This window comes from Lepisosteus oculatus, chromosome 23 (genome assembly GCF_040954835.1).
Source record: "Lepisosteus oculatus isolate fLepOcu1 chromosome 23, fLepOcu1.hap2, whole genome shotgun sequence".
Taxonomy (NCBI): Eukaryota; Metazoa; Chordata; class Actinopteri; order Semionotiformes; family Lepisosteidae; genus Lepisosteus; species Lepisosteus oculatus.
The window spans coordinates 4,705,985-4,924,564 of record NC_090718.1 but is presented as its reverse complement, the minus strand read 5'-3'; the positions used below and the strand labels follow the sequence as shown (position 1 = coordinate 4,924,564).

Genomic DNA, 218,580 nt, shown 5'->3' with positions numbered 1-218,580 from the left:
TCTCCGGGTCTTCGTGCTGCCCATGCTGGGCCTGGTAGAGACTGCTGACTGCTGGGAGCTGGTCTCTGGGTCCCGGGTAGCTGCAGCTATAATCGCTTGTCTCCAGCCTGGTGATTGGAGTACAATTGGAGAAATGTACAATAATAAATCGGCTCTGTTTTCCGGATCTGGTGTTTTTGGTGCTTTTCTGTACTGTGCTGTTGCATGCGCCCTGCTGCACTAGATTTTTACCGAGAAGCAGCAAAAGTCCCCTGGCAGCAGCTTGCTAATTAGGCCATTTAATTATCTCTGAAATGGCTTGGGAGAAAAGCAGCCCTTCTCCGAGTTGGTGCGATAGTTGGTCCTCTGGTACGACGGAGAAAACAAGGATGTGTCATTCGAGGGGGAAAGTCTCTTTCCACTTGCAAGAGGATGATTGTCTGTGGCTTGTGTGTAGAGCTGATTTAACAGAGTGCCGCTGTGCTATTCCATGTTTTAAATGCCATATTTTAGCCAGTATATTCCGCACTATTACAATAATAATAATAATTGCTTACACTTATATAGCTCTTTTCTGGACACTCCACTCAAAGCGCTTTTCAGGTATTGGGGACTCCCCTCCACCCCCACCAGTGTGCAGCCCCACCTGGATGATGCGATGGCAGCCATAGTGCGCCAGAACACTCACCACACACCAGCTCTCAGTGGGGAGGAGAGCAGAGTGACGAAGCCAGTTCAGAGATGGGGATTATTACGAGGCCATGATTGGTAAGGGCCAATGGGAAATTTGGCCAGGACACCGGGATAACACCCCTACTCTTTTCAAGAAACGGCCTGGGATTTTTAATGACCACAGAGAGTCAGGACCTCGGTTTTACGTCTCATTCAAAGGACGGATCACGCTGCTAATGAATAAGATTTTTGCCCATAACAGGGTGACTATAGTGCTGAGCCCATTGGATGGTAACATCTGTATAGGGGACTTGAACCCGCAGCCCCTTGGGTTTGGAGTCCAGATCCCTGGCCACTAGCCCACACTGGCCCTTAATAAGGCTTCCAAACAGGGGTCCAGGTGCCCCTGTGGAGGGAGAAAATCTCAGAAACTACTTTGAATCCTGTCGACCCTCTCTCTAATCATCGATCAGCTATGCTGCTATTAAGAGCAACAAGGCCTTTCCCGGATCTGTCCGTGTTTTCCAGTCCTGCAGTAGGAGTCGAGGGGGTCACAGCCAGTGTGCCTTCTTGGATCAGAGCGCTGAGCTCTCTCTGCAGAGAGAGAGAGAGGCCAGGCGCGTGTTCAGCCGCGCAGATGTTTCTTGTTTATGTCGGAGATGGGAGTTCTTGGATATGGGGCCGGTGGGATGTGTCCGGAGAAGAGGGGTGCGGGGGAGGGGAGAGGAGTCCGAGCTGCTGTACTGTGATGCGTTCCAGATGAGGAGGCCTTTTCGAGCCGCTCTTGGCGCGAACCACTGGGGCTTCTGGGAAACCGGGTGGGTTGGGGGGGGGGGCGACTATCTTTAATCCCAGACCCCCCTTCTGCGTCGGCCAGAGCAGCCGAACCTTTCGCACCAAAGCCGACGCAGCGTGAGCTGAAGAAGCGACGCCTGTGTGTTTTCTGCCCTCGCCCTGGACGGCAAGGTGGCCGCTGGGATTGAAATCCGCAGGAGCCGCGTTCCTGCCTGGGCTTTCTGCGCTGGCCGTCTCTCGCCCCCATGTGGACGGACGACGCGGACTGAGTCGCTCGCGCCGTGGCTGTCCTGATGTCATCCCCCAAAAGCTCCACTCTTCGCTGCGGTCTTTGGCTTCCCTCCTCCTCCTCCTCCTCTGCAGCTGCTCCTGGGTTCACTCCTCCTCCTCCTCCTATTCTTCCTCTAGCCAGAGCCTGGCCCTCACCCAAGTGAGTGAAGCCAAGCCTCGCAGCCTCAAAAGCCTCTAATTCACAAGTGTTATAAAAATGAATAACTCTACACTTATATGGCTGTTTCCTGGACACTCCACTCAGAGCTCTTTACAGGTCATGGGGATCCCCTCCACCCCCACCAGTGTGCAGCCCCACCTGGATGATGCTCCAGTCCTCTCCCCACACACCAGCTCTCAGTGGGGAGGAGAGCAGAGTGATGAAGCCCGATCCAGCTCCTGTCCTTTACACCTTTTATTACCCGACCTGGGGGAGTAGAAAATTGAACCGTCAGCGCGAGGTCACTCGTTTTCAGTTCCCAGCTCGGCTACTTCCTCATCTCGGCCGCGAGTCGACTTGCCCCGCCCTCGTGGTTTCTCGCGGGGGGGCTTATCGATTTTGCTTGGGTGTGATTAACTGCACCCGCGCTGTCGTTTTCCCCTTCGTCAGCCCTGGAGGAGATGGCCGCAGAGCAGCGCGGCGCGTCTTCATTAGCGTAGGGGGTGGGGGGGCAGCGAGGGGAGGCCGTGCAATGTGATTGAGCTTTTCTCGGATTTGTTGCGATTTTCCTCCCTGTCCCGTGAGCACATGCGATAAGCTTTTCAGCTCCTCTCTGCAGCAAAACCGTACAGCCAGCCAGCCAGCCAGTCAGGAGGGGGGGCAGGCAGCAGTCGGTGACAGGGCGCTTGGTTTTAGCATCTCAATCTCGTTTTTTAAAGAATGTCTCAAAAGCCTGGGTAGAGCTCGTCCCCCTGTGTGTGGAGCCTGTGCCGGGCTGGCATAAATGACTTCCGGGTATGAGACGGTAGGGTGACCCTTGCCTTCGTGTTTTTAAAGCAGGCTTCTTTTTCCAAGCGCCGTGAAAGGGCGGAGGAGAGCTTCGGGGACAATTCGGGCAACGGGTGGGTGCTTGACGTTGGCGTGTGCGCTCGGGCCCGAGTTCAAACCCTCCAGCGAAAGCAGCCGCAGTCCACGACCTCTAGTTCCTCCGGGCTGTAAAAGAGGCGTTTGCCAAGTCTTGTTTTCTTTTGGAAATAAAGGATGCCTCACAGACCATGAAGGGTTGGCATTAGTCGTTTTTCTGGCTGAAATTTGACATTCAGTTTTACATCGGGGCATCAGTGCATCAGCACGGGTGAAGGACCTCGCGCGAGGGTATATCGGCAGTGCCCTGCGTTGGGATTTGAACCCGCAAGCTTGAGCACCCCTCCACCCCTGAGGGATAGTGCCATGCATCAACCTGCTGCCAAAAATGACGGCCCCTCTGCCAAAAGCCTTTTCACATTGTGACTCTGCATTGTTTTCTCCTCAGAGGCATGTCACAGAGTGCCATAGCGCTGCTCCTAGAGATCACCGAGGCGGAGTTCTCTTTTCTCAGGTTGGCTTTGCCTCCCTCTGGGTTTGTTTAAGACAGTGGCTCTCAAACTGTGGAGGGCCAGATGACCCTGGAAATTCGCTGTGCGCACCGAAAAATTGGGAATTAAAAATCGAATCAGTTTCTGTGCTGTGAAGCTGACAGAAGCCAGATTGGAGGGGTTCGAAAAGGCTGTTTGTCGTGAGGTGGTTATGTAACTGAAGTGTGACAGCACGTTCTGGAATTTTTGCAAGAAGGGGTAAGTTGGAGATGGGGCGAAAATTGTTAAGATTGTCGAGAGCCATGTTAGGCTTTTTTGGCATGGGACAGCAGTTCTGAGGACTGTTGGTACAACGCCAGTGCTCAAGGATTCATGTATAATATTGAGGACAATGGGACAGAGAAAAGAGAAACAGGACTGGAATAAAGTGGTGGGAAAGGGATCTAAAATAGATGTGGTGGGTTTCATGCGTGTAACTAGTTTATTGAGGGATGCTGAGTCAAGAAGAGAGAAGCTGGATGAGGAGGGAGGAGGTGTGGAAATTATATCCGCAGTGGAGAGAATGTGATGCCGGATGTTGTCGATCTTGGAACTAAAGAAATCTAAGAATGTGTTGCAAAGTTGCGATGAGGCAGGCAATGTGGTGGGGCAGTTTGGCTTGAGCAGTCTGTTGATGGTGGAGAAAAGATGTCTGGGGTTGTAATGGTGATTTTCAATGATGTGAGAGAAGTAGGTGGAGTCTAGCAGACTATTGTAACCTTACATTCAGACAAGTCATCTCTCCAAGCCTGATAATGTACACTTGGGCCAGAAAGACACCACCTACGCTCATGGATCGCAGATGGTCATTGTGCCAGGGGGCTTGACCTTCTGCGTTTTCCTAATTAAACAGGGGTGTGAGGGGTGACGTCGTCAGCTGAATTAAAGGGGGACCCCGAGGCAGGAACCCCGCGATGTTGTCCCGCTCCCCTACAAACACCGACTCCCCCAGCGCCTGGGGATTAAGGCAAGCCCAGGGCCCACAACACCCCCGCCCGCTCCCCCGGCGGGAGGGCCAGAGGCGATCCCCGACGAGGATATCCGAAAGCAGGATCTTACAGAGCGGTAAACAGCGCCTTCGCCCGGTTTCGGCACCCCCTGCCGACGCCTTCTGGGGGCCCGATGTTGGCGTCGCCCCAGGCGGTGCCGAGCAGGGAGGGAGAGCGAGCGAGAGAGCATCCGAGTACAGATAAACCACACGCTTGAGCGAATTCATTCACCGTTTTATTATTTGCCTTGGCGTTTCAGCGGCGATAGACTAAAAAGACCCATTAAGTTTCGATAATAGAGGAAACAAATGAATAAACTGAGCAAAATAAACTACCATAATAGCTAGGACGGGCGCAGGCAGCCTTTCTGTGAATTATTCCAAATGACAAATGGCGTATCTACACGATGGCTTTTAAAAGTGGCCTATTTGTCACTTTTAATGAATTCTTACCTTTTACTTAATTATTCATTAGGTCTGAGCGTTTCGCGCTCGACCTGGTTCACTCACTGATTTATATTCTCATAATAACCCGTTTTTTTAAAACTGCGGCACCGCGGCCTGTGGGTTTTATTTGATCTAAGGAAGCAGACTTTTTCATAGCTTGCAGTTTTGAACAAATACGGGATTTTTCCCCCCGAGCTGGAGAGAATTTCTCTTCCCGGACACTACAGGGGGGCGCTGGGGGGAGAAAGGACCAACGTAACGGTCCGCTGTCTGTGAAAAACAGGCCGGCACCACCTGGGTTGTTGCGTGTTATTGTTAACTCGTCTTCCCATTTTTCTAAACCCTTCCCCGTGTCTTCAAGAGGTGCAGCTTGGCAGGAGCCACTCGCTCGCACTTGTTCCGGTGTGCGCAAGGAGCCTGGGCGCAGTGCCCCCCCGCGGCCACCCGGGGGCGCCCTTCAGCACCGCTCGGGAACCCCAGCGGAGAGTACAGACCAACATGGCGACGCGGCAGGCTGCGAGGATGCTGCTGCTTGTCTTCTTCGCCGTCTCCGCCGTCTCCTCCGCGCTTCCCGCCACGCTCCGGCTTCACCGGGACGAGCGCTTCGTGCGACCGCAGGACCGGGGCGTCCGCCGGGTGCGCGCCGAGCCGCCCAGCCCGCCTGCGCCGGGAGGGAGCGCGGGGGGAGCGGGCTCCGCAGGGCAGCCGCACCGCAGCCGGCGGAGCGCAGCCGGGGCGCCGCTCCTGAAGGTGCACGGAGAGGTGAGACCGCGCGTCCGCCCGGCGGGGCTCCGGGCGCCGCCGCTGCTCTGTCCGGGCCGGGGTCGGTGCTAAAAGGAGTTGCGAGGGCGTTGCGCTGCTTGTCCTCATCCCCAGTTCGGCACGTTTGAGCCGACACGGGCGTCCCGAGTCGGCGAGAGCTTCGCCTGCCTGCCTGCCTGCCTGACTGACGCAGCGCAGCGCTTTACCGATTAAAAACACAAAAAGACCCGCACTCCTCTCTGCGCTGTGAAGTTGTTGTTTTCCTTCGCTGCCGAGAGACGAGGCGGGCGATCTAGCTCTCGGATCAACAAGTTCAGGTGTTGTGGGAGTTGTCAGGGTGCCCTCGCTAGCTAAGCGGATTCGCGTTTTCCCTGGTTGTTTCTGGGCATGAATACAAAGCTCCTACACGGTTGTCGCCGTTTTTTGATGTTGTTGTTGTTGTTGTTGTTGTTGCTGCAGTGAACAATGAGGATGATCTCGGGAGGAGAAGCGGCTGTAGCGCCGTGAACATCTGGTTGGTGTTTTGTGAACCGTGCGGTCTCGCCTCAGAGCTGTCCGGCGCGGTGCCGGGTGGTTGTTTTCCTGGTTGTGTGCGCAGGAGTCCTTCGGGGAGGGACCTGTGTTCGTGGTTTGTTTTGGGGGTGTGGTGGGTTTGTGTGTGTGTGTGTTGTGTTTCTTGAGACCCTGACGGGGGTGCGTGTGGGTCGAGGCGATTGCAGTGCAGGACTGCCGGCCCCGCCACCGCCGCCGCCCCCCTCCCAGTCCCGCAACAGGCGGATCTAGAAGCTTTTCGGACGGTCAGGTTCCCCTGTCGCCTGCGAGCCCGGCACGGCCGCGGCGCCCGTCCCCCGTGAACAGGTGCGAGGGGAGACGCCTGTAGCGGGACGGCCCTCGCCCCGTACCCCGGCCCTGCGCTCTCCTGCAGCAGGGCCGGGGGTCGCCGCCCGCCGCGGCGGCGGTGTCCGTGCGGTCTCCCGGACAGCGGTGATTTACTGAGGGGCTGACGCAGTCTTGGCAGCTAGACAAGGCCGACATGAAGGAGAAGAAGTCGATGGCGCAAACACGGTCCCCGCCGGTGTTGTTCAGGGGAGGCTGGGAGGCTCAGGACCGAGGCGCACAAACTACTGTCTCCCCCCCCAGACCCCCCTGGGTGACACCATCGGACAGTAGCCGTCGTCCACTGCGCCCCGCTACCTCGGGCTCCCATTTCCCCCACTGCCGGGGTGGGTGGCTGGGGTACAGTGAGATGCGGGCGTGTGTGCGGCGTGGTTTCAGGTGTGAGCAGTGTCCTTCGGATCCCGGGGGACGGCTGCTGGGCCTGGCTGCAGTTTTAAAAACACAAAAGTGTTTCGCGCCCGGTCAGCGCTCAGCGCCCGCCTTTGTGCTCCTGGAGGTCTCCTTCACAACACTGGGGCAGCGCTGTTACCCTTAACCCCCGGTTTTAACTGGGACTGCTGGGACCAGGCGTTTTCACGGGTCTGTTGCGCTGCCTGGGAGATGCGGCCTGCGGGACGGAGCGCTGCCGGGAGTCTCGGGCTCTGTCCTGTCCTGTCTTCTGTGCGGTGACGATCCCCTCTCGGCAGCAGTGTCCTGGTGGGATCCCACAGGCTCGCAGCGGGGACGCGCATGTCACCTTCCCAGTTCACTAGGACAGGGGTCCCTGCGCCTGTGCCAGTCCCTACCCCAGTCCCTGTGTCAGTCCCTACCCCTGCCCCCCCTTGCTCTGTTCTTGAAAATGAAAACGCAAATCCAGAATCTAATGAATAATTTACTAAGCAGTCATCCACGACGTATCGGGCTTGGGTCTACATTAAGGTGCAAACGGACGTCGGAGAGACTTGGGATTGACGTCTTTTTAGGAGGAGAGAGCAGCTGAAAGGATTTGTCCAGTCCAAGTCTGGGTTCAGTTCAGCAGCCGAGACCCGAGCTGGAAGAACCAGGACAGGGAGGCCCAACAGCAGAAGGTCTTCGCCTCTTCAGGATGAGTGGGCCGTGCTCTGAGCAGGGGAACTGTTGAGCCAGAAGAACGAGCCGTATCTGCCCCAGTCAGAGTGCGCTGGTAAATAGCATTGTGTGCCGGGATTCCTCTCCGCACCTGTGGGGCCTTCTGGGAAGGCAAAACACCGCACAGCTGTCTCCCAGAAGCAGCTGTCCTCTCTCTTCTTGATGATTTGTGTGGGTAGGTTTGAAGACGTCCTGGATTTTCCAGAACCCGGCTTCCTTTCCCGTTTCCCTTTTCCGCCAGGTGTCTTGAAAAGGAGTCTGGGGGCACCGTGTCGCCCGCCAGCCTCTTGCCCCTGTCCGATTCCAACCGAGCTGTGATTTGGTGAACTGCAAGGCAGGTATCGCGCGCCTCTCCTCGGATGTGTTTGTTTAGGGTGCTGCGGTGGAGCGCTGGGGGATCTCGGTAGGGTGGTAGGAGGAGAATAGGGATTTGCAGACCTTTCTGTGCGGTCGATGCCGGGGTGTCAGAAGGGTGGCGACAGCACCACGCTTGGCGTTGCTCTGCTCTTTGGCATCCTCCCTGCTTGGCCAGCTTGAGCCCTGACGAGCGACGGAGCCGGCGTGAAAGTACGCAGGTTCTCGCGCGCGAGCGCGGGGCGGGAAGTGTTCCAGACAGCGCCTGCAGAAGAGAAGATGCGTGCGCACACGGGGAGGGACCGGAGCCGCTCACGAAGCAGCGCCAGTAGCTATGTCACCCTGCAGCCCCCAGCTGGCAGCCCCACTGGAGCTCAGCAGTGTGAGTCTGGCCAGTACCTGGATGGGAGACTCCTGGGAAAGCTGAGGCTGCTGCTGGAAGAGGTGTTAGTGGGGCCAGTAGGGGGCGCTCACCCTGCGGTCTGTGTGGGTTCTAATGCCCCAGTATAGTGACGGGGACACTATACTGTAAAAAGGTACAGTCCTTTTAATGAGATGTGAAACTGAGGTCCTGACTCTCAGTGGTCATTAAAAATCGAAGGGCGTTTTTCGAAAAGAGCAGGGGTGTTACCCCGGTGTCCTGGCCAAATTTCCACCTGACCTTTCCCAGTCATGGCCTCCTAATAATCCCCATCTCTGAACTGGCTTCATCACTCTGCTCTCCTCCCCACTGAGAGCTGGTGTGTGGGGAGAGGACTGGAGCATCATCCAGGTGGGGCTGCACACTGGTGGGGGTGGAGGGGATCCCCATGACCTGTAAAGAGCTTGAGAGGCAGGGCGGGGTGGTCTCGAGAGAGGGCTTCTGCGTCTGCCCGTGCCTGTGAGGGAATGGCAGTAGGTGACAGATCTCCCACAGTGCCCAGGCTTTTCTATCCCTGCTCTGCGTTGCCTGTGCGGAACGGTGCCCGGTCCGGCGATAGACGGCTCTGGAGTCAGGCGGCAGCTGTCCGCCTGCTTGAAATTCCGGGATCTTGTTTGTCTCCCTATGGTGATCTGTTGTGCAGACGGGTGGGAAGCACTGTTCAGGAGGAAGCGAGTGGCGGCCCAGAGTCTGCTCTCACGTGACCGTGGCCTAGATACGAAGGCCGTCGCAGAGAAAACCCTTTGTTCAGGCTACCTCTTGGGCGAGACTTCTCAGTCTCACGTGTGTGCCGGGCTGAGAGTCAGTGCACTGAGTTAATGAGAGAGCGAACGCAGCCTTTATTTTAGAACGATCGCTTGCAGTGCCGGTAAAACCTGCTTATGTTGTGCGTCTCATCTCCCAAGTGATGCGTTCTGGTGTGTCGAAGAGATCTAGGCCGAAGGGCTCTAGAATTTGCTTTCGGTTTCTTTTCCGTCTTGTCCTGCAGCCTGATTCACTTCCCAGATTAAAAGCGGGGGCTCTGTGGCTCAGGATCTGCGCCTGTGGCCGGAAGGTTGCCGGTTCAAATCCCGCGGCCGGCAGAGGAATCCTACTCCGTTGGGCCCCTGAGCAAGGCCCTTAACCCCAACTGCTCCAGGGGCGCTGTACAATGGCTGCCCCTGCGCTCTGACCCCCAGCTTCTCTCCCTGTCTGTGTGTCTCATGGAGAGCAAGCTGGGGTCTGCGAAGAGACAAATTCCTAATACGAGAGCTTGTATAGGGTTAATAAAGTGACGTTAATAATAATAATAATAATAATAATAATAATAATAATATTATGATTATTGATCTCCGCAGCTGTTGTACGTAATTCTCTGTTGCTTCTCCAGCTCTGGTCTCTGTGCTTGAGGTGGAGTCTGTCCTCCCTCAGTCGCTCAGTAACTGCTGCGGCAGAAAGGGTCACTGCTGCTACTCCACGACAGTCTCGGGTTGTTGGATAAGGAAGAAGGGGAAAAAACAGAGGACCAGTGTTTGGCTGCTGTCACTGTGGAAGAGGTTGGCTTTTGTGTCTCAGATAAAAAAAAAATGAATGGGGTGGCTGATGGATCCTAGTGATTTTACCGGTGGCTCCCTTGTTCTGTCTTCCAAGAAGGCATTCTTGTGTTCCCACTGGGGTGTTAGTTTCTGGGAAGCAAGAGGGAGCCTTTTCAGTACAAAGGCCTTTATTCTAAAATGGGCCGGCTGCTGCTGGGATCGCTGCTCTGCGGCCTGGGAGAGACTCGTTGTCGTTCTTTTATCGGGACTGGTACCAGCCTGCAGGTAGCTGCCAAGAGAGTTATGGCCCCCAGGCGTGACTGAGTCACGAGTGTCTCGGCCACCTGTGCGTGGTGTTGGCCTTCTGCCTTCCCCGAGCTCGCTGGTTCCTGCTCTCCAGCGCCTGGGGAACAGGAGTTACTGCCCTGCCCGCCCAGGGGACACTGGAACTGTACCACCAGGGTTACAACTGAACGTAAAAAGGCGAAAAAGACCGTTTTAAAGACGTCAGTGCTTTAGACCCAGACAGGGCGGCTCGTCGTGAGGCTGTGGGCTCCTGGGATTGTTCAGGGGCTCTTTCACAAAGACCCTCTCCCACAGCACTTGAATACAGGGCCGAACACACTGAACTAGACCTGCGAGTGCTTTGTTGAAACGGATTGCAAAATCCCTGGTTCAAGAACACAGATCAATTGATAAGTCACACATGGTGATAAGGGAATTGAATTGATAAGGGGCTCCTGAGAAGGGTGATGATATTATTATTATGATTAATAATAATACTTCATTACACTTCTAGAGCTCTTTTCTGGACACTCCACTCAGAGCTCTTTACAGGTCATGGGGATCCCCTCCACCCCCACCAGTGTGCAGCCCCACCTGGATGATGCTCCAGTCCTCTCCCCACACACCAGCTCTCAGTGGGGAGGAGAGCAGAGTGATGAAGCCAGTTCAGAGATGGGGATTATTAGGAGGCCATGATGGGTAAAGAATAGGAGGAAATTTGGCCAGGGCACTGGGGTAACACCCCTGATCGCCCCATTAATGTTTAGGTGTTTAATAAAGCCCATAAAGGACATCTTTCTTTTAAACTGCTTTCTCCTCTAATGTTGCCCTGCATGTTTATGCAAGCCCAGCTGGCCTGACGCCGAAGCCCCCTTGGGCAGGAGTGTGGGTGCTCTGCTGGGCAGGTGTCCTCAGTCGTCCCCCGCGCGGGTCTTGGGGGAAACGCCCTGAGCTCGGCTGTCTGTGAGAGCTCGCGGGGCGCAGGAAGCCCGGGTGGCAGCCTGCGCGGGGGGTGATGGAGGCCTCCGCCCGTGTCACGTGACCCGCCTTCTGGGAATCGCTGGGTGACGAGCGCGCGTGCCCGTAAGAGGAAGTGGGAGCGGGCGAGAGCTCTGGGAGCCCCGAGGCTCACGTCCCTTCCAGTCAAGCGCCCTGACTCACGCCAGCTGGCCTTCTGGGGCTGCAGCGAGCAGACTGACAAACAAGCGAGAACAAGGAAGTGGAAAGATTAATCGGCATAACACAAACCCTCTGTGTTTAAACCTAGATTGCGCAACAGGTCAGAAAGGGGGGGTGGGGGGAGAGGCGCTTGGCGTCACAGGAGTAATTCAGAGACGAGGGGTTCTAGCTGTGTTGAGCCATGGCGAGTTGTAACTCAAAAGAACTCTCTCCTGCATCTGAAACTCTCAGTATGTGGGAATCCCGGTGCCGAGACCCCCTTTAGGAGGTCCGGCAGTTTTGTTTTGCTGCCCCTGAAAGCTCCCTGCCTCCCCCCACAGTCTGTGGGTTACCTTGGAGCTCAGGGACGCTGATGTGGATTCCTGGTGACCCCACGGGCCTTGTGTGCCGGCTCCTGTTTTGTGCCTCAGGTGTGTGTGTGTGTGTGTGTGTGTGTGCGCGCGCGCGCGCGAGAGTGTGGAGGCTGTGAACCTGCTGCCTGCCTGGGTGGGGCAGTGTCTGTGTGTTGTTCCCCGGTCCAGGGGGAGCGAGTCCCGAGAGGGCTCCCAGGTATTTGTGCTGTTAACTCAGCGGGCCCTCTGGGCCAGGCCCGTGTCGCTCACACTGCACCTGGAGCCAGGGCCTCTGCTCCTTATTTCGTGTCCAGACTGCGGAGAGCGAGGGCCGGGTGTCTGCCCTGCGTTCCTCATCGGGTGTCCGCTGTGGAGAGCGCGGCAGGTATGCAGTGCCATATCTCCTGTCTGCGGCTTCACTTGACACCTACGGGCCTTGGTTGCTATGGGAACGGGTTAAAGATGGCACGGCGCTGGGCCTGCCTGGTGGTGCTGCCTTTTATCCTGTGAGACAAAGTGTGTGTGTGTGTGAGAGAGAGTGAAGAAGGAGCCAGGTGGGGAAAAGGACTAGGGTGTCAGCTGCTTACTGGATTCAACTTGTGTTCCCAGTTGGGGAGCCCGGGCTCGTGTGACCTTGGGAGGAAAGACCCCTCCGCCCGCGCTGCGGATTCGAACCCGTGACCTCTGCTCTGCCCTGGACGGACGGGCGGGAGGCCTGGCCATGAGATTGCTGGGCGGCCCCTCCGAGCCCCTCCGGGGTCGTCGGCGTGCGGTCAGCCGGGCCTGCGGCCTGTTACTGCTCGCCTAGCCTGGCAGCGGCCCAGACGTGCTCGGACCTGTAGCTGGCCCGCTCCCTGTGGGCGGGAGGAGAGACGAGTGCAGGCCGCATGTCACAGCTGAAGGGCTGTCGTCTCTCAGGGAAATTATTTTTATCTCGCTTTGCGCAATGACGCGCCGCAGTCCAGGGCTTATCAGCTGCAGGCTCTGGACGTCCCAGCACCTGACATTTCAGACCCCTTGAGTTACTTTGAATCCTTTTGCCTAAAGGTAGCCAAATGTTACCTGTTTTTCTGTCTTATCGGTACGCTTTGTTGAAGAGTCAGTAGCTTCTCAGTCCGAGAATAGATTGAGCTGTCTGAGGGGTCACTAGAGACCCAGCAAGGACGGGCAGGACCTGTGGCGTTGGGCGCGTTCCTCCCCTGTTCCAGGGGAGAGACGATCGGGCTGTGACGTGACAGGGTGGTGCTGTGAGATTAACGCCCAGATGGTGAGGCAGGCCCTGCAGTCCCGTTCTAGGCCTTGCCACGCGATTCTGTTCATTTTTCAGTCGGTTCAAAATCTGCCGAGCGGGGCGTCACGGACACGCGTGGCCTTCGTCACGCAGCGTGTCGGAGATGAGGCGAGAGAGGCGTGACATGAGAAACCCAGAGGCTTTCGGGGGCGACTGGAGTCCGACTGACTTGGCGCTAAATGGTTTCTGTCTCGTCAGATGCGGTCAGCCCTCCTGCCAGGAAGCAGTGGGCTCGAAACCCCTGCACTGCTTCCACTTTGGTGTCAGCTGAAGCCCGAGAGATGCAGAGCTCGGCGTGTTATAATTCACGCCATAAGGAACATCTATTCTAACATAAATCACATGGCGAGTCTTTAATGATATCAGTGACTTTGCGCGTCCTCTATGTTGAGAATATTTTATCTTAAAAGCATGACAGACAATACTGGCTGAGTGTGGTGTAATAGCATGTTAATTATTACACTTGATCACAGGGCACGATAAATCGAGTGAGGGCGGTCACGCAGTGAAGTGCAGCATAGCGTGACCAGCGCACAGGCCTGCGGTAGGACAGACCTGACTAGACAGTGCAGAGAGTCGATGAGGATAGATGAGCTGGTGGTCACAGGAGTGCAGTGATGTCTGTCGCTGTGACCAACGCACAGGCCTGGGATAGGACAGACCTGACTATCCAGTGCAGAGAATCTATATGGTGAGCAGATCATGAGCAGGTGGTCACAGGAGTGCCGGTGATGGTCATTTGTAGGTACGGAGGCTAGAGAGAGACTATTGTGGTGTGAAGAGGGAAATGGATTGTTGTTATTGGAAGGAGGAAACTGGCTCATTTGACAGGGCATGCAGGTGTATTAATTTAAAGCTGAAACTGGAACAGTAGTGCCATTCAGGGTCACAGCACTGGGACATCGTCCAAAAATTACACCAGCACCACACACATGCACGCGGAAGATAATTTTCATCCAGTATTTTTATGAAAACGGCAAATGTGCTGTTTTTCAGGCTCTCTTTTAAGGGAGTTTCACGGCAGGGTTTTTGGATTTATAACTTATAATATAAGTAGTCCCACTCAGCAGAGGGAGCAGGGACTTGGACAGGGGCACCGTCTTCGTCCTGAAACTAAGAGTGTGGACAGGGACAGGAATGCGTGCTAACAGCTGCAGCCTCACTGGTAGAAAGGGTTTTATTCGTTTATATTGTGCTTCTCTGCCCCTCTGACGGGGCTGTGGGAGATCTGGGCTGTTCTGCTGTTGAATGACTCTGTTGCTTGATTAAGTCAGTGCAGGCTCCCACACCAAGGACGTGCTCCGGTGCCGAATACGGCATCGCAGGTCAGAATCTGCGGTCACGGTGGTCGTTTAGAAACAGGAACAGGAGCCTGGCTGAGTTCCCGGCCATTTAACTCCACAGCCTTCCAAAGATCTGAGTTATTTCAAAACGTAGAAAACGCAACTGAAGGTGGGAACGTAGGTAGAAGGAGTGATGATATTAAAATTAAAATGATATTTAGGCCTGTTGATCTGTTTGGATTAGCTCCGGAAGCGGACAGACTGTCGTGCTGTCTCGCTGTCTCCACAGCCACGTTCGAGCGGTCCCACGTCTCTGTCCTGTCTCATCCCGGCTCTCCGCTGCTTGACCTGCCTTCGTTTCCTCTGGAGCTGCGCACGGGCCTTGGGAGACGGGGGGGCTGCGCTGTTCAGAGCCTGTTTAAGGGACTCAGTTCAACCAGATCCAGCGAGGGGGTGAAGTCGCGGTTCTTCTTGGCGTGGCGGCCCTGCTTGTCAGTCTGCGTGCGGCCCATGTGTTGTCTTCCGGATTGCTGAGCGCCGCAGTGTGGGCATTAGCAGCCTGCACAGCCTTATGGCTGTGGCGGGACACTGCTGCTTTAATCAGATCCTCAGAGGCTTGTGGCTCAGTGGCTGTTCCCTTTTTGTCCCCTCTGTTCACGAGTGCTGCTATCCCCCAGCCTGTCGGTTCCTTACTGAGCCTCTGGAGCTTGAAGCTGTGCAGAAGCGAGCTTGTGTTCATTTTCTTCCTTTCCATTCTTTTTTTATGCATTAAGGTCTTATTAAGCACCATGCTGGCACTCTCCTTATTTAGCTGCGTCATTGCAGCTCTGTCACATGTTTAGTTTTAAAGGTCTGTTGAAGAAAGCATGCCTTTAATATTAATAGCCCACACAGGCCGCTGAAGAGAAGAGTGCTGTGTCTTCTTTCCTTTTTACAATTTGTTCCAGTAAAGAGGTCTGAGAGTGTGAGCTGCAGAGCTTCTTGGCTTCTGTCCTTCAGGATTTTGAAACACGCAGCCCGTTTCTTAGTGCGCCTTTATTCCTCTGCGCGGCTGGAGCCCCAATGGCGCGGTGCAGCCCCTCGCCCCGCTCAAGGGCAGGCCACCTTTTCGTCTACCTGCTGCGGCTTTGACGCCGGAGGCAGGCGGTCTCGCTCGTTTGTGCGTCGTCAGCTCCTGCCGAGATCCGTCGTCCAGTGAGGACGGGCAGGTTTTCAAAAATCATAAGGCCTCTGCCAAGGCACACATTAGATGTAAGGAGGGATCCAGAGAAGGCTGCTGAAGGCATGACGCACATTTTCTCTGATCTGGCTCATTTCTCGGGGGGTCTAGGAGCTGGAGGCACCGAATAGACTCCCCGTGCCAGCTATTTATTTAAGGAACTGCTTTGGGATGTTTTTTTAACGCGAAAGATGTGCCATGAGGTTCTTACCCACCTGTCCTTTGTCGGTAAGTGCTTAGTCGGCGCAAGTTACCATAGACAGCAGGTTTCTGGCCCATGGGAGGAAACACAGGATGGAGAACATGCAAACTCCATGCAGACGGTGCCCCATACTGGTGTCTTTACCCCAGAGCCGTGAGGAGGTACTATAATAATAATAATAATAATAATAATAATTGCTTTCACTTATATAGCGCTTTTCTGGACACTCCACTCAAAGCACTTTACAGGTAATGGGGATCCCCTCCACCACCACCAGTGTGCAGCATCCACCTAATCCGCTATGGCATTAGGTACACTGTACGTACCATAGTTCTAGGGGTTTAGGCACAGCAGCCTTGGGACAGAGTTAATCCGGCACGAAGCAACACTAAAACACATCCTTAAAGGGTCTGTCCTTGTGAAAATAATATTTTCGATCCATCCTTTTTTGGGTGTGAAACAAGCTCAGGGATGCTGGTTTTCTGAAATGCGTTCCCTTCTGGTTGTGAAGGTGCTTCTCATTCTGTAGTGATTTTGAGGAATTAAAATTGACAATGAAACATTGACAGGAGACAGGGAAGCTTGTTGTTTTTGTTTTTTTGCACGAATCCAGTTTTTAAGAACTGAGCCATCACTTCCAAAGCCCTGTGACAAGCCACCTGCAGTGAGAGACTGGGCACATTTCATGGTTTTAGATGTTCAGCTGTTTTTGTAGACGTTGATAGTTTATCTTGGTTAGAACTCAGACTGTTGCGTAATATTGTTGCGACATAGAGTGCTGAGTGTTTGTTCATTTATGAAACTGAGAAGGAGACGTTGCCAAACCTCTGATTTTGGTACTTCCTCACTCACAGGCCGACGGACGGGTCAGAATGTTGTGGTTTTCGGAAAGATGTTTGTGGAGCATGTTGGCGGCGTGCTAGAACTTTTGCTTTTACATTGATTCAGCTGTAGTTTTCGGCCCTGGTGGGTGTATGGGGTTTATTAGTGCACAATTATGTTAATCTCGTGAGCACGGGCCATCTTGCTGGTGTTTTTATCGTGGGCAGGAAAAGCACAAAAAGGAAAACCGTGCTACTTTTCAGGTCACTTGTTTTTCCAGTGTCTAAACCTTTGAAGCGCTCAGGTCCGTCCCAAGAATGTGCTTCAGAAAAGGGAGGCAGGGGGGAGACCGTTTTGCGGAAAGGTTGTCAGTTTTGCACAGGTGATGCTCTTGTGCTTCACCACTGGGGTTCAGAGCAGTGAGCGCTCCTGATTTCCTTCCCCCCCGTCTCTTCCTGGAAGCCTGCTCGAGGAAAGGTGGTTCCTCGCTCTCACAGCTCTTCTTCTCTCGTCCCACCCAGGTGAGCCTGAATGATTCCCACAACCTGATGGTGGTCCACTGGGCTGGAGAGAAGAGTAACGTCATTGTGGCTCTGGCCCGGGACAGCACAGGAGCCCTGGAGCCCAAGACCAGCTCGGTGAGTCCGAGGGGCAGCGATTCCGGCAGCCGTCACACGTACAGCACAGAGCAGTTCGATCTGTGGACGTGATGCCCTAACACAAGTAGAAACACATCTGGACCGTGTTAGGAAAGAGCACGGAGCTGGCAGGCTGGGCGCCCCTTGGCCGAGACGAACGGGCTGGGCTCGTGAGCAGCACAGCAGGCAGGGAGCACACCTTGTTGCCCCAGTGCTCTGGCCGGGAACACACTACTATAGGGGGCGCCGTCCTTCTGACAGTTCGATTTAAAAGCCATTCCATTCACCCCCACCACAGGCGCACATCACTCAGGATTCCCTCACAACCAGGACAGAAGCAGAGGGTTCAGCTGGTCGCTCCAGTGCACGGCTGTTGTACAGAGCACCGGGCTGACTAATTATTTACTGACACCTGGATCAGCTGTCCCCTGACATCACTGAGGCTCGAATCAGCTATCAGCCATTCTAAGTGTCGGCTGAAATATCCAAGCTTGGGATCAGGGAATAACATCCCTGATTCCCTTGTCATTCCTCTTTTTCACTTCAGCTGTAAAAGACTCTGGCCCTTTTCATTGCTGCTCTTGACTGTGTCTCTTGTGTCCTTTTGGCAGGTCTATGTTTCCTATGATTATGGCGCCTCCTTCCAGCCGATTTCGCACAAGTTCCAGCTGACAGGTGACAAAGCAGGCCGCAAGCAGGTCATCGCCAAGTTCTACCAAAGCCCAGCGGACAACAAGAGGGTGAGGGCACGGCTCTGTGTGCCTTAGCTGCTTGTCCACACGTGCAAAAGCTTATAACGGCCAGCAACCTGATTCACCCAGAAGCCCGAGTGAGGCGAATCGGTTGTCCTTCCAGGGCGGTTTTCTGAGCTGAGGTCTGCACATCCCTTTGGAGGCAAAAGTGTGCAGATTCATTTTCTCATCCGGGTAGGAAAGGTGCACATGAGGGCAGGAGGAAGAAAGGAACATGTTTGGCAACATGGTAGAGTGATGGTTGGCGCTGTTGCCATGTAGGTCTTGGGGTCTCTTGGATTGGACCCTGGCCTCTGGGGGGGGGGCCTTCTGTGTGGAGTTTGCATGTTCTTGCTGCCCCCGCATGGGTTTTCTCCAGATGCTTTGGTTTCCAGGTTAATCACACCCCGCTCCCCCCCTCCTCTTCTCCCAGTACCTCTTTGCGGACACCACCAACGGCTACCTGTGGAACACCTTCGACTTCTGCCGCACGATCCAGGGCATCCTGGCCCCCTTCCGGCCCACGGACCTGCTGCTGCACAGCAAGATGCCCAACCTGGTGCTGGGCTACGACAGCACCCACCCGAACAAGCAGGTGAGCGTGCTCCCCGACACGACCAGGGGCCGGCTTGTTCGTGGGCCAGCTCCGCGGCTGGTCTCTCCTTAGACCGCTTCAGTGGCAACGCGCTGATGGAGTCTGCTGGCAGAATCTGTATGTTCCTCTGTACCCCTATAGTGGTAGGAGCTGTGAACTCCTGCTGCGTTCACATGCTAAACTCTAACCTTCACACTTGCCGTAGCACAGATGCGTCTCCCTCCCCCGTGCTGAACTCCCATCTTCTGTGCTAAACTCCTGATGGGCATGTTTCACGACTAGACCCGCATGCAGGCGAGATCCCTTCCTTCGGCGCTGGTAGCTGCAGCTCCAGAGAGCGAGCCAGCAGAGTTTAACCCTCCTCTCTCCTCTCCTCGCCCCGCTGCAGCTGTGGAAGTCGGACGATTTTGGCGAGACCTGGGTGCTGATTCAGGAGCACGTCAAGGCCTACTTCTGGTGAGTTTGGTTGTTTTTCTTTCCCGACGCATTAGGATTAAAAGGAGGAATTTTCCCGCCCCTGGAAGTTGACGCCTGCGCTGGCAGTGCGATGCCAAAGTGGTGCTTTCGTTTCCTGGCTGTTGCTCATGTGTGCCAGTGTCCAGGGCCTGACTCCTGTGGCCACACACAGAGAATCATTCAGCACCGGTGATGGAGAGCTCGTTGGGAACTGCAGACACAGTAACCCCTCCTGCACCGAGGCTGGGAACAACTGATCCAAACCATCCAGACCCCCCAATTTGTCCTGGATCTGGGGGTTCCATCCCAAAGTCCTTTTGCATCCTGGCGAGAGTTTTTTTTTTGGGGGGGGCAGGATTTAAACTCCGAGCTGTGCTGCCTCATCCGTGATGATCTCCCACTTATCCTCCGGGAAACCCTGAAGATTTGACCATGAAAAACAAAGCAGTAATGGGCTTTTCGCTCTGAAACAGGCGGAAGATGGAATAAGTGCTACTGGGTCAGTGTTTGTTAATCTCCTGTAGTTGTTCTGCCCAGAAGGCTGTTTGCCGTGCCCTGCTCATCTGACAGCGAGACTCATTAAAACAGGATCAATTAACAGCAGAAAGATTTGCAGATAAATTCCCTGTTAATGCGTTTCGATTGCCACTCTGGTTGCTATGCATTTCCAGTGAGCGCTAATCGTGTTTTCTCCAGGCCAATGAAAGCGTGTGTGTGCCGTGCCCTGTGAGACACAGCTGACTGGGGAGTGCGCTGTCCCCCTGTGACATCCTGCTGCACGGAGTGACTAATTGAGAGCTCCTTTCACCTCGTCTGTGGAAGGTCTCTGAAGAGAGAGATGAACCAGCTCGGTGGTGTTTTTTCGGTTTTGCCAGCAGCCACATCACCCTGCAGCTCCCAGCTGGCAGCCCCACTGGAGCTCAGCAGGTGTGAGCCTGGCCAGTACCTGGATGGGAGACTCCTGGGAAAGCTGAGGCTGCTGCTGGAAGAGGTGTTAGTGGACCAGTAGGGGGCGCTCACCCTGCGGTCTGTGTGGGTCCTAATGCCCCAGTATAGTGACGGGGACACTATACTGTAAAAAGGCACTGTCCTTAGGATAAGACATAAAACTGAGGTCCTGACTCTCTGTGGTCATTAAAAATCCCAGGGTGTTTCTGAAAGAGTAGGGGTGTTACCCCGGTGTCTTGGCCAAATTTCCCCCTGGCCTTTCCCAGTCATGGCCTCCTAATAATCCCCCTCTGTGAACTGGCTTCATCACTCTGCTCTCCTCCCCACTGAGAGCTGGTGTGTGGGGAGAGGACTGGAGCATCATCCAGGTGGCGCTGCACACTGGTGGGGCTGGAGGGGATCCCCATGACCTGTAAAGAGCTCTGAGTGGAGTGTCCAGAAAAGAGCTCTAGAAGTGTGAGGAATCGTCATTATTATTATTTTTGTAACAGCAGCATAGTCGTACGTGCTCTGTTAATGGAAGTGCGGCACGTGTGCGTGCAGATCCCAGTCCTGGTGACCCAGCCGACTGGGAGAGCTGGAGGTGCGAGCTCAGGAGACCGGGCAGGCATCTGCATGAGTGCTGTCAAGATCAGCAACCGTTTCAAAATCTGGGAGGCCTGGGTTTGGCAAGACGACTGCATTAATAAATGACGGCGCCCTCAAGGCCGGGCTGAGCTCATTCCCCGCGCCGAGTACTGCAATGTGCCTGAGCAGAGGGAGAGACGAGGGGACAGGTGACCTCATCCCCTGCTCTCCAAACCGCCGCTCGGCTGTATTGAGAAAATAAAGACAAGCCCAGCGAGAGCAGCTCCTTCTTCGTGTCCTTTTTTTCCGCGTTTTCAAGCCACGCAAAGGAGGCGAGGCGGCAGGTCCCCTCCGGCTGGCTTCAGTAGGTGTTCAGAAGGACGTACGTGCCCCTGCTGCCGCCTTCTCGCGGTTTCAGATGAGATCAAGCGCACGGGGGAAGCAGGAAGGAGGTGCCTGATCTCATCTGAAGCGCTCCTGTGAAGAAGACACGCTCCTTCGTCGCTGTTTCGGTCTGGTTTTGCCTGCACAGCTGGGGGCGCAGCCCTGACCTGGATTTAAACTCGGTTTCGGGCGGTAGCCCCCCAAAACCCTTACACACACACGCACACACACACACTGGCTGTAAGTGGGGAGGAAAAGTCACCTGGGACCCCCCCCCTCACCCCACCCCAGACTCTTCAAGGTCACTCCTCTGCACTGCCTGGTTTCACAGGCCAGCCTGAGAGTGGGGAGCTTGGATTCATTTATTCATTTCACGGGCATAGTCTCACACTTACCCACAGTTAATGATTAATGGAGCACATGCTTAAGAATCCCAAATAACAGATTTTGGCCAGACTCCTCGTAGCGTCTGCCCAAGAGCCTGGCTCTCGCATGGGTGGGGAGTCGGGGAGGCTGTGCAGCCCGTGGTCACCCCCCCTGTGTCTGTCCCTGTCCCGCAGGGGGGTGGAGCCCTACGACGCCTCCACCACCGTGTTCGTCCAGCGCCACGAGCCCCTGCACACCTCCAGCGTCCTCAGCAGCACCGACTTCTTCCAGAGCGAGCCGAACCGCCGGCTGATCCTGGACCGGGTGGACTCCTTCCAGCTGCGCGACAAGTACATGTTCGCCACCAGGAACGTGGTGAGTTTCCGGGGGGCGCGATGAGGCGGGGGGGGCTGGGCGCAAGAGCCGTCACGGGACGTGTGGTCCAGCCCGTCCCTCTGGCTGCTAGCAGCGGCCTGATCCACAGCCAGCAGCCCTGTCACCCTGCAGCTCCCAGCCCCACTGGAGCTCAGCAGGAGTGAGCCTGGCCAGTAGCTGGATGGGAGACTCCTGGGAAAGCTGGGGCTGCTGCTGGAAGAGGTGTCAGTGGACCAGTAGGGGGCGCTCACCCTGCGGTCTGTGTGGGTCCTAATGCCCCAGTTTAGTGACGGGGACACTACACTGTAAAAAGGCGCCGTCCTTCAGATGAGACGTAAAACCGAGGTCCTGACTCTCTGTGGTCATTAAAAATCCCAGGGCGTTTCTCGAAAAGAGTAGGGGTGTTACCCTGGTGTCCTCCTAATAATCCCCATCTCTGAACTGGCTTCATCACTCTGCTCTCCTCCCCACTGTAGTGGTGCATCATCCAGGTGGGGCTGCACACTGGTGGGGGTGGAGGGCATCCCCATGACCTGTAAAGTGGAGTGGAGTGGCTTTGAGTGGAGTGTCCAGAAAAGCGCTATATAAGTATAAGCAATTGATTTATTTATTGCATCCGGGGTATCGGCTTCAAAACCCCAGCTGGGCGTCTTGTTCCAGGCTCCCACAACCCTTTGTGTAAAGAGCTCCCGGAAATGCACTCCCCGGTAGTTTCCCCACGTGTCTGCTTGCTCATGTTTGAGTTTGATTCAGATATGTCTTGTTTATTTTGGTCCCGGCTCTGCTTGTTCTGGTTACACTTTGTTTTCCCTGATCAGTGACCCTTGATTCATGTTATAATAGTTAACCATTGGGCAGCACAGTGTATCAACTGTCTGCCTGTGAAAATGGACCCCAGTTAATTATAGATTTTTTTATTGAATGATTTTATGCACATAATAGAGAGCACGGGTAATTCAGAAACACTCTGCAAAGGCTGATGCTGCAAATAAGGCCGTGACACTGATAGATTTGACGCAGCAGGAGATAAACAGGGTCTCGGAGAGCATTTAATTGAAGCAATCAAAATGGAAAAAAAACTGTCGATCGATGCAATTTTCAGCAAAGAAAAACTCTGGCCAGTTAGGGACTATTTCCTAATGCAAGGAACTGTACAGGGCTAATAAAGTGATCTCATGGCCGCTGGAGACACTCACGGGCAGGAGCTGGCGCTGGCTTGTCGGCCCTCGGTCCCATAGAGCAGACGTGCCAAGACAGAGCAGCTGCACAGTGGCCCTGCTTCTTCATGAGTCAAGGGGCACTCCAGTGTGGTCTGGAGCAGGAGCATGAGGGAGGGATGAGGGAGGAGGAAGGACGCTGGAGAGAGAGCAAGCGGGCGAGAGGGAGCGTCCGAGCAGGCCGACGAAATCGATAAAGTAACCGAGGGATCTGAAAAAAGTCGAGCCGGTGGGCGATGGCTGAGGGGAGCGTCGTGGATTTGCTGGCCTTTCGGGAGTTAATAGTCCTGAAAATCCCTGGAAAAGATGAAGAGGTGAAGCAGGGGATTATGGGCTTGGAGCGATCTTTTAATCCTCACCGCTCTGGCCTGTTCCTTGAAGCAGTCAGGGCCTTCATCCTTGCTCCTTCTCGAGAAGAACAGCTCCCACTGGGAGAAGCTTTCTCGTTCCCGAGAGTCTATGGATTCTGCTGGATTAGTGATTTACCGCAATACTTCCAAGTACAGCCTGGCCTGTCTTTTTTTCCAGTGTTGCCAGTGTAAACAGCTAAATGGCAGGGCGCTTTCTGCAGTAGATACAATGAAAAGATACAGGTTGTTGGACAAATACCTCTGGGGTGATCAATGCAATGTATGTGTGTGTGTGTGTGCTGTGCATTTCCCCAAAGTGACTCTTGCATTTTCCGGGCTGTTTCTTTTTTGATGCGTAGCCTTTTCATCTCCTTCCTCTGTGGGTTTCTGCAAGGGCACCAGCCTTTGGCCACTCCACGCCCGCGCTGCCCACACCGCAAGCATGCGGCGGGCTTGTGGCCGGCCCGGCTCGGCAGGCTGCCAGGCCCACCCGATTATCACGCCGTGGCCCTGCGCCTTCAAGGACCCGACCGCTGCATTCCTCCTTAGACCTGCGCTCCTCTCCCTTTGCTCGTGAGACTCGATCTCCTCCTCGCCTGTTTGAGGGCCTGTACATGTGCGTGTTCTGATTGCACTGTGAAGGGCTGGAGATAATGGAAGTAAGCGGTCAGGTACTGATGGGGTGGAAATCCTGGGCCTTTCGGACTCAGGGATTTGAAATCACCCCAGGGGTGGGCCCTACAGTCGCTTCTCTAATCCCGCTGATCACCAAGTACCCCGGATCCAACGCCGGCTTTAACTGGGGACTGTGCCAGGTTTATGGCTGTTGACTCACAAACCACAGCCCTTCCCTGTGGCTTTTGAGAACCATCTTTGGTTGCTCCGGCACCAAAGGCATCTGTTGGCACTAGAACAAAAGCAGAAAGAAAACCGTCTTTCCCGGAGCTGCGGCAGGTGGCCTTTCTCGTGGGTTGGGGGGAGAGCACGAGCCCGCCACCGTTGAGTCGGAGGGGAAAATCGAGAGCTGGTTGCCCCGTCGGAGGAGGCGGCCTGTGGCCCTGTGTCTTTGTCTGCTCCTCGAGAGGTGACAGGGGGCCGCACCGCCAGCAGGCGACAGTAAATGAGACTGTTCAGGGTCAGGAAGTGTGTTAAGTGAGGCTTGTGGTTTGCTGTGCACAAGCTCTTTTGTAGAAACAGGCCCCAGCTGCAGAAGGGCTGAATACATTTGGTCCAGGTCTCCTGGTGTGTCACGGTAAAATTGCACCGTACTGTGGCATGTTTATACAAGCTGTTCTGCTGGAACGCATCTGTTGAGCACAATATGGGTAGAATGCGTCTGATAGTTTGGGGGGGGTAGTACATACTGGTCCAGATGTGCAATTTGAGCTGAAAAAAATGATTCCCAAAATGATTTAGAGCATCAGTTAAAAATGTGACCTTAAGTTTTTGTAAAAGGGGTTCAGACGGGTTCAGCGCATTCTTTCGTCTTTCTCTCTGCTTTTCCACTGTGGCTCCTCTGCTGTCATCGCCCCCTGCTATCGCCTTTCTCTCGCTCACAGCGAACTGCTGGGAGCGGAAGCTTTCGATACCTCCTGGTTCGTCTAGGTCAACGATGACCAGATTTCCAGGCTGTTCGGGCCAAGAATGCTCTCGGCATCAAAAAGTGCCGTTCCTGGTGGTACCCCCGAGCCGTCTGCCCCCCTAACCCGTTCGTTCCCGTTGGCTCACTGACTCCTTCTGCTTTGCCTTGGGTTCGAGAGTGAGTCCTCACGCTACAGCAGGGGCTGTAATAACGGTGGTCGGGGAAGACCGCAGCCTGCAGTCAGGGGGTAGAGAGCAGGGGACAAACCGCACGGAGGGGGAGGTACTCTAGTGAGCTCACTGAAGGTTCGCTGGCCTGCGGGTTCAAATCAAATCAAAGTTTATTTCTCAAATGCACAACAGTGCAGCGTGCAGCAGTAGTTGCCGGCAATGAAATGTCTTTTGCACGAGCTCACAAGAATCACAGAAATCACAAAATTGAGGTTATGAAAAGAAGGTTCCCTAATATTAGATGTAATAGAAATGGAATAAAACTCAATGTGAGCAGAGCTGTTGTGTGTCCATGGTGTGTGCAATATGTACAAGTAGTGCGGTTTTGCTGAATACAGTGAAAACTGTGTCCATTACAGGTCCATTACACTTTATATAGCGCTTTTCTGGACACTCCACTCAAAGCGCTTTTCAGGTATTGGGGACTCCCCTCCACCCCCACCAGTGTGCAGCCCCACCTGGATGATGCTCCAGTCCTCTCCCCACACACCAGCTCTCAGTGGGGAGGAGAGCAGAGTGATGAAGCCAGTTCAGAGATGGGGATTATTAGGAGGCCCTGACTGGGAAAGGCCAGGGGGAAATTTGGCCAGGATGTGATCTGTGATCATGTGCAGAAATGTGATCTGCAGCATGTCTAGGTCTAGGGACTGCGTGTGAAGTGAAGATCCCAGAATGAAGTGTGAGAAACTGAGAAAGCCGCTTGCATTTTCGACCCACGCCCTCGCTGCACCACTCCGAAAACTATTCATAGCCCCCGTGCTGCGCGACTTGGAGACGCGTGCGCTCAAGAGCGGTTCCGCCATCGCCTGTGTCGAGCTCCTGTCGCAGCTGGGCGTGAAGACGTTGAGAGAGTTTCACATTGCTGCAGAGCACCAGCTGTCATCGAGGACACCTGACCTGTGCCTTCCTCGTTGTAGATGCTCAGATAGAAATTGGCGCCCACAAAAACCACAGACCGAAACCAGTTTTATCTGGAGCTGAGTACAGCTAGTTTGCATTTTGTAAAACCTCCCCCTCCGTCGCGTGACTTTGCAAGATGAGCTGTGGACGTTCGGCGGGGTCTTTCTTGTGGCCGTGTGCGGAGGGGGTGGTGTGTCTGTAACCACGACACCTCTTTTCTTCCAAGAGCCCAGGGCGTCTCCTTAGGCCCAGTGGTAGAACCGTGCCTCTGCCACACTCACGGTGGTAATGATATTTTTAATTGAGGCCACTTGTACAGGGCATTCTGTACTTAAAGTAATTGTGAATTTGGACTGTGAAAAAATATAGTTCAGAATCCTATTAGTCAGGAGCTCAGGGAAGGCATTGGAGATTCAGTTGTGACCTTGCATTAAACTTCAGGCTTAGTGCAGAGGCAAGGACATAACATGCAGAGGGAGTGACAGGAGATTCAGGAACTGTGTGCGCATGACAGCCCCTTTATCTTCCTTGATTCCTTCTATGGGCTTCAGATGTCAAAGGCCTTCTGTTTCAGGAAATCTAAATTGGACTGCTTGTGCTCGTGAAATACACAATCTGGCGAAATACGCTTGCGACGCAAATCTCTCCTGAAGATTGTAGAAGAGAGATCGGTGTGGACAATGTGTTTTTTTTTTTAAATAAGGAAAAACCCAGAAATGCATTCACAAAACCGCCCTGTGAGCAGCCGCTGATACAGGCAATGAATGTCAGCCTGATTTAGGTGCAGTGAAAATTCCGTACCGGATGCTGTCAGGAGAAATCTGCGGAGCGCTTTCTATCTGTCGGAAAGCTGCAGTGAGCAGGGCCGGATTTAGGCGTTCGTAGGCCCCAGGCACTTTCACTCCAAAACGTGCAAAAAGAGGGGTAAACGCCAATTGAGTGACGTCGATCGACATGATGCACTTTAAATTCTTCCAATGCTAAACCCCGTGATTGCTGGAGCGAGTCGAGTGACCATCACTTCTCATCCTTCTGATGTCTGGAACAGTCGCTAGACAGCGTGTGATCGGTGATTTGGAGCACCTAGAGTCGATTGCAAGCCTGTTGTTTCAGCTCGTTTCTTCGTTAGTCGCTAGTGGTTCCCTCCTTCGTGGGCCCTTAACATTTCGAAGGCCCTAGGCACTGTGCCTGCAGTGCCTGATGGGAAATCCGGCACTGGTGGTGGGCCGATGGCTGCTGGCGGACGTGGCTCATGGTGTGCTGGACTGCAGTACCGATCCCATCAGAAGAACCACATGGAGTCGTTCTGCACTGCTAGGCCCTGCAGGGCAGTGCGCTGCTCTGGGTGTGCTCGGCCCTGTTTTTGTACAAATCGTCAAAGGACTAGATTGCATCAGGGGCTTCTTCTAAGAGTTTTATAGCCTCTTTGCCAATGCTCGCCTTTCCAGCTCTTCTCGCAGTGATACCAAAAGGCAGTGGCGGGGGGGGTTGGCAGTGTGGTGCAGTGATCATCCTCTCTGAACCCCCTGGGTGACTAAATGTGAGCTGAGCCGGCTCGGGGAGATCAAACAGGCCAGCAGTGAAACAGAGGAAAAATTAAAGGAATGTAATCCATCACTTTTCTGCAAGGACACGGGCATCAGTGCCACATTGCAGGGCTCATGCAGCTCCGAGTGTGTTGGAGGGCGGAGCCGATGACACGCTGTTTCTGCCCTTGTCCGTTCAGAGCCTTCTGGGAAGCCAGGGGCCGTCCTCCGTGCAGCTGTGGGTCTCCTACAACCGCCAGCCCATGAGAGCAGCCCAGTTCATGACTCGCCACCCCATCACGGTGAGCCACGCCGGCCGGCCGGCCGCCCCGCCCCGCCCCGCAGGCCAGGTGCGTGACTGGTCTCCTCTCGCCCCCGCAGGAGTACTACATCGCCGACGCGTCCGAGGACCAGGTGTTCGTGTGCGTCAACCACAACGGCAGCGTCACCAACCTGTACATCTCGGACGCGGAGGGGCTGAGCTTCTCCCTGTCCCTGGAGAACGTGCTGTACTACAGCCCGGAAGGCCCGGGCAGCGGCTCACTCATCAGGTACCACTGGTGGTGGGGGGGGTGCCGGGGCTCGGCTCGGCTCAGCTCAGCTCTGGGCACTGGGCAGCCGGCCGCCGAGAGACGGGTCAGCACAGGGGGTGGTCTGCCGTCTTGCAGAGCAGGAGTGGTTAACAGACAGTGCCATCAATTAACATCCCAGTATGCATTAGTGCAGGGGGTAGTCACTAGCTGGTTAACAAACAGCGCCATCAATTAACAACCAATTAACATCCCAGTATGCATTAGTGCAGGGGGTAGTCACAAGCTGATTAAACAAACAGCGCCATCAATTAACAACCAATTAACATCCCAGTATGCATTAGTGCAGGGGGTAGTCACTAGCTGGTTAACAAACAGCGCCATCAATTAACAAGCAATTAACATCCCAGTGAGCATTAACGCAGGGGCTGTTCAGCAGTCTTGCAGAGCAGGAGCTGGATAGCAGACAGTGCCATCAATTGAACAAGTGCAGGTTTATTCCAGGCTGAAAAGAGAAGAAAGGAAACGCAGTGTTTCGGCTGGGGAGCCTCCTGACACCCGAAGAAGGCGCCACAGCCGAAACGTTGTTTCTTTTATTTGTTCCTTTGCAGCCTATGCATGCTGACGCAGCCCCCTACTCAAGCTACGTTAACACTTCCAGTGTGCAGCGGTGCAGGGGGGGGTCAGCATGTACAGAGCAAGAGCTTGTTAATAAACAATCCCATCAGTTAACGGGCAGTTAGCATTGCAGTGTGCATCAGTGGAGGGGGTGGTCCCTCACCGGTCCACCAGCCTGATGTCACGCCTCTGCGTGTTGCGCAGGTATTTCGCGAGCGAGCCCTTCGCGGATATCCACCGCGTGGAGGGGCTGCGGGGGGTCTACATCGCCACGCTGACCAACGGCTCGCTGACCGAGGAGAACATGCGCTCGGTCATCACCTTCGACAAGGGGGGCACCTGGGAGCTGCTGCAGCCGCCCGCCGCCGACAGCCTGGGGGGCACCCTGGACTGCGAGGTGCGGAGGGGGGTGGGCACGGTGGGGCGCCGGCTTTCCTTTCATCTCCCCTGTTTGATCCACCTCCCCCCCCCCCCCCCCCCCCCCCTCCAAGAAATCACGGGGACGAGCAGCCGGGTTCACACCCGCGAGGAAGTGTGAGTGTCTGATGCACTTCCTCCGGCTGAAGCGGCTCTTCTTTCCGAGAAAGGGAAGTGGCTTAGACCTGACGGGCGTCTGCCTGGAACGGAGCCCACATCCCCCGCTGCCGGATCCGCCGGGCCCTGCTGCGCCGCGCCACGGCGGTGCTGTCTGTCTTGGCCGTCTTCCAGGGCTGGGAGAGCAAGCAGCAGCTGCAGCAGCAGCAGGGGCATCGAGGAGTGGCGAGCGATAAAGCCGTAGTCAAACTGGGCTGCAGCTGCTCCCTCAGCAGCTGGTAGCTGAGATCTGCTGCCACCAGCAGCCTCCTTGATCAGTCGTCCTGAGATCTGCTGCCACCAGCAGCCTCCTTGATCAGTCGTCCTGAGATTTGCTGCCACCAGTAGCCTCCTTGATCAGTCCTCCTGAGATCTGCTGCCTCCAGCAGACTCCTTGATCAGTCCTCCTGAGATCTGCTGCCACCAGAAGCCTCCTTGATCAGCCCCCCCTGAGATCTGCTGCCTCCTCGATCAGCCCCCCTGAGATCTGCTGCCACCAGCAGCCTCCTTGATCAGTCCTCCTGAGATCTGCTGCCACCAGAAGCCTCCTCGATCAGCCCCCCCCCCGAGATCTGCTGCCTCCTTGATCAGCCCCCCCTTAGATCTGCTGCCTCCTTGATCAGCCCCCCCTGAGATCTGCTGCCTCCTTGATCAGCCCCCCTGAGATCTGCTGCCTCCTTGATCAGCCCCCCTGAGATCTGCTGCCTCCTTGATCAGCCCCCCTGAGATCTGCTGCCTCCTTGATCAGCCCCCCTGAGATCTGCTGCCTCCTTGATCAGCCCCCCTGAGATCTGCTGCCTCCTTGATCAGCCCCCCCTGAGATCTGCTGCCTCCTTGATCAGCCCCCCTGAGATCTGCTGCCTCCTTGATCAGCCCCCCTGAGATCTGCGGCCACACCCTGGATGGGTCCCTCTGTAGTTGACGCCTGGATGGTTTTGATGGTTCTGGAACAAAGAGAGAGACCCTCCCTGCAGGCTGTTTTGGCAGTGGATGCTCGAGAGGCTCTGTTGTCCTGCCTGTAGTGTTCCCTTGCAGAAAGCCCCAAGTTGTGGTTTGCAATTGTTTTAAAAAACGTTTTATTTAGCGATGAAAGGGTTTACAAACAACATCAGCAGAATAAAAATTTGCCTTCATCTAACATTTCTGCCACATTGTATATATAAAATGAACTATTTACACTATGCCAGCAGGTGTGGAGGGCCATACAAAAAAACTACAATTGAGTGATAAGAAACACAACAAACAACAAAGCCTACACATGGATATCACTGCATATTTTCTCATAAACTAGAATCAGATCCCTGTAGGGAGATAAATTGAATCCATGTTTCCCAGTATCTGCTAAACCTCTCTGCCTGCAATCTGAGAGAAAAAGTTATTTTTCCCATTATGTAGATCTCATTCACAACATTAACCTGTGTGTTGGAGGTTCTTTAATAAACCATTTTTGCAGTTGTGGGCGTGAAACAAACCCAATACAGTGCTACCTACAGCTGGACCCTTTTTAATTAATACTCCTGGGACTGCAGCCTCTTTTTCTAATCTGAATCTTAACCTGCTGCAGCAGGTGACTCCTGCCTAGGGTTTTATGAAGATGATCATAAAAATATGGATCCCCGGTTTTTGGAAAAGATGCTCGTACACAGCACAAGCCCCAACACTGGGTATTTCAAGCTGGCTTCCCTCGGTATATTTTAAAACATTTTCAAGCTCAGATATTTAGGCAAATGGTGTTTCTGCATCCCCCAGCATGAGCAAACCGCTGTGTGTTTGGCTTTGTTGCTTGCTGCTGGTGTAGCTGGTGGCGCTGATGCCCTCCCCTCCTCTCCACAGCTGGCGAAGGGCTGCTCGCTGCACCTGTCCCAGCGCTGGAGCCAGCTGCTCAACTTCCAGCTGCCCCGGATGCCCATCCTGTCCAAGGAGTCGGCCCCCGGCCTCATCCTGGCCACAGGTGGGTCCCCCGCCTGCAGGGACAGCCGTGAGCGCTCAGCACTGGGGTGTTACTGGCCTTAACTGCAGTATAATAATAATAAACTATTTTATATAGCGCCTTTAAAGGTGGCTTCTCAAAGCGCTTTCCAGGATGACAGCAACAATAAATAAGAAGAATACACAAGATAAAACACAATTTCAATATACATGGATGGGGGTAGTAAGAAAAGCAGAGGGGTGGAGAATGGAACCAGTTCAGTAAAGGCTCTTCTGAAGAAGAGGGGTTTGAGTCTGGATTTGAAGGAGTTTAAAGAAGGTGACTCTCTGATATCCTTGGGCAGAGAGTTCCAGAGCTTGGGGGCATAACAGGAGAAGGCCCTGTCACCCATACAATGTAGACGGGCTTGGGGGACAGTAAGGAGAGCAGAATTAGAAGAGAGAAGGTTGCGAGGTGGGGAGTAGGGCAATGAAAGTTCAGGCTGAGGTGCCAAGCCATGCAGAGCCTTATAGGTAAGCATGAGGATTTTAAAGTCGACACGGAATTTGACCGGAAGCCAGTGCAAGGACTCCAGGATAGGAGTAATGTGATCACTTGCACTAGACCTGGTCAGGATTCTGACTGCTGAATTTTGGACATACTGCAGTTTGTTCAGAGTAGATTTAGATACCCCAGCGAGAAGAGCATTCCAGTAGTTGATTCGAGAGAACACAAATGTGTTGATCAGCTCTTCAGCCACAGTTAGTGATAGCACAGCGCGATCTGCATAGGACCACTGCAGAGGGTGTAACCTGCAGAGGGGGGTGATAGTTTCAGGAAGTGTGCGAGCATGACAGCCCCTGTGTCTTCCTTGGTTCCTTCTGTTGGCTTCAGATTTCAAAGGCCTCCTGTTTCTGAAATGTGTGGACATGTTACCTGTGGTGTTACTGCGTCCACCTGTATCCTCTAAGAACATGCTAGAGCGAAGCGTGTTAAAGGGCACTACAATGCTATTTTCCTGTTTCGGGGTTAGAAAGAACCGGCATTGATGAGCGCATTTCAAACCACAATGAAAGTAAAATGCACACAGTGACTCGTAAAACCTCCAGTTCACATCACAGAATCGATGAAATGTGCAGGTATGCGCAGGGCCGTGTTCTGCGAGGCACTGTAAACAAGCTGGCTTGCGAATACATCTCTTTTAATCCAGTAGAAATATTGTTCTCGATTTTGGGACGGTTTGGCTGACGGATACCACCAGCTGTTCTCGGTGAACCCTGCCTGCAGATCACGCTGGAACGTTTCCGCAGTGAAATATCTGCTGCAGGAGCCTGAACTTATTCGCTCGTCCATCCCAGGACATCACGCAACACAGGGACTAGTGAGCAGGAAGGGCCGCCTCGGGTCACAGTCCTTACAAACTCTCGCTCTTGCCTGCGCTGAGACCAGGGGTTTGTGTCAACACGGCGACTTACAGAATTTGCACAGAGCTCGCGGTTTTGTGCTTCATTCCGAGTCCGTCTTTTTTTTTTGTTCTATACTGTCAAAAAAAGAAATTGCGATTGCAGTTCTTCTTTAAGAGCTCGGCGGCTGACCACTTTCAGTTCTTGATCCTGTTGCGCAGGCGAGTCCTGGGCGTCTGTGTCCCTGTGTGGGGGCCCATGTTTGCACTCTCGCTCAGAGGGAAGCTGATCTAACCGGCCCAGCACACTGATAACCTCCCTGCTCCCCCCTCCCTCCTGCCACGGCGGGGGCAGATGCCAGCTGTGAGGGTGCCGCGCAGAAGCTCGCTGCCGTGTGCCCGCGCTGCAGCCTCGCCAAGAGCATCGGTTTTGTGAAGTGCACTCTGCGCACTGGGAAGCGGTTTAAACCTTTAATTAAGTCATTATTAGGTGACGGGCTCGGAGAGAGGCGGCGCTGCGGCACAGCCGCTGTAATTACTGCTCCTGGAGCAGCTGGCAGTGCCAGGGCAGCCGGCGGTAATTAGCGCCCACAGCCCGACAGACAACACACCGCCGGGCTGCATTGCCAGCAGCCACATCACCCTGCGACTCACAAACTGGCAGCCCCCCTGGAGCTCAGCAGGCGTGAGCCTGGCCAGTACCTGGATGGGAGACTCCTGGGAAAGCTGAGGCTGCTGCTGGAAGAGGTGTTAGTGGGGCCAGCAGGGGGCGCTCACCCTGCGGTCTGTGTGGGTCCTAATGCCCCAGTATAGTGACGGGGACACTACACTGTAAACAGGCGCTGTCCTTTGGCTGAGACGTAAAACCGAGGTCCTGACTCTCTGTGGTCATTAAAAATCCCAGGGTGTTGCTCAAAAAGAGTAGGGGTGTTACCCTGGTGTCCTGGTCAAATTTCCCATTGGTCCTTACCAGTCATGGCCTCCTAATAATCCCCATCTCTGAACTGGCTTCATCACTCTGCTCTCCTCCCCACTGAGAGCTGGTGTGTGGGGAGAGGACTGGAGCATCATCCAGGTGGGGCTGCACACTGGTGGGGCTGGAGGGGATCCCCATGACCTGTAAAGCGCTTTGAGTGGAGTGTGCAGGAAAGAGCTATATAAGTGTAAGCAATTATTATTATTATTATTATTATTATCCCGCAAGCCGGGCGTCTGGGTCCCAGTCTTCAGTAAACTTCATGCTCTGGGGGTTAATGGCGCCTGACAGCTGCCGTGTCCGAGTCCTGGCTCCAAACTTCACGTTCCTCGCTAGTTAGCAAGCCCGCTGCCCCCCTGCGCAGGCCGGACCGTCTCACCGGCTTCGCGCTGCTGGAACAGATCGCCGTGCTTTCCTGGGGGACGGCCGGTGCTGTCACCCTGGCTGCGGGCGGTGTGTGCGTGCCCGCGCCAGGTCCCGCCAGTGTTTACTGAAGGCGTGGCGCGCGCACACCGTAGCGGTTTCCACCTGACTGTGTGTTTTGGAGACGGGGGGGGACGGCATTCTCTAAAGGCTGTAAATCCTGCCGTTTGTTCTCTTTACCGGTGCCACTGCGTGCAGGGACTCGGTTTTTGTCTTGGCTCGTGAAAACAGCAGCAGAAGCTGAATTTTCGCCCCCCCTACAGAGCCCCCCACACAGGGCTGTGACTCCGTGCCTGCCGTCGGATGGCGGAGCGCCCCTGTGGGCCCTAGGGTGTGCTCGCAGCTTTGTTTGACAAGGCGTGCGGCCCGTATCGAGGTGCCACCTGTTTGTTTTTTTTCAGCTTCCTCCTCCTTTCATCTCCGTCTGTGTGGCTTTGGTCTCTCTGCTGAGGCTGCACTTGGGCGCTGTCGCCAGGCGCTTCTGCGAGGCGGGGGGCGGGGGGGGGGGAGTGAGTTTGTTTGAGACTGTTCTCTCTGTGACGGGAGGCTGTTCTCTCCGTGACGGGAGGCTGCGGCCTGAAGCAGGAGCCGTTTCTGGTTTCCAGGGCGGGTCACGGCCTTGAACCCCCCCCCTCACCCCAGCCCTCCGCTGTCTCTCCGCAGGCTCGGTGGGGAGGAACCTGGCCAACAAGCCCAACGTGTACGTGTCCAGCAGCGCGGGGGCAAGGTGGAGAGAGGTGAGCGAGCCGTGCCTCACAGCGCCACCTGCTGGTCAGAGCAGGGATCCCTCCTGTGCAGCTTGGAAACTCGGAAAGCTGCTGCAGTAATAATCCTGGGGCTGGTATAGGAAGGGAAAACTGGGTGTGTTCTGTGATGTGGGTTCTCTGCGGTTCAATAAGTTCAATAATGAGCACCGAGACAAAACAAAAAAACAAAACAACCCCCGAGCCAAAACTTTCAATCTCCTGCTCTCGGCGGAGGCGTCAGCAGTCCTGCCTCCTCGCGGCTCCACCACAGAAACTACAGACAGTGTGTGACCTCCGCGTAGGCGAAATGACCTCAAGATGTGAGATGAAATTAGGTTGTGTAAAAATGGCATTGGTGTTCAGAGCACATAAGTGAAAACCATTCAACGTCGGCCCAGTCTAAATACTAGGACATGGAAAAGAGCTGTGATGGCCAGCAGCCAGACCACCCTGCAGCCCCACTGGAGCCCAGCAGTGTGAGCCTGGCCAGTACCTGGATGGGAGACTCCTGGGAAAGCTGAGGCTGCTGCTGGAAGAGGTGTTAGTGGGGCCAGCAGGGGGCGCTCACCCTGCAGTCTGTGTGGGTCCTAATGCTCCAGTATAGTGACGGGGACACTGTACTGTAAACAGGCTCCGTCCTTCGGATGAGACGTAAAACCGAGGTCCTGACTCTCTGTGGTCATTAAAAATCCCAGGGCGTTTCTTGAAAAGAGTAGGGGTGTCACTCCGGTGTCCTGGCAAAATTCCTCCCTGGCCTTTCCCAGTCATGGCCTCCTAATAATCCCCATCTCTGAACTGGCTTCATCACTCTGCTCTCCTCCCCACTGAGAGCTGGTGTGTGGGGAGAGGACTGGAGCATCATCCAGGTGGGGCTGCACACTGGTGGGGGTGGAGGGGATCCCCACGACCTGTAAAGAGCTCTGAGTGGGGTGTCCAGAACAGCGCTATATGTATATATAAATGTAAGGAATTATTCTTAGAGCAGTCCTGACTCTCTCTCTTTGTGTAGCCCACTGTAAGACAAGTTGTGGTTTCTGCGATGTGTGTAATGACTGCGCTCGTGTGCTGTTGTCCCAGGCGCTGGCCGGTCCTCACTACTACAGCTGGGGCGACCATGGGGGGATACTGGTGGCCATCGCCCAGGGGGGCCCCACCACGCATCTGAAGTGAGTCTGCGCCCTCGCCTACTCCGCCATTACATCTCCTGTCCTCCCGTTTTCCTTCGTTTTCTGAGTATGACCCCCTTCGCCGCGAGACCGGGTAGACCAGGCCCTGGTCCTGGAGAGACCCCGTCCAGGAAAACGACAGAGAGGCCCATCTTGCTCGGTTGGCGTCTAGGGTTTCTAGATCCCCTTAAACTGCCCGTTCTGAAAGACGGGGAGCAGCTGTTGATCGATGAAACAGGTCGTTTCTTGAATTGGAAACTGACCCTCACGGCCTCAAGGTTGTTCAGCGTGTTGGCGGGGATTTCAAGCTTAACTGTTACCTCCTCTGCGAGACCATGCCAGTGCCGCACATGTTAAGAGCTCTGTGCACCTTGTGTTGATCAAAGCTGACTTCCCTGATCGCCGTCAGTGCAGGGATCAAATCACTTGCATGACAGTTATTCCAGGTCTGAAGAGCCTGCTTTGTTTCGAAACCCGCTGGACCGCCCAGGCTCGGACTTCCCCGCCTGTTGGTTAACACAGAAGCTCGTTTGACTGGAGCCGTTTTGCAATGGAAAGCAGATCTAGACGTGGGGTGTGCAGTTGTTTTATTAGGCAAATCAAAGATAAAACTGGTTGTCTTGGCTGCAAAGCCACAGAAAATGGTTTCTGCACACGAGACTGGCATAAGGCTTTGTATAAAGACCTGTCCTAGAACGTCTCCCGACGCCATAAACAGCTTGAAGTGACCAGGTTTGCTGAAAACACATTTGAGCCCCACAACCCCATTAGATGTGAAACCGCAGAGCTGCAGAGCCACATCAGAGCGCCGAGACGCGCCGAAACGCCAGAACTGCGATGGCAGCTGTGGGCGCCACCAGCAGAGCTAGCGGACCTGTGTGTGTGTGTGCAGGTTCAGCACGAACGAGGGCGAGACCTGGAAGGAGTTCGCCTTCTCCCAGAGCAGCGTGGTGGTGTACGGCCTGCTGACGGAGCCGGGGGAGAAGAGCACGCTCTTCACCGTCTTCGGCTCGTACGCTGACCGGCCGCACAGCTGGCTCATCCTGCAGATCAACGCCTCCGACGTGCTGGGTGAGGGCGGGGCGGGAGAGCAGAGGGGGGGAGGGATAGCGGGGGACCTGGGGCATAGCGGGGGTGCGGAGAGGGGGGGGGAGAGGGGTAGTGGGGGTGCGGAGAGGGATAGCGGGGGACCGGAGGGAGAGGGGAGAGGGATAGCCGGGGGGGCAGAGAGGGGGGAGGGGGATAGCGGGGGGTGGCTGTGGGGCAGCCGGGGAGGGGAGAGGGAAAACCTGGGGGGGGTGGCTGGAGGACAGGCCGGACGTCTCCGCACCCCGCGGGGAAGCTCGGTCAGCCCGTGCCTCTCTCCCGGCCGTGCGACAGGGGTGCCCTGCACGGAGAGCGACTACAAGCTGTGGTCCCCCTCGGACGAGCGCGGCAACGAGTGCCTGCTGGGCAGGAAGGCCGTGTTCAAGCGCAGGACGGCGCACGCCACCTGCTTCAACGGCGAGGACTTCGACCGGCCCATCACCGTGACCAACTGCTCCTGCACGCGCCAGGACTACGAGTGGTGAGCGGCCGGCAGCGACGTGGCGGCGGGGGGGCAGGGAGCTGCAGTCCCAAACAGCTGTTCAGTTTGAATATCCAGCGGGCGGAGCTGAGGTTCAGGGGAAAGCCACACAGACGCTGGTGAAGTCTGCTCCTGAGCTTAATAAAATATAATAATAAACTATTTTATACATCACCTTTAAAGTTTAGCTTCTCAAAGCACTTTACAGAACTACAAAAACAAACAAAAAAAATACACAAGATATGCACAATGAGAATACACAGTGAGAGGAGACAGTAGTGGGGATACTGAATACGGCAGGAGCAGAGGGGTATGAACAGAACCAGTTAAGCAAAGGGTCTTCTATAGAAGAAGGTTTTGAGTCTGGGTTTGAAGGAGTTTAGAGAAGGTGACTCTCTGATATCCTTGGGCAGAGAGTTCCAGAGCTTGGTAGCGCAGCAGGAGAAGGGCCTGTCACCCATAGAATGTAGACGGGCTTGGGGGACAGATAGGAGACCAGAATTAGAAGAGTGAAGGTTGTGAGCTGGGGAGTAGGACGATAGGAGTTCAGACAGGTACTGTGGTGCCCAGCCATGCAGAGCCTTACACGTGAGAGTGAGCATTTTGAAGTCGACAGGAAGCCAGTGCAGGGACTCCGGGACAGGAGTAATGTGATCACTTGCACTAGAGCTAGAGTTTAATGTGAATTGCCCTGCCGCAGCCAGTCACTCTGTTCTTCCTCTGTCCTTCAGTGACTACGGCTTCAAGCTCAGTGAGGACCTGTCTCTGGAGGTGTGCGTGCCCGACCCCGAGTTCTCCGGCCGGCTGTACGCCCCTCCTGTGCCCTGCCCGGTGGGCACCACTTACCGGCGCACCAGAGGGTGAGAGCCCATTCCTCTACAGCTGTAAACCCTGACTCTGCGGACATGTGCCCGCACCCGTCTGCTTGTGATCATGCTTTCTTCAGCTTCACTTGGAGCAGCTGTCAGAGCAGATGTGTATTTATTTCTCTTCCTCTGCGTGCCAGACGGCCCAGCGTTTACATGAATAAAATCACTCTGGGCTGCTGCAACAGCACCATCTATTGGTGGGCGAAGAAAACTGCGGTTTACTGTCCATCTTTTACCAAGATCATGTTTTCTTTGTAGCCCTTCCCTGTGCTCATGCCCTCTGGTTCACAAACACCCGGCTGTAGCCGTTTGCTTTGCAGTTTCAGGCAAGCAGACTGTGGAGGAGTGAAACCGAGCTTAACGAAAAGTAGAAAGGGACAGGATAGGTGGCATTGGTGTAAGTCGGCAGAGGAATCCTACTCCGTTGGGCCCCTGAGCAAGGCCCTGAACCCCAGCTGCTCCAGGGGCGCCGTATAAATGGCTGACCCTGCGCTCTGACCCCCTGCTTCTCTCTGTCTGTGCGTCTCATGGAGAGCAAGCTGGGGTGTGTGAAAAGATGATTCCTAATGCAAGAAATTGTATAGGGCCAATAAAGTGATGTTATGATAAGTATAGATGACAGCAGGTTAAATTATACTGATTGAAGCACAGCACAGATTCAGTTAAGTTAATCAAATGAAAAAATCAATTAATCAAAAAAAATCAATTAAGAAAAGAACAATATCCAGCTTGAGACAAGGAGCATAACGAGGTGCAAGCACAGGTTGAAAAGGATATTGGGAAGAGCTGTTAATCAAAGGCCATGAACCAAAACGTCCAGCAGTCTCTCACGATGGGTCTGTTAACAGCGGCCTGGAGCTGTGCTAACGCAGGGCCCAACCCTGACGAGCGTGATCAGCTGGAACAAGTAGTCGTAGAAACCCTTAGGCCTCGTCCACGCAACAAGCAGGACGAGACCGTCAGTTCGGTGAGCCGATGTAAAAATGCGCTCCCTCCTGATGTGGCCCAGACACATGAGCAGAGTGTGCGCGTGTGTGTTTGTTGGGCAGGTACAGGAAAATAGCGGGGGACACCTGCAGCGGAGGAGACGTGGAGGCCAGGATGGACGGAGAGGTGCTGCCCTGTCCCGTGGGAGGTGAGACTGGCCTCTTTCGGAGGCCGCGCACGAAAATGCGCCGAGCGTCCGGACCTCGGGGAAGGGGACCACGTTTGAGTCGGCCTGCAGGCGTTGAGTCTTGAAGGTGTTCTGCGGGGTGCCCGGGGGGGCCCCAGGCATCAGTGCGCCCCGTGGTCTGAAATTCTGAGGGGGGCAATGATATTTCTGTTGAAATGCAGCCGTTGCAACTACCCAAGTGAAATCTCGCAACCATGCCACTGACCGTGGTAAAGATGAGCCATCTGGTATCTAGCGGCGAAGCACAGTTTCTTGTCCATCAGCCCTCTCGCGGTTATTTTTGCCCGGAGCGACAAAATACCACAGGAGTTCATTTTTGCAGCTACATCCACGGTAACGAGGTTCTGAATCGGGAAGAAAAAACAGTTGTAAAACCAAGAGAAAGCACAAACGTCTATACGGTCCTAGTTATATGACGATTGTAAGTATAAGGATCAACTGCTGCGAGGGATTGTGGAATGTGCCGTTCCCGGACGGATAGCCCTCCTGCACGTCAAACAGTCCGATGTAGTAACCGTGAATTCGGGGTGAGTGGTTATCTGACCGGTGACTAAGTACAACTGTTATTTAGGGCGCAAGTTAAGTAAGTGAAAAATCCCTTGGTCCAAAAGGGATGGGGGGTGGGATAGATCAGTGGAGGGGGCGGCCGGGTCTGGGTCCGTGTCCGCTCCGGCTCTGACTGGCCCGTCCGCTCCCCTCAGAGAGCAACGAGTTCCTCCTGTACGCCCTGCGCGGCTCGATTCACCGCTACGACCTGTCCTCCGGCACGGACGAGACCCTGCCGCTCTCCGGCCTGCGGGAGGCCGTGGCCCTGGACTTCGACTACGACCGGAACTGCCTGTACTGGGCCGACATCGCGCTGGACACCATCCAGGTCAGACCCGGCCCCCCGGGAGGGCGCGGCGGGCCTGGCGGGGTGTCCGCGCGCGGCTCTCACGTGTCCGTGTGCTCCCGCAGCGGCTGTGTCTCGACGGCGGCTCCGTCCAGGAGGTCATCGTGAGGAAGGGGCTGCAGAACGTGGAGGCGCTGGCCTTCGACCCCGTCAGCCGGCTGCTCTACTGGGTGGACGCGGGGGCGCAGAAAATGGAGGTGAGAAGGGGGGGGTGGCCAGGTGGGAGGGCACGGCCGCGATCGCGCACGGGGCCCAGCGGCGCAGAGCACTCACGCCCCCCCCCCCCCCCCCCCTCCCTCTGGCCAGGTGTCGAACCCGGACGGAGACCTGCGGCGCACCCTGCTCAACTCCACCGTGCTGGAGCACCCCAGAGCCCTGGTTCTCATCCCGAGCGAGAGGTAGGGCCCTCCGCTGACGGCACCCAGCTCCTCTCGCCCCTTTCAGTTTGCGAACGCGGTTTTGCAGGTGGTTGCGTCGCTTGGGAGCAGCTGTAAACGCTTGGATCCGATTATTAGCCCCCAGCTGGCAGCCCCACTGGAGCTCAGCAGTGTGAGCCTGGCCAGTACCTGGATGGGAGACTCCTGGGAAAAGCTGAGGCTGCTGCTGGAAGAGGTGTTAGTGGGGCCAGTAGGGGGCGCTCACCCTGCAGTCTGTGTGGGTCCTGATGCCCCAGTATAATGATGGGGACACTATACTGTAAAAAGGCGCCGTCCTTCGGATGAGACGTAAAACTGAGGTCCTGACTCTCTGTGGTCATTAAAAATCCCAGGGTGTTTCTTGAAAAGAGTCGGGGTGTTACCCCAGTGTCCTGGCCAAATTTCCCCCTGGTCTTTACCAGTCATGGCCTCCTAATAATCCCTATCTCTGAACTGGCTTCGTCACTCTGCTCTCCTCCCCACTGAGAGCTGGTGTGTGGGGAGAGGACTGGAGCATCATCCAGGTGGGGCTCTGGTGTCTCATGCTGGTGTAGGGGAGGGCAATGAATTTCAGCCTGTACTGTACATAATAATCAATTTAATCAATTTGACCGAGCTGTAAGATTAACTAGGCCCTTAAAGAAATGGGACCCCATTACAGGTCATGGGGATCCCCTCCACCCCCACCAGTGTGCAGCCCCACCTGGATGATGCTCCAGTCCTCTCCCCACACACCAGCTCTCAGTGAGGATGGTGTCACGAACCGCATTCCTACGAGCTGCCTGGGGCATCACAGTTCCAGGTGTCGCGCTGTCAGAAAGGGGGGTCTTTCACATCAGTCTAAAATGAACGGATCTTGAATCGGTATGAAATTTCCCTTGAGTGCGGAGGGGTGGGGCACTTGGGATTGTTTCCGGGGTGGGTGCTCCGCGTCTCAGCCCCGTCCCCTGTCCTCCCAGCATGATGTTCTGGACCGACTGGGGGGACCGGGCGGCGGGGGTGTACCGCGCCTGGATGGACGGCTCCAACGTGTCCTGCATCGTGTCCGCGGGCGTGCGCTGGCCCAACGGCATCACCGTCGACGACCGCTGGATCTACTGGACGGAGGCCTTTGGGGACCGCATCGAGAGGGCGGACTTCGCGGGGGGGCAGCGGACCGTGCTGTACCAGGGGCTACCCCACCCCTACGCCATCGCCGTCTTCAAGGTACGAGCCCCCATTCCATACAGAGCGAGAAGACGATGGGCGCTGTGGCTCGTGCTGTAGGGCGCTGGTCCGCGCCTGATGAGGGACCGGGTTCAAATCCGCGGGCCTCCGCAGACCACATAGCACGGCTCTCCCTGGCGGTCTAGGGGTTAGGCTTTGGTGCTCTCGCCACCGCTGCCCGGGTTCGATTTCCAGTTGGGGAGAAGTATGTCCCGATCGTCTTTTGCCAGCAGCTGTATCACCCTGCAGCTCCCAGCTGGCATCCCCACTGGAGCTCAGCAGGTGTGAGCCTGGCCAGTACCTGGATGGGAGACTCCTGGGAAAGCTGAGGCTGCTGCTGGAAGAGGTGTTAGTGGGGCCAGCAGGGGGCACTCACCCTGCAGTCTGTGTGGGTCCTGATGTCCCAGTATAGTGACGGGGACACTATACTGTAATAAGACTCCGTCCTTCTGATGAGATGTTAAACTGAGGTCCTGACTCTCTGTGGTCATTAAAAATCCCAGGATGTTTCTCGAAAAGAGTAGAAGTGTTTCCCCAGTGTCCTGGCCAAATTTCCCCCTGGCCTTTACCAGTCATGGCCTCCTAATAATCCCCATCTCTGAACTGGCTTCATCACTCTTCCCGATTTCAGAACGAGATCTACTGGGACGACTGGTCCAGGATGGGCATCTTCAGAGCCCCTAAGACGGGCTCCATGAACAGCGAGCAGCTCGTGGGGCGCCTGACTGGAGTCATGGACCTCAAGATCTTCTACAAGGGCAAGACCCGAGGTGTGTCCCGGGCTCGCTGCCGCCACCACTCTGCGTGTGGGTACAGGTGGCCCTTGCAGAGCTCTGTTTTGGCAGGCGAGATGCCATCTGATTAGGTTCAGCGAACAGTTATAAAGAATAGTCCTCACTTATTTGAGCCAAAGGCTTTGGGTTTGCTGCTGTCACAGGGAATTAAGGCACTGACTTAAAATGACTTTGTTTTTGATAGTGTTGTAACAGAGTTCTTGCTCCTGGTTGAGAGTGGAAACAGATAGGCTTTATCGTATACATACAAGGAACACCTCAATAGTAAGAATGTTCAGAGAATGCAAAGCAAGCAGTTACCTTTCTACAACTTGGTAACGTCAAGATTTCCATGGTTACAAAGAATTTGACGGGGTGTATGGTTAAGATCATGTTCAGAACAATTCAGCTATGAAGAGAAGTTGTAGTTGGCCGTCTGGCCAGAATTCCAGAGATCACGGTGCCTCCCCTCCCTTACAGCCTTGAGATAAGCTCAAGTTTCTGAGAGAAACAAAATTCCACAGGATTAACAAGGAGTTTCGTCGATAGGTAGGACAGAATGGAAGGTGCACAGGAGTACAGTCTCTTAAAAAGATGTGCAGGCGATCTTAGTAAAGATGTGCATCAGCTGTTGGATCTTCATCAGCCACCCATGACCATCAAGATGGTTTATGAGATAGGAAGCAGAAGATCAGAAGTCCTGGGGCTCTGAGAGACTGGGTTTTGGGGCTGCCTGTTTGAGTATGCGAGTTCCTCACCCCCCCCCAGGACACAACGCCTGCGCTGACCAGCCCTGCAGCCTGCTGTGCCTGCCCCAGCCTGGCCATCGCCATACCTGCGTCTGCCCCGAGGGGGTGGTCTCCGCCAACGTGACCTCCGGGCAGCAGTGCCAGTGTCCCTCCGGTTACCACATGCAGAACCACACCTGCGTCAAGGCAGGTGAGGGGGAGAGGACGCTGGACAGTGAGGCGGCGAGAGAAGACGTGCAGATCTTCTCTTAGCCCTTTCGTGGACGATTTCGAGCTGCAGAGCTGCAGGCTGTTTTCCCAACACTCTTCTCCTGGCTCCTCCGCAGAGCACTCCTGCCTGCCCAGCCAGTACCGCTGCTCCAACGGGAACTGCATCAGCAGTATCTGGCAGTGCGACAGCGACAACGACTGCGGGGACATGAGCGACGAGCAGGGGTGTCGTGAGTATTCCTGCTTCTCCCCCTGTCTGCCCGGCTCCTGTCCTCCAGCTCCCCGTCTGCTCCTGTCCTCCAGCTCCTCCTCTCTCCCCCTGTCTGCCTGGCTCCTGTCCTCCAGCTCCCCCTGTCTGCCCAGCTCCTGTCCTCCAGCTCCTCCTCTCTCCCCCTGTCTGCCCAGCTCCTGTCCTCTGTCTCTCCCTGTCTCTCTCTCTCCGGCTCATCTCGGGGCGCAGCAGTATCTGCTCGGCCCAGCCTTATGATCTGAGCTCTCTCTCTGCCCAGCCACCACATCCTGCGACCCCGACGTGCAGTTCCGCTGCGTCTCCTCGGGCTCCTGTATCCCCCTGGCGTTCAAGTGTGACCACGAGGACGACTGCGGGGACAACAGCGATGAAAACGACTGCGGTGAGTCGGCGGGGAGGCCCCGGGCGTCTCTTCGCCCTCTGTCGTTCGCCTCGCTCTCTCCCCTTGGGGTGTGAAGTCCGATGGGCGGGGTGGTCTTGGTGGGGTTCACGGAGGTGATGTTGTGGTGGGGCCCTGGGCACCTCTGAGGGCCAGATCTGCAAGGCTAGGACCGGTGCCAGGCTCACTGTGCCACAAGGACAGCCCCCGGAGAATCCCGGGCAGTCGCCTGACAGCCAGAGACGGGCTCCGTGGGCGGGACACCGATCGCACGTCCTGCGATGGCAGCCCAGGGCCTTGCGCGGCACCTGTCTCACTGGCCTCTCTGCGTCTTCTCCTCCAGAGAGCCACCAGTGCCGCGAGGACGAGTTCAAGTGCGCGCGAGGCGTCTGCATCCACGCGACCTGGCGCTGCGACGGCGACAACGACTGCCGGGACTGGTCCGACGAGGCCAACTGCACCAGTGAGACCCGGGGGGTGGGGGGGGCAGCTTAAATTCTGAGACGAAAGGTCCACTCCTGGCGCTGGAGTGTCGAGCCGAGCCCATCGAGTAGGGTTGAAAGTGTTTACAGTTGAAACGCCGGGGTTGAACCGGCACTGTCTTGGGCCCTGTTGGTGTGGACTCTGTGTGGGCTGAGCGTGTCCCTCTGGTCCCTCCCCAGCCGGGCACCACACCTGTGAGGCAGACAGTTTCCAGTGCCGCACGGGCCACTGCATCCCACAGCGCTGGGTGTGCGACGGGGACGACGACTGTCAGGACGGCTCTGATGAGGACCCCAAGCACTGCGGTGAGCGGAGCACTGCACACTGCCACACTGCACACTGCCACACTGCACACTGCACTGCCACACTGCCACACTGCACACTGCACACTGCCACACTGTACTGACGCACAGCACTGCCACACTGCACTCACACTGCACTGCCACACTGTGCTGATGCACATTCACTGCTCTGCAGCAGTACTACCACACAGCACTGCCAGGCTGCACACCTCGGGAGCATCACTGAGTACTCGACCCCAGGGCAAGCTCTCCAGCACTGTGACAGTAATGACACCAGGCTCACAGCACACGCTGAGACCCCGCTGACATTTCGTTAACCGAGAGGCATACGGCTCATGCTGTTTGTCTCCGTGTCTGTCCTGTGCAGCAGGCGATCACTGCAAGGGCTTCAAGTGCAGCAACGGCACCTGCCTGCCCGCCACCCGGCACTGCGATGGCAGGGAGGACTGCCCAGGGGGCGCCGACGAGCAGAACTGCGGTCAGTCTCCGGGAGGGGGCCCCTCTCCGCGTGCTCTCCTGCCCCTCTCTCTCACTCTCTCTCACTCTCTCGCTCTCGCCCGCAGAGCCCTTGTGCACGCGATACATGGACTTCGTGTGCCGGAGCCGCCGGCAGTGCCTGTTCCAGTCGATGGTGTGCGACGGCGTGCGGCACTGCGAGGACGGCTCCGACGAGGACGCCGGTTACGCTGGCTGCTGTGAGTCCCCTCCCTCTCGGCCCCGCTCGCGAGAGATGGAGAGATGAGAGCTCCTCATACTTATGTAGCGCTTTTCTGGACACCCCACTCAAAGCTCTTGAAATGTCGTGGGGATCCCCTCCACCACCAGTTCAGAGATGGGGATTATTAGGAGGCCATGACTGGGAAAGGCCAGGGGGAAATTTGGCCTGGACACCCCTAGGGACACCCCTACTCTTTTTGAGCAACACTCTGGGAGAGTCAGGGCCTCAGTTTTACATCTTATCCGAAAGACGGCGCCTTTTTACAGTGTAATAATAATAATAATTGCTTACACTTATATAGCGCTTTTCTGGACACTCCACTCAAAGCGCTTTACAGGTAATGGGGTCTCCCCTCCACCCCCACCAGTGTGCAGCCCCACCTGGATGATGCGACGGCAGCCATAGTGCGCCAGAACGCTCACCACACATCAGCTCTCAGTGGGGAGGAGAGCAGAGTGATGAAGCCAGTTCAGAGATGGGGGTTATTAGGAGGCCATGATTGGTAAGGGCCAGTGTAGTGTCCCCGTCACTATACTGGGGCATTAGGACCCACACAGACCGCAGGGTGAGCGCCCCCTACTGGTCCCACTAACACCTCTTCCAGCAGCAGCCTCAGCTTTCCCAGGAGTCTCCCATCCAGGTACTGGCCAGGCTCACACTGCTGAGCTCCAGGGGGGCTGCCAGCTGGGGGCTGCAGGGTGACGTGGCTGCAGGCCGTGATCTGGCTGGCTGGATCCCCGCTTGGGGTTTTTTCCGGCATCGTGGGGCTCCGCAAGGGGGTCTGGACTCGAGTGGCCCCCCCCGTTGCTCTGTGTCCGGTGGGGGAGCTCGGCGCTGACAGCCTGCCCCTCTGCCCCCCCCCCCTTCAGCCACGCAGCCGGAGTTCGAGAAGACCTGCGACCCCTCCAACTTCCGCTGTGCCAACGGGATGTGCGTGAGCCTGGAGTGGAAGTGCGACGGGATGGACGACTGCGGCGATTACTCCGACGAGGCCAACTGCGGTGAGCGCCGGATTCGGGGAGCACAAGCGCCGTTGTCCCACTGGCCCCACGCACCCTGAGATCGCAGCTCGGGCTCGAAAATAATCCGCGGGCCAGCGCCACGGGCAGCGGGGTCGTTCGGCGTTGTTATTATTAATCCGGAACGAGCCGTGTGCGTCGTTGGAAAACCGCGGCTGCTGAAAGTACTCTTTGAGATTTAAAGACAGTACAAGGCGGCTCTCAGTGCTGTCCTGAACTGGGGTCTGATAACAGGGAGTGAAGCCTGCGAGCCGCGCATTAGTAGAGCAGACAGAGCCCGTGGACAGAGCAGACAGAGCCCGTGGACAGAGCAGACAGAGCCCGTGGACAGAGTAGACAGAGCCCGTGGACAGAGTAGACAGAGCCCGTGGACAGAGTAGACAGAGCCCGAGGACAGAGCCCGAGGACAGAGCCCGAGGACAGAGCCCGAGGACAGAGCCCATTGACAGAGCAGATAGAGCCCGTGGACAGAGCCCATTGACAGAGCAGATAGAGCCCGTGGACAGAGCCCATTGACAGAGCAGATAGAGCCCGTGGACAGAGCCCTTTGACAGAGCAGATCTTGCAGGACAGAGATTGTCAGACATCTTAGTCGGGGGGGCTGTAGTGTTGCTTTCAGACCTTGCCTGTTCTGCAGTTGAAGGGGCAGGCGTGAGCGTGACCCCGGCTCCTGTCCCCCGCCGTGTGTTCGCAGGCTCGCCCACGGAGGCGCCCGGCTGCTCCCTGTACTTCCAGTTCGAGTGCCGCAACCGCCGCTGCGTCCCCAGCTGGTGGAGGTGCGACGGCGAGGACGACTGCGGGGACTGGACTGACGAGGCCAACTGCTCAGGTGCGCCCCGCACCACACGCCCCGCACCACACGCCCCGCACCACACGCCCCGCACACGGCCCGCACACGCACCACGTGCCCCGCACCACACGCCCCGCACACGCACCACGCGCCCCGCACCACGCGCCCCGCACCACACGGCCCGCACACGGCCCGCACACGCACCACGCGCCCCGCACCACACGCCCCGCACCACACGCCCCGCACACGCCCCGCACACGCACCACACGCCCCGCACACGCACCACGCGCCCCGCACCACACGCCCCGCACCACACGCCCCGCACACGCCCCGCACACGCACCACACGCCCCGCACACGCACCACGCGCCCCGCACCACACGCCCCGCACCACACGCCCCGCACACGGCCCGCACACGCACCACACGCCCCGCACACGCACCACGCGCCCCGCACCACACGCCCCGCACACGACCCCCCCAGGCCCGTGGCTCAGCTCCTGACCAGGAAAGATTACAGAAGGAGGTGGGGGCAGCTGGGGCCATCACTGCTCCAGAACTCCCCTCCATCCAGACTGTCTTCACCACACGCCGCCTCAGACCCGCCATGAATAGAACCCAGTGACATAGGGCCAGAGCCGCCCTGGGGACACACCTTTTCACTCTTCCTTCTGGCAGCCCCCCTGGAGCTCAGCAGTGTGAGCCTGGCCAGTAGCTGGAGGGGAGACTCCTGGGAAAGCTGAGGCTGCTGCTGGAAGAGGTGTTAGTGGACCAGTAGGGGGCGCTCACCCTGCAGTCTGTGTGGGCCCTAATGCCCCAGTATAGTGATGGGGACACTACACTGTAAACAGGCGCCGTCCCTCGGATGAGGCGTAAAACCAAGGTCCTGACTCTCTGTGGCCATTAAAAACCCCAGGGCGTTTCTCGAAAAGAGTAGGGGTGTTACCCCGGTGTCCTGGCCAAATTTCCCCCTGGCCTTTCCCAGTCATGGCCTCCTAATAATCCCCCTCTCTGAACTGGCTTCATCACTCTGCTCTCCTCCCCACTGAGAGCTGGTGTATGGGGAGAGGACTGGAGCATCATCCAGGTGGGGCTGCACACTGGTGGGGGTGGAGGGGATCCCCATGACCTGTAAAGAGCTTTGAGTGGAAAAGAGCTCTAGAAGTGTGAGGAATTATTATTTATTCTTCTACTTTCTATAAAAGCCACAGCCATAAGACTCCTGAAACCCACCTCTGAAATCCTCCCCCTGCTTACACCCCTCTGAACTCAAAATACTGCCGGCACTTCAATTTTGCATGGAGCTGAAAATACGGCCACTGCTGAATTCTGCACACGGCTGCTCTCTAAATGCTGGTTGAATGATTGCTGCTGCCCTGTTCCTGTCTCCAAGAGCTGTGATGTCATTTTCTGTGTCAGTGTTAAGTCACCCATTATGTCATTTGTCATGGGAGGGAGAACATGCAGGTGAGCTTTTCGTTGTACTCGGATGCCTACGCCACTGACCTTGATCTCCGGCCCTTTTCCGCCCCGTCCTGCAGTGCAGCGAAAGAGCGACCTGAGCTTCCTCTCTCGATGGCCGGGTAGCTTGTTTCACACTCCCGCCCCCCTTTGTGTAGAGGTGTTTGCTGGCAGGGTCCTCCCGAGGAAGTCCTGCGTGGGTCTGTGTCCTGCGTGGACGGGCCAGGAGCGCGGAGGTGAAAGGTCAAGCGCTGACCTCGGGGCGCTGTCGTCTTGTTGCCCCCGCAGGATCAGACGTGTGGCCCCAGCGCACCACGCCCGCCGGCCCCGCCTCCTGCCCCCCCAACCGGTTCCGCTGCACCTCGGGGGCCTGCATCGTCGACAGCTGGGTGTGCGATCGCTACGCCGACTGCCCCGACGGCAGCGACGAGGAAGACTGCCCCGCCGGTGAGTGACGAAGGGGTGACGAAGGGGCACACGCTTCGGGGGCAGAGAGGGGCTCGTTACACCGTCAAGCCAGAGCACAGCCTCTTGCCGACAGCCCAGAGCAGGATAACGGGGTAACCCTGGGGTGCCGGCCGCTGCTTATTGGACCCTCCCTCGGCGCCGGGGGCGGTCCGGGGGGCTCCTCGGCACTCCGGCTCCTGCGAGAGACGCGACGGTCCGTCGCCAGGGCTGGTGATCCCCGCCAGGCCGGCTGGAAGGGGTTGACGTCGGGGTTCCCGGGGGTGAAGGTGGGAGGACGCGTCTCTGGTCTCGGGGCAGGCTGGGGGACTGGACTCCCGCGGCTGCTGGCGCCGGTGTGCGAGCCGCCGCCCGGCTCGTATGCCGTCTCGATCTCCATCCCGTCCGTCTGGGGGGGAGGTGTGCTCTCTTCACCTCTCTTTCCCCCGGGGCTGTCTTTCAGGCGGGACGAGCACCACGCCCCTCCGCCCCGCGGGCCCCTCCCCGGCCCCGCCCGGCGCCTGCGACGGGTCCGAGTTCCGCTGCCGGCGGCCCCCGGCCTGCATCCCCTACTGGCAGCGCTGCGACGGGCGGAGGCACTGTCCGGACGGCTCCGACGAGCTGGGCTGCCGTGAGTACACGTTTCGGGGGGCAAGTGGCCCGTGTGAGTGGGTCGCGGGCCGCGGGATTGCGGGTTCGCCGCGCAAGTTTTCCGTTCTTCCCGCAAATCCAGAACCCACGGGAATGGAAGAATTTCCCAGAATGCATTTATTGGCAAGCCATTCCCCAGGTAGAATTGGCGTCAGTGCATGATCCGAGCCGTGAGACTGTTTACAGTGTGTGTGTGTGTGTGTGTGTGTGTGTGTGTGTGTGGGGTCGTGTCGCACCTCTCATTCAGAGTTGTGGTTGAGCGATAGGAACAAGCCAGTCCATCGCAGGGCCACACACAGACGCTCACACACTCACACCACAGGGCCAGTTTTCCCAGAAGCCAGTTAACCTCCCTGTGAAAAGTGACATTGCTCCACAGGAAGGGACTAAAGCAGAAATCCCTGTTCCCTGAGCTGCTGCGGAGGACCGGACAGCCGCAGTTTCGGAGCCAGGCCAGGGAAAAGGCAGGGGCAACAGGCTTGGAGGGACTCTTTCATTGTGCAAATCCAAGTCAAACTTTAAAGTTTATTTCTCAAACTTTGATAATCCGGCCCCAACATCCACTTGCATGGATTGATGATGGGTTGATGTCGGGTTTTAAAAATGAAATGGGACTTTGCGCCAGGTGGGGTTTGAACTCCCCACCTCGGCATGACTGTGCGCTGCTGCTCCGGCCGATGGCGCCACCGGAGCCTAGGAAGTGTGGGAGGAAACCGGAGCGCCCGGAGGGAGAACATGCAAACTTCCCCCGGAAGGCACCCCCCAGGATTCGAACCCGGGCCTCAGCGCTGCGAGGCAGCAATGCTCACCCCTGCGTCACCAATGCCGCCACCCTTTTATGTAGTTGAATGTCGAAAAGAATTCAGTGGATTGCTTAATTGGAAACAAACCAGAAGACAAGGCCCCCCAGAAGCTGGGTCACCTGTAGGAGATGATCGGTTTCACAGTTTCTCAAGCAGTGTATAGACAGTCAGGATCATGTCGTCACAAAGCTGTTTTTACTCTGTCACTCTGAACATGTGACTCTGAAAAGGGCTTGGAGGAGTGGCGCCAAAAAGAGACCGCGCAGGGCAAGAGATTTCCCTCTCTTCATCGTAGGATAGGGCCCCTCTTCTGGTTTTGCTGCTCATTGGGTGGGGCTGGGCTGCCGTCCTGGAGTGTGCGCTTATTCGCGGGCACATAGAGCCCACGTGCGCCCTGAGCGGCGGTAAGTGACCGTCGCCCCCCTGTCTGCTCCTCTCCCAGCCACCCGCGGGGCCCTGACTTGCGTCAACGGGACGCTGTGCGCGGACGGCGAGGCCTGCGTGTCCCCCAGCGAGCGCTGCGACGGCTTCATCGACTGCTCCGACCAGAGTGACGAGGCCAACTGCTCCGGTAAGGACTCCCGGACCCCTAAACCCAGAGAGAGAGAGAGCTACGGCAGAATGTGGGCTGTTGTCCGAGCAGCAGCTCAGGGGAGTGAAATGTATGCTGTTGGCGTTACTTTAACATTTCCCAAGCCAGCAGCAACGCAGGCTGGGCAGAATGAGGAGGGAAACACTCAACCTGTTTTGTTCAGTATCCGGTGGGGGTCTTGTCTCTCTCTGTCTCTCGAGCTAATCGGCTCTGTCCTCTCCAGCCGACTCCCTGGCCTATAAAGTTCAGAATCTGCGCTGGACTGCGGACTTCTCCGGCACCGTGACCTTGACCTGGTCCCGACCCAAGAACCTGCCGCTGAACTCCTGCACGTTCGTGGTCTATTACAGGTAAGAGCTCCGCTCCCCCCTGGGTTGGGTTCCCCTCTAGAAGTCCCCCTGCGCCTCGTGTGGTATCGCGTGTCCGCCCCCCCACTCTCCCTCCGTCTCTCCAGGCAGGTGGGCTCGCAGTGGAGTACGGTGGAGACTCACACCAGCAAGTCCAGCTACAGCCTGACGCTGCTCAAGCCGGACACCACCTACCAGGTCAAAGTGCAGGTGCAGTGTCTCAGCAAGCTGCACAAGAGCAACGAGGTCGTCACCCTGCGCACGCCGGAAGGATGTGAGTCCCCCCTCCCCCCCCTTCCGGTCCAGCACGGCACCCCGAACCCCCACAGGGTCTCAAGGGGATGGCGGGTGACGAGGCGGAAAGCGAAGGGAGGGAATTCAGACGTAACAGGGGCTGATCCTTCGGGCGGAGCTCACTCTATCGGAATGCAAATAAATATTAAAATAACAGGTCGGAGAAAGACAGACGTTATGTGGAAACTTGAGATAAGGGCAGTGCCAGCTGTGGTAATATTAGTAGGCATGGCTGTAGTGTCGTTCTGCTACACTTGGTCCGTTAGGGCCGTTAGGGGCTCTGCGTGCTCATGGTGTCTGGGTGTCGCCGCAGTGCCGGATGCCCCCCAGAATCTGGAGCTGTCCAGCAGCGAGGAGGAGGACGGCACCGTGATCTGCAAGTGGCTGCCCCCTGCCAATTCTCACGGCCTCATTCGAGAGTACATCGTGAGTGCGCCGCTCTGTCCATGCAGCCCCTAAACTGCTCTCTGTACCTATATACCTCTCCCTTTCAGCCTCCTGCCTGTCTCTGGGGCCCCTCTGCCCCTCGGCCTGCCTGTCTCTGGGGTCTGTCTCTCGGTGTGTTCAGGCCCTCATAGGCTGCTGTCTGTGCGTGCCCCTCTCTCAGGTGGAGTACAGTGAGAGTGCCAGTGGGCAGTGGACCTCCCAGCGCAGCTCCAGCCTCGGCAATGACCACACGGAGATCAAGAGCCTGCAGCCCGACCTGCTCTACAACGTCAGGGTCAGTGTCATCGCGCGCAGCTCGTCAGTGACGTAGAAGCCAGCTTTGCTCTGAACCGCCTTCACCGTATCGGTCGTGCCGCTTTCGTTGCAGGTGGCCGCGGTGACGAGCCGGGGAGTGGGGAACTGGAGCGATGTCAAGTCGGTCACCCCACAGAAGGGCAAAGGTGAGAGGCACTCAGACTCGCGTGACTGGCTTTTCCCGGTGCGCAGCGCCAGCTCTTCTGCCGCGCTTGTTCAAGATGGACGTTCCTTCACCCCCGCACTCGGTGGGAGTGTGTCTTTGCGTCCGCTGTGCGCCGCGCCCTCGTCTCGGGGGTCTGTCCTGTGCGTTCAGGCGGCGCTCGCGGGGTGAGGTAGGAACGGGTCTGCTGGCGCGTGTCCAGGGCTGGGCCTGACTCTCGTCTCTCTCCCAGCTCTCCCTGCCCCCACCGTGCGGCTGGACGGCACCACCGAGAGCTCCTTCACCGTGACTCTCGGCCTCGGCGCCCAGTACCAGGTCAGTGCCTTTGTCTGCCCCCTCTGAGGCCCTGATTTTACCACAGAGCGGAGGAGCAGTGCGTCGGAGCTGGTGAGGCGTGGGCGGTTGTACCCTTGAACAAGGTACCGCCCTCAGGCGACACACCCCAGCTGTCGAAATGGCCACAAGTACACCCATCCCTCGTTTTTCACCTCGAAAAATGCAAAAACGCGAACGGTTGACCACCCTCTCCGGAACAACCCCAAAAAAACACAATTTTTCGACTCGAGGGGAATTAAGAGAACATTCGAGAGCACGTTGCTGGATTTTCGCAGTTTCTGACACGTGGAAAGGGAGGGGGGAGACGCAGGAAAGGCATAAAAGTCTTGGCGCCAAATGAATCTCATTTTTCTGCCCGATAAACAATATATGCCATTGTCGTTCTTTTAAGTGCGACCCTCTTGGCCAAAGTCATCACTTTCTTGCGTCTTTGAGGTCCAGGGTTACTAGCGCGAGAGCTAGAAAGCATGTTTAGGTCCCATTTGTAATCAAAAGAACAGATATGGGGCACAATAAAACGTCAGTCGAACAACGAAACGCAGAGAAAAGACACAACAGATCCGCTACGCACGCAGGAACGCCGTCGCCTGCCCTGGACTTCCCCCAATTTTTGGGGGGTGGGGGGCGACCAGCGGAAAAGCCAGGGCTGACTGTATAAGTGGCTCCCAGCTGCTCTTTTTAGCCAGTAAAAACGAAAAAGCTCTTCAGTCAGCTCTGTCGTCCCGTGACGTGTGGGGGCCCCCCCAGCCTGACAGCTGTGCGTGTCCCCCCAGGTGAAGCGGTTCGTGGTGGACGTGTCCTGGCTGTTCGACGCCCACGTCAAAGAGAACAGAACCGTCTTCGTCGAGGGCACGAGCCCCACTCACACAGGTACGACTTGTCTACGTCGCTGGGGTGGCCCGGCGCCCATGTTTGAGCTCTGAAAACGTCTTTTAACACCTATGATCTCTGATTTGAAGAAGTCCGTATAGGTGGAAATCAGGTTGACGAAACCTAGCCTTCTACGAAACAAGGCCCATTGTAGATAATGGTTGCCAACCGTGTTTTTCCCCAATTCTGGGAAATGACTTGTAAATGCCTGCCAGGATGGCATCTGCAAAAGTGGAAATGTTAGCCGTGTCCTTTTTTTAGTCCCCGTTCCTGTGAAGTCGTAGAAGTCATGAGATTGTGTACTGATCTTGACCCCGACCCGCCTCGCCTCTCCCCCTGTGCTCCAGTGGGCAACCTGACGGCTGGCACAATGTACGAGGTGGCGGCGTGGGCGCAGACCAGCGTGGGGGACAGCCCTACCTCCTTCTCCCACCTGCAGACCCACGGAACCAGGCCCGACCCACCTCAGCTGAAGGCCCGGCCCCTCAACCAGAGCAGCGTGGACTGTAGCTGGTCCGGCCCGGAAGCACAGGTGAGGTCTGTGTGAGAACGGACGGCCCCAGAGCCTCGCGGCCTGCAGGCTGTCCCAGAAAGAGCTCTCCCTCCCCCTTCCTCTGTCCCTGCTGATTTAAACCTCACTGCCGGTTCAGGGGTACGAGCCTAGACGTGCAGGCAGGGTCACTGTTGCCCGAGAGCGCTCCTGTGCGGGGCTAGCGAGGGGGCGTCCTCCCGTTCGTAGCCGGCGTGGAAAAGCGCGAACGTTCCCTACGCTAACATGGCGGAGCGCGGTCTGGAGGAGGAGGAGCCGGCCGGAAGCTCGCCCTGTGACTACGGGGCCCCGCTGTAGGCTGTACTGTTCCTGCATTGAGAAACAGACCTTAATTGATCGACTGATTGATCGATCTGCTGTGCTCTTCTCCCCAGCTCTACGGCCTGTACTATGCCACCTCCTTCCTGGAGCTGTACCGCGGCCCGCACCGCCTCACCACCTCCGGCACCAACCTGACCGTGACCGTGGACGGCGACGAGCAGTACCTCTTCCTGGTCAGCCGCCCTCGTGACCCGTCTCGGTCTCGTTCGCTCCGCGCGCGCGCACAGTAACACGAGAGCTGCCGGTCCGCTTCTGTTCTCTGCCGCGTTCCCGTCCTCCCTAGACCCGTACTCCCTCTCGGGGGAGCTGGGGCTAGAGTTTTTCCCGCGGCTAGCGGGAAGCGCTAGCTGTTTCCCCCGGGAGGCGTGTCTCTCCGGTCCTGTTGAGCTCACGGTGTGCCTGTGTCCGGGACAGGTGCGCGTGGTCTCCCCGTACCTCGGCCCCCCCTCGGACTACGCTGTGGTGAAGATGATCCCCAGCAACCGGCTGCCGCCGCGCAACCTGCACAGGGTGCGGGTGGACAAGACCCAGGCCACGCTCAAGTGGCAGCCCCCCTGCGACTACCCCAGCGAGGCCCTGGTAAGAGCACCGAGGGCCCGGGCTCGGCCCCCTCCTCCCGCTGCCCGCGGATTGTCATAGGGGGCAGCGCTAGCAGAAATGTCTCCTAGCATTATAGGAACGGCCTGCTTGTTCTGATGGCAGTGCTGCTGTGCCGCTCTGTACCTCAGCCCGTCTGTCCCCTCCCCCCTCTCTCTGCAGACCTACGCCATTCACCTGCGGGACACAGTGAGGAAGGCGGAGAGGAGCTTCAAGGTGAAGACGGCAAACAACACCGTGGAGTACACCCTGCGCTCGCTCGAACCCGGGGGCCGCTACAGCGTCACCGTGCGCCTGGCCAACATGAGCAAGGAGGCCAGCTACACCTTCAGCACAGGTGACACCCCCGCTCCCCACAACCCAAGAACCCCCTGCTCTGTCAGCACCCCATCTGCGCCTGTCACCCTGGCAGGCTGGAGCTGAACCGATTCCCCTTGCGTGACTTAACAGCTCACAGCTAAAGAGGGATTCAGAGCTTCAGCAGTTCGTCTGTTACAACACCAGGCCTGAACCAAACCGATTCCCCTTGCGTGACTTAACAGCTCACAGCTAAAGAGGGATTCAGAGTTCGTCTGTCACCCCGGCAGCACTGAACTGAGCCGATTCCCCTTGCGTTACTTAACAGCTCACAGGATTCAGAGCTTCTGCGGTTGACCCTTCGTAGCTGTAACCCAAACAGCAAATATTATCTGACTGTCCACAGTTCCTCTGCCGGCGCCGGACGCCCTGAAGATCCTGTCGGAGAACGACCACATCTTCCTGTTCTGGAAAAGCCTGGCGCTGAAGGACAAGATCTTTGACGAGAACAGGGTGAGTGTAGCCCCGTACTGGGGCCGTGATTGCTGTGGTAATTGGCTCGGGAGGCTGTAAATGTGCAAAGACCACAGGAGGACATGGGGTAAAAACAGGGCAAAACCTAGAGGGACAGCCTGGGACAAGAATAAAAGCACCGTGCTGGTTCGCCGGGGGCCGGCGCTCTAACACTTAGGGAAGCCCCATCATCCCTCTCTCTGCCTCTCTCTGCCGCCGGCGCAGGGGTACGAGGTTCACGTCTACGACAGCGTGACCAACTCCAGCACCTGCCTGGGCAACACCACCGAGAACTTCCTCCGCATCAGCAGCCTCCTCGCGGGGCACAACTACACCTTCTCCGTGCAGGCCCGCTGCCTGCTGAATGGCCAGCTGTGCGGGGAGCCCGCCCTGCTGCTGTACGACGAGCTGGCCGCAGGTGAGGGGGCGCGGGGGCGCGGGGGGGGTCCTGTGATTCACGCCGCGGCCCTCGATCAGGCACGGGGCGGCACTCGGATTGCTCTTGGGCAGCTGGAGTCTGGGATCAGCTTTGACCGCTCGCCCGCTGCTCGGGTCGCACAGCAGCCGCAGTTAGTGCTGCCACGGGGTGCTGTCGCTTTAATAGCGGGGTTCCTGCGCGGACAGAGGTCCCTCATCAGTGCCTCTCTCTCTGGAGAGAAGTGGAGGAGCAGCTGAGGGAGTCTCAGCCTCGTAAGGGCCAGATTGCGGAGCTGATCTCGTACGCGAAGGTAGAGGAACAGCAGATCAGACGAAATTTTCTTTCCCCCTCCAGGTAAAGTAACGTGTTAGCGCCTCCGTCTAAGGACCAAGGCGAGGTTCAGTTAGGAACACTGAGATGGCCGCCTGAGCTTCCTTTATAGGTGCCTCAGTTAATAATAATTAATAATTGCTTACACTTATATAGCGCTTTTCTGGACACTCCACTCAAAGCGCTTTACAGGTAATGGGGATCCCCTCCACCCCCACCAGTGTGCAGCCCCACCTGGATGATGCTCCAGTCCTCTCCCCACACACCAGCTCTCAGTGGGGAGGAGAGCAGAGTGATGAAGCCAGTTAGAGATGGGGATTATGAGGAGGCCATGATGGGTAAGGGCCAATGGGAAATTTGGCCAGGACACCAGGGTCACACCCCTACTCTTTTCCAGAAACACCCTGGGATTTTTCATGACCACAGAGAGTCAGGACCTCAGTTTTACATCTCATCCAAAGGATGGCTCTTGTTTACAATATAGTGTCCCCGTCACTACACTGGAACATTAGGACCCACACAGACTGCAGGGTGAGCGCCCCCTGCTGGCCCCACTAACACCTCTTCCAGCAGCAGCCTCAGCTTTCCCAGGAGTCTCCCATCCAGGTACTGGCCAGGCTCACACTGCTGAGCTCCAGTGGGGCTGCCAATTAGCAGCGCCCCGGAGGCGGGTTCTGATCCCAGGTGTCGTTCCGCAGGTGAGGGGAGCCCCGCGGCCTCGCAGGCCGGGCGGACGGGGGACGTGGCGGCCGTGGTGGTGCCCGTGCTCTTCCTGCTGCTCCTGGCGCTGGGCGGCGGCTTCGTCGTCCTGTATGTGCGGCACCGCCGCCTGCAGCACAGCTTCACGGCCTTCGCCAACAGCCACTACAACTCCCGGCTGGGCTCCGCCATCTTCTCCTCCGGGGACGAGCTGGGTAAGCGGGCGGGACTCTCGCCAGCGCCGTTTCCTGCCTGCCGCCCGGAGGGTTTGGGATAATAATAATAATAACTCCTCACACTTCTAGAGCTCTTTTCTGGACACTCCACTCAAAGCTCTTTACAGGTTGTGGGGATCCCCTCCACCCCCACCAGTGTGCAGCCCCACCTGGATGATGCTCCAGTCCTCTCCCCACACACCAGCTCTCAGTGGGGAGGAGAGCAGAGTGATGAAGCCAGTTCAGAGATGGGGATTATTAGGAGGCCATGACTGGGAAAGGCCAGGGGGAAATTTGGCCAGGACACCGGAGTGACACCCCTACTCTTTTCGAGAAACGCCCTGGGATTTTTAATGACCACAGAGAGTCAGGACCTCGGTTTTGCGTCTCATCTGAAGCAGAGCTTGGAGGCGAGAGCCTGTGTGCCATTCACACCCCCCTCCGTGTCTCTCTTTCTCTCTCCAGGCGACGATGACGAGGACGCCCCCATGATCAGCGGCTTCTCTGACGACGTTCCCATGGTGATAGCGTAGAGGAGCCCGCCCCCCGCGGACTCTCCCCGTCTCTCTCTCCCTCTCTCTGCTCGTCCCTCTCCCTCACTCTTGTGTCCGCGACTGTGCCTGCTGGAGGCGGCTGGTGGGGGGGCAGCCAACTCCCCCCCCCCTGACCCCTGGCAAGCGGAGGGGCCGCGTCTCCGGGCACAGCTCCCTTCCGACTGCGGAGCTCGCGAGGTTCACGAAAGAAATATTTTTGAAATATTCAATGCACTTTTTAGGATGCGCAATAACTTATTTTTATATGTAGGTAGGTAGGTGGGGATGGAAAAAAAAACGGACTTTAGAGGATGAGAAAAACTGTGAAGGAGGTGTGCGTTGCCGGGGCTTTTCCGCCAGCTGGTGGGGGGGGGCAGGGCGTCGTGCTTCAGCCGAGCTCGGGATCCGTCGGCAGCAGAACGCCTCGAACCCTAACCCGACCTCTGGACCGCTCGCCCGAACCAAAACGAAACAGGTGTGTAGACCCCTCTCCCTGCCTGCTGCTGCCGGCGATGAGCTGGGCTGAAGATCTGAGGCGCGCGCGACACGGAAACCTGTCCCCCCGCTTCACTTCCTGTCCCTTAGGCCTGGAGGAGCCTGCGCGCCGGCTGCTTTTGGACCAGGATGGCCAGGGACTGGTCTAACCCACAGGGGAGTCACACACTGGACCTGCCTGTTCCAGAACTGGTCTTTTGAGAATGCCAAACTCCTTACCTCCATGAAGCAAATACACCCTTATATATATATACACACACATGAAAGAAATGCCTGGCCTTCACACACCTAAAAGAGCTGTTGTAGTTCCTGGATGTGCCAAAACCTTTCAGTGCTCTGGGGCAGGAGGACCAGGACTCGACTTCCTTTAAGGTTCTCGGTGAAAACCGTGGGAGCAGAGACAGCATGGTAAAGCAGCGAACAAGCTGAAATAACCAGGGGGACAAGACCGGATGTGAGCCTGTTCCTGGTCAGCTTCCCTGCCGAGAATCCCCAGACAGGCGGCCGTTCTCCGATGGTCACCACTCACGGCAGCCGGCCTGCAGCCTCCTGGGAAAGGGTAGGGCTGTTTCCGTGCCTGGGCTGAACCCGTACGGTCGCATCCGACAGGTGTGCCAATAGCTAAAAAAAAACCACCACCGAGTTCAAACTTGTGGTCTGAGGCCCCGCTCCCCCTCCCCATCCCCCTCCGTGCCGATTTTAATGTCGCTGTGTCTGTCGACGTGCGAGAGCCATTTTTAACTGGAAGTGGGTTTTTTTTTTTTCCTTTTCCGTTGGCCTTCTTTTAAAGAGGTGTCCTCGATGAATGTATTTTTAATCTGTGTGAGTTCGCGGCTTGGAAGCGCTAGCGGGACGGTCACGTCACGGGGCGGAGCCAGCCGGCCAGTTCGCGCCCGCGCCGAGCGTCGCTCCCGGCCTGCCCCGCCTTCCCGCGCCCAGAGGGTCCTGACTCATCACGGTACTACGGTACTACTTCCCCTGTGCCTGTCTGCGCTGGGTACGCCCCTAGTCCCTTCGCCCCTTTGACTTGGAGCAGCTCTCCCTGTGAGAGAAGTGTCCTCATCCCAGCTCTCGCCTCCCTCGCTGAAAGACGTCAGCGGGCGGGACGGAGGCCGTTTCTCTATCGCTGAGGGGCCTGTCGCCGCTCAGCCCGGCCAATAGGAGCTCACCGCTGACACCAAGAGGACTGTGCTCCGCCCCCAGCGATCTCCTCCTGCCTGGTCACCCGCGTGGTCAGGATCGGGGGGGGGATACAGCGGCGGACCACCATCCCGCTCTGAATGCGGGCGGCGCAGTTGCCCAGATGCCCCGGCCAGAGGGGGGCGCCCTCAGCCCGCTGCCCCAGGGCGTGACGTGACCGAAGCCTATCACTCGGTGTCCGGATCACTGCAGGGCTGCTGACACTTACTGTTAGTGTTGACGTTTCTCACGGTACTCGTTTTGTTACTGGTTTAAAATTTTAGTTTATTTTTTTTTACATTTTGTTGGCCTTAAGATAATACTGATTTCCACTGTGTGCTTTCGGATATTCAGTGCCACTCTTGCCTTAGTAGGACGCCGTGCTTTCGTGTTTATTGGGCAAGCACAGCTGCATAAATAATAACGATGCCGCCCTGAGCCGCTGACGCAAGGTGCCCGCGTTCGGAGAGGGGAGTCCTGCCCGCCCGCTATCGGTCTCCGGCACTAAATTCCCAGGCTGTGCCCTGGGCACAGTGGGCGACTCAAGGTAAAACCATTTTTCCTGAAGTTCCAACGGGCGTGTTGTGAACGGACCGCAGGGTTCAACTGTTGTTCCAACAACCTGCCTTTGCTCTCGGGGTGAAGTCGGTAGAATGGAGATTAGTTCTAGGACAAGACTTGCCTCAGCTCCAGACGGGATCGGGGGTTCTGAAAGGCTCCCCTCTCCTCGTGTGGGTCGAACCCGGGGTCAGCCCGCCCGGGGCGGGCCGCCTGCTCGATCGCTGGGGCCGGATGTCGGACTGGGTTTTCAGATTTTTGTTTTATTTTTATTCGTGTTGCTGTAAATAGCAGAAGGCGCAGCACCACCTCTCAGGGTCAAAGGTCGTGCTGGCCGCGTGGTCACTTAAGAATGTGTGTTCACTCTTGTGTTTCAATAAAGGTCAAAACTTGGGTTTATAAACCCGACGGCCCTGCCTCTTTTTCTTCGGTCGCTGGGGATGCGTGCCCTAACGTTGTCTTGAAACTCGCAGGAAGCTGGAGTAAGTGCTGAAGGGTTTATATACTTTTATTATTTACAAGCATTCATGGGCAGAACTGTCCTGCTCTAATGTTTGTGAGGGAAGAGGGAGAAGCTGCTGACTCGTTGCTCAAACTTAAGTTAATTTGATTATTCCTGATTATTTTGCCACTTATATTCACTAATTTACCCAGCCTGTTACAATTACCAGTACTTGTGTCACCAAGCCAGCAAGTGAAGCAGTATGTCAAGACACTTTCAATGAATGATTTGTAGAAAAGTGTAAGAATAGTTTTATCTACCTTAAAGTAGCTGAGTTTTCTAAGAAAGAAGAGTCTCCGTTGGCGTTTTTTATAGTGTCACAAATATTTGTCCCATTTTAGGTTTTTGTCCCAAGTAGCTTTAGTCATCGACAATTTCAACAGGCTGACCATCACTTATACTGTAGTGAGTTGAGGGGGTTCCTTGGTTTTTGAAACATTTTTAACTTTTCGTTGCACCAGTTAGTAAAATCATTTAGAATGGGCCCATGATGGTATTCTGTGTCCTTTAATAAACTGACCAGGGCTGTGTCATCAGCAAACTTAGTCTATCTGTGTGTTTGCATCTGCAATCATGAGTGTACAAAATGAGGGGACAAGACACAGCCCTGTGGTGATCCAATTGATGTGTAGCGAATGTCAGGTAAGCACTTACCCAATTTGACCTGTTGAGACCTGTTAGAAAGTCTAACTAGGAAGTTAGGAATGTACTACAGTTCTTAGTATAAATTGATTAAAAGACAAAAAAGCACAATTTAAAGTACTAGTGCATTGACTTAATTCAAGTAACTGATCAATTAAAATGAGTGATAACTTACAGTAACTGTCTAAAATGAACAGGAAGCCCTCCTCTGCATCCCGCCTGCCTGATCTCTCGCGGCCTTAGTGATTGGCACACCCCACTGGAATGAAACGCACAATAAAACTGTCAGGGAGCTTGTAGAATCACCTCCAGCCTGTCATTCTGCACACCTCGGACACAGAACCCGGAGCGTTCGTGCCAATATAAGGACTGTGCTGAGCTGCAGGTGCTGGGTAGTGGGGCAGGTGGAAGAGAGAGGCTCACTCACTGGATAGATTCGTCTCGGGATCCTAGTCTGTCGCACCACTCGTTTGAACATTGCACCTGGCAATCTCTGGATCCTCTCTGCTCTGCTTTCATCCAAGACCACGCTGGCCAGACCGAATCACAACTAAGCTAATCTGTAGATGTTGCAGTCACAGCTGTCAAGCCCCGACTAGCCTGATGAGGTCGAAAAGAGATGAGGCTGCTCAACACACTGCGGTAAGGGCAGTATCGCTCGCTCCTGCTCTCAAGCAACACCTGCCTGTTCCAGCGCAGCTTGCGAAAAGGTCAAAACCGTGTCGCTGTAGGACCAGCCGAGGAATCCACTGGCTCCAAGTGCGCAGATGGAGCAGAAGAGCTGCGCAGCCTGAGGTAGGTGGCTGAGCACAAAACCCTCGTGGGGCAGGAGGTCCAGTGACAGGGCGCTGCGCTGCAGGCAGATTTGAAGTTTTAGTAACCCGGAGCTCATGAGGTCATTTAAACAGTTCCTGGGGCATAACAATCCCCGTGCAAGGACTGTTCAGCTGTGCTTGAATAGACAAGTGTTGTGCAGAGCCTATATACCTCTGTCGCTCTGGTTTTGATCAATGTGTTTCTTATGCCAGAAATGTATCTCGCTCTGGCGATAAAAAGATATAGTTCTCTTTGTGAAAGTCGACTTTTACAAATCTGACTTCTCTTCAGCACCCTGGACAGCTCCTCCCCCCTGCTCCCTCACCATGTGCTGTAAGTGTTCGCGGTGTTTTTCCCTGTCACTCTTATGATGACTCAATCCCAGGCTACAGGCGGTTTTAAAGAGCCAGTTACTTTACTTTCTCCGCCCAAACAAACGAGGTGTCTTGTGGAATAAGAATTGGTGTACGAGACGCCAAAGACCTACACATTTGACCCCTGACCCATAAAACTGATCAGGGATTTAAAATTGGAGCTGGAAAGTGACGGATCTCTGATCTGGACAAATAAATAGGCACACACAAGTGACAGGCAGGGACAGATTTCTCCAGGACTGTCTGAAATGAGTTCAGACAAACTGTTCTGGACTGTGGCGGAGAAGCCCAGGTGATCGAATAGTGGCTGAAAGATTTGCAGCTAACCAGTTCGTTTCCAGCCAGTGTGTCAGAACCAGCAGGTGATGGAGGAAGAAATAAAACTGATCACAAGCCAAAGAGATCAGAAGCTGACAAACTGCAATCACAGTTAAACATTTCTGAGGAAAATAGGATTTCAGTCAGCACACTGCACTGAACCTGTTTGTCTGATGTGTTCAGGAAGATCAGAGAGAGAGGCAAATGTTCAGGCACCTTCAGCACAACATCCCACTGAGGCTCATTCGGAGCTTGTGAGAGTGTCACTCTGAGACTCTTGGCCTGGAGCTGGTGTCTGCTGTGTCACTGAGGCTCAGGGTCAGGAGCTGGACTGGATACAGATTACATCACAGTCAGTGGAGCACAGCTGGAAACTGAAAAGTCATTAGAACAGCCCTTCATAGACACGTGTAGTGATGTCTCCGCCTGGCGGCCACACTGTGAAATGTCCCCTTCTGACATCGCTTTTCACGTTGTTACTGCGACTTTAAATATCAGTTCAGTTCAGTTTATTTGTAGGTTTCAATACAAAGACACGAAGAAAACTCCAAACCTAAACACGGAACAACAGCAGCAATAACAACAAAAAAGGGCTTTAAATAGTTAAATAGTCCAGGAGCTGCGTGAACGTGCGTAGGCTTCAAGGGAGCAGGTGAAGATTTATTCCACGCTGAAAAGAAGAGACGACGTTTCGGCTGCGTCTCTTTTCTTTTTCTTGCAGCGTGGAATACACCTGTACCTGTTCCTTTACAACTCTAAATACGGAAATTCTTAGGCCTTCAATTACAGCAGGAGGTGTCGATTGGGATAAATGTTCAGGTGGGTAGCTGCGTCAGCATGCGTAGGCTGCAAAGGAACAATAGGTTTATTCCATGCTGAAAAAAAGAAGAAAGAGAACACAACGTTTCGGCCGTGGAGTATGGAAGCCCGTTTCCGCCAGGCAGTAAAAATAACATGCGCTATGGTATCTCAGAATTGCGACTTAGCATCTCAGAATTCCGACTTAGTATTTCAGAATTGCGACTTAGCAACTCAGAATCCCGACTCAGTATCTCAGAATTCCGACTTTATATTTCACATTTGCGACTTCTAAATAGCCATATTTCATTGTCTGTCCTTTTGTTATTGTAACGAATTCGGGTTCTAGGGCTTGTGCCCTCGCCGCTCCCACCCTAGTTCGTGCCTCACTGCACTGGCTCGAACCCAGGTCTTGCCAGCTGAGCTAAAGAACACTTTCTTTAACCCCGGCGGCCAGCATCCCTGTTATGCGCAGGGGAGGGCGGTGCCGTCACCACACTGCAACCAGATCGTACAATCTGTATGTCGGCCGTTCCGTTACACTATTTTCATGAATCGTACAGGATCATAGGATCTATAAGCCTGAAGACTTGTCTTGTACAGTGCCCTGATCAAAATCAAATTAATTGCACTATTTTTTATAGAATCCCATTACCGCCAGTGAGGCGGTGGGCTTTTTAAAAATAGTTTTTATTTACGGAGACAGAATATGAAATAAGATACAGAAATAGGCACTTCACATCCAGAGGAATTCACAATTATAAAAGCTGAAACATACTTTTTACGTATTTCCATTGTATGTCCTTTTTTACTTAAAAAAGGTCTTCTTTAGCTCAGCTGAGAAGACTCAGGTTCGAGCCTATGCAGCGAGGCACGAACTAGGGTGGGAGCGGCGAGGGCACAAGCCCTAGAACCCGAATCCGTTACAATAACAAAAGGACAGAATGAAATATGGCTATTTCGAAGTCGCAAATGTGAGATATAAAGTCGAAATTCTGAGTTACTAAGTCTCAATTCTGAGATGCTAAGTCGGAATTCTGACTTGCCAAGTCGCAATTCTGAGATACCATAGCGCGTTTTTTTTTTACTCACTGGCGGAAACGGGCTTCCATAGATTAGAGTGGTCGTGGCCGTCAGAGGTGAAATGAGAAACAATGGGCTTGGAGAGATCTTTAATCTTCACAGCCCTGACGTGTTCTCCGAAGCGGTCTCCGAGTCTCCTTCCTGATCAGGTCACTGATCGCTCTGGTCTAGAGCTGTGTGTCCAGGAAGCTCCTGTATCCACTGCCCCTCCCACAAGCTTCCTCTCTGTCAGGCTGCCCTGAGAGAGGACTGGCCACAGTGTGGCGCCTCTGCAGGCTTCCAGAACACGACCTGTGGACACCGATTGTCTGATGAGCTGTTTAGCCTGGGGGGATCGTCACATGGGATTGAGCTGTATAAAAGTGTGTGTCAGAGCCTCAAGGAGGAGTAGTAGTAGGATTCTGTTTGGTGACTGTTTAGCTCATTAGATTATTCTCTTTGGTTAAAGCCTTTTGGTTTCATGTTTCTTTTGTTAAAGCTTGTAAACTTATCTCTTCCTGTGCTTTTGTTCTCAAGTTTCAGCATTTCCGTGGGCTCAGGCAGCAGCCCTGGGGGGACCTTGTGTTGAGGATCAGAGGGGATGAGGTCTAGAGGGAGAAGAGCCTCCTACAAACCACCACCTCTACCACTATGCGCCCTTCTCCAGGAGGCTGCGAATGAGCCTGCGGGGATCAGAATGGGAAGGAAGGCTCTGGCAGGACAGGAGAGGAGGTAAGAGCACCTGCGTCTGGGAGGTCAGGGTGACAGCAGTGCAGGAGGGGCTGAGAGCCGGAGAAGATCGCAGTCAGACACAAGAGGAGTTTAATGCCAGTAGATGAATAAAATGACTTTCTCAGTAATACAGTATATACAGATCTCCAAACTATACTCAGACACTTCACATTGAGACGTCGGACAAGTTCACCTTCAGACAGAAGAGCTTAACACAAGTGCATAAACGGGCATTCACAATAATCAAGGACAATAGTTCTCAAAACTAGAGTACAAATTCAGTCAGCTACCATAAACTGAGAATGAATTTCAAGTCAGACTGAAACACTACTCAAAAATGACACAAAGTCAGGATGAGATCTAGAAATCTGTGATCAATACCCTAAAGATCAGAACCTTTGAAAAACTCACAGCAGAATGGTGATTAATAGAAAACAGGCTTTAATGATGTCTAAGGAAGTTGTGACATCAGTTCCATTCAGTTATAAAGACTGAAGTGATTGAATAGCCTCAATTAGTAACTGAAAGGGAGAATGAAAGCTATTAGTACATAATTCAGAAGTGTTCAGTGAAAACAAACAAAAAACTTTCTAGTGAACTAAATTAAGTGAAATCAAAGCTCATTCAATTAACTTCCTTAGATAAAGACTCTACTACTAACTATACAGAAACACTCAAAATGGATCAAGTTGACAATTTTAACCCAAGAAGCAGCTGTACACAGTTGTATCTAGTTCATACACACAGATAATACCTCAACGCTGCTGGAGAAGGAAGGGGCTCGTAGTGAGGGAATCAGGAGTACATGAAAGGAGAATCTTTATTTTCCACAGCACTCAACATTTTACACTGTCTGAGTAAAGTATACAGAGCACCAGGGAGACAGGAAGAAACTAAAACAGGTTGAACTCATACACACTTTCTCACAACTCCTGTGGCTGCTGCTAGGGTCAGTTCACTGCATTGGTGTCTTGACTGCAAAGGGATGATGGAAATTAACTCTGTGTGAATAAGTGAGATCTCAGGAGACAAGAGAGGAGAAAATGAATCCATAACATAATAGAAACATGGAGTTCAGGGGTTTCAGTTTGTAGTCACCTGGAAGATCAAGTAGAAACTCACAGGCTGTGTATCTGCAGCCTTCAGCAGTATATCTTTCATCTTCAGGAGGGATTGAAGAAGGACACACAGATAAAGGAAGTGACACTGGATCCAGAACAGTTATAAAAATTGAAACATTAAACATAAAACCTTTAAATATGTTGATGTTGGAGTGGGGAGCTGTATCAGTGTGTGTTGGCTGCAAAAAAACAAGATGAATTACACTGAAAAATAGACAGGATCACCTGAAAAAGCAAAACTGTTTCTCCTTCATCTTTCAGCTTGAAATCCAGATTTACTTGTTTGAACAATGAGGTAGAAGAGTCAGAGTGGGGACTCACCTGGAGTGCTGGGTGATGAGACTCAGGAGGAGGTTTGATCACATCAATCCACAGCCTCATCAGACCAGGAGGAGACGAACTGTGTCAGAGGCAGCGCCGACAACAGGTATGGACCCGGGGTCAGCTGAACAGTGAGAGAGAGAGACGGGGGCAATCGGACAGAGGGAATGAGTGAGATTGATGGAGGAAGGGTCAGGAGACAGAGGGAGCTTCCAAGATGCCCCATCACAATCCTCCACGAGATCAGTGCCCTGAAAGTTTCAGAGAGGGGAACAGGTAGAGAGCACAAGCAGTCTTGGGGACTTGGAAATTTAAGATTTCTAGGTCCCTAAATCTCTCTAATATTTTGTGTTGATTCATTTTCAAACAAGTTTCAAGTATTCTGCCACAACGGGGCTCCATCTCTCTTAATTGCTTGGTTTGCAGAAGTCTGAGCTCTGATTTAGTGATGGACAGCTCTTCCTCTGAGCTGAGATGTTGATCACATGTAGAACAGTGAGGACTGGGGTAGTAGTGGGGTTAGGGAGTGGACATGCCATCAACATCTGAACCCAGAGGGAATGCTTAAGACACACCATACTCCTGTGGTAATTAGACTTCATGTGAATCTTCAGCTTTTATTTGAAGAGATCTGGAACATTAGTGACAGAGGAAGAAGCATAGAAAGGTAAAATAATACATTGAGATAGAGGGAGAGAGGCTCTGTGACACAAGACAGTTTGGAAGAGAACGTTTCAGGTTTAAAGTCAATTGTTAGGCAGCAATAAAACACATCCTTCACTATTACTGAGACCACGAGTCCTTGTCGAGCTCCAGAGTGAGAGAGCTGGAGAGAAAATACTGAAACTTCCCTCTCGACTCGTACATGGTTCCCCTAGACTGCCCGAAGATGTGGTTTTGTGCGCGATATTGAGAGAAAGGAGTGAGGTTTGTTAGTCAGAGTTGAAGAGCAGCGTTTGCAGGACATTAGAGGGGCGAATATTCACAGCATTCGCCCGACAGTTTGAAGCACAGCCCGGTGAAATAAGAATAAGAAAAAGAAATACACGGAGACAATTCTCACAAAACATTTCCAAACTATCGCGGGCACAATAATGTCATACAGGTGTCAATGCACAAAGTAGTAAAGCTTAAAACGCGTTTGCACACGATACTTACTGCCCTCTCTGTTATCCGGCCCTCGCGCGTAAGGAGGATAAACGGAAGGGCCAGAATTTATAGGCCGTGGAGCCACAATGACCAATAAACAGGCGAGACGACATCAGTCGTGGCCCTGCCCACCAAAACCCTTTATTAATATTTAATATATAGCGGCGATTTTACAATTAAACAAATTTGTAGTTCGTCCTCCCAACGCATGAGGGCGGTCCAACCCCACCCTCTGTGTCAAGGAGGCGGGACTGGGCAGCGTGACGTCTAGAATTCTGATTGGCTGAGGCCGCTCTTATTTAAATTAGCCCCGCCCCCGTGACGGCATTTTCCGGAAGTTTTGGCAAAATTAGGAGCTGAGCGTTTGGAATGGCGTTTTCTCGATTTTTATTGTTTTTTGGCTTACTCTTTTAGTGAGATCGTTAGAACACCGTGCGGAAGTCCTGCGGCGATATATCGGACCCCCTTGACTTCCAGCTCGTGAGTATAAAGCGATTTTTTTGTTGTTTGCGTTTGATCAGCAAGATGGCGACGGGAGCTAATTTGCATTTATTAAAATTAGAGGACGGTCGTTTGTATGTTAATGAGCTAATTTGCATTTGTGTTGTTAATGTATAATGTGGTTTTCGCTAGAATTGTGAATCGAGAATGTAATGTTTATACTAAACAAAAACGTTCACTTTGCTTAAGGGACTAAAAAGTGATTTAACTTTTGTTTTATTAGTAAGACGTCGGTGTTGACACCCTCATTTGCATTTAAATCTGCATATTATATGTATATTATAATCAGGCGTCAGCTGCTTGTATACTAATGAGCTATGAATATGTATGTTGTTAAATTGAACTAAATTTAAAAGCAGTTGTATTGGATGGTGTTTTTTCCAGATATATTTCGTGTTTACTTTGTACCAAACAAATACTTGAATGCGTAAAAATGTTATACTGTTCATGTCGGCGTTAAAACTCTTTATTTGCATGTAAATTTTTCACGTTTTTTCTTATATGAACTGTATGTATTTTTTTATTTTTTGTTTAACTTTTTCAACTGGCAAAAAACGATTTCAAGTTTGATTTTGAAGTATCTAAAATGCATGTTTACATTATACTGAATAAAAATAAAGTTCAAATTTATTTTAATTCTTGATTATTTGTCTTTCTTGAATAAATTGTTTTCAAAGAATGTCATGATGCCTTTTGCATTGTGTTAATCTAAAATGTTTAAATGTTTCAGAGATTTGAAACATTGAAAGGGTTGCTGATTAACTTTTTATTCTGTAGTTTACATGTCAAATTATGCTAAGTAATTATAATGAGTACATTGATTATGTATGAGTTAATTAAAGGTCTTTAACATTAAACAAAGCACTCGCAGGGCAGGGCTTGGAGACAGCCATTTGTGATTGGACTCAATGTCTTGTCAATCTTAAAAACACACCCTTTTAGAACAGTGTCATTGTTGGGGGTGTGGTGTTTTGATTGACATGTCTTTCAACCAATCAGAATCGTGGAGTATGACTTTAAAATCATAGTCCTAAGTCCTTTCCAATCAGATTTCTTGTGGGGCGGGACATGGGCGTGGTTGTAGAATTTGACCAATCATGTGAGGGTACAAATTGTGGGTTGGGCTTTAACCCAAACATTTTGATTGGTCGGTATGACAGTGCATAAGTGACGCCCCTCATTAATAATGCACCACGCCCCCCTCATTAATAACACCACGCCCTTTGTTGGCCACACCCCTTCATTAATATTCGGTTTGTGTTTGTGTTCCTCCTTTTCTTTTGTTTTATGTTTGTGTTAAAATAATGTTACCAAGAAAACAAGACAGAACTCGAAATTCTTTATTTAGTGTTGCAGCATATAAATCAAAGACTGTTGGTTACAATGAGTTACAGAAAATACAGAGCACATTACAGAATCACAAGTAACCGCGTCTGTGATGGTGACTTCCTTTCCAGCCGCAGCAGTCTGGTCGGTGCGGGATGGGTTCTGTCCGGGCAGCAGGGACAGCAGCCAGGCGAGACCTGAAACACAAGAAAAACAGGTAAGTGACAGCGACAGCAGGCAGATGCAGTGAGGAGAGAGAGGCAGAGGAGCACAGGGAGTCACTCGGCGGTACAGAGCACCTTGCTTTGCGGGACACAGGCTCGTCCTACTGTCGGGAAAAGTGAAACTAAGGCTGCGTGGTTCTGACCTTCAAATGGTCTCCTGCAGGTGACGGGTGATGCTGACGCTACATTTTTGATGCAGGAGTAGAAGGCACACGACTTACGTTTTATTAATTTTAACATTCACTCCTATCTAAGGTCAGTGAGTTTCACAGAGACGCGGTTTGTTTGTGTGACCTTGGTTGTGGTTCTAATGTTATATGATTTAAAATATTTAGTTCTATGCACACCAACATTCTGCTGTCTGTTTTTAAGTTGGAAACTTTTGCTCATTTTAGGTCTGTCTTGGCTTTCTGAAAATGTTGCGCTTTAAGCAATGTGTACGACCTGTGGTCACACAAAGCAAGGTGTGGTTGCAGTGTACCGACATCACATCTGTCCCAGAACACTGCGGGGCTACTGAGCACCAGATCATACATGGGATCCAGGCTGTTGGAGAAGATTGGTTATAGAATAATTGAGCTCTAGTGAACTACAGGTAAGGGGCTGTTCCTAATACTCAAGTGCTCCCGATGATGAGATCGAGGTCTCAGTTTGCTCCCGCGCACAGGGACCTCAGATTCACAACAAATCATGTCAACCCCCTGCATTTGTTAAATACAGCAGGACTCAGCCTACGTCTAGACACAGTACCCACCACCAATGAACCACAACTTTACAGTCAAGCAATTTTTATTTGTGAGCAGGAGATGAATGAATCCAGTAGAATACAGTTCTGGAATTGAATGCACACACTTGATCATATTCAAGTACAAACAGTTCAACTCTGCCCTTTCAAACAGGAAAGATTGGGACACATGGGGTTGTAGGTCCCTTTGAGGCAGTAATTGCCTGCAGTCTGGACCCAATGAGCTCACTGTTCTCTGTGTGATTCGAGACACTTTGCACCTACAGAGGTGTCTATTCTTGAGGGTTTAGGGCTTTGGTGTTCTTCAGTATGTACACTGCTGCTCAGGTGGGGTGAGAGATGTGGAGTGCAGCTTGGCCATTACTAGACTGTCCACTTTTCTGCTGCTGCTATCCTGACTGAGGTGTTCCTGCTGAAGACAGGAAGTGTGGGGATTTATAGCACCTCCAGCTCTCACTTTAAATTATCCAGAACATTAGTCTTGATATAGGAAAACATACATGAAATGGGGTTCAAGTCACAAGCTGTCAGAATTCAGGATTAGTGCCGATCAACTCAGTTTCCTTGCTGTAGTGAAAGAGTACTTGTCTAATATCAGGGTAAGGAGTTCTACTTCAGCTCACCCTAGAGATCAGTTATAGTCTGCTCACCTTGGCAATCTATAATCTCAGTCCTCTGTGAGTGATGAACAGCAGGACTGGTGGCAAGTTTAACCTCATCCTATGTTTTAATGTATTGGCACACTTTTACTCTAAACATTTCAGAGCACAAGTCGGTAACTGAGCAACTGTACTCCGGGTCTTCCCTGGAGAAGAGGAGTTACCCGTTCTTGAGGTGCTCTTGCTTGAAATGAGTACTTCAGCAAGAAGCATCATGCTCAGCTGGATTGAAATCTGCAGCCAGACTTGGACAGTTTCTGTTTTCTCCTGAAGACCTCATTGGTTGCACTGATCAGCTATTTTGAGTTATTGTCATGCTGCATGGTGAATCACTCTCCAGTTAGTATGGAGGCATCTTCTACATTAGAGACCATGTTACCGTCAACTACAGAAAGCATTCTGCTGCTGCCATCATGAGCAGCATTAATACAGATGACAGAACTAGTTGGAGACACTTATGCATCCCCAGGCCATGACATAACCTCCATCAGGCTTCAGAATGTGCTCAGAGTACAGTGATGAAAGGTTCAAGCGTGCAGACAGAAAGGAGCTGCAGATGCTCCACAGAACAGCACCTCACCTGTGAGTCATGGCCTGGCCTGGGGAGATCATGAGGAGATTTCTGCACCTCTACGCCTCCCTCAGCACTAATGTACTGGGTGTTGTGGATTCAGAGCCGAGAACTTCAGCAACACCTCAATGTCTTCTGCACTCCCCCCTGAGCTCAGATGTTGATCACATGTACGGGATGAGGATTAGGATCAGAGGTGGTGTTAGTCAGACACCATACATGTCATCTACATCTCAACTTGGAGGATGCACATCAAATATTCAGGTGTTGTGGCATTCTGTCACAATTCGTAATGCAACCAAGGAGGTCATCAGGAGGAGAACTGAAAAACCTTACAACGATCAAGTTAGCATTCAGCTTTCAATCCAGTGGAGCAGGACGAACTAACTGAAGTATGATCACCTGAAGACCAAAGTACTCAGTGGCAGCAGGAGTTTCTAGGACGATGACCGAGTGAACTCACTGGGTCACAGACCTCATTTACTTAAAATGAATGTGTCCCAATTACTTCAATATACAGGACTGAGGACAAAGGATGTTTTTACTGGAATATGATCAAACGTGTGCACAGAATCCAAAAGTAAAATAATCCCTCAAATTACTGTTGTGTTCAGTACATATTGCTTGACTGTAAAGCTTAAGTTGACATTGCAATATTCATGCAGGACACCTTTCAAATGAAACCCAGCATGATCTAGTGTCCCATTGTATCAATACACCTTGACAGGAGGGGTCTGAGTGACAGGGGCAGTGGCATGAATTAATGTGATCTGTTTGCATGTTGTGCTGTTAGAATTAATGCTCTAGCCCATGAGAAAGATTGGACTTTCCTTGGATGTGAGGGCAGCTGAAGCTCTTCGAGAAATGATTGTTCAAGCTGCAGTAAAAGCCTGCTTGCTTCCATGTGCTCAGTGTGGGAGCTGCACACGAACAAGTATGGGAGAATTCCCCACTGATAGGGACATGTATTCTGGCTGTGGAGTTCTTTCAACTGAAGAAATCGGCTACAATTACCCTTAACACGGTCACTGCAGAGTCCTGGTGTCTGAATAATGTTTACACACTAACCACGGAATTCACTCGGTCCAGCTCTCCAGAAAACAGCTCCTTCCCCTGCGACAGTCGAGTTCACCCCAACACAAGTGCAGCTGCCATGTGGTTTGCATGCTGTCAGAAAGCAGGAACCATTCTAAACTGAAAATATTGAACCTGGTTTAAGAAGTGCGGTGAATTAGCATCTTTACCTCAACACACCTTGACCTGCTGGTTAATGAAAACTTATTGCTTTCAGTCTCTGAGCCTCTTCAGACTCCTGTTCTGTCTCAAGGTGACTCCACAGCCAGAACCTTTTTCTCGTCTCCTTCCCAGTGTGGGATTGACTCTTGCTTGTTGCTTATTTAGATTTCCTGTGAGCAGCATTGCCTCGAGGTGGATAAAGAGCATGAGTGGGCAGTGTAGTGTCAGTGTGGGAGCCCATCCTGTCTCAGGGTATTGCACTGTGAAAGTGGGACCTTGATCTAGCTCTGGAGTCAGAGCTACTTGCAGCCTCTCCAGTCCACTGCATTCCAGTTACTGTACACAGATCTATTGAATTCTTAATTGGTAGGATGTTCATACAATCAGAATTCAGGAGCTGGTTGTGTCATATTACCACAGTACAGTGCACTGGAAGGGCTGCAAATTGTGTAGCTCCGACTAAAACCTTTTTACCAAGTAAGGTTTAACCTTGTACTTAACTGAGCTTGTCAGACGATGTGAACTCAAATCCACAGTTAACAGGATTTCTGCCCTCGGGCTGTGTGAGAACTCGCTGGTTAACAGCCGAGACGAGCAGCTCCGGGATCCGCCGCCTCTATTGGCCGAGTCTAAACGAGAAGGCAGGTGCGGTCAGTCTGCAATTAGACTTCAATCCGCGGCTTTTTAGCGGTTCCGACAGCCGGGTCGCTTCTTCGCCTTTAAATAGCGAGTTTGCAAACGAAGAAAGTTTCGAAAATTTACCGTTTTTCTGGGCGGACACTTTCGGGGCGCTTTATCACGACGGTACAAGAACACTGGGCTTTAAATGTGAATTATATTGAAACTTACTTTGATGGAGCTGTTGGACGGTCTGACTTGTGGCTTCAAGTCTGCGGAGGAAGACTGGTGTTAAACTTGAACCTACGGCTTTCATATTGATGTTTTTTCCCCCTTTTTCGTTTTACCTCTCAAATACGCCTTTTTTCTCGTTTGTATTCTAGGCTTGTGGAGTATCCGGGCGCGGCTCTGGGCTTTAAGGGGCGGCTGTCGAGTCCTCCTGGCGTGGAGACCTGAGCGCATACCCACCCGTGTACCGAGTGACCGGAGCTCCGCGGCGGAACCACAGGCGAGTCCGAGTCTCTTCTTCCTAGAAGCCGAGAGACCTGGTCAGGAAAGCGCAGCTTCAAGACTCGTTTAGGACTGAAAACCACTTTCACAGGGGCTTCGTCGCTTACCGGTATCGCCCACTCTCGGTCCTGGCGAATCCAACGGTAGCGGGTCCTTGTGGTTCCGGACTCTGTGCAGCTGCGGGTCCGGCTGGGTTTTCATCCTCCGGAGCCGGTTTGCATGAAGACGCGCCGACCGCTCTGTATAGCCTTTAACTTGGGGAAACTCGTAGCTTGACTTACCGGTACCTGACCGCAGGACCCTGGAGCCCAGACGTGCGAGACCCGGTGTGAAGACTGAACCCCGGTGTGAGAGGAGAGAGAAACCGCTTACCTTGCTCTCGAAACGCCGGCTGCTCCCGTCCTGCTGTAAAGGTTAAAGCGAGAGAGGTAAAACTTGCTATAAACGAATTTCTCCTTGAACAACGTTGCTTGTTCTGGTGAAACCTGCAAAAAAGGTTTAGTGCATGTATGAGAAATTGAAACGCTTTTTGTTTTTTTGTTTTCCAGGAGCCGAGCAAAGCGCCTGTACCGGGAGAGCAGCGAGGTACCAGTCGCGGTCTCCCGGCCGGCCGGCCGCCAGACTCCCCCCCACCGCGGCCCCCACCTCCCCGCCCGTCTCCGCTCACGGACGCGCTCCCCACCCTGGGTCGGGACCCCAACCTGTAGGAGCTGGAGGACAGACCGCCCCTATTTATAACGTGAACCCCCTGATGAGCGCGAAAAGGACGAGAAAGGTAGCTAATTAAGAGACACCTGGGACCGAGATGGGACTGTGGATACCAGTATACTAACACTGCTGTGTATTGTAATTGTTTTATTGCTTTATATCTTTATTTGTTGTAATAAACGGTTGTAATTGTTACTTAGTTTGATTATTCTGACAGGGTTTGGGTGTGGGGGGGCGGGGTACAGGGGTGTACAAAGCCGTGGATCTGGTCCCCCTGTCAACAGCCACACCAAGCGGCTCGCAGCGCTACAGCCTCCGGGCACTGTCGCTGTCGGGGAGCCGGGAGGCGCTGGCCTGCGGCCTAGACTGCAGCCTCCATCCCCGCCCTCGCGTAGAGAGCCCTGCCGGCCCGAGGACACTCGCAGCCAGGTAGGTGAAGGATGACGCTCCGCTGTGCTGAAGGAACGCGTCCCGTCACCATGGTGATTGGTGTAGGGGGTGTGGCTGTGCTGCAGGGCGGAGTTCAGTGTTAATAGTGTCCAATCAGCGTGTGGAAGAGGTGGGTGTGAGAACAGCCAATCGGAAGAGCGCAAGTTCAAGCTGAGAGAAAAATAACAGCCGAGCTAGGCGGGTCTCGAACCCGGGGCTCCGGGGTGGAGATGTATGAGTCGGGGTTTAAGCTGAGTGAGCTATACTTCCTGCCAAATCTGACAGACCTCCGCGGACATATTTATCTGTTCAAATCTCGCTAAACGAAAAAAAATAATTAAAAAAAATAAAAAAGTATCCCTCCTCTTGCGATTCTAACAGTAGTATCTCTGCTCATCTACTTTGTTGCGGGATTTTTCAAAAAATGCTTTGGGATGTGCCCCAAAGAGACCCGGGGATTTGAACCCAGACTCTCACCTCCTGCAGCCCGGCGCCCTACAGGACGAGCCACAGTGCCGGGAGACGATAGAGCCCCCCCTTCAAACACAAAACCTTTAAAACTGCGATTCACTCGTCCCGCTCTCAACAGCCCCCCTTCTGTAATAACGACAGCTCTGCTGGCTGAGAAGTATTTTATATTCATGATGTTCTTGCATATTACAGGTACTTGGAGCTGCCCTGAGTCCTGCTGTGATCCTGCACACTGTTCAGGGTGGGTGTCAGTCCTGCCTACGGCACAGGACTCTGCTTCACTGTGAGCTGTGTTTCAGGGAGTCTCTGTGCTCCCCCTCGCCTGCCTGCAGGTATATCTGACTTTGCTGTGTAGAACACAGTTAGACTTGTATTGCATGCGGATAATTACGCTTTACTCTTCCAGTGTTCTCCATGAGATCCCCGTCCGTCAACAGGCACAGAGCTCATATCAGAAGTTCCCCCGAAACTCTTCGATTTCAGCCACGGACACTGGAAAGAAAGCCTGAGTGTACGACAATAAAAAACAAGAGACTCAATGTTTGATTGGTAGTGTTTTATTACGTGGAACAACAGTACAGTATTTAAATAAAGTATCAGAATGAAGGAGCGAAGGGACAGCCGGCTGATATCGGTGTCCATTCCTGAGGCTGAGTACAGATTCTCCAGAGGCCGGCCCTGAGAAAATACCCACAGCAGTATAGGAGCAGCTCAGACAGAGGGATCAAAGAGCACAACACAGTTCACTACAACTGAGATCATCTGCTGTCCAGCACAACACCTCCCACCACCATTACATATCGAGTTAGCAAGTGTAAGAATAAACAGAGAAAGAGACCATACAAACATCACATACAGCAAACCGACGAGATCTAGAAGAGACTGAGTGTAAAATCTGTACAGGCATAATATACATAAACACCAAGTCAAAATCTATATTGTTTGTAAGCACATTCTAGGACGAAGAAAATAAACATTAATGGTTTAACAACTAAAAAAATCAACACACACAAGTCAACATGATATTTCTGTCTGCCCTCTAGATCTCTCATGTACACGGTACAGCATTAGAGAGAGAGAGACTGGAGCAAATCCAGCTGGTTACTGGTTAAAGTAGACCAAACAAACACCTCTTCAGCTGTTGCTGATATAACAACACCTGGATCAACTGCAGACACACCAACCTCTCTAGGCCACGGACTGGACAGCCCTGTCTTGCTCCTTCTTTTAAAGACGAGCTCTTCATCACCATCGTCTTCTGCAAGAAGGGTCACGATCACTGAAGCACAACGTGTCTGAAACAAATAAACTGCCCACAGCAACTCGTGCAACGTAGCGCCCTGAACACATTCCGATGAACAAGATACGAGGCAAACACGTTCGCAGCGACGGCAGAAAAGGCCGCCACAGACTTAAATAAAGAAGGGCCGAACCGATTAAACATTTCTCTTTGCTAAAACACAATCCTCGATGATTACACGAGCGGAAGAACAACACGCTTAAAGTTCCCGCCCCCCTCATGGATCTTGCAGTTTATTGGTCAAACTGGGCCGAAACTGCGCTGGACTCTGATTGGCTGTGGATCTCCCACTCATTAGCATACGGCTTAGACCCCAATCACATGATCCGGGTGTTCAGTGCCTCTGCAACCCTCACTCCAACACTGTGAAACCGCCCTCCGTAGACTCGTGTAGCAGAGAAATGGAAATGAAGTAAGAATAAATTGCGCCTTTTGAACTCCTTACAGTACAGGGTGTCACTTCCGATTCATGACCACCTGGCGGCGATGGTGCTAAAAACGATTCTACGGAGGGCGGTTTCACAGTGTTGGAGTGAGGGTTGCTGGGGTACGGAACACCCGGATCATGTGACTGGTGTCTAAGCCGTATGCTAATGAGTGGGAGATCCACAGCCAATCAGAGTCCAGCGCAGTTTCGGCCCAGTTTGACCAATAAACTGCAAGATCCATGAGGGGGCGGGAACTTTAAGCGTGTTGTTCTTCCGCTCGTGTAATCATCGAGGATTGTGTTTTAGCAAAGAGAAATGTTTAATCGGTTCGGCCCTTCTTTATTTAAGTCTGTGGCGGCCTTTTCTGCCGTCGCTGCGAACGTGTTTGCCTCGTATCTTGTTCATCGGAATGTGTTCAGGGCGCTACGTTGCACGAGTTGCTGTGGGCAGTTTATTTGTTTCAGACACGTTGTGCTTCAGTGATCGTGACCCTTCTTGCAGAAGACGATGGTGATGAAGAGCTCGTCTTTAAAAGAAGGAGCAAGACAGGGCTGTCCAGTCCGTGGCCTAGAGAGGTTGGTGTGTCTGCAGTTGATCCAGGTGTTTGTTTGTTTGGTCTACTTTAACCAGTAACCAGCTGGATTTGCTCCAGTCTCTCTCTGTAATGCTGTACCGTGTACATGAGAGATCTAGAGGGCAGACAGAAATATCATGTTGACTTGTGTGTGTTGATTTTTTAGTTGTTAAACCATTAATGTTTATTTTCTTCGTCCTAGAATGTGCTTACAAACAATATAGATTTTGACTTGGTGTTTATGTATATTATGCCTGTACAGATCTTACACTCAGTCTCTTCTAGATCTCGTCGGTTTGCTGTATGTGATGTTTGTATGGTCTCTTTCTCTGTTTATTCTTACACTTGCTAACTCGATATGTAATGGTGGTGGGAGGTGTTGTGCTGGACAGCAGATGATCTCAGTTGTAGTGAACTGTGTTGTGCTCTTTGATCCCTCTGTCTGAGCTGCTCCTACACTGCTGTGGGTATTTTCTCAGGGCCGGCCTCTGGAGAATCTGTACTCAGCCTCAGGAATGGACACCGATATCAGCCGGCTGTCCCTTCGCTCCTTCATTCTGATACTTTATTTAAATACTGTACTGTTGTTCCACGTAATAAAACACTACCAATCAAACATTGAGTCTCTTGTTTTTTATTGTCGTACACTCAGGCTTTCTTTCCAGTGTCCGTGGCTGAAATCGAAGAGTTTCGGGGGAACTTCTGATATGAGCTCTGTGCCTGTTGACGGACGGGGATCTCATGGAGAACACTGGAAGAGTAAAGCGTAATTATCCGCATGCAATACAAGTCTAACTGTGTTCTACACAGCAAAGTCAGATATACCTGCAGGCAGGCGAGGGGGAGCACAGAGACTCCCTGAAACACAGCTCACAGTGAAGCAGAGTCCTGTGCCGTAGGCAGGACTGACACCCACCCTGAACAGTGTGCAGGATCACAGCAGGACTCAGGGCAGCTCCAAGTACCTGTAATATGCAAGAACATCATGAATATAAAATACTTCTCAGCCAGCAGAGCTGTCGTTATTACAGAAGGGGGGCTGTTGAGAGCGGGACGAGTGAATCGCAGTTTTAAAGGTTTTGTGTTTGAAGGGGGGGCTCTATCGTCTCCCGGCACTGTGGCTCGTCCTGTAGGGCGCCGGGCTGCGGGAGGTGAGAGTCTGGGTTCAAATCCCCGGGTCTCCGCACATCCCAAAGCATTTTTTGAAAAATCCCGCAACAAGGTAGATGAGCAGAGATACTACTGTTAGAATCGCAAGAGGAGGGATACTTTTTTATTTTTTTTAATTATTTTTTTTTCGTTTAGCGAGATTTGAACAGATAAATATGTCCGCGGAGGTCTATCAGATCTGGCAGGAAGTATAGCTCACTCAGCTTAAACCCCGACTCTTATACATCTCCACCCCGGAGCCCCGGGTTCGAGACCCGCCTGGCTCGGCTGTTATTTTTCTCTCAGCTTGAACTTGCGCTCTTCCGATTGGCTGTTCTCACACCCACCTCTTCCACACGCTGATTGGACACTATTAACACTGAACTCCGCCCTGCAGCACAGCCACACCCCCTACACCAATCACCATGGTGACGGGACGCGTTCCTTCAGCACAGCGGAGCGTCATCCTTCACCTACCTGGCTGCGAGTGTCCTCGGGCCGGCAGGGCTCTCTACGCGAGGGCGGGGATGGAGGCTGCAGTCTAGGCCGCAGGCCAGCGCCTCCCGGCTCCCCGACAGCGACAGTGCCCGGAGGCTGTAGCGCTGCGAGCCGCTTGGTGTGGCTGTTGACAGGGGGACCAGATCCACGGCTTTGTACACCCCTGTACCCCGCCCCCCCACACCCAAACCCTGTCAGAATAATCAAACTAAGTAACAATTACAACCGTTTATTACAACAAATAAAGATATAAAGCAATAAAACAATTACAATACACAGCAGTGTTAGTATACTGGTATCCACAGTCCCATCTCGGTCCCAGGTGTCTCTTAATTAGCTACCTTTCTCGTCCTTTTCGCGCTCATCAGGGGGTTCACGTTATAAATAGGGGCGGTCTGTCCTCCAGCTCCTACAGGTTGGGGTCCCGACCCAGGGTGGGGAGCGCGTCCGTGAGCGGAGACGGGCGGGGAGGTGGGGGCCGCGGTGGGGGGGAGTCTGGCGGCCGGCCGGCCGGGAGACCGCGACTGGTACCTCGCTGCTCTCCCGGTACAGGCGCTTTGCTCGGCTCCTGGAAAACAAAAAAACAAAAAGCGTTTCAATTTCTCATACATGCACTAAACCTTTTTTGCAGGTTTCACCAGAACAAGCAACGTTGTTCAAGGAGAAATTCGTTTATAGCAAGTTTTACCTCTCTCGCTTTAACCTTTACAGCAGGACGGGAGCAGCCGGCGTTTCGAGAGCAAGGTAAGCGGTTTCTCTCTCCTCTCACACCGGGGTTCAGTCTTCACACCGGGTCTCGCACGTCTGGGCTCCAGGGTCCTGCGGTCAGGTACCGGTAAGTCAAGCTACGAGTTTCCCCAAGTTAAAGGCTATACAGAGCGGTCGGCGCGTCTTCATGCAAACCGGCTCCGGAGGATGAAAACCCAGCCGGACCCGCAGCTGCACAGAGTCCGGAACCACAAGGACCCGCTACCGTTGGATTCGCCAGGACCGAGAGTGGGCGATACCGGTAAGCGACGAAGCCCCTGTGAAAGTGGTTTTCAGTCCTAAACGAGTCTTGAAGCTGCGCTTTCCTGACCGGGTCTCTCGGCTTCTAGGAAGAAGAGACTCGGACTCGCCTGTGGATCCGCCGCGGAGCTCCGGTCACTCGGTACACGGGTGGGTGTGCGCTCAGGTCTCCACGCCAGGAGGACTCGACAGCCGCCCCTTAAAGCCCAGAGCCGCGCCCGGATACTCCACAAGCCTAGAATACAAACGAGAAAAAAGCGTATTTGACAGGTAAAACGAAAAAGAAAAAAACATCAATATGAAAGCCGTAGGTTCAAGTTTAACACCAGTTTTCCTCCGCAGACTCGAAGCCACAAGTCAGCCCGTCCAACAGCTCCATCACGGTAAGTTTCAACAATTCACATTTAAAGCCCAGTGTTCTTGTACCGTCGTGATAAAGCGCCCCGAAAGTGTCCGCCCAGAAAAACGGTAAATTTTCGAAACTTTCGTCGTTTGCAAACTCGCTATTTAAAGGCGAAGAAGCGACCCGGCTGTCGGAACCGCTAAAAAGCCGCGGATTGAAGTCTAATTGCAGACTGACCGCACCTGCCTTCTCGTTTAGACTCGGCCAATAGAGGCGGCGGATCCCGGAGCTGCTCGTCTCGGCTGTTAACCAGCGAGTTCTCACACAGCCCGAGGGCAGAAATCCTGTTAACTGTGGATTTGAGTTCACATCGCCTGACAAGCTCAGTTAAGTACAAGGTTAAACCTTACTTGGTAAAAAGGTTTTAGTCGGAGCTACACCATTTGCAGCCCTTCCAGTGCACTGTACTGTGGTAATATGACACAACCAGCTCCTGAATTCTGATTGTATCAACATCCTACCAATTAAGAATTCAATAGATCTGTGTACAGTAACTGGAATGCAGTGGACTGGAGAGGCTGCAAGTAGCTCTGACTCCAGAGCTAGATCAAGGTCCCACTTTCACAGTGCAATACCCTGAGACAGGATGGGCTCCCACACTGACACTACACTGCCCACTCATGCTCTTTATCCACCTCGAGGCAATGCTGCTCACAGGAAATCTAAATAAGCAACAAGCAAGAGTCAATCCCACACTGGGAAGGAGACGAGAAAAAGGTTCTGGCTGTGGAGTCACCTTGAGACAGAACAGGAGTCTGAAGAGGCTCAGAGACTGAAAGCAATAAGTTTTCATTAACCAGCAGGTCAAGGTGTGTTGAGGTAAAGATGCTAATTCGCCGCACTTCTTAAACCAGGTTCAATATTTTCAGTTTAGAATGGTTCCTGCTTTCTAACAGCATGCAAACCACATGGCAGCTCTCCTGCACTTGTGTTGGGGTGAACTCGACTGTCGCAGGGGAAGGAGCTGTTTTCTGGAGAGCTGGACTGAGTGAATTCCGTGGTTAGTGTGTAAACATTATTCAGACACCAGGACTCTGCAGTGACCGTGTTAAGAGTAATTGTAGCCGATTTCTTCAGTTGAAAGAACTCCACAGCCAGAATAAATGTCCCTATCAGTGGGGAATTCTCCCATACTTGTTCGTGTGCAGCTCCCACACTGAGCACATGGAAGCAAGCAGGCTTTTACTGCAGCTTGAACAATCATTTCTCGAAGAGCTTCAGATGCCCTCACACCTAAAGTCCAATCTTTCTCATGGGCTAGAGCATTAATTCTAACAGCACAACATGCAAACAGATCACATTAATTCATGCCACTGCCCCTGTCACTCAGACCCCTCCTGTCAAGGTGTATTGATACAATGGGACACTAGATCATGCTGGGTTTCATTTGAAAGGTGTCCTGCATGAATATTGCAATGTCAACTTAAGCTTTACAGTCAAGCAATATGTACTGAACACAACAGTAATTTGAGGGATTATTTTACTTTTGGATTCTGTGCACACATTTGATCATATTCCAGTAAAAACATCCTTTGTTCTCAGTCCTGTATATTGAAGTAATTGGGACGCATTCATTTTAAGTAAATGAGGTCTGTGACCCAGTGAGTTCACTCGGTCATCGTCCTAGAAACTCCTGCTGCCACTGAGTACTTTGGTCTTCAGGTGATCATACTTCAGTTAGTTCGTCCTGCTCCACTGGATTGAAAGCTGAATGCTAACTTGATCGTTGTAAGGTTTTTCAGTTCTCCTGATGACCTCCTTGGTTGCATTACGAATTGTGACAGAATGCCACAACACCTGAATATTTGATGTGCATCCTCCAAGTTGAGATGTAGATGACATGTATGGTGTCTGACTAACACCACCTTTGATCCTAATCCTCACCCTGTACATGTGATCAACATCTGAGCTCAGGGGGGAGTGCAGAAGACATTGAGGTGTTGCTGAAGTTCTCGGCTCTGAATCCACAACACCCAGTACATTAGTGCTGAGGGAGGCATAGAGGTGCAGAAATCGCCTCATGATCTCCCCAGGCCAGGCCATGACTCACAGGTGAGGTGCTGTTCTGTGGAGCATCTACAGCTCCTTTCTGTCTGCACGCTTGAACCTTTTCATCTCTGTACTCTGAGCACATTCTGAAGCCTGGCTGAGGTTATGTCATGGCCTGGGGATGCATGAGTGTCTCCAACTGGTTCCCTCATCTGTATTAATGCTGCTCATGATGGCAGCAGCAGAATGCTTTCTGTAGTTGACTGAAACACGGTCTCTAATGTAGGGGAAGATGCCTCCATACTAACTGGAGAGTGATTCACCATGCAGCATGACAATAACTCAAAATAGCTGATCAGTGCAACCAATGAGGTCTTCAGGAGAAAACAGAAACTGTCCAAGTCTGGCTGCAGATTTCAATCCAGCTGAGCATGATGCAACTTGCTGAAGTACTCATTTCAAGCAAGAGCACCTCAAGAACGGGTAACTCCTCTTCTCCAGGGAAGACACGGAGTACAGTTGCTCAGTTACTGACTTGTGCTCTGAAATGTGTAGAGTGAAAGTGTGCCAATACATTAGAACATAGGATGAGGTTAAATTTCCCACCAGTCCTGCTGTTCATCACTCACAGAGGACTGAGATTATAGATTGCCAAGGTGAGCAGACTCTGACTGATCTCTAAGGTGAGCTGAAGTAGATATCCACACCCTGATATTATACAGGTACTCTATCACTTCACCAAGGAAACTGAGTTGATTGGCACTAATCCTGAATGCTGACAGCTTGTGACTACACCCCCATTTCATGTACGTTTTCCTCTATCAAGACTAATGTTCTGGATAATTTAAAATGAGAGCTGAAGTGTGGGGATCTATAGCACCTCCATATCTTTAGCAGGAACACCTCAGTCAGGATAGCAGCAGCAGCAGAAAAGTGGACAGTCTAGTAATGGCCAAGCTACACTCCACATCTCACCCCACCTGAGCAGCAGTGTACATACTGAACACCAAAGTCCTAAACCCTCAAGAATAGACACCTCTGTAGCTGCAAAGTGTCTCGGATCACACAGAGAACAGTGAGCTCATTGGGTCCAGACTGCAGGCAATTATTGCCTCTGTGGGCTCTACAACCCCATATGTCCCGATCTTGCCTGTTTGAAATGGCAGAGTTGAACTGTTTGTACTTGAATATGATCAAGTGTGTGCATTCAATTCCAGAACTGTATTCTACTGGATTCATTCATCTCCTGCTCACAAATAAAAATTGCTTGACTGTAAAGTTGTGGTTCATTGGTGGTGGGTACTGTGTCTAGACGTAGGCTGAGTCCTGCTGTATTTAACAAATGCAGGGGCTTGACATGATTTGCTGTGAATCTGGGGTCCCTGTGCGCGGGAGCAATCTGAGACCTAGATCTCATCATGGGGAGCACTTGAGTAGTAGGAACAGCCCCTTACCTGTAGTTCACTGGAGCTCGATTATTCTATAACCAATCTTCTCCAACAGCCTGGATCCCATGTATGATCTGGTGCTCAGTAGCCCCGCAGTGTTCCGGGATAGATGTGATGTTGGTACACTGCAGCCACACCTTGCTTTGTGGGACCCCGGGTCATACAGATTGCTTAAAGCGCAACATTATTTTCAGAAAGCCAAGACAGACCTAAAACGAGCAAAAGTTTCCAACTTGAAAACAGGCAGCAGAATGTTGGTGCGCGTAGAACTAAATATTTTAAATCCTACAACATTAGAACCACAACCCAGGTCACACAAACAAACCGCAACTCTGTAAAACTCACTGACCGTAGATAGGAGTGAATGTTAAAATTAATAAAACGTAAGTCGTGTGCCTTCTACCCCTGCATCAAAAATATAGCGTCAGCATCACCCGTCACCTGCAGGAGACCGTCTGAAGGTCAGAACCACTCAGCCTTAGTTTCACTTTTCCCGACAGTAAGACGAGCCCGTGTCCCGCAAAGCGAGGTGCGCTGTACCGCCGAGTGACTCCCTGTGCTCCTCTGCCTCTCTCCTCACTGCATCTGCCTGCTGTCGCTGTCACTTACCTGTTTTTCTTGTGTTTCAGGTCTCGCCTGGCTGCTGTCCCTGCCGCCCGGACAGAACCCATCCCGCACCGACCAGACTGCTGCGGCTGGAAAGGAAGTCACCACCACAGATGCGGTTACTTGTGATTCTGTAACTTGCTCTGTATTTTCTGTAACTCATTGTAACCAACAGTCTTTGATTTGTATGCTGCAACACTCAATAAAGAATTTCAAATTCTGTCTTGTTTTCTTGGTAACATTATTTGAACACAAACATAAAACCAAAGAAAAGGAGGAACACGAACACGAACTGAATATTAATGAAGGGGTGTGGCCAACAAAGGGCGTGGTGTTATTAATGAGGGGGGCGTGGTGCATTATTAATGAGGGGCGTCACTTATGCACTGTCATACCAACCAATCAAAATGTTTGGGTTAAAGCCCACCCCACAATTTTTACCCTCACATGATTGGTCAAATTCCACAACCACGCCCATGTCCCGCCCCACAAGAAATCTGATTGGAAAGGACTTAGGACTATGATTTTAAAGTCATACTCCACGATTCTAATTGGTTGAAAGACATGTCAATCAAAACACCACACCCCCAACTATGACACTGTTCTAAATGGGTGTGTTTTTAAGATTGACAAGACATTGAGTCCAATCACAAATGACTGTCTCCAAGCCCTGCCCTGCGAGTGCTTTGTTTAATGTTAAAGACCTTTAATTAACTCATACATAATCAATGTACTCATTATAATTACTTAGCATAATTTGACATGTAAACTACAGAATAAAAAGTTAATCAGCAACCCTTTCAATGTTTCAAATCTCTGAAACATTTAAACATTTTAGATTAACACAATGCAAAAGGCATCATGACATATTCTTTGAAAACAATTTATTCAAGAAAGACAAATAATCAAGAATTAAAATAAATTTGTACTTTATTTTTATTCAGTATAATGTAAACATGCATTTTAGATACTTCAAAATCAAACTTGAAATCGTTTTTTTCCAGTTGAAAAAGTTAAACAAAAATAAAAAAATACATACAGTTCATATAAAAAAAAACGTGAAAAATTTACATGCAAATAAAGAGTTTTAACGCCGACATGAACAGTATAACATTTTTACGCATTCAAGTATTTGTTTGGTACAAAGTAAACACGAAATATATCTGGAAAAAACACCATCCAATACAATTGCTTTTAAATTTAGTTCAATTTAACAACATACATATTAATAGCTCATTAGTATACAAGCAGCTGACGCCTGATTATAATATATATCTAATATGCAGATTTAAATGCAAATGAGGGTGTCAACACCGACGTCTTACTAATAAAACAAAAGTAAAATCACTTTTTAGTCCCTTAAGCAAAGTGAACGTTTTTGCTTAGTATAAACATTACATTCTCGATTCACAATTCTAGCGAAAACCACATTATACATTAACAACACAAATGCAAATTAGCTCATTAACATACAAACGACCGTCCTCTAATTTTAATAAATGCAAATGAGCTCCCGTCGCCATCTTGCTGATCAAACGCAAACAACAAAAAAATCGCTTTATACTCACGAGCTGGAAGTCAAGGGGGTCCGATATATCGCCGCAGGACTTCCGCACGGTGTTCTAACGATCTCACTAAAAGAGTAAGCCAAAAAACAATAAAAACCAAGAAAACGCCATTCAAAACGCTCAGCTCCTAATTTTGCCAGAACTTCCGGAAAAAGCCGTCACGGGGGGCGGGGCTAATTTAAATAAGAGCAGCCTCACCCAATCAGAATTCTAGACGTCACGCTGCCCAGTCCCGCCTCCTTGACACAGAGGGTGGGGTTGGACCGCCCTCATGCGTTGGGAGGACGAACTACAAATTTGTTTAATTGTAAAATCGCCGCTATATATTGAATATTAATAAAGGGTTTTGGTGGGCGGGGCCACGACAGATGTCGTCTCGCCTGTTTATTGGTCATTGTGGCTCCACGGCCTATAAATTCTGGCCCGTCCGTTTATCCTCCTTACGCGCGAGGGCCGGATAACAGAGAGGGCAGTAAGTATCGTGTGCAAACGCGTTTTAAGCTTTACTACTTTGTGCATTGACACCTGTATGACATTATTGTGCCCGCGATAGTTTGGAAATGTTTTGTGAGAATTTTCTCTGTGTATTTCTTATTCTTATTCTTATTTCACCGGGCTGTGCTTCAAACTGTCGGGCGAATGCTGTGAATATTCACCCCTCTAATGTCCTGCTAACCCTGCTCTTCAACGCTGATTAACAGACCTCACTCCTTTCTCTCAATATCGCGCACAAAACCACATCTTCGGGCAGTCTAGCGGAACCATGTTTGAGTCGAGAGGGAAGTTTCAGTATTTTCACTCCAGCTCTCTCACTCTGGAGCTCGACAAGGACTCGTGGTCTCAGTAATAGTGAAGGATGTGTTTTATTGCTGCCTAACAATTGACTTTAAACCTGAAACGTTCTCTTCCAAACTGTTTTGTGTCACAGAGCCTTTCTCCCTCTATCTCAATGTATTATTTTACCTTTCTATGCTTCTTCCTCTGTCACTAATGTTCCAGATCTCTTCAAATAAAAGCTGAAGATTCACATGAAGTCTAACAACCACAGGAGTATGGTGTGTCTTAAGCATTCCCTCTGGGTTCAGATGTTGATGGCATGTCCACTCCCTAACCCCACTACTACCCCAGTCCTCACTCTTCTACATGTGATCAACATCTCAGCTCAGAGGAAGAGCTGTCCATCACTAAATCAGAGCTCAGACTTCTGCAAACCAAGCAATTAAGAGAGAGATGGAGCCCCGTTGTGGCAGAATACTTGAAACTTGTTTGAAAATGAATCAACACAAAATATTAGAGAGCTTTAGGGACCTAGAAATCTTAAATTTCCAAGTCCCCAAGACTGCTTGTGCTCTCTACCTGTTCCCCTCTCTGAAACTTTCAGGGCACTGATCTCGTGGAGGATTGTGATGGGGCATCTTGGAAGCTCCCTCTGTCTCCTGACCCTTCCTCCATCAATCTCACTCATTCCCTCTGTCCGATTGCCCCCGTCTCTCTCTCTCACTGTTCAGCTGACCCCGGGTCCATACCTGTTGTCGGCGCTGCCTCTGACACAGTTCGTCTCCTCCTGGTCTGATGAGGCTGTGGATTGACGTGATCAAACCTCCTCCTGAGTCTCATCACCCAGGACTCCAGGTGAGTCCCCACTCTGACTCTTCTACCTCATTGTTCAAACAAGTAAATCTGGATTTCAAGCTGAAAAATGAAGGAGAAACATTTTTGCTGTAGAGTCTTTTTCAGGTGATCCTGTCTATTTTTCAGTGTAATTCATCTTGTTCCTTTGCAGCCAACACACACTGATACAGCTCCCCACTCCAACATCTACATATTTAAAGGTTTTATGTTTTATGTTTCCATTTTTTTCACTGTTCTGGATCCAGTTTCATTTCCTTTGTCTATGTGTCCTTCTTCAATCCCTCCTGAAGATGAAAGATATACTGCTGAAGGCTGCAGATACACAGCCTGTGAGTTTCTACTTGATCTTCCAGGTGAATACAAACTGAAACCCCTGAACTCCATGTTTCCATTATGTTATGGATTCATTTTCTCCTCTCTTGTCTCCTGAGATCTCACTTATTCACACAGAGTTAATTTCCATCAGCCCTTTGCAGTCAAGACCACCAACGCAGTGAACTGGCCCTAGCAGCAGCCACAGGAGTTGTGAGAAAGTGTGTACGAGTTCAGTCTGTTTTAGTTTCTTGCCGTCTCCCTGTTGCTCTGTATACTTTACTCAGACACTGTGTAAAATGTCGAGTGCTGTGCAAAATAAAGATTCTCCTTTCATGTACTCCTGATTCCCTCACTACGAGCCCCTTCCTTCTCCAGCAGCGTTGAGGTATTATCTGTGTGTATGAACTAGATACAACTGTGTACAGCTGCTTCTTGTGCTAGAATTGTCAACTTGATCCATTTTGAGTGTTTCTGTATAGTTAGTAGTAAAGTCTTTATCTAAGGAAGTTAATTGAATGAGCTTTGATTTCACTTAAGTTTGTTCTCTAGAAAGTTTTTTGGTTGTTTTCACTGAACACTTCTGAATTATGTACTAATAGCTTTCATTCTCCCTTTCAGTTACTAAGAGAGGCTGTTCAATCACTTCAGTCTGTATAACTGGAACTGATGTCACAACTTCCTTAGACATCAGTAAAGCCCGTTTGCTATTAATCACCATTCTGCTGTGAGTTTTTCAAAGGTTCTGATCTTTTGGGTATTGGTAACAGATTTCTAGATCTCATCCTGACTTTGTGTCATTTTTGAGTAGTAATTCATTCTCAGTTTATGGTAGCTGACTGAATTTGTACTCTAGTTTTGAGAACTATTGTCCTTAATTATTGTGAATGCCTGTTTATGCACTTGTGTTAAGCTCTTCTGTCTGAAGGTGAACTTGTCCGACGTCTCAATGTGAAGTGTCTGTGTATAGTTTGGAGATCTGTATTACTGAGTCATTTTATTCATCTACTGGTATTAAACTCCTCTTGTGTCTGACTGGGATCTTCTCCGGCTCTCAGCCCCTCCTGCACTGCTGTCACCCTGACCTCCCAGACGCAGGTGCTCTTACCTCCTCTCCTGTCCTGCCAGAGTCTTCTCCTCGAGCAGGGACACAGTCTGCTTCTTCCCTCCCGTTCTGATCCCCGCAGGCTCATTCCCAGCCTTCTGGAGAAGGGAGCACAGTGGAGGAGGTGAGGGGACTAGTAGGAGAATCTCCTCCCTCTGGACCAGCACTTCCAGCCCTCAGAGCCAGGGCCCCTGTTCTTCCACCAGAGACTCTTAGTGTTTGTGCACAGCGCCAGCAGGAGTAATCACTCCCTTCCAGTGTCCCGCCCCACTCAGTTCCACAGGCTGGGAGAACACTTTCTCAAGGGAATATTTGGAATCAGTATTTTGATGCTCAAGCTGAGCCCTTCCATGTGAACCAGTGATCTGAATCGCTTATTTTGAGCTCATTTTAAGCCTCTGCAGAAGAGCACACTGAACCTGTGAAAGACTGCACTGTCACCATACAGCAACACTGCTGACTGATTGAAATATAGCAGTACTGGGGCTCCACGGGGGACTGTCCTTGCTCCATTCCTGTTCACCTTTTACACCTCTGACTTCAGGTACAACTCTGAGACATATCATCTGCAGAAGTTTTTGGATGATTCTGCAATTGTGGGGTGTATTAGAGAGGGGAGGGAGGAGGAATATAGGAGCTTGATTACCAATTTTGTGGAGTGGTGTCATCTTAACCATCTCCAGCTTAACACCAGCAAGACCAAAGAAATTATCTTTGACTTTCGAAGGAATAAGTCTCCGCTGAACCCTGTTTCCATCCAGCGTGAGGACATGGAGGGCATACTTAGGGCTACACCTGGATGATAAGCTGGAGTTGTCTGGTAACTCTGACGCCCTGTACAAGAAAAGTCAGAGCCAACTCTGTTTTCTTAGGAGACTCAGGTCCTTTGGTGTGTGTGGAACACTGCTACACATTTTTTATGAATCAGTGGTGGTGGCAGCCATCTTCTACGCTGTGGTGTGCTGGGGCAGCAGCATCACGACAAAAGATGCAAATAGGCTCAATAAACTCCTCAAGAAGGTTGGCACTGTGCTGGGGATGAGCCTTGACCCCATGGAGGTGGTGGCTGAGAGGAGAATGCTGACCAAGCTCACAGCCATCATGAACAACACCTCTCATCCGCTTCATGGGACTGTTTCTGGGCAGCGGAGCACTTTGAGCAACAGGCTGCTCCAGCTCCGGTATTCAAGGGAACGTTTCCGCAGGTCTTTCCTCCCGGCGGCTGTCAGGGTGTAGAACGCTGCCCTAGGCTGGGACTGCTAGCCCTTCATCTGCTCCTCTATGGACAGCATGTTTACTCCATTGTACTTTTTGGACAATCAGTCTGTATAAACCTATGCACATTTTGCACATATTCTATTGTTTTTACAGTGACTATGATCAGCACATTTTGCACACACCTATGTATTTATTTATTTTGTTTGTCTTTTGTTTTATAACTAGTCTGTTTTGCTTGTCTTGGGCTGGACTGCTGTAACACATCAGTTTCCCTACGGGATTAATAAAGTATTATCTATCTATCTAAATATGGATTGGGGTTCAGCTGCGTTCATGAGGAGTTCTAGGTGTTTTAGTATTAGTGCTCAGGATGAGGCTGGGAGTTACTGAATTTCTCAGTCTGTAGTAATAAGAAAACATTTTTATATTACACCTTTGCAAGCATCTTACAACGTGTTATATAGTAAATAAAAAGCAATTTTTATCCTTTAACCAGGGCAGTTTCTCTGCTGCGTGATTGTCTGAAGCCTCACTGGAAGGGTCTGATTTGGTTATGTGCAATGAGATGGTTATTTAATTGAAAAGCAGCAGCTCGTTCTAAGCTTTTAGCATGAATATAGCAAGAAAACAGCAGGTGATCTTGTCCACTCGCTCATGTGGGAATAACACTGTATCTGCAGTCAGGTCACACACTGTGTGCTCAGAAACTCACAGCTGGTTCTGAAGGTGAGGGACAGCAGTGGCATCAGGTACTGCAGTCAGGTCTCTGAGTACAATACTGTGCAGAGTCTGGAATGCTTTCACTAGTATTGAAACACATTTGTTTAGAGTTTTCCTTTACTGAAAAGTACCCTGTTATAGATAATAAAGTGATTATAGCATAATCATGGACATCTTAAGACTGAACAGGAGCCTGAAGAGGCTGATTGATTATTTGTACAGTGTGATAAATTAGTGCAGATAAAACCAAGAATAATTAATGGCGCTAGCAATCGTTTTAATTACATTTCTGTTTTTCATTTTATTTCTCTTGTATTACTTCAGTCTTGTTTGACCAGCTATGCACAGTAACTGCCACTGATCAGACCCAGTACAGCTCTGTATTTCAGCTGGTCAGTGGAAATTACAGTGAAGTGGACACATATCAATACTCAAAAATACTCAAGGCGACAGTATTTGTAATTAATACAGAATACAGTATGGAATAATTCCTGGAAGATTATACAGCACTGTATTGGGCACAAAACTACCTCAAGGTCTGTTAAAGTATGGTAAGAACTGATTTAGTAAAAACAGCAACTGATCTATCCTAACAAAGATACCAAGAGAAAGTGGGATCAATTTCAAATAACAGGAAGTAAACCTGAGTTTGAAATGAACTGATCTGTCACAAAAGACACATTGGTCAAATTGGTAAGAAAGGAAGACAAGCGTGGATTATACAGAATTCCACAGATAACTACTAAACAAAATGAACAATTCCAGCGATAATGAGCTCACCTGCTATCTGAGGGCGTCTCCACTGCGCAGGTATGGGACTCAGCTCCTGGCGCAGGTGAGACTGGGGGCTGATGACATCATGTAGACCCCACCCTGCAGGAACAGGGAGAGTTTGATTCAGATATCTTTGCCACTTCTTGGATAAATGCTGGGGGAATTAGTCATTTGACAACAGCAAAGTTTTTTTTTTATATTGCAAGTCATCAAGTGCAGATTTGACTTTTTTTAAAAGAGACACATGCACGTTCTTCTGATTTGAACTTCTGGGATAATCGATGGGGAAGTGATGCTCGGTTCTCATCATACTGCAGAGATTGCAATTTTAAGGCTGTATTTCAGCGCTAAAACTATAAGCAGTAAAATTAATCATTTAAGGAGATGGATAATTATGACAGTAGTTCTTCCCAGGCAAATGTTTGTTTCTGCTTCATGGTTAATAAGGGATGCAATAATATGCTTATTAAATTGGTTAATAAGGTCTGTACTGAACATTAAGTATTGACTTTAAATTAGAAGGAAGGCTGACTCTAAAGTTTTAAAGTTGATTTGGAGGAATAAACTCATTACCTTAGAAAAGATAATGATTTGTCAAACACAGGCAGAAGGAGGCTTTAAGGTTTAAGACTTTAGAACAAATTATACTATTTTGTAGATCTATGATATATACAGTATGATCTAATTACATTTCTCAGGAAGTAAGTGATACAGAGTTTTACTTTGATGTAATTTTGATGCTGGAAAGATCCCCCTGAAACACTGCTGCTTCCATAAACAAATACTCCTCACATGGACTCTTACAGTATATATAATCATTCCCCTCAGGTATACCATCTGGAATCATAGAGATATAAAGTTTTGTAGTAAAACATTGTGCTTTGAAAACTGGGTTACAAATTGCAATGGGTAAAACAATGGATGTTTATGAGGAAATATTTACACTGACTATGTTTTAAGAAATTGTGCTAATAGTCCATCAGAAACTTTGAAAGAATTTACAGCCTGTATTAGACTGCAAGGACACGATGTATTGAGTTGTAATCGCAATAAATATTTAAAATCCCTTTTGCAAGTTGACAATATCTTGTCAATTAAACTAGTTTCAAAAACATCGTTTGGGAAACTAATTGACTGGAATAAAATATAGATGATGCCAAGCAAATGTTGTATAAGGTTAAGGAGGTTTGATAAAGAATTGTATTTCACATTCACCTTAATGACACGTGTTATGCATAGCTTTAAAATTGATACAGATGATAAAAGCTATGTCTTTTGCAAAAGCAACCCAGGAACTTTACCACATTTGTATTGGTTATGTACAGTTATAGACGCATTCTGGGTGGATGTGCAAAAGTATATAAGGAAGGACTCTAATATTAACATTTCTTTTAGAGACATAATTGTAATGTTACTTTTTCATCCCATTGAAAACCCTTCAAAAAAATATAATTTGTCGTTGTATTGTCAATCTAAAACATACATACTGTAAGGACAAGCCTCCAGACTATTCCTAAAGGTAAGAACGTGAAAGCTGTACAGTCTATTTTTCCCTTATATAACCCTTTATTGTAAAATGCAACTGTATTATGGACCCCTGATGATGTTATACAGTATGTACTCTTGCATATATATTTATTGTTGTTGCAATCAGCAAACCGTTTTGTTCAGACAGATCTGAGCTCTGCACTAGCACTAGCTTTCTGATGTCTTTCTCCACACAGCTCAGCGGCTCCCGACTCCCCGACCCCGACAGCGCCGGAGCCCGGAGACTGTAGCGCTGCGAGCCGCTTGGTGTGGCCGTTCACAGGGGGACCCGATTTACGGCTCTCTACAACCCAAATCCCTTCAGGATAATCAAACCAATTAACACTCAAAACAGTTTATTACAGCATATAAGGTTAAACAATTACAATATACTGCGGTGATATTATACTGGTATCCACAGTCCCAGCTCGGTCCCCGGTGTCACAATTACCTTTTTCGCGCTCATCAGGGTTCAGGTTATAAATAGGGGCGGGTCTGTGCTCCAGACCCGTGCAGCAGGCTTTGTTTGCAAACTCGCTATTTAAAAGCGACCCGGCTGTCAGAACAGCTAAAAAACCACGAACTTCAAGTCAAATTGCAGACTGACCGGACCTGCCTTCTCAATCAGACTCGGCCCATAGGGGCGGCGGATCCCGGAGCTGCTCGTCTCTGCTGTGAAAAAGGCGAGTTTGCAGACAACCCGCCTGCAGAAATCCTATGAGAAAATTCAAATCCCCTAACAGGAACAATTAAGTACAAAATCTCATTTGGGGAAAATTTAGTCGAGCAACTCATCTTGCAGCCTTTCCGGTGCACTCCCCTGCAGTAATCTGACACAACAGCTCCTTAATTACTGCTGATACTGTCAGTAATATCAATCAACCGCACTGGGTGCAGCTACACTGTAATGCAGTGGACTGGAGAGGCCGCAAGTAGCTCCGATTCCAGTAGCAAGGTCCCACCTTCACGCTGCAATACCCTGAGACGGGACGGGCTCCCACACTGACACTACACTGCCCACTCGTGCTCTTTATTCACTTCAAGGCAACGCTGCTCACAGGGAACGCAAATAAGGGAGAAACAGGCGTTGACTCCACACTGGGAAACGGACACCTTGAGACAGAACAAGTGTCTAAAGAGGTTCAGCGACCGAAAGCAATCGGAGACGGTTTTCCTCTCTGCCACAGCTCAGCTCTGGTGAGAGACTGGGATATTATTGACTCTGGCACCGTTTCTCAAAGCAATGGAGCTCTCTGTAGCTCTTTCAGGCTCAGTGTTGGCCTCACGGCTGTGTCCCTGACCAGTTTCGTCCTAAATTGAATTTTATTGTGCCTTCCTCCTAATCTGGGTTGTTCTAACATAGCCAGTGATTTAATAAAGGAGTTTGGGCTGTTTTAAATCTACAAACATCGCCGAGGTGTTTTGAAATCTCCATGGTCTCCAGCAGGTGAATATATTGTCTTGAAATTCACTGCCTGTTTGAGGGCATTGATCACACTTCTCAGTAGCTGTGAGGAAGAGTCCTATATCTACTGAGCCTTCCATGATCTTCCTCCATCAGTCCCTCTGACTGCTGAGTCGGTTTCCTGTCCCTCTCTAACAGGGGCTCAAGGTCCAGCTGGGTTCCGTGTCGGAAGACTGTGGCTCACGGTGTGTCCAGAAAAAATGATGGTCCAGCTAGATTCTGTTGCAAGAGACCGCGTCTCCAAATAAGATGATGGTTATCTGACACCTATCCTAATTAAATGCAGCAAAAAAGGATACACAATGTTATGCTTGTTCTGTTTTTTAACCACATTATCAGTCTCCTGAGAGACTGTCAAAAATTGCCAATGCCGACTATATTTCAAGTCGTCACGGCGGGGTATTGGGAAAAGTTTTCAACTAGCAATAATCGCGCCTCGGATAAACCTCATTGGCTACGATACTGCCACTGCGCAAAGCTGACGACTTACCCCGTCCGCCAGGACCGGGACTCTGCCCGCTGAGCCCCCTATTATGGTGTTTGTTTTCATTCGCACATCAGAAAGTTCTGCAAACGTCTACAAACCAAAAATAACAAGGAGTCCTAATCTGTCAGCTATCTTTATATGCTCTTAGTTAATATAGCTCTTAATTGCTTTAATAAGAATTGCTCAAGAAATACAGTGAGCGCAGAGCATGACGGGTGAAAAGGTTGTATTACGTCGCCATCTTGCGCGTCAGACTGCTGGCAAGAAGCAAAACCGGAAGAAGGGAAACCCTTTGTGGCCGAAGGCGTTTTTTTCATACAGCTATAAATCGATGTAGTATTTCTGCCTAATTGGAAGCTAGTCAATAAAAATTGTATTTCAACCTAAACGTCTTCAAACCGAAAACGTAAGGCTGTTAATACAACACTGAAAATAGTTTTCTTATTTCACAGCTGACTGATTGAGACAAAGATCGAGGGCCGATTTCTTTGGTGTTCGCTAGTTTACAGACTTTAGTCTTTACTAGGTCTCTTTAAGAGTATAGATTTAAAAACAGGCAAGACAACAAAGCGACTATAAAAATAAAAATGTCTCGATGCCGGTGTTCACTGACAATTGCTTGATTAGCGGAGCTTTACGATTCAGTGAAACATTTAAATATTATTTTGGACAAAACGTAGCGTTTAATTTTACAAAATTATATTATACTAGAATGTAGACTGTTCCGACTATAACAAAAGAAAATAACCCTGAAAAGCCCTTTTTGTGTGCAGGGCGGGTACTAGTTTAGCCTTCAGCAAACAGCCCTTCAGATGGTAAAACTTTTCTTTACCTTTTTTAAAGCCGCTTTAAAACCAATGTCTAATAATTCAGTCTATACGGCCGCCCAACCAATTTTCATGAGCTCAATCATTGAACATTTTCGGAACAGATTTATACGCAACAGCGAGATCAATTTGACGTTTTTATTTGAGTTGGACTAAAATATAAGATCGTTAATCATATTTTTTTATTACAAGTCCCCCCTCATCACAAACTGGGTTTGCTTTAACTTCTGTTAGGACGAAAATCAAAATATAGAAAGAAATGAGAGAGCTCTTCAATAAACTTTAACGTGCATTTATACAAGATACAAGATAAAAAAAACATTTTGGGTCAATTCCAACGAACTGAAAGCAGCGTATTTAACTGGAGTTCAACACCTAGTCAGCAGCTCTGTGCTAGCTTAATGCGCCAGTTTAAAACCAATTGCAACGAATTTGGCCGATAAAATGAGTCTGCAGCTCTAAACCTATTTTCGATTACAACGAACCCACAGTAACAACTACCGCCCTCTAGCATGTTACAGAAGCAGAAGACCAGCTTAAACCATCTCTTCATATGGGTTAAACTCTGCAGCGGACTCACCAGAACACTTGTTCCCGAAAATCGTCCCTCAGTGATGAATTTCGTTTGAACATTATTGTAATATTTAACTAACATTGCCTTCCGGACACACCACAACTGTTCATAATGAAGTTTATCAATAAACGTGTTGATTATTGATTCATAGTCAGCAGCTGTATTGTAGGTGACGCATGTGGAATCTGTAGTGTGCGAGAGTGAATTTTCAGATATCGCGGGGAGTGAAGAGAACCAAAATGAACGAAAAACCTTTAAATTGGGTGGAAGTGTTCTGCCACAGCTGGGTGTTGATTGAACAGATTAATTGCATTTCCTATTGCGGCGGGACTCTACACTTGGGGTTTCTCGGGGAAAGGCAGGGATACTGGGGTTCTGGGGGTACAGTTGTGTAGGCAAATGTAAGGGCACGTTAAAGAAAAACGAACTATCGCCAGTTCCGACGAACCTTCTGGTATCTGCGGCTCTGGTCCAATAATAACAGCGGTGAAAGAGGCGGAAAGTCTCTTCAATAGACTCGGTCAATAGCAAGGCCGGGTCTGACCGGTCACGCCCAGTGCCGGTGTGGCTCTTAAACGGACACTCGGACCACGCGAGAGGCAAGCAAACTCCCAAAGGTCAGAGGGACAGCGATGAAACTGAAATAAAAAAAAAGATCTATTACAGAAGTTCCCTCATCTTACCTTTTTTAGAGCTACGAATGTTTTTTTTTTAATTGCAGACCACATCCATTCCCACGAGCTAGCACCTTTTATATTAATCTCAATTCAGTTTAAGACCTAAAATTGCTAAAGCTCTTGGCCACGTATCAGCTGGGGGTTTTTGTAACGCGCTGCCAACGCCGGTGTCATGAACAGGCAGTCGTCGCTCAACGCGCCTGTGACTTGTCTTGCTACCTCACACGGAGAAGATCCACAATCATCAATTAAAAAAAAAGCCCTTACTGCAGATGAAGCGCTACAAATGTAGCCACTGAAATGGCGTAGCACTTCCATTTACACTATTGCTGACACAAACGTAACTCATGCATACAGCCAAAACGGCGATATGCTCGCTCCTTCGTGTGAAGGATCTCCGTGTCAATCTGGATCCTTCCTCAATGACAATACAAGCGGCTAGGACGTGACGCGTTTGTTTCGAGACTAATTGCAGTTGAGTATACTTACTGATTAGATTATTTAAAGTGTTCTTCTGCAGAACGGCAAGGATGCTCCGCCTTCTGCACCGTCCTGAGCACAACCCCAGCTGGTCTCCCACTGGGTTCCGCAATGATATTTTCGTTCCTTTTGAGCTCAGAGCTGGACACAATCTCCAGATAATCCCGTTTTAACTCGTCCGGAATTTAGTTCGCAAAACTGCGGGCGAAATCGGAGGGTTTGTGGCGATTAGAAATGAACAGAATCCAACCTCCTGCGAAAGCTCGGTTTGTTATCCTGCGTGTCCGAGAGGCAAAGCGACTCGGAACACCTGTTCTAAACTCGCGTCACCAAACCCCAAACCGGCACAGGGTCTGCTCACCCACTGCTTCTGCTTTCTTCTGTTAACCCCCTTTTACGGTTTGTTAAATGTTTATTCCTCAATTTTAATTAACCAGAGTGATTTTCATTTGATCCCCTCTCTCGTAGCCCGCACACAGCTGTGAAGTTTTACATTTCAGGACCACTTTAGTCGTACCAGTAGTCTACAATGTATCCCGATCCAATGACAAAAAACGGCTTTTAGCCCTCATTTCTAACACTCAGGCCAGTTATAAGGCGGAAAGGTTCATAAGCATGTAGTTCGATGTATCTAAGGCTTAATAATGCTTAAAGTTACTCACCTCATGGGTGTATCAATCGGAAAGACGCTAACTAGTGACATCACTGCTCTAGGGCAGCAGCACAGGAACTCTGTGACGACCGGCGAGATTGGAATTCACTTTTCACGGTCTTGTAAACGTATTTGATGTATTAGTACATTTTAAGAAATGTATGGAAATAAATCAGAATACATATTTTCTGTGAATTGAAATAATTACGTTTCCGTTATTTTATTTGTATTTCAATCTTTTAGGTTTCTTTCCACAAATCCCTTTCGAAAAATCTTTGTTCTCTTCAGATCTGGCTCCCCGTTCACCCCGTCGCCCCGGTCACCCATCTGAGGCACAGCTCTTGTCCTCCAGAGGGGGGGTCTCCCACCCTAGTGCCAGCCGGGCCTCAAGTACAATTAGTTAAATAAATTAGTTAATAAAGTTACAATTTCAATTACAAAAAATGCTGCCAGATTCCTTCCCCACACCAGCCATCCTGGTGTGGGCAGCGGCATGGGTCTGGATACATTACTGCTACTTACAGTATGCCCAAGGTTGACTGGTCCTTTACCTGATGAAAAATGGGGAGCAAACAATTCTTAGGAATATACTTTTATTTCAAATTCTGTGTTATAAAAATACATTGTGAACTTTACAATGCTATATAGGGAATGTCGAAGATGTAGCTCTCTCTATCTGGTAGGGAGAGGGCGCTGCTGTAACAGTGCAGTGAGACGATCCGATGGTCTGCGCTTATTCCATCGCAGTCTCTCGCTCGCTCGCTCTCCCTCAGTAATGGTAGACCTTTATCTGGTTATTCTCATCCAGGCCCAACTGGACTAAGCCACTCCTGGAAGGGGGGTTCTGCGAGCGTGGGAACAGAGGCCTGCGGATGACAGCTTAAGGAAAAGCCACTCCAAAAAAAACCCCACAACAAATCAGAAAACCAGCACGACAACAGCAGAGGTATTTGACAGTAGTGGTGTCGAGAACATGGCGATTTTATGAAAGTGAGACCAGGATTAAATTTAAACTGTGGGTGACTCGAAGTTGGAGTAACTGTACTATTAGAGAACAGAACAAATTATTTTCCAATTAATACAGATTATTATTTCACACAAAGTTTTCAGGTTTGCAACATGGAAATTGCAGGATTTGCTCTAAAGCCATCTGGGAGGTACAGTACGTTTGTCCTGATTAGCACTGCGTATATGCAAGTACAGCCTATAGCAGCTGGCAATATTTTAACACAGGGCACTGCACTTTTTACAGTCTTTAGAACAGCGTTCAGTCAGCACTGTCTTTGAACACATTTGAAAAAGATCCTAGAATAGACACTGACCGTTTCCCTTAAAATTGCCAATTATTTTTGCTGTAACCACCCGAATTAATATAGCCAATTGTGTTTTATGTCTTGGCTCACAGCTACCAGCCTAGTGATAACACACTGGGGAGAGTGAGGAAGCGTAGACAGACTCCTCTGATCTGGCCACCTTCCATCCACTTTATTCCTATTATTTGTTAACACAATACAGGTAGCATAGCCCAGTACTGGAGGATAAGTGACTGAAGGAAAGGCACGTCCCTCACCCACAGCCCCACACTGATTGGAGGAGAGGCATGTCCCTCATCCACAGCCCCACAATGATTGGAGGAAAAGCATGTCCTTCACCCACACAGCCCTGCACCCATTGGAGGAAAGGTTCATCCCTTACCCATAGCCCCACACCGATTGGAGGAGAGGTGCGTCCCTCACCCACAGCCCCACACGTAATAGCATCCCACTTCTTGGAAAACAGCTGCTCATTGACCTAAACTCTGTAGTTATCCGTCTGCTAGGTTATAGCAAAATATCAATATTTTTAGATAAACCCTCTTTAGGATACAGCAAATTTTGGTACAGAACCGTGAAATGGTGTGACGTTTGTGTGCGAGTTAATTGATATAAGTGTGACTGTAGGAGGTACATCCATTATTTGTAATCGATGCAGGTATATGCGAGCGTGTCACATCAGAGTGAGGATACACCTTGGGGTCCTTCCTGCGACTCTCCAGCCATCTTTTGTTGGAGTTGATCAGTCCCTGGAGCCGCTGGCCATCTGGTTCTGTAGTGTTCTGCTGGACCAACCTCAAACTGCGCAACTGATCACTGAGAAACACACACACACACCGTCACTGACATCTGGAGAGACAAGCGGTCATGCTGGCACACAATACGACATCACAACGCACTGATACTCTAACACAGAGATAAGCTGTCTAACTGATGCACTGCAGCACCAGCACACTGATACATGACAAACATACATACTGAAAAGTTACTGCAAACCCTAAACAAAATCATGCCTTAGACAAAATCAGTCTTGTAATCATTAATCTTCTGATGACTTTTGACTGTTAGTCGACATTGATCGTCTTCTAATGCGACTATTACAATCTCGGACAAATGTATTAATTCAGCATGCCAATATTTTGTGCATTTCACAATTTGTAACATCTATTTCCTATTTATTATATGCTATGTCTTGATATGTTCTTGATGTCTTGTATCTTGCTGGTTGTGTCCTGCCCAGGGACTACACATGTAGGTTAGGTTTCTAGCCAGCTCTGGTGCAGAGCTGTGTGCCGTTTTCAATAAACCCAATTGCTGACCAATAAAAACTAAAATAAAAATGAAACCAATGGGCTAATCCATGTACGACACTATAAAACATCTTTCTTCTTTGTTTGGCCATTTGTAAACTAGGCGACAGACTGATGTTGATTGATTCCGGCCAGAAACTGAATTCCAGTGGATTGCTGAAAAACGTCCTTGTAAAGTAGGGTCTGTACCCCTGGTCCTGGAAAGCCCCACTCCAGGCACCTTCATAGGCCACCCCACATCACCAGTGTTATGGAAGTGTTAGTAAACTGTATCACTGAACCGACACACTAATACACTGGCTAACAGGAACACGGACAGGGTCACACCACAGTGGGAACGGAAGGTACTGTACCTGGCAGAGGTGTATCCTGGGTAGCTCCCAGATGGAGGGGGCTGTCCACTTGTCTCCATGCTGCTCCCTAAGAGACGGACACACCTTACTGCAGGGTCAGTGAAAACGAACTGCTAAATGTAGACTGTGTTAATTCCAGCTGGTCATCTGGCATTACTCTTTATATTGAACTGTTAATTAACAGCAAAGTTAAAACATTGGAAACTATACAAACAACACTTAAACTCTTATATTCAATATTTTAATATAATATTGATTTATCAATATTTAAAAAAAAACCTTCCTTACAGTGACTAGATAAGGATATTAAAACAGTTTAGTGCACAAACTTTTTTTTTAGAACATCAAATACAAAGGGTGTATTAAAACTAAAAATATTTATTGTTTTATATTTTAAAGCAGCTAATTGTCAATTAGTAATTGCTAATTTTCTTTAAATTAATATGTAGTTCCACTGTTAGACTGAAATACTTCACACAGAGCTGTGTAACCCCAACCCCTCACATAGAGCTCTGTATTACCCTAACCCCTCACACAGAGCACTGTATAACCCTAACCCCTCACTCAGAGCACTGCATAACCCTAACCCCTCACACAGAGCTCTGTATTACCCTAACCCCTCACATAGAGCTCTGTATTACCCTAACCCCTCACACAGAGCTCTGTATTACCCTAACCCCTCACTCAGAGCACTGCATAACCCTAACCCCTCACACAGAGCTCTGTATTACCCTAACCCCTCACATAGAGCTCTGTATTACCCTAACCCCTCACACAGAGCTCTGTATTACCCTAACCCCTCACTCAGAGCTCTGTATACCTCTAACCCCTCACACAGAGCTCTGTATACCTCTAACCCCTCACACAGAGCTCTGTATTACCCTAACCCCTCACTCAGAGCACTGCATAACCCTAACCCCTCACTCAGAGCTCTGTATACCTCTAACCCCTCACACAGAGCTCTGCATAACCCTAACCCCTCACACAGAGCTCTGCATAACCCTAACCCCTCACACATAGCTCTGCATAACCCTAACCCCTCACACAGAGCACTGTATAACCCTAACCCCTCACACAGAGCTCTGTATACCTCTAACCCCTCACACAGAGCTCTGCATAACCCTAACCCCTCACACAGAGCACTGTATAACCCTAACCCCTCACACAGAGCACTGTATTACCCTAACCCCTCACACAGAGCTCTGTATACCCCTAACCCCTCACACAGAGCACTGTATTACCCTAACCCCTCACACAGAGCACTGTATTACCCTAACCCCTCACACAGAGCTCTGTATACCCCTAACCCCTCACACAGAGCACTGTATTACCCTAACCCCTCACACAGAGCTCTGTATACCCCTAACCCCTCACACAGAGCACTGTATTACCCTAACCCCTCACACAGAGCACTGTATTACCCTAACCTGCCAGGAAGTTGTGCCAGCGGCCACCCAGGCTGTCCTCCAGGACGCGGGAGCTTGGGGAGGGCGCCCAGGCCCAGGTGGGCAAGGCAGGAGCAGCTGTGGCCCGCGGCAGGGACAGGGGAGAGTAGGTGGCCACTGGGGCCTGTCGCAGTGCCAGGGTCCCCAGAGCCTCCAACACACTGTTGAGCTGGCCAGAAATCTGCTGCAGGGACTCGGTCAGGTGCTGCACCTTCGGAGGGACCGCCGTCAGAGAACCTGGGGCCTGGTTGCCTGGCAAATGACAACAAAAGTCTCAGCACTGTTCAACGTCCATCACTGCATCCGTCTCCCACTCCATCAGTCTCTCTCACCTGAGGCTTCTGGAAGGTCAATGCTACTGATCTCAGAGTCGCTGAGGTCAAAAGTTACTATCTTCTTCTCAGCAACCCCTTTTGTTGTGTCCTCATCCGACAGCTGGGAGACGGAAGAAAGGAGAGCTCTTTTGCTAAGAATTAGTGTAGAAAAGTACTTGTCTCGTATTTTGAGTGTCTTCACATCAGTACTAAATATTCAGTCAGTCTCTGCATGGCAATGTGCACACTGCATAGAATTTCAGTCCATCCGTGCGTGTATCAGTATGCACAGTGTATATACACTCGATCACCCTGTGTGTATATCAGTATGCATAGTATACTGTATATACAAAACTCACAATCAGCCTGTAGTATCAGTATGCACAGTGATTATACTCTGTCAGCCTGTATGTGAATCAGTATGTACAGTGATTATACTCTCAGTCAGCCCACATGTGTATCGATATGCACAGTGATTATACTCTGTCAGCCTGTATGTGAATCAGTATGTACAGTGATTATACTCTGTCAGCCTGTATGTGAATCAGTATGTACAGTGATTATACTCTGTCAGCCTGTATGTGAATCAGTATGCACAGTGATTATACTCTGTCAGCCTGTATGTGAATCAGTATGCACAGTGATTATACTCTGTCAGCCTGTATGCGAATCAGTATGTACAGTGATTATACTCTGTCAGCCTGTATGTGTATCAGTATGCACAGTGATTATACTCTGTCAGCCTGTATGTGAATCAGTATGTACAGCGATTATACTCTCAGTCAGCCCACATGTGTATCGATATGCACAGTGTTGATACTCGCAGTCAGTCTGTGGGTATCAGTGTGTACAATGCATATACTCTCAGTCAGTCTGATACTATCTTCAGGTATTGGTATGCTCAGTGAGCCAGCAGGTGTGTAGTGTACCTCCTCTGTGAGAGAGCTCTCCAGCTGGGTCAGTCTTTCTTCCTTCCTGCGCAGGAGAGCCTGGCCTCTCTGAACTGTGGCCTTCAGCTGCTCCAGGTGACAGACCTCCTGCAAAGGATTCATATTTTTATGCTTCAATGATTTAACAATTGATCCTCTCACAGGGCTAAATGTGTATGCAAAATAATACCCAGAAACCAAAAATCTGAAATTCTATACTTTTGCCACGTATGAATCTTTTAATCTGAAGTACAGATTTCGATAGTACACAACAAAAATGACCAATTTCGTTTCACATTTCCCGATACGCTTTTCACTGAAGTTCTCTTAATGCATTAAAAATTAATACAACCAAATAAACTAAAAAACCTGTTTGAAAATGTTCAATAGCGCAGACCAGCCAGCCCTTGCTGGCGAAGGGTGTGGTCTAGCAGAGAATCTGCACTGCCATGAACAGGACCAGATCTGAACAGGACCTACAGCTGGAGGTCTCAGAACTGGGCCAGTTCCCCAGATCCACTCCACACTGAAACAAGCTCGGTGCATACTGGGTCCACTGCGGCAGGCCGAGCCACTCCTACAGTAGCCCTGCAGGACCTCTCGGAGAGAGTCCGCTCAGCAGGCCTGTGAGCTCCGCAGCCCACCTGGAAAGTAAACTCCAGCTGCACGAATCCCAGAGGCCAAACTATGCCTAGACAATTAGTCCAAATCCTAATGGAACGTGAAAATTAAAATATGCTCAAATCATGCATATTATCATGCCCTGAAAAGACGTGTTTACCTTGACCCCGGCGGAATATTAAGCCAAATTCAGAAAGCCCAAGCACAGACTGTCTAACGCAATCTGACAGGTGTCTGGCCAGGTTGGAGTGCTCACCCGCTGGATATTCTTGTGGAGGTCCTGCGCGGGCTCCTGGCTCCAGGTGGTGCGAGCCGCCCGCAGAGCTGCCTGCCTCTGGCTCAGAGAGCCGCTCTGTCTCTCCAGGAAACGACGGGCTTTCTGTAGGGACGCCCCCTCGGCGGAGATATACTGCCGCACCCTGGGAGAGAGACCAGGGGGAGAAGAGGGTTAGGAGATGGAGGGACAGAGAGAATGAGGAGAGGCAGAGTAGCACAGAGGAAGGAAGCAGGAGAAAGAAGGGGACAGGAAGGAGAAGAGAGGCTAGGGCTAGAGAGAAAGGGACACCATGTGGAGGGAAGAGGAGGAAAGGGGCAGAATTATAGTCCAACAGATTGTTGATAAGGGCTGAGGCAAGACTTTCAGGCGAGACATAGATACCCACACCTACGTGGACATCTGGGTACATACTCATCAATGCTAAGCTCCGAGTCTCCCTCTCTTTCAGAGTCGTGATGGTTCGAGCTAGCGGCCGCAGGGGGTGGAGGGGACACCTCTAGGTCCTTCAGTTGCAGAGCTCTTTCCCGGCCAGCAGGGGGCTCCACATTGCAATTAGGCTGTAGGCACTTTCCCTCACTTTCAGTAAGGAGGGCTGTATGTCTACTGGCATCACCATGTTTCTCATCACTGCGAAAACATAAAATTACACTAAGGAATAAAATAGAAAACAGTCATAAACTGTTCACAACACATAACAAGAGACCTGAAAAGCAGCATGTCTTTGGATAGTGGAAGAAGACCAGGGCATGCAGTAAAAACCCACATAACACAGGGAGAACCTGTAAACTCCACACAAAAAGCTTCTGTGAAGGGACAGTGCTGAATGCCAAGCCACAGCACAAAACGTTTTTGGTACCTGCAGTAAATGCCATCTCGTTTAGAGAACTTACTGCATTTACAGTGCAATTCAATGACACACAGAACAGCACCCTGGGAGAGCAGGTCCTCTCAGACAGACTCTGCTGTGCTGACAGGCTCGGCCTACCTGGCCAACACGTTCAGCCTGTCGCAGCGCTCCTGCAGCCGCTGGCCCTGTGCCTGGAGCTGGTCTCTTTCCTCTCTTAGTCGCGTCTCCTCTCCCTGGAGCTGGTCTCTCTCCTCCTGCAGCCGCTGGCCCTGTGCCTGGAGCTGGTCTCTCTCCTCCCTCAGCCGCTGCCCCTGTGCCCGGAGCTGGTCTCTCTCCTCCTTCAGCCGCTGGCCCTGTGCCTGGAGCCGGTCTCTCTCCTCCTGCAGCTGGTCTCTCTCCTCCTGCAGCCGGTCTCTCTCCTCCCTCAGCCGCTGCCCCTGTGCCCGGAGCTGGTCTCTCTCCTCCTTCAGCCGCTGGCCCTGCGCCTGGAGCCGGTCTCTCTCCTCCCTCAGCCGGTCTCTCTCCTGCACAGTGACACAGTGGAATGCTGTGTGTCCAGACAGCGCTGGCCCAGAGGGAGGAGGAGAAGCAGTAGCATTACAATAATGAGGCCGGTGATGAAGGGTGACCAGACTCACCTGCCTGCCTCTTTCCCTCAGCTCCTCTTCCTCCTCCAGCTGCTCCCTTTTGCTCCTGAAGTCTTCCTCCTGGAGGAGAGAGAGCAGGGGCAGCCCCCGCAGTGTCAGAGCAGGGCTGCAGTGAGTTTCATTTGAAAGGGCCACGTGAGAAGATTATCGTCTCTAGGGAGTATGTGATTTGTAAGGTGCTTCAGAGTGTTTTACAGAGAGAAAACGATCACAGCTGGAACCCCTCCGTCAGTACCTGAGCTTGGAGAGCTGCAGTCCTGGCTTTCAGCTCTTTGGCCCTGAGCTCCAACTCCTCCCCCTGTCTCTGAAGCTCACTTTCCTGAAGCAGAGAGGACAGTGTTAGCACACAACACAGCACTGTCCATACACTATCACCCACACTGCACACCACTAAACACAGAAGGCACAAGTAATGTGTTGTTAATGCTGTGCACACTGCTGACAATGTACCGTCATCGATACTGCACACACTGATGATATACTAATCAATACTGAACATGAACACTCAAATGGCCAATGATATAATATATCGATGATAGATTGTTGACAAATAAGTACATGCTGCACCCACACAGCAACAGGACTGAACACAATGTAACTACAACGTGACATCACTGTACATGCACTTTTACCACTTTAAGAACTAAAGCAAACTATACTACTGTTTGGCCTTGTCTCCTGACCTTGCACCGCCATGGTAAACATCAACCTGACTTCCCCTAAAAAGTAGTTTCCCACATTCCATGGAAATGAAGCCTCACAAAAGCAACCCCTGCCTCCCGACAGGCTTCCCAGCATGCCCGCCTAACGGACCTTGTGCCTGTGTGCCTGACGGGCGTCGTGCAGCTGTGCGTCCAGCTGTGAGCAGAGCTCCTCCAGCTGTTTGCGATGGCTGGACAGCAGCTTCTCTCTTTCCTCCTGCAGGGTTCCCAGCAACCCGTCTCTCTGCCTGCATTCCTGGAGACAGGCAGACAGACACCCGCTGGCTTTACTGTGCTTTAGTATCGTGCCTTTCCTCTGTGATTACACTTTCCTCTGTTCAAACATTCAAAGACAACCAAAGCTGATCCCTGTGTCATTATCACTCCCTTAGATTCCACTCTCTTTGTCTATTTTCCCCACTTTTTCTCCTCCCATTTTCTCCCCCTTACCTCACTCCGTGCCTCACCTCCTCCAAGTACTTCTCTCGGATGTCCTGCAGAGTGTGGCGGTGCTCCTCTCTCAGCTGCTCCAACTTCCTGTCATGCTCCTTCTGCACTTCCTCCCTCACCTCCCTCAGCACCTCACTCAGCTAGAGACACACAGACACGTGACTCAGCTGGGGACAGACACACACACACCTCACTCAGCTAGAGACACACAGACACAGACACGTGACTCAGCTGGGGACAGAAAGACACACACACACACAGTTTGTACAATTTGGCGTTTGTAGTGTCACAGTGAACGTTCGTACAGAGGAGGGGGTCCAGATCAGTGAGAGCGTACTTCACCAAACCCCTGCCCAGAGCTGAGCTGTAAGTGAACCTTCCCAAACAGCCCCCCCTGTTCCTGCCCTTGACGATGTGCAGGCCCAGCCCTTGACAGAGCTGTAGCTGGAACTGTTGTTGCTGCAGCAGAGTGAGGTGATCAGTGTGTGGTGTGACAAATGTGATATGTGATGATATTTCTACTGATTTTAAGCCAAACACATGAGTCTTCTCTCCTCACAGGCTGTATGGAGTCAATCGGTTCTGCTCTGCATCACACAATGATCCCCCAGAATCCCAGCCATCACTTTTGTTACACAGGACACAATGATCTCCTTGTAGCCTGGGGGACCGTTGGTGGACTTGTCTACCCGACATCATGTCTCCTGCAGTAGTATGATGTCTTTTCCCTTTTCATTCTTAACAAACTAGGGATTCCGGGGTTTTCAGCTCAAAAGCTGAGGTATATACTTACTTATTGAAAGCAATCTCATTCTCAGTGCTTGAACTTTAACAATTATTATTGTTTTCTGGAATGAGAGCAAATCGGTCCAGCATATTAACACCATCGGCAAAACATATTAAAATTTAGAACCACTCTGTTGCTGTATCTGGTGGTAGCCTAACTCAATGTGCAGATAAAGCTCAGGACGTTTCTCACAGTGCATTTGGGAGTGTATCAGTGTGGGTCAGTGTGGACGTGAGTGTATGAAAATGAATATATCAGTGTGTCAGGGTGTGTATCGGATTGAGTGTTGCGTGTCAGTAGCATTAGCTCACCTCCTTCTGGTAGGTAGAGAGGTGCTGTCCACCGTGCTGGGGCTTCAGCAGCTCTTCTTGTTTCTCGTGGCTCAGTTCCTGAGCGATCTTCCCCTGCTACACACCACAGAGTGTTACTGCTGTGCAATTCAGTGTTTCACTTCGATTATGGGGCGGACGCGCAGCGCAGAGCCACATCGACATTCGAGTCGGGAAGGGCTGCCCAGCTCAATTTGTCGAAACCAGTACCTTGGCTTATATCCAGAAATAGCTGGATGGGATCTACAGATCAATAACTTAATAACTTTAATCAATTAGGGCTGGTTGGGCCAAATGGCCTCTTTTTGTTTGTGATCTTTCTTATATTCTTGACAGGTCAAAATAAAACCATACATTCCCTTACCCCGGAAAAAACTTTAAGGAAGCCCTTCATTTTAACCACTGAAACTATGCAGAGAACCATATTTTCGGAAAGACGTGCACAAGAAACTTGTGTTTTTCAGAAGACTCGGACCTCAGACAAAAGGAAAGTCCTGGCCTGGGGTGAGGATCGCCCCTCTAAGTGGATGGGCTGTGTGTAGAAAAGCCTTCCTCGGCGCTGCGTTCTCACCTCTTTCTTCACTGCCTCCAGCTGTGCCTCCCTCTCGGCCTCCAGCCTGTGCCTCTCTTGCCTCAGCTCCTCCTCGGCCTCCCGCCGCAGTCTTGCCAGCTCCTGCCGCCGGTGCTCCTCCAGCCTCTTCATCTCGGCGGCCCGGTCTGCCTCCAGGGCTGCCCTCAGCTCCCGCAGAGCCGACTCGCCCTCCTCCCTGACTCGCAGACACAGACGCACAAATAAATGAGACAGGGCGACACTTAGAGAGACCCGGGAGGCAGAAAATTGGCTTTAATTAATACGCTCACTATGAAAAGCTTTATTACAAGCTATTAGTTACAATTTAAAACCATTTACTCACCCTGTATAGCCATACAACATAAGACACATTATGTAAATCTAATCTGATATAATATTAGTTTTATTACATATTGGGCGGAGCGGGGGCTCTGTGGCTCAGGATCTGCGCCTGTGGCTGGAAGGTTGCCGGTTCAAATCCCGCAGCCGGCAGAGGAATCCTACTCCGTTGGGCCCCTGAGCAAGGCCCTTAAACCCAACTGCTCCAGGGGCGCCATATATATGGCTGACCCTGGTTCTGACCCCAAGCTTCTCTCTGTCTGTGTGTCTTATGGAGAGCAAGCTGGGGTATGCGAAAAGAAATTCCTAATGCAAGAAATTGTAAAGGGTTAATAAAGCAACATTATTATTATTATTATTATATACTTCTATCATAGTGTGCACGTTAAGGTTTCATCAGTGGTAACTGCTGGCGTATCTCTCATTCGTGATGCAGTGGCTGACCTGAGGTGCTGCTCCTGAGCTTCTCTCTGTGTCTGTGTGGAGAGTCTGAGGTCCTGCAGTTTCTCCTCAGACACCAGTCTCAGCCTTCTCTCCTCTTCCTCTCTTTCCCCCTGTAGCCTCTCTCTCAGTGCCCTGTGAAAATATTACAAACCCTCATACAGGGCGTGCACACACCGGACCAGATCTGTAACACACAGTACAAACACACCGGTCCCAGTCAGGACCAGCGTCCAGCCCGGTGTCAGGGAGCGCGAGTGTCGGTGTCACGGTATTGGGGTGCGCCAGTGTGCGTCCGGCTCGGTATCGGGGAGCACGAGCGGGCGTCCGGCTCGGTGTCGGGGAGCGCCAGTGGGACTCAGGCCCAGCGTCAGGGAGCGCGAGTGCACTCCTCTCCGCCGGGCCTGACACCGGGCCTGAGGCCCACTTGCGCTCCCTGTTGCTGGCGTCGGGGAGTGTTCGTCAGGACCAGCGTCCGGCCCGGTGTCGGGGAGCGCAAGCGGGCCTCAGGCCCAGCATCTGGCCCGGCGTCGGGGAGCGCAAGCGGGCCTCAGGCCCAGCGTCAGGCCCGGCATCGGGGAGCGCAAGCGGGCCTCAGGCCCAGCATCTGGCCCGGCGTCGGGGAGCGCAAGCAGGCCTCAGGCCCAGCGTCAGGCCCGGCGTCGGGGAGCGCAAGCGGGCCTCAGGCCCAGCGTCAGGCCCGGTGTCGGGGAGTGCGGGGGGGGCCTCAGGCCAGGTGTTAGACTTGGTGGCGTGGAGTGCGGGGGGGGCCTCAGGCCCAGCATCAGGGAGTGCGAGCATGTCTCAGGCCCGGCGTCGGGGAGCGCAGGGGGGCCTTAGGTCCGGCAGAGGGGAGTGGGGGGGCCATCAGGCCCGGCGGCGGGGAGAGTGTGCTTGTGGGTCAGCCCGAGTGTGTGCGCAACCTGATCCGTTCTTGGTTCTCCTGCCGCAGCCTCCGCTCCTCCTCTTCGTCCTCCTTCCTCAGCTCCTCTGCAAGGCGGCTCAGCCTTTCCCGCCTCTCCTGCAGGGCCCTGGCTCGTCGCGCCTCGAGCTTCTGCTCCGTCTCCTCCGCGAACTCGGCGAGGCGGACCTCCGACCTCTCCCGCTTCTTCCTCTCCGAGGAGGAGGCAGGGGCCAGCCTCTCCAGCCCCTGATCTTCATCGGAGCTGTGGCTGTGCTGACTGCTTGGAGTGACTGGCTTGCCTCTCGCCATCTCTGGCCTCTTCCTCCGGCTCCTGCTGCCTCCCTCCTCCCCGGGACTGCACTCGGACTCAAGGCCACTTGCAGTCTGAGCCACTGGGCTCCGGGCCCTCGTCTCTGGAGCCGTCTCTGTCCTCGCTGCCTCCTTCAGCCGCCTAAGAAGCACAGCACAGGGAGACCAGAACGTCAGGCAGGCAACGTCCTACTGACAACTGTGCGCACTGGTCTGTGTCGACCGAAGATGCTGTATCTTTAAGTATGTGAAATATCAGGAACATACCCTGAATTTATATTCCTGATATTGCTTTTAAAATACACTGAAATATTTGAAAATATTTGAATAAGTTTCCACCTGCAGTTTAATACCATTCGGGATAAAGTGCCTGATATGTGGTCAGTTATTAATATGCTTTGTCCATAATATTTTAAAATACAATTTCCTTCAGTGTTCTGGACTTCCGAAAACGTGACAAATAAATGTACTGTCAAGATATGTTTATATTCCTGTTTGTCATGTGCGCTCATATGAGATACGGGAGTGTAAGTCATAGAGAAGACCAGATGTGAGCTCTTGTGCTCAAGATCATATGATATAAAACGTTGGCGTCGCGGCCTGGAAGACTTGTGAGGACGGCAGGCAAAATGAATCCAGGATTCGCAAAGGAATCCTGAAGGAAAACCTGCAGCAGTCTGCAAGAGACCTGGGGCTTAGAATTCATCATCTGGTAGGACAATGGCCCAAAACATATAGCTAAAGGCACACTGGAGCAACTAAAATCAACAGAGTGTGGATTGATTGGACCACAATCCAATTGAGAATCTGTGGTAGGAGTTGAAAACTGCTGTTCACCAATGTTCTCCATCCAACCTAAGAGAGCTTAAGCTATTTTGGAAAGGAGAATGGACCAAAATTGATGTACACTGTCCAGATGCACAAAACTAGCAGAGACTGATCTAAGATTCATGGTTGTAATTACCGAGAAAGGTGCCTCTACCAAATATTGGCTCAAGGGTGGTGAATCCCTACACAAGCACCTATTTTCTGTGTTATACATAATTTAGGAGGTTCCATAGAACTTTGTCTTCACCTTGATGTTATAGAGTGTTTCGGGTCTATCAATGACAAAACAAACCCAAATACATTATGATTCAAAATTGTATCAGTGACCAGAGCTTGCCTGGGTTCCATAACATAAAAAATGTGAAAATGACCATGTGGGGTGACTTTTGATAGTTACTGGATTTGTATTTAGCCGACAGCTTTATCCAAGTCCAATAACATTCAATGATCTATAAAAAACTTAACAGTAAATTATATATAATACAGAACACTGGTGTCTACAATAACTCAACATACTGTAATAAGACAACCAAAGTAAAAGGGTACCAGGCAAGAGATACAATAAAAAGCAATGTATATATTTAAGACTTGATCACAGTCCATCTGAATCTTTTGAACACTGGGAAATACTGGATTTTGCATCAGTCAGCTGCTGAGTACCTCTCTGCTGCCTCTGCCCTCTTCCTCCTCTCATCTTCCTCTTTCATTTTCATGCTCCCTTCTTCCTGCCTTTCTGTGACGTCCTTGTCCTGGAGAACAGCAGTCAGGAAAGGCAGGTAAGTCACACAGTGTGGCTCCACCTCGACCACAGCACAGCACCATACTGTACGATACTGTTCTGCTGCTGTCCATTGCAATATAGAACTGCAAGATAAAACAGAATGCAGTACTTCTAATAATAATAATAATTGCTTACACTTATATAGCGCTTTTCTGGACACTCCACTCAAAGCGCTTTACAGCTAATGGGGTCTCCCCTCCACCACCACCAGTGTGCAGCCCAACCTGGCTGATGTGACGGCAGCCATAGTGCGCCAGAACGCTCACCACACACCAGCTCTCAGTGGGGAGGAGAGCAGAGTGATGAAGCCAGTTCAGAGATGGGGATTATTAGGAGGCCATGATTGGTAAGGGCCACTGGGAAATTTGGCCAGGATGCCACCCCTACTAGACAGTTGGAAGTATGGTACGTAGAGCCACAAGTGTGACTGAGTATAATCCAGCATGTGAAGCACAGATATGACAGTGTAGGTCCAGTACAAAGCATGCGGTTAACTTACACTTCAGTGTATTAGAAGTACAGTACAGAGATTCACAAGGCAGTGTATTAACAGTATAGACTTGACAGCACAATGCGTGTGCATTGCTGTCAGAGTGCCGCACGGTGTACTGACCAGTGTCCTTGCACCCTCCGGGGCAGGGGAGAGATCTTCCACGTCAAGCACCTGCTCGAACACCCTGGACTGGAACCCAGCCGAGCTCTGCAGAGTCACAACGGCACCAGGTTACCTGCCCAGCTGGACCCAACAGGTGCCAGCACGAACCAGTCCAACAGGGAGTCCTGCCGAGCTCAGAGCGGGGGACTCTGCTCATGCTATGCCAATAAAACACCATGCATGTCTGATGTGCTTCTGTTTGCTCATCTCCTTTTGTTCCAAGTTCTCTGTGCTCAAAAGTACAAACACCCTGCTTAACTTGCAGCATACAGTCCAATATGTCTTTTTGTCACTGTTCAAAAAGAGATAATTATTGCATGACTGAATGACACAATATAAGATAAGATCACTTTATTAGCCCTATACAATTTCTTGCATTAAGAATTTGTCTTTTCACAGACCCCAGCTTGCTCTCCATGAGACACACAGACAGGGAGAGAAACTTGGGGTCAGAGCGCAGGTTCAGCCATTGTACAGCACCCCTGGAGCAGTTGGGGTTAAGGCCCTTGCTCAGGGGCCCAACGGAGTAGGATTCCTCTGCCGGCCACAGGATTTGAACCGGCAACCTTCCAGACACAGGCGCAGATCCTGAGCCACAGAGCCACTGCTCCGCCCAATATCTCATCTTTCTTAGTTTTTAGTCAAAACAATGACTTAATCTAGTCATTTAAAGCTCAGAAGTGAGAAGATAATCTGTCCTGCAGTAAATCTTTAGAAGGCCGATACTAGGATATTCCCACAGACAGGAACAGACCACTGGCTGAATACAGCAGGGGTTGGAACAACGGGTGATCTCAGCCCCTGCTCCGTAGTGATGATGGTAAAGAAAAACGGAGAATTCCAAACTGAGGACATGACAGAAAATAAAATTGAATGCCTGAGTCTAAGGTGTAACAACAGGCATGTTGATGACACCTGCCCCGTAGCTTAACATTACTGAGGTAACAAGTACAGTATATAGTACTGGATAAGTGGGCAGGACAGCCCTAATATTATGATACAGCTAGGAAAGCACTATTCAAACCCGTTAGTGCCCTACCTGGGTACGATCCTCAGAGTGCAGGGAGGGTCCCTCAATATGTTCACTGGCCTCCGAGTCCTGCAGAGAGACAGATTGTCAGCAGGAGAGGGACAAACTGACAGCACGCCCTACAGATAAGGGTAGACACATTTCATCCATTGCATTCACTGCACGTGAATATTCCAACACATATACAATCGGTGAAGCAATTCTCAGCAGTTACTTAAAAAGGGTATCCGTCTTATCAGAGGTTAGGCAACAGAATTGAAAAGAAGCGCCGATATACCTCTAATAAGAGTCTGCCGTGGTTGACGCAGAGGAAAACGCAGTAAAACAAAGTGAAATCATTGCAAAAGCATGGTACACTGCAGGGAGGTATGGTATGGGAAAAGTGAAAACACTGTGCACGTTTTTCTGCACCACACACGGCATACTTACTCAGGGCACGGACACACACACACGGAGATACACACACACATGCGTTACCACAGGAAGAGTACTTATAAAGACCGAGAAGAGACCAGTCTGGAACAGGTTCCTCAGCCATACCACTGAAGCTAAAACCCTGGACTCTTTCAAGAAAAGGCTGGATGATACCCTTGGGTCAATAACCAACTAAACAAGAAAACGCAGCCGGTATTAAACAGCAGGGGTACTACAAATAACGTACACTCCTTGCACATTTCTTAGAAGTTCACAGAAAAGTGACCCATCTGGGCCCTGACTAAGTCAACAGCAGACTGCGCCCACGTTTCCCAAGCAGAGGTGCACAAGTGACAGTGTCACCAGGATCCCTCTGCCTTCAGAAGCAGCAGTGAACCTGCGGGCTGGTCGTGACAGCAGCGGCAGACCCGCGGCTTCTCCCCGTGTGAGGCACCCTGGATCCTGTGGTGCGTCGCATGACAAAAGGCCGTGAGAGGCAGGTGTGCTGGAGGAGCCCGTCACCAGTCATCGGTCACACTACACAAAAGGTTACACTAACAACAGCGAGAGCGATAAGGTGGGGGGTTTTGGTCGTCGATGGATCAGCACAGGGTGAAGGTGAGTGACAGGGTTATTACAGGCAGACCCAAAACCTGTCTCCCAGGGCCTCGGACTTGAAGGGTTTATAGGTCAGCCGCTGCTGGATGCCAGGCAGAGACCCCAGATTATGACCAAATGAGTTCAGGGTGAAATGGAATGTGGCCGGAGCTCACGACAGCTGACCCACTGGACCGAGAGGGATGGGCGAGGTGGGAGGGCGCGATGGCCATCTCGCTGGGTGAACACAAACCCTACCTCTGAAGGGGGTGCCCCGGTGACGGGGAGCTTCCATTCATATGGGGGGCTGGCCGAAGGCTGCGTCTTCGTCCCCGTGGGAGCCGGAGCTGGGCACCCCCGTCTCCCGGGCGGGGTGCCCGAGGAGAGAGAGGAGGGGTCAAGCCCACCGTCAGTCTCGTCTTCCCCCGCTGGCTTTGCCCCCAGAGCTACGATTCCCCCTTTCTCCTGCTCCTCTCTTCTCGCTGCCCGCCCTTCTTCCTCTTCCTCCTCTTCCTCCTCTTCCTGGCTCTCCATGGGGCCCTGCGAGGAAGGAGGTCGCTGGGGTTTCAAGTTCCAGGGCGACTTCCTCTCCTCGTCGGTCTGCTCCTCTGCTCCGTCTCCCTCACCCCCCAGCCGCCTCCTCTCCCCTCCCCGCCCGTCTCCCCCCCAGCGCGCGCCTCCACTCTCTCTCGCCTCGGCTCCCCCGTCCTCTGCCCTCCTCCGCCCTCTCTCCTCCTCTCCGCTGCTCCCCAGTCCTCTCTCGCCTGATCCAGGACGCGCCCGGGTCTCGCCGGCGGCCACGCTGCAGTCTGTGCTGCCCCCCAGTGGAGAAGAGAGGCGCTGGCCACAGAGGGAGTCCTTCGCCATCCCCGAGCCAGCAGCGTGCAGCCGAGACAAACGAAAAAAACCGGGGGAATGGTATGGCAAACTCTCACAACAAAGACAACAAGGACACAGTGACACATTGAGAGAGACAAAGATGTTCTTCGGAATGCACAGTGAAACAGGAACACAGGCGGAAACTACATTTAAAACCGACAACAGGAGGCTCTTTTTTTTTACACAAAGGGATGTGGGAGTATGGAACAAGTTACTCCCAGCCATGTTGTTGAAGTCAATACCCTGGCTTCAACCTTGGAACAATTAGTTCCTATTAATTACTTTTGCTAGATGGGCACAATAGCCTTCCCAAACATGTAACCTGATGTGGAGGGTTTGCATGACAAACAAGAATACAGACAAGAACAACAAACATGACATCACTACTGCACACACCAAACACACAATAACCCAACATGTATAACCACCAACACTGGAAAAAGAAAAACATCAACCCAAGCACACCAAACACTGGTAGGGAGATGTACAACCACAAGACAGACAGGACACACACACCATCAAACAGTCAAACAAGAGCAAAGCACACAGCTACAATAACAGACAACAATTAGCGCAGTCGTTCCCTGTCAGCTCAAGTGTCAACCTCATTACTCTTAAAGTGAAAAGAAAGTAGCCATCAGAAGTACACAGGGCAGGTAATGGCTAAAAACTGTGTGTAAAAAACAGAAATGAAGGCAATCTAATCAACTTGAAAAAAGAAGACCATAAACTATAAGGTATAAAATGGCACACAACAAAGACAAACTCAGTGTGCATACTAAACAACAGGCACTACACAGACACACAGACAGCTGGCAGCACCTACACTGTAGTCAGCTCTATAAGAACGAAAGCACCAGGTATAAATTATTAGGAGCCTGCGTTGGCCAGGAGTCGAACTCCGGCCTCCCACATGGTGGGGTGAGAACTCAACCACTGAGCCACCAAAGCTGCTGTATGTATATACTGATGGAAAAAAGAAACGCAACACCTCCTCCTCCACACTCTGGCCCTCCCGTCCGCACGGAACAGGCTGAAGAGGGACTCATCCGTGAAGAGGACCTGATGCCACTGCTGACGGGTCCATCGCAGCCTCTGTGTGGCCCCAGCCAGTCAGGTGTGACGTCTAGGAGGTGAGAGCAGAGGGCCTCTGAGGCCAGCAGCACGGAGCCTCACTGTCCTGTCACTGAGGTGGGCATTGCGTCTGCGGGCAGATTCAGCAGCAGTACGGGTGGCAGATCTGAAACGATCTCTCAGACGGACCAGTCTGATGTGTCGGATCTGTCCTGCCGGTCTGCTGAAACCTCCTCTGCAGTCGGGACACAGTGGAGCGGCTCACTCCATAGTGTCTGGCAACGCTGGCACATGACATGTCTTCCTGCAGCTTCTGGTGCCATTCGAGGCATTATGGATCAGGCATTCATTGGGTAAAAGTGCACCTAACGAGCTTTCGTGTGATTGGCAAGTTGCAATGCCTCACTGCTCAAACTGTATTGCTGTATGGTCAGAGAGCTTAAAACAAATTGACAACTTTTTGTGAAAGTACATAAGCTACATGTATAACTACAGTATTCTCATTCCAGAAAATGCTGCCTTTCCTTTTTCCATCAGTATATATATACACAAGTATAAAGACAAGCCCTCCTTTCTCACGGCATTCCTGACTTCACAGCCCTCCACATCCATGCCCACACACAATCTCCTCAGCTCATTCCAGCTCACAGGGGATCCTCCTAATCTCATTGACGATACTCCCTCAGCAAGCGTGCCAAAACCAAATTTCTATGACCATCTGTCATTTTTACAAGATGTCTGCACAGCTTACACATGCGATACTCTTGTTTATCTGAAGCTCCTAATTTCATTTCTAATGTGAAAGCAGATCAAATTTAAACATCATGAACTTGTTACTTACAGCTCATGTCATAGCATACACTGACTGTGTTGCAGTAAAGACATGACATGTACCCGTGTTCAAGTACAACGACGATGAAACAGCCAATTTAAGATACATTTTTTCTGATTTATACTGATGGTTAGAGCTTTTAGTTAAGCCCTAGAATAAGTGACATAAAACTATCATACCAATAATTCTGTTGGAACATTTCAAAGATGTCTGAGATGAACATTTCTGGGCAATCTGCTGCCCTTTAAGGTCACACTATGAAGATATCTGCAGAGAGCAGTGCAGTGTCACCTGTGAGGGTGGGTCTTGGCTGGGCTCCAGGGAAGGCAGCAGGTCCTGCAGCTCGGGCTCAGTGCGCTCCTCTGGCGGGGGGGTCCTGCTGACGTCACTCTCCTGGATTGCACAGGTGGGGGAGACACTGTGTAACACACTTCACTACACTGCTGCAGCACACACAGCACACTGCACACTGCACACTCACTGGCTGTACAGTCTGCACATACACTAATAGCACACTTCACTACACTGCTGCAGCACACACAACACACTGCACACTCACTGGCTGTGCAGTCTGCACATACACTAATAGCACACAACACAAAAGCAAAATCATTGCTGAAGGAATAGAGCTTTTATGAGAGGTGTACTTTGTGGTTGTGTGTATTATTCTTGCACAGTACACAGTCCTGTGTAAGCTCTTCTTATTTGAAGTTCACACAGTGGTGTCATATCAGTGAAGCACAGTGAAGTAATGTTACTTTTGCGTCAGTGCTATGTTGCCTTGTCAGTGTTGTTACTGTTGCATGAGTGTTGTGTTGTCATGTCAGTAAGATAAGATCAGATCACTTTATTGGCCATTTACAATTTCTTGCATTACGAATGTGTCTTTTCGCAGACCCCAGCTTGCTCTCCATGAGACACACAGACAGGGAGAGCAGCTGGGGGTCAGAGCGCAGGGGCAGCCATTGTACAGCGCCCCTGGAGCAGTTGGGGTTGAAGGCTTTGCTCTGGGGCTCAACGGAGTAGGATTCCTCTGCCGGCCGCAACCTTCCGGCCACAGTCGCAGATCCTTGGCCACAGAGCCCCCGCACTGCCCCTTTTTAATGTGTTATGATGTGGATCCGGTGTGTTACTGTTGTGTTGACGTGTCAGTGTATCACTGTTGTGCAGTGTGTACCTCGTACTGCAGTCCTCCGCCCAGGGAGCCGAGGTCCAGGTGTAGGTTGTGCAGCAGACGGGCTGTCCCTTGTGGGCTCTGACAGGAGAGAGTACAGTCACAGGAGCAAGATGCTACACCTGCTATAGACATTTTGCTTTGTGACAAAAGGCCTGAGCTCATATCCAACCCCTATAAAATCCCTTACTTTAAATCCACACTAAAGTTTAGTAACTCATACGTGAAGTGATTCATTCATATTGGGTTTTCATGTTTCTAAGTGCCCTTGTCAACTCAGCGGAGAACTCAGAAGCCTGGTTAGGCTGCTGTTATATTTCATGACAACGATGTATGGTTGTGTGAAATGGTATTCGGTGACTGTACTGTTCCGCAATCTCTGGGATAATCTGAAGCAAGCTTTTTAAAATGGAATCACTTGAACTGCAAAATAACCTGTGGTGTGCAATGAGACAGCTCATGAAGAGGCCTACCTCTGCCTCCGAGCCTCTCTCCTCTTCATCCTCCAGCCCCGGCAAAGAGAGAGACACCCTCTCCTCTTGTCTCAGGCCCAGCACACTTGTGCCCAGTGTGGACAGAGGAGCCTGGGAGAGACACAGAAGAGAGATCAAATGAAATGAGCACTAGACTAACACAGTGTGAGGAGGGGAGGGAAAGGCATACAAAGAGGACGAGAACAGGAGTGTGTGACAGAGAGAGGAGGAGAGGGAAATGAATCAGGACTACACCTGCACCAACAACTGTATCATCAGTGTTAGTGTGAGTACTAGTGTCTGTCTAGAATCAGGACTAGAGCTGCACCAATGACTGTATCGTGTGAGCATTAACGTCAATCCAGAATCATGACTAGTGCTGGCACCAGTGTCTCCATCGTGTCAGTGCCAGTGCCAGTATGATCATTAGTGTCTGTCTAGAATCAGCACCAACGACTGTATCATCAGTGTTAGTGTGAGCACTAGTGTCAGTCTCGAATCAGGACTGAGACACTGTGTTGACACTGCACCAGTGTTAGTATCCGTGTCAGTGTCAATCCAATGCAGGGGGAAAGTGATACAGTACTCACCCCAAGTGACGTCTTCAGGGGCTCCAGCCCTCCGGAGCTCCCGGCCGAGCCCCTCAGGGAAGAAGACAGGGGATCTGCCAACCCCCGAAGTGGGGCCAAAGACCCCATAGGACCCTGCAGGGGCCCTAGCGCTGAGCTCACCGGCTGGGGTGGGGAAAGAGAGAGATCAGACATATGGCTAGAGCCAAGTGCAGGCTACAACTTAACCTCTAAAACTACAACTATCACAACATGCTTACAACACAATAGGATCTACAAAAAAAAATCAATTTCACTTTGTATTTGATCTATCAATCAAACGTAACATTGTCAATACAACAGAATGAGCGATTGGTTCAAAATATACTGAAGACGGATGGTTTTCTAATAAAGTATGAGGTAAACCGATTGCTAGGCACATAGTAGGTACCTCGGCATGAACAATCCTTGGAAAATAAAAGAATATTGCAAATTTAAGCAATGAAAAGTGCTGATACACTGACTTCGTTAAAACCCTCCATGATCTGCAACTTTTCATCAGTTAGAGCACTTGTTATGGAAAATGCAAAAAATATGCAGTGCATTCTTTGGAATGAGTGGATATGCAGTGCTCACTGAGTCCAGATGATCTGAAGGGTGCAATACCAAATAAAATGATTGGAAAGTTATTGATTGATCATTCTTGAGGTCAGTATGGAGGCTCTGCTCTCTATTTTGTTCCCATATACCCAGATACATGCTGGTACATGATTCAAAAATCTCTTCCCTACTAAAGCTGGAACAGTGCAAGGAGAGGTAAAAGTCAGGAAAAGAACCACAAGCTTCTGCTTATCATTTTACTAAACTTTGAAGAGCTTCATCTGACTGGGAAAGCCTTTCTCATTAGAATCTGAAGAATGAGGACTATATGAAAGATTTTAAGATTTTGTATTACATAAAAGACAGATGGAAGAAGTCTTACTCATTAGAGAGTCAAAATGGCTCTGAATTTTCCACACATGTAAAAATGTTCCAGCTCTCCTGCCTTCACTGTTTGGCCCACCAGAACACAGAGCATTACTGGAGCTGTTTTTTCCCCCCTCTTTAAACTTTTTATTTTATAAATCCTGCACTGGGCTGTATAGCATATTTATCCCTGTTTGATCTTTTACTGACTGTTCACAGGTTTCCTACCCTCATTGTAATCAAGCATTGTAATCGCTGATCGCCATCCGACAGGGAAACACAAGCCTTCCAATGAACCATTCGTCTCTCAGTCACTCCGTCTTTCCTTTGCTACCTCTTTTTCCCTCCGGCTCTCTCTCCGTACCTGCTCACTGTCTTTACACTCCTGCGCTCCGGGTCTGATTGTGCCCTGGTGTACTCTGACTGTCCCTGTCCCTCGGCCTCTTGCCTTCCTGACTCCTCTGCCTCCGCGCTCCGGCTCCCTCCTACCTTTCCTGCACGGAGAGAGGCCCTGGGGCCTCAGCTTGGGAAGGAGTGGGGAGCCAGGCGCTGAAGCCCCGCTCTCCTGTGGGATGTGGCTGCTGTTGGAGCAGCCTGTCTTGGGGTTCTCCATCAATGCTCCCAAATCCGGACTCTGAAGATCAGCCTTACCGATTCTGTCCTCTCCCTCAGGGGCAGGACCCCCGCCTGGGACCTCCATCCCCGTCATCCAGGGTGGCTGGGCCTCCGGTAAGGCGAGCGGACTGGACCCCAAGGGCAGGCTGGCAGCAGTGTGAGAGCCCCTCGCTCTCTGCCCTGCCCTGGAGGACATCCTCTCTCTGGGGCTCCCAATACTATCGCTGCGCCATCTTGTCTCCCCGCCCTGATGAAAGCCCCGTCCAGGGCTCTCGTTGGCGAATCTAACCGTGTTTCCAGGAGAGAGGCTTGTGGGGGAATGTGGGAGCTGGGTTTCCCGCGGCCGACGGGCAACGGGGTCCATCAACCCTGAACTCAATTTAGCATCGGAGCTCCCCCTATCCCACCATCCAAGAATCTCCCGGGCGTCCGTTAGAGCTTTGCTGGATCGTGGAAGAGAAGGCAGGGGCTGTAAAGTCCTCGGGGAAAGGGGCAAAAGAGAGCGCGAGAGTGGGGACAGGGAGTGTGCAGCTCTAGAGACAGAGTGTGCAGGAGCTGTCTCGGGGCTCTGCATTAAGGGAGACTGGCTTGCCCTTTGGCTAAGGGGGTGACTTCCATCTCTGCACAGCGCATCTCCGATTCTCTCTGCCCCCCGATCGGGCATCTCTGATCTGAGCCCGGATGGAGAAACAGTGTGAGAGCGAAGGTGAGAATGAACGAAAGAGGGAGCCTCGGCTATATCTGACTGCACTGGGACGAGCCTGCCTGCTGCTTGCCTCACCTAGACACGCAAACACACGCAAACTTACAGAAACATAGAAACCATGCATGGAGCGATCTATTATTCTGCTTATTCTTTAAGAATAAAAGACATAATGGACGACATGTCATGTAGTGTTTAAGTGTGTCACTATATCAGTAACTCAATGTGTCCATTTTTCAATGGCAGGAACCTACTGTTTCACTGTATCAGTGGCAGTGATTCCTGTGTCAGGCGCTCAGAGCCTCAGTGTGTCGGCATCAGTGTCAGGCGCTGGGAGCCTCAGTGTGTCGGCGTCAGTGTCAGGCGCTGGGAGTCTCACAGTGTCGGCGTCAGTGTGTCGGCGTCAGTGTCAGGCGTTCGGAGCCTCAGTGTGTCGGCGTCAGTGTCAGGCGATCGGAGCCTCAGTGTGTCGGCGTCAGTGTCAGGCGCTGGGAGCCTCACAGTGTCGGCGTCAGTGTCAGGCGCTGGGAGCCTCACAGTGTCGGCGTCAGTGTCAGGCGCTGGGAGCCTCAGTGTGTCGGCGTCAGTGTCAGGCACTGGGAGCCTCAGTGTGTCGGCGTCAGTGTCAGGCGCTCGGAGCCTCAGTGTGTCAGCGTCAGACACTTGGTGCCTCAGTGACAAAGGGTGTCTCGATCCTTTCATACACTCACCACAGGTGGTCTGAGGGGCTCTTTCACCATTTTCTCCTTTTTCTCCTTCTTTTCCTTCTTCTTCTTCTTGTCTTTCTTGGCCTGGGAGCCCCTGGGCTGCGCACGCTCCCTCTCCTGGGCGACAAGAAGGCGGTACTGCTCGTCGCAAGGGTGATCCCAGGTGGACTGGCCCGTGGAGAAGTTGAAATAGTAGACATCACCAGTCACATCCTGACTGAGGAGAGAGGAGGGCAAGCACAGAGTAAGAACAGATTATGTAGGCAAGGAATTAATTAACCCCAACTGCTCCAGGGGCACTGTACAACGACTGACCCAGCACTCTGACCCCCAGCTTCTCTCCCTGTCTGTGTGTCTGTGTCTCATGGAGAGCAAGCTGGGGTATGCGAATTCCTAATGCAAGAAATTGTATAGGGCTAATAAAGCAACATTATTATTATTATTATTATTATTATTATTATTATTACTCCAGTAACACTATGTGCAGTGTGCCAGTGTCAGTGTATGCACTATGTCAGTAACACTATGTGCAGTGTGCCAGTGTCAGTACTACTCCAGTAACACTATGTGCAGCGTGCCAGTGTCAGTGTAGCCCTGTAATCCTAACCAGAGATGAATAAAGTGATGTTATAATCCTAACCAGGGTTTCCACTCTGCAGGCAGTGGGGCCACAATGCCCTCTCTGGCCAGCCACATCAGCTCAGGCTCCTTCTCTGGGTCTATCCCGATCTCTCGTGCGTACTCCTGGATCTCTGACAGAAGGGGCGAAAGAGAGAGAGGTTTACTCAGCCCCCACACTGACAGTCGCTTTGCTAAGTAGCCATGCAGTTTTTCTGTACGATGGTGGTTTGTTAAAAAACAGATTAATTTATGGTTACGCTTCTGTTTAACACTTATACCCTAACAATGGTCCTCCTGTAGATACAGTATAACATGAATTAAAACAACAAAACGCTACTTTGCACCAGCAGAGTTTTGTGTCAAATCCTAGCCTTCATTGCGCAGCTTGACAGAAGGTTTTGTGCTCAGTAGCTTAACCACAGGAAAGGAATCCATTATAGTAACTGCTCTCCACATGCTTGATCCCATATACTATTTGAGTGTTAAGGCACTTAATTTGACACGTGTGTAACTGATAAATGAATGTATGTAACTTTTAGGACAGTGGGAGGTTCAGACAAGATGGTAGGTCTTGTCTGAACTACATTACCCAGGAGGCAATGGGGAATGAGCTGACGTCCCGTCACCTGACCATCTGAAGGGACACAAGTGGTCAGGTGGCAGTTAAAGAGCAGGAAGCAGAGGCTTCCAGTGGTCAGTCTGCATCTGATATTTTGGAAATGACATCAGTTTTCCCATTATCTACCGTTATGCGCTACACCAGACAGAAGAAGGAAGCAAGTGGATGGCTGAGACTTTGAGGAAATTTAAGTTTTGAGGAAGAGATTTGGTTTTGGCGCCAGTAAGCACCGGTTATATTCCAGAAAAGAGATTTACATGAAGAAGCTGGCACTCAAAGAGAGCCAGGGTTTTATTTTCTCTACGTTTCCCTGCACTGTGAATTAAAAGCAATGATTCTTACTCGACAGATGCGTCTGCTGTCCGAGACCCACCCCTTTCGAAGCAACCTGTGACAGCACCTAGGCCCCACCAGCGTCCGCCAACTCTAAAATGACTTTCACTGCAAGAGGGTCTCTCCCTCTCTTCTCCCAGTACCTTGCTCAGTGGGGATGTAGTTCTCATCGTAGTCCTCCTCCAGGATGAGCTGGTCCCCAATCCGGAGGGTCGCAGCGCTCATGGTGGCTCTGAGGAAGAGACGGAGACCGATTTCCAAGATTCTAGGTACACCAGAAATAAAACGGACTTTCTCACTTCTATGCAGAAGTCAGAAAAGAGAAAGGTGTGATAAATACATGGAAACAGATGTTTTCATTGTCCCAGTGAAATCCCCATACGCATTCCGTGGCTGGAAGGTTGCCGGTTCAAATCCCGCAGCCGGCAGAGGAATCCTACTCCGTTGGGCCCCTGAGCAAGGCCCTGAACCCCAACTGCTCCAGGGGCGCCGTATAAATGGCTGCCCCTGCACTCTGACCCCCAGCTTCTCTCCCTGTCTGTGTGTCTCATGGAGAGCAAGCTGGGGTCTGCGAAAAGACAAATTCCTCATGCAAGAAATTGTATAGGGCTAATAAAGTGATCTTATCTTATAAAGGTATCTGGTCTATTCAGAAAGCCGTGAACAGGACACCTAACTTTACAAGGGCCAGTTGTGACAACTGTCAACACTGAGCAATGTACTGTGTCCATCTGTATGATCACCACAGTGCTGTACGTTATCCATCTGTATGAGCAACAGCATCCGGTACTGTGGTGCACATTCAGATGGACAAGGTGCAGCAGAGCTCATACAGAAGGAACCATTTTCTACACAATGAGCACCTGCATGCAAGTCTGCTTCTTGTATTTCCACATACATATACAGGCGTACACTCTGGAGGCCAAACTGAGGGGATTCTCAGGCAGGTCGTGTTTTAGAATAAGCATCCACACCGGATTGATGGAGTGCAGTGTTCACAGGAAAGTGAACTGAACAGGCCACCAAGCAGGGCTGGAATGGGATTGGGAAGGAAGACGAATGGTTCTGCATGAAGATAAGAAAAAAAAAAACACGACTCATCCCACAGGATGCACGGATCCAGGAGGGTCGTTGTAAATGGTGCAGAGTCCACATATACAGACGCTCAGAAGGCACACAAAATGGGGAAACTTTGCAGGGAGGCGCAGGACACGGAGATTTCACACGGAGACGAGACTGGCGAGGCTGAGCAGTTCTATTCTGTGCGGGGCCCTGACGCTGTGCTTCAGTCACCCGCTGTCCTGAAACCCCGTCGGGCGCTGAGGGGCTGAATGGCCTTTTCCAGACTATAGCATTTCTGTTCTTATACAGGTGGCGGGAAAACAACAGCTTTAATGGGAAACCAGAAACCAGGGCCACGCCGGGGGGGAGGGGGTTGGGGGACACCAAGTCTTTTCAAAAAGCCCAGGTCCTGCCGCGTCTACACTCTCATTACTACACGGCGGAGGCGAACGCGCAAACAAAACTTTTTGAACCGAAATTGAAAGGAAAAGTTCCGTGATCTGCTTACCTGTCAAACGCCTGTTTGTCTTTTCTCCAAGGGGTCACGCAGTCCAGAGGTCTCCTCCAGTTATGTTTGCGTTCTTCATCTTACGGTAATAGATGTCAACCGGACAGCGAGCTGCCTTACTACATCAACGGAATTTGGCAGCGGCTTCCAGGGACGCGCGACATCTTCCGGTTTTCACCCCTCCTTAGCAACCACCAACCGCCCCGCCTCCCATATGAGCGATTGGCCAGAAAGGGCAGCGGGCCGTTTTCATTGGAGAACAGAGAAGTCGGTCAAGGTCACAAAACCGCGCTGTGCCACGGGAAATGTAGTGTTATTATATTCGTCTGGATTTGTCATAATCGGTTTAAAAAATCATGTGATTCTTCTCCTCAAGTAACTTTCTTCTGCTGGTGAGGCCTCAGTTCTTTATCTAGCAAAGCTATCCTGTAATATTTATCGTCTCTGAATCCTATTATATTCTAAACGATTGAAAACAATCCTAATAATTTAAAATTGTTGTAAACTGAAAATTGTGGGGTTGTACATTTTTAAATTGTTTCGCTATATGGACACATTTTATTGTGTTTTGTTTAATTAAATACATAAATATTTAATTATTATTATTTAACTTGCCAGAAATAGCCTTTTCAAATTTTCATTGCCCTGATAATTTCTCTTGCTCAGTGGGGATGTAGTTCTCATCGTAGTCCTCCTCCAGGATTAAATAATAAAATAATAAAATTATTATTCCAAGAGCAACAAAGTATTTTAAAATAATTCAACACGTGGGATTTGTTGTCTGGCAGTAAAACTAAGGCTGCTGCTGGAAGAGGTGTTAGTGGGGCCAGTAGGGTGCGCTCACCCTGCGGTCTGTGTGGGTCCTAATGCCCCAGTATAGTGACGGGGACACTACACTGTAAAAATCCTTCGGATGAGATGTAAAACCGAGGTCCTGATGCTCTGTGGGCATTAAAAATCGAAGGGCATTTTTCGAAAAGAGCAGGGGTGTTTCCCCAGTGTCCTGGCCAAATTTCCCCCTGGCCTTTCCCAGTCATGGCCTCCTAATAATCCCCATCTCTGAACTGGCTTCATCACTCTGCTCTCCTCCCCACGGGGACAACAACGTTTCGGCTGCGGAGCCTTCTAGTACAATTTCGGTGTCACCCGAAGAAGGCTCCGCAGCCGAAACGTTGTGTTTCTTTTCTTCTCTTTTCAGCCTGGAATAAACCTGTACTTGTTCCTTTGGAAGAGTACGACGGCAATACCCTGTGCCCTCAGCAGGGTGCGCTGCAACGCCAGGAGAAGGACGCATATCGCGCTGGTGGACGTGGCCCGGACAGGGGGGCGAGGAAAGCGGGGCTGAATCGCTGCTTGAAGACCCGTTTCTCGTGTGGGAGGTGGAAGAGTGGTCACGTAGTGGCCCTTATTCGTTTACTGTGTTGACCGGTTCCGGCGAGTTTTGTAGTGAAGAAAACGAGGCGAAAATACCTCTGGCTTTTAATCAATCCGAACTGAAAGCTCACAGCGTCGTTAGTTAGGTTAAGGCTGATAAACCCCCAGAAATCAGGGAAGAGACTGACCGGGGTCCGCACACTCACTCATCCTCACGGACCAAATCATGTTTAGCACAGTTTGGAAACCTAACCATGAAGAAAACCTCTTACACGAGTCGAAGAAAGGATGAGATTTCCACGTAAAAGAGCTTCCTTTGGGGGTTGTGCTGTTTTTAAACACGTGACAATCCCACGTTTAAAGGGCGTTTTCCGTTCATTTTTACCACCTGGTTTATAAATAAAGTCTAATGACATTCAATCTCCTGTCCCCTGATAGTGCCCAAAATAGGAATCAACAGATCTATCTGTCGCTAAAAATCATCGCCTATATGTCTGGTCTATACCGCACTCTGCCTGTACACAGGCCCCTGTGTATATGTACACTGTACTGTATAGGTGTATATGTGTATATGTATATATGTATATGTGGGACTTTGTGTGGCACAGTGTGGTACACTGTGAGGCAGTGTGTGATAATGTGAGACAGTGTGAGACAGTGTGAGACAGTGTGTGACAGTGTGAGGCAGTGTGAGAGAGTGTGAGAGAGTGTGGGAGAGTGTGGGAGACTGTGAGGCAGTGTGGGACAGTGTGAGGCAGTGTGAGACTGTGTGTGACAGTGTGAGGCAGTGTGAGACTGTGTGGGAGAGTCTGAGGCAGTGTGAGGCAGTGTGAGACTGTGTGGGAGAGTCTGAGGCAGTGTGAGGCAGTGTGAGACTGTGTGGGAGAGTCTGAGGCAGTGTGAGACTGTGTGAGACTGTGTGGGAGAGTCTGAGGCAGTGTGAGACTGTGTGGGAGAGTCTGAGGCAGTGTGGGACAGTGTGAGGCAGTGTGAGACTGTGTGGGAGAGTCTGAGGCAGTGTGAGGCAGTGTGAGACTGTGTGGGAGAGTCTGAGGCAGTGTGAGGCAGTGTGAGACTGTGTGGGAGAGTCTGAGGCAGTGTGAGGCAGTGTGAGACTGTGTGGGAGAGTCTGAGGCAGTGTGGGACAGTGTGAGGCAGTGTGAGGCAGTGTGAGACTGTGTGGGAGAGTCTGAGGCAGTGTGAGGCAGTGTGAGACTGTGTGGGAGAGTCTGAGGCAGTGTGAGGCAGTGTGAGACTGTGTGGGAGAGTCTGAGGCAGTGTGAGGCAGTGTGAGACTGTGTGGGAGAGTCTGAGGCAGTGTGAGACTGTGTGAGACTGTGTGGGAGAGTCTGAGGCAGTGTGAGACTGTGTGGGAGAGTCTGAGGCAGTGTGGGACAGTGTGAGGCAGTGTGAGACTGTGTGAGACTGTGTGGGAGAGTCTGAGGCAGTGTGAGGCAGTGTGAGACTGTGTGGGAGAGTCTGAGGCAGTGTGAGGCAGTGTGAGACTGTGTGGGAGAGTCTGAGGCAGTGTGAGGCAGTGTGAGACTGTGTGGGAGAGTCTGAGGCAGTGTGGGACAGTGTGAGGCAGTGTGAGGCAGTGTGAGACTGTGTGGGAGAGTCTGAGGCAGTGTGAGGCAGTGTGAGACTGTGTGGGAGAGTCTGAGGCAGTGTGAGGCAGTGTGAGACTGTGTGGGAGAGTCTGAGGCAGTGTGAGGCAGTGTGAGACTGTGTGAGACTGTGTGGGAGAGTCTGAGGCAGTGTGGGACAGTGTGAGGCAGTGTGAGACTGTGTGAGACTGTGTGGGAGAGTCTGAGGCAGTGTGGGACAGTGTGAGGCAGTGTAAGGCAGTGTGAGACTGTGTGGGAGACTGTGAGGCAGTGTGTGACAGTGTGGGAGAGTGTGAGGCAGTGTGGGAGACTGTGAGGCAGTGTGGGACAGTGTGGGAGAGTGTGAGATAGCTTGGGAAAGTGTGGGACAGTGTGAAACACAGTCCCGCTTGGAGCAGTTACAGGAGGTTGATGAAGAGTGGTTGTAGGTCTTCTGCGCGGGACAGTATGGGACAGTGTAAGGCAGTGTGGGAAACTAGTGCATTAGTGTCTTGAGGTATTCAGCATTTAGCAGAGCAACACTCCCTGTGTGTTTGCACTTGTGTAGGTGTGTGGAGATATTTTCGTGTCCAGTCCAGTCTGCCGGAATAACCTCCTCTCCTCCCAGGCACACCGCAGACGTCAGGCCCCACGGTGAGCAGGCAAGTGGCCCTGGGCTAGCAGCATAATGTCCAGTCAGAGCAGAGTGTGCGTGAGCGTGTGTCCAAGAAAATAAACCCTGGTGTGTGTGCAGTGTGTCAGTGTGTGTGTGGTAGTGTCAGTGTGTGTGTGCAGTGTGTCAGTGTGTGTTAAGCAGTGTGTGTGTGCATTGTATGTCAGTGTGTGTAGCAGTGTCAGTGTGTGTAGTAGTGTGTCAGTGTGGAGCGGTGTGTCAGTGTGTGTGCAGCAGTGTTATTGATTATCGATCGATCAACACCGCTGAGGGGCAGCGGGGCTACAGGACACTCCCTGCTGCTGCCCCAGAGGCCAGGAGGCCGAAACAGAACGTCCTGTTTCTGTTTCTGACAGCAAATAGTTGTTTTGGCACAACGTGTGTTTGTGACTCCGAACAATGAAGGGTTTGTTGTGATGAGAGGGAGGAGGAGGTTTGGGTGGGGGAGGCGGGAGCAGGGCAGGAGAGAAGGGGGGAAAGGGGGAAGACCGCTTGATCGTGAGAGACTTGGACCCCTGCCCCGCCCCAGTCCGCGTGAAGACACAGCGCAAGCAGAAGAACGCCCAACTCACGAGTTCCCGCTGATGTAACAGTTCAACATTCCAGCTGACAGCACAAATCCCTCCGTGTCCAGGCCGATCCCCACCCTTCCCCGGACATCTCCGGCTCAGAGGCGTGGATTAGGGTCCGAAGGCCCTGGGCACTGCTGTTTCCGAGGCCCTGTGGTGGAGGCATCTTATTGGTCTTCATTTCTGTAATTAATGACAAAAGATCAATGGACATTAACATGACTCTGCCTTTTTATGTATGCCTAACCATCCTAAATAATAATAAAAATAATTTTATTACACTTATATAGTGCTTTTCTGGACACTCCACTCAAAGCTCTTTATGGTCATGGGGATCCCCTCCACCCCCACCAGTGTGTAGCCCCACCTGGATGATGCTCCAGTCCTCTCCCCACACACCAGCTCTCAGTGGGGAGGAGAGCAGAGTGATGAAGCCAGTTCAGAGATGGGGATTATTAGGAGGTCATGACTGGGAAAGGCCAGGGGGAAATTTGGCCAGGACACCGGGGTAACACCCCTACTCTTTTCAAGAAACGCCCTGGGATTTTTAATGACCACAGAGAGACAGGACCTCGGTTTCACATCTCATCCTAAGGATGGCGCCTTTTTACAGTGTAGTGTCCCCGTCACTATACTGGGGCATCAGGACCCACACAGACCGCAGGGTGATCGCTCCCTACTGGCCCCACTAACACCTCTTCCAGCAGCAGCCTCAGCTTTCCCAGGAGTCTCCCATCCAGGTACTGGCCAGGCTCACACTGCTGAGCTTGAGCTGTAGGGTGCTGGCATATATATATATATATTTTATATATATCATCAAGAGGGGATTGTTACAGTTTTTAGTCATAGAAATAAAAAAAAAAACACCATCAACATTTTTCCATAGGATCCTTAGTTAGGTCAGTGCCTCAGGAGCCAATTGGACAGTACAGCCCCGCCTCCAGTGCCTATTGGACAGTACAGCCCCACCTCCTGTGCCTATTGGATAATACGGTCCTGGCGCTGCCATAAACACACGATCATGCAGGAATCGATAGTAGCTTTTACTGCACGTGTGGGATCTTACCATTATATTTATAGCACACTGTGTTGCAGTGCCACAGCTCTGTGGCTCTAGTAAATCTCACTGGGCCTTAAGCCCGGGAAATTCCACCTTCCAATCAGAGCACAGGACAGCCCCCACCGGGACAGAGGCCAGCGTCCCCCCTGTCAGCCCAGCGAGTCAATAAACACAGCGTCCTTTCTGAGGAGAGCCGAGCCAGGCCCGATTCCACGAAGGGCCCACGCTGCGATGGGCCGCCCACGCGCAGGCTGATGTTGACTACAGAGGGACGGGACGGGACAGGAGGGGGAGGTGTGTGCTCCTTCGTGGGGGGGTTGGGTTAAACTGCAGAAGCACGTGGACAAGACACAGCAGGCGCCCACACTGCAGCAGCCTGGTACAATGTGGTCAAGTGAATTCCCAAGCAATGGGACCATAGCGATCCCAGCCTGCAGAATTGTACTGGAAGGGCTTCGTTCGATCAGCAATTTCACCGGCCGGTTTTTCAGTGCCAGATCAGCCATGGATATTTCCTCCCTGCCTAATCACTAATCAATCGACTCAATCGATCACTCCAGGCTCCTCCAGCTGCATTCCCAGACGTGACCCTTGTGAGTTCTGTTGTCTGGCTGATAAGCTCTGAAAGGGGGGCTCTCAAATTCTCCAGATAAGACTCTGCCCCCGAAAGAACTCTCTGCGCACCCTGCTACAAGGAGATTGTAGTGCCCTTGGCTACAGCTAAAACCCTCAAGCACTCAGGGCAGAGATTCTGGGGGATCACTGTGTGGTACAGAGCGGAGCTGAATGAAGATACGGTATGCAGCCCTTAGAGGAGAGTCACTTGTTTGGCTTAAGATCAGTAGAAATGTAATCTACACAGGGGTGATCCTATCTGAAGTCTTCATTCCCCCTACAGAATCTCATTACTACAGTGAGGGATTCTCCACAGTCTCCACACCGAGATCAGTCACTTCCTGGGCCAGGGAAATGTGCTGCTCTCCGGAGACCTCAACGTCCAAACCGGAATATTGTCAGCTGCACCAGCAGGCAGGCAAACACTCGTATATTTGGACAATCCCTGTACCACACACTGAGCGCCTCACGCAGGTGTAGCCGTGACAGTGAAGTCAGCAAGACTCTCGGGAGCTGTTGAGGGCTGGGTCTGCACATCATCAAAGGCAGGACAGGAGGGGACTATCTGGGAAGGTTCACTTATAGCTCGACTCCGGGCAGGAGTGTGGTGGACTATGCTGGCACTAACCCTAACCCTAACCCTAACCTGGACCCCTCCTCTGTCAGCACTTTCACTGTGAGGCTACAAACGCCTCTCAGTGAAAATCAGAACACACTGTACAAGAGAGCACAAGCACGCAGACACACTGACACAGCCCAGCCAGCTGGATGACCTTAACCAGTCATATTAATGAGATACAAACTGCCCAGATGAATACCAGAGAGCACACAATGATCAGCCAATTCAGACATGACTGAACTGGTCAAATTACTGATCCCAAACACGCCGTTTCAACCTGTTATTAATACAAGCTTATATTGGGGTAATTAACTTTAAACTAAAAATGGCAATGAATATGATCCACAACCATTGAAAATATCAAAACATAAGATGACTGTTTTGACGCACGCTGCACAAATATCAGGAAAGCACCGCGAGAGCTATCGAACCCGTGCCTCGGACGACAAAGCAGCAGAAAACACTCTCTAGAAGGAGAGAAATGCACACAGAAAGAGAAAACTCTCAGAAACAGAGGGAGCCAATCAACCAAAAATGTTTCTGGGAAAACTGCAATCATTTAAATAAATGCCAAAGGTATCAGCCTGCGAAGCACATTCTGAAAATCTCTATCAAAAGAAGCATCAGAGTAAATTAAAGACAGCTAAAAACCCTTAGACTCCTCGACTACTAGACAAGCTCCGAGCCACCAGACCGCGAAAGGCCTGTGCCCAAGTTGGAGTCGATATCGAGATGCTGAGATACAGCAGCTCGGAGCTGCAGCAAGCCCTGCTAAAGCTCTCCAATCTCGTACTGAGAGCTGAGTGTTTCCTGAGGCCTGGATTCAAGGACTGATCACCCATTTGTGGACTTGATGTCACGGATGTCAGAAGGGAGAGCCGTGGAATGACCAGGAGAGCAGTAGAGACCCTATGCGTAGCGGTAAAAGGCGGCAAGAGGGAGGTTAGCCCAGGCTCAGGGGGTCAGACGATGTCAGATAGAAACCTATGCCCTCAGGCCACGGACGTGGGGCGAGCTGGTGCTAGGCGGGCCTCAGGACTTCCGTACCCTCAGTGCTGAGCCAGGAGCAGAGCAGACACAGGAAGTAAATAGGCAACACAACAAGACACAGCTGAAAGACATGAGTAATCACAGGGAACAAGGAACAGGACAGAAGGAGAGCGCCCTCTGGGTGTACAGGGCGTGACCCTTGACCCTAAGAACTACCAGGGTGTCTTTGTGAACAGGAACCTGGGCAAAGTATTCAGCAGTATCATGAAATCCCAAATACTGGCTTTCCATACAGAGCACGGTGTTCTTGGTAAAAGTCAGATGGGCATCCTACCAAACTGCTGTGAGTTCAATTACTTTTACATCCTACGCACACTTCTAAATGGGGCGGAGCGGGGGCTCTGTGGCTCAGGATCTGCGCCTGTGGCTGGAAGGCTGCCAGTTCAAATCCTGTGGCTGGCAGAGGAATCCTACTCCATTGGGCCCCTGCGCAAGGCCCTTAACCCCAACTGCTCCAGGGATGCCGTATAAATGGCTGACACTGCGCTCTGACCCCAAGCTTCTCTCTCCCTGTCTGTGTGTCTCATGGAGAGCAAGCTGGGGTCTGCAAAAAGACAAATTCCTAATGCTTAATAAAGTGATGTTAAACAAACATGGCCACAAAAAATTAAAAGACAATATTTACCTGTGTTATTGATTTGTTTAGTGTTTCACTCACTTTGGCATGAAGAACAGTTTTACAAATGTTTTACAGTGATGTAGGGGGTAAAGTCTACGCTGTAATTAAATCAATGTACTTGGAGAACAGATGAGCTGTGAAAAATGAAAGAAAAAGCCCAGAATTCTTCATTCTCAAAGTTGTGGGATGAGACAGGGCTACAGCCTGGGTCAAACATATTTCAATGAGATAACAGAAGTGTGGGAACAGTCTTCAACTCTTGTCCTCACACTACACAACATAGAGTTCCTGCTCTACGCTGATGACCTGGTCCTGCTGTCGCCCACAGAACAGGGGCTGCAGCAGAGCCTGGCACTGCTGGAGCAGTACTGTCAGACCTGGGCACTGCCAGCCTTTCTGGACAAGACCAGAGTCGCTGTTTTCCAGAAGAAAGCCAGATCTCAGGGAAACAAGTACTGTACCACTTCACACTGAACAACGAGACATTGGAACACACAACTGGCTGTGTATACTGTACTGTGCAATATCAGCCATCCTGTAAACATCTGGCTGTGAATATTTGAAAGTATAATCTAACCCCTTTCCCTATTTGGCAGTGAAGTATAGGTTCCAATTACAGACCAAAATTACAATACATTGGACAAACAACCCACAGAAACACAAACATACAGAGCACACAGAATTGGACCAGACACTACTGCTGATTAATATACATAAAAGAGCAATAAAGTATTGGTTACATGTCAGTGAATAGAACTCCTTCAACCACAAGGCCCTGCTGAACACAGAGAAGAGCCCCTTGATCAGCTGGTCCTGTAGTTCACTGACATCAGGACAGCACTACAAAAACAACACATCACAGCCAATCAAATCCCAACACAGGCCAAACAATACCACCGTACCCAGTGGGAAACACACAAACTGGAATGTGCTAAAAAGTCATTTACTCTAGCTAAGTATTTATCTAACCAGGGGGAGAGACAGCAAAGAGCAACAGATCCAGACGAAGTAGAGGCTCAGTGTCCACAGCCTGGCCATAGAAACTGGACACAGGCAGACCTGGCTGTCCAGAGAGGACAGTCACAGTGACCACAGCCTGGACATAGAAACTGGACACAGGCAGAGGGACCTGGCTTCCCAGAGAGGACAGGCTGTGCTCCTACTGCCAGCAGGGAGAAGCAAAGACAGAGATGCACCTTCTGCTGCACTGAAAGAAAGAAGAGATCAGACATTAAACATTCTCCCCTAAAATAACAAGTATAATCCCAGAATTCCCACACCTGCCAGGATCAGAAGAGCTCCCAGTTCTAATGGGGGAAGGAGGAGGAAGCCTCCGTGCAGTATGTGATCTCCCGTCCCAGCCTGAGGCACAGACAGCCTGTTTCATGTGAGATCTGTGATGTCCAATAACACGTTCGTACTGCAAGTGTCTGTAAATGCTGTGTTAATTGTATCAGCTTTGGCCACCCTGTAATCCATCGGTCACCCCAATTAAAAGCTGTTGGAATTGGAATCTGAGAGGCACTGGGACAGAGTGTGAAGGAGATGGAGAAGGGACAGAGGTACACAGAACGGCTGAAAGAGACAGGGAACGAGAGAGAAAAGCAGATGCAGAGCGAGGCAGGAGGGAGCTGCTGGTTCAGCAGTCCTGCTATCAGCGTGAGAGAGTCAGCAATCAGCACTCCACTATCAGCCACTGGCTGTGCTAATCATTAATCCTTCCTTAATCAGCCATCTTATTGACCGCCCCTCTGACACAGCCTGTTCTGCGCTCCACAAACCATCTGACGCTGCGCTTTCACCCACAGGCTCCTGTGCCAAATGGGGCAGCGATGAAGGAGGGGGGTGGGGGGCTGTGAGACCAGCCTCTGCGGCTCACCGCAGTAGTGAAAAGGAAAAGCTCATTAGACTGTTAATAGTTTAATTAATCTAGCCAGTTAGGGAAGGATCACAGGGGAATCAGCTTCAGAAACAGGGCTGCTGCCACTTGTTCCAGACACCCACCACCTTTAGTGTAAAGAAGTGCCTCTGTGTTCTCAGTTTTCCCTGGTGCCCCCGCAATAAGACTGTTGGACTAATACTGGCAACACCTCTAATGATTTGGGAATATGCAATTATTCTCTGTTTTACATTTATAATTAGGAGGATCTGTAGAAATTTTATTTTCACTTGGACATTACAGTGTCAATCAACAGCAAAACGTCCCAATTAAATACGTTATGATTCCATGTTCCACAGAGATGCAGTGGGGGAGGATTCCTGCCGCCCAGCCCTGGGGCCCTGGGTTCAGGTCCTGGGGTGCTGTCTGTGTGGAGTTTGCATGTTCTCCCTGTGTTCTGAACTGTTTCCTCCCACAGTTCAGAGACAGGCTGGTAGGTGAATTGTCTTCTGGGAAAACTGGCCCTGGTGTGTCTGTGTGTGTCCTGTGTCTCCCATATCTTGCTGGGAGAGATTCTGGCTCCCCTGAGACCCTGCACTGGACTAAGCTGTTAGAAAATGGGTGGATGGAACTAAAGACCTGTGGCTTCTTGGGCTGGACTATGCTGTGAGTCGATGGTGTCTGTCACTGCGCAGTGAATAGAAGGATCTATAGTGCACCTAGAGAAATGGGCAGCTAAGCTACTCTGGGCACCACTGGACACCAGGAGACTGGGGTCTGTCCCACACTATGCACTAAGGTGGTCAGAGCTCCTCATGCATAAGCATATAGCAAGCAGTGGAGAATCAGTTTTGGATACGAGTGCAGAGTCCCGCAGCCCGGACTGGTTTGATTCCTGGGCTGACTGTGACCCAGATTTCCTGGACGCTGGAGGGCCTCATACCCTCAGATCTGAGGGTTCACTGTGAAGCTCAGTGGTCAGAAGGTGAAAAAACAGCCAGCAGGTGTAACAGCAGATGAATGGACTCTCTAACTTTCGGACAGGTGTCTGTCAGGCGGCTCCAGCGAGGCTGACCTCTTGTAGACCTGCTGGAAACTGGACTCAGAGGGCAGTGTGAAGACACCGGCACGGCACTCCCTCTGACTGCTGGCAGGGTACGTGCAGCTCAGGGTGATAGATCAATAAAAAATTAACACGCGGAACAGCATAAAGTAAAAGGAGAGCAAAGAGATAATGAAAGCACGGACGTGCAGGTTGACTCATGTTAATTTCAGATCACATGGTCTTCCTTCTGCAACAGATTTAATCCTGAAATTAATCGGCTGTTCTGAGGGACCCACAGTGCCTGTGTGGACAGGTGCCCCTGGACGCTGTGCCTTTAACCAGTCAGTCCACACAATGCTCTGGAGTGAACCTCCTCTATCGAGGGTGAAGGCGTGGGATTAACTGTCTGGGTTTCGCACACATTGCTTGAGAAAGACCAGAAATGAGTGTGCACTGAGTGTGTATAAAGTACAGTATTTAGGGGTAGTGTACTGGTGAGTGCAGTGTGTGTACATATGAATGTGTTCAGTGCGTAGTAGTAGTGTGTATAGTGTGAAGCAGTGCGTTTGTAGTGGTGTGTCAGTGTGTACCAGTGTATATAGTGATCTGTCAGCATGTAATGGTGCGTATAGTGATGTGTGCAGTGTGTAATGGTGTGTATAGTGCTGTGCGCAATGTTTAATTGTGTGTATAGTGGTGTGTACGGTACGTAACGGTTTGTATAGTGGTGTGTCAGTGTGTAACGGTAGTGCTGTGTGCGGTGTGTAACAGTGTGTATAGTGCTGTGCGCAGTGTGTAACAGTTTGGATTGTGGTGTGTCAGTGTGTAACGGTGTGTATGGTGGTGTGTCAGTGTGTAACCAGTGTGTATAGTGCTGTGGGCGGTGTGTAACGGTGTGTATAGTGGTGTGTCATTGTGCAACGGTGTGTATAGTGGTGTGTGCAGAGTGTAACGGTGTGTATAATGCTCTGCACGGTGTGTATCGGTGTGTATAGTGCTGTGCGCAATGTGTAATGGTGTGTATAGTGGTGTGTGCAGTGTGTAACGGTGTGTATAATGCTCTGCACGGTGTGTAACGGTGTGTATAGTGCTGTGCGCAATGTGTAACGGTGTGTATAGTGGTGTGTACGGTACGTAACAGTTTGTATAGTGGTGTGTCAGTGTGTAACGGTAGTGCTGTACAAGTTGTGTCAGTGTGTAACGGTGTGTATAGTGCTGTGGGTGGTGTGTAACGGTGTGTATAATGGTGTGCGCAGTGTGTAATGGTGTGTATAATGCTGTGGGCGGTGTGTAACGGTGTGTATAGTGGTGTGTCATTGTGCAACGGTGTGTATAGTGGTGTGTGCAGAGTGTAACGGTGTGTATAGTGGTGTGTCAGTGTGTAACGGTGTGTATAATGCTCTGCATGGTGTGTAACGGTGTGTATAGTGCTGTGCGCAATGTGTAACGGTGTGTATAGTGGTGTGTACGGTACGTAACAGTTTGTATAGTGGTGTGTCAGTGTGTAACGGTAGTGCTGTACAAGTTGTGTCAGTGTGTAACGGTGTGTATAGTGCTGTGGGTGGTGTGTAACGGTGTGTATAGTGGTGTGTGCAGTGTGTAACGGTGTGTATAATGCTGTGCCTGGTGTGTAACGGTGTGTATAGTGGTGTGTGCAGTGTGTAACGGTGTGTATAATGCTGTGCCTGGTGTGTAACGGTGTGTATAGTGGTGTGTGCAGTGTGTAACGGTGTGTATAATGCTGTGCCTGGTGTGTAACGGTGTGTATAGTGGTGTGTGCAGTGTGTAACGGTGTGTATAATGCTGTGCCTGGTGTGTAACGGTGTGTATAGTGGTGTGTGCAGTGTGTAACGGTGTGTATAGTGGTGTGTGCAGTGTGTAACGGTGTGTATAGTTGTGCACGTGGTGTTGTGGAGCGGAGTGCAGCAGCCTGCGCAGTGTGTGCAGGTACAGAGGACGCTCCTGTCTCCCTGTTTACTGTGCTCCTGACTCACACTAACCCTTGATCCCAGGCTCCAGGCAGTCAGGAGCCGAGGTCAGGGGTCCAGCTCCACGAAAGCAGAGATAGAGGCTGGGAGAGAGAGGATAAAACCCGCCACCACCTCAGCTGGGCCACACACATCGCACACATCCAGGAGAGGTAAGACTGCACTTCCATACGGGAGAGGGACAGGGGAGAGGGGACAGGAGACAGGAGACAAGGGAGAGGGGAGAGGTGAGGAAACAGGGGACAGGAGATAGGGGAGACGGGAGAGGAGAGAGGGCTCTGCTGCAGCAGGTCAGGCTGTGCTTGATTCCTTTACACTTGACGGGAGATTGGAACTGTGAAGCGTTTTTGGATGTGTGGGTCTCCAGAGAGTGATCCTGTCTCTCGGGACTACTCAGACAGAAAGAGTGTCAAACTTTCCTGAGCGTAACTCGGACTGCCCTTGTTTTCTGGCCGAGAACTGGCCGGTTTCTGGACAATCCGCTCTTCTTCCCGACTTAAAAGAGCCGTTTTAGAAGAGGGAGAAACTTTTTCTTGGATTCTCGGGTTATTGAGTGCACACCGACTGATTTCAAACGAGAAGCAGATCGAGACTGCAGGGGCATCAAGGTATCTGAATCAGTTCTGAAAACTGTGGGTTCCTTCGGAAAGGCATGCTGCTGGGTTACAGGGCTAGACGATCTTGGGGCACTCTTTGTGTCTGGGAGCTGTGTGTCCGGAAACACTAAAACTCTGTGCCTTCAAGTAATCAGCTCGCTGAAAGGTTGACAGCAGTTGAGAACATAAGAAAGCTTACAAACGTCCCATCTGGCCTTTTTGGCCCCCTAACAAAGCAGCTAACTGATCCAAGGAATTCCTCCATCTGTGTCTTGAAAGAAGCCAAGTTTGCGGCTTTAACAACAGGGCCGGGCAGCTTTTTCTCTACTCCCACCACCCTTAGTGTAAAGAAGCGCCTCCGGTGCTGACTGGAGGAGCTCGTCCAGCCATTCCCTGAAAGGAGCCAGGCTATCGGCTTCAACTCCGTGGCGGGCTCTATATGACACGAGATCCCTTCTGATTGCACTGGGGCTTCAGGGGTGGATCTGCCGTAGTCGGTGCCAGAGACGTGCAGTTTCACCCTGATGGAGTACGGGTCAGGCCTAGAATTTCCGGTGGTTGCAGCCGGTTCGTTAGAAATGGCTAGGAAAGATCTTGTTTGCCTGTAGCTCGCCTTAGGTGCCCACTAACGGTCGTGACACCACGTCTGAGTCTTTGTGCAGGAGCTGCTGTGATCAGAGCTTTAAGAGGATTGGCTGCTGTTTCATTATCCAAGCTTAGAAAAATCGGCCTGCCTCGGAGGAGGCACAGGGCAGAGTGTGTGTAGGGGCTGTGGATTTTGTGGAAGGGTCTTGTTGAGTACAAGCTTGGTCCGTGTCCTATTTCCGCTGGTGCTGCAGCGTGTGGAGCTGTGTCTCGGCTCGTCTGTGACAGAGTCAGCTTGATAGGGTGTCATCGAGGGACTGCGCAGGCAGTGTGTGTGCCTCTGTCAGTGTGGAGCAGTATGTTTTGTGTGTGTATAGTTTGTCTAGTCTTCATATCTGGGTTTTTTTTTCCACATATTGGCTTCAAGAACAGAAAAACCATGGCAACCATACCTAATAAGACTGGATATTTCAGATATCTACAGCTGTATAACATACACACAGTACATATATCATGTATAGTTTAGTTAATGCATTCTTGTACATTAAAAAATCCAAAACTGTAAAAAACACGTAGATTCACCCATGTGTAGATATACGAGCGCTCACTGTCTGTGAACCTCAGTCTGAAATGCTGTAAACACGCATGAATATGATTTTCATGTATTTTTGTGTGTTGCGGGGCATGGACTTTGTATACTGTACTGTGAGCTGAGAACATGCCGATGCCCTGTGTGAGCTGTGGGGGACTGTGGGAGGGTGTCAGGAGGGAACACCCTCACACGAGAGGAAAGGTGCTATTCTAACATTGCTTTAGGGCCGCAAACTCCAGAGATCAAATACACTGGGGCTTACCACAGATGACTCCACAGAAATCCTTGGCTATATTTTCAGATTGGTAATAACCAATACACTGCACCCAGAATACAGAGCTTTCACTCACAAACCCCAGACGCTAACAGATAAAGCTGTCTCCTAATAACCACTGGTTTATCTCACTTTATCTGTCCCTCCTTATCCAAACTGGCTGTGCTTCGAAGATAGCATGACCCAAAACCCTGCTTTTGATAGCCCTGGGGGCTCAAAGTCCTTAAGTAGAGACTTGGGACTGAGGAGCTGTTGTGGAGCTGAGGATCGCCCTCCTCCGAGGCCTGTCTTATCAGTGCGATTGCAAACTCCCTGCTGGTAACGAGACCCGGCCAGACCCTTGGACCTGAGATACTGCCGGCTGCTCCTCGTGCTGTGATTTCACAGGCGTGTCACCCGAGGTGTGTGAGTGCGTGCGTGTGTGTGGCATTCTACATGTAGCATTCTGGTCAAAATGCCAGCATTTCAGCTGAGCAAAAGTTCCCTTTACTATTATGTGTGGCTCTCCATCCTGTATCGCTTGTGCAAATCGCTGTTGTGACAGGATTCACAATCGTGAAAATCGTGGTGCCTTAGAGGTGTGCACAGGAGGTCCGGAGCCTCGTAGCCCCTGCTCCGGCTCCAGCCTGTCCTTAAGACACACAGGGTGGGTGGGGGTGGGGGGATTTTGTACTAACGGATGGCCTAACAGTAAGATCTAACAGTAGGGGGTGCCCCACTGGCTCGGGCCGACCGGAATGGACTCGTAATCAGGCCCGTGGTGTGAGACTCGACCCCTTGTGAGCCTGGGTCGTTTCTGCTAACAGCACGCTGCGCCTCCGGGCTCCGCCGGCGCCGATCGAAAGGCTCTGCTCGCCCAGCATGAGCCTTTGGCCCGACCATTGCTCTAAACTCGGCTTTGATCTGGACGCCGGAGGGCTCCTGTCCCGCATCAGGGGAGAAAGGCAGACGGGACAGACGCGGAGGCCGAGTCCAGGGGAGACAGTGCGTTGTGGAGATCGGTCGGGTAGCTGGGCGGCCGACTCACAGGCCTGCGCGGGTCTGAGGAGGGGTGTGTCATGACCTCACGCCCCCGTGTTGCACAGGCCCAGTCGGACAGCTCCGCCAGGGTGTTGACCTGCCTAGCCCTAACCCTGTCTTTCTCTCCCTTTCAGATCCTCATCATGAAGTTCGTGGCTCTGACACTCGCCCTGCTGTTCGCAGGTCAGTACTGCAGCTCAGCTCCTGTAACAACTCGCTGTAACAAGACTGAGCCTCCTGGTACCAAACCAATCTCAACTGCACTGCGCTGTCTGGTACCGTGTCATGTGTGCCCGGTGCCTGACTGACGCATCCTAACGTACTCTGCTGCACTGCCCACTCCTTACAGAGCCTTCCTCTGTGGGATTAGACAGTAACAGACTGGAACATGCAGGAAAGCCCAGTATGGGACTGTTCTGTGCAGGACCGTGTGGTGCTGCGCTCTGCTGGGCCCGGCAGGGTGGCGCTGTGCCAGCCATGTGAACCCAGTATTGACCCCCGCTCTGCCCCTGCAGGTGCCCAGGCCCGGTTCCTCTGGCAGGCGGATGCCCCCCCCTCTCAGTTGGAACAGGTGAGGCAGGCCCTGACCCTGTACGCCGCCCAGGTGCACGAGACAGCCAAGAAAGCCATCGAGCAGCTGGAAGGAACCGAGTTCGGTCAGCAGTACAAGTGAGAACCTTTCTCTCTGGATCTCTCTCTCTCTCCCTCCCTCTGGATCTCTCTCGGGGTTCGCTTTCATTTTCAAAAGGGCTTCATCGGCCTGGCTGATGAATTTGCAACAGTGTTGCCAAGGCAAAAACAATTTAGTCGAACACTGAGCACAAAAAAACAGAGTGAGTATTTGAATGAGATTATTTTATAGATCCTTTCAAATGTCTTCTCCTTCTTTAAAAAGCTCCTGTCAGTGGGCCTGTCCTCTCTGGACAGCCAGGTCTGCCTGTGTCCAGTTTCTATTTCCAGGCTGTGGTCACTGAGCCTGTCCTCTCGGGACAGCCAGGTCTACCTGTGTCCAGTTTCTATGTCCAGGCTGTGGTCACTGAGGCTGTCCTCTCTGGGAAGCCAGGCCTGCCTGCATCACCAGTTTCTAACCTCCCTCCCTACGGCTCCGCTCCCCAGCCCCTCACTCTCCCTGTCTCCCTCCCTCCTGCAGGCTGCAGCTGTCCCAGAGCCTGGACAGTCTCCAATCCTATTCCAAGCAGGCCTCTGAGACCCTGAGGCCTTACGGGGACGTGGTGAGCAGCACCGTCTTGGAGGCCACCAAGACCTTCCGGGAGAGGCTGATGGCCGACCTGGAGGACCTCCGCAAGCAGGTGGAGCCCCACAGGGAGGAGGTCCGCAAGACCCTGCAGGCCCACCTGGACCAGTACCGCGAGAAGCTGGAGCCCATCTTCCAGGAGGAGCTGAAGAAGGGGCAGGAGAGGATCGAGGAGCTGAAGAAGAAGGTGGAGCCCGTGGCCGAGGAGCTGCGGGAGAAGGTGAAGGCCAACGTGGAGGAGATGAAGACCAAGCTGACGCCCATCGTGGAGGCCGTGCGCGCCAAGCTGACCGAGAGGCTGGAGGAGCTCAGGAAGGTGGCCGCCCCCTACGCCGAGGAGTACCGGAGCAAGCTGGGCGACGCCGTGTCGGAGGTGCGCGAGAAGGTCGGGCCCATGGCCCAGAACCTGCGCGAGAAGCTGGAGCCCTACAAGGAGGACCTGTCCGCCAAGCTGTCCGCCCTCTGGGAAACACTGGCCCAGAGCCTCAAGCAGTAAAGTACACTGGGACACACTGGAACACTGGGACACTGGCACACTCTGACACTGGGACACACTGGAACACTGACACACTGGGACACACTGGAACACTGACACACTGGGACACACTGGAACACTGGGACACACTGGAACACTGGGACACTGGGACACACGGGCATACTGAGACACTGGCGCAGTGACACTCTGACACACTGGCGCAGTGACCCACTGGCACCCTGGCACTCTCACGCACTGAGGCACACTCACTCACAATACAAGACCCACAGTGTCTTTACCTTTTCACACCCCTCCTTAGGTCTTAATCACTTCAGTGAGCTCACGTTTTGATGACAGGACCGGCGGGACCTGTTTTCCCCGGAGGAGCTCAGCTCTAGGAGTATGACAGAGACTGGAGCGAGGAGCCTGTAGGAGAGGCCCGGTGCTCGACACACACGCTCGCCGGCGCTCTGACGAATGCACTGATATATCCTTGAGCTCGAGAGCCCCGGGGAACCGACACCCTGTGCTAGAATCGTCACCTCTCCCTTCTCTGCTGTTGCTCTGCGTTGTGAACCCTCAAAGGAAGCCCCCCTGTATTGTACCTCTCTCCCCTCCAGTCTGCTGACCCCTGACCCCCCCCACTAATAAAGGACATGTGCTGTTTGCTAGCTGCGTCTCTCTGGTCATTCACTGTGTCATTCACAGCACCACTGGCTCAGAGGCTGCTGGGAGCTGATGTTACTGCCATGAGGCACTGGAGTAAACAGTGAGTGCGCTGAGTACTCTGGGAACATTGCTATCGAGCTGCCCCAGGAGCACTGTTCCCGGCCACTCCACTAGGGGGCGCTCCCGGCACAGGTCAGGCTTGGGTCGTGTTGCCAGTCAGATGTGCCTGGGATTCTCCGAGCTCCAGCCCTGAGCACTGCCAGGGGGCACAGGAGAGAAACACAATTCCTCTTGTGGGGTATTGGGTATAAAACGGAAAATAGGGAGAGTCTTTAGAGAACTGCAACTCATTACACTTACTTACTCTTCAAGGAGCACTCAGGCCTCGTTGCCTCATACAGTCTTCATCTGAACTTCATTTGAGCAGGTTCAGGTGATATTGTCATATTTGTCCACATATTTGTAAAAGTATTACACTTCCTCAGGAAAGCCAAGCTTGAGCTCTGATCACAAAAATGGATATATGCCAAAATGGGAAGCTAGGTCTTATATATCCAACAAATTACTGGTGTCCTTAATTTTGGAGCAGTCTGCAGCTCCTGTCCTGGATGACACAGAGATGAAGTTCCTGCTCTACGCTGATGACCTGGTCCTGCTGTCGCCCACAGAACAGGGGCTGCAGCAGAGCCTGGCACTGCTGGAGGAGTACGGTCAGACCTGGGCACTGCCAGCCCATCTGGACCCAGAACAGGGGCTGTAGCAGAGCCTGGCACAGCTGGAGCAGAACTGTCAGACCTGGGCACTGCCAGCCCTTCTGGACAAGACCAGAGTCGCTGTTTTCCAGAAGAAAGCCAGATCTCAGGGAAACAAGTACTGTACCACTTCACACGGAACAACGAGACATTGGAACACATAACGAGCTGCACATACTTTGTACCGACAATCAATTTATTTTGGAATTTTGGACCTGTCAGTGAAGATACTGAAAAAGGCACTCAGGGCTTTCTACACTATTAGAAAGAGGCTCTAACAATATGAACTCCTCCCCACCACCACCACCAACTCCTGCATAAAAATCTAGCTACAAATATTTGAATATGAAATCCAACCCATTGCCCTATATGGCAGTGAAGTGTGTGTGTGGTCCTCTTACAGAGAAACTATAGAAACTCTGCACACGGAGTTCTGTAAAAACATTCTTCATGTATAGAGAAAAATTTCATTTCAACTACATATACAGGCTTAGATTAGGCCAATACCCACCACTGATCAACATACAGAAAAGAGTAATAAAGTATTGGCTACATCTAAATAGAAGCGACCAAAACTCCTACCACCACAAGGCCCTGTTGAGCCAAGAGCTGAGCCCCACAAAGAGCCCTCTGAGCCAGCTGGTCCTGAGGCTCACTGGCCTGAGTCACACCGACACCAGCCAGCCTCAGGACAGCACTGCTAGAGCACCACAACTCAGACTGAACCACATCACAGCACAGATCAAACAGCAATATCTCACACACCTGGACACACATACAAACTGGGATGCTACAGAACCCCAAACAGACAATACACACTGGCCGAATATTTGACCAATAAACAGCAAAAAAAAACAGACCCTGACAAAGTACAGGTTCAGTGACCACATCCTGGCCATAGAAACTGGACACAGGCAGACCTGGCCGTCCAGAGAGGAAAGGCTCAGTGACCACAGCCTGGCCATAGAAACTGGACACAGGCAGACTTGCTGCCCAGAGAGGACAGGCTGTGCTCCCACTGCCAGCAGGGAGAAACACAGAAATGCACTTTCTGCTGCACTGTGAGAAACACCCTGCAATTAGACACACATTCTCCTCTCAAATAACAAATCTAATCCCAGAATTCCCACACCTGTCAGAATCACAACGGGTCCCAATTTGAGGGAGGAGGGAACTCAGTTGAACTGGCAGCCCAGTACGTGATCTCCTGTCACAGCCTGAGGAACAGTGAGCCTGTCTTTCAGTACTGCCCCATGTGTTTGTATGTCAATATCTTACTATGTGTCTGTATTGTAAATGTCTGTAGATTTGTTTTATGTTAATTGTATTTGTTTTGCTTTGGCAACACTGATTTTACTCATCGGTCATGCCAACAAAGCATCCTGAAGTGAATTGAATTGAGAGTGAGAGAGTGAGACAGAGGCGTGATGCGGTGGGAGACAGTGAGACAGAGGCGTGACGCAGTGGGAGACAGTGAGACAGAGGCGTGACGCAGTGGGAGACAGTGAGACAGAGGCGTGATGCAGTGGGAGACAGTGAGACAGAAGCGTGACGCAGTGGGAGACAGTGAGACAGAGGCATGACGCAGTGGGAGACGGTGAGACAGAGGCGTGACGCAGTGGGAGACAGTGAGACAGAGGCGTGACGCAGTGGGAGACAGTGAGACAGAAGCGTGACGCAGTTGGAGACAGTGAGACAGAAGCGTGACGCAGTGGGAGACAGTGAGACAGAGGCGTGACGCAGTGGGAGACAGTGAGACAGAGGCGTGACGCAGTGAGAGACAGTGAGACAGAGGCGTGACGCAGTGGGAGACAGTGAGACAGAGGCGTGACGCGGTGAGAGAGTGAGACAGAGGCGTGACGCAGTGGGAGACAGTAAGACAGAGGCGTGACGCAGTGAGAGAGAGACAGGCGTGGCGCAGCGAGAGAGAGCTGTGGCGCTGTGGCAGGGGAGCAGTCTTGATGAGTCTGTGGATGCAGGCTGTCCTGTGGCGCAGAGCAATATCATTGCCTGGTGATGTATGGGAGCTGCCAGCAGTCTGTCAGCGCCACACAATGGCCTATCGATAAGCTGTGCGGGAGGGAGCAGGTTCATTAGACCTGGGAGATGGATGGCCACCCTCTCTCCCCCTAGGCTTGGCCTCTCAGCACCGCGTCATTACTGCTGCTCCCAGTGGACAGCTGACACCCCACCAGCCACACCTGCCTGGGCCACTGGCTCCCTGCCGCCGCCTGTCTGTCTAGTGGCGGCTCGTAAGGTGAGGAGCAGGCTGGTCTAACCACAGAGGTCCGACAACAACCCCACCCTTACTGTACATCCGTCTGAGGTCCCCTGAAGCAGGGGATTTCTAATAACGAGACGGGGTTCCTGGTTCTGGAGGAAAAGCCTCGTCTCAGAGTCACACTCCATATCCCCGTGAGGGGATCTGCACCCACCAGAGACGCTTGTACACGAGCTGGGGAGCTACGCCCTTGAATGGCCTGATCTTCAGTCTGAGAGGGGCTGCCTGCAGAGAGAACTTTAAGCTCAAGGCAGGGAACATTGCTTTGCGTGGTTTCTAACATGTTACAGTACAATCCAACTCAATAATTTCAAACTGAAATCAATAATAATAATAATAATAATAATAATAATAATAACAACAATAATAAGGCAAAACCACATATAACTGTGAAATTAAAAGAAAATGAGTCAAGAATGGAAGAGTGCTGGAAACAAGTCAGTCTTGAGATTTGAAACCTGAAGCAGAGGGGGTGTTTCTGATGGGGGGCAGGAAGAGACAAGGTCCTGGAAGCAAGAATAATAATAATAATAATAATAATAATAATAATAATAATAATAATAATAATAATTACGCAGCCCCCAGCTGGCAGCCCCACTGGAGCTCAGCAGTGTGAGCCTGGCCAGTACCTGGATGGGAGACTCCTGGGAAAGCTGAGGCTGCTGCTGGAAGAGGTGTTAGTGGGGCCAGTAGGGGGCCTAATGCCCCAGTATAGTGACGGGGACACTATATCGTAAACAGGCTCCGTCCTTCAGATGAGACGTAAAACCGAGGTCCTGACTCGATAAAAATCCCAGGATGTTTATCGAAAGGAGTAGGGGTGTTACCCCGGTGTGCTGGCCAAATTTCCCCCTGCCCTTTCCCAGTCATGGCCTCCTAATAATCCCCCTCTGTGAACTGGCTTCATCACTCTGCTCTCCTCCCCACTGAGAGCTGGTGTGTGGGGAGAGGACTGGAGCATCATCCAGGTGGGGCAGCACACTGGTGGGGGTGGAGGGGATCCCCATGACCTGTAAAGAGCTTTGAGTGGTGTGTCCAGAAAAGAGCTATTGAAGTGTGAGGAGTTATTATTATTATAATAATTATTAATTATTAAGCAACTACAGGAGATAAGATAGGTACTTAAATCGAGAGTGAGATTGCAGAGGGGATGAAAGACTTCCTGAGTTGCATTACTCCTGGGAACAGGCGTCTCCCAGTTGGGAGTGTTGTAAATTGACAGTGGAGGGGGTGAGACATACTGTACTACCCATAATGCTCTTGGCCTTTTTCACTGCCCTTAATGGTAGCGAGGTTGCCAAGGCAACAGGTAAGACAGCATGTTGAAACACTTTCAATAAATGATTTGTAGAAAAGTGTTAAAGTAGTTCTGTCCACCTTAAAAAAGTAGAATTCAGAGAATTCAGTATTTTCTGTCTGATGACAGTTTCTCTCAGAGTTGTTCAGTCTGAAGACAGCTTCTCTCAGTTGTTCAGTCTGATGACTGAGTTTCTCTCAGTGCTGTACAGTCAGTTGATTTAGTTTCTCCCAGTGCAGTACACTGAAGACTGAGCTTCTCCCAGTGCATACAGACTGAAGACTGAGTTTCTCCCAGTGCATACAGACTGAAGACTGAGTTTCTCCCAGTGCAGTACAGTTTGAAGAGTGAGTTTCTCCCAGTGCAGTACAGACTGAAGAGTGAGTTTCTCCCAGTGCTGTACAGTTTGAAGAGTGAGTTTCTCCCAGTGCATACAGACTGAAGACTGAGTTTCTCCCAGTGCTGTACAGTTTGAAGAGTGAGTTCGTCCCAGCGCTGTACGGTGTGGAGCATGTGGATGTGTTGTTGAGTTCGACTCCTACTCTACAGGTCTAGTAGAAGGAGAGTTTGCCCCTCGGGAATCAATGATTTTTATTAGCCAATCTGTCTTGCCTGTCCGTAGTGCCCAGGGGCCCTGTGCTGTCTGAACGTCGGAGAGGTGGGGGGCTCTCGTGAGGAGGGGTGAGAGAGGTGGTGGGCACTTCTAAACTGCCCCAGGCACAGCGCTGACTAACAGACACAGGGGCACTGCTGCTGTCTGCAAGGTCAAAGGGCACAACCTTGTCAGCCCCTGCACTCTCTCAAACACAGCAGGGCAGCCTGTAGCCTTTTGAGTCTCTTCGGGGCTCAGTGAAGCCATCCTTGGCAGACATACACTGCATGTGCTCTGGCAAGTGCTTAGGATGGAGATCTGTGTCTCTTCGTTGCTTAATATACATTTTATTTCACCTTCCTACAGCATAACCATTGTACTGTAATCTTACTGTAGCCCGTAGCTATTATAATGCACTTTCTACTGTAAAATGGAATATTGAGTAGAATATTGAAACAGAACTATTGAACTATAACTTTAGTTCCCTCCTCTGTCATAATATAACCCTTCTATAGCTCTGTGAACAGAATTATTGTGTTGTGCTTTGTTTGGGAAAGACAGAAAGTGGCAGGAGAATGCATTCCGGATCGCAGAGAGGAGAGGATGAGGGCTTTTGGAAAGATACCGCCTTTACTGTGTTGCATTACACTATCTATCTCAAGCACAGTTAGCCCTGAGCTGTGGGTGCCTATTATATCAACTGTTTTACTGACGACAGTGTAAGAGCACTATTGAAGCAATGCACTATGCACGGGGGGTGTGTGTGTGAGTAGGTGAGGTGATGTGGATGTGGTTTGTGTGTGTCAGGGGTCCCAGGGGTGTCCCAGCCCCTATAAAACAGTGTGGACCTCACGGTCCCGGCACTGAGGGTCAGGGAGGATCTCTCACCACTGTGTGTTATTACTGGGGCTCCCACCAGACACAGACACATCCCTGCGCGCGCACGCGGCCAACACACAGGCAGCAGCTGACGACACAACGCGCGCACACGGGGAGGGAGAGGAGCAGAGAAGGACCGTCGCCGACCGACGCAGGAGAGACTCGGACAGACCAGCGGACGATGAGGATCCTGGACAGGCAGCTGTGAGGACAGACAGACCGGGGGGGACACCAGCAGCTGCAGGGCACCTACCTGCGATTCTCCCGAACCGTCCACCTGCAGAGCCACAGACGCCCTGGCGCCCAGTCCTCCGCAGACACTGCGACACAGCCCTGCACCGACCCTCCTCCCACAGACAGGTGGACAGAGAGACAGACTGGCAGACAGAGACAGATAGACAGGCCGACAAGACAGGTGGACAGAGAGAGAGATAGACAGACAGGCAGAAAGAGAAGAGAGACAGGCAGACATACAGTTAAGCTGGCAGAGAGACAGATTGACACACAGACAGAAAGGCAGACAGAGAAACAGAGAGACAGACGGACAGCAGGACTCTCAGAGACAGACGGATCCTCACCAGTAGTGCCGCGGCGTTGGACACATGGAGGGTAATGGACACCAATCAGATTCATTGATCAGCTCATTAACTGGTACCTTTTCGTATGTATTCGTCGGCTTGATGCCTTTCTTCTGAGAGCTGTATGAGCACCTGCTGGGGATCTGGCTGTGTCTCATCTGGGCATGGCTCTGTTGCTAGTGTTTGCCATTAGTCTAACTGTTGCTTGTTTCTGTGTCTGGGTATGTAGGTGTCACCTAGTTAGCAAGAGGTCTGGGGGGGCTCTCTAAATAACAGTGTTAATTAAAATGAAGATGACCTTTTTATTAACAGAAATATCATAAGAATGATGGAAGTTTCTGGATTCTCTGCTTCATTGAGCTTGATGGCTCATCTGCTCTAATCACCCGACTGCAAAACGAATGCCGTTGCTTCAAATCCACCTTTATTGGCAGTTAATTACTGCTCAGTATGTAGTGCTATTCTGTACCGTGCTGGGGTTTGCTCTTCTAGGGCGTATTGAACTATGCTTTGTGAAGAATTGTGCTGAATTGTGCTATGTCCCTCAGTGAAATGTGTTGTACTGGACTGTGTGTCTCTGTGGTACAGTGTGTTGTACTGGACTGTGTGTCTCTGTGGTACAGTGTGTTGTACTGGACTGTGTGTCTCTGTGGTACAGTGTGTTGTACTGGACTGTGTCTCTGTGGTATCATGTGTTGTGCTAGATTGTGTCTCTGTGGTAAACAGTGCTGTACTGGACTGTGTGTCTCTGTGGTAAACAGTGCTGTACTGGACTGTGTGTCTCTGTTGGTAAAGCACATTGTACTCCATAGTATTATGTTCTACTGTATTATACTGCTGTATTATTTTGTTATGATCTGGAAATGTCACCTCAGGCTTGTGCTTTTGCAATCCTAATAATTTCCCTATATCTTTTCTGTCAATCCCTCCCTCCCCTGTGCTCTCTGACAGAAGCCCCCCAGTCCGCACTGTGCTGTGCAGCACTGTCTCCCCCATGCTGTGCAGTGGCAGGGTGTGTCCAGCGGGAGGCGCCCTGTGTGAAGGCAGCCCAGGTCTCGGGAGTGCGGGTGCAGCTGGAGATGGCGGTACTGTGGCAGCAGTTTGATCGCCTGGGCACTGAGATGATAGTGACCAAGGCTGGCCGGTGAGGCACTGACTCACACTCATGATCACACACAGTGAGACAGAGCTCATACTGATCTGAGACAGTAGTGATGCTGTACACTGAGACAGTGGTGATTCCTAACACTGAGACAGGAGTGATGCTGTACACTGAGACAGGAGTGATGCTGTACACTGAGACAGGAGTGATTCCTAACACTGAGACAGGAGTGATTCCTAACACTGAGACAGGAGTGATGCTGTACACTGAGACAGGAGTGATTCCTAACACTGAGACAGGAGTGATTCCTAACACTGAGACAGGAGTGATGCTGTACACTGAGACAGGAGTGATGCTGTACACTGAGACAGGAGTGATGCTGTACACTGAGACAGGAGTGATTCCTAACACTGAGACAGGAGTGATGCTGTACACTGAGACAGCAATGATGCTGTACACTGAGATGGTAGTGATGCTGTACACTGAGACAGTAGGGTTGACGTACACTGAGACAGTAATGATGACGTACACTGAGACAGAAGTGATGCTGTACACTGAGACAGAAGTGATGCTGTACACTGAGACAGTAATGATGACGTACACTGAGACAGTAGTGATTCCTTACACTGAGACAGAAGTGATGCTGTACACTGAGACAGAAGTGATGCTGTACACTGAGACAGTAATGATGACGTACACTGAGACAGTAGTGATTCCTTACACTGAGACAGTAGTGATGCTGTACACTGAGACATTGTGTGTCCATTATTGATGCAGGAGGATGTTTCCAACATTTCAAGTGCAAATCACTGGGATGGACCCTTTGGCTGAATATGTGTTGCTCATGGACTTCATTCCTGTGGACGACAAGAGATACAGGTTTGACACTGGATTAATACTACACATTGATACTATCACCTTGGCCCACTGAGACAATGAGACCCTGCTGTCCTGACACACTGCCATGTTGACTGAAAAACAGCACACTGTTGTACAATTACCCTGCCACACTGAGATACTGCACTTTGACTTGGAAGATCCTGAGTGGAACAGTCTGTGTGACTTTGACACAGCATCACAATACCTGTATACTAGCATGCTTACCATGTTGTTGTACTTATACACTGATAATCTCCCACTCCCAGCCAGTCTGACTAACTCCTCTCCCTCCTCTCTATCCTCCCTCACCTCTGTCCTCTCTCTCTCCTCCCCTCCGAGCCTGCCTCAGGTATGCCTTCCACAGCTCGTCCTGGCTGGTGGCAGGGCGCGCTGACCCCGCGGCCCCCGGCAGGGTACACTTTCACCCCGACTCGCCCGCCAGGGGGTCCCAGTGGATGAAACAGACCGTGTCCTTCGACCGGCTGAAACTGACCAACAACCTGCTGGACGACAATGGGCATGTGAGTCACTATAGTGCTGGAACAGGCAGAGACCTCGAGACGCTGACAGCTGGACAGCCTGTTACACTGACACCCCGAGACACTGACACCCTGACAACCTGGTACACTGACACACTGACACCCTGAGACACTGACACACCGAGACACTGACACCCTGACAGCCTGTTACAGTAACACACTGAGACACTGACACCCTGACAGCCTGTTACAGTAACACACTGAGACACTGACACCCTGACAGCCTGTTACAGTAACACACTGAGACACTGACACCCTGACAGCCTGTTACAGTAACACACTGAGACACTGACACCCTGACAGCCTGTTACAGTAACACACTGAGACACTGACACCCTGACAGCCTGTTACAGTAACACACTGAGACACTGACACCCTGACAGCCTGTTACAGTAACACACTGAGACACTGACACCCTGACAGCCTGTTACAGTAACACACTGAGACACTGACACCCTGACAGCCTGTTACAGTAACACACTGAGACACTGACACCCTGACAGTCTGTTACAGTAACACACTGAGACACTGACACCCTGACAGTCTGTTACAATAACACACTGAGACAATGACACACTGATACACTGGCAGACTGTTACACTCACAGTCTGTTACACTGACACACTGACCCCCTGACAGTCTGTTACACTGGCACGTTGTTACTTGACACACTGTACAGTGACACACTACCAGCTTGTTACACTGAGACACTGTTTCACTGACAAACGGATGCTGGAGTGCTGAATTGAACAGCCTGATACATTCACTCTAATTAACACTACCAGCCTGAAAGGTGGAGATACCTGCATTTCACACTGAGATACAGGAGGAATGCAGTGCCCCCTGACACAGTGCACCTGTGTGTAGATCATCCTGAACTCCATGCACCGGTACCAGCCCCGCTTCCACGTGGTGTATGTGGACCCGCGCCAGGACAGTCACCGCTACGCACAGCACAATTTCAAGACCTTCCAGTTCCCCGAGACCTGCTTCACAGCTGTCACTGCCTACCAGAACCACAGGGTACCCAGTCTCTGTTATCGTCTCACTGTCACTGTCTCCCTCACTGTGATACTGTCTCACTGTCCCTCTCACTCTGATACTGTCTCACTGTCACTGTCCCACTGTCTCCCTCACTGTGATACTCTCTCACTGCTGCACTGTCTCTCTCACTGTGATGCTGTCTCACTGTCACTGTCCCACTGTCTCCCTCACTGTGATACTGTCTCACTGTCCCTCTCACTCTGATACTGTCTCGCTGTCACTGTCCCACTGTCTCCCTCACTGTGATACTCTCTCACTGCTGCACTGTCTCTCTCACTGTGATGCTGTCTCACTGTCACTACTTCACTGTCTACACTTGCAAGAGAATGTTTGTGAACCCTTTGGAATGACGTAGAGTTCTGCATTACTTACTCATAAAAATGTGGTCTGATCTTCAACTAAGTTACAATAATAGACAAACACAATCTGCTTACACTAATAACACTCAAACAATTGTACTTCTTCTTGTCAGTACTGAACACATCTTTTAAACATTAACAGTCCAGGTTGGAAAAAGTATGTGAACCTCTAGGCTAATGACTTCCCCGAAAGCTAATTGCAGTCAGGTGTTCCAATCAATGTGATGAGATTGGAGGTGTGGGCTGGAGGTGTCCTGCCCTATAAAAAAGCCACACAAAGCATGCAAGAAGAAAAACACTGAACAAGAATGGTGTTGATGGAAGGACACCATGGACTAAACCACTGCCAGCAACAGCAACAGCAACAGCAACAGCAACAGCAACAGCAACAGCAACAGCAACAGCAACAGCAACAGCAACAGCAACAGCAACAGCAACAGCAACAGCAACAGCAACAGCTTGCAAAAGACCACCTGGATGTTCCACAACGTTTCTGGGACAATGTTTTGTGGACGGATGAGACAAAAGTTGAACTCTTGGGCAGAAACGTGCAACACTTTTTTTGGAGAGCGGGGGGGAAGGACTATACAACAACACCAAAACCCCTCCACCATGCTTCACAGTTGGGGTGTGAGCATCATGGTTTGGGGCTGCTTTGCTGCCTCGGGGCCTGGACAGCTTGCTATCATAGAGGGAACAATGGATTCAAAATTGTAGCATGAAATTTGACAGGGGAATGTCAGGGTAGCGCTTCATTACCTGAAGCTTAATAGACGTTGGATGATGCAACAAGACAATGAACTGAAATGCAGAAGTACATCAACAACAGAATGGCTTTAACAGAAGAGAATTTTCCATTCTAGAATGGCCAAGTCAGAATCCAGACCTCAACCCAATTGAGATCCTGTAGCATGACCTGAAGAGAGCTGTTCACGCAAGGGATCCCAGAAATCTCAATGAACTGAAACAGTTTTGAAAGGAGGAATGGTCCAAAATTCCTCCAGACCGTTGTGCAAGTCTCATCAGCAGCTACAGGAAACGTTAGGAGGCTATTGCTGTTAAAGGAGGTTCTACCAGTTACTAAATACAAGGGTTCACATGCTTTTTCCCAGCCCGGACTGTGAATATTTAAATGTGTTCAGTATTGACAAGTACAATTGTTTAGTTTAAGCAGATTTTATGTCTGTTATTATTGAAGATCAGACCACATTTTTTTATGAGTAATTAATGCAGGAATTCTAAAGGGTTCACAAACCTTTTCTTGCAACTGCATGTCAGTGTTTCACTTTGTCTCTCCCGGTCAGATCACTCAGCTGAAGATCGCCAGCAATCCCTTTGCCAAAGGTTTCAGGGAGTCGGACCCAGATGACTGGTGAGAGGGGGAGTGGGTGGTGGAAGGGGAATGCGAGAGCACTATGTGTGTGTGTGTGTGATGGTGGTGTGCTCTGTGGTGATATGTATTTGTGTTACAATGCTGTTCTTGTGTGGGCAGGGTGTGCAGTGGCAGGTCTCTCCCTCTGTCTGTGGGCCTCTGTCGGCCCCGAGGAGCCCGACTGGAGCCTGGCAGCACGCAGCAGCAGCAGCAGCGCTCTGGTAAATACGGCAGCCCTCCAAGGCCCACACTCCCCTGTTGCCTGGGCCTCTCTCATTATTCAGGGACTGCTTCCTTCCTCTCCCCATTCCCTCTCTTGTCTCTGCGCCTGTGCACCCCTCGTCACTCCCCCTCTGCTCCTGTTCACCCCTCGTCTCTGTTCCTTTCTGCTGCATCTCAGAAAATGACTCCCGTTTGCGTTGCATGCTCTCTAATTTCAATTTGCAGCTACTGAGGATCCTGGTGCGTTAGTTTAACAAAGCCCACCTCTGCTCGTAGCCTAAGGATCCAAGAATCCCTTCGAGCTGTTTCTTAAGGATGGCCGTGGTTGGGAAGTTCATTCTACAATCCTGTCCCATGAGCAGCGTCTCCTGTTGGGTTCTCTCGCCCTGGGAGCTCCTGTCTCCTCCTGTCACTTGAAGTACCTTGGCCTGAGCATTCAGGATTTTAAAATTCCTGAGTCGACATCCTCTGCTTTTCCCCCTGAAAAAGATTGGCTTCCCTTCCTGTGTCAGAGAACGATGTTCCCTTTGGACTAGAACCCTCTCACTTGCACTGGGGAACAATTCTCTTCCAGCCTGGTGACCGGCACTGAGCACAGCTCTCTCATATGGAGCTCAGGAGGGGCCATCAGTAGGAATTATTGGTTATTGGTTATCTGGGATATACATCCCCCCCAGAATTTAGAAAATGACATTTACACCTTTGTAAAGTCTGACCCTCTGCTCTTGTCAAGCTATGATCTGAAATCTTAGGAGGACAACGACATGGGTTCTGATTTTCAGCAAATGTCAACAGCTGATTGCTCATGGAGTGACTCTAGTCCACCTCTCTGTCTCTCTCTCTGCCCACAGACCAGTGTCTGCAGTCCCGGATGGACACAGGCGCCCCTCCGCCCCCCCTGCCACTGCCCCCTGCCTACACAGACCGAGCCCCCAGCTGTCTGAGGGGTTACCCCGCTGCGGGCTGCACGCAGTGACGCTGGGCTCGCTCTTGTCCGGGGGCGGCAGGAAGGGGTCCCTCTGCCTCACTCTGCCTCTCTCACGGTCACGCTTCCTGCTTCTGCCCCCTCGGGTCCCTCATCCCCAGCCCTGTGTCACCCCACCCCCCTGCTGCAGGCACCCATCTCTCTCTGTCTGCTTCAGACCTGCCCAGTTAGCACCCAGGGCCAGTTAGTCCCTATTAAGTACCCAGCCCCAGTTAGCTCCCTCTCTCCGTTACTGGCTTGGGGTGCCAGCAATCCTCAGTGCCCTCCAGGACTGCCATGACCTGCCCAGTTAGCACCCAGTTAGCTCCTAAGCCCAGTAAGCTCCCGGTTAGCATCTAGGCCTAGATAGCTCCTAAGCCCAGTTAGCTCCTGGTTAGCATCTAGGCCTAGATAGCAACCAAGACCAGTTAGCCCCTAAGCCCAGTTAACACCCAGGTGCAGTTTGCTACTAGTTAGCCCAGGCCTAGCTAGCAACCAAGCTCAGTTAGCACCCAGGGCCAGTTGGTCCCCATTTAGCACCAGGCTCAGTTAGTCCCCAGTTCAACTCTCTGGTTCCCAAGCCTGAATAACCTGCTTCCAGACGTGACCGTTCCTTCACCCTCACTGGGGGAGGGCTCTTTGCGTTGTTGGGCATGCACAGGGAGGCGCAGTCTGGGCGAGGAGGAGTGCTGAGCAGCGAAGATCGTGGGGGGCGAGACGGAACTCTACACCGACCCCAGGATGGACGTTCTCTGTCCAGCTTCCCTTTAGACCCCTGTGCCACGTCGTTTCTCTCTTTTTCTTTTTTCCCCTTGTTTGTGGCTGTGGTGGCTCGTCAGCTGTAATAAATCAGAGTGTGATGTGTGCCGATGGGGGTGACCCCTCCGTGTAAGTGTTGTATTTGTGTGTGTGTAGTCTTGTGGAGTGCGCTGCGGTGTACCGTAAAACTGACTAACAACAACGCTGAGCAAACCAACCCCCTCGTACCTCTGCCATCACACAGACACTGCCGTGCTGGAGATCCCCCTGTCTGCTGTGTGCCCCGTCTGTGGTTTCCTCGGTTCCAGGCTCTTTTCCTTCGGTTTGAAGTGCTCACGTCGCTGTAGACGTCTGGAAAGTGACAGAGATTGTGGCTTTCAGTCAGCTGGAGACTAGGTGCAGTCAACCAGACGCTTTCCCCTGGCTTTGTGCTTTGCTGAAAATAATGATCGAATAAAGTGAGTGCTGTTCCTGCTGTGGTCTGTCTCTGTCTGTCCACTCCTGCCTCGGCCTGCTTAGAAAGCAAGGGTGTGATTCTTCATCACCACACTATTCTCTGAGAGCTGCGAGCATTCCTTAGGCATGTATGGGATTTGTAGTACAATATGGTGTTTAAATGCAGCTACATAACATTACTGGAGGATCCTCATACATCCATGCATTCTGCAGACCTTTGTGGGTGTGAAAGACAGATGGGTGCACTATTAAACCCTGTCTGTCTTCTGTGCCAAGTGTGTGAACGTTCATCCCAGAAGTGCTCGTGCGGGGTGGAGGAATACAGGCGAAGAACTACAACTCCCGCGATGCTTTGCCCCCCCCCCCCCCACGGGCTGAGCTGGGATGCTGCCAGCAGGATGCGAGAAAGAGGTGGGAGGGACGGGGGACCAGCAGAGGGAGAAGGGGGAGGGAGCAGGGAGAGAAGATGCGGATTATGGTGGACGGAGGGCTGAGAGCTGGCTTGTTTATCCCCGGAGCGCCGGGACCATGACAGCAAGGGGAGCCGGTGTCCTGATCGCTGGGTGTCCGAATCGCGGTCTTCGCACCTGCGGGAAATTTTAACCCCCTCTGCTCTCTGCTGGCCTTACAATATTGCGAGAGTGATTTTCCGACACGGAGGAGAATCCGCTGTGTCCCCAGATCTCCATCACCTGCGCCCTGTGATCCGCCTTCCCCATGGCTGTTCTGTAGCGCGGCTGCTTCTTGCGGAAAACGGCGGGTCTGGAGGAGCGGCGAGGCGAGCTCTTTCGCTGGTGCTGAGCATGCAGACCCCCGAGTGACAGCGGGGAGAGTCAGGGGCTGTCGGCGAGCCGCCCTCCCTGTCGTTAGCTGGGAGCGGAGCGGAAGCACAAGGTGCTGTTCGGCTGTGCGCCCCGACCGGTGCCGTCCGCTTCTGGGCTGCGGAGACCCGGTCTCCGTTCACAGCTCCCCGCGTCACCGCGCAGGTCGAAACCGTTAAACGCCTTTTCTTGTTTTTCTTTTTTTAAAAAAAAATGAGTGTGCCGTTTCTCCGCTGCGTGGTGCTCTGGGGCACGTCGGCTCACCTGCTGGCTTCGGTCTCCGGGGACGCCGGGCCCCCCGGGATCCGGGTCCCGCTCTGTAAGGGCCCCCCAGCCGAACCGGCGCTGCAGCCCGATCCGCCGCCGCCGCCGCCGGGCGCCAGGTCCCGCCCGCCCCGAGCCGCGGGGGACTCCCGCGGGACCGGCGCCGTCAGCTTCGTGGACATGATCGATAACCTGCGCGGGAAGTCCGGGCAGGGCTACTACGTGGAGATGACCGTGGGCACTCCGCCGCAGAAGGTCAGTACCTGCGAGACACACTGCGTGTAACAGTCATTTCAGGAGACAGCCGAAAGGACATGTTCTAACCCCATCTGTAGACACAGATAACACGGAATCAAGCTGGAATATGCAGTGTTTTATTTTCTGTCACTTTGTTATACGGAATGTAAAAAGTACACTGTATTGCACCATGTAACCGAGGGATTGTACTATTCTGTATATCAGTACAGTAATGCTCTAAGTGACACTCGGTATATATTGTAGATAAGTGTACAGGACACAGTACTGTAGTGCTCTGATGACACTCAGTATATAGGTGAGTGTACAGGACACTGTGTAGCACTGCAGGCTCATCAGAATTAGCCAATTACCAACTCTTTGTTTACAGAGCAGAAAAACTGTTCTGTTTTGTGCTTGCTCTTGCATAAAGCTGCATTTCAGCACTCTTCATTCCAGATGATCTCAAAGCTCATCAAGAGGGACACTGCCTCACCTGGTTTTCAAAGCCCAGCCCCCGGGTTAACATTCCTGGGGGGTTTAGTCAGGACCTTGGTTTAATGTGGACAGTGTACAGCATCCAGACCTGAACCAACTCTGCTTAGGTTGACCAGGCTGCTGCTGTTTCGCTGTGTGAGTGTCTGTATGCCAGGGAATGAGCTCTCTCGCTGTGCAGAACAACAGCCTGCTGTCTCCCTCTGTCCTTCCTCAGTGTCTGGAGAGGGCTCAGGCTGACACCCTGTTCAGCGTGTTCTCTCTCCCTCTCTCTCCTCCTTCTGTCTCTCAGTTCATTGTTATTCAGTTTTACGAATTCATTTTCATTTTCCTGGCAGGACGTACTGTATGAATTACAGTGTTGCCAAAGCAGACACAATGAACGCAACATCTACAAACACTTACAATACAAACACATCAATAAGACGTTTATGTACAAGATACAACACAGAGCAGTACTGAGAGACGGGCTCACTGTTCCTCAGGCTGTGACAGGAAATCACGTACTGGGCTGCCAGTTCAACTGAGTTCCCTCCTCCCTCCAATTGGGACCCATTGAGATTCTGACAGGTGTGGGAATTCTGGGATTAGATTTGTTATTTGAGAGGAGAATGTGTGTCTAATTCCAGGGTGCTTCACACAGTGCAGCAGAAAGTGCATCTCTGTGTTCCTGCTGGCAGTGGGAGCACAGCCTGTCCTCTCTGGGCAGCAAGTCTGCCTGTGTCCAGTTTCTATGGCCAGGCTGTGGTCATTGAGCCTGTCCTCTCTGGACAGCCAGGTATGCCTGTGTCCAATTTCTATGGCCAGGCTGTGGTCACTAAACCTGTACTTTGTCAGGGTCTGTTTCTTTTTGATGTTTATTGGTCGAATATTCAGCTAGTGTGTATTGTCTGTTTGGGGTTCTGTAGCATTCCAGTTTATGTTGTGTGTGAGATATTGTTGTTTGATCTGTTATGTGATGTGGTTCAGTCTGAGTTGTGGTGCTCTAGCAGTGCTGTCCTGAGGACCAGCTGGCTCAGGGGGCTCTTTGTGGGGCTCAGCTCTTGGCTCAACAGGGCCTTGTGGTGGTAGGAGTTTTGGTTGCTGCTTTTTAGGTGTAGACAATACTTCATTACTCTCTTCTGTATATTGAGTTGCAATGGGTATTGGTCTAATGTGGCCCTGAACGTGTTGTTTGGAGTTTTCTCTGCACATGGAGGAAGTTTTTATAGAACCCTGTGAGTGCAGGGCTTCTCTGGGGTGTTGGTCCCATTTAGTGTAGTCCTGGTCTGAGAGTGGACCCTACTCTTCACTGCCACATAGTGCAACGGGTTGCACATTCAAATATTTGAATTCATATTCTTGTGGAAGGGTGGATGTTGAGAAGAAAAAAGAAAAGCCTCTTTCTCCATCTCTCCCTATCTCTCCTCCTCCTCTCTCCCTCCCCCACCCCTCTCTGTCTCTGTGGTGACATTCAGATCCAGAAAGAGCTTTGTCGTGTCTTTTGGCAGACGCTGCTACTAAACAGATCAATGCAGTAGAGCCCGAAATAAGAACTAATAAAAGACATTGAGGTTTCAGACACCGACATCAGCTTCCACTGTATGTGCACTCTACTCATCCTGCCTCTCTTGAAAGAGGAGCTCTTTTCTTCCTACATGTGCAGGAGTTTTATAAGCGGAATTGTGGATCCAAGTAAAAGGAAGAAGAGACATTATCAGAGGGAAGTGTTTCAGCTGCCAGTGTGTAGCGCTGCTGCTGCTTTCTAAGTGATAGAGATGGGAAGTTAGTTGTGCTTCATGATTGCCACCCACAGACCCCAAGCTTGGTCCTTAATTAAACTTGCTAATTGCCTGATTGACTCAATTACCCCTTAAGCCAGCAGCTGTATCACCCTGCAGCTCCCAGCTGGCAGCCCCACTGGAGCTCAGCAGTGTGAGTCTGGCCAGTATCTGGATGGGAGACTCCTGGGAAAGCTGAGGCTGCTGCTGGAAGAGGTGTTAGTGGGGCCAGTAGGGGGCGCTCACCCTGCAGTTTGTGTGGGGCCTTATGCCCCAGTATAGTAACAGGGACACTATATTATAAAAAAGGCGCTTTCTTCTGATGAGACGTTAAACCGAGGACTGAGGTCCTGACTCTCTGTGGTCATTAAAAATCCCAGGGTGTTTCTCGAAAAGAGTAGGGGTGTTACCCCGGTGTCCTGGCCAAATTTCCCCCTGGCCTTTCCCAGTCATGGCCTCCTAATAATCCCCATCTCTGAACTGGCTTCATCACTCTGCTCTCCTCCCCACTGAGAGCTGGTGTGTGGGGAGAGGACTGGAGCCCCAGGTGGGGCTGCACACTGGTGGGGGTGGAGGGGATCCCCATGACCTGTAAAGAGCTCTGAGTGGAGTGTCCAGAAAAGAGCTCTAGAAGTGTCAGGAGTTATTATTATTACTGAAAGGTGTAAAGAGTGGTGTGTTCTGGGCTCCTGTAACGCACTGGGCTGGGAGGCGTGGCTCTTTGCCGAGAACCAGGCATGTTTTTGGAAGCACAGTAATGACCGTTGAGGAAATGCGCCTCGATCTCAGCCTCCACTCAGCTCAGCTCTTCACGAACTCAGCCTTCACCCAGCAGGCTGTGGGGGGGGGGGGGGCTGGGTCTCACTGTCTGTCAGCTGTGGGTTCCGGCTACATCAGCGCCAAGGGGAGCTGCTAATTAAATCTCAAGGCTCGTGTCTGTCGAGTGTCGGGTATTTGCTGGAGACTGTGCTACGTTGTGGCAGTGCTGATTGGCTTTTAGCAGCAGTGAAATGTGATAGATCGATCGCCAGGAGGTTCAATTGAGAGGCGGTATGAGAACCCTTTGGATGAAAAGGCCTGTTTTTATTAGAGTGATTTCCGAGTCTCTGGAATATAACTGCTGACGAGGGTCAGACCTGGTTATGAATGTTAGAATTTGGACTTGCCAATTATTTTGGGATTTGACGCCCACCTGATCCGCTGTACCCCGATCTGCTGCCTCCAGCTGTTGATGAGACGAGACAGGTGTTCATCGCTGGTCAGACACTTGATTGCAGGAGTTATTGCTTCTTATTGAGCGTCTCTTGTGTTGAAAACTTTGAAAATAATGAAAACAAAAAGATTTATAGAGTATGGTCACAAAAATACATACAGCAGTGATATGTATGACACTAAGAAGTAGAATAATAATGGACCATGCTACTGTCCATTATGACCAGACAATAAGTATTTGTCCAAGTCTGCACCAAGAGTCTGCTGTTGTAATCCTGGCAGCACTTGGCCAAGCGTGCGCTGTCACTGGGTGCATCTGTCATTTCAACCCCAAAAGCAGTTGGCCAAGCGTGCGCCGTCACAGGGTGCATCTGTCACTGCAACCCCAAAAGCAGTTGGCCAAGCGTGCGCCGTCACAGGGTGCATCTGTCACTGCAACCCCAAAAGCAGTTGGCCAAGCGTGCGCCGTCACAGGGTGCATCTGTCACTGCAACCCCAAAAGCAGTTGGCCAAGTGTGCGCCGTCACAGGGTGCATCTGTCACTGCAACCCCAAAAGCAGTTGGCCAAGCGTGCGCCGTCACAGGGTGCATCTGTCACTGCAACCCCAAAAGCAGTTGGCCAAGTGTGCGCCGTCACAGGGTGCATCTGTCACTGCAACCCCAAAAGCAGTTGGCCAAGTGTGTGCCGTCACAGGGTGCATCTGTCACTGCAACCCCAAAAGCAGTTGGCCAAGTGTGCGCCGTCACAGGGTGCATCTGTCACTGCAACCCCAAAAGCAGTTGGCCAAGCGTGCGCCGTCACAGGGTGCATCTGTCACTGCAACCCCAAAAGCAGTTGGCCAAGCGTGCGCCGTCACAGGGTGCATCTGTCACTGCAACCCCAAAAGCAGTTGGCCAAGCGTGCGCCGTCACAGGGTGCATCTGTCACTGCGACCCTAAAAGCAGTTGGCCAAGTGTGTGCCGTCACAGGGTGCATCTGTCACTGCAACCCCAAAAGCACGGCCAAGTGTGCCGTGTCACTGGGTGAATCTGTCAGTTCAACCCTCAGAGCACTTGGCCAAGTGTGTGCTGTTGCTGGGTGAATCTGTCAATTCAACCCTGAGAGCACTTGGCTAAGTGTGCCCTGTTGTTGGATGAATCTGTCCTCGAATCAGTCGAATCATCAATTTCATAAAGGCAACAGCAATTTACTTGCCTTTATTTGACAAGGGGGTGCACTCTGAGTTACATTATCACTGGCCGCTTTGGTGGAGGTTTTTAGCATAGGCTCCCAGTGATCCCAGTGACCACCAGGTCTTGGAAAGAGTTAGAGGTTAATCACACTGTACTGTTTACAACACACACTGTACGCGGACTTAATGCACTTTCAGCTCGTATAAAACTCAGTCAGTCTCAGTCACTTCAGTGATTTAGAAAGCATGTAGAGTGAACTATTCTACTTGGCTGCCATGACAACACACTGTACAATAAGATGAAATTCTAAAATTGGAAAGAACCATTAATTTCCTTGGGATTTAATATAGGAGAGCCGTGGGTGTCTGACGAAGCTTCCCAGCTGTGTTGCTGGGATCCCTGACGAACACCTGGATGAGATCCCCTGTCCTTAGTGAACTGCTGCACTGGGACTGCAGACTGTGTGCAGCCAGGGAGTAATGAAAGTACTGCTGAAAAAGACTTTCATGGATCTTGTTGCCACAGGCAGTTTATAGCAGTGAGTGGTTTTCTCAGGGTGGAAGTGTGATACTGTAGTATGGACCCTTGATGAGACAAGGCAGATTTGCACTCTCTCTGAACTGCGGGGTTCAGTCTGCGCTCTCACTGAACTGCGGGGTTCAGTCTGCGCTCTCCCTGAACTGCGGGGTTCAGTCTGCGCTCTCCCTGAACTGCGGGGTTCAGTCTGCGCTCTCCCTGAACTGCGGGGTTCAGTCTGCGCTCTCCCTGAACTGTGGGGCTCAGTCTGCGCTCTCTCTGAACTGTGGGGCTCAGTCTGCGCTCTCCCTGAACTGCGGGGTTCAGTCTGCGCTCTCTCTGAACTGTGGGGCTCAGTCTGCGCTCTCTCTGAACTGTGGGGTTCAGTCTGCGCTCTCTCTGAACTGTGGGGTTCAGTCTGCGCTCTCTCTGAACTGTGGGGTTCAGTCTGCGCTCTCTCTGAACTGTGGGGTTCAGTCTGCGCTCTCTCTGAACTGTGGGGTTCAGTCTGTGCTCTCTCTGAACTGTGGGGCTCAGTCTGCGCTCTCTCTGAACTGTGGGGCTCAGTCTGCACACTCCCCGAACTGTGGGGCTCAGTCTGCGCTCTCTCTGAACTGTGGGGTTCAGTCTGCTCTCTCTGGACTGTGGAGTTCAGTCTGTGCTCTCTCTGGACTGTGGGGTTCAGTCTGTGCTCTCTATGAGCTGTACAGCCTGCAATTGGGTGACAGTTACAGCCAGCAGCTACAGTAGGTGACAGTTACTGGAACTGTGTCTCTCTTTTAAATACAGGACTGAACTTCACTGAGACCAGTTAAGGTCCTTGGATTCAGGTTTTTTTAGGACGGTACGCAGGAATTATCCTCTGTTGGTTAAGAATGATTTTTCTCCCGGTAGTAGACCAGACGTTTCTAGTTTACATGTCACATGAGGTGAGCTATTTTCAGAGCCGTGAAAACTGTGGCAGAAATCCTGAGAGTGAGAGTGATTCCAGTATAGTCAGGGGGAGTATTCCCAGTGTGACTCAGGTTACGGGGTTAGAGACTGGGAACACTCCCCCTGACTGTTGCTCAGGTTGAGGGGTTAGAGAGTGTGTCCAGTATGGTCAGACTGAGTATTCTCACTGTGAGCGAAGCTGGATGTATTCTAGCAGTGAGCGGTGATGGACAGAGAGCTCTGCTCTCCTTGCCATTCTGATGGACTGATGAAGAGCCTGGGGCTGCGATCGAGAAAGCAGATTACCGTTTCTTTTGAGCCGGGAAAGAGTCAAACCTTGAAGGAACTGATGTTAAAGGGCTCTGGAGTGTAACGTTTAGGGGATACAATCTGTAAAACCCAGTTTCCTTCACAGCCTACTCAAGAGACCAAGCTAAATGCTTTCTAACTTGCCAGTTATGTGTTATCTGTGCATGAAAAAAAGTTGCTGATGGTTGCAACATAACCACAAGATATTTCAGATAAGAGCTTTGTCATTTGTTAACTATTAATCAATGTCACTTTTGTATCTCATACGCGACTAATTGTATACTCAGTGAATTAAGGTATAGTCAGTTAAGAGTATTTTCCATTTAAGTGGACAGAAATAATTGTATGATCCATTGAATTTGAGAAAAGTGAAAAAGGGCACTCTATGTAGAACTTGTTCACTTTTCATTTGGGAAGTTATTTCTGCTGCAGTCTGCGTTTAGGCAAGATAATGGTGGCACACCCTGCAATCCCTGCAGATCCCCACTTCCTGCCTGCAGCTGTGTGGAGATCAAGAGGCGTCATCCTGTGGTCACACTGCCGTCCGGCCCTGTTCCTCTGGCGATAAGCTCCCCCCCTCCCTCCGTGACAGACCAGGTCCTGACAGAGAGAACACAAACGGATCAGCTTCTCCCGCTACTGTCACCCGCCCGGCCCCTGACTTGATGTCCCAAACATTCCTCCAGTTACACCCGCGTGAAAGTGAAAAGTGAATTGTCACCCGCTGTGCCTATTTACAACTAATAGAGTCCTTTACTGCCCTCTAGTGGCAGATGGGTTGTTAAACATCTCTACAAAGCCTGGTCTGCCCCAACCCTTGAGTGCTCATCCAATTTAAAGCTGTTGGGCACGGAGAGGTCAGGAACAAAAGAGCAGGATCTGCAGTACATATTTACAGCATACATCAGTTGAGTGCTTCACACAGCTGGGGAGTCCGATGCACTGGGTTTCAAAAAGCCTCGCTTGCCTCTCTTTGTTAAGAGTACAACAGGAACAGATGTGGTGATACTGCAAGAGACATGGTGTCCGGGAGAAATGTTTACTCACTGTCCCCCAGTCTGCAGGAAGATCATAGGGCCCCGTGTTAGAAATCCCTCCATCACCCAGGGACGAGACTCTGGGCATCACTGAGTGCAGCTGGGTGTCTCCATACAGCCTGTGAGGAAAGGGGAGTCAAGGGTTAAGCTTAAAATGCCCAGATGAATACCAGAGAGCACACAATGATCAGCCAATTCAGACATGACTGAACCGATCAAATTACTGATCCTAAACACTTAGTTTCAAACAGATAGTAGGGGCATAAATTTGGCTTTCAGTCATACGTTTGGCGAATTGGTCTTGAAATCAAAATAAAAAAATAAAATAAAATCTAAAGATAGTCAAGAAACCCGAAGCAGAGGAAGAATGGTTTGACGCAGACTGCAGACACAGCAGAAAAGCCCGGTGAGATCAATCCAAAACCACAGACAACCGCCCAGGACGGATCTGCACCTCGGACGCTCCCCCCTCCTCTCGGGGCGTCTCGGGTTTAAGCAGATCCCCTCTTCCTTCCTGCCATCGTCTCGGTTCTCCCTCTGGAGACCCCCCTCCCTCCTCCCCGGGGCTGGGCTCAGTTCACACGGAGCCTCTGTGCTCTCGTCCTGTTGGCATCACATTGTGCTCCAGCCGTGTGGCCACAGGAAGCTCATCAATAATGGATGGGTCTCTCGGATCCTTTGTCAGCTTCCTGCGGCCCCGCGGTGTCCTTGCCCTCCTTCCCTTCTCCGCCTGCGCGCGTCTCCCGGTCTGCGGCTTACACCTCCTCTTCCTGCTCCCTTGTCGACTGTCATATCCGAAGGTGCTCCCGGGATCAGCTGTATGTGAGTGTTGCCCCAGAATAACCCCCGTCACCCTCGCTCTTCCTCTCTTCAGTGTGGAGAGTTTTCACACCCACTGTGAGCAGTGGGCTGTGATCCACAGTATCGACAGTGTGCGAGCAGTGGGCTGTGATCCACAGTATCGACAGTGTGCGAGCAGTGGGCTGTGATCCACAGTATCGACAGTGTGCGAGCAGTGGGCTGTGATCCACAGTATCGACAGTGTGCGAGCAGTGGGCTGTGATCCACAGTATCAACAGGGTGTGTGAATAGTGCTGTATTTCAATTTATAAAATCGAACAGCCGTTGTAATCCAGTTCATTAGCAGAATATGTGAACAGTGGGCTGTAATCCCGTTTGTAAAAAGAATGTGTGAACAGTGGGCTGTAATCCAGTTTGGAAATTGCGTGTGTATGGAGAAAGATGTAATCCAGTTAATAAAAAGGTTTATTGCAAGAGTGTGTGAATAGTTGGCTCTAATCCAGTTCATTAACAGTGTGAACAGTGGGCTGTAATCCAGTTTGCAAGAAGAATGTGTGAACAGTGGGCTGTAATCCAGTTTGTAAGAAGAATGTGTGAACAGTGGGCAATAATGCAGTTTGGAAATAGCATGTGTGTGCAGAAAGCTGTAATCCAGTTTGTAGACAGAGTGTACTGACAGTGTGTGTTGTTATGCAGCTCAATATCCTGGTGGACACGGGCAGCAGTAATTTTGCTGTGGGCGCAGCCTCGCACCCCTGCCTCCGGAGATACTACCACCGCTCACTGTAAGTAAATACTGAGCACACTGCACACTGCAGGCTGAGGACACACTCCCTCCTTTATTGGCTTGACCGCTAAATTAGTGTTGCCAAAATCAATACAATGTCTACGTACATCTATAATAAAAACACACCCTCTCTCTCGTGTGCTTCACTGCCCACGTTTTGGGACACAGGCTGCAGAATGAGGCAATTAACTGCACAAGCAAGCCTTGAACGTTTCGGTTTCACCATCAGTACAAGAACATAGAACATTCCTACATGGAAAACTCCCTAACGATCAGTGGATCGATCAGCCGCCCGGGTCACACGAAGCGAGCAGGAAGCAGGAAGCAGCGCTGTAGCAAGTCCGACTCACCGGCCCGACGGATCTCGGAATCTCGGAGTTGCTCCGCCTCGCTTTCTTGATCCCGCTGGCGTGTTGGGGTTCGGCTCTGGGTTTCCCAGGGATTCAACTGAAAAAAAGTTGAGGAGTCTGGCCAGTGGAAAATACCCCCATTTTCCCAAATAATAATAATAACTCCTCACACTTCTAGAGCTCTTTTCTGGACACTCCACTCAAAGCTCTTTACGGGTCATGGGGATCCCGTCCACCCCCACCAGTGTGCAGCCCCACCTGGATGATGCTCCAGTCCTCTCCCCACACACCAGCTCTCAGTGGGGAGGAGAGCAGAGTGATGAAGCCAGTTCAGAGAGGGGGGTTATTAGGAGGCCATGACTGGTAAAGGCCAGGGGGATATTTGGCCAGGACACCGGGGTAACACCCCTACTCTTTTTGAGAAACACCCTGGGGTTTTTAATGATCACAGAGAGTCAGGACCTCGGTTTTACATCTCATCCGAGGGACGGCGCCTGTTTACAGTGTAGTGTCCCCGTCACTATACTGGGGCATTAGGACCCACACAGAGCCCAGGGTGAGCGCCCCCTACTGGCCCCACTAACACCTCTTCCAGCAGCAGCCTTAGCTTTCCCAGGAGTCTCCCATCCAGGTACTGGCCAGGCTCACTCCTGCTGAGCTGCAGGGTGATATGGCTGAAAACAGCCCAGGTCCAAACCAGAGATCAGATCCTTCAAGTCCTGTGCGTCAGCAGCCTGCGGTTCCAGCCAGGGTCCTGGTGCTCTCGCCCCCCCCCCGCACACTGATGCCGCTCTCCGTCTCCCGCAGCTCCAGCTCGTACCGCGCCCTGGGCCGCGGCGTGTACGTGCCGTACACCCAGGGCCGCTGGGAAGGCGAGCTGGGCACCGACCTGGTCTCCATCCCCCACGGGCCCAACGTCACGCTGCGCGCCAACATCGCCGCCATTACCCAGTCCCACCGCTTCTTCATCAACGGCTCCAACTGGGAGGGCATTCTGGGACTGGCCTACGCCGAGATCGCCCGGGTCAGAGTCAGGGGCGGGGCGGGGCGGGGCGGGGCGGGGTGGGGCGGGGTGGGGCGGGGTGGGGCGGGCTCCGTTGTCTGTGGTTTTTGTTTCATTGGCGATTTCGATGTTTTGTACCGCCAATCGGTCGGTAACCAGCAGGACTTCGTGCCGCGACTTCTGAACCCGCGCGACGCACCCCTGGTCTGGCGGCCGGTGCTGGACGGGCTCAGGCCTCAGCAGATACCCTCAGCAGGGGCATCTGCCTGTGACGAGCCAGAGGGGGGGCGCTGTTGCACGGTGTCGGCCCGGGGTGCCGCTACATCCTGCCCCGCGGTGCTGATGTCTGACTTTGTGCCTTTCTGCCCCCCCCCCCCACCAGCCCGACGAGACGCTGGAGCCCTTCTTTGACTCCCTGGTGAGACAGACCTCCACCCCCAACCTGTTCTCCCTGCAGCTGTGCGGCGCCGGGTTCGGGCAGAACGACAGCCAGGGCCCAGCCACTGTGGGCGGCAGCATGGTGAGGGGGGGTGAGGGAGTGACGTGGGGGTGAGGGGGGATTAGGGGGGGTGAGGGAGTGAGGTGGGGATGAGGTGAGGGCAGGATGGGGATGTGAGAGGTGAGGAGCGATGAGGGGGTGAGGGGGGATTAGGGGGGGTGAGGGAGTGACGTGGGGGTGAGGTGAGGGCAGGATGGGGATGTGAGAGGTGAGGAGCGATGAAGGGGTGTGAGGTGGGGTGAGAGGAGATGAGGACTGGTGAGGAGAACATTCGTGGGCCGAGTCTGTTTTTGGGCCTCATGCCCTTTGCCCTGTGCAGATCATCGGCGGAGTGGACCCCTCGCTGTACCTGGGGGAGCTGTGGTACACCCCCATCCGGAGGGAGTGGTACTACGAAGTCATCATCGTCCGCATAGAGGTCAACGGCCAGGACCTTCACATGGACTGCAAGGAGGTGGGCTGGAGTGTCTGCCTGCTTGTGTGTCTGTGTGTGTGCGCGTCTGTTAGTGTGCCTGCCTGCCTGCCTGCTTGTGTGTCTGTGTGTGTGCGCGTCTGTTAGTGTGCCTGCCTGCCTGCTCGTGTGTCTGTGTGTGTGCGCGTCTGTTAGTGTGCCTGCCTGCCTGCTCGTGTGTCTGTGTGTGTGTGCGCGTCTGTTAGTGTGCCTGCCTGCCTGCTTGTGTGTCTGTGTGTGTGCGCGTCTGTTAGTGTGCCTGCCTGCCTGCTTGTGTGTCTGCCTGTGTGTGTGTGTGTGTGCGTGTGGGTGCACATGCGTGTGCCTGCCTGCCTGTGATAATTAGTGTCTCCCCCCTCTGTCTCAGTATAACTATGACAAGAGTATCGTGGACAGTGGCACCACTAACCTCCGCCTGCCGAGAAAGGTGTTCCAGGCTGCGGTGAAGGCCATCGAGGCCGCGTCCTCCGTGAGTCTCTCCGTCCCCGTGTCCCCGTGTCCCTCACGCCGCCTCACGCCGAGCGCCTTCGTGTGTGCCCGTATTCCTGGCCTGACGGATCCACTGCAGGATTGCCCAAGCATGACAACACGACAGTTCACTACAATTGCACCACACAAGTAGCGAGTGCGGCGCGAAGACAAACGATCACACCGTGACAGGGCTTGAACCCCACTGCCGCAAGTGCGTTTATTACGGGATCATGTGAGCCACTCTATCTGCACCCAGATCCAGGCCATCCAGCTCACGGTGTGACTCAAGGTAGGTTTTTGCAAACTAATTACATTTTTAAGTTACTTCATTAGATTAAAAAAACAACAACAATTTTTCTTTGCTGATTTTGATGACCTGTAACTTCTTTCAGTCATGATAGTGATCAGTTTGAACATTCAAGTTAAATATTTGATTAATCATATTTACTTTAAAAATACAGAAATTATTTGTAATTCAGCACAACAGGACGTCATTGCAAGGGGGCGAGTTACCTCATAAACTCCAAGGCACTGTGTATGAGGACAGCGAGTCTGAAGGAACCCCTCTCCAGTCCTTTGTCCCGGTCTTCCTTTGTCCCTCTCAGACAGGACAGTCCATTGACCCTGTGTGTCTCTGTCCCTCTCAGACGGGTCAGTTCTCTGACCCTGTGTGTCTCTGTCCCAGACGGTCAGTCCTCTCACCCTGTGTGTCTCTGTCCCTCTCAGACAGGACAGATCTCTGACCCCGTGTGTCTCTGTCCCTCTCAGACAGGACAGATCTCTGACCCCGTGTGTCTCTGTCCCTCTCAGACAGAACAGTTCCCTGCTGGCTTCTGGCTGGGGGAGCAGCTGGTGTGCTGGCAGGCAGGCACCACGCCCTGGCACATCTTCCCAGTGGTCTCACTCTACCTGATGGGCGAGAGCCGCAACCAGTCCTTCCGCATCTCCATCCTGCCGCAGGTCAGGGGGCAGGGGTCGGGGGTCGGGGGGATGGCAGTAGCGCTCCGATTGTCTGGCAAGAGCTCCAGTTCAAGTTTTGCAACAGTCCTTGGAGCCTGGAGTTTTGGGGTCCCGGGCCAGTCCCGTTTTAGAAGTGTACCCCAGAAGACAGGTCCTTTAACCACGTGTCAGTCCCAGCTCTAGAGGGCCCAGTGCCTGATGGGTTTTGTTCCATCTGAGCTCTCGGCTGCACAGCTGGTCTAATTATTCAATAACAACCTTATTTGTTAATACAGGCTTGTACTGTAGGTGTTTGTAGAGGTACTGTAACTGTACTTTTACAGAAGGGCATCAGTGAAAGACATTGGGACAAAAATCATTTTATATCTGATCAAGAAAATATGTTAGTTGCTCTATTGAACATTCAGTTTGGACCAAGAACCTGGAACAAAGACACTAGGAACTGGGTTGGACTCCCCTGCTGTTGGCACTGCCTGCTCAGTCAGCCCCGTGATCATCAGTCATGTCAGCAGAGCTGCCACCTCAGCCCCTGATCCTGTCAAATCTAAGTGACGCAGATCCGAGCCTGGTCTGGACCTGATCTGGGCCTGGTTTGTCCTGGGATGGTAGACCTCCAAGGGAAATCCAGGCTGTTGCTGTAAGCAGCTACCATTGGACCAGTAGCTGGCGCTCTTCCCTGTGTCTGAGAATGTCCAAACCAAAGGCCATTGCTGTAGAGGGCGCTAGAGAGCTCTGCAGCTTAGAGACCGGCAGCTCTGGAGTTGAATTAACTATTAAAGACTTGAAGCTTTGTACTAAAACAGTTTCTCTCCTTCCCTCTTCTCTCCTGCTCTTTGTCGGCCCACTGGCACCACTTGCACCCCTCTCCACTCCCTTGCCTTCTCCTTCCTGCGCCCTCCCCCTCTCTTTCTCACTCCCCCTTTCATTCTCTTCCCATCTTTCTTGCTTCCTCCTCTCTCGCTCTCCCTCTGCAGCAGTACCTGCGGCCGGTGGAGGACGTGGCCTCCTCCCAGGAGGACTGCTACAAGTTTGCCATCTCCCAGTCCAGCACGGGGACGGTGATGGGTGCCGTCATCATGGAGGGCTTCTACGTGGTGTTCGACCGGGCACAGCGTCGCATCGGCTTCGCCGTCAGCACCTGTCACGGTGAGCAGGGGTGTGGAGGGCAGAACCGCGCCGTTCGGACACCAGCTGCCGGCGTGCAGGGCTTGTGTTCACTGGCGAAGCTCACTTAGCTCTGCCAATACATCACTGGCTTCTATTTTATATAATCCTACACCACCGCCAAGCATCGGGACTTCCCCATGGCTCAAGTCAGCAGTTTTGGGATGAACCCACACCCTCACCTCTGCCCGGACCCAGAGCACCACTCGCGGGCGTGACCGCGGTCCGGTCCTGGCATTCAGGTCAAGCGATCGGTGTTGACAAGGAGCAAGCCTGTACCTTTTCCTTTCTCTGGTATCGTACACTGGTGTGGTCTGGACAGACCTGGTGGACGGCCTACTGCCCTTGAGCCAGAGTCTGTCCACTCTGGCAGGGAGGCGGATATGGTGGCTGGGCTGAGCCCGAGGAAGAGCTGGCCTCTTCTCTGGTGTCGCGCTGATCTCTGACCCCCCCTGCTCTCTCGGCAGTGCATGACGAGTTCCGTGTGGCCTCGGTGGAGGGGCCCTTCCCGGGCGCGGAGCTGGAGGATTGTGGGTACAACGTGCCGCAGACGGACGAGTCCACGCTGATGACCATCGCCTACGTGATGGCGGCCGTCTGCGCCCTCTTCATGCTGCCCCTCTGCCTCATGGTGTTCCAGTGGCGCTGTGCCCGCTGCCTGCAGCCAGGAGGGGGCGACTTTGCAGACGATATCTCCCTGCTAAAGTAACCGGGCGGGGGAGGTGGGGTCTCCGGACCAGACCACACCGCACCATAGCGACAGACTGGACCGAAACGGCGCGTCTCAAGAGCAGGACACATACAGCATCACGTTCATCGACAGGTCTGGAGCAGCACATCACTGCTCAGATGGACCAGAGTGATCCACTGCCCGGAGTGATACAGTGTGGCACTCCTCTGCCAGCCTGGAGTGCTGCGCCACTCCTCTGAGAGAGCAGATTGATACACCTTGCTTCCCGCAGACTGAGGGATCATTACCAGTCTTCAATGATACAGTATCACAGTGTTCAGAACGCAGGGTGATAACAATATCACACTCCTCCAGCTCTCTGGGAGGATAGTGCCCTCTGCACACTCCCTGGGTGCTTTAAGGGGCTGGAGTGGTGTCCGATTCCTGTCTGCGTCGCTGGTGTATCAGATTGCTCTAACGGGGGAGTGATGAGCGTGTCACACTGCTGCAACGGACCAGAGTGATTCAGTATGATCTTGCCATATGTTGCGAGTGATACCTCACACCTGGGCAATTAGGAAGTGTGTTGCGTCACTCCACCTAAATGCCCAGGTGCGACTCAACACTCCCGAATGCAGCCTGGACTCCCACAGGACAGGAAGGCCGGATACTGTACCTAACACCACCCTAACATCCGGGGGATGGGGTGACACCTCACTCTTGGGATTGCATCACCCCTGGGGCAGGACTGGGGAGGGCTCACACGACACACAGCCCTGTCCGCTAGAGCAGGCGGAGGGGTGTCTCAGATCATTCACTTCCTTTGAAAGCGGCGCAGCAGGGTGTTGTAACTCAGAGCCGCAGTAGCCTTGCTCCCTGGCCCGGGAGGCCAGCCGACTCCCGCCACAGGGACCACACGATCCCCAGCTGCTCTCCTGACAGAACTCAGCCAGGGGGTCAGCCGCTATCCCAGGTGCCCAGATGTCCATGGCAGGGGGTTCTGGGGAACTAACTCAAGTATGTCTGCAGCTACACTCACACACACACCGTCCACAAACCCCCCCCACAAACACACAGGCCCTTCCCAGCATCTGCCCCAGCCTGGCTGTGAATATCAGAGCAGTGTGACTGTAGACATTTTACTGTATTTAAGTACACAAGCAGAAAGACAGAATATATATATAAATCCAGTAACTGACCGGAGGAAGTCTGTGGGCTCGTGGCTCGGGTAGTTGTGTATAACAGGCTGTAATTTCTACGGAGGGAGCTCCTCTCTGTGCAGCAGCTGAATAAACTCCTTCCTATCTGTCCTGTTACCTCGCCTCTACTTCCAGCTACAGTAGTGTGCCCGGCTGTCGGAAGCAGTGAGCTTGGTTTCTCTTCCACCATAAAAATGATCAGGCCCTTCTAAACCTGGTCGTCAGTAGCTACTTGATCCAGGGAGCTCACCCAGCTGTTTCGTGAAACGGCATATCTGCTTTGCAATCTTGGCGGGGTAGCTCGTTCCACACTCCCACAACCCTTTGCGTAAAGAAGCACCTGTTGTTCTGATTGGAGGATCTCATCCAGCTGTTTCCTGAAAGAAGCCCGGGGTACGGCCTTTGACAACACGGGGGAAGAGCACAGGGCGACCTGTCTGGCTCAACACAGCTGTGCCCCCAGGTAACTGCAGTGCTCTGTCGGCAAAAGTCTCTTTTCGACTTGTGTAGGAACAGAAATAGGGCCAGGATGATTGGTTTAAGAGGGGCTGTATAGGGGCTGGGCATTATACCAGCCCATGATTACAGCCTGCCTCTAGGTTTCTGTTGCCACTAACACCTCTTCCAGCAGCAGCCTCAGCTTTCCCAGGAGTCTCCCATCCAGGTACTGGCCAGGCTCACACCTGCTGAGCTCCAGTGGGGCTGCCAGCTGGGGGCTGCAGGGTGATCCAGCCATTCATGTATTGCTTGGAGGGCAAAAAACAGCACATTCATAATACAAAAAAGACGGTGGTACAAAACCACATCCATGCCATCCGTTTTATAGCCTCTTTATCCAGTACAGGGTCGCAGGCAAGGCGTAGCCAAACCCGGGAAGCCACGGACACGAGACAGGATCCACCCTGGACCGGACAGTCCATGACAGGTCACACACAGACACCCACTCGCACACAGCAGGGCCAGTTAACCCACCAGGAGGGACTGTGGAAACTGCAGCACCTGGCCAAGATACAAACTCCATGCAGGTATTTTTAAGGGAGGCTTGTATGCCAAAAGCAGCTGGGTAAGTGTGTCTGAGAGCCAGCTGTTCAAGGTTGTGAGGCTGGCCCCCCTGCAGACAGCACAGACACACTGAGACGCGCTCGTTTGAGCCTCTTTGTGAGAACATGCAGTTGCTCGCCAATGTCTGCCCTTTAAGACTACATCCGCAGCTCTTCTGATTAGGGTGTGATGTTGGTGACAATTTTAATTTCCCTGTTCACACAAACGCACAGAAGATGCTGGTATTAAAAGCAAAATCAACCGCCCCCCCAGGCGAACAGAGAAACAAAACTGCAGAATTGGTACTCTCGCACCAGTGACAGAGCGCTCTATCTCGGAAACGAAAGCAGCACAAACTCTACTTTCAACGGCACAAACGTACCACTAACAAATGAGGTGGGTTTCTTCGTTTGTGCTGTCTGTAGGGGGGCCAGATTCACGGAGGTAGCGGTTCGGCCTGGGAGGTTTTTTTCATCCACTGATCCCGCAGGAATGAGGACACTGACCACGAGCCCCTCTGGGTAACAACACTTTACTGTGAGCGGCAATCTGAGGTCATCGCAACAGCTGACCAGAGACAGGGTCAGCACCTGGGTCAGAACCAGAACCAGGCACAGCACCAGAGCCAGGAACAGCACCTGGGTCAGAACCAGGACCAGGCATGGCACCAGAGACAGGGCAAGGAACAGCACCAGAGTCAGGAACAGCACCTGGGTCAGAACCCGGACCAGGCATGGCACCAGAGACAGGGCAAGGAACAGCACCAGAGCCAGGAACAGCACCTGGGTCAGAACCCGGACCAGGCATGGCACCAGAGACATAGCAAAGAACAGCACCTGGGTCAGTACCAGGACCAGGCACAGCACCAGAGACAAGGCAAGGAACAGCACTTGGGTCAGAACCAGGACCAGGCACAGCACCAGAGCCAGGAACAGCACCTGGGATAGAACCAGGCCCAGGCACAGGGACAGAGCCTGCACTAGCACATTTGCCAGAACCAAGACCGGAGACATGGCCAGGAACAGCACCTGGGTCAGAACCAGGACCACAGACAGGACCAGAGCCTGCACTAGCACATGAGCCAGAACCACAGACAGGGCCAGGAACAGCACCTGGGTCAGAACCAGGACCAGAGTCAGGGCCAGGAACACCACCTGGGTCAGAACCAGAACCAGAGACAGAGACAGGGTGGTAGTAGTAGAATTTCACTGCAGATTTAATTTTGTTAGATTTTCTTAATCCAATAATTTTGACACCTGCATTTTTGAGGGGAAAAAAAGGTATTACTCATTTACAAATATTTGTTTTTAAAATAATTATATTAGAATAAAAGCCTGTTGTTTTCACCCCTTTGGGGGCAAAAAATAAACGCCATTATCTGGGCTGGTTTGTTTTTTGTCAGTGGGCAGTCAGTGTGTGGTCAGTAGAGTGTCCGTGGGCAGTCAGTGGTACAACTGACAAGTGTGGTCTGCTGGGTGTGGTCTCCGACGGTCCAGTAGCTCTTCTGTCCCACAGCCCAGCAGGACCCCGCCCACTGACCGTCTACTGACCCCATCCTTCACTTGGCAGAGGGGCAGAAGGGGCAGGTGTTGTTCTTGCTGGTGCGGAGCCACACGCTGATGCACTGCAAGAGCAGAAACACACACACACCGTCAGGGCCTGCCCCGCCTGCAGCCCCACAAACCCAGCCACCCCAAAAACCCCTCACTCACCTCCTTGTGTACGACATGGGTGCAGCTCAACACCTGCTGGGTCCCGGGTTCCACCTGGTTCTGACACACCAGACACAGCTTCCTGCTGCTGGGCCGGGCCGCCTGTGAGGAGGGAGACAGTCCTGCTGACACGCGTGCGGGACACCAGCACACACTCCTGCACACAATCGGCTACATGAGGGGAGGGGAAGGTTCAGCGCTGCTCCACTGATGGCCAGCAGGGGGCACATGTGCACTCTTACCACAGGAGGCCTGGTGTTGAAGATGGCCTGGGGTGCGGGTGATCTGTGAGGCAGGTGAGCTGTGACATGGGCCTGGGGAACTGAGCTGGGAAAGGTCCTGGCTGTGGCAGAGGGAGGCCCGATTGGACCATGAGACTGAAAAAAAAGGAAACAGGATTCATGTCTAAATTAGCATTAACAAAGCTAAATTAGGAGAAGGCGGCTTTATCTGTCCTACCTGCCCCAAACCTGTGTTTCAGTGTCTCTGCTACCTGTCTGCACACGCTTTTCTGTGCAGGCGTCTGTGAGGGAGCATGAGAGCTATCTTTCTGTGTGCCTCTCAATTTGTGCCAGTCTTTGTGAGAGTTACCCGTCTGGGTGCCAGTCTTTGAGAGTTACACATCTGGGTGCCAGTCTCTGAGAAAGTTACCTGTAGTTACCTGTCTGAGTGCACGTTTCTGTGAGAGTTACCTGTCTGAATGCCAGTCTCTGTGAGTCACGTGTTTCTCTATGCCAGTCTCAGTGAGTTACCTGTAGTTACCTGTTTCTCTATGCCAGTCTCTGTGAGAGTTACCTGTCTGGGCGTCTTGCTCTGTGCCAGTCTCTGTGAGAGTTACCTGTCTGGACGTCTAGCTCTGTGAGAGCCACCTGTTTCTCTATGCCAGTCTCTGTGAGAGTTACCTGTCTGGGCGTCTCGCTCTGTGCCAGTCTCTGTGAGAGTTACCTGTCTGGGTGTCAGTCTCTGTGAGAGCCACCTGTTTCTCTATGCCAATCTCTGTGAGAGTTACCTGTCTGGGTGTCTTGCTCTGAGCCAGTCTCTGTGAGAGTTACCTGTCTGGGTGTCAGTCTCTGTGAGAGCCACCTGTTTCTCTATGCCAATCTCTGTGAGAGTTACCTGTCTGGGTGTCTCGCTCTGTGCCAGTCTCTGTGCCACCTGCTGCGTCAGCTCCTCCATGGAGAGGCCTGCCATGGTGCCTCTGGACATCTTAATCTGCTGAAGCACTGCGGTCAGCTGAGACCTGCAGACAGAGAGAGAGAGGGGCTGAGGATCGGAGCTGGGGCGCAGGAGAGGGCACAGCCAGGGAGACCAGGAGGGAAGGAGATTATAGCTGCCTGTCTGTACAGGCACTGCTGTGTTAGACACACACATATTACAGCCTGCAGATCCCAGGGCAAATGTGTTCGACCATCTAATGTTATTCTTGGTTAGAGCCTCTCAGAATCACCGCACCCTGGATATGCACACACATGGGTTTAGACACCAGCTAACCAGGCCAGCAGCTTACAGTGCAAGATTGAAGCTCCTCTTATTCCACAGAAGAGCTGCACTGTACCAACAGCTACAATACTTTATTTCACAAAGGCCTCCAGAGACAGACTCAGTTCTCTCGATAGCACGTGGCTACATGTCGTGAACAGACAAGAGAAAGACTCTCGGCCTCCATCCGCTGTGTCTGATCATGTTCTTTTTGTCTGTTAAAATATCAAGTCTTTGCTTTAGAGAGTTACTACAGAGAATACCGCAGCACGCGTGTAGTTTATAAGTTCCAGTACTGGAAAAACTCAGTCTAGCAACGTAACCAGGACAAACCTGGGCTTGTAAGCAAGATGTCCACTGAGGCCATAGTCATCACAACACAAAATATTCACTTGGTGAGGGCCCCCTGCTGGCCCCACTAACACCTCTTCCAGACACAGGGCCCGCTCCCTCATCGCCAGCAGATCGGCCACACGGCATTTCTGCAGCGGAGTGCGCCTACCTGTTGCACTGCGGGAATCGCGCCCTCAGCTTCTCCAGCAGCTGCTCCAGTTTGCCCGCGGGCTGTGACGTGGGGTTCGGGGTGTTGGCGGGGCCGGGGGCCGGCTGGGGGACCCTCTGGGCGCCGGCCAGTGGTTGCTGTGGCACTGCGAAGGGTATCGCCGTGGAAAAGAGAGAGGGGGTGGCAGCGGGGGCCTGCGGCAGGACGTGGGGGGGGGGTTTAACGCCCATGGCAACAGTGGGGTGCTGGGGTTGCATCATCGCATGGATCTTCATCTCAACCTGGATCAGAAATCAGAGACAATCAGAGGTGTGATCTTTTCAGAAATCAGCCCATCACTCATGCCTGACTCACACATGCATACCGGAACATCTGGCAATCAGCTCGTACGATTAATGACGAATTTATCTTATGTTTGTTCAAAGCAACTTGTATTTCCATGTAATAGTGTAACCTGTAAAACACCTGGATATATTACCGAAGGAAGTCAGGGAAAATATGTGCTCGAGGGAACTGCAGCAGTGTCTCATCCTAGACTTGAAGCACAACCTTCCAATTACAAGTCCAGGACTCTAACTGCTGCTCACTGCTGACAGCTGCAAGGTGTTGAGAGTAGACATCGCTCTAAGGACAGGACCAACACCCAGGTGTGAAGCATACTTCTTTCTGAGCCTTTGACCCAGAGTCGCACTGCTGAACTTACTGAGCTCAAAGGAGACTAAAACTCCACAAGACCCGTCCCCTGCTCTCTGGATGAGGGATTTCCCACAAGAGCGTGCGCTTGAAACGGAAACGTCAAGGAAGAGCCATTGCCGAATGCAGATGAGGACCTTATAAATGTGTGATTTGGCTTTCTAGCCAAATGCGTAACTTGGCTATGAAGTGTGGGCCACAGGAAGGCACTGGCCGGATGAAGAGCAGGACGGACTCCCCGACACTCACCGTGGGGACCGGCGGGAGGGCAGGCGGGGTCACTGGGGGCAGACTGTCCAGCTGCTGACCACTTTGCAAGAGCTGCAGCTGCTCGTTGTACTGACGCTGAGAAAGAGGAGGGGGGAGGGAGACAGAGAGGAGCCCAGAGAAGCAGGGATGTGAGGTCACAAGTTGGAAGATGAGAGAGAGAGTAAGATGCAGAAACAGGGAGAGGAGAATTGGGAGAAAATTGTGGGAAAGATGGAGAGGAAGAAAATGAGAGAAGGTGGGGAGACAAGATCAATGCAAGACAGAGATCAAAACATCAGCTTCAAATGGATGCACAAACATACAAAACGTCTTCACAGCAGTGTAGCTGGTCATGTACTCCGAGAACAGGTGTGCAGTGAAAATTGTAAACAAAAGACCAGAATTCTTCACTCGGACTCGTGGGGTGAGAAAGGGCTGCAGTCTGAGCCCAACACTGTTCAGTATCTAGAACAATGAGCTAACTGAGGTGCTGTCCCAGTACAGCCCCCTCCTCTCTCTCTCCTGTCCCAGTACAGCCCCCTCCTCTCTCTCTCCTGTCCCAGTACAGCCCTCTCATCTCTCTCTCCTGTCCCAGTACAGCCCCCTCCTCTCTCTCTCCTGTCCCAGTACAGTCCTCTCCTCTCTCTGTCCTGTCCCAGTACAGCCCCCTCCTCTCTCTCTCCTGTCCCAGTACAGCCCTCTCCTCTCTCTCTCCTGTCCCAGTACAGCCCTCTCCTCTCTCTCTCCTGTCCCAGTACAGCCCCCTCCTCTCTCTCACCTGCAGTGTGCCCAGAGAGGTCCGAATGGCTGCGATCTTTTTCTCCCACTCAATCCTTAACTGCATGTGCTGAAGGGCATTGAATGAGGGCAGCTCCATTCTGCAGAATGTGAGAGAGACAGTGAGAGAGACGTGCACATAGAGAGGGAGGCAGATGGGCACACACACAGAGGGGAGGAGAGGACAGGCAGACGGGCACACACACAGCTTGCTTTACTTCAGGTAGTTGAGATATTTCTCTGCTTCTGCCAGCCAGTCTTCCACCTCGGACACCATCAGGTCTCTCTGGAACTCCAGTGCAGTGAGCTGTAGACAGGAAGACAGAGTGCATACAGTACATACAGACTCACTCCGAGAGCAAATACAGTACATACAGACACGCAGACTCACTCCGAGAGCACATATAGTACATACAGACACGCAGACTCACTGAGTGCATATACAGTTTATACAGACATGCAGACTCACTCTGAGAGCACATATAATACATACAGACACGCAGACTCACTCTGAGAGCACATACAGTTTATACAGACATGCAGAAACAGATTCACGTGCACATAGAGTATAGTATACACAGTAACACAGATTCATCTACATAAACATACAGCATACATAGACACACAGACAGATTCACTGAGTGTAAACACAGGAATTACAGAAATGTATACAGTACAGTATATATAGACAGGTTCACTGTCAAAGCACATACAGAGATTTCATTACAGTCACAAATGGTCACAATGGAAAAAGCTCTCCTAACCTCGTCCCTCAGTGCCGCCTGGCAGGCCTCCTCTGCCTCCTTGCGCTGGTCTGCGTTCAGCTTGTGCAGTGCAGAGAGCTCAGCTTCCCAAGAGTCCCTGTTCCGCAGAGGAAAACATCACACACTACAATCACTCCCCCACAGTCCCGGAGCACGACTGAAACTATACAATCACTCTCGCACAGTCCCGGCGCACGACTGAAACTATACAATCACTCTCACACAGTCCCGGAGCACGACTGAAACTAGACAATCACTCCCCCACAGTCCCGGAGCACGACTGAAACTATACAATCACTGTCACACAGTCCCGGAGCACGACTGAAACTATACAATCACTCCCCCACAGTCCTGGAGCACGACTGAAACTATACAATCACTCTCGCACAGTCCCGGAGCACGACTGAAACTATACAATCACTCTCGCACAGTCCCGGAGCACGACTGAAACTATACAATCACTCCCGCACAGTCCCGGAGCACGACTGAAACTATACAATCACTCTCGCACAGTCCCGGAGCACGACTGAAACTATACAATCACTCCCGCACAGTCCTGGAGCACGACTGAAACTATACAATCACTCCCGCACAGTCCCGGAGCACGACTGAAACTATACAATCCCTCTCGCACAGCACGACTGAAACTATACAATCACTCCCACACAGTCCCGGAGCACGACTGAAACTATACAATCACTCTCGCACAGCACGACTGAAACTATACAATCACTCCCACACAGTCCCGGAGCACAACTGAAACTATACAATCACTCTCGCACAGTCCCGGAGCACGACTGAAACTATACAATCACTCCCGCACAGTCCCGGAGCACGACTGAAACTATACAATCACTCCCGCACAGTCCCGGAGCACGACTGAAACTATACAATCCCTCTCGCACAGTCATGGAGCACGACAGAAACGACAGAAACTGTACAATCCCTCTCGCACAGTCCCGGAGCACGACAGAAACTATACATTCCCTCTCGCACAGTCCCAAAGCACTATACAATCACTACCGGAGCACAACACACAGCACACAATCACTCCTGCACAGTCCCGAGGCACAATACACAGCACACAATCACTCCCGCACAGTACCAAAGCACAACATACAATCACTTCTGCACAGTCCCGAAGTATGATACACAGCACACAATCAGTCCCGCACAGTATCTAAGCACAATGCATACTGCACAATCACTCCTCCACAATATCGAAGTAAGGAGCTCAAAGTTGCTATTTACATGACAGAGAGAGACAGCAAGACAGATGTGCATCGACAGAGCGAGACATTTATAGCTTCAACCTGCAGACTTTCTTTCTATAGGAGTGGCAGAGTTTTGATGTACAGGCGTGATTGTTCACTGTCCACTGCAGGGCTCTGTGGTGTGTGTGACTGTAACTAACTGAGGTCAGGAGTGACAGGTTAAAGATTAGGGGGTAGAAAGTAGAGAGTAAAGAGAGTTTTTAATATCCCCAGGGGGAAATCAGTTTTGCATGAGCAGACAAGAAGAAAAACACACAAATAAACAATACACATACAGTATGCATGCACAAGAGAATCACCTGTTGGGCAGGTTACAGCCACAGGCATTACTGAGAAGTTAAACCTGTTTGATTTTATATCCACAGAGGGATCCTCACCTCTCCTGTCCCTGTTCCTCTATCAGCGAGGCCAACCTCTTCTCTGCCTCCTGCAGCTCTTGCGTCAGCCTGTCTCAGGATCACACAGAGCATTAGGAATGAAGAAAAGAAACACCTGCCTGACTGGCATGCAGGCTGAATGCCCGGTACAGCGCCCATATCAACAGACACGCGCACGCAGGCTGAACGCCCGGTACAGCGCCCATATCAACAGACACGCGCACGCAGGCTGAACGCCTGGAGCAGCGCCCATATCAACAGACACGCGCACGCAGGCTGAACGCCCAGTACAGGGCCCATATCAACAGACACGCGCACGCAGGCTGAACGCCTGGAACAGCGCCCATATCAACAGACACGCGCACGCAGGCTGAACGCCCAGTACAGGGCCCATATCAACAGACACGCGCACGCAGGCTGAACGCCTGGAGCAGCGCCCATATCAACAGACACGCGCACGCAGGCTGAACGCCCAGTACAGCGCCCATATCAACAGACACGCGCACGCAGGCTGAACGCCCAGTACAGCGCCCATATCAACAGACACGCGCACGCAGGCTGAACGCCTGGAACAGCGCCCATATCAACAGACACGCGCACGCAGGCTGGGCGCCTGGAGCAGCGCCCATATCGACAGACACGCGCACGCAGGCTGGGCGTCTAGTAAAGTGTCCAATTTGAAAAACACGGAACACTGCACGGAACACTGTCCAACTGACCGATACTCACAGGCTGAGCCCCTGATACGGTGTCTGATTGACCTACAGGTTGACTTTGACTTTCGCTCCGCCGTCAGGCCCTGCACCTCATCCACCCTTCTCTCGCTCTGCCGGACTGTACCTGTTCTGCTCCTCCTCTAGTTTCTCCTTCTCTCCAGTGAGCTCCAGTTTCTTCACAGTGAAGTTCTTCCTCGTGGTCTTGTAACAGTTTAACTTCAACTTCACCCTCAGAGCGTCCATTTTGTCAATCAGCACCTACAAAAAACACCTGTTACCCTGTAAACACAGCACAGCAATCTGAGAACAGCACACGGTAAACACTGAACACTTAACACTGAACACATCCTGACGACTACGGCGTCCTTTGCATTTGATTGTGTGCGTGCGTGAAAAAGGACCAGCACAGTTTCGTTTTTTCATCAATTTTCCTACAGGATTAATAAAGTATTATGTTAACATCTGCAAACATGCATACACTGAACAGTGTACATTTATATTACGCACTGTGTAACTACACCCCCCCACACTAAACACAGGAACACCCAGTGTACACTACACCCCCGCACACTAAACACAGGAACACCCAGTGTACACTACACCCCCTGCACACTAAACACAGGAACACCCAGTGTACACTACACCCCCTGCACACTAAACACAGGAACACCCAGTGTACACTACACCCCCTGCACACTAAACACAGGAACACCCAGTGTACACTACACCACTCGCACACTAAACACAGGAACACCCAGTGTACACTACACCCCCCGCACACTAAACACAGGAACACCCCGTGTACACTACACCCCCTGCACACTAAACACAGGAACACACAGTGTACACTACACCCCCCGCACACTAAACACAGGAACACCCAGTGTACACTACACCCCCCGCACACTAAACACAGGAACACCCAGTGTACACTACACCCCCCGCACACTAAACACAGGAACACCCAGTGTACACTACACCCCCTGCACACTAAACACAGGAACACCCAGTGTACACTACACCCCCTGCACACTAAACACAGGAACACCCCGTGTACACTACACCCCCCGCACACTAAACACAGGAACACCCCGTGTACACTACACCCCCCGCACACTAAACACAGGAACACCCCGTGTACACTACACCCCCTGCACACTAAACACAGGAACACACAGTGTACACTACACCCCCCGCACACTAAACACAGGAACACCCAGTGTACACTACACCCCCGCACACTAAACACAGGAACACCCAGTGTACACTACACCACTCGCACACTAAACACAGGAACACCCCGTGTACACTACACCCCCTGCACACTAAACACAGGAACACACAGTGTACACTACACCCCCCGCACACTAAACACAGGAACACCCCGTGTACACTACACCCCCTGCACACTAAACACAGGAACACACAGTGTACACTACACCCCCCGCACACTAAACACAGGAACACCCAGTGTACACTACACCCCCTGCACACTAAACACAGGAACACCCAGTGTACACTACACCACTCGCACACTAAACACAGGAACACCCAGTGTACACTACACCCCCTGCACACTAAACACAGGAACACCCAGTGTACACTACACCCCCTGCACACTAAACACAGGAACACCCAGTGTACACTACACCCCCTGCACACTAAACACAGGAACACCCCGTGTACACTACACCACTCGCAGACTAAACACAGGAACACCCAGTGTACACTACACCCCCTGCACACTAAACACAGGAACACACAGTGTACACTACACCACTCGCACACTAAACACAGGAACACCCAGTGTACACTACACCCCCTGCACACTAAACACAGGAACACACAGTGTACACTACACCCCCCGCACACTAAACACAGGAACACCCAGTGTACACTACACCACTCGCACACTAAACACAGGAACACCCAGTGTACACTACACCACTCGCACACTAAACACAGGAACACACAGTGTACATGACGGCATACAGAGAGGTCAGCATTACATGGCTGTCAGGAAGAACACACCCACAGCACTCCCACTGTCTGACCTGCTGCTGCCGGATGCCCTCCTCCTTCTGGAGCTGCAGGAGCTTCACCTGGCTCTGGAGCTGGATCTCCTCCTGTTCTTTCTGCCGGAGCAGAGAATCACACTGCTGCAGCAGCTGCTGATGGCACTGCTCCACTGCCTGCTGCACAGAGCACAGGCACCCATAGTGAATAAAGCACACTCCCATCATACTGTGAATACAGCTCACACACTCACAGTGAATATAGCACACTCCCATCATACAGTGAATACAGCTCACATAATACAGTACACACACTCACAGTGAATATAGCACACCCATCATACAGTGAATACAGCTCACAAATTCACAGCTCACACACCCATAGTGAATATAGCACACTCCCATCATACAGCGAATACAGCTCACATAATACAGTACACATACTCACAGTGAATATAGCACACCCATCATACAGTGAATACAGCTCACAAATTCACAGCTCACACACCCATAGTGAATATAGCACACTCCCATCATACTGTGAATACAGCTCACACACTCACAGTGAATATAGCACACTCCCATCATACTGTGAATACAGCTCACACACTCACAGTGAATATAGCACACCCATCATACAGTGAATACAGCTCACATAATACAGCTCACACACTCACAGTGAATACAGCACACACCCATCATACAGCGAATACAGCTCACAAATTCACAGCTCACACACTCACAGTGAATATAGCACACCCATCATACAGTGAATACAGCTCACAAATTCACAGCTCACACAGCTCACACACTCACAGTGAATACAGCACACACATTAACACACTTAGAGCTTCACTGAAACATACAATTTGAGCACACACGCCTAAACATTTGCACAAAACTGTAGTACAGTATATACACTCATAGTTAATGCATTATACTCATAATGCATTACATAGTCTCAGTTAACACAGTATGCACAATACTGTATACACAATTACAGTTAATACAGTAAACATATAAGACAGAACTCACAGTTAATACAGTAAATGCATAAAAGAGTATACACATAATACAGCGCACACACATCATATAGCACACCCACAACACACACTCAGTTAATACTGAGCACACACACAAGACAGCACAAAGCCACAGTTAAAACAGTGCACGCTCACAGTTACAGGATCAGCAACGTGTGAACCCCAGAGATCAATATGGACGTTTCTGCTTTACCATGACAGCCTTTTTGAATCAAAACCAGTCTTTACGTAGATACCTAGTGGGGTTTTACGTGACGTGATTTACCGTATCCTACACCAAAACGAAGCAGAAGTTCAACTATAAGCAGAGCGCAGCTGTCATGATCATCCCCACCGGAGCAGGGCGAGCTAGCACAAACACTGCAGGCGGCCACGCCTCTCCTCACCCGCCAGGCAGCGCCGGTTGCCGTGATTACACGATCCAACAGGAAGCCTACCCCACCTGCGCTTCATTTATGACCGCTTATACTTACTTTATTTCTGCCTTGGCAGGTCTTTGGGCTGTGTTGTAAAAGAGCTTGGGTGGAGAATCCTCGAGCTCTCTACTCTCCAGCCTCGGATTCTCCTTTGACGCGACCTCGTCTCCTGAAATTTCCCTTGTACCCCTGAGCTGGGAATTATTCAGCTACGAACCTGGCTTGCTTGCCCCCACGCTGCTTTTGGGTTGACCTTTTGTGCTTTTACTCAATGTCACCCATCTTTAAACCCTGCTTGCTACGACTACAGATTGGGATGGTGATAGCCTACAGCTTGCCAGGTACCACACTCATCTGCGCCTGTTCACAGACCAGGGTTACTCACACGAACCACTGCCAACTGCTTACTTCTTCGTGCAGTGGTGTTACACAGGGGACGTGAAAAAGAAAGTGGATCCCTACTATCATTAGCTCAATCAAGGGAAAAATGAGAATCAGGTGTTCGCACAATGACGTAGATCTTAGGGGCTGAGTTTCAGAGGCCCCACCCTATGCAAAGATCAGAAATGTGGTGAAGAGCCAACTCACCACATGGACCACATGGTGTGTGGCAACAGGTCATAACAAAATCTAAGGTCACTTCCAATGATCTCGGAAGAGGAATTATTGATGCTCATCAGTCAGGAAAGGGTTACAAATCCTGACGGATGAAAAGCTGATGAAAGATCAAGACTGATGAAAGTTCAAGACCAGAGCCACTCTACCCTGGGGTAGTCATCCAACCCAATTCTCCAAACCAAAGAATCATCACAATGTTTGATAACACCCATAATGTTGGGGTGTCTTTCACCCCCGACTTACCACTGCTGTTTTCAAGTCCTGGTCCGTGTTCACTGCCTTGTCGTCTGTCCAGGGCTCTGTCTGCACATAAAAACACTGTCAGCGGACTGTTGCTCTCTTTTATCCCAAGACCCGCCTGCATCCACCTGTTCCTTTCCATAGCCTCCACTGTCTCCAAGCCCTGTCCAATGTTTGCTGGCAACTCCCATGTACAAGAGGTGACCTGACAGGGATCAGTGATAGACACTGTCTCCAACACAGCTGTGAACATTTATCAGTACTGCAGTCGCACAGTCCTCCGGACAGAGAATAGTTTTATGTACCTGTCTCTCTCTCACCTGAACACCAGCCTCACACGTCTCTGTCACCTGAGTACACCTCTCTCAGCTGTGCACACCTGTGCCTCTCTCTCACCTGTGTAGATCTCTCTCAGCTGTGCCTCTCTCTAACCTGTGTACATCTGTCTCTGTGTCACTTAAGCACACCTCCATTACCTGCGTATACCGGTGTCTCTCTCACCTGGGCACACTTCTCTCACCTGTGTGCACCTGTCACTGTCTATCATCTCCACTTCCATCTCTCTCATGTAGCTGGACGCACATTAGTACTACTGATTTACCTGCGTACAGCTATCTGTCTCTCTCATCTGTGTGTCTTGCTCTGGCTGCGTCTCTGGCTCCGAGTTCATCGAGGGGATGTTTGTGTCATAGATGTCCCCTCCATTGCCATACGCAATGGTATCTTCCGTTAGGCCCTGCTGGAAAGTAGTGCTGCCTTCCCATGGATTGGCTGATAGGTCTAAGGTCCAGTGGTGTGATTGGTCTGTTGTTGTGCAGGAGGTGTTCTCCCTAAAAGAGAAGTTTCCAGTTTGGGTGGAGAGAGGTGGGGATTAAGAGAATGAGTCCTTGGTTTATACAAAATGCCCAAAATGCCAGTTGATCGGTTTTTACTTTCTGTGATGAAATGTTGTTAGCATAGCTGTGTCCAGACCTAAGAAAACATGATAATCAGAGGTCCGTTGTAGAGCAGTATGAGCCAGCCCTGAGGGACAGGCCTATAGACTGAGTCACACACTGACTTGTGCACATCCCAGTCAGTATGTGTTACCCAACGTTCAGGTGAGTGTGTTCTTGTGTCAGAAGAACTCACATCTGTTGTAAGAGGGATGCAAGAGATGTCTCATTTTGTACTTTTTAATCCAAGACAAAAGATGCCTATTGCTGAAATAAGCCTTGTTACACTGAACTACTTTTCTTATGAAAGGAACCATGTGAATAAAGTGTTACAACTTTATGTTAAGGCTTGATTGCTATTATCAATAATACTGTTACATTGACGTTCAGGTGAATGTGACAATACCATCTGAGACCCAGGTGAGTGTGTGCGTGTGTCAGTGGCAGCCCTACCTGAGGTCCAGGTGTGTATCGGTGGCCTGATATCTTACCTGATATCTAAATCAGAGAGCTCCTCTTCCAGTGCTGAAATCCAGTTCAAGTCTCCCTCCAAGCCCATGTCTGACAGACTGTAAGAGAGACATACAGACCTGAACAGTCAATCGCAGAGGCTAGAAGCCCAGGGCTTGTTACCAAGGTAGGTCTTGTTCCTAGTTGTATTCTCTACCCTGTCTACATGATCAGCATTCTCTAATAAGTGTTTCCTCAATCATCAGTGTGGAATTATCCTTTATTTTCCTCTGATCATGTCTGGCAAGCTAACGGACTCCGGGCCGTGTGTTTACGCATTGGATTTTCAACCATTCATCGTCTCTCGTGTTTTTTTGTGGATCGTATCTACTTATTAAGTGTTTAAGCATTTTGTATAGATTTCCGTTTGTTCTGGGAAAGTCTAAGTCTTTTTCAAAAAAGCTATATGAAATTAAACTTGATCTTAAGGATGAGCGGTAAAACATCTGCCCGAAATGACAACTTCCTACAAACGTGTATAATTTCCAGAGCGGTAAAAGTCAAGAATAAACAAAATCCCATCGTGGTAAACACACGTTGAAAATGCATGTTAGAATTTGAAGAGGGTGCATTCCTATGATAATTACGAAACAGAAACACTTTTGTGAAAAACACAATCGCGTAGACACACTGACGGGTGACGGCAGACGGCAGACGGGTACAATCCGAAATGTTTGGATCAGAATTCATCAACGAAACGGTGAAAAAGATAACGGAAGCGAAAACTACTTGCCCTAAAGCCTTTGCTGATCTCAGCAGCTCCCTGAGGCAGAGTTACGGTTTGTTCGCTCCGCGTTCTTGCCAGGAATCGCAAATCAAGCAGAAAAGACAGTAAACGCAAACTCAAGCCCCCCGTTAACTCCACACGCACAAGACGTTGTATCCTCGCAGGTACTTCCGTGTTTACAAAGAGGACGGAAGTTCGTCACAGCGCCCTCTGCCGGGCGGAGCGCCGCCATCTCCATCACCACTTTGCATGTGGGTTCGGACTTAATATTCAAGACTGTGCTTTTTCTCACCGCACTGCAAACTTTGGCCTGTTGTGTTAGCGATTATTGTAAAAGTTATATTTAAAAAAAGCGGAAACGGACAGCACTGTATTATAGCCGCAGTACTGGACAAGAGAACTGTGTACAGTGCAGGAGACGTCACCACAAGGATAGGAACAGTGCTGATCATAGTTTTACAATGAAGAAAGGAGGTTATAAACCTGACGGTTACCTTGATTTTTAAAGTAATCGTTGTGTGTAATGCTTCGTACTTACACTTACTGCAGCAGAATTTTTGCTTGTACCCAACTACTCGCGTATTTTGGTATTTTTTAAAATAAATAAAAAAGATAAAGCTGTCTGTATCGCGAAGCACAAGCACAGTAGCTAAACAAACGGACATCTATGTGTCGGTCAGTTCTGGGAATGCCTCTCCAATAACGACGTCACGGCACCAGCGCTATTACCGGAAGTGACGGCGCTCTCCCACTGCGCGTGTGTTGCTCAAACGCGGAAGTGTTGTGGTAACATAACTTACTGGAAATAACACGGTTTTCTTGAAAGAGCGAAAGAGTAGAAGGGGAAGGCAGAGGGGGAGGAGGAAATAAACTCGAAGAGACAGATAATGGGGTTTTGAGCCGCAAACGGAGGACTTTTCACCTGACAGGTAAGGAGCAGCGACCGAAAGCTCTGAGGGGTAGAGAGTTTCGGACAGACAGGTGGGGAGAGTTCCTGGTACTCTGCCTCTCTCTCTCTCCCCGGGCTCCTCCGTGTCTGCTTTTTCTTTTCAAGCTCACTTTGTGTGACTATAGCGGCGGGCTACTGTGTTATTGTTGTTCGTGTTCCCGTCTCTGTCACAAGGTGAACCCAAGCGACACGGATTATTATAACTGTAAAGGTAACTCTTCTATAGGCAGCGCCAATAAGTTCAGTTCACTTGATTGTGCATTGGAATGCTTCTTTGCGTGTGTGCTCCAATACAAAGACATTAAAGGAATCGCCAGAAACATAAACACAGATCATCATCATCATCAGCAACAACAACAACAACAACAACAAGTTAAATAACAGACAACTTTAAAATAACCGCATCAGTGTGAGTGATAGGGGTATCTGATGGCTTGTGGGAAGAAGCTGTCTCTGAATGGGGAGGTCCGTGTCTTGATGCTCCTGTAACGTTTACCAGAGGGCAGGGGGGAGAAAAGGGAGAAATCAGGCTGACTGCAACAAAATTGTCCGCAATTGGGGGGAGCTGTACTCCGTGTAGCAGTACCGGCACTATAATGTAGAATTATGAGGAGCGCTGGCAGTATTATAAAGAGGTATTATTATTAATAGTTATCATAACAGTTAAAGTATTGGGAGCAGCAGTATCGTTGGCAAATGCAGTAACCGCCCTTAAACTGTGACGGATAATCATGAGTTTCTGGTTTCTGCGGACGGGTGACGGGTGACGGGGGCAAACCTGTCTGACTTGTTGCGTGACTGACGGCTCACCAGGCAGTCGGCCGCGCTACCCTCCCCGATGAAGTGTGTCTGAGCGAGTGAAGTTCCAGAACCTCGCCTCCCGTCCTCCTCCGACTTACCTGGCTGTTTATTCACTTGGGAGGAGACCGCCGGACTCGCTTTGACACACGACGCTTTTAGCCAGTTGTGATCCTTACTCAGACCACTGTGATTCCAATCGCCGTTTTTATAGATCGATCGGTACTTTATTGATCCCATGCGGGAAAGTCAAGGGCTACAGCAGCCAGGCACAATCGACACAGTACAGTGCAGATGTAGTAATGCAATAAATAAATAAAAGTCTGAATGTACAGAACACAAGGAAGCCTTAAGACACAGTGTAGATATTGCAAACTCCCAACCATATTGCACAGAGTGGATAACTATTGCACAGCTGTGAATGATGAATTGCCCATTCCACTTCCACATGTTGCACTTCTCTAAACCGGATGTAGACAGAGCACCAGTTGCATCAGGTGGGGCTGCACACTGGTGGGGGTGGAGGGGATCCCCATGACCTGTAAGGCGCCTTGAGTGGAGTGTGCAGAAAAGCACTATATAAGTGTAAGGAATGATTATTATAGTTGTTACAGAGGAATCAGGTGTCAGGAGTGCAGGTATGGTGTCACAACAGGTCAGTGCTGCCCCTGTCCAGACATACAGTGGTTGGGTGGTGAGGTCTTATGGCAGTAGGCACGAATGATCTTCTGTATCGCTCCCTGTCACACTGTGGTAGGATCAGCCTGTTGCTGAAAGTGCTCTTCATTCCCACAAGCATGTCATGGAGGGGTGGGAGACATTGTCCATGTTGGATATTAATTTGGACACCATTCTCCTCTCAGCCACCACCTCCAGAGGGTTCAGATCAAACCCAGAGACAGAACTTGCCTTCTTGATGAGCTTGTTCAGCCAGTTAGCGTCCCCCACTCTAATCCCAGAGCCCCAGCACACCGCTGCCTGGAAAATGGCACTTTTATCCAGTGGTCCCAAGAAACGAAAGAGCTGCTATGGCCTGGCCCGCTGTTCTGCTGGCCCTGCTGGCACTCCTGACCACCCCTCTGCCCGCCCCTGGAATGATCCCAGCCAGTTCCAGAGGGGTTTCAACCACGCCTTTTAGCTAATCAAACGTTTGGAGTCGCCGGCAGCGGGAGACGTCCAGAACGCTCCTGGGTGTCCGACGCAGCAGCCGAGAGCTGGGTTCACCAGGTTGTGTGGCCGGCTGCCCAGGTCTGGGCACTGGGCCCTCCAGCCCAGGCGAAGAGTATCCCCCATGTGTGGTTAGATTGCTGAGGGTGCTGGGGCTCACGGGGTCTCCCCAGCCGGGGTCCCACTCTCTGAGCGAGTCGCCCCATGATCTGCGTCTCTCTCGCTCTCTCAATTTCAGTTCAATTCAGGGTGCTTCATTAGCACAACCGATGGGGAGAATCAGTGTTGCCAAAGCAAATAAAAATCATCATATTTACCTGAAACAAAACAAAAAATAAAAGTAAAATAAAATCTTACAGACACTTACAACAAAGACATATCATAAAATATTTACATGTGCTGTAAACATCTTGAGCGTTAGTGGGAGACGGGCTCACTGCTCCTCAGGCTGGGACAGGAGATCACGTACTGGGGTGCCAGTTCATCTCCCCCCCCCCTCTCTCTCTCTCTCTCCCCCCCAGGCTGCCGGTCGGATGTGCAGTGTTCGCAGGGCTGCGGGTGAGCTGCTATGGCCTGGCCCGCCGTTCTGCTGGCCCTGCTGGCACTCCTGACCACCCCTCTGCCCGCGCCCGCGGCCGGGGCGGCCCCCTGTGGGCCGGGCCAGGCCTGGGCGGTCCGGCTGGATCGCGGCGGGCACGCCGGCGGACAGGAGCTGGACGAGCTGGCCCACCGAGTAGCCGCGGAGGCGGGGCTGGAGAGCCGGGGGCAGATCGGGCAGCTGGAGGGCCACTACCTGTTCTGCCCTGGTGTGGGGCCGGACGGGTGGGATCAGGACGACAAGGGGGCGGCCGAAGTGCTGGCTGCCCACCCTGAGGTGTCCTGGTTCTCCCAGCAGCAGCTTCTGCGCAGGGCCAAGAGAGAGCTGGCCTTCAACGATCCCAAATACCCCAAACAGTGGCACCTGGTGAGAAGGGGACCGTGTAGCTCAGACATGGCTTGAGTGGGTGACAGACTGGTACTCTGACGCACTGCTTCCCAAACTGGCGTGCTCACTGGCGTGCTGCAGGAGACTGGCTGGTTGTGGGCAGGTCAGGGGCTGTGCCGTGGGCAGGTCAGGGGGCTGTGCCGGGCCGTGGGCAGGTCAGAGGGTGGACCGGGCCGTGGGCAGGTCAGGGGGCGGACCGGGCCGTGGGCAGGTCAGGGGGCGGACCGGGCCGTGGGCAGGTCAGGGGTGTTCTACAGTTTGCCAGCGTGCCGTTGACGGGTCTCGGAACTAGAGCAGCCTGCTGACGTGCTGCAGGTTTCTGGTGTGTCGCAGAATCCAAGTTGTTTAAATTGTTTAGGTAAGGTGCGTCAGGTAACTTGTTCCAGTGTTGAAACGAGTCTGAAGTATTTCTTTTCATTGGGACAAGCATGTTTCACCTTGAAATTCTAGTTCAGCAAGTGAAGAAGAGTATTTTCAAAAAATGTTTCTTGGAAATGAAAAGGTTAGAAGACATTTCTTGTACTATTAGTGCTGATTATTTTAAACTATTTGGTGTTTGGGAGGTTGTACGTGTGCTGTGAGCTGAAAACGTACAGGAAGCACTGCACAAATATACTCAAAATAAACAGAGAAATTCATGCACTGATCGACCCCGATATATTGCTTAACAGACTGTGAGACACGAACGTGCTGAAAAACATGGGCTGATGAATGTACTGACTAGCACACTGACTGACAGTGAGTAACAGTCAGTTTTTTGCTGCATGTCTGCGACTGTCTGACTCTTTGTCATTTCTGATAGACATGACAGGCTGAAAACCTGCTGTCTACATTAACTGGCGTCTCTAAATTGTATCCCCTGTCATGTCTTCTTGTGCCCTGCGATGGACTAGCATCCTGTCCAGCGACCCTGTTTTGGACTAAGTGGTTAATGTAATGATCACGGGCCCCTGATGTCTCACTGTCGGCCTGCCTTTGTTCTGCTGGCTGTGGCTGCCTGAGAGTTTCTTTTGTGAAGATTTCCTTACCCCCCTGTTCTCTCTCTGTCAGAATCTCCTTTCCTCCCTTGTGTCACTTGTGCGCTTGCCCCTCTCTGTCCGTTTCTCATCCACTTCCTTTTCTTCGGCATGTTCTCTCTTTCCTTCTCCCCCGCAGCACAATAAGGTCAAGGTGGGGATGGACATCAATGTGACTGGAGTGTGGGAGCGCAATATCACGGGGTCAGGGGTCACGGTGGTCGTCGTCGACGACGGGGTTCAGCATACGCTCCAGGACATCCAGCCCAACTATGTGAGTCTGTGTGGCGCCGCTTTGTGTAACGGTGTGCGTGTCACAATTTGGGTGCGTGCAGGGTATTTGGGTGTGTGTCATGATGTGTGCGTCGTGTGTGTGTGTGCAGGGTGTGTGCATGTCATGGTATTCGGGTGTGTGTCTCAGTGTGTGTGTGTCATGATGTGTGTGTGCAGGGTGCTTGGGTGTGTGTAACAGTGTGCGCCTGTGTATCCAGTATAGTGTTTAAAGGTAGCATTTAATGTCAAGAATGTCAACAATTCTCTTTCAATATAGCATTAAGATACTCTTTCTACCAAAAATATCTAGCTGCTCACAAACTTCACACGTTGATCAAGGGTCTTAGTCAGGTAAGTAAAAAGCTGGAGTTACAGGAGGTGGCCTGCGTGCCAGTCTGAACACTGTTTGTGCAACACTGATGTGTGATGATTGTGTAGTAATAGTGGGCACCACTGTATGTGCAGTGACAACCTATCAAATTATCAGTGTTTTTAGAGATGATGTCAGTGTGTGGAGACAGCGTGAGCTGAGATCTGTGTGTATGAGAAAGTGTGTAGGACAGTGACTCAGGTGTGACAGTGTGTGTGTGTAGGACAGTGGTTCAGGTGTGTGTTGCTATGACAGTGTGTGTGTAGGACAGTGATTCAGGTGTGTGTTGTTTCCTCCCCAGAGTCCTGAGGGCAGCTATGACCTGAACTCGAATGACCCAGACCCGATGCCCCACCCTGATGCCCACAGTGACAATCACCACGGCACCCGCTGCGCGGGCGAGATCGCCGCCGTGCCCAACAACAGCTTCTGCGCTGTGGGCGTGGCGTACGGGAGCCGCGTGGCAGGTGAGGGCTCTCAGTGGCTCCGGTAGCGTGGCGACGTGAGGCTGTGCAGCTCTGGATAAAATCCATTCAGTGGACATGCTCTGGGGACATCTTAGTTGTGTTCTTCAGAGTGGTGTGTAAGACAGTTAAACAGAACTGGGTTCTATGGATGCGGGGGAGTGGAGTGTTGGCGTGACTCTGGACGCGGGGGAGCGGAGTGTTGGCGTGACTCTGGACGCGGGGGAGCGGAGTGTTGACGTGACTCTGGACGCGGGGGAGCGGAGTGTTGGCGTGACTCTGGACGCGGGGGAGCGGAGTGTTGGCGTGACTCTGGACGCGGGGGAGCGGAGTGTTGGCGTGACTCTGGACGCGGGGGAGCGGAGTGTTGACGTGACTCTGGATGCGGGGGAGCGGAGTGTTGGCGTGACTCCATGGATATGGGGGTGTGGCGTGTTGGCGTGAGTCTGTGGACACAGGGTGCGGTGTGTTAACATGTCTGTATGTTCAGGGATCCGGGTCCTGGATGGCCCCCTCACAGACAGCATGGAAGCCATCGCTTTCAACAAACACTATCAAATCAACGATGTCTACAGCTGCAGGTAAACAGCCGGTCACACTGCCTCTCGCTCTCTTAATCATCTCCCTGCATTACATGCTGTCAGTGTTTCACTGCTCTGTATCGCAGCATCGCACTGAACCACTGGGCTGTAACATGTCTCACCCCATTGTGAAGCAGCTGTCTCACGGCCCCTTCCTCCACTCTCTCTTCCTCTCTGACTCAGCTGGGGTCCTGATGATGATGGCCGTACTGTGGATGGACCCCACCCACTGGGCAAGGTCAGAGTTCTGGACTCTCCCTCTGCAACGCTGTGATAGTGCTCCACTAACGCAGCGATACACTGACACACTGCTGCACAGACACCGTGACTTTGACACACTGATGCACTGCTGCACTTAACAGCTATACTTTACTTGAGGTACGGTGCACAGATTCACTATGACTGACACTGCTGTCGCCACACTGCTACACAGAAACTGCTGCGCTGATCCACTATGATTGTGAAATTCCTGTGCACGCACACAGGATCCATTCTTCATTAGCATCTAGAACTAATTACTAGTGCTCTCTTCCATTGCCTATAGATATTGCTTAAAGTTCCTACTGGGCTACTGGGAGGCCATTGGCAGCTCTTGCTTGTTTTAAATGTGATGCTGACCCACTTTCCCACTTACTCAAGAGTGTTTTGTTGGGTTGGGCGCAGGAACCTTTCCTGTTGATTATTGTTGATTATTGCCTGTTGTTCCGGATTAATAAAATTCATGGGCTAGAGTTTCACTGCTTTCCTGATGCCGCGTTTCCTTGCGGACCAAATCAGGTCCACAGGTAGGTGTCTGTCTGCTGGTAACATATGGATGCCGCAGAACATCAAATCATTGTTGTTACTCTTAACCCTATTCTAAGGTGTAGAACAGCTGCTGACACGTCTTGTGCAAATGCATATATTTCCAGCTGCAGGAGTTGGAGTATTGCATGGGGAGGAGAGATAAATGTGTTGCAGTTTGTACAAAGTTCCTCACCTTTAATCTACTTTTTTTATTAGTCAGCCTGTGAGGTAGCTGTAGCTATAGTTACAACTATTCTTATTATACAAATAATTCTTTGTTTATGTAGATTGTCTACTGACTTCTGTCCTTCAACGGTGATTAAAATGCCTTGTGGTAATTCTTCTCTCAGTTGCTGGTTTCACTGCCTTGAAGAGACCTTGTCCTTGGTTTTCTTTGTGTTCAGTACTCTAATCTGAAGTACAAGCCCTGAAAATCATGAGGAAAGGAAATTATACCCTTGCCCTGTGTGTAATATATGAAGTAGAGGGTCTGGAGAATTGTTTACACAGTTGACACCAGCGCAGCAGTCTCATTTGAGAGTTACACTCATCTAAAGCCCTCAGTCACCTTTGAAAAATGAGTCCCTAGTAACTCAGTTGTAGATTATAATTATGGTCATGAACTCACTAGATGTAATTTGAAGTGTGTCGGCTCAATGTGCTCCTGACACTTGGCACAACCTGCAGTACTACAGTCTGCCACTGGAGAGCACTGCGCTCCACACAACCCCTAGCCCTCTGAGTTCCTCCGGCGCTGCATCTGAAGATAGAAAAAATGGCTTATTTCTGTAACTTATTAAGTAGCAATTCAGTCTCTTCTAAGCTGTTTTCTTCAAACCAGTCTAGTAATTGTCAGTTTGGAGAAGTGATGAATGAACATTAAATATTGAAAATCGCATTCAACATACATGTATTGAGCTTATGTATTTTTTAAAAGTATTTTATAGCCTGTGGAAGAGGTAAAGTCCTCTATAGCTGCAGTTGTCAGCTGGAAATGTATGAGTAAAGTAGTCCTGTTGTGCAGACAGCCCATGTTGTTAACACTGCTGCAGAAAATGTGTGAGCAGAGTCACCCTATCGCGCACACAGCCCATGTTAACACTGCTGCAGAGCTCTTTCTAACTCCGAAGCAGACCAGACCAGAGCTGTAATTACAGCCCCTGTAACCGCCTGCTAATTTCATTTAGTCAGGAACTAGAACCTGTCGGATGCACTTTCTCTGAGACTGACGCGCGGCGGCTCGTGGCTTTCCCAGAGCTGTAGAAGCTGATGCGCCGGTGTCTGGGGGTCCCCAGTGTGTCCAGGGCCAGCGGGCGCGAGGAGACGTGCACACGTGCTCTTCCGCCCGCGCCCCCCCTGCAGAGCCTGGCGGCGGCACGATGTGTGTCCGGTATGTCCGGTATGTCCTTAAGCGTGTGTAACACCAGGCCCTGGGCGTGGACTGGCAGCGCCGGCACCGCGGAGCACGGCCCCACACAAATGCCGGGATGCAGGCAGACTCAGGCCAGAATCGAACCCGGGACCTTGGAGTTCTGAGGCAGCGTGTGCCGAGATGACTTCAAACAGGCTGTGCAGGACCTCCGGAATGTAGAGAAATAGGGGCTCTCTCTTGTCTCCTCTGTCTCTCTCTTCCTCTGCCTTTCTCCCCATCTCTGCCTCTCTTTTCCTCCCCCCACTCCTTTCTCTCCTCCTCTCCCCCTTTCCCAGCAGTGGACAGCCCTTGGCCGACTGTTGCTAGTGGCGGCAGGAGAGGAAGGGTTGGCCTTAACACCCTGTAGTCAGATTTCCCCTCTAGGAGGAACGCTTGCACTTTGCATTAGCAGCACTTGGCAGCTGCGCGAATGAAATAAAACGTCTTGAGTTAATTACCCGCCATGTGCTTTCGATTCCCTGCGTCGCTTTTCAAAGGTCATTGTGTTCTGGAGGACGCGTGACCACGGCTCAGGCTCCTGAGCTGGATTCAAACGCTCCGCAGCTGAGGATAGTCAGCGATGCCGTCAGCCTTGATTCCGCTGTGATGCGTGCTGTCCAGAGTGGGGTTTCCAGAAAGCCGCTCAGTGAGGCTCTGCAGTGCACCTGGGGCACCCCGCATTCCCAAGGGCCTCGAAGCTCTTTACACCAGGAGGGGGACCCCTGGGTGACCTAGCCGGTCAGGGGGAGGAGAGAGACGCTGCCTTTCCAAGAACTGATTGTTGATGCACCGGGGACACCAGGGTTAACACCTCTGCTCCTTGGATTAATTGGATAATTAATATCTAATTGGTCAGCGCCTCGGTTTATGTTCTCACCTGAAAGTGCACTCCTCCCGCCTCACCCTGCTTTGCCGCTGGCTTTGAAATTCTGGTCCGGGCAGAAGAGCGCCACCTACAGGCCCACTGTCACTCGTTTGGTTGTTTTTTTCCTTGGGGGTCTCCCCTCCCGGATCCAGGCGGCCGCCGTTTAAGGAGATCAGGCTGTACGGCGGTAACGCTGCCGCCCAACGGAAGGGGGGGGGGTGCCTGTGCATATGTGGGCACTGACGTGTCAGTTTGTTGTTTTAAAGGGCAACTGTAGGAGGTGGCTCAGCTGTTAGCGTTGCTGCCTCACAGCCCTGGGGCCTTGGGTTCGAGTCCTGGACCTGGGGTGCTGTCTGGGTGGAGTTTGCATGCTCTCCCTGCGCTGGCGTGAGGTTTCCTCCAGGTGCTCCTGTATCCTCCCCCAGTCCAGAGACACGCTGGCAGGTTAATTGGCTTCTTCGACAACTGGCCCCGGTGCGAGAGTTTGTCTGTCTGCGCCCCGCGATGAAGTGGCGTCCCACTTCGAGGTGTATCCTGCCTCGTGCCCATTGCTGACCGAGAAAGGTTCCGGCTCCCCTGCGACCCGGTATCGGCTCAGAGGGATAGAAGATGGATGGACGGGAAACAATAGGACCTTTGAGCCCATGTTTGAGCTGAGCATCTCACGCCACTGACCGCAGGGCCCCGGGGGCTCTGGGATCAGCGTGCTCCTGGCAGCCTGCGCCTGCCCAGATGGGATCAGCAGACCTGCTCGTGTCTGTAATCTTTTCCTAATGTTCCCCTCTCATTACTGTGCCTGGCGCGGTGAGTGGAAACTTGCGGGAGCAGTAAAATGGTTCAAGCTGTGCGATTCCCGTTAATGAAGGGCTCTGGCGCGCCGCCGGCCCTGGGCTCTCTGTGGTGTCCTGTCAGAGCCAGGGGCAAGCCAGCGGTTCTGACTGAAGCCGCACCCTTCCTGCTGCTGCGCTCGACCGTCCTCGAAACGGGACGTCCCACTGTGGTCGAGCGCTGGCGGCTCCTGTCAGGGGGCCGTGGGGGGTGGGAGTTGGACAGGCAGCAGTGTGGAGGAGTGGCGGGGGTCTGTGTTCAGGACTCGAAGGTGTGTGTGTGTGTGTAAGGGGGGAGTGCCCAAACCCTGTGAGGGACACTGCTGTTGTACCAATTAAACTAGTTTAGTCAGACCTCCAGCACATCTCCCAGCTGCCTAAATGGGTACAAACGTGAGATCATAGCAGCAGCCGGTTAATAAAAGAAAATTTGCTCTAGTCAAGGCAGTGAGGTCGTAGCCAGGCCAGATATTACTGTATGTTCTGGGTCTGGATCTGGAGCGAACCCTGAGGTTAATACTCCTTCGCTTGAACAGATCGCTTGGGATGGTTATTTTCAGGTCAGGTCAGCGTCACCTTCTTTACCACCGGCTACGGGGGTAAAAGCTTTGAGCCCCTGCTTTTGCAGTTTCTGGCCCAGAGGGGGACGGAGCGGCACCTCGGGACACCTCGCCGTCCGTCTCCCTTTGCCAGGGCTGGCCTCGCCGATCCTGGCTCGGGCTGGATCTTCTTAGGGGCCCTGGTCCTTGTCTGTGAGGTTTCCCGGATGCCGACTGCAAGCGGTGCGATACGTGATGGTCAGTGGGCGTCAGTTCTCCTCCTGTCCTGCAGGCGGCGCTGCAGCACGGGGTGATCGCTGGGAGGCGGGGCTTCGGCAGCATCTTCGTGGTCGCCAGCGGCAACGGGGGGCAGTTCCAGGACAACTGCAACTACGACGGCTACGCCAACTCCATCTACACCGTGACCATCGGTGAGTCCTCTGCGCCCGGCTGGCCAGCGGCTACCCTCTCCTCTAACAGCCCCCGCCTGAATTTATCCCCTCCTCTAACAGCCCCCGCCTGAATTTATCCCCTCCTCTAACAGCCCCCACCTGATTTTACCCCCAGCTCTAACAGCCCCCACCTGATTTTACCCCCTCCTCTGACTGCCCCCAGCTGATATTACCCCTCCGACAGCCCCCCTCAGGCAGTTGTGCCAGCAGTCTTCAGCAGGTGCCTGCCTGGCGGAGTTGCCCACAGTGGACCTGTGAGGCGGCCTGTCGCCGCCCTGCAGGAAGCCGCTGTGTGGCGCTCTGTCCTGAGCTGTGTGTGTTGCAGGGGCGGTGGATGAGAACGGGAGGATGCCCTTCTACGCGGAGGAGTGCGCCTCCATGCTGGCCGTCACCTTCAGCAGTGGAGACAGACAGCTGCGCAGTATCGTGAGTGTCGGCGTATAGTGCTCATTTACACGCTGGGCAGCGGCGCAGACGGACTTCACTGACACAGAGAGACATGGCTGACACACTGACGTGCTGAGACACAGAGAGACATGGCTGACACACTGACGCGCTGAGACATCACTGACGCACTGAGACGTGGACACAGGGAGACATGGCTGAAGTGCTGAGGCATTGCCGACACAGAGAAATGCCTCTACTCTACTGTCCAGTCTACTGTTTTCAGGACAGGGGCCTGTGTCTTTAAAAGATGCCTAGTCACATGTACCTTATGCAGAATGGGGGATGTGTTGTGGCCCTGCAGTGCGTCCTTTGAACCCTTTGAGCAACACCTTAAGAAAACAGGAAGAGCTTGGGCTATTGTGTGCCGATGACATCATGGGTCGTTAAGAGTTTACATTTTGAGGATGTGGACTATAATGGTCATCTGCGTCGTCGCTGTGTTGTTTTTTTAGCGGCTCTTGAGACGTTGAGTTGAAAACATTCAAACACAGTTCAGCTATTTAATGGGAACCCCAGTTGGCTATTGTCAGCGTGTTCATGGTGTAATAAAAAATGACAGGTTTGCTATTTATATGCTATTAGCGGCGAGGGTAAGCGTCCCTGTTTTTCAGATTTTTTTTTTAAGGCAGCGGTTTCAGCTAACAAAAGGTTTTGTGCTTGAATTGTGTCTTGAATCCATGTTCAGCCTGGGCAGGTGCCTTACCGCCCCTGATCGAGCTCGACAGCCACACTGTACAGGCGAGCCAGGGCCGTCAGTCTTGTGGGCTCCGAGACCCGAGCAAGAGAGCTCAGGAATCCTGACCGGAACGGGTGGGGGTGGGGGGCGAGGAGTAAGGAAACTGGGAAAGAAGCCGCAAGCGCGGTCCTGCGGTTGGCCGCTGTTTGCTCGCGGTCTCCATGGCGACGCGGTGTTGCCGGGTGATGTCAGCGTGCGTGGCGTGGGAGCGTGCCTCTGTCCTCGCGCTGCCCGTCTGGGTCCTTCAGGCGTCCCCTGGGCCCGCCCTGCCCGGCTGAAGCTCCAGGCTGTTTCAGGGGGAAAAGCAGCCGGAAGAAGAAAAGTGTAAATAGTACAAAAAAAAGAGAGTTGTGTAAGTGCATCCTCAACTAAATACCTCATATATGCATCAGTGCGTAGAGGATGGGGCTCCCGTCTCTCAGTGCGTAGACCCTGTGTGTGTGTAGACAGCAGGCCTCCTCACTGCGTGTGATTAATCCAGCTCCGTGTGCCCAGGTGACGTCGGACTGGGAGTTCCAGAAGGGCACGGGCTGCACAGACGGGCACACGGGCACCTCGGCGGCCGCGCCCCTGGCCGCTGGCATGGTGGCTCTGATGCTGCAGGTCCGACCCTGTCTGACCTGGAGGGACGTACAGCACATCATTGTGTACACCGCCACCAAGGTGAGCAGCTGTGGGGGACAGGGAGAGCGGGTGGGGAGAGTGAGTGACAGTGGGGAGAAATAGAGACAGAGGTGCACCTCCTCCTGCACTGTGCCCTCTGTTCTGGGATTGGAGAAACATTCTTCCCCAGATTTACAAATCTAATCTCAGCAATCCCACACCTGCCAGGATCACAACAACTCCCATTCCTACTGGGAGAGGGAGGAGGGAACTGGCAGCCCAGTACCTGATCTCCTGTCACAGCCCGAGGAACAGTGAGCCTCTCTCTCAGTACTGCCCCATGTGTTTGAATGTCATGAATGAGCAAAGAATACCTCCAAATTCGCAGTAGAATTGACCCAAACTGAAAACGGACTCGTATCTCTAGAGAAATTAATTCCAGTCGTGAAATGAATCCTGTCTCCAGGTTTAAACCCTGAGGTGATGTTGTGTCAAGTCTGACACCGCTGACGTGTCTTTGTGTGTGTCAGTACGAGGACAAGCGAGCGGGTTGGAAGACCAATGGCGCAGGGCTGCACCACAGTCACCAGCATGGCTTCGGACTGCTTAATGCCTGGAGGCTGGTCAACGCTGCCAAGGTACAGACCTCACCACCTGGGCTTCTGGACTCTAAACTGTCCTGACTTTGAACTGTACTGTGTACTGCCACACTCTGGACTGGACTGTGTCAGTGACTGTCCTGTCCACTCACCACACTCTCTACTGGACTTCAAAAACACTGTCCTATCTGCTACCACGTTGTGCTGCCAAGGTACAGACCTCATCACCTGGGTTTCTGGACTGTAAACTGTCCTGACTCTGAACTGTACTGTCCACTGCCACACTCTGGGCTGAAATAAAGACACACTGTACTGTCCACTCACCACACTCTCTACTGGACACTGCAAGTGCTAAAATACAGTACTCCACACACTGTAGTGCTAAATACATTACTTTATACACTACAGTGCTGAATATAGTACTGCACACACTAGTGCTAAATACACGATGGAACACACTGCAGGAATATTGAATACAGTACATACTTAATACAGCAATTCAGACCATAAGCGATAAATACATTACTGTACACACTGCAGGAGTACTGTTACAGTACCCTACATACATTGTTAAATATATTGTTATACACACTGCAAGTGCTAAATACATTACTGTACACTGCAAGATTACTGAATACAGTACCGTACATTCTGAATGCATTGTTATACACACTGCAAGTGCTAAAGACTTTACTGTGCACTGCACGATTACTGAATACAGTACCCGTACATACTGAATGCATTGTTATACACACTGCAAGTGCTAAAGACAGTTTTGCTTACACTGCAGTGCTAAATACAGCACCATACGTGCTGCAGTGAATAAGAGTCCTGCAGTGCACTGAACTATGGCCAACGTGCTAAACTGCACTCTCCCTCGTTGTTCTTCTCTCCCTTTCCGGCTCCATCTCCATCCAGGTGTGGGAATCGGTGCCATTCCTGGTGTCCTACCAGAGTCCGGAGCTGAAGGAGGAAGCAGAGATCCTAGCCTTTCCCGAAAAACTCGTTCTCACCTGGAATGGTAAGGGGGTGGGGATCAGAGGTGGGACAGGAAGGAGCCACAGGGAGTGTCCCAGTTCAGATCCGTACCTGAGCGGATACCTGTGCAGTATCCTGCTCCTGCACTGTTTTTGGACTGAACAAGTGATCCGTTTAATGCACAGTGTTGTGAGCTACTGTACCAATATCCTTCACTGCAATGAGTGTGGATGTGAGTGGATCACCCTGGACCTCTGTTCTCAGAGACAACTGGTTTTGACTCCAGCTGAATTTCTGCTTATGTTGTAACACATTACCAGGATCTGCAAATGTCTGTTTGTCTGCCCTTTGTGGCTCCCTGTAACAGCAGAACAGTTACAAAGGAGAGAAGGACATTCAGCCCAGCCAATCAAAGTTGGCTTGTTAGTATCTAAGTAGTAGCTAAGCAAAGGATCCCATTACGCTGTTTCTTGAAAGAAATCACTTGTTCCAGACTCCCACAACCCTTTGTGTAGGAACAGCGGCGGTTCTTGGTTTTAAATGTACCCCTGCATTGTCTGTGCTTGTGTCCTGCGGCTCAAGACGTCTGCTGGGTTGACTTTGTTGACGCCTTTGAGAATTGTGAAAACTTGGATCAGGTCCCATTGTGTAATTTCTGTCTGAGACAAAAAAGCTCAGTTCTCTTAGCCTGGCGGTATATGGTATCCTTTTAAGCCCTGGAATGTATGAGGGTGTCTCTTCACTAGACTGAATCCAGACCTGCTGTATCTGGTCTATTACATGGTGACCCAAACTGCACACACTATTGTAAAGGAGGCCTTCCTAGTGAGTTGTACAGTTTTAATGCTGAGGGTCCGTAGGCCCGGGAAAGCAGACCTGAGGTTCAGGGCATGAGAGGCGCGTGTCCTCGCTGGATGTGCCACTTCTGGTGATTTACACGGAGAGGAAGAAGGAGAAAGTGAGAAAGAGGCAGGGCAGGGAAAGAAGCCTCTCCTCCAGCCAGCCTCCTGCGCTTATCTGCCCTTTTTAGGCAATGTTTCTGGTTCCAGAGTCGCTGTGTCACCCTGATATTGCAGCACGGCCGCCTCTCTCACTCGCGTCCCTGCCAGCCTTTCTCTGTTCCCCCTCCCTCCCTCCTGCCTCTCGTTCGGATTGTTCTCTTAGTGATTTTTCTCGCCCTTTCTCGCTCAGCTGTTTCCCTTTATCCCCGTCCCTGCTTGCTGGTCAGGAAAACCCTGCCTTCCCTGTACAAGCGACCATCGCGCTGTTGAGCGTGATATGGCGAGGGGGTGAACTAGGAAGAGTCAGTAATCCTTTCGAGGGCTCCGGCCGCTGAGAGCCAGCAATTTATCTGTTCCCAGCCCGGGATTCTGAGAGGCCGGGCTTTTGGAATGCGAATGTTGTTATCATTTCTCGGACGTAATTAACTGCAGACATTGGGAGTCGGGATTTCTAAGGGAAGGCAAATCCGGCTTTGAGTCGAGCAGGGACCTGGGGAACTGTCGAAGCTGGGCTTCACAGGGCCCGAGGAGGCCTGATGGGGTTCGTCACGCCTCTGAATGTCGATCTGATTGACTGACTGACCAATTGATTGATGTGATTGATCGGCGCGAGGTGAACAGTAGCAGCGCTGGCTCGGGAGCGCAGCTGGGGGCCCAGTAGCTGTCCGGGAGCGCCGAGGAACGGACGGTCTCTCTCCCTCTCCCCGGCCCCACAGGGGATGTGTTCTTCCCTATAAGGAAAAGTGGTGTGAGGCTGTAACAACAAACAGTATGAGGAAATGCCAGGGGATTACACAGGAGCAGGAATTCAAACAAAGAGGGCGGGCGGGTTTGGGGGAGGGAGAGAGAGAGAGTGTGGAGTCGAGTGTTAACCTGTCTGTCCCTGTCGGATTCTCCCTGTGCCTCTCTGGGTGCTAGTCTAAATCCCTGTTGCTTTGCCTGTCTGGGAAAATCCAGTACAGCCCAGTCAGAGACAGTAGAGACTGAGGAGCAGTCAGAGACAACCAGTACAGCTTGGTCAGAGGCAGTAGCGACTGAGAGACCCAGTACAGCCCGGCTGGGGACAGTAGAGACTGAGAGACCCAGTACAGCCCGGCTGGGGACAGTAGAGTCTGAGAGACCCAGTACAGCCCGGTCAGAGACAGTAGAGACTGAGGAGCAGTCAGAGACAACCAGTACAGCTTGGTCAGAGGCAGTAGCGACTGAGAGACCCAGTACAGCCCGGCTGGGGACAGTAGAGACTGAGAGACCCAGTACAGCCCGGCTGGGGACAGTAGAGTCTGAGGCGGACTTCGAGAGACCCGGTACAGCCTGGCTGGGGACAGTAGAAACTGAGAGACCCGGTACGGCCCGGCTGGGGACAGTAAAGACTGAGAGATCCGGTACGGCCCGGTTAGGGACAGTAGAGACTAAGAGACCCTGTACGGCCCGGTCAGAGACAGTAGAGACTGAGAGACCTGATACAGCCCGTACAATACAAATGTGGACAATACAAACTTAGCATCAGCACTTATCCATTTGAGGAGTCTCTGAAGCGATAAAACTGACAGAGCAATAATGTCAGTTGTTTCAAACTGTACGTAGGTGTTGTGTAAGTTTTTACAAAAGCCCTCCCTGGCCTGCAGTGACCGCTGCGGACCTGCGGCAGTCTGGGATGCTCACGCTGGAGCACGTGGCCGTTACCTTGACGATGACTCACCCTCGCCGTGGCAACGTGGAGATCCTGCTAAACTGCCCCAGTGGGATGACCTCCCTGATTGGAGCCAGGCGCATCATGGACACGTGAGTCACACCTGGACGTGTGTCTGCACTTTCTTCACTCAGTCTCTACTGTCTCTACTGGGGACAGTAGAGACTGAGGTACAGTTTGAGAGACCCGGTACAGCCCGGCTGGGGACAGTAGAGACTGAGAGACCCGGTACGGCCCAGTCGGAGACAGTAATGTCTGAGAGACTCCTACAGTACAAGCACTGCTCGTGCTCTCCAGACGGACTGTGTGTTTTCTGGCCGATGGCCAGTCCACGATGCAGTGTGCTTGGTTTGGATTGGCTCTCTTGAGTGTGCCTTTTCCTCAGCGTAGCCTGTTCTGTCCACAGGGAGCCCACAGGATACGCTGACTGGACCTTCTCTACCGTGCGCTGCTGGGGCGAGAGGGCTGAGGGGCAGTACAGTCTACAGCTCACTGACTACAGTAAGTCAAAGTCTTGCTCTCCTGGTGAGGGTTTACTCTCCTGACAGAGGTTCTCCATCTGTGTCAGAGAGCTGCTCTCCTGGTGAGGGTTCACTCTCCTGACAGAGGTTCTCCATCTGTGTCAGAGAGCTGCTCTCCTGGTGAGGGTTCACTCTCCTGACAGAGGTTCTCCATCTGTGTCAGAGATCTGCTCTCCTGGTGAGGGTTCACTGTCATGACAGAGGTTCTCCATCTGTATCTGAGAGCTGCTCTCCTGGTGAGGGTTCACTGTCATGACAAAGAGGGTTCACATGAGGGTTCTTGTTAGAGAGAGGGTTCATGCTCATTCACTGCTATACTGAATGAAAACACTCAGTCATTTCTTGTTCTTCTGATGATGTACTGTAACTTAAGTGATATTGACCTTGCAGAGGGGTCACTTTTTTGGGAATAACTCATTAATATCTTGTGCACTTCCTTTGATATCTGATTACTGCCTAGTGATCAGTAATGCTGATTAGACATTGATCAATTCAGTCCAAGATGTCAATGAAAACCCCTGAGAATGTTACAGTCTTACAGTCTAATCCACATATATCGCACAGCCTGTACAGGGGCTGTCCTGTCTTGGTCTTTCTCCTTGATTGATCTTTCTGCTTTCAAAGTTAAAATCCCCGTTCTGCCGTTGTCTTTATTTCTCTCACGGAAGTGCGCCAGGCTGTCGGCACGAGCAGACGTGTTGCGCCATCTCGCCATCTGCTGCATTCTGGGAAGGCCAGAGCAGTCTCTCCTTGCGTCCTAAGACCTTTCCCCACCCCGAATCCACACCTGCTAGCGTACCGACAAGAAACCAGCATGATGACACTGTGAAGTGTTACAGAAACAAGGTTGTTTAAAGTACAGTAGCTTCCTGAAATCGTGCCCCTAAGATTGCGATGCATTCTGTGCTGGAGCTGTTATCTACAGCCTTGCTGAGTGTGATGACACCTCTCAGGGCAGCACGTCCTGTTCCAAGGAGTTTACAAGAAGGGGGCAAAGTGATAAGGTGCTGGGGAATTTTCCCCGTTCGTACCAGGATTAGTTCCGATTAGTGTCTTGCACTTCCTCGAGAGATTCAGGGAGTGCATTCGAAATATGTCTGGTCAGCTTTCTGCTGCAGAAAACGGCGGCCACCACTCACTGTACGGGTTTTCGTTGATATGACATGTACAGTGGCAGTCCGTACCCGGGTTTTCATTCGAAGAGCAGATTTTCATTCCTGCAAGCTGGGCTCTTGTACAGCATCCTCTTGGATGAGGAGTTTGTTTTTTATTTTCATTGCATTTGGACTTTTTTTATAATAATGGCTTATGTGTGCTAAGTGCCCGCAGCACAGGACAGTTCCCAATGTTTATGCTTTTGCTAATCACTGTAACAAAGTCCAGTTCCTACCGGACAGTGTGGATGCACAGGAGTGTTTACTGTTTTCCCACTTGTTGTCTATTTGTTAGCTGACGACTTGAAGCATGTTACTCGAATAATGAACCAGGGATGTTAGTGTTTTCATTCTTGAGTGCCGTTTGGGTGTTTTTGATGGAATTTTTTTAGAATTCTGGAACCAGTTGAAGATGAAGAAGTGGGAATTTAATTGACATTTTACAACTTTCAGAGGAATGAATTTAGCTCGTGGGTATAGGAATTATTGTACTAGAACGGTCTCTCTTGTCCACTCATTTTGGAATACCTGAACTTGTGTAAACACACCTAATATATGAATGATCGAAGAGTTTTTATTTTTTTGCAATGGAAAAAGTCCAGAGATGTTGGAGTGGGTGTCCCATTCTCTGGGTCAGTTTCCCTCGCGATCTGTCCTTGCTATCCTCCAGGGCTCTGCTGTGTGGCACCGGACAGTCTGCCTGCTGCTTATCAACCTCGGTGTCTTTCTGTCTCTTACTCTCAGGGGACGGTGTGCTGTCCCCGGGCGTGCTGAACCGCTGGAGGCTGACTCTGTACGGCTCATCCATGTCCTTCGAGGCAGTGAAGGAGAGGCAGAGGTGAGGCAGACGCTCTGGGTCTCGGGTTGTGCCAGCGTCCTGCGAGTTCGCTGTGCTGGGTGTGAGTGTGTCTCGGTGAGACGGGGCCATGCAGTGGGGTGAGGCATGTCTGTTCAGTGCCTTTCACAGAGGAGGAGCGCTGTGATTGGCTGTACAGCAAGGGGAGGTGTGTCTCTCGGGGGAGGCGCTGTTGTGATTGGCACATAGCGAGGGTGGGTGTGGGTCATCTCCATACTCTGTAACAGTAGGGTCCAAAAGATCCACTAGTCACTGATATTGGGGATCTTCAGCACTGACCCCAGAGACTCCCTGTCCAGTGCATTTTGTAGATCCCCTGTTTCTGAATTTTGGTGACACCTGTAAAATTTTGATTCAATCAAAATAACTGGTCTGTTAGTACCAAGACTGTAGTCCAAAATGATCTCAAAACACTTTAACATATCAACTGCCTACAATGTGACCTTCAACCCCTGCTGGACTGGGGCTCTCCATTCTCTGGGCTCTGTAGTCTAGAGTGTGCCTCACAGTAACCATGTGATGTGATTGGTCCACACAATGTAGCAGGGTGGGTGTGCCTCACAGTAACGATGTGATGTGATTGGTTCACACAACGTAGCAGGGTGGGTGAGCCTTACAGTAACAATGTGATTGGTTCACAAAATGTAGCAGGGTGGGTGTGCTTCACAGTAACAATGTGATGTGATTGGTCCACAGAATGTAGCAGGGTGGGTGTGCTTCACAGTAACAATGTGATGTGATTGGTCCACAGGCACGTGGAGGAGGCAATGGGTGGGCAGTATCTGCACAGTGGCTTCTCTCTGCCCTGCCCTCCTGGGCTGGACATCCCCCCAGAAGTGGTGAGCCCCCTCACCTCCAACAGCTTGAAGGTGAGTCTGAGAGTCCTGTGGGTGACATCTGCCTGAGCTTTTGTTCTGTCTTCTCTCTTCGAGCGTATTGACACCGGGCTTGGTTCACATGGTCTAAAATCCAATGAACTTGGCTCATTTGTGAGCCATTTACAATAGACACGTTGTAGTGTGCAGTCTTGTAAGGTATTGTGATCCACTAGGAGGACAAGTCTTCTCCAGTCTTGTAAGTCATTGTGATCCACCAGGAGAACAAGTCTTCTCCAGTCTTGTAAGACGGTGTGATCCACTAGGAGGACAAGTCTGCCAGGATTACAAGATGCGCCTGAGAAAAATGGTTTGATAAGTGTACACATCCCTTAATAATACTAATCATAAATTAGCCCCCTGACCATCCCCTTGCGTTTGGTCTCCTTGGGTACTGTTGTTGTAATGCTTGGGGTAACTTTTATCCGGCGTGGGTACCATCTCATCCGTTGATCACGTTCAGGTGGATAAAGAGAGCCGTACCCAGGCTATGAGCCAGATGGGCTGAGACCACATCTTTAGGGTGGGCCCTGTGTGGTTCGTTTGCACAGTGACCAGAGCGAGGGCAGGGCTCCAAGTGCAGGATACAGCCCTTGCGTGACGGGCGCCTTGTTTGTTTGGGTGCACCAGGAACACTGCGTACTAGAGGCTGACCGATTCTTCTCTCTGTCTCCCTGCAGTCTCTGCTCCTCCTGGGCTGTTTTGCCCTGTTCTGGTCTCTGTACTACACCCTGGAGGTCAGCCTGGCTCACCTGGAATGGCCCAGGCCGTGCTGGGGCAGGAAGCGGGGCAGGGGGAGCGTGGAGGAGGGCGAGGGCGGCGGGCGGGTCCCCCTGCACACTCTGGCCCTGACCCCCGCGAGCCGCCCCACTCTGCAGCTGGAAGAGGAGATGGAGGAGAAGGAGGAAGAGGAGAAAGCCCCGCTCATCGCTCAGGACACCCTTACGTAGCGCCCCCTGCCCCTCTCCTGCCCCTCCTTCTTGAAGCAAGGGGGTTGTAGGGCTTGAGGGGCAGCCTAGGCAGTGGACGGGTCACGGAGAGAGACAGACTGGGGGACATGGCATGACACCCCTGAACACTCACTCGCAGGCCCGCGCAGGGAAGGGGAGACCGCAGCAGCCCTGGAGCCTGGAGCTGCAAGAGGGACTCTCCTGGCGGGACCACCTGGATCCGAAAGCTGCCCCTTCCTGCAGGACGCGAACCCTCCCAGCCCCCCTCCCAGCATTCTCGGATCAGAACCCCCCTCCTGGGCGGGCCGGCTCCCGCCCGCCTCGCTGCGGAGCCTGTCCGAGGGGGGCGTGGGGGGGCTCCGCCGGCTTCCCCCGGTGTTTCTGGCTCGGGGGGTTAAAGGGTTTATCTGCAGCGTGGCAGAGGCGGGCTCTGCTGGAGGATGGAGAGTGAGTGAGACACTGAGGGGCTTCCTACGGAGCTCAGAAACACACACACAGACTCACACACAGACTCACACACAGACTCACACACACACCTCCCCCCGTTTCACCCCATTTGACAGATCTCTTCCCCAGGAAGATGGAAAACCATGAGGTGTTACCAGCTCGAAAGGTGTTGTTGCGCCTTTCCGGTGCGTTTGCACCATTTCACAAGTAAAACACCCTCATGGAGCCAAACCACGACTCCCCCCCCACTTGTATTTTTATAAATACATGTAAGTGGCCTGGGTTTGGAGTAAAAGACAAAAAAGATACATATTGCACTGTGAACAAAGATTTCCAGAAAGCGAGCTGGAGGCGCGCTCCGAGAAACGGCGCTCTCGCGTGGCGGCCCGCTGGGCAGTGTTGTGTCCAGTCCGCAGGCCGGGACTCGTCCCTCGGCGCCGCCCTGCATCCGCCTCTCCTCGACACCGCACCTCGATGGGGAAGAACTGGGACTGGCTGGCGATGGGGCCGAGTTGGACCACGAGGGGGAGGAGAACGCGATTCCTCTGAAAGCCTGCCCTCGCTTCATCAGACAGGCGGTCTGGCTGTCCCCGGCTGTGATTCTGTGTGCGTGTGAGAGATGGGGGGGTGTCTTTGAATGCTGCGAGTGTGTGCACACAAAAGGAGTCTGTTTAATATTCATATCCAGTACAAATATTCCAGCTTCCAGATTGTTTTTAAGAGATATTTTTTTGGGGGGTATTTTCTTTCCGAACCCTTGTTCATTTGGACGCTAAGGTGGAAGGAGAGTGCAATGTGTGCAAACCTAAAAGAGAGCATGTACTGCAGTTTTTTTAAATACTGGATTTTTTTTTTAAATAAGCATAACATTTGTGGCGGGTGTATATCTAGAAGTGAACGTAGGCAGCAAATGGATGCATGCATATATATTTATATGCTCAGATGCATTCATTCGTGTGCCGATGGATTGGAACACCTTCAGCTCTCGAGCTGTAAGAACAGGACTGCATTGCATTCGTGCAGGTATTGCTCATGTTTTGCACACTCACTTTCTGTGACACCGGATTTCTCTGCAATAGCTGTGCAATCTCTTCTGGTTTTGTGCAATAAGGCCCCTTTGCTTTCGCCCCAGTCAGAGCTGTGCAGTGTAATGATCACAATCCTCTCGCAGAAGGTCCCTATCTGTTGCTCTTCTGTAAATTTCACTTCTAACACACTGCTGCTGTCAGTAATATACGGTATACAGTACATTTTATTCTCAAGGTTTTTCGGGAGTTTCGGGTGTAGTGTTTTCATTTCGGAAGCACGTGGAAATGTACAGGAGCAATGAGGTGTTGTGATCATTTGTCACACTGCTGTGTGTGTGTGTACAGTATGTGTCTGGATATATACACAGCCATAACCTGCTTTCTCAAAATCTGGCTCTGAGGTTATTACTCTAGATTCTTTTGGGTTATAGGAAATTAGTGCTCATGAATATCCTCCCTGTGTTGGAACCTCAAAGTATATATTACATGTAAATGCTTTGGTTGCGCTGGTGTCTTTTAAAACCTTTTGCTCGAAATAATCAGATGGTTGTCATTGAGAATCGACCTTGCACAATCTGGTTTTGCTAAACCGGGTGTTTTCACAACCAAAACTGTGACTGTTTTATTTGTTAAAGTCAAGCGCCACCTCAGGGGTGCTCAAAGCGAGAGTCTGCTTTTGTATTTGGTCCTGCGGCTGATCTGATCTGGATTAAATAAAGGCTGTTTTTTCAGGATCGATGACAACGTGCAATTAAAACCGAGAGGAGGAGGCAGTGCTTTACCCAAAGGATTGTAGGAGTGTGGAACAAGCTGAACTCAAGCCGAATACCCTGGATGGCTCAGGTACCCCAGCTAGTATAGCTTGTCTGGGAACTTTGGGTTCTTACTGTAGATGCTCTTGGATTGTGTGAGAGCTGCCACTGTCTGACAGAGATCGCTAACCCCACTCTCCTATCTGGGACCGCGTTCCAGCCTCCTGTTTAACTGGTCAGTGGTTTGGAAAGGCAGATCGTCTAAGAGGTATTTCGTGGGTGTCCACAAATCTGCCGAGATG

The 218,580-nt window shown here is 51.5% G+C and overlaps 7 protein-coding genes, 8 long non-coding RNA genes and 1 other non-coding gene across 50 annotated transcripts; 9 read left to right on the top strand and 7 right to left on the bottom strand.

Moving 5' to 3' along the window:
• The first annotated feature begins 4,198 nt into the window (after positions 1-4,198).
• Positions 4,199-61,186, top strand: sorl1 (sortilin-related receptor, L(DLR class) A repeats containing). The gene is made up of 49 exons (XM_069182369.1): positions 4,199-4,335; positions 5,067-5,467; positions 16,895-17,011; positions 17,623-17,751; positions 18,176-18,337; positions 18,726-18,793; positions 21,253-21,433; positions 27,439-27,540; positions 27,620-27,789; positions 28,591-28,783; positions 30,793-30,910; positions 34,333-34,406; positions 35,493-35,581; positions 36,474-36,652; positions 36,962-37,148; positions 37,880-38,008; positions 39,067-39,152; positions 39,893-40,065; positions 40,149-40,280; positions 40,390-40,481; positions 41,459-41,705; positions 42,337-42,475; positions 43,247-43,417; positions 43,554-43,667; positions 43,947-44,069; positions 44,410-44,529; positions 44,729-44,854; positions 45,219-45,329; positions 45,415-45,546; positions 46,439-46,570; positions 47,283-47,417; positions 49,126-49,284; positions 49,745-49,912; positions 51,178-51,306; positions 51,551-51,677; positions 51,782-51,948; positions 52,282-52,394; positions 52,576-52,689; positions 52,783-52,855; positions 53,105-53,187; positions 53,982-54,078; positions 54,426-54,610; positions 55,003-55,122; positions 55,364-55,528; positions 55,709-55,883; positions 56,250-56,356; positions 56,582-56,774; positions 57,803-58,018; positions 58,484-61,186. The coding sequence occupies exons 2-49, from the start codon at positions 5,204-5,206 to the stop codon at positions 58,549-58,551; spliced, it is 6,654 nt and encodes a 2,217-aa protein (XP_069038470.1). The 5' UTR covers positions 4,199-4,335; positions 5,067-5,203; the 3' UTR covers positions 58,552-61,186.
• Positions 61,187-65,342: 4,156 nt separating this feature from the next.
• On the top strand, positions 65,343-77,155 carry LOC138224914 (uncharacterized). Of its 11 annotated transcripts, XR_011183400.1 has the most exons (11): positions 65,343-65,678; positions 65,833-66,027; positions 67,410-67,575; positions 69,033-69,098; positions 70,577-70,662; positions 71,065-71,264; positions 74,882-75,436; positions 75,557-75,783; positions 75,934-76,145; positions 76,809-76,948; positions 77,023-77,155. It is a non-coding gene; the product is annotated as an uncharacterized lncRNA (long non-coding RNA). The 11 variants fall into 11 exon arrangements; XR_011183408.1 differs by lacking the exons at positions 65,343-65,678; positions 65,833-66,027; positions 67,410-67,575 and having other exon boundaries at positions 68,948-69,098; positions 75,560-75,783; XR_011183405.1 differs by lacking the exons at positions 65,343-65,678; positions 65,833-66,027; positions 67,410-67,575 and having other exon boundaries at positions 68,948-69,098; positions 76,001-76,145.
• LOC138224918 (uncharacterized) lies at positions 70,451-75,201 on the bottom strand. Its single transcript, XR_011183415.1, has 5 exons — positions 75,116-75,201; positions 74,846-75,027; positions 74,730-74,770; positions 74,382-74,509; positions 70,451-70,642 (listed from the first exon to the last, which is right to left on the bottom strand). It is a non-coding gene; the product is annotated as an uncharacterized lncRNA (long non-coding RNA).
• Positions 77,156-77,157: 2 nt separating the features above from the next.
• On the bottom strand, positions 77,158-78,266 carry LOC138224917 (uncharacterized). The gene is made up of 2 exons (XR_011183414.1): positions 77,801-78,266; positions 77,158-77,294 (listed from the first exon to the last, which is right to left on the bottom strand). It is a non-coding gene; the product is annotated as an uncharacterized lncRNA (long non-coding RNA).
• A 19-nt stretch (positions 78,267-78,285) lies between these two features.
• LOC138224916 (uncharacterized) lies at positions 78,286-79,534 on the top strand. Its single transcript, XR_011183413.1, has 2 exons — positions 78,286-78,919; positions 79,398-79,534. It is a non-coding gene; the product is annotated as an uncharacterized lncRNA (long non-coding RNA).
• Positions 79,535-79,536: 2 nt separating this feature from the next.
• On the bottom strand, positions 79,537-99,780 carry LOC138224913 (uncharacterized). 16 transcript variants are annotated; one of them, XR_011183394.1, is made up of 14 exons: positions 99,395-99,780; positions 98,677-98,866; positions 93,355-93,447; positions 90,640-90,734; positions 89,114-89,279; positions 87,588-87,653; positions 86,023-86,108; positions 85,420-85,622; positions 81,684-81,808; positions 81,254-81,384; positions 80,907-81,133; positions 80,545-80,756; positions 79,744-79,883; positions 79,537-79,669 (listed from the first exon to the last, which is right to left on the bottom strand). It is a non-coding gene; the product is annotated as an uncharacterized lncRNA (long non-coding RNA). The 16 variants fall into 16 exon arrangements; XR_011183383.1 differs by adding an exon at positions 92,567-92,657 and having other exon boundaries at positions 81,254-81,808; positions 99,395-99,778; XR_011183393.1 differs by having other exon boundaries at positions 80,907-81,130; positions 81,254-81,808; positions 99,395-99,778.
• On the top strand, positions 87,915-90,527 carry LOC138224915 (uncharacterized). 4 transcript variants are annotated; one of them, XR_011183411.1, is made up of 5 exons: positions 87,915-88,059; positions 89,096-89,219; positions 89,465-89,572; positions 89,670-89,752; positions 90,153-90,527. It is a non-coding gene; the product is annotated as an uncharacterized lncRNA (long non-coding RNA). The 4 variants fall into 4 exon arrangements; XR_011183412.1 differs by lacking the exon at positions 90,153-90,527 and having other exon boundaries at positions 87,921-88,059; positions 89,465-89,548; positions 89,651-89,871; XR_011183409.1 differs by lacking the exon at positions 90,153-90,527 and having other exon boundaries at positions 87,921-88,059; positions 89,670-89,871.
• LOC138224924 (U4 spliceosomal RNA) lies at positions 96,680-96,820 on the bottom strand. Its single transcript, XR_011183422.1, has one exon. It is a non-coding gene; the product is annotated as a U4 spliceosomal RNA (small nuclear RNA).
• Positions 99,187-115,380, top strand: LOC107075708 (uncharacterized). The gene is made up of 5 exons (XR_001477215.2): positions 99,187-99,379; positions 100,846-100,983; positions 112,739-113,167; positions 114,513-114,528; positions 115,173-115,380. It is a non-coding gene; the product is annotated as an uncharacterized lncRNA (long non-coding RNA).
• LOC107075705 (centrosomal protein of 164 kDa) lies at positions 100,614-128,778 on the bottom strand. 5 transcript variants are annotated; one of them, XM_069183112.1, is made up of 30 exons: positions 128,344-128,778; positions 126,917-127,005; positions 125,841-125,952; positions 125,204-125,417; positions 123,540-124,571; positions 122,252-122,395; positions 121,662-121,772; positions 121,192-121,269; positions 120,306-120,407; positions 117,488-118,087; positions 116,228-116,287; positions 115,147-115,233; positions 114,413-114,501; positions 112,635-113,066; positions 111,715-111,846; positions 110,932-111,127; positions 110,343-110,435; positions 109,262-109,384; positions 108,907-109,050; positions 108,329-108,412; positions 108,085-108,153; positions 107,585-107,970; positions 107,011-107,226; positions 106,579-106,741; positions 105,702-105,809; positions 104,791-104,893; positions 104,441-104,710; positions 103,014-103,080; positions 102,044-102,166; positions 100,614-100,903 (listed from the first exon to the last, which is right to left on the bottom strand). In XM_069183112.1, the coding sequence occupies exons 2-30, from the start codon at positions 126,996-126,998 to the stop codon at positions 100,807-100,809; spliced, it is 5,517 nt and encodes a 1,838-aa protein (XP_069039213.1). In that variant the 5' UTR covers positions 126,999-127,005; positions 128,344-128,778; the 3' UTR covers positions 100,614-100,806. The 5 variants fall into 5 exon arrangements, with proteins under 5 accessions (XP_069039213.1, XP_069039212.1, XP_069039214.1 ...); XM_069183111.1 differs by having other exon boundaries at positions 110,343-110,438; positions 128,344-128,777; XM_069183113.1 differs by having other exon boundaries at positions 110,343-110,438; positions 117,488-117,769; positions 128,344-128,775.
• Positions 128,779-141,517: 12,739 nt separating this feature from the next.
• apoa1a (apolipoprotein A-Ia) lies at positions 141,518-146,888 on the top strand. Its single transcript, XM_006642279.3, has 4 exons — positions 141,518-141,572; positions 144,622-144,670; positions 145,003-145,156; positions 145,638-146,888. Exons 2-4 carry the CDS (start codon positions 144,631-144,633, stop codon positions 146,236-146,238), a joined length of 795 nt encoding a protein of 264 aa, XP_006642342.1. The 5' UTR covers positions 141,518-141,572; positions 144,622-144,630; the 3' UTR covers positions 146,239-146,888.
• Positions 146,889-147,505: 617 nt separating this feature from the next.
• Positions 147,506-158,564, top strand: LOC107075700 (T-box transcription factor TBX1). Its single transcript, XM_069183075.1, has 6 exons — positions 147,506-147,596; positions 154,217-154,409; positions 155,145-155,246; positions 155,596-155,767; positions 156,653-156,808; positions 158,493-158,564. The coding sequence occupies exons 1-6, from the start codon at positions 147,506-147,508 to the stop codon at positions 158,562-158,564; spliced, it is 786 nt and encodes a 261-aa protein (XP_069039176.1).
• A 2,823-nt stretch (positions 158,565-161,387) lies between these two features.
• On the top strand, positions 161,388-178,187 carry bace1 (beta-secretase 1). 2 transcript variants are annotated; one of them, XM_006642327.3, is made up of 9 exons: positions 161,389-162,301; positions 171,213-171,301; positions 172,461-172,677; positions 173,039-173,176; positions 173,475-173,609; positions 173,974-174,075; positions 174,888-175,037; positions 176,012-176,183; positions 176,669-178,187. In XM_006642327.3, the coding sequence occupies exons 1-9, from the start codon at positions 161,996-161,998 to the stop codon at positions 176,908-176,910; spliced, it is 1,551 nt and encodes a 516-aa protein (XP_006642390.2). In that variant the 5' UTR covers positions 161,389-161,995; the 3' UTR covers positions 176,911-178,187. The 2 variants fall into 2 exon arrangements, with proteins under 2 accessions (XP_015193261.2, XP_006642390.2); XM_015337775.2 differs by lacking the exons at positions 171,213-171,301; positions 172,461-172,677 and having other exon boundaries at positions 161,388-162,301.
• On the bottom strand, positions 162,220-171,937 carry LOC107075701 (uncharacterized). The gene is made up of 5 exons (XR_001477209.2): positions 171,654-171,937; positions 169,726-169,834; positions 169,142-169,278; positions 165,728-165,851; positions 162,220-162,309 (listed from the first exon to the last, which is right to left on the bottom strand). It is a non-coding gene; the product is annotated as an uncharacterized lncRNA (long non-coding RNA).
• A 2,224-nt stretch (positions 178,188-180,411) lies between the features above and the next one.
• On the bottom strand, positions 180,412-194,789 carry rnf214 (ring finger protein 214). Of its 2 annotated transcripts, none has more exons than XM_069182403.1 (16): positions 194,697-194,789; positions 193,413-193,490; positions 192,588-192,816; positions 191,990-192,049; positions 189,709-189,849; positions 187,779-187,912; positions 186,939-187,007; positions 185,288-185,384; positions 184,742-184,830; positions 184,525-184,624; positions 183,747-183,842; positions 182,805-183,085; positions 181,940-182,063; positions 181,066-181,200; positions 180,824-180,925; positions 180,412-180,735 (listed from the first exon to the last, which is right to left on the bottom strand). In XM_069182403.1, exons 2-16 carry the CDS (start codon positions 193,478-193,480, stop codon positions 180,670-180,672), a joined length of 1,791 nt encoding a protein of 596 aa, XP_069038504.1. In that variant the 5' UTR covers positions 193,481-193,490; positions 194,697-194,789; the 3' UTR covers positions 180,412-180,669. The 2 variants fall into 2 exon arrangements, with proteins under 2 accessions (XP_069038504.1, XP_069038503.1); XM_069182402.1 differs by lacking the exon at positions 194,697-194,789 and adding an exon at positions 194,165-194,342.
• A 106-nt stretch (positions 194,790-194,895) lies between these two features.
• Positions 194,896-218,260, top strand: pcsk7 (proprotein convertase subtilisin/kexin type 7). The gene is made up of 16 exons (XM_069182401.1): positions 194,896-195,087; positions 197,594-198,036; positions 199,213-199,347; positions 200,018-200,183; positions 200,671-200,761; positions 200,945-200,999; positions 205,482-205,620; positions 205,967-206,067; positions 207,320-207,487; positions 207,958-208,065; positions 208,945-209,047; positions 211,631-211,787; positions 212,102-212,196; positions 214,115-214,208; positions 214,978-215,095; positions 215,782-218,260. Exons 2-16 carry the CDS (start codon positions 197,641-197,643, stop codon positions 216,049-216,051), a joined length of 2,196 nt encoding a protein of 731 aa, XP_069038502.1. The 5' UTR covers positions 194,896-195,087; positions 197,594-197,640; the 3' UTR covers positions 216,052-218,260.
• Positions 218,261-218,580: the final 320 nt, after the last annotated feature.

Excerpts from the sequence above, each read along its gene's own strand:
- sorl1 (XM_069182369.1), top strand. The coding sequence starts at position 5,204 with ATGGCGACGCGGCAGGCTGCGAGGATGCTGCTGCTTGTCTTCTTCGCC. Across the intron at positions 28,784-30,792 it reads GGGGCACCCTGGACTGCGAG|CTGGCGAAGGGCTGCTCGCT; the intron begins GTGCGGAGGGGG and ends TCCTCTCCACAG. Across the intron at positions 40,482-41,458 it reads GTTCTCATCCCGAGCGAGAG|CATGATGTTCTGGACCGACT; the intron begins GTAGGGCCCTCC and ends CTGTCCTCCCAG.
- LOC107075705 (XM_069183111.1), bottom strand. The coding sequence starts at position 126,998 with ATGAGCGCTGCGACCCTCCGGATTGGGGACCAGCTCATCCTGGAGGAG. Across the intron at positions 110,439-110,931 it reads TGGAGGCAGTGAAGAAAGAG|CAGGGGAAGATCGCTCAGGA; the intron begins GTGAGAACGCAG and ends TGTGGTGTGTAG. Across the intron at positions 106,742-107,010 it reads TCGGAGCTTAGCATTGATGA|GGTGCGGCAGTATATCTCCG; the intron begins GTATGTACCCAG and ends TCTCTCTCCCAG.
- apoa1a (XM_006642279.3), top strand. The coding sequence starts at position 144,631 with ATGAAGTTCGTGGCTCTGACACTCGCCCTGCTGTTCGCAG. Across the intron at positions 144,671-145,002 it reads ACTCGCCCTGCTGTTCGCAG|GTGCCCAGGCCCGGTTCCTC; the intron begins GTCAGTACTGCA and ends CTGCCCCTGCAG. Across the intron at positions 145,157-145,637 it reads GAGTTCGGTCAGCAGTACAA|GCTGCAGCTGTCCCAGAGCC; the intron begins GTGAGAACCTTT and ends TCCCTCCTGCAG.
- LOC107075700 (XM_069183075.1), top strand. The coding sequence starts at position 147,506 with ATGAAGTTCCTGCTCTACGCTGATGACCTGGTCCTGCTGTCGCCCACA. Across the intron at positions 154,410-155,144 it reads ATAGTGACCAAGGCTGGCCG|GAGGATGTTTCCAACATTTC; the intron begins GTGAGGCACTGA and ends TTATTGATGCAG. Across the intron at positions 155,247-155,595 it reads GTGGACGACAAGAGATACAG|GTATGCCTTCCACAGCTCGT; the intron begins GTTTGACACTGG and ends AGCCTGCCTCAG.
- bace1 (XM_006642327.3), top strand. The coding sequence starts at position 161,996 with ATGAGTGTGCCGTTTCTCCGCTGCGTGGTGCTCTGGGGCACGTCGGCT. Across the intron at positions 173,177-173,474 it reads CCACTGTGGGCGGCAGCATG|ATCATCGGCGGAGTGGACCC; the intron begins GTGAGGGGGGGT and ends TGCCCTGTGCAG. Across the intron at positions 175,038-176,011 it reads GCATCTCCATCCTGCCGCAG|CAGTACCTGCGGCCGGTGGA; the intron begins GTCAGGGGGCAG and ends CTCCCTCTGCAG.
- rnf214 (XM_069182403.1), bottom strand. The coding sequence starts at position 193,480 with ATGGGCTTGGAGGGAGACTTGAACTGGATTTCAGCACTGGAAGAGGAG. Across the intron at positions 192,050-192,587 it reads AGACAGATAGCTGTACGCAG|ACAGAGCCCTGGACAGACGA; the intron begins GTAAATCAGTAG and ends TTTTATGTGCAG. Across the intron at positions 187,913-189,708 it reads AGGGCATCCGGCAGCAGCAG|GTGCTGATTGACAAAATGGA; the intron begins GTCAGACAGTGG and ends TGTTTTTTGTAG.
- pcsk7 (XM_069182401.1), top strand. The coding sequence starts at position 197,641 with ATGGCCTGGCCCGCCGTTCTGCTGGCCCTGCTGGCACTCCTGACCACC. Across the intron at positions 208,066-208,944 it reads GGCTGGTCAACGCTGCCAAG|GTGTGGGAATCGGTGCCATT; the intron begins GTACAGACCTCA and ends ATCTCCATCCAG. Across the intron at positions 211,788-212,101 it reads GCCAGGCGCATCATGGACAC|GGAGCCCACAGGATACGCTG; the intron begins GTGAGTCACACC and ends TTCTGTCCACAG.